Raw genomic sequence first — 278,667 nt, 5'->3', positions numbered from 1 at the left:
CGCTCCCTGGGGCCCGAGGCCCCCAAATATAGGATGGATTATTCGTAGCTATGTAGGTCAAAGGACACGACCCCGAGGGCAAGGGCAGGAAAATGGGCTCAATGCTATATAGGAAGTACTGTAGTGGGAAGTGCCTGGAAGTGTTTCTTGGTTCTCTAGGCCAGGCACATATTTAGGCTTGTCCCCTAAATGTTCCTGGTCAATTAGAGTATTAAAGTGTGGACCTCCTTCCCAAAGGCCAAGAAGCTTCTATCCGGCTTAGGGAGGGAGGCACAATGCTCACACATGTGATGCCAGAACATCATGGTGTCACAACAGCACCCACCACATCACATCACGGGGGACTGTGGGGGCGGGGTTGCTTACAAGGTGTCAAATCACAGCTGAATATGTTGTGTCCAACCATATGATGATCATTGATTGACAGGTACAGTTCAATCTCCACTTGAGGGGAAAATCTAGATGATGCTATAGTTGCCCTTGACTCTGTACGTGATTATTGTTGCATAGATCTTTGCATACTGAAAAAGTGGCTTTATATCCTATAAACATGACTGCCATAGCCAAACCAATAACTGGAAATTGGCCTAAAGCGGTGTGTATTCTCCCATGGATTTATCTTCCCTATAAGAAAATGTTTTCAGTAGTGCTTCCATCTTATTAAATAAGGTTTTGCTTCAGTAACTTCCAGTAATATGTGATAAATGGCAAGGGAGGGATCAGGTTATCGGTTCGATCATAAAAAGGTGAGCGGCAGTTGACAGCAGATGATGCGACTCTCATCCGTATTCCTTGAATCATTCTTACCATGTCATAATTTTTTGGCAGCAAAAAGACATCTTTTGAAATGGCACACTCAAAGCTGGTGGACACCAGTGGCTACTAGTCACCATGGCTGTGTTCTGCTGCCACAGCTGAACTCACTTCCTTTGGGCAAGCTTCCCACTGACATCTGGTTGACCTCTGTGAGAACAGGATGCTGGACTAGATGGGCTATTAGCCTGATGCAGCAAGGCTCTTCTCACTTTCTTACAATAATATTGGCATGGTTGTTCCGGATTTCACTCATTTATCCCATTTTAGTTATCTGCCAATAACTCTTACAGGGAAGAAGTAACACACTCCAGGGCACTCGCTGTAGGGTCAAAATCCTTGGCAATAGTTCCCCAGCCTCCAGTGAGGTACACCTGACAAGGTACCAGACAGTGTTTCTGTGCATAGGAGATGCATCTCACCTGAGGGGTTCTTCACAGTATTCACATCTTTCTACTCCATAAATCCCTGTGATTGTATACTGTATATACCCAACGTACAGTTTTTCTCTTACATGGATATATACGGCTACTAAACCAAGACTTTGTGTACACAAAGAAGCCTGAGGGCTTGTCACAGGAGGATGTTTCCAGGCAGATGTTTATTGTGGGACGGGTGCTCTTCACACATGCAAATTTTTCAAAGCATCCATGTGGGATTGTTAGTACCAACAGGTTTTCCCCCTTTTATTGCAGATACACACTTTCCCAGAAAAATTCAATAATTTGAAGAACACATTTTGCTAACAACCTGTTCATACTATCTATAGAAATGCTATATTGTCTACAAATAAGAAGAGAGAGAGAGAGAGTGTGTGTGTGTGTGTGTGTGTGTGTGTGTGTGAGAGAGAGAGAGAGAGAGAGAGAGAGATGAATCTGCACCTTCTGAAACCCCTATATCGTGGGATAAGACAACAAATAGGTTTTTCAATCTGGACACATGTTAGTTCTGTATCAAAGGAAACAGTCTCCAGTAAATATGTATCTCCAAATGTCACCAGGTTTCTCTGACCTTTACATGTGCATCTGCAATATAATTCAGATGCAGCTGCCTGTCATTTCTGTGTCTGGTGGCCAAGATGCTAAACTGTTTCATGATATTTAACTCTGTCCCTTGAAATATGAAGCCATAAACAGGGAGTCTCAGCATATCATTTTGATTAATCACTTGGATGAGTTTCATAGCAAAAATTCACTTATTGAATATTTATTCCTTTCCCCCCTCTAAGACAGATCCCAAAGCTCCTCCAAATGCACTGTATGTGCATAGAAAAGGTCTAGATGGAATTAAGAAACCAAAGAATATGCCAGTCTTTATGTGATATTCTCAAGGACTTTCATTAAATTATAGAACTGAAGCACTGTAAACATTACTTGATTTGCTGATTTGGCATACATGGCAAAAAAAAAGGAGGAATAGAAGTGATATATAATTTTAATTTCTGTTTGCAAGACTCCTACACACACACACACACACACAGAATCTGATTTCTTAAGGTTGATTCTTTTATATGTGGAAACATTCTTATTATGTTATTCTGAACCTCTAGAGTAAGTTGGCTGCATGTGATGACTCAGTCTGACTAGATGATTTGTACAATTTGTTTGGCTATATTTCCACTCAGAATTACCTTATATTTGCTGCTGCATCTCTTCACCCAGAGCAGTGCTGATAACAAGGTTGTTTTGGAGTCAGAATCATCTCCTGCAGTTCTCTAACCACCCAGAAATATGAAAATCAACTGATCAAGTTAAACATCAAGTTTAAGAATTGCAAGACAGTTTTGTCTCTGAACTTTATAAAATTATAAACAGCAAGTTCTTCTGTTATGAGAGAGAAAGAAAAAACTCTCTACCATGCATAATTTTGTACACCTCTGTGATAACTCCTCTTAAACTAACTATACAAGGTATACTTAGTGTATACCATGCAGCTGGTTTTCATCTTTACTTAATTACAGGTGTGGGAAGAGGGATTGTTATTGGGACTGCAGCACATGGGGAGAGGACGGTTATCCATTCCCATCCCCAGCCATGATCCTCATTCCCCCCTCCCCCACAAATAAAAAAATTCCCCCCGCATGGCTATGAGACTACCAGGCTGGCAAATGCCATTCTGTAAGTTTGGTGATTTTAGCTTTAAAATCCTTATTGGGTCCAATATTAGCCAGTAGTGATGTATGGAAGTGAGAGCTGGACCATAAAGAAGGCTGATCACCGAAGAATTGATGCTTTTGAATTATGGTGCTGGAGGAGACTCTTGAGAGTCCCATGGACTGCAAGAAGATCAAACGTATCCATCCTTAAGGAAATCAGCCCTGAGTGCTCACTGGAAGGACAGATCGTGAAGCTGAGGCTCCAATACTTTGGCCACCTCATGAGAAGAGAAGACTCCCTGGAAAAGACCCTGATGTTGGGAAAGATTGAGGGCACAAGGAGAAGTGGACGACAGAGGACGAGATGGTTGGACACTATTCTTGAAGCTACCAGCATGAGTTTGACCAAACTGTGGGAGGCAGTGGAAGACAGGAGTCCCTGGCATGCTCTGGTCCATGGGGTCACAAAGAGTCGGACATGACTAAACGACTAAACAACAACAATTAGGCTAACTAGCCTAAAATCCATGGGCCTAATTCCATATTAACAAAGTCGGTGAAGTTTCCACTGAATAACAGCAAATGTTACAGTCCAAATATTACACAAGGAAAGCGGGAATAAAAACACAGTGTGTGTTAAACAAAAAAGGAAATGTTCATTCGTTGCAGATAGCTTGGAAATGAATGCTCTCAGGCAGCTGTTTTGGACTACAAGTCCCACCGCAGTCAACCTTTAGCTGCAGCTGGTGGAATTTGGGGCTCAGCACCATCTACAGTTTGCTATGGGGATGGAGACTGCTCTAGGGTAGAAGAGGCTTTCAGAGAGGTTAATTGGGAATTCCCTCCCCCCCTCTAGTAATACAGTATTGACATCTTGCTGAAAGGCACAATGAGAAACTATTGAACTTTGCAGTTGTGGAAAGTGAAACTGAAAACTAAAGCTCTATCAATATTTGATTTATGTTTTGCGCTGCTGGTGAGGAAAGTGCGCCAGAGGTGCCCCTCTGCCTGCTGGCTTCTCTATTATTCATTGCGATGCATCACCAGTAAACACATGGAAAAATAGCACCTGTTCTAAAATATTGTTTGAGAGGATACTCGGTTATGCTGACAGTTCTAGACATATTGGGGGTTGTGCAATGCAGGGGTCAGCAAACGTTTTCAGCAGGGGGCTGGTCCACTGTCCCTTAGACCTTGTGGGGAGCCGGACTATATTGGGGGGGGTGAACGAATTCCTATGCCCCACAAATAACCCAGAAATGCATTTTAAATAAAAGGACACATTCTACTCATGTAAAAACACGCTGATTCCTGGACCATCCGCAGGCCGGATTTAGAAGGTGATTGGGCTTTGCAAAGAGGTTCCTGGCTTAGTGGGGGGTCTGCAGAACACCAGGTGGTGGTTCTCCATAGAGTAGGGGAGGGCTGAGGCTCAGTGGTAGTGCATCTGCTTTGCATGCAGAAATTCCAAGGTTCAATCCCCAGCGTCTCCAGGAGGACTGAGACCCCAGTCTGAAACCCCAAAGAGGTGCTGCCTGTCAGTGGAGACAATACTGAGCTAGCTGGGTCAATGGTCTGACTCCGTATGAGGCAGCTTCCGTGTTCCAAAGAGTTATGACTTACCACATCTTTTGTTGGCTGGTGTAATGTTACACTGGTGGTGGCCTAGGACATGGGTAGGCAAACTAAGGCCCGGGGGCTGGATCCGGCCCAATCACCTTCTAAATCTGGCCTGCGGACAGTCTGGGAATCAGTATGTTTTTACATGAATAGAATGTGTCCTTTTATTTAAAATGCATCTCTGGGTTATTTGTGGGGCATAGGAATTCGTTCATTATTATTTTTTTTAAATATAGTCTGGCCCCCCCCACAAGGTCTGAGGGACAGTGGACTGGCCCCCTGCTGAAAAAGTTTGCTGACCCCTAGTCTAGGATTTAGGACAAATCCCAATCTCCTCTGTTGTCATATCTAGTACAGTGGTACCTTGGGTTAATTCATTACTTAATTCATTCAGGAGGTCCGTTCTTAACCTGAAACTGTTCTTAACCTGAAGCACCACTTTAGCTAATGGGGCGTCCTGCTGCCGCCGCGCCGCCGAAGCATGATTTCTGTTCTCATCCTGAAGCAAAGTTCTTAACCTGAGGTAATATTTCTGGGTTAGCAGAGTCTGTAACCTGAAGTGTATGTAACCTGAAGCGTATGTAACCCGCAGTACCACTGTACATATAATTGCACTCATAGTTTGGAATTAACTAGTTTGGTTCCTCAGTCACAACCAAGGGATTTATCCATGCTTAGCACACAGAAGGTACCTCAAAAAAACTATTAGAATGACAATGTATCCCAAATGATACTTGTAGTTTGTAGATCTATTTTTTTTTTATAATAATTTTTTTATTGCTTTTTTTCCAAGGTCAGAATACATCGTCAGTAACACAACAAAAGCGGTTTTACAGAAAGAAAAAAAGAAATTATAGAAGAAAATTCACTTTTTCAAATCATTTTTCATGATCAACCGGACTTCCCCACGTCCTCCATCCCCTGCTTTCTTTACAATAAAAATAAACAGCAAATTAATACCTTATTTCATATGTTTTTGTGTTTTCATTTGGTTATATAGTCTGCAATTTATACTTTTCTAGATCATAACTTGGTTTCCATCATTTACCAATCTCAATACTGAAGCTTGTTTTTTCCAAAGGCTTAGCAAATTCTCAACATTCATATAACTTATAGTGTTTTTGTAGATAGTCCTTAAATTTTTTCCAATCCTCTTCCACTTCCTCTTCTCCCAGATCTCGGATTCTGCCTGTCATTTCGGCTAGTTCCATGTAGTCCATCAGCTGCGAATGCCACTCTTCCAGCGTGGGTAACTCCTGTGCCTTCCAATGTTTAGCTATAAGGATTCTTGCTGCTGTAGTTGCATATAAAAAGAAAGTTCTATCTTTCTTTGACACTCTCTGGCCCACAATGCCCAGGAGGAAGGCCTCTGGTTTCTTGTGAAAGGTGTACCTAAACACCTTTTTCAACTCATTATAAATCATTTCCCAGAAAGCCTTCACCCTCGGGCATGTCCACCAGAGGTGAAAGAATGTTCCTTCAGCCTCCTTACATTTCCAACATTTATTGTCAGACCGATGGTATATCTTTGCAAGTTTGACTGGGGTCATGTACCACCTGTATACCATTTTCATAATGTTTTCTTTTAAGGCACTACATGCCGTGAATTTCATACCGGTGGTCCATAACCTTTCCCAGTCTTCAGACATAATGTTGTACCCAATGTCCTGAGCCCATTTTATCATAGCTGATTTAACTGTCTCGTCTTGAGTATTCCATTTAAGCAACAAGTTATACATTCTTGAAAGCACTTTCGTCTTAGGTTCAAGTAGTTCTGTCTCTAGTTTTGATTTTTCCACCTGGAAACCAATTTTTTTATCCTTTTTAAACACCTCTAGAATTTGGGCATAATGAAACCAGTCTCGCACCTTTCCCTTCAATTTTTCAAAGCTCTGCAACCTCCAAGTATCACCATCTCTTTCAATTAACTCACAGTATTTTGCCCAGCCACTCCCCATGTTACGTAGTTTAATGGCTTTAGCCTCCGTCGGTGATAACCACCTCGGAGTCTTACTTTCAAGTAAGTCCTTATATTTAGTCCAGACAATGAATAGAGCTTTCCTGACAATATGGTTTTTAAACAGTTTATGAAGCTTTACCTTGTCGTACCACAAATATGCATGCCACCCAAAAGCATTACTATGCCCTTCCAGATCTAGGACATCAGTGTTTTCTAACAGAAACCAATCCTTCAGCCAGCAGAAGGATGCAGCTTCATAATACAATCTTAAGTCCGGCAGGGCAAACCCCCCTCTGTAGTTTATAGATCTAAAGAACACCAGAGAGAGAGAGAGAGAGAGAGAGAGAGAGAGAGAGAGAGAGAGAGAGACTCTTAAGACTAAATTCAGTTTCTACCTTTGTTAGCAATGAGTTGCCCTGAACTGCTCTTTTAGCTTGAACAATATTGTTCACATTTTCATCTGTTGTTGCAAGCATAGCCTAAATCCCTCCTCCCTTTGATCCAATTCTAGTTTTCTGCAGTATTAGGTTTAGCATTCCATTTTATGAACAATTTCTGGAAATATCTAGGATAATCCCATACTCACATGCTTTTCTTCAGTTTGACATTAGTTTCAGTAAAGCCATCTTCTTGCAATGCAAGACAGGAAATTTGAACATTGTCAGCATGTTTTCATATGCTTAGACACATCTTTTGCCATTGAAAGGAAATTGTGTTCTCTTGTGTATTCAGGAATGCAAGGTCTCAGGGGACCTCATGTTATAACCTCACATGGGTCACCTTCTGTGTGCTACCTGGCCCACAGTTATCTTTTTCACTACCCATGGCCAGTTAAATAGTGTCCCACGAAACTCTGGAAGCCCAGATCTCCGCAGCAAGCACAATTCTTGGTGTCTTTTTTAAAAACAACAACAAGTATTTCGAGAAATTCAGTGACAGTTCTTTGATTGCAAGGAGATTTTTGCCTTTTCCTCAGCCCAATTTGGTAAGCAAAGCCTATTGGCAGGTACAATCAGTGGTGGCTAGTACCATTGGGACTGGTGGGGTGGGAGGCTGGGAGGCCAACAGTAGGTGGTGCCAGACCCAATGACAGGCAGAGCCAACTAATTCTGGTTTTGTCCCTGCCCTTCTCCCTACATGGGCAACAGTGAGACTAAGGAGGAAGAATCCAAGGCCACTCCCTGGACTGGAGGTAATAAATAAGAAAGTGGGCAGGTAGAGGCTGATTGAGGGCAGACTAAGACTGGTTGGGTAGTGCCTCATTTGCCCTAATGGACTAGTCTCTGCCAATTGTAATACAAACCTATTTCTGCTCTGTTGAAGCTGAACGAGCGCTTTCACTGCCCAACACCTCAAATTTAAGGACTCCAGTTGAAGCAGTTTTGTGAATTATAGCTTTGTGACCTTGCTGGAGGCTCTTACCGGTCTCCTGAAATCCATTTCCCTATCTCTAAAATATGCACAGTAATATTTAATTAACTTCCTCACACTGATATTTTGAGATTAATGAGTTAAGATCTGCGTACCACTTTGAAGTTGCAAAATGTTATATAAGTAGGGGGCATTTGTTATCTGGATGTTTTTAAATTCAGCAATTAAAAGTACTGATTATTCTTTCCCGTGTTCGGAGCATTAAAAGTGGGGAAGAAGCAATATGTCATCACACATGCAAGCCAGAAATAAAATTAAACAATATACTGGAGAATAAAACCAAGCCACTGTTTCTGCAGTGCTGTTCTCTACATGACTTTGTTCTTGTAAGTCAGTTCAGAAGCTGTCTCAGGAATCATGACTGAAAATGCAGTTGTCCCAGGACTGTGATTTCTTACTCTTTCCCCCTTGATCACCTATTCATTTTCTAGGAAAAAGAGGAGGGGAAGTATTTACACTTTTTAATGTAAGTAATCAGCTTGCCATAAAATAATAATTACTGCAAGATGAAAATAAAGCCCACAAAATGTATTGTTATGAGTTGGGGGGGGGGGCGTTGTGTGCCTGAACCACACTTCTAATTCCGGGATCCAGCATGGATTTCATTGCTGGAATAGCCAAGCCAGTCGGGTAATGGCCCACTAAAGATAAGTCTTTAAGGGAACAAAGGGGGTGGCTCTGTGGGCAAATAGTTGAGCCTCCATCCCTCAACTGTCTGTTAGTTAGAAAGACAAAAGGCCAGAGTTGAGTGGTCTAAGCTAGAAGCTGGATGCAAAAGCTGCAGGCTGCAAAGGCAGAGAGTGAGCCAAGGCTGGTTTCTGCTGGAATTCTGTGTCATTGTCTGGTACCCGTGGAATCTTGTGCTGGTCAGAGATTGGGGTAGCATGGAGCAGTTTAATAAAATTCACAATATCCTTAAGGGCATCACCAGGGTCAGTATTTTGCAGGAGGAATTTGAGAACAAATCAGGATGTATAGGTTTGCATAACTGGAGTGAATTAAAGCACTCTGCTGCCCTAGTGCAACAATTACTTTCGCTGTTCGGAAACTGACTGGGAAGTACAGTGGTACCTTAGGTTAAGTACTTAATTCGTTCTGGAGGTCCGTTCTTAACATGAAACTGTTCTTAACCTGAAGCACCACTTTAGCTATTGGGGCTTCCTGCTGCTGCCATGCTGCCGGAGCACAATTTCTGTTCTCATCATGAAGCAAAGTTCTTAACCCGAGGTACTATTTCTGGGTTAGCGGAGTCTGTAACCTGAAGCACATGTAACCTGAAGCGTATGTAACCCGAAGTACCACTGTACATTGAAAATGCATTGAAGAGTGTGGAACGAACGAACGTATAAACACCATGCAAGCAAATCAAGATGAATGCTTACGGTCCTATACTGTAACCTCCCATCAAACAAATCAGAGTGAATGCTCAATAAAGCTCAGGTATGGTCTAACCGCCAAATAAGCTATGTGCAAATAAAATAAGGATAACTTCTCGACAAATGTGTTGTCTATAGGCATTGTCAGAGCTCATCACTTGTGCGTCAGCTAAGTACTCAGAGTGGCAAGTACACACATCGTTATTTCTTCCTGTTTTTGCACATAATGGATTAGAACTTGGCCACCAATCCTCCAATCTAGCTCACAGAATTGTAGAGTTGGAAGGGTCCGAAAGGGTAATCTAGTCCAACACACAAACACCCTGGTAATGTACACAGGAATCACACCTAATCAGTTTTGTCTGCATTGACTGACGGTGGCATTCTAGAATTTCAGGCAAGCATATTTCCCAGCCTTACCTGGCTGTGTCAGGGACTTAACCGGGGACTCTGCATGCCGTTCAGATGCTCTCCCACTGAGCCATGGCTACACTCATTAGGGACTACACTTCTAACCAGCTGTGCCCTGTGCAGATCTTACAAATGAGACACACATTAAAGCCACATGTAAAATAGATTAATGTGTTCCGCAAGGTGGCAGCCTAGATAAGCCCCGTATTTTAGAACGTGAAAACATCAGTCAGTTTGCTTAAACCAACACAATTTAAGTACTGTATTCCCTTGAAAACGACTTACTGCCTTGATCAGTGATAGAGCAAGGTAATTTTAGACTTTGGCCTTAATGCTTCTTTTTATGTGGTCATGTGTTTTACTTAGGTTGTGAAGCACCCAGTTAATATTTCTCTTCTCTCCCCACAATCCTGCAACCATTCCATAGTTTACAACTGCAGCTGCATTCCTGATTCTTAGAGTGAAACACAAAGAAAACACAGTTTGCCAACAATGAATTTTAAGAATAATACTCTATGCATGTGTGGTTTTGAATTTTAAACCATAATAGGGTTTGATTCTGGTGTCTTGATATTAAACACATGTACTTGGGGATGAGCTTGATGTTGTTGTAGAAAAGAACTACCGTATTTTTCCATGTATAAGACTAGGTTTTCCCCCTAAAAAATAATGTCCAAAATTTGGGAGCGTCTTATACACAGATAGATCTCCCCCATTTTCCTAAATTTGAGTCCCCCAAAATAGGGGGCGTCTTATACATGGAAAAATGTGTGCGCGCACACACACTCCATATATATTGTTGTTATTCTGTCTCTCACAGCTACAATAAACCTACCATTAAAATTATAGACTGGTCATTTCTTCGTCAGAGGGCAAACAGGCAAATTTAGCAGGGGATCGAATACTTCCCCCCCTCACTCTGTGTGTGTGTGTGTGTGTGTGTGTGTGTGTATGAAAGTAAAATGCGGACATATAGAAACCTTCCTATATTGAGTGAAACCATTGGTCCATATAGTGCAGAATCTGCACTAGGGGCGAGGCATCTATAGCTGTGGGCACACCAGGAGGTCCAATTTGGCCTGTGAAGCCATTTCCCCCAAACCACACATCTGCTTTGTGCCCTGTTCCCAGCATTGGAGGAGCAGAGCTAGTCTTCTCAAAAGCACAGCTCTTCAGCTTCCTCTGTGAGTGAGCAAGCAACAGCAGCAGCAGCACCCTCTGCCAACACCCTACACTTATAGTTTGTTTAAAGCATGGGGCTTCCTACAAAGAATCCTGGGAGCAGTAATTTATCTCACCGAACTTCGATTCCCAGCACCTTTAACAAACGACAGGTCCCAGGATTCTTTGGGGGAAGTCCTGCACTTTTAGATGTATGGTGTGTATGTATAACCAACAGCACTCACAGCCTGGCTACTGGAAATGGAATGATAAATGATCAGCTGGGGATAGCAAGTATATTGCGAACTGGGATACTATAAAGTTACACTCATGCTTTGTATTTAATATCAGCTTTTTGTAACATAAACTGCTCTACAACAGGAAGATCTTCCTGCTTTGTTATTGCTGTTAAGACTTTTTTCAGAAAATATTAAGGAGCATTAGAAACATAAGACTGAAATGCTCCCACACTGAACATAAACTGAAATTTCATCCTTCGGTAATGATTGCAAACTGCAGTAAGAAGGAAATCTCTCTCTCTTGCGTGCATGTGTTTGGTGCTGGAGGAGTGAAATGAAAAAAGGTCATCAGGATCAAATAAGAAAAGGAAGAAGAATAAACAGGACTCTATAAAAATTAAATAGCCTTGTAAGTCAGCATATGAAGCTACTGAATACTTTGGTTTTGCTGCTCTCTCCGTTATGTAAAATTTGCCTTTGCCACTGGGCAAATAATATTGCACTGATGGATGTATAAATCTTCCCTTGATATTCCTTCAAGATGGGAGGGTTGGAGGGGAAATCATTACATGTTTGATGACAGTTGCAATATCAAACTGATTTAGACGACACTCTAGTTCTTGCACCATAAAGCAAGAATGATAAAAGGAGATCAATAAAACTGTGCTTACATTTATCAAACAAAAGGAAATAAAATGTGGGCATGAAAGAAATATTGGAAGGAAAACTGAAACTGAGTAGCATAGCACAGTCAGTATATATATGCTTCCACCATGTGCATTAATTCTGCAGCAAGCAAAACAGCCTGCTAATGAAGATACAGGTATGACACCTTATAAGCCATATTCAGAGATGAAAGGATCCCACCTTTCTAAGCACAATTTCATGCCTCTTTGGAAACACCCCTAAAAAGGCACTAAGATGACAGACTTGCAAGGCAAGATATACCTCCTACTTTAAACCCCTTGAAAAACCCATCAACCCCTTTTGCTACAGCTTGTGTGAAATCATGCCTTGGCAGAAACCAGGCCAAAATGGATACTGAATAGAATGATAACTTTATTGCCTAGATTGAGGGAGAATTACAGCAATTACCTAGCTGGCTGCCTGGTTCTGGAAACGGAATCGCCTGTTGCTGGAAGAGCAACTTTGTTAAATTACGAGTTTACATTACGCCAAACAAAATATGTCACAGGGACATAAGAGGAGCTCAGATGAGTCAGGTCAAACAAAGGACCACCACTATCCTGTTTCCCACAGGGGCCAACTTGAGATCTGTGGGAAACACAGACAGGAGCTTTCCATAGCTAACTGTGCCTGGTTCAAGCTACAGTTCCCAGGATTCTTTGGGCCAGCCATGACTGCAAAAGTGGCACCAAAAGGTCTTTAGATGTATGGTATGGATGTCATCCATGTTCTGGTCCTTCCTGAATGTTCCTAGCCACCCAGATGCCTCAGTCCTTGATGGCATGTTGCGTCTCCTTGCCTCAGTAGATGTAACAGCTACCTTTCATAAGCACTGAGGAGTGTGAATCCATCATCAATATTAAAAATCATACTCAAAGATAGACTATGCAGCTCAGAAATAATATTCTGTGAGAGTGCTACCTAAAAAATGGAAAAAAGGTTATGATTTATTGATACAATATGGGATGTCATGGGTTTTATAACAGGAGCTGGATATAATAGGATGATTAAAGAGCCTGCAACAGAGCAAATGCTTAGTTTATCCAGAATAACTAGAAACAAACAGTTATTTTGTATTCTCATTATATGGTGACTACTTCTCAGCTTTTCTTGCTAGGTATAATCATGTCTATTTGACCAAGTCCAGAAATGATTCTTAATTTCATTATACCTAGCCTACACATTTCCCATAACATAACTATAGCTGTTTCTTCCCTGTGAGGTTTTGGCACTATCTAGCATGAAAACAATAAATCCTTTTCTATCAGCCGCTGATTTGCCAAACATTTGGCTGGACAGATTAAAGTTTATGCTATATAACCAGATGGCCCTATAGCTGTGAGTTTTCTCCTGGGCAAATTCAGCTGTCACAACTGAGCATCTGCACAAAGCCACGAGGGATTGATGTACTTTTCATTCATTTCACTGGGACAGACATCATTAGCATTCAGAGAAGGAGGCATCAGACCAGAGAATTAGTCCTAGCCCGTGTTAACATGCCGCCTTGTCAATCATGTACCAATCATTAAACATACTGTCTGCCAAGCTGGATTTAGAAGAACTGCTATACTGTACTGAAGGGGGTGGCTTGAGTATTTGTGTCTTGTCCAATCATCCTCAGTGCAGTAACATAATTAAATCTTTTTCTGCCTTCACTGATGGTCCAGTTGGACTTACTTGAGCGTCCAAGTTTGTTTTAAGGGGGGGTGGGGGTGAAGATCCAGGAAATTAAAGACCAGTTAGCTTAATGTCTGCTCTGGGTAAATTGGTGTAAAGTACTATTAAAGATATAACTATCAAGTACAGTGGTACCTCAGGTTACATACGCTTCAGGTTACACACTCCACTAAGCCAGAAATAGTGCTTCAGGTTAAGAACTTTGCTTCAGGATAAGAACAGAAATCAGGCTTCGGCGGCAGCAGGAGGCCTCATTAGCTAAAGTGGTGCTTCAGGTTAAGAACAGTTTCAGGTTAAGTACGGACCTCCGGAACGAATTAAGTACTTAACCCGAGATACCACTGTATATGGAAGTACAAATATTGCTGAAGAAGAATCAATGTGGCTTCTGCAAAAGTAAGTCCTGTCTCCTTTCCTTTCAGAGTCAACAACCTTATGGATAGGGAGTGATACAGGAGACATTGTTTACCTGACTTTTCAGAAGACATTTGGCAAAGTCACTTGCTAAGGACTCCTGAATTCCTGAACTTGGCCATCATTTCATAGAGAGAGGACATCTTAACAATAACAAAACTAAATAATGAAGCAGATCTATTGTGCTCATGCCCTACTTCTGGACTTCCATAGGCATCTGGTTGGCTACCAAGAGAACAGGATTCTGGACTAGATAAGCCTTTGGTCCAATCCATCAGGGCTCTTCTTATGTTGTTCAGAATCAGAGAGTACCAATAAATGGACAGCTCTTGCTATGGAGGAATGTAAATAGTAGTGTACCCTACGGATCTGCATTGGGAGTGGTGCTTTGTAACTTGTTCATAAATGATCTAGAGTTGGGGTAAGCAGTGAGGTGTCCAAGTTTGCTGATGGAACCCAATTGTTTAGGGTGGTTATAAAAAGAAGGGATAGCAAAGAGCTCAAAAAGGATTATCTCCAAATGAACAGTAAATTGTAATGCAGTTCAGTGGAAGCAAGTGTAAACTTATGCACATCGGAGCAAAAGAATATCAACTTCACATATACACTGCTGATGTCTGAGCTGACAATGAATGACCAGGGAAGGAATCTTAAAGTTGTGGAGGATAGCTCAATGAAAATTTTCACCCGGTGTGTAGCTACTGTGAAAAAGGCAAATTATGTATTGGGGATCACTTGCAAAGTGATTGAAAACAAATCTGGCAGTAACATACTGCTTTTATATTTGTGTTTCTATGGGCAAATCTGATTGTGTTTGGGGGGGGTTGCATGTATCAACACCATTTAAAGCTCATGCAACACACCATTTGAAGCATGTGACTTTGGAATTCTAAGAACTGTAGTTTTAAGTATGCTGAGAAAGGGTCTCCATGAGGGGAAAACTATAGCTCCCAGGATTCTTTGGGGGAAGCCACATGCATTAAATGTGTATTAGAGGTACTTGAAATGTATGGTGGGAATCTGTCCTAAGTAGTACATACAGTTCTGACAGTCTACAGTTATATTGGCTAGCACTGATCTTTCATTATCAAAATGTAACCATTTCCATGGTAGGCATGTTAAACGCTTGCAGCAAAAACAAGTGTCTTGTGGTTCCTTAAAGACTAATAGATTTATTGTGGCATACTCTTTTGTGGACTGCTTTAATATGTTTTATTATAAAAAAAATTAAAAAAAATTGTCCAGTAGCACCTTAGAGACCAACTAAGTTTGTTCTTGGCATGCACACTAAAGCTTATACCAACAAACTTAGTTGGTCTCTAAGGTACTACTGGACAATTTTTTGGGTTTTTTTATATATTTTGACTTTTTTTATATATTTCAACTGTGTCAGACCAACACGGCTACCTACCTGAATCTATGTTTTTATTATTATTTTTAAAAGACTTCTGATTTTTATCTCAACAGAAAAAGCATGTAAGTTGTGGCCAGAAAATCACAAAAAACCAACAAATTCTGATTATTATGTAAAATAGATTCCACTTAGCAAAGTGACATTTAGATAGCAGGAGCTGTATATTGCTGATTCTCTTTTTGACTTTCTCCTTCCTTCCTTCCTTCCTTCCTTCCTTCCTTCCAAATTGCTTTAGTCCTGAGGCAGAAAAGTCAGTACTTTTGGGGGGGAAATGGGAACCATCAGTGAAGTTTTAGCGCCAGTTCCCTTCAGGATTCTTCACCTTGAAAACCATTATCTGTCTTTGCAGTGATGATGCCATGAAGTCAAATGGTTGATGAGGAAAACATGCTTTGTGAAGCCTGCATAACTAGTGCCCTATTGCTGTCACTGGAGTGCCTCAAAAGAAGTGTCTTCTCCTAAACTGTGTCCATTAAGACATGCCTAATGATGTAACATGTGGGGAGAATTTGTGTCAGAATGAAATTCCTCCGGAAGAGGAACAGTAAAAAAATTGGCAGTTGTAAGTAGCAGCATAGATGTGATAAAGGTTATTACAAAACATATTATACCATTAAAAATACTTCCATATTTAGATTTAGGTTTCCAGAGAAATTAGGAGAATTAAGTTATTTCCCTCAGTGTAATTCCCAGATTGGTGCACTTCCAATGGCCCCTTAGTGCTCTCTACTGGACTCTCTGTGGAATATTTCTTACACACAAATTCCTTCCCCCCCCCTCCATTTTTTATTTGAATATTCATTACAGAATCGTACAAGCAAAACAGAAAAGGGGGAGTGGTTATAACTGCATGAAAACTAGACTTCAGGGGGGAAATGAATAAATAGGTAAAGGACATTAGAGAAAAATAAGAAAAGGGGTGGAGGGAGAAGGGGGACTTAAATCAAACCATGGTTCCCAATACAGCATGAAGCATAACCTGGCAATGGAGTCACTGACACGTGGAAGGGACAGGGACAGGGAACATGTGGTCCTCCAGGCATTGTCAGATTGCAACCCCCATCATCCCCAGTCACCATGGCCCATGCTCAGGGGTGATAAGTACTTTAATCCAGCAATATCTGGAAGGCCACAGTTTCTCCATCCATGCCTTTATGAAACTGTATTTAGGAATGCAGGCACCCTATTCACAGAAGTAACAAAGGTTGTTTCCAGGCAACCTGTTATAATGATCATTCAACTTTATTGGTTCATAGAGTTTAGGCAACACTGGCTACTTAAAACAAATTCATCCCGATTTGTTTGGGGGATATTAAACGATGTTACACCAAGCAAGTTTTATCCCCCACTTTCCAGTGCATTTGTTCATCACTTTCCTTATCCCAAAATAATAATTTTGGGGGAGGAGGTTTGTTTCGTAAGGGCTCCAGGACAGCTTTAATTGCCCAGCCTGAACTTGTTGGGATGCGACTGAAGCCCACATGAGAATAGTGAGAGTCTGGAAGTGCCCAAAGGCAACCAACCGATACATTTTGCAGTTCTCCTAATCTTTCCCCTTATAAAATAGGAGCCAAATTTTTGCCTATCATTTATTTTCTATTAGCAAATCCGTAGCACATTGATTCACTGTCACTTTACCTGAAATGCAGTGAGCAAAAAAGACACAGAGATCTGAATGCAATAGTGGAGTCTTTATAGCAGTCACACAGTTAGATGGGTCCTCAGGTATCGCAGAGAAATTTTGCTAGAAAATGTCTGGTCAAAACTGCTAATCCTATGATATGTTACTAAGGCAGAAAATTAAACTTTAAATTCAATTACAATTATGTTCCTGGTAAATGTCTTCCTCCGGCATATGGCTCTTTCTGCAGCTTGCTGAATTTCCAGTTGTTACTGAAACAAAAATTTGAAGCAGCCAGGATAACGTACTGGCACCATGTAGACACATTTTCTTTTCTGTCTTTTTTTTAGTAAGGGGAAGAATTTCAGTTTGTCCTAACAAATGTGCCCATCAAATGTATTACCCTACCAAATGGAAAGTTGAAATTCAGACACCCACACCCACACACAGCAGTATGGGTAATATGAAAATAGCCCATTCAATTGATCAGCCTACCCACTGCAACATGAGATAGTCCCACAGAAAAATGGCTGCCACACAGCAGTATGAAGGTGCACAAAACATGGTAGAATGTGTGAGAGAAAGGTTTATCAGTATCCACCCAGTGGCTTACCAAACAATTGCACATACACCATGGCAATTTACTATCTTATCCACCCATAGCTGCACAAAAATATATATGCAACTGTCAGGGGTTCAGGAGCAGAGGCAAGGGCAAGGGAGGAAACAGAGAGCGAGGGGGAGGAGGCAGAAGAAAAGATGAGTGATGACGACGACCCGAGATCTCCGAGTCTTTCCAGTGAATCAGAAGATTCACAGAAAGGAGCACCAGTGGCCAGGGCAAGAGGGGAGCATAGGGGGACACCCCAGGAAGATAGAGCCAGAGGGGACTCAGAGGAGAGCAGTTGTAAATCGGGACCAGCGTCACCGCCAGAGAGCAGGGAAGAGGAAGGGCGCCAGGGGTCAAGCGCTGGCAGCTCACAACAGGGGGGAGGGCACGAGTCAGGAGTGGCCACACCTCCGTCGGGGAGCGAAGAAACGGTCAGACGGAAAGTGGAAGGTTGGGCGCGCGCGCCAAGTTCAAATGCACAGGAAAGTGACGCAGTAGGCAGCCAGGAAAGGGAGCCAGGTCCTAAAGCCCGGCGCAAGGAGACAGGGGGTTCCGGGGGGTTGGCGTCAGAAGAATCCCGGAAGGAAGAGACCCCGGGGGGCAGAGGGACCCAGAGGAGAACAGTCAGGCGGAAAAGGTGGAGCAGGGCTAGGATATTAAGTTGGTGCACAAGGGGCGGAGACTCAGACGGAGCTTCGCCGATCTAACCACTAGACGTAGAGTTGCACGCAGCAGCTTGAGAATGGAAACTGTAACTCAATAAAGACTTTTACTTAATGATCGCTGGCTAGCGTGATCCTCTGTGAGCTAGGATCTGGAAGCAGCTCTGACAGTAAGCTCCGTCTCTTAATTGTGGGCATCTACGGCCTCAAGGAGAGGAGAGAAAACGGGTGCCTACTAGCGAGCTCACGAACGGCAGACAACATGACGGCTGAGCAGCAGATAGCGGAACTCAGAGAAGCAGTGTCACAACTGAATGCCAAGGCTCTCGCATCCAGGAAGAGAGAGGAGGAGGCAGCTGCCGCCTACAGGGATCTCCAGGTCAGGTTGGACATGCTTACGAAGCAAGGGCAACTGACACCCAAACAGGAGGGAATTGGGTTGGGGAGACGAACAGGCGGTCTGGTCTCTCACTTCGATGGGAACCTGCAACAGTACCCCAACTTTAGAGCAGATGTAATGTGTGCACTGCAACTGCTGAACAAAGACTTTAGAGATGAACTAGAGAAAGTGGGATTCATCATGTCCCATTTGCATGGAGATGCTAAAGCATGGCTGCGCAATTTGTGGAGGGATAAGGATCCGGCGCTCCAAAATGCGGATGCCTTTATTAAAGCGATGGATGGGTGCTTTTTATCAAGCATTGACGTGGATCTTGCTCGGCAGCAGATACATGGACTGAAGCAAGGGAGGGCCAGCGTAAGGCAGTACCATGCCCGCTTTTTCGCTTTGGTCAGTGCCCTGGAATGGGACAGAGATTCGCCTCCGGTAAGAGACCTGTTTTGGGAGGGATTGCACGGCTCGGTTAAAGATGAAATTGCGAGGGGGGAGAGACCCCGGACCACGCAGGAGATCGTGCAGAGGGCGCTGGCGGTGGGGGTGCGGCTGGAAGAACGTCCGTGGAGCAGGGACGAAGGGCGCGGAGGGCGCGAACCAGCCAGGGGCCCCTCCTTCCTTCCCAGAGAAGCAGCGCGTGCGCAATCCACGCCTCCGTCTGGAGGAGGGACGGAACCTATGGAGGTTGGAAGTGCAAGGGCTCAGTCAGCAGCCAGAGCCCTAACACCGGCAGCAGTGAAAGCGAAGCCTCCTAGAGGGAACAGGAAGTGTTACATCTGCGAGGATCCGCAGCATATGGCGAAAGTGTCCCCGGAGGCTCCACCAGCACACTGCAGCCTCAGCAACGGTGACTGCAGCAACGCAGCAGGGAAACGACGGAGTCTGGCTGGAGGAAGAGGCACTGGGGCCCAGCCAGACGTGTCAGTGAAGAAGTCCCCAGAGATTCTACAGCCCATGGACCCCCTCCCTCCCAAACCAGTAGTGAGGCTCACCGCATCGCTCCAGCTGCCCAATGGAATCACCATGGACGTGCCAATCACCATTGACTCAGGAAGCAATGCGGACTTTATAGGGCAGGACTTTGTCGACCGGCACGCTATACAGTTGCCGCCTGCCACGCTGCCCCTGCAGGTTGTCACGGTGGATGGCAGGGAGCTGCTAGGGGGGCAAGTGGTGAAGCAGACGCCACCAATGGTGATGCGACTTGGGGATCACAGGGAAATCATCAGCTTCAACGTCACTCAACTATCGGACACGCCCATTGTATTGGGCATGAGTTGGCTGGACAAGCACAGCCCAACGCTGGCTTGGTACCAGAGGCAGCTGACCTTCGGATCTTCCTTTTGTGCTGAACACTGCATCGTGCCCCGGCAGGAAGGAGAGGAAGAGGAGTCACAGCTGCAGCTAGGCACGCTGCAAGCGGTTCCCCACAAGTACGCAGAATTTTTGGAGGTTTTCTGCGAGAAGGAGGCGGACAGGCTACCCCCCCCACAGACCATATGACTGCAAAATTGACCTGCTGCCGGGGGCGGCGCTGCCCAAAGGGAAGCTGTATTCCATGTCTGAGGACGAACTGCAGGAACTCAAAGAGTTCATAGATCACAATTTGGAGCGCGGCTTCATCCAAGAGTCCAAGGCAGCGGGAGGCAGTCCTGTTTTCTTTGTTAAGAAGCGGGACACGCCCCAAAAAAGGCTGGTAGTGGACTATCGCATCTTAAACAGTATGACCAAGCCATCGGACTTCCCCATGCCCCGAATCGACGACCTACTCGCAAAGGTACGGAAGGGCAGCGTGTTCACCAAGTTGGACCTGCGAGGGGCATACAACCTCATTCGCATGAGGGAAGGAGATGAGTGGAAGACAGCCATGTTCACGCCCCTGGGCACCTACGAATATAGAGTTATGCCTTTTGGATTGCAAAATGGCTCCCACGTTTTTCAAGCGTTCATGCATCACGTGTTGGCCGGGCTCCTCTACAAGACGTGCGTCTGTTTCTTGGATGACATCCTGATCTTTTCGGAATCGCAGCAGGAGCATGACAGACACGTCAGGGAAGTGCTGAGCAGGCTACAGCAGCATAGGCTTTACGCCAAGCTGGAGAAGTGCCAATTCGACGTGACGGAGGTGGATTTCCTGGGCTACAAGTTGTCTGACAAGGGGCTCGCCATGGACAGCGCCAAGGTTCGAGCAGTGTTGGATTGGAAAAGCCCACGCAACCGGAAGGAGGTCCAACGGTTTGTCGGCTTCGCGAACTTCTATCGCAAGTTTATCAAAGGCTTTGCCATGCAGACAGCGGCCATCACGGACACACTCAGCTCCAAGAAAAAGAAGTTCATCTGGACGGAGCAGGCGGAGCAATCCTTTCAGACACTCAAGCGTCTCTTCGCGTCGGAAGAGCAGCTGCTTCATGTCAACCCCAGCAGGCCGATGAGGGTGGAGACAGACGCTTCGGACAGAGCCGTGGGAGCAGTCCTGCTGCAGAAAGACCCGCAGGGGGTTTGGCGGCCGGGAGCGTTTTACTCCAGGAAGCTCAGCAAGTCCGAACAGAACTACACCATCTGGGACCGGGAGTTGCTGGCCATTCATGCAGCGTTCAAAGCGTGGAGGCACTTCCTGATCGGCGCCAAGCACACGGTGCAGGTTTGCATGGACCACAAGAATCTGGAGCACTGGCGCACGGCACAGTTCCTGAACCAGAGGCAGATACGTTGGGCTGAGTTCTTTGCAAACTTTGACTTCCGAAAAGAGTATGTCCCGGGGGACACCAACATCATGGTGGATGCTCTCTCCCGTAAGCCGCAGTATCTGGAGGAGGCAACGCCAGCGGCCGCCATGCACATCTTCGCACCAACAGTGTGGGCGTGCGCTGCGGCAACAGTTGACCTGGAGGCGGTGCGACGAGCGTTGCAGGATGACTCCTTCGCGCAAGCAAAGATGGCAGAGGTGCAAAGGGGCACGGCAGCGACCGACGAGTTCCAGCTGCGAGATGGATTGCTCATCCGTAAAGGGGCCATCTACGTGCCGGGAGACGAACTTCGCGCCAAGGTACTGCAGCAGCTGCACGACGCGCCCACTGCCGGGCACTTCGGCAAGGAAAAGACGGTGGAATTAGTCGCCAGAGACTTCTGGTGGCCCGGAATGGGAGGGGAAGTCGCGGACTACGTGGCGAGGTGCGACACCTGCCAGAGGGCCAAACCAGTGCACAGACCGCCGGCCGGACTGTTAGAACCGCTGCAAACTCCGGTCGAACCGTGGGAGAGAGTGGCCCTGGACTTTGTCACGGATCTGCCCAGCTCGAGGGGCAAGACGGCCGTGCTGGTGGTGGTGGACTTGTTCTCCAAGATGGCACATTTCATTCCGTGTGCGAAGGTGGCCACGGCGGAACAAACCGCCAAACTGTTCATAGACCACGTGTTCAAGGTTCACGGTCTGCCACGGTCTATTCTGTCCGACCGAGGGCGACAGTTCATCTCGAATTTCTGGCAGAAGCTGATGGGCTTACTGAACGTCAAGATCAACCTGGCGTCGGCGAGACACCCGCAGACCAACGGGCAGGCGGAGCGGGTCAATGCCATCATGCAGCAGTACCTGAGATGTTATGCGAATCAACAGCCTGCGACGTGGGTGGATTAGAAGAAGAAGAAGAAGAGTTTGGATTTGATATCCCGCCTTTCACTCCCCTTCAGGAGTCTCAAAGCGGCTAACAATCTCCTTTCCCTTCCTCCCCCACAACAAACACTCTGTGAGGTGAGTGGGGCTGAGAGACTTCAAAGAAGTGTGACTGGCCCAAGGTCACCCAGCAGCTGCATGTGGAGGAGATTACCTGCCTCTCGCCGAGTTTGCCTACAACAACACGAAGCACGTGTCCACGGGGGTCACGCCGTTCTTCGCCAACAACGGGAGGCACCCCAGAACCTTCCCGGGACTGGAAAGAATGGGGGAAGGGGAGCCGCAGACAGCAGATGCGTTCGCGTCGGAGTTGCAGGAGGTCCACGATCAGCTGCGGCGGCACCTGGAGCTGGCCAAACACGCATACAAGGTACAAGCGGACAAACACAGGAGGGTTGGCGAAGAGATCCACGTGGGAGACTGGGTCTGGTTAGCAGCCCACGCAGTGCCGGCCAGGTCGTTGGCGAAGAAGAAACTAGGGCATAAGCAACTGGGGCCCTACCAGGTCGAAGAGCAGGTCAACCCGGTGGCTTTCAGGCTGGCGCTTCCGGAGGGTTCCAGGATGCATCCGGTGTTCCACAGGTCGGTGCTCACTCCCTACAAGGCACCGCACAGGTTTCAGGAACCAGGAACGGCACCGAGTCCGCTCAGAGAAAGAACCGGGCACGCGGGAGTGGCACAGGAGGAGCACATCAACGAAGTCACGGAGATTTTGGACTCCAGATGGAGGGAAGAGGGGGTAGAATACCTTCTCGCCAAGGAGGGCACCCCGGCAGGTGCAAACAGCTGGGTGCCGGGCTACGCTTTGGACGAACCTCTGCTCAAAGACGAGTTTCATGCCCTCTTCCCACATAGGCCAATGCCAGAAGACTTTTTCGACGACTGGCTTTTCACGCCCACGCTTTCAGCCAGCACGTTCCGGGGGTTCGACTCGGAGGAGGAACCGATGCGAGACGCCCGTTCCCCGGAGGGGTCACCCTCGGGATCTGCCTCAGAACCCTCGTATTGGTGGGACGATAGACCAGAGGAGCAGTGGCGCAGAAAATGGCTGGAGGGTCCAGGACGAGCAACGCCGCCAGAAGGAAGCGAGGGAGAGACGGACATGGACGTTTTCGGGGACGACCCAGGTTTCGAGCACGGCGGCACAGAGATGGAAGCGGAGGTGACCGTCGTCGACCAGAGCAGGGAGGAAGAACCGGCAGACTTCAGAGGGAGGCCCGCCACGGGAAGCGAACTGTATCCGACATTCGTCCCCCTGACACAGCTGCACCCAGCTCCCGCACCGGAAGGAGGGGAGGGGGGAACGGGGGGCTTTGAGGGGGGATGGATGTCAGGGGTTCAGGAGCAGAGGCAAGGGCAAGGGAGGAAACAGAGAGCGAGGGGGAGGAGGCAGAAGAAAAGATGAGTGATGACGACGACCCGAGATCTCCGAGTCTTTCCAGTGAATCAGAAGATTCACAGAAAGGAGCACCAGTGGCCAGGGCAAGAGGGGAGCATAGGGGGACACCCCAGGAAGATAGAGCCAGAGGGGACTCAGAGGAGAGCAGTTGGAAATCAGGACCAGCGTCACCGCCAGAGAGCAGGGAAGAGGAAGGGCGCCAGGGGTCAAGCGCTGGCAGCTCACAACAGGGGGGAGGGCACGAGTCAGGAGTGGCCACACCTCCGTCGGGGAGCGAAGAAACGGTCAGACGGAAAGTGGAAGGTTGGGCGCGCGCGCCAAGTTCAAATGCACAGGAAAGTGACGCAGTAGGCAGCCAGGAAAGGGAGCCAGGTCCTAAAGCCCGGCGCAAGGAGACAGGGGGTTCCGGGGGGTCGGCGTCAGAAGAATCCCGGAAGGAAGAGACCCCGGGGGGCAGAGGGACCCAGAGGAGAACAGTCAGGCGGAAAAGGTGGAGCAGGGCTAGGATATTAAGTTGGTGCACAAGGGGCGGAGACTCAGACGGAGCTTCGCCGATCTAACCACTAGACGTAGAGTTGCACGCAGCAGCTTGAGAATGGAAACTGTAACTCAATAAAGACTTTTACTTAATGATCGCTGGCTAGCGTGATCCTCTGTGAGCTAGGATCTGGAAGCAGCTCTGACAGCAACAATCAGAAGTCTCTGGACTTTCTCGCTCTTAGGTCTTTCATTCATTTTCTTCTATTGCTCTTGTAATCATTTGGAATGAGATTATGCATCTAACCTAACCCCCACTTCTTCAGAGGCATAAAGATCCATTGTTTAAACTTTCTCACATACTGTGGTGTCATGGCACCCCAGCTGCACCCAGGACCATGAAGGGAAGGGAGATCTGGCCAAAATAATGTGTTCTTCTCTACTTTGCCTTCCCTTACAATGAGCTGTCCACAGCCACCAGGTCAAAATAATAATAATAATAATAATAATAATAATAATAATAATAATAATAATAATTATTATTATTATTATTATTATTATTATTATTATTATTATTATTATTTATTTGTACCCCGCCCATCTGGCTGGGTTTCCCCAGCCACTCTGGGGGGCTTCCATAGAAACCAAAAATACACTAACATATCACACATTAAAAACTTCCCTGAACAGGGCTGCCTTAAGATGTCTTCTGAATGTCAGCTAGTTGTTTATTGCTTTGACATCTGATGGGAGGGCGTTCCACAGGGCAGGCGCCACTACCGAGAAGGCCCTCTGCCTGGTTCCCTGTAGCTTTGCTTCTCACAATGAGGGAACCACCAGAAGGCCCTCGGTGCTGGACCTCAGCGTCCGGGCAGAACGATGGGGGTGGAGACGCTCCTTCAGGTATACTGGGCCAAAGCTGTTTAGGGCTTTAAAGGTCAACACCAGCACTTTGAATTGTGCCCGGAAACGTACTGGGAGCCAATGTAGGTCTTTCAAGACTGGTGTTATGTGATCTCGGCAGCCGCCCCCAGTCACCAGTCTAGCTGCCGCATTCTGGATTTGTTGTAGTTTCCGAGTCACCTTCAAAGGTAGCCCCACGTAGAGCGCATTGCAGTAGTCCAAGTGGGAGATAACTAGAGCATGCACCACTCTGGCGAGACAGTCCGCGGGCAGATAGGGTCTCAGCCTGCGTACCAGGTGGAGTTGGTAGACAGCTGCCCTGGATACAGAATTGACCTGCACCTCCATGGACAGCTGTGAGTCCAAAATGACTCCCAGGCTGCGCACCTGGTCCTTCAGGGGCACAGTTACCCTATTCAGGACCAGGGAGTCCTCCACACCAGCCCGCCCCCTGTCCCCCAAAAACAGTACTTCTGTCATGTCAGGATTCAACTTCAATCCATTAGCCGCCATCCATCCTCCAACCGCCTCCAGGCACTCACACAGGACCTTCACCGCCTTCACTGGTTCTGATTTGAAAGAGAGGTAGAGCTGGGTATCATCTGCATATTGATGGACACCCAGTCCAAACCCCCTGATGATCTCTCCCAGTGGCTTCATATAGATGTTAAAAAGCATGGGGGAGAGGACGGAACCCTGAGGGCCCAGGGGTCTGAACACTCATCCCCCACCACCACTTTCTGAACACGGCCCAGGAGGAAGGAGCAAAACCACTGTATAACAGTGCCCCCAGCTCCCAGCCCCTCTAGACGGTCCAGAAGGATGTTATAGTCAATTGTATCAAAGGCCGCTGAGAGATCCAGCTGAACTAGGAAACAACTCTCACCTTTGTCCCTAGCTCGCCGGAGATCATCAACCAGCGCGACCAAGGCAGTTTCAGTCCCATGATGAGGCCTGAATCCCGATTGGAAGGGATCCAAATGGTGCGCATCCTCCAGGCGTGCCTGGAGTTGTTCAGCAACCACGCGCTCAATCACCTTGCCCAAGAATGGAAGATTTGAGACTGGGCGATAGTTGGCCATACTGGCCGGGTCTAAAGATGGTTTTTTAAGAAGCAGTTTAAAGACCGCCTCTTTCAGCGGATCTGGGAATGTTCCCTCACAGAGGGAAGCATTCACCATCCCGCAGAGCCCATCACCCAGCCCTTCCCGGCTTGCTTTTATTAGCCAGGATGGGCAAGGATCAAGGAGACAGGTGGTTGGTTTCACGCGTCCAAGCAGCCTGTCCACATCCTCGGGGGTAACGGGGGGGAAAGTCTGCTTTTCCCTGGTTACCTTAAACTTCCTTCTCTTTAGCTAGAATGGTGTTTGTTGGCTCATAAATGCAGGGTGGCTTAAAATAATGGAGACCACAAGGTTTTATGAATCATGGTTAAATGTTTACTAAAACAGTAAGTTGTTCTTAGAAGGGGGAGAGGCTTAAGCAGATGAGTGGTTATGTGCATACAAAGCAATTCCCAAAAGGAGCAGAAATACAGAAATTGCTCACCCAATAAGGAGTCTAAGAACGACTGGGGGGGTGGAGCTTGCATGCCTTGTGCCGATCAAATCAGCCGCGTTGCCTGGGGATTCGCCTTTGCTCAGCGCTTCCCAGCGGAGAGGTAGCAGTGGTTTTCCTTGCTGCATCCTCTTTGCCAGTTTGCTGCGCTGTGGGAACCACCGCTTGAGGCTTTGTTTTGCTGCTGGTTAACTAAAATCCCTTATTTTGGCTGCTGATCCCTTGTTTTCGAGGCTGCTGGTCCCTTATTTTCAAATCTGTAAGTTGACAGCTATGGTTCTTAACCTGGAACTGTTCTTAACCTGAGGTACTTTAGCTAATGGGGCCTCCCGCTGCCACCGCACTGCCGGAGCACGATTTCTGTTCTCATCCTGAAGCAAAGTTCTTAACCTTAGGTACTATTTCTGGGTTAGTGGAGCCTGTAACCTGAAGCGTCTGTAACCTGAAGCGTCTGTAACCCGGGGTATCACTGTATGAGGAATTATATCTTCTCAAAATAGCTTGTCAGCACTTATAATTTTTAATTAAAGGTCAAAATGAGACCCAGCAATACATTAAAAATTAAAAAGCAGTAGTTTGCATATTTTAACTTACTGCATAAAAAGCAGGTGCTGTAATTCAGTTGTAAATAAAGTCCTCTTCAAGCATTCACAGTCAGTGAAGAGGGCAGCAGGGTCACGCATGCAAGCCTGGCCTCCAACATCCTTCTCCCACAGATACCTTCATCTGAAAGTGCTTAGAAGCCTCCTTCAGAGTATGGTGAGGCTGAATCAGTGCCGTTTGGTGCTACTACTCCAGAGCAGGTGCAAATGGACTGGTGATGCAGTAACACATATCTCAAAAATCAGTGTGGCTTATAACAGTGCAGAACACAGCGTATGTCAGGGTGAAAGCACCTTGCATACAAGTAAGCTGCAATGCAATGTGAACTGCAGGGGCTGGTTGCACAAGCTCTTCCAGACATAGCCTTATCTTTGGAAACTTCACCAACACCTTCCAGATAAACTGAGATGACTGTTCAGCTACTAAATTGTGACATTTTAAAGATTTGCCCAAAGTTGTTCAGCTTTAAAAAAAAGTTGTTTTTGGGTTGCCATACACCCAGATTTTCTTTCCTGATCCAAGTCCAACACTTTATCCGTTACTATGCCACACTTGATCTTTTGTCTGGAAAAGGCTGCCAACAGTATTTAAAAATGCACATTTGCTATGTCTGAGAGTTAAAACCCACTGCATTCAATAAGGCTTACTTTCATGAGGATTGCAGCCTAAAACACTGTAATCCTGTGACTTCAATAATCCTGGCTGCAATCCAATGCACGCTTACTTAGAAGGTACCTTGAACTTAATGGGGCTTGCATAGGAATATGGTGTTAACAGAGATGTAGGTCACTGAAAAATTCATGTATTTAGCATTATAGCTATATTTAGCATAGCATTATGTATCCCATTAAGTCGCTGTACAAAATTTAAGTCTCCCTCTAATACCACTTGGGTTTACTCAGGAAAGCATCCCAGATTATCCAAACTGCTTTACTGTGTGATGAGTTTTCTCACTCTTGCCTACAAAAGCTCATGTTAAGAAAGCATCCCAGATTATCCAAACTGCTTTACTGTGTGATGAGTTTTCTCACTCTTGCCTACAAAAGCTCATGTTAAAAAGCTATATGATAACGTGTCAGACCACATGTGCCTGAAGGCAGAGGGCTTCCCTGAAAAATCCTGGGAAGTGTAGCTGGTAAACTACACGTGCATGGGCACCTAGGGCAGCAGGGCTAGCAAAGGTGCCCTTCACGTGTTTGGTGCCCCCCAGGACCGAATTGAAGGCCGCCCAAGAAACAGTGGGTTGAATGCAAACTTGGGGTGGAATGACTTCATTCACCCCATTGGTTTCAGCGAGAACAAGCGCGCGTCTGAAGATAGCAACAAGGAAGAGAGGGAGGAGATGGCGATGGGGGCGACCGCGAGGCCGGGTGCGGAACAAGCCAGCGTCAGGGTCCCCGCACGGGCGGGCGGGGTGGCGCGGAGGGCGCCGGCGGGCCGAGGCAGCTGCGGCCCAGGCCCTCCCTGGCCGGGCATTGTGACGCGCGCGGGCCCCGACTGTGCTGCTGCGTAGCCGGGGGCGGCGTGCACCAGGGCCCGAGGCCACATCGGCCATGAGGCGGCACCAGCAGCGGCGTCGGCCGCGGCGCGGGTCGGGCCAGTACCTCGGGGCGGAGCCCGGGTGGCGCGTCTCCCCGAGCGACCGAGGCGCGCCCAGCGCCAGCAAGGGCCGCAAGAAGGCGCCCGCCACGTCGTGCTGCAGCCTGTCGGGCGCCGAGACCCCGCGCAGGATGGCGCGGCGACGCAGCAGCCCTGGCCGCTTCTCCCCGCCGCGGCCCTTCCCGGACGCCTACAGCTCGGAGCCCGAGGTGGCGGGCGGCGAGGGCGGCCTGCGGCGACACCTCCTGGCGCAAGCGTACCGCGACGAGGGAGGCCTGCTGCTGCCCCCGCCGCGCAAGGGCAAGGGCTGCTCGACGGCGCCGCGCGGCAAGCGGCCCGCCGCGTCTGCCTCTTGCGCGTCCCCTCTGCGCCTGTCCGCTTGGCAGCAGCAACACCTGGCGCCGGCGGGCGAAGGCTGCGCCACGCCGTGCACCACCTCGTGCACCACGCTCTACGGCGGGGACTTCCCGGGGCACCCCGATCTCCCCGCGCGCTCCCCGGTGGGCAGGTGCACCCGCGTGGAGGAGCTGCTCCGCGACGACCAGTGGGCCAGCCCGGTGCCTCGACCCTTGGAGTATGGCACGGATCTCCCCACCGACGCCAGCAAGCCTCCCTCCATCTGCCCCTCTTCCTTCTCCTTCGCCCAGTTCGACAGCAAGGCCTCCCCTCGCCTGGAGAAGAAGGAGCTCCCCCGGAGAGACTGGCAGGAGCCCTGTGACAGCAGCCACAGCCTGGCAGACCTCATGCACAGTTTGGCGAGGCCGTATGAGGACGAGGAGCCTCAGGCCTACCTGCCCCGCGACCCCAGCGCCCACCTGCACCAGCGTCTCCTGGGCCGCAAGCCCCGCCGCAAGCCCCGCAAGGGAGACCCGCAGGTCAGCCTGCAGGACCTGACGGACAAAAGGTACGAGGACCTGATCCCCGAAAGAGACAAGAAGATTGCGGCCCTCATGCTCGCCAGGCACCAGGAGGAGGAAGAGATGAAGGACCGCCAGCTGCAGGTTTCCGACGCCTGGGATAAGATGAGGAGGAAGGAGAAGCAGCACAAAGCCAGGGCGGAGAAGGAGAGGCAGTACCAGTTGGTCGACAGCCTGGACCAGTGGCAGAGGGACCGCGATCAACGGAAAGCCAAGCTCAGGCTAGAGGAGCAGCAGCTGTTGGCAGCCCGGGAGAGGGATGTGATGCTTCGCGACAAGAAGTGGAAGAAGCTGGCCAAAGAGCAGGATTGCAGGCGGAGGGAGAAGCTGGAGAATGCTCGGCTTCAGGCCGAGTATCGGAAACGATGCCAGGAAAAGCAGCTCTGGGACAAAAGGTTAAGCGACAGGCGTACCAAAGAGCAGAACTCCGCTTTGTACAAGGAAAGGATGCTGCAGGCCCTGGAGAAGAGGCTGATAAAGGATATGGAAAGGAAGAGGAGGAAAATAGACATGAATGACTACAAGCAGACCAGGCACCTGAGCGCTAAGGAGCAGGTGGAAGATCGGGTCAAAGCCGACGAGCTGTACAAGAGGCTGTGTATCGAACAAAAGCTTCAGAGGTCCCAGGAAATCCTGGAGCAGCTGCTTGAAGAAAGGAACAGGGAACTGAAGGAGAAGACTTTAAAGGAAGAAGAGCAGGGCTTGATAGCCAAGGTAAGAGCCAAAGAGACGGAGGAAGAGAAGAGGAGGCGCAAGGAGATGTTGCTGCAGATAGCTGAGATGAAGATCCAGCAGGCCAGAGAAATCATGTCCAAAAATATCCGAGACAGATCGCAGCGCGTGAGAGAGCTGAACTGTATGAAAGAACGGAACCACCATTTTCGCAAACAGAAGCTTGATTATGACGAAAAATGTCACCTACAGGAAATGCAAGAAGCTTTAAGAAGGAAAGCTCAGAAAAGCAATCAGATTCTAAGGCACAAGGACGCAGCTATCGACGAGTCTAGGAGAATAGCCAAAGCATCTTATGACCTTAGAGAAAAAGTGAGAGACCTGATAAATCGCAATTCATTCGACCAGATGGCTTTAGATGCGCAACGTAATGCAAGCCTCCTTAGAGGCCTGTAATGAAGTTTAAGGAAACATTCCAGACTGTGTTGTGTCAAAAAAAGATGGTTGTAATGTGTTCACTCTGCATTGCTGTACACTAAAGTGAATTGAGCCTTAATTACTGTTTGACTCATAAGTGTTTGGTTTACAAACATTTACTGTTTATACTAAAAATCTATCACTTGCATTTGTGATTTGATCGTGAAGAGAAAGAATTGAACTTTGGCCCTGTGCTACTCTTTATGGGATGTGGCCTTGGCTTAATGCTAGGCACTTTGAACTGAGTATTCTTGTAACAAATTATGATTTTGTAAAATTCTATTTTACAATGAATATCTGAAGTGTTCACAAATTATGGAGTTTACACAGTTTGTGAATGGTTCATGACACATACTTCATTTCAAAGTATGCAGCAGTTCATCATACATCAAGAATAGAATCATATTTAAAGATATTCCAATAATTTATTATCTAAAGAAATACTATTTTTATAGCTAAATAACCTAAGCAGTTGCCTGCAATCTGCATAGTCAACCATTTACACTAGTCCAATTTATTTCGGCTGAGGACATGTCCTTATCACTGTGCACGCACAATCACCGTAGTTTGGCAAACATAATGAATATATTGTTTTAGCATATGGCTATGATGGCTCTGTCAGGTTTGTAATGTAGTGAATTAGAAACTTTTTTATGAAGGAAACTGCAGGAACAAACCATGTATAATTTATAAAGTATTCTTAAAATAAAGTTTGATCAGTATATTTCCATATTTTGAAAAGTAGGAATTGTATTACTTTATGATCAATAACAGTTACTAAGTTGGGAATGTGGAGACAATTCTACTGTCATATCCAACTCTGGGCTTGAATTTGCAAGGCAGAAGTGAGAGCGAGGGGAATACCCTACATTTCTATATACATTTTTCTGCTTTAAAAAACCCCTCCTCTCTCCCATTGAAAGCAATGGGGAGGGGGGATTTAGTCATGCACAAGAGTATAACTAAATAGCTACCTGGAAACCAGGAGGATTTGGAAACTTGGACCAACCTGCTTCCCAAATCATTCCCCTTTGATCTCCTCCAAGCTGGAGCTCTGATGTTGGTTGGGGCAGGATTGCGGAGGAGGGAGGTTCTGATACCAGATTTCTCTGTCTTAACATCAGAGTTATATATGTGACCTATCCTGTGTCTTCTAGGATTACCTTCCAGGAAACTCTCATTACATCATTCATATTCTGGGTTGATCTGTGATCTGAAACAGATAATAAACAATTATAAGTATGGTGAATTAATTACCCATCTTAATGTAATTCAAAATTTAATAAGCATGTGTGTTATTTAATAGGTTGGTTGGAGAGAATAAAATGACAGAACTTGAGGAACAATAACTTCACTTCTATTGCCACAAGTGCCCAAAACATTCAAGATTCACACATCTGATACTTGACTGAAATGGGGTCAGAGCACTTGGAGCCCAAGGTTTGGACTTGGAACCAGACGGTACAACAAACAGGACCACATGGCTTCCTTTCCTCCTCCATATAAGTTCTAAAACAGGCCTAGATGCAGACCAAGTGAACCCCACTACCATCACATGACACAATCAGACCCAATTTTGGCCCAGTCACTTTTGTCTCCTCCACCCTGGCTGACGTGAATGGCAGGACTGTGGCTATGACCCTGGCCCTGCCAGGAGCTGACCAAAGTTTGGATTTCACAGTATATACCTAAGACACTCTGGAAAGTATAAGAACTGGTGTATCACTGAAATAAATGTTCTCCACTTGGGTGCTGCAATCTTACTGCCACCACATTTTAATCTTAGAAAAGTTGCTATGCTTATATTTGGATATAGGAAAGACTACTTTTTGCATAACACATAGCTCACAATATTTCTTCTTTTTTTTGAATTATATTTTTATTGGTTTACAAATACAAAAAAACCACAAAGTTGTACATTCAAACTTCTTAATTACCTCTTAATTCCATTTTTTGACTTCCCTCAATTTGTCTGAACTTCATTTTATAACTTTTAACACAATCCTACTTATTGTTATTTATTCTGGTAGCTTCAATTTCATTGTTTATACTTATTATTAGATTTTCACATCACAGAGCTTCCTTAAAACTTACAAACGTAATCTGGTTATCACTTAGTTTTTCACAATACTGTATTTCTTTTGAGGGGAGTAGATGCTTCTTTCCAGAAAATTAAGATTCCTCACCAGAATGTAGCACTTCTAAAATGGACCAGAGGAGGGAACTAAAGAGTTGCACAATGATTTCTCATCTGGAAAGAGCTGTTAAAATAGATTTTGGAGCTGAAATCATTTTATTGGCCTTATCATGTATACATGACAAGTGCAACCCTCTCATTCAGAAGCAAGTCCCAACTCATTTAATGGGGCATACTCTAAAGCAGTGCTTTTTTCTGGGGGGACGCACGGGTACGCATACCATACCCCTAAACATTTTGTGAATCTAAGTTTGGCCTCATTGAGGGGCAGTATTTCAATATGAGTAGGAAAATGAGAGTATCCCTAAACATTTTTTTGGGGGGGGGGAGGAAGTACTACTATAAAGTATCCTTATGGGCCCAGTCCAATCAAGGTAAATTTGAAAATCCCATTGATCCTAATTGAAGAGTTAAGCAAATGTTTGACTGTTATCTGATGGAATCAATGGGAAGTCTCTTGTATATTTGTTAAATTTGTATCTTGCCTTTCCACCAGATGGTGCTCATTTAACTGCTCAGATGATTCCCTATCTGCTGTAAATGCTGGATCCATTGTTCTCTATCAGCTACTATAGCCTTCCCCTGCATATCGAGGGAGAGTGTCTGTCTGTCTGTCTGTCATTAAAGGCCAGTTAACAGTTACTAGACCTCCAATAACCTATTAGAGGCAGAGAGAGAGGATATTCTGTTTGTGTCACAGAGTACTTTTAGAGGTCACTTGCTCATTTCTGCTTTTAAATGGTTCCTGCTATCAACTGTCATTACATCAGATTTGACCTGAAATAAAGTTACAAGAGGTGAAATGTGCAGGCATCTCAGCTCTTCAAGAACTTCCCCAGCAATTTCAAGAATCTATATGAAATCTCTTGAGTGAAATTGGGGGCACAGGGACTGTTGTCATCTGTCTGCTGATGATAGTGCTTTTTTCATCATCTGTTTATCTAAGGGCAATGGTATTGGCTGTGAACTTGCATCTCTACACTATAATGAATGGGTGGTGGTGATGGGTGGGCTGTTTGATGTATGGAAGATGGGATTGGCTGTTATAGATTGGGATGAGGGAAAGCCACACTCCCTCAGAGCTTGTGTTTGCCACAGTCCTCGCTTGAGTTGACTACTGTAATGTGCACTATGTGAGATGCCCCTTGAACACTGTCCAGAAGCTCAGCTGATCCTGCACCAGGTTGCTTGCCTTGCCAATATTATATACTCAGAGAGTATATAATAGTGGTCTCCCAGTGCCAAAGTAGATATCTTAAATATGGGTATGTGGTTATATATATATATACTAACTATTATTTACAATGGAAGACAAGAGGCAGAGGGTCGCTGAATTTTTGTGCCAAACAGGGCACTGCTGAAATTTGAGACCCCAAGATCCATCACTGACCCCCAGTGACAGCAGACTGACTTAGCACAAACCTGTGTTAGTGGCCTAATAGAACACCAGGAAATGGTCTCCCTGCAATCTGCCTGCAGTCAGAATTCTTTTTGCAAAAATGTGGAAATCAGCTTGTACTCTGCCTATTAAAGAAAGGATAGAAAAAACTATGGGAAAACAGTGCTATGGTTAAATTGAAGAATTGAATCAGATTTAAAGAAAAAACCAAAGGTATGTCGCAATAATAGTGCATGACTTGTTGGATTGTGCTTGGATTGACTTGTTGGATTCCAGTGATACTACTGATTCCACTGGGCTCCTTTGGGAGGATGAACAGGGAATTATTATTATTCAGATAACTCGTATCAGGTCCAGTGAGCATGGCCAATAGTAAGGGATGATGGGACTTGTAGTCCACAATGTCTAGAGGGCAATGTGTTGTCCACCCCTGGCTTAAGAAAGGTTTGTGTGTATTGGCTGTTTCCTTCCCCTCACTCCTCTCAACCTAATCATTCCTAAATACACAAATTGTAAAAAATTAAAAACCAAAACAACAAAAATCTGTAAGAGTCTTATGATCTCTCAAAGAACGCAGAACCTACCATTGCTCAGGAAATGTGGAGGAAAAAATGTGTCATATTTATGTGAAGATATGGCATCAAAATGTTTTCAGGGGGAGGCCTTATTTGATTTTGAGCTATAGCAGGACTAGAAACGAGTGTTACCTTTATATTTGGTTAACACCAATGTACTAGTTTACAAATGATCCCTTTGATCACTTTTTATTTTCTGTTGCTTGCTCATGGTATTCCTACAGAAAAGTTTATTAAGAGAGTAATGAAACCAATATCCCTTATTTATCCCTTGGATTCTCTTCCAATAAATTATATTGTGGAATTGTGAAGACATTGCTTCCCAACATTTCTCTGTCCCGTTCCCCACTCTGAAGCCACTTTGTGTAAATTTAGAATATGATGTTTCCAACTTGGTTTTCTTTATTACCATGCAGACGATATTCAACTATTCTTCCCCTCACCAAAAAAGAAGTCTGGGGAACCAGTGTTTTTTCCCCCCCAGGCTTTCTTCTTAACTTAAAAAAAAGCCCACCTCCCACAAGCTGAAGTCTGTTTTGCGTTGTTAGGCCAAGCCATCGTCTGATGGTGATGTAATGGAGAAGATCCACGATGACTGGCTGCAGCCAAACTGGTCATGTTTTGTCCACACATGGCAGAGCAGTCGGTGTACAACACTCACACTGAAGCTAAATCTGTCCTTACAAAAGACAGCTAAAGAAAAAGCATTCACAGCCTAACAAAGCACCAGCCGAGCATGAAAGCAAAGGAAATCTTGCATTCAGTAGAGAGACAGTTGCCAGCTCTTTCAGTTAAAGGCTGGCGACTATGCCATGTGGTAACAGGAGGCGGCAATTTTTTCCTGCTCCTTGTGAAGCTGGATCTTCAGGTGGAAGATGAAGATAGTTGAGGGAAACACTTCCATGATATGTCGCTTTTAGGGACTTGGCTGCTGAAGCCCTCAGAAAATACTGCTTTTTCAAAAAGCAGAGCACTGTGGGTTGGATCCAAAGAACAAGCGCAGAAGGAATTTAGCTGGTAGTGCCATTCCACAAATTGCTTGCACAAGAACCAGCACAGCATTGGCCATTGGCTTTAAGAACATAGCTATTATAGCCAGTTCTACTCACTTGCTTTACTTATTCCAGTCTTTCTTCAAAGAGCTCAGAATAACATACATCCACTTTTTGCCCCTCAGAATTTGCTGATTGAAGCAGCTGCCCCACTCTGCCAGTTACTGAATAGGAGCGGAAAGCAGAAAGCAATGGCAGAAATGAATATCTCAAATGTTTCCAAAGCCTGTTTTAGCATGTCTTTGGATCATGGAAACATTTGCACAAACCATATACTCCCGTCAATGCTATTTTTCCAGGGGGGGAAAGGTGCCAGAACTCGCCATGAATGCCTCCCTTGTTCTCTTAGAATGGCAATGGTGCCCACCTGAGAGGGGCCAGTACTGAGTTCCGCTGAGTTCCGGCTGAAAAAAAGCCCTGATTCCAATCAGAGAAAGCAAAGGATGTGTACACATTGCCATTTACCCCAGGTCTGGTGTACACCCACCACTAGTGTTTGAAGGGGTGTAGACGACCCATCGGTATCCTGTCACTTTTTGAGAAATATTCCTGTTTGGTGCTGTTTGCCTCAAACCAGCTTCCATCATTAGGAAATGGAAGCTGCAGTTAAGGCGGAGACAGCTGTTGCACATGCACAGAAGGTGGTTTCATTGAATTGCGCATTAAGCAAAGGCATCCTCATCACCACCATCCTCATTGCGTACAGCAATATAAGTAAGCAACTTGAAACATGGGGGATGGGGATATGGAGGAACATCATCAGCTGTATTTTAAACCACTAATGTATACATAGCCAAAGGTTTTGTGCCTGCAAGTGACAACTGAGAGCATTATTAAATTCACAAGGTCTAATCTGCACAATTTGCTCCCTTGTTCGCACTTGCTTTGGCCCAGTTGGCCATGTGCTTTCAATCTAAGTTTGGGTTTTATTTTAAGAAAGGCATGGCCCCTTTCGGAAGAAGGAGAATAAGGTCATGTGAAGAAACATGCACATCAGTGTGACGTAGTGGTTTGAGTGTTGGACTAGGACCTGGGAGACCAGGGTTCAAATCCCCACTTGGACATGAAGCTCACTGGATGACCTTAGGCTAGTCACTCACTGCCTCTCAGCCTAAGCTACCTCACAGGGTTGTTGTGGGGATCAAATGAAGAGCGGTGTGCCATGCATGCCACCTTGAGTCCCTTGGAGAATAGGGTGGGATATCAATGCAACAAATAAATAGATATCTTCCTTTTAAAAAAATACAAATATCATTGGAAAACAAAATGAAGCAAATCAAATATAAGAAAGGTTTCAGAAGCAAAACACTAACTTTTTCTGATGTCAGGGCACATTCTCATAAGCTATAAAATCCATTCATTTATCTGCAACATGAATGGGTTGGAAGAGTAGTCCTTTCTCATCAATTCTGTCTGCTAAATTATCCATTTTGAAACGGTGGCAGCTAGATTAAGGGTAGGGCTGGCCCAATACATTATGGCACCTGAGGCAAACCACAAAATGGCACCTGCCTCCCCACTGATGAGGAAGGAGTGAGTGAAGAACTAAATCAGGAACAAGGTGGGGGAATCAGGATCTGCGGCCCCTGTGGATCCTGCCAGCTAAAGTTGTTGCCTCACCTTTCCTCATGCATAGGCTGGTCCTGGTTAAGAGGGTTTTTTCCTAGTGCTTGTTCCATACTGTTTTAGCAGCTATCAATATATCCCTAACATACGGTTTCACCATGCTGGGTAAATTAACTTCATTAACATGAAACAATTATCATTAAATGCTAGAAATTCGAAGGTTACCAAATTACTTGCAAGATAGTGAAAATGGCCAAGGTTGAATTTGGCTGTGCAGAGTGTGGAGTGGGAGGCCAGCTGTAGTCACACGAGATCATTTGTTTGACCCTTTGGAATGGTAAAATACTCCATACGCCCATAGAGAGTGCTGGAACTTCTGGGTGAGATTTGCTACCTATAAATGAAAATCCTGTAATGAAAGCTGAGTGCTTCATCCCCAACACACAGAGGAGAGCGATCCATCTAATTTCTCTTCCTTACAAATTGCCAGAGGGGTTACTACAGTTCAGGCAGGCTCATTAAAGGCAGTGCCAAACGTGTTGAGAATGGATGGACGCGGATTCAATGAAAAGGAGCCTGAAAGCCTATTCTACACAATCCAATTGTTACTAAGCTCCTACCTAACAAAGGGTTGTATTGTTTGAGGAGTGATTTCTGCCAGGGTGGGAAAAAGCCTTGAAATGTAGTGCCAAATATATTTTAAAAGGGAATATTGTACAGTATATGACCCAATGAACTATGGCTCTCTCTTTCTCATATAGACACATTGGATAATAAAACATGAATGTTTCAGAGAGAGAGAGATTCTTCTTTCTAACCTTTGAACTAGCTCTAGTCTCACCCACCTCCCACCCTCCCAGTTTTCTGTTTCAGGAAAAAGAGCAGAACACTATGATTCACATTTCTTCCTTCTCTATAATTTCTGAAGTGTGACCCACAAATCCCAAATAGCTTTGAAACGCACGGCTCATTTTGCATATTAATGGCAGTAGATAAATATACAGACAAAAGGGCTTCTTCACACAGTGCTTAGTTAAATTATGATTTTTGTTCTCATAGGAGGCACCAACTTGAATGGCTTTAAAAGAGGATTAGACAAATTCATGGAAGGTAAGTTATCAATGGCTACTAGCCAAAATGGCTACGTTATGCCTCCACTGTTAGAGACAAGCACATCTCTTAATGCTAAGAGGCACAAGAGAGAGTGTGTTGTTACTGTAAAATCTCTGGCTAATCTAGTGCAATAGTATCTTAGATATCTACTGGGAGGTCCTGACCAACCTTCTGTTCAACACTGTCAAATTTGGTCAGTGCTTGAATTGGAGACCAATGTACATCACTACAAACCTTTAAGTACAATAAACATACACATACGGTTTCCTTGTGTTCTTGTCACATGGCTCATAGTTCTGTGGGACCAAGTTGTTTTGGTCTTTATGGTGGGTGGAGGAGTGTTTGTGAAGGTACCGATTTTGTTACAGTTTTCCTCAGTGTACACGAACATCACAGCGGAAGGTTATGAAGCTATAAGTAAATAGCTAATGGCATAAAATGACAACTAATTCTCCTAATAATCCACATCAGTCTTCAAATCACTTTGTGAATGTAGCGGTAACTTGAATTCTTTTCTGTGCTTATGTTTTGAAACTTGCAAGCGTGCTGTGTTTGGTGTGGCTTCTTCCCTTTCTCTCACCAGTGAAGCCAAGCCAAAATTGATCGTTAGCAACAGTAATTATTTCTTAATAGGAATAATGAAAAATGACACACCTAACTAACTCTGGCTTCCTGCCTACCACAGAGCCTCCATTATTTGGATGAGGTGGAGTTCCTAGCTCCATTTCAATTAGATTTCATGCCTGGGTTTGGCTTTGAAACTGCTTTGGTCACTCTGACAGATGGCCTATGCTGGAAGAGAGACAGGGGGAATCATAGAGTTGAAGGACTCTTGTAGGCTATCCTGGCCTTGATGCAAACAAGCCAGCACCAAGTCATCCCCAGGAAATGACTCATCAAGTGTTTGCTCGAATACCACCAGAGAGGAACTTCCCACAGCCTTTATTGGTATTTGGTTCAAACTTCTCTTATGGTCAAATTTTCTGTCTTGCTGATTCCTCTGGATTGTTCAGCAGCTTCGAAAACCATCGACCATGGAACTTTCTGGACAGGCTTGGACTGATTAAGGATTGGAAGTGCTGCCCTATGTATCAATTAAATAATCTATTATGTGTTATAATGAAAGCTGTTTATTTAAAAGCCTTTGCACATAATTCTAAACCAATTTTAAATGTTGATCGTTGTTAAGCATCATTAAAGTTGAGGCATCTAGCAATCACTTAAATCTTGGTTTATTACATCATAAATTCGTGGACAGCACTAGCCAGAGCAGCCAGGCCTTATGCTTAGTCGATTATTTACCAGATAGAATCTTTGGCACTGCTTTTCAACAAAAACATTTTGCTTGTGTGACCTACTTCAAAATATATTTGTCATTAATAATGTTTTCTTCTGCTTTTAAAAACTGAAACCGTACCTTCAAGGACGTATGCAGAGGGACATGTTTGCAATGACTGTGAACAGTCGATGGAACACTTTTCTCTTCTATTGTGTCACTTTTCCTCCCTGCTAAGCTAGCAAATTGCTGCCAGGAGGCCTCGGGAAACCATAGCAACTATCTAGTGACAACCCTGTGTAGTTTTTGTTCCACAGTAGAAGGATCCATTAATCACATTGATTTCTGCCAGTGTGATTTTAGATACTTTTAAAGCTCTTAGCTAAAAATTGTACCACATCTGTATGTGGTGAAGTAGCTTCTCTGCATAATCATCATCATCATCATCATCATCATCTTAAAGTTCTAAGGAAATGTTGTGGCTTTTTATACAGCTTTGGTATTTTCTCATATTCAAAGATGAAGTTGTGCACGGAAGACAACAGTGCCACATTTATTGTGGCCTTTGCAATACCTGAGCACAGATATTACTTAAGAGCAGATCACCGTTGTGCATATTTTAAAGTCAGCCATTCACTTACAAATTTTAGTTAATTCATTTTTGTCCTATGTACCGTATTGGCCTGAATATAAGTTGCACCTGAATATAAGCCACACCTTTAAAATTCTAAGGGGGAAAAGAAGAAAAGACAATACCTGAATATAAGCCACTCCCTTAAAATTCCGCAGGCACAAACACCTGTTCCATTTTACTGTATGTCTGTTTCAGCAGCAATATTGTAAAAGTCAATTTTTGTAAGGTTGCAAATTTAAGCCACAGTTTAACTTTTCTTGGTCGGAATTTGGAAAAAAAGTGAGACTTATATTCAGGCCGATATGGTATATATAGATTTGCTACCTGCCACCCTGGCCCCATTTGCACCAGTCCAGCCCAGAACAGAGTCATACCTCATTGGACTGGAGGGGGTGGGAGGGGGCACATGTGTCTTTGCTTATATGAGGAGCATTTTTCTTCCACTGAAGGAACTGGAGGTCTTTTTAAATGGAAAAAGTATATATGTACATGACAGATCTCCTTTGTCTGGTAATCACGGGATTGGGATGCTGGTGTTCCAAGTATCATGAGGACAGAGATGGGGAACATATGGTCCTCTTGATGTTGTTGAATTTCAGTTCCCAACCGGCCCAGACAGCAGGGTCAATGGTTGGGGCTGATGGCAGTTGTAGTCCAACAACATGTCCTACTTATGCACTAGAGAATATTGTTTAATGTGCAATAATCCATTGCACGAGCATGAAGGTGGAGTTTCAGTTTCACTTTCTGTTGTGGTGCTACATCCCTGGAGCTTTCCACATTAAGTAAAAACATTTTGGGCCAGATTCAACTAATCCATTGCTCTAGAATGCAGCGACTCTTGCAAGTGTAACATACCGTATTTTTTGCACCATAACACTCACTTTTTTCCTCCTAGAAAGTAAGGGGAAATGTCTGTGCGTGTTATGGAGGGAATGCCTACGGGTGGCGGGGGGGGGGGATCTGCTGCAGTCGTGAGCAGAGGATCCATGGTTCCCCTTCCTTCCCTCCTCCGTGGCTCGCTTTGAAACAGCAAAGCGGAGAAGAGCCACTGAGTGGGGAGGAGAGAGGGACAGAGAGCCTGCTTCTTTAAAGGAGCAAAGCGGGAGAGGAGAAGAGCCGCTTACATGAGTGTCAGCGGCTCCTGTCCGGTTGGTTCCTTTAAAGCAAGCAGGCTCTCTGTCCCTCTCTCCTCCCCACTCAGCTCGCTACATAGCAGCAAAGTTTTTCAGCTCGCTAGGCCGGGGATGAGCGCGGAGGAAGGAGAAAAGCAGAGCCTGCTTGCTTTAAAGGAGCAAAGTGGGAGAGGAGAGGAGCCCTCTTCTTCATTATTAGCAGCATCCTTCTCCACCCACCCCACGCGTGCTTCTTCTCCCCTTAAACCCCTCACCTGCATTATTAGCAGCATCCTTCTCCACATACCCCACGCGTGCTCCATGTCCCTTGAGTGCTATTCCTTCCCTCCCCACTTAAAACATAGTTACAAAGCACGGATCCACATGGATCCTCAGGATTTTTGCATTGGGCTACTCCAAACTCACTGTCAGATCACATGTCTGTGGCCACAGCATGAACCACAAAAATCATACATCCACTGTTTTGTTTAGAATATTTTTTTTCTTGTTTTCCTCCTGTAAAAACTATGTGCGTGTTATGGTCGGGTGCGTGTTATAGAGCGAAAAATACGGTAAATTCCCCAAGGGCTGGGAGAATACCCAGAACAGTGAGCAGGAGAAAGAGGGAAGATATTGTTCCATCTGGCAAGCAGAAATGCTTGAGCTGGTGGACTACTAACATTCTCATGATCTTGAATTCCATCCAAAATTATTATTATTCACACACCCTTTTCAGAATCTCTGGTTTTTGAGTGATGGGTTTTTTCCCCCTCATCTGCCATGATCTTCTTCTGTCTTAGGAATCTTTACTGATTCTGTTGCATTTTCCAACCCACTCTGGGAGATTGTTATGTCTGAAAAACTATATATAATGCCTTAAAATAAATGTAGCTTGGATCACAGAATAATTTAAAGGCACATGAAGCCATCGCTTTGCTGAAGTTACACGTGCATGGGTCTGTTCAGTGCCTAGATGGATCACTGGTAGAAGAAAAATAAGAAACATAATCTTGAGCAGGTACAAATCAAGCACAGGAATGAGTAAATTTAGCCTATTTTAAGCTGTTCACTCATATATACACATTTATGATCTTTAGAAGTTTCATTTTCTTGATTGCAGCAATAGTATAGGTAGCTAAAGGGCATCTTTCGATTCTCTCTGCTTTCTAGGCTATTCTCCAGGAACTGTGTAGGCTGTATTTATGTTTGATGAAAAATGCAGATATCTTTCCACATAGGAAATCTGCATCAGTTTCCAATGAATGAGAGCATTCTGCTGTGGAAGTGATTTGAATCTTAAGAGCATAGAGTGAATACAACAGCCTGCTTAAAGATTCTTCTAATTCACTGCATTCTTGCATGGCCATTTGAAGGATTAGCGCAGAGTTCCTAAGAAGCCCTGGTGGCAAATTAAATCTGTGCCCATGCTACAACTATGTTAGTGATGTAACTACTCAGGCATTACAGCATCCACTCCTCAGTGTTAAGTTGTTTTTTTTAAGTGGTTTGTAATTTTACTTTTGAATAAAAATAAATGGAACAGATTCCTATTCTGTTGCCGTTTCACTGATGCTGGGACATCCAGCACTAGTTACTCATTTCTAATGTGCCTTGCAGTACAGAAATGACACTCAGGCATGTGTTCCCAGGGATGTAGGAAGCTGATTTCTCCATAGTACAAATAGGCCCAAAGGGAACTGCTGCTTTATGCTGAGTTGTCATCACTGATCTATATAGTTCAGTAATTTCCAGTGAAATGCAAGCAGGCAAAAAGGGATGCTAAACAAAAGAATTTGAGGAACACATTGCTAAAAACATGAAGACCAAGATCCAAAAAATATTTAAATACATTAGTAGCAGGAACAGGACTAGAGAGGCAGTTGGGCTTTTGGATGACAAGGGAGTCAAAGATGTGCTAACAGAGATTGCAAAGAAACTGAATAAATGTTTTCCACCTGTCTTCACAGGGGAAGATATAAGGTATACCATGTGCTTTAACCAACTTTTCACAGGGAGCCTGAGGAACTGAGACAAATAGTGGTGATAAGTACTAGACTTTATTGACAAAACAAAAACTGACAGATGGCATCCACCAGAAAGTTCCCAAATAACTCAAAAGTGAAATTACTGATCTGCTAACAAAAATATGTAACTTGTCCCCATCTTCTCCACTGGAGCTTCCTTATAGATCTTCTTTTATAAACACCCAAACATTTACACATACACATTTTTAGCAGATCTACTTGGAATGAGCAAGTTTTGAAAAATAAGATTGTGAAAGTCCCTGAGCTAGTACACCACCAATTAATTTCTGCAAGCCTGTGTGCAATAGAAGTAAATTATGCTTAGGATCAAGCCATATTATTTATTCCAGGGTGAAGGGGAACCCACACCTAAAAGATTCATAAAACCAAATCTTTCTTAAACACCATGACTTGGATCCTAACTTTCTTTCCATAAGTGGAACAGAGTTCACATTCACAAAACAGGGATTTCAGGCCTCACCCCATCCAACTGCAGCCCCTGAACTTTTGCTCCTGGGGGTTGTGGGATTCTTGGATATGGCATGAGTGAAGGGCTACAGACAAAGAGGAAATGGTCAAAAATCTGCCCTTCACATGAACTGAGGAGCAACTTAGGATCCAAGCCTATTACATGAACTGAGAAGCAACTTAGGATCCAAGCCTATACAAACAGCTAGACAAAGCCATTCATATAAATCAGCAAGAAAAGCAAATATATAACCCAAAATCTTCATTTGAAAGAAAATGTGAAAAATCACATGTATGAAACTAAGTTCAACTCTAGCATTTGTTGAACCTGAGATATGAAGCAAATTGTGCAGCCTGTGTTCTTATTTTCATCTTTTATTTGTGGTAAGAAACTAGACTGCTCCCTCCTTTCATTGTTTTACTTTCAACATCATTCCCCATGGATACGGATGATAGACACAGTTGTGTCAGAAAAATAATTATTTTATGGCCATATGAATTCTTGCCTGCCCTTGAGCAAAATCACAAGTTCTTAAAACTTACAAAGAAACAAAGCCATAACTTTGTATATATACAGATACTTTCCATGATTCAATGTATGACAATTTTACCATACAAATTGTACAATTTCCATATAAATATCTCTAAAAATATTTTAAAATGAATCATATATTCAAGAAAAATTCTCTAAAAGGCTTGCAAGATGCAGCTATATACGCTTACAGTCACATGAATGAGATATTTTGTGTGTTTGCATACACTGCAGGAGTTGATTGAAGAAACAGCTAAGCTTTAAAAGTACAGGGAAACACCCCATCCCACCCCTTCCAGTTGATGAAATACCTGGTTTTGTTCTACAACATTCCATTTGATTACCGTATTTTTCGTCCCATAGGACGCACCTAGGTTTTTTGGGGGGAAATAAAGGGGGGGAATTCCTTTATTTCCCCCCCAAAACCAGGTTGGGGAAACCGAACCAGGACGAGGAACAGCGGGATGGCGGCGCTGCGCCTCTCTGCTGTACCCCGAGCTTGTGGGGCTGGCCGATGTCTGCCCGGCGCGAGGGGTGCTCTGCTTCAGGGCACCCCTCACGCCGGGCGGCAGGCTATCCGCAGCGTGGGGAGCCCTGCAGGGAACTCCCGCAGGGCTGCCTAGGCTGCGGATGTGTTCCTGAAGCGCCAGGTGCTCTGCTTTCAGCGCACCCAGCGCTCCGGGAAGCAGGCTGCTATCCGCAGCCTAGACAGCCCTGTGGGAAGTCCCACAGGGCTGCCTAGGCTGCGGATGTGTTCCCGAAGCGCCGGGCGCTCTGCTTTCAGCGCGCCTGGCGCTCCGGGAATCAGGCTGCGGATGTGTTCCCGAAGCGCCGGGCACTCTGCTTTCAGCGCGCCCGGCGCTCCAGGAAGCAGGCTGCTATTTGCAGCCTAGGCAGCCCTGTAGGAACTCCTGCAGGGCTGCCTAAGCTGCGGATGTGTTCCCGAAGCGCCAGGTGCTCTGCTTTCAGCGCGCCCGGCGCTCCGGGAAGCAAGCTGCTATCTGCAGCCTAGACAGCCCTGCGGGAACTCCTGCAGGGCTGCCTAGGCTGCGGATGTCTTCCTGAAGCCTGGAGAGTGAGAGGGGTCGGTGCGCATTCACCCCATAGCCTGCATTCACCCCATAGGACACACCCAGATTTCCCCTTCATTTTTGGAGGGGAAAAAGTATGTCCTATAGGGTGAAAAATACGGTAATTTGCAGGCAAAATTAATTTGGCAAAATATTATTTGGACTTTATTTAGGCTCAATACAGGAGTAATGACCTCTGCTTATATAAACCATGGTTTTTTTGCACCAAAAACTAATGTTGTGCCTGTGCGTTTCCCCCCAATGCATGTTAGCTTCAGTGTTTCCATTCTGTTTAGTTGAAACCACCATTTCCTGCTACATTTCAACTGAGAAACTGTGGTTTAATCATGGCTTGGTAACCAGGATATAAAACCAAGAGCAGTTCATTTGTAATGGAAAACTAAGGAAGAAAGAAGTGGGTTGGAGTGGGTAGACACCACACTAGTTCTCAGCTGAAGAAACAACGGTTAAAGTTGCTACATCAGAACCAGGCCCTAGAGGACACAATTCTTTAGCGTGAGCGCTACTTTTTACCCATGTAATTTGCCTTTATGTTCGATACAATCAGTGTAAGAGGTGAGGTCTAAATATTGAATTGCACAGATTTGGCTGATCCTACAGTGCTCGCCACAGAACAAGCTTGGATCATCGTAACTCACAAAGTAGTGGCTGTAATATTTTTGGAACAATTTGCTTTGAGGTACACTAAGTTGATTTGCCATTTCATACAAGCTTTCTGGCGTTAAGTCCTTGATTCCATAAGCTTTGGTCATAACATACTCAAGTTTCCAGACTGATTCATTTTTCACATTGGCTTCTGTGAGGTTCAAGTAGAACTGCCAAAGATCCTGGAATTAAACGGAAACAAAAAGTGCACAATTGTATCCACTGCTTCATTAAACTTCTAGAGTGATGTATTGATTAAGAAGCCGTCACTGCCTATTATTCACAACTGAAGAGAAAGGTCATGACCCACCACAAGACGTGGACTCATATATAGCTCGGTTTCTGACATATGCTAATACTGGGGGAAGGGAACGGATGGGGAGAAAAGAGACAAAAACAACACTCTTGGGCATGGCCTGCAGATAAGACAAACAATATATCCAGCTCAAGGAAAATTCACACCAACATAACCCATTACTCTCTGTGTCCCATGAGTGTGGAATTGAGCACAAAATAGCTTCTTGCGAACAAAACCTTCAACTTTTTTGCACCACATTAGTGCAAAATTATATTTGAATGTGTGCAAGGCCAATGCCTGTTGGCCAAGTAGATTTTTAGAAGGTGTAGTAGGATTTCAGGACTCTTTTTCTCTCTCCATTATGGTAGAATAATCTGGGCAAAAGAAGTGAAACTATGCAAATGTGCATGATTGATAAAGGTCTCAGAACCCAATAGTTCATGGTGCTGGCTTCTCACATACTAGTAGAGATGAGGATGGTGCCAATAAGCTTAAGAGATGCTGCAATCCACCTTCTCGTGATTAAATATATATATATTCATTTGAGATAGTTGATCTGAACATATATAGTACAGTATAAATTTGCCTTCCTCGACCAGAAAGTACCAGACCAACAAAACCTCTTGAATGATAACTATTTTCTAGACCCATATTATAGAAGTTCAGAAAAGGGTTTGTGACTGAAAGCGCCTTAGCTGCTCCAGTCTATTACCTGTGTCTGGAATAGAAAGAGTTATACCTTTGTTCAGTCTCCTAAACCTTTCAGTGGCATTTGATACTATATAATCAGATATCTCTGTGCTACTTGAGACTGCTGGGAGTTAAGGACACTGCTCTGCAGGAGGCTTCACTCCCACCTGACAGGCAGCTGATAAACCCAACAGAACCAGAGATACCAAAGGGTTGTATCTTGGCCCCAAGACTTTTAACATCTACAGGCAACTGCTGAGTGAGCTCTTTGACAGCATGGAGTGCTGCGTCACTCAGCATCCAGCATGAGCTTTCCTTTCCCAGCAAATCCAGGAACAACAATGGATTTCCTGAACAATTGCCCTGTTGTATTTATGTGCTGGAAGATGGCTAACAAACTGAAACTGAATCCAGACAGAACAAGCATCATGACCTTGCGACAGCCCAAAACAGGAAGGGAATGTGGCATTCCCATATGAAGTTAAGACACCCCACGAAGGACAATGCTTAGAGCAGTCTTTGTCAAACTGGCACCTTCTTGGTCTGGGGTACTATTTCCATCAGCCCCAGCCAGCACATTCTGGCTGATACTGATGGGAGGGCACTAGGTTGGCAGAGGCTGGCTGAGAGTCTGGTATGCCCATGGATCTCGCTTTAGTATTAGGTTCTTGCGTGGTGTCAGTGATCAGGAGTGCTACTTTCTCCAGCTTAGGCTGAGGAGCTGACTCCAACCCCTTCTCTCAAACAGAAAGTGGGCCTCAGTTATCTATGCTTCAGCAACCATCTGTTTGGGTCACTGCAATGTGGTCGACATGGGCCTGCCTTTGAAGAGGATTCTGCAGCAACAGCCAGTGAAAAATGTGTGACACCAGATAGGAACACGTCATTTACTGTTCTAGTTCTAGCTCAATGGCATGTTTTGTTTCCAGGCCTAGTTGCTGACCTTTAAAGCTCCAAATGCTCTAGGTCTGCACACCGTAGGGAGGGTCTCTTCCTCCCATACATCTATTCCCATGTTCTCAGATCCACTGGGGCAGGCCGGCTCTGTGTCCTCCTTTTTAAAAGTGAAGGTGTGGAACCAAATTCTTCCGGTCTCTCTGGCAACACATTCCAAACTATGGAAATGCTTGTCTGGTGGTCCTTGCATTATGGGTCTTTCAGCAACTGGTAAATGCCTGCTAACAAGCAAGCCCTGCAGATTTATTGCCTGCTTTAATTACAGCTTCCGTCCCCATCCCGGTTTGTGGCTTGTTTTATCCCATTATTTTTAGCGATAATAGGGTTCATTAATGTACACCGCTTTGGATGCTTCCAGGAGAACTGTGATTTACACCTCCCTCAATAAATTACTACAAAAAATGTTTGAACAAGGCATGTTCTCCCCAACCCCAACCCCTCCTCCTCCTCCTCTTTGCAGAGCTGCCTCATATTGATTGCTGCTCTTCCTTTCCTGCAAATGAAAACAGTTTGAGAAACCAAGGCAGAATGAAGAAAAAAGCAGTGGAGCCTTCAGGGCAGGAGTCCAGGGCCACACGCAGCAGAATGAGCAGGAGGACCCACAAATACAGCAGAGATGGATCACCAAGTTTTAATGTAAGTGGAGTAATTTGCACTGCCATCTAAAGAGGGATGCAGGGGGCATAAGACCATTAAGTCCAGAGTCTAAACTGCACCACTGAATGAAAGAGAAGACCATTTGTAGGATTAGCAAAGAGAACAGTAGTTTATTTCTAACAAGTGTGGTGAAGAGGTTAGGGTGCCAGACTAGGGCTAGAGAGATATGGGTTTATATCCCTACTTGGCAAAAAAGCTCATTGAGTGACCTTTAAGCAACCACAATCCCTCAGCCTGCCTCAACAAAGTTGTTGTGAAGTTAACAATGGAGAGTGGGGAGAGGAACAACTGAGCTCTTTGGAGAAAAAAGTGTAATAAATAAATAACTGTGCAATCACTGGGGAAGAAGGGAGGAACAAGGGAATCCTAAAGCATGTGAAACTTGGGAGACAGGTAAGGATACAAAATGTACAGACGTTTCCCCATACTTCTTCATACATTTCTAGCTACTGGTTTCAATTCCGTTAATATACGTTAAACATTGATACACAATTATGGAAACATGGAAAATGACTATTTAGGAAGCACAAATGGCTTTACCACTAACCACAGAAGTTAGTGTTAGCTGAAAAACTAATCACAAAACCCATCACATTGAATTTTTACTTTCCAGGAGACCTGATTTATTTTTGTTTTTTTTACTTACCAGTAGATTATAAGAAAGAGGGTCATACTGATATAATCTCACTCCAGGATTGTTTGAGTCTACGTCAAATACGTCCATCACTGGTGTCACAGCAGGTGCCACAAACAAGGAGTTTACTGGCTTTTCTGAACGATTACAAAACAAAAGGTTTGGGGAAATGGAGAAAGGTTTTAATAAGTGGCAATGTTTAAACTTACACATATGTTCACTACATTAGGACATGTACTTTGTGTCCTGCTCTTCCACCGGCACATTATTAAAAATCTTTATGCAATAACCACACATGGGAACCCCTCACCACAATTTCTGATGCAGCCATCAATGCTTGCCAATCATTAAAGTTATGCCAACTCCCTGAAGTAAAACTTATTTTGGAGATTTCACATTTTGGGGCAATGGATAGATTTAAATAACAATGAACACAGTTTTGAAATTGGGAGGGGTGTCTACTGTTCAGAGTAAAAAAGACTTAAAAAGCCACTGAAAGCCCCTTGTGTGCACCTAAGCAACTTTTATGACCCTTGTCTTGATCTGATTCTGGGTAATCCTCTGAAAGGCAGTCAAGGTATCTCTACAAAAGCCACGCTTAAGAAAGCTTTGTAAAAGCAAGACTTCTTCAGATGAATTTAGGCTGAAAACCTAAACACGTTTACTAGAGAGCCAGTCACATGTGGGACTTACTTCTAAGTAAACATACACAAATTTGTACTGCACAGTTGTCCAAAAAGAAAAACACAATTCAATTTGACTACTTAGGGTTTTAAAAAATTATTTACACTGAGTTTGTCCATAAAGAATACATGGACCGCTTTTTTTAAAAAAGTCAAATTGCATAAGCATTCACATCATTAAATTACTTGTATTTCTACTTAACATGTGGAAATTTCCAGACATTATTAACTAGACTAGTACAAAGCTTTTGGAACCTGTCACATACTTACTTGGCAGTATGTTCCATGGGAACTAGTCAGGCTTACTTCCAAGTAAACATGGGTAGGATTTGGCTGCATATCAATTAACTGAATTAATCAGCTAAGGAAGGGATGCTGTTGGAGTCCAACTTGTATCAGTCCCAACCAGCACGGTTAGTGCCCAGGGATAATGGGATTTGTAGTTGAACAACCAGAGGCTCTCCAGTTCCAGATTCCAGGCCTAAAGATTTAATTGCTCACCAATTATCAACAAGCAAAAGGATTTTGGATGCTTCAAAAACCTGCTGTTGTTCAGGTTACACAAGCATACTGGTTTACATCTACAGATACCAGATTAAATGAAGAGGATAGGTTATCACTATGTATATAAAAAATCAGTACATGCTCTGCTTTTCTGGGTGAAACAATTTTGCTTTCCCTTCTAAGCCATAGGCAACTGAAGCAGACTGTCATCAATTGGAATGAATGCCAGCATGTCTCAAATGTGGATCTTCTACAATACAGACACTGAACTTTCTTATTTTTTATGTCATTTTGGGATGCTACTACAGTGGTACCCCAGGTTAAGTACTTAATTTGTTCCAGAGGTCTGTTCTTAACCTGAAACTGTTCTTAACCTGAAGCACCACTTTAGCTAATGGGGCCTCCTGCTGCCGCTGCGCCGCCGCAGCTGCTGTGCAATTTCTGTTCTCATCCTGAAGCAAAGTTCTTAATCCGAGGTACTATTTCTGGGTTAGTGGAGTCTGTAACCTGAAGCGTATGTAACCTGAGGTACCACTGTATTGGGACTGACATCAAATTAAAGAACATCCAGTTGGTTAAGCACCTGCTTTTTAATCAATTGACCAAATGATTATATCACTATTGGAAACTCAATATAGTGCCTTACTGAGATAACAACTGCCTTTGCAAATAACACTTATGTGATTTGTTCATTTAAACCACAACGTGCCTTGGTTTAGCATGATGTCCGAACCAGCAAATGCAACACTAAGCCAATATGCTTATAGTTTGTTTAGGCCATGATGTTTAAAGGGATACAATATTTAGGTGGTGTTTCTTAGATTTTAATGCTTCCTGCTGCTGCAAGTTTCTTTGTTCAATCTGAAACAACTTTAGAGAAGAATATATAATACTGCATATAATCTTGAAAGTTGGATGTTGGCTACATTTTACAGATTATTATGGGTTAGAAGACTCCTCTCTCCTCCTATCTTCACTCTCTGTTCCTGTCTTAATTAACTCTGAAGCAGCAGGGAGCCCAGTACAGACAGAGACCTAGTAAAGATGCAGGAAACACACAGAAAAACTGAGTGTATCTAACAAGCTTGAGAACATTTCCTTTTGACACATTCTACAATGGGTAGGAACTGGCCAGTGTAATTTGCGACTGTATCTGAAGAAACAGGAAGGAAAGATTTTTGTATAGGATCTGCTATTGTCTTATGATGAAGTGCGAACCTAACAAAAGAGCTGTTATGGCTCCTATTTGAAAATAAATCACAAGCCAAACCATTTGCAAAACACGATTCGGTACTTAGAAAAGTACTGATTGTAATAATACCAGTGTGAATTTTAAAGTTGTTGGGATGCATTTACTCAATGTGGTTGGTTTTGCCCCTTTGTTTGTAACCATCTATTTCTTCAAAGTGGAATTAGTTTCTGCGACGTTGATTATTTGTGATAGTTTTAAATAGAACCGATAGATTTAGGAAGGGTAAGAATGTACCAAAATCATGAAGCAAGGGTATGAAGGAGGAGGAGGAGTCAAGCTGGCAACTGCAGGGCCAGGTTTTGTGGTGCCTTCCATGTTACTGAACTGCAGCGCCCATCCTCCCTGACCACACTAGCTGGGGCTGATGGGAGTTGCAACCTGACAACATATGAATGGCATCATATGGGTTAACTCTGATTTATCCCATTAGAGAATATGGCCTTTGCCTATCCCCAAAGCACCATAAAAAGATCTCCCATTACTGTGTAATCTGTGTCACCAGCCAAGAAAGCTGTCATCTGCAAACATCATTACCCTTTTCATCTAGAAGAACCATGATGCTGTCTCGGTGAGTGTGTCCAAAAAACTGCCCAGCAATCACGCTGCTATACCGGCGAAATATTTCTATCAACCTCTCATTGTAGTGTTCTCTTATGGCAGTGGTATTTCGAGAGTAAGGCAGATAACCTACTGGCACATGTCCTATTACATAAACCTAGGAGATAAGAATATAAATATCAGAAAAGGCACTTTAATATTACATCAAATACGTTAGGTGTATACTATAATGTTGACGTGAAAGAAATTGCTTATAATCTCACTTTTCCATTCGTTGCTTTCTGAAAGGTAAACACTTTTCCCCCTACTAAGAATGAAGTCATAGAGTGTTTGAAACAGGCATAAAGGCTTACAAGCTTGGAGGATATAGATTACAGGTCGAATAAACCAAAGTTCTACAATGCCATTGACTAGAGGCATGAGTTACAACTTATTTCCTATTAACTGCACAAACCTTTGTTACAAGAAGTCTTGCATTCAAACAGCATTTGTAGTATTTCAGGCACGACTTATCTTAATTAGTCACTTCGTTTTTTGGCCGCAACAACTGATGTATTTAAGAGTTAGAAGCCTTGAACTAATGATCCCAGTATAGACATAAGCACCATGAAGAATTAGATGACACTCCAAACTTCAGGACTATACCTGCTCCAGGCTCAAGCACACACAGAAAAGCTCACATGCTTTCAACCCATTCACATTTACTGATTAAAGCAACTCCAACTCTTGGCATTTGGCAGCACCAAACTATTTGGTGGGACCTGGTATTTGGCACTCTGAATACTTTTGGCAGCATACCAGACTGAGTAAGAGTGTCCCCATACTTTAGCATTGTGTATGGGTGGCCTTTGGGGTGCTCCCTTATTACCAAAGTTAGGAGTTCCCCTGGATTAACTGATACAAGTTTAGTATGCTTTCTACTCAGAGCAGTGGAAGTTCAGGGGACATACCTACCTTGCTCAAAGGTCCCACCAACTGCAAACTTTCTTGAAACAAATAGTTACCCTTTTCTCATTCATATTACTTTTTTTATTAAAAAATCCTTACCTTTTCCTTGTTTTGATGTGCCGTCTCTAATACACGTTCCAGCCATGCAAACTGGTTTGCTGGATCAGTCATATTCAGAGTCATAGTGTTGGGAGGGTAGTATAAGATGGTATTTAAACTAATTATCCTAAGAGGTTGTGCAGTCATGTTGGACTGAATTGTTTGTGTATAAAAACCACCTAGGGGAGGGTGGAGAGAAGATGTATGTCTTTAATTTACTATGGATAAGTTCCACCGATTTTTGGTTGTCTTCTCCAGTCAGGTACAATAGAATAGGACAGAATTATCTAAGAACTGGCTTGCAAATTAAATGCAATATCCTTTCTATGGGCCTAAATCTAACATACATATTCCTGTTGGGTAATACCATTCTTCAAGATGTTCCATGGATATAATTACAATGGGATAATTAATAAAGGGTAAACAGGAGTAATGGAATATAACTTCTGCATCTTTTGTCATGAGCTCATTCTACACTCGAGTAGGGCTCTGGCAGAAACACATGCCTGACTGGCATGTTCTCTCCCTCCTGGCCGATCGTTTGGGAGCTTCAAAAGCTTTCTTCAGCCCGAACATCACAGCGACCGATGCCAACAGACATCGGCACACTTAGGGATCCGCAGTCTTCGCAGCTTGCATAACAGACCTCAGCAACTCAGCATTTTGGCTAATCTAATTTATTTACATATAAACACACACAGAACACTGCACCATGGCTCCCTCTCTCTCTAGCATCAGACAGCAAAGAGAAAACGAACTAAGGACCATAATCCCACTTCACAGAACACAGGAACACAAACATCCTGTCTCCGTCACTTCCCACTTTGTGGAGTCAAAACATACACCATCATGTGATAGATTAAAATCCCACGACTGCAATCATGGAGCAGGAATTCTAACATCTTTAACATTTAAGAATTCTGCATATTTCTAATATTCTGTACATTTGCTGGAAAAAAATATGTAACCTAAAATTTGATTTACAGGTCTCCATTTTACTTCCTGGATTTTAATGTGCAAAATAAGGATCAAATTCAAGGGGGAAACCCTTTTTCCATTTTCAAATGCTTAAGAGGCTACAATAGATTTGGAAATTTATTTGCTTGCCGATTATATAAGCAGGTTGTAGCTCCTGCTTATCTCAGAGCAAAAATAGAACAGTTTAACTATAGATATCATGCTAACTATTTGCAAACTGTTAACCAAGGGAAAAATAAACGATGACCTCAATTATTTGGCTTCGTTACAATGCATTGCAAGGCACTGGACTAGATGAGCCTTGTGGTCCATTTCAGCTCTACAATTCTATGATCACTGCTTGAATATTTATGTAATAAACTATTGTTTGATCATTTGTATAGAGGAAAACAATAGAATGGGAAAAACCAGAGATCTATCAAGAAGAGGTGGCAAGAATACACAGAGGAATTATACCAGAAAGATATGGATGTCTCGTACACCCCAGGTAGTGTGGTTGCTGACCTTGAGCCAGACATCCTGGAGAGTGAAGTCAAATGGGCCTTAGAAAGCACTGCTAATAACAAGGCCAGTGGAAGTGATGATATTCCAGCTGAACTATTTAAAATTTTAAAAGATGATGCTGTTAAGGTGCTACACTCAATATGCCAGCAAATTTGGAAAACTCAGCAGTGGCCAGAGGATTGGAGAAGATCAGTCCACATCCCAATCCCAAAGAAGGGCAGTGCCAAAGAATGCTCCAACTACCGCACAATTGCACTCATTTCACACGCTAGCGAGGTTATGCTTAAAATTCTACAAGGCAGGCTTAAGCAGTATGTGGATCGAGAACTCCCAGAAGTGCAAGCTGGATTTCGAAGGGGCAGAGGAACCAGAGACCAAATTGCAAACATGCGCTGGATTATGGAGAAAGCTATAGAGTTCCAGAAAGACATCTACTTCTGCTTCATTGACTATGCAAAAGCCTTTGACTGTGTCGACCACAGCAAACTATGGCAAGTTCTTAAAGAAATGGGAGTGCCTAATCACCTCATCTGTCTCCTGAGAAATCTCTATGTGGGACAAGAAGCTACAGTTAGAACTGGATATGGAACAACTGATTGGTTCAAAATTGGGAAAGGAGTACGACAAGGCTGTATATTGTCTCCCTGGTTATTTAACTTATATGCAGAATTCATCATGCGAAAGGCTGGGCTGGATGAATCCCAAGCCGGAATTAAGATCGCCGGAAGAAATATCAACAACCTCAGATATGCAGATGACACAACCTTGATGGCAGAAAGTGAGGAGGAATTAAAGAACCTTTTAATGAGGGTAAAAGAGGAGAGCGCAAAATATGGTCTGAAGCTCAACATCAAAAAAACGAAGATCATGGCCACTGGTCCCATCACCTCCTGGCAAATAGAAGGGGAAGAAATGGAGGCAGTGAGAGATTTTACTTTTTTGGGCTCCATGATCACTGCAGACGGTGACAGCAGTCACGAAATTAAAAGACGCCTGCTCCTTGGGAGAAAGGCGATGGCAAACCAAGACAGCATCTTAAAAAGCAGAGACATCACCTTGCCAACAAAGGTCCGTATAGTTAAAGCCATGGTTTTCCCAGTAGTGATGTATGGTAGTGAGAGCTGGACCACCAAGAAGGCTGATCGCCGAAGAATTGATGCTTTTGAATTATGATGCTGGAGGAGACTCTTGAGAGTCCCATGGACTGCAAGAAGATCAAACGTATCCATTCTTAAGGAAATCAGCCCTGAGTGCTCACTGGAAGGACAGATCGTGAAGTTGAGGCTCCAGTACTTTGGCCACCTCATGAGAAGAGAAGACTCCCTGGAAAAGACCCTGATGTTGGGAAAGAGGGCACAAGGAGGGCACAAGGAGAAGGGGACGACAGAGGACAAGATGGTTGGACAGTGTTCTTGAAGCTACAAACATGAGCCTGACCAAACTGCGGGAGGCAGTGGAAGACAGGAGTGCCTGGCGTGCTCTGGTCCATGGGGTCACGAAGAGTCGGACACGACTAAATGACTAAACAACAACAACAACAAAGAGGAGGGTTATATCTTGTATCACACCATTCTGTTCCTGTAAACAACATCCTTAACATTGACTTTAAACACTTAGAAACACTTTAAACTCTGAGAAACGCCTATGCAAACTATCAAGGATATACAGTACAAAATATACAACATCGTGGGTGTTGTCACATATAACTTTAATGTTTAGTAAATCAGTAGAATGATTAGGCCTTGGCGATTCAGGGACAGAAAGTGCCCTGAAATATGAAACATTTTCACTTGCAATAAGAACCCAATATTAGAAATTTTACCATGTCAATTTCACCCATATCCAGCACGGCCAAATAAAGACAGCGGACCTAGCAAATGTGTGCTGTTTTACTATCCATCCTACCTGTTCTCAAGGTGCTGACTGCTTCATCCGTAAGCCAAGGTTTCCAGAAATCCGCTACAGCATTGTAAACTTCACTGACAGATGCAGGCAACTGATCCTTTAAAATACAGACATCCCCTTAAGAATATGCTTTACTAATCATTATTTGTCCAAATCTTAGCTTTTCAGTTTGGATATGTACCAAGAATGTACCCCAAACTCTACATTGGATGAAAGGAGAGTATCATTCTATACCCCCACCTACATTCTGAAATAGCATTGTTGATTTTATTGTCTCAGAGTTACCCCACCTCATTTTGCACTACAGGTAGATCAGGTCACATTCTCATATAGGTGCATGAGATGCTTTTAAGAACAAAAACCCTAAACATCTGAATCCTCAAATAGTGACAAATGTATTTGAAACAGGTAAGAATTCAACCATAAGCAGTTAACTCCATATCGTTACAACACACTTTATCCAACTGCTTGCTCCTCTGTACTTTAGCACTGAAACACACTGTGTTTCTATGGGCAGTTCATTCTGGGGCAACAGGATTTTCCTAACCTAAGAAATGTACAAACATTAGGCTGCAATCCTACTTACACTTACTTGAGAGTATGTCTCACTGAACTCAGCAGCACTTTCTTCAAAGCAAATGTGCACTGTTGTATTGTTAAGCCATCTTTTATAACACTGACTACTAATCAAAGGCAGATAGTGCCCAGTTAAATTATACTTGCACCCACAACCTCCAAGGAGTATAGAAACATAAGATCAGGTTGCCAAATTATTCACTCTCTTGAAGAATTTGTCTTACCTGTGGCCAATAGTCGTGATTTCCCAACGCAGGGAAAACTTGGAGATCTGGAAAGAAACTTCTTATGGTAGAAGTCATGTTACCAATAATGTCAATGACAATTTTTGTGGAGAGTTCTTTTACAGGAACATGTGGAGGGCTGTCTCTTTAAGAAAAGCAAAGAAAAAGAAAAAACTCAACTTGGTAGTTGTGTAATTATTTTTGAAATCAAACATTAGTTTCTCTGTAGTACTCTAAAAGTACTTCAGTACTGCATATTGAGAGTGATTAAAGTTATAATTAACATACTCTAACAGTTTCAAAGAAATTAATTAAGCATGAAATGTTTTCATGTGTTACATAAATTGCTTTATGACTAACCAGAGTTAAAAGAAACTGCAGGCCCTTCAAAGGACATTTTGGGCTTCGATGCACGCAATCTTCAGTCCTTGTAACCTGCAATCTGTCTAACCTACGGGAAGCAATATTACTATCCCTCCCATTTGTGCATACTGGAGAATCTGCCAATATGAAGAGGAAAAAAACCCCAGCATGTAGCATACAACATTTCCTGTCAGCCAGACTGTAATCCCGGGTCCCAAAAAACAGGATCTATCTGGGCTCCCCCCCCTCCATTCCACTTGCCTGCATGCTGAGCCCAGGGACAAGTCAATCAAGGCTTCAGAAGTCAAATAAAATGTGTAACTTGGCCCTTAAAGTTAATCCCATAAGTTAAAATAAGGCTATGAAATGGCCAAATACATTTCAGTAGCTTTACATCAGAAATACTAGTGTCTTTCTTACTTACCCTGTCCATATCATGAAGGATGCCTGTTGACCAGAATCCTTCATGTGCTGGAAAGCTGATAAAATAAGCCGATATGGTGAATCACACATGAAATCTCCAAATGGGCCAGGGTTTGAGGCATTCACTCCTTTGGAAGAGGCACAAACCTGAGTGTGATTACTTGTAATGTGGTAGGTGGGGTCCAAGTGTAAATCGGAGATGTGCCAGAACTGGCCTGTTTCCAGACAAAAGAGAAGAAAAAACTGAGAATTAGATGTACATTTTCTTAGCAAAATGTAAAAGAATACTGCTACTGAAAAATCCTGAAACTCCCATTAAGACTCCATGTTCCCATTAAGGGTTCATCACCTTGGTCAGTACCTAGAAATTATTTATTCATTTGACCAGAAAGTTTTTCCCTGGTGAGGACAAGGTCTGAATCATCAACTCCTGCAGAATTTTAAGCTTTCACTATAAACTTTAGGCTTTTTTCTTTTAACTCTTATCTGGATTTACAGAACTTTCTGAATGAAAAATATGAACTATTGTATCACAACAATTCTGAAAGCAATCCTAGGTTTACTTATGTTGTTTCTCCAGACTTGGGGCAAATCTCCACCAGTCAGCTTTACACTGCTGAGGCATTGTTTTGCTGCTTTGTTTTTATAAATGGACGTGCTCTTGGTGCTTTTACACACTGCACTATAGTGTTTTCTTCCTCTTAAATTAATCAAGGAACTCCTTGCCACATGGCAGTGATTACAATGGAAGGCTACTTCATAGTTGGCAGTGTTTTGGGGTTTTTTTTGCATCCCATAACTTCCAGGGCAGGGGGAGATATAAAATGGAAAGTAATCTGTGGCACTTCATGAAGCACAGCTGTGCAGCTACACAACTGTGTTTTTTAAAAAGAAGATTTAAAAGGTGACAGCAACTAAGGTTTATTTTCTCCATCAATGGCTATGAAATAACTGACCAGGAATGGCAATTGTTGACAACAATTTCCTGCCCAGAAAGCCACTCTGATCAGGCAAAGGTCAAGACAGTAGACAAATTGAAACATACCACAAACACTTGTGCATAGGTAGTGGACTAACCAAAACATAGATCTGAAAAAATATGGAATTTAATAAATGTTTATTCTAACACTAAGCAATACTTTCGGTTGGTACCCACTTTTTAAATAGGCAAGTCTCTTAAATGTAACGAAACAAATTTTAGTTCTGAAAATGGCATACAGATGGTGAAGTGATTTACATGGAGTTAAACACTGTCTGGGACAAAACTGACAACAACACTGGATTAGAGTCCTAAGTTTATGAGCTTTTTTAATAAGAAGACAACGAAGAAGAAGCAACAGCAGCAAATCTCTGAGAACTAAATTTCTTCCTCAGAAGTCATTACGTAATCCCAAAAAGCTGAAGAGACAAATATCGAAAGGAGCAATGGAACAGTTAATCAAACCAGATTGATGTCCAATACATTTTGAGTGTTATCACTCTTTTTTCAGGGCAATTGGGTTTTTCAGGCCAATCTTAAGAAATTTTATCAACACTGTCTCAGTGGTATGGATCTGAGAACATGAGTCAGAAGAACACGCAAACATGCCACTTCTAGAAATAATGGGGAAAGTAAATCACACAGAAAATGAGGGACTGCCTTTGCTCACAGTTTAAGGATTAGAGTGTGCTTTGAGACAAAAAGAAAAAGAAAAGGATCCAATGGTGCTTGTTAGCAGAAGGCACTTCTACTTGGAAAGGGCTTTCCAATTTCAACCAATTACTCTCTCCTATGCACCATGTCAAACACCATTTTATTGAGGTTTTGCCAATCATCAGGGGAAACTTTTTAGGAGGACGGACGTTGGGAAAGTCTCATTACAAGCAGAGTTTTGCTATTGCAGATTTGGATCCAAGCCAAGGTGACGTCAATACAGCATAGAACACAACCAGCTCTCTTATTGCTACACATTGGGATTTATTTGTTTTCAGAATAGAGAAGGATAAGAAATTATGCAACCTGTTGGAAAAAGAGGAAACAGTTGCACACTGCTCAGCTCTTTGGGAATGACATCACAAAAGGGAATGTAATAATGAGAAAAGTTCAGAATTCTTGATTAGTTCAATAGACTCAAAAGCTTGCATACTTTCAACAATGGAGACTGATTTAATTAAAAGATATCCATTTACTTACTTTGTACTTCAGGTAGTTATTTGCTTGGCATGTGTTATGTTCTATTTGTAACAACAGTCCCAGATGGTAAAAGCTACTTGAGGACAAGGAATAATAGAACCATCAAATTATTGGGATGCAAGGGACATAAAGGTCATTGAGTCTAAGTCCCTGTACTGAGAAAAAATATTGTGGGGTATGAAGTTCTAGAGACGAGAAAGCATTCTCCCGACTCTAATCCCTCCTTCATGATACGTCCCTTAAGCTGCCAGGGCAGTGACTTGAGCATATCAATTACCTCTCTTCCTCTTTCCCATTTTCCCAAATTCAAGCTCTGCTCCCAAACTCACTGCAAAGTATTGTTGTGTGCACCCCAATCTCTGAGAAATGGAGACTCCAGGGTTCCATTGCTTACTGAAGGTTAGTTTCCTTGGAACAAAAGTGGAGACTGTAGTGTCTTTAGGATATATGGTTTTACAGTATTTACAAGTATATACAACCTGAGCACAGGGTGGAAGGGCTTGCAACATTGATATTCCAGAAGATCTTAGTTTTCTAGTGGGTCCCTCAAAGCCATAGCTTTGGATTCAGCATACAGAGCAAGCCAAGCCACTCTGTCGCTCCTATCACAACTTCAGTCACTGAATCCAGAGCAGCTCCCCAGGCCTGTTATTTTCTCACCCATAGGACAACATGACATCCAGCCAGGTGAGGGAGGAATGCCCACTCATTTGTCTCTATGGCAACACAGAGCCAGGCCATGGGACAGGGAGCAGCTATTGCCCCAGACAGCAGAAGCCCCAGAGACAGCACCCCTGTGAGTCTGTCCCGCCATCTTTGCTATTAGTAGAGAAGCACATCCGTCATCAGCACCAATTTTGGGCAAGATTGTGTCCACTTTGGATTCAGCACCACTTAAGGTGCATGTAAGAACAGGATGCTGGACTAGGTGGGCGACTGGGCCTGATCCAGCAGGCTCTTCTTGGGTGCCCTCACTTATGAATGCCACAAGGGCATCTGAGTGGCCACTTTTAAGAGCCACAATGCTGAACTAGGCAAGACTTTTGATGTGACCCAGCCCCTTGGTTATGTACATAGTTCCGTATGCAATACCTGTGCAATAATGAAATCAGCAATGGGATCTCCCTCATGCAGCCAACGCTTTAACTGACACTCTTTCACCCTAAGTTACAGGAATATTTTCTCTACCAGCTCCATCCGGGCTGTCTGACAGTACTTCCTTGCTGTTGCCAGTTTCCATATGGCAGCAACTTGCAGCAGGCTCCTGCAGCACCGGATGGATGGCTGAAATCCTCTGCCTACCCACCTGTCAGCAACGCCCACTGTTATCACCACCTGCCTTCATTCTTATTATTATTATTGCAATAAACCATAACCACAACCATCAGCTAACGCCTTCTGCGCAATGCTGTCTCGAGCACAATAAAACGCGCTGCTACGAGGAGTCCTCGATGCAAGCGTGCACCCTTTGCCCGAGGTGGGTGCAAATGGCGAGGGCGAAGCCTTGCGGCGCTGAGTTGCCGCTGAGCCCAGGGGAAGAAGGCGCTCCTCCCTCGGCGCTTTCGTGCCAGCCTTCCCAGCGCCAGCCGGCCAGCCCTGTCTCGCCTCCAACTGGAGCGGCCCCTCGACCTACTTTTCTGTTATGGCGGGAAGGAGGGAGGCGCCTTGTTTGGTCGCCGCTCCTACGACACGGCTGGCAGCTCCCAGCTTGACTCAAGGCCGCGCTCGGCTTCGGCCCGACTCACCCGCGTCCGAGGGCGCTGCGCAGGCCGGGGCGGCACTGGCCAGGTCCCGCAGCGAGCCGCACAGCAGAAGTCCCCACAGGGCCAGGCCGCGAAAGCCGCGCCGCCCACCCATGCTCGGCTGGGCCTCTCCTGCAACCCCGCAGCGGGCTCGCTCTCCTGCAACCCCGCGGAAGGAGGAAGGCGAGGGCTTTGCGGCAGCGCAACACTCGACTCCCCTTCCCAAGCTGGCTTTTCCCTTTTGGCGAGGCGCGCGGAGAAGCTGAAGCCTGGCTCTTTTTCTGGTTTCTTTTTCTCTAGCCCTTTCCAGGAAAGGCGGTTGCTTCTCGAGACGGCGCGGCCTGCTCAGAGGAGCTTGGAAGGGAGCCAGCCGACGCCTCGTAAATCAGGAAGCGGGGAAAGGCATCCTGAAGCGGCGTCGCGGAAATGCAAAGCGTCGGCAAAAGCCACCACTCTCTTTCCCCGCTCCTAGAAGGGCTCCACCGGCGGCAGGTGCCCAACAGGTGTAGCTGCCCGACCCCCGTCTCTTGCCCGTATTTCCATGGAAGGCAATGATCCACTTCTTCCCTTTTTTGCCTGCCTCGATTGAGGAAGCATAACCTTCGTGCTAACTTGGGAGGAACACTTCTCCTTTCGTTTTGCCTGCTGATTAATTGCTCTCCAGGGGCTCACATGTTGCGTAAACTTTCCACGCGAAATACATAGTTTCCCTTGTTTGTGTTTTACATGAGTTTTGCATCTTCAAGCAGCTAGCCAACCTAATTTCTCTGCATCCCAAAAGATGTGGCAAGTAGCAACATGTTCTTGTCCTTCGATATTCACAGTTATCGATTACATATGAAGTTGCAAGTCAGTAAAGTTGTGATGCATAACATGAAGTGTGTAGTTAAAAGAAGGGAAGGGAGAATTGAAGTACAGTATGTTTGTAATGTGTGTGAAGAATATCACACAACAGAAGAGACGGCGTTGTCAAATATTTATTTATCATTTAAACATAGTATATATGCCAGAATCCTTTCCAACCATTTTTTTCTTTCCTCCCCACTTTTAACCTAATCCATCTTTTTTCTTTCGCTTGGTACCACCATAAATCAGTTGCCATGGAAATTAACGCCACTCGAATGATGGCTTTTTCCATGGAGATGAAGTCAACAACCTTGTTCTCACATCCCTGGGAATGGGAGGTCTGGGAAAGGCAGTCATCTGTTTTGAACTCACAAGCCAGACAGCAGTGATGTGAGCTGTATTAATGGATTACAAACACAATGTGTATTACCATACTGCAGGCACAAAACATTGCAAGCTCTGAAGAAGAGTATTATGAGGTTACACAAATAAGTTACAGTCTTGCATAGATTCACACACATACATCATGATTCTACATCTGTACTGGGGCTGCAGTTTCTGAAAACTAGTGCTGACAGAACTTCCTGCTTAATGCTATTGTTAAATGCTATTGTCATGGACACTCCAGCATTGACTCCATCCATACATTGGACATTCCCAGTACACTAGCAGCGGCAGCTCCCTGTGTAGGACCCACTGCCAAATATAGTGCTGGATAGGAGAGCAGCCTGGAAATATTTTTAATTCTATCTACAGGTCTTTCTGCAGGCATGAACACTTCCTCATTATTTACTGCAGTGCCTGAGTGCTTAGTGGAGCGGGTGGCGCTGTGGTCTAAACCACTGAGCCTCTTGGGCTTGCCGATCAAAAGCTTGGCAGTTTGGATCCATGCAACCTAGCAGTTTGAAAGCACACTAGTGCAAGTAGATAAATGGGTACCGCTGCTGCAGAAAGGTAAACAGCATTTCCATGCACTCTGGTTTCTGTCACGGTGTTCCATTGCGCCCGAAGCGGTTCAGTCATGCTGGCCACGTGACCCCGGAAGCTGTCTGTGGACAAACACTAGCTCCCTTGGCCTGAAGCGAGATGAGCACTGCAACCCCATAGTCACCTTTGACTGGATTTAACTGTCCACAGGTCCTTTAACTTACCTTTTTACCTAGTATTCTATGTAGCTCTATAGAATTTTGACAGCATTATCTCAGTAATCCTTACAACAACCCTGAAAGGTAGCTCACTATTATCCCTATATTACAGTTGTGGGGCTGAAGCAGAGAGACTGTGGTTTCCCTAAAGCCTCAAATAGTGTATAATAAAAGTGTGGTCTTGAACATCTGGGTCATAACTCAGTTTTAATTACTAAGTACATGAAGAAAGACATGTTGCATGCCAGTAGGATTGAATGATTTCTACTTATAATTAAGAGCAACCTTAGTGTGCACAAATTTTACTGGATTGTAGAAGTACACTGTAGCTATGCAAGTGGACAGCTGCTATATCCTAGAGCTGCTCAGCCCTGCAGGGGAGGTGAAAATACACAACCCCAAAATAAAATTTAAAAAAAAGTATATAAAAAAGCAGACACACTCTCAAGTGTCCCCAGATGCATCTCCAAAGCTTACCCATTGCACTGTGCTGATCACAATGCTCACCTTGTCCTATCACACCCCCTGCATCACAGCTTAATAATAATATCCATATATACATCTGACACTGCCCCTTATGTTCCATTGTGGCAGATGTGGGGAACCTCAGACCTGAGATCCGGATTTGGCCCTCCAGGCCTCTCTACATGGCCCTTAGGACTCCTCCCCAACCACACATCCCATGGCAATGGTCTCCAATAGCCCTGCTCTGAATCACATTGAGTGCTTTTGCATGAATGGAATGTGGCCTGGAACTGTGATAACACCCCTTGTTTGCCTAGATGGAGGATGTGGTGTGGGTGTGGGTGTGTCTCAGTGTGTAGAAACCTCCGACTCCTACTGTACACAATTAAGAGTCATATCTGTTAACCCACTAACTTTTGCCTCTGGCCCTGTCCGCCTCTGGCATGCAGCTCCCTCCCCATGAGGGAATGCAGTCCTTTGGCTAAAAAGGTCTCTCCCACCTGTCCACCTTCAAGACTTTTGTCGAAATGTTAAGGTTGGCCCAAGACATTTTGGCACCTGAGGCGAACCACCAAATGGCTCCTCCCTCCCCACCAGGGAAGAAGGGGTGAAGGAGGGGGAATAAAGTTCTGCATCGAGATCTGTGGTCCTTGTGGATCCTGCTGTCTGAGGCAGTTGCCTCAGCTTGTCTCATAGGTGGGCCTGCCTGCCAAATTCATGTTCTTCACCACCGGGAACTTTGTTACAGAACTGAGGACAAAGCTTGTAGCAAGTAATGTAAGGTAGCCTCTCATTCATACGCTCATACTGTGCAAATGTAAGAAAGCCACTGCTATAACAAAATAGTGAGGAAAGTGGTTCCAGTGATGCTGATGACAGCAGTGAGGAAAAACTAGTGTTTGTAAAGGCAGCTGTAGGCAACAATGAAATGCGTTCAACACTTACAGCGTTCTCTGGGAGAAATAGTGTCAAATGTTGCTATATCTCTGGTCAGCTTTGTGAAAGATGATTATGTTCACCACTGTAACTGAAAGCAATACTACCACTTATCTGATTTAAATGTGAGCTTTTTACTTCCTGTTGCATCCCATGGGGTGCTAACGTTTCTTGTGTTAAGTAAAATAATAAAGGACCTTTTCCTTCCTCACTGATGATAAGGGAATGCTGTAATCCAGCTATAGCACTAATGGCCTGTAACAAGTTTTTAAAATGTGAAAACCATGCAATTGTTATTTCAACTGGTTAAGTATGCATGCCTCATTACCGGCACAACAGCTTTCGCTTTATAGGATGGCTCTGAGTTCAAGTATACGATGAAATAAAAGGATGGAATGAGTTGTCAGCAGTGTAAGCTGCTTTGGTTCTCATGTGCTGCTGTAATAAGTAATAGTCTGCACATATTTCAAATTGGTGGCAAAGAAAATATAAAATGGGCACTACACTCAGCGTAGTATTTTTGGCTTGTTAAATTGGATAAATAAATACATTTAAATTCATGTGTTAATGAATAAGGAGCCAAACCAGTTCAAGTGCAAGCTCAGCACCCATGCACAGAAGATTCTTGGATGAATGCTGGAGTATTTTAAAACCCTAAGACAAAGAAAAGGTTTGACTTCAACACTTTCATCACTCCCCACCACGGCAGATTCAGTCCAGTTGTCTCCAAAGCTGTTTATGATTCTGTCTGGATGGAACCAACACCAAAGAGAGTTGTTTAGACTGGGTGGTCATTTCTTCTCAGCATTGGCTTTATGAATATAACTTCCCATCCAATCAAAAATGTTTCCCCAAAGCATCCTTGTAGTACTGACAGAAGTAATGTGTGTTCTCCAGACACCAACCTTTTAATAATGTGCAGAGGGAACCATCAATTAAACCAATGTGCGGAGCCTGTGGACTTGCAGATGTTGTTGGACTCTGACTCCCATCAACCCCAGCAGCATGGCCAATGGGGAGGAATGATGGGAGCTGTAGTCCTGCAACATCTGAAGAGCATAGGCACTCCCCTGAATTAAACTTACTTTCTCAAAGGGTATTCAACTGTGTTCCCCACACACCACACATGTAAATGCTGCACTACCTAACTTAGCTTTTTCTCATGCCTTACAACTATGAATTGATTGATATGGTGCCTTTCTTGTATATTTCGTGGATTCTCTATTTCATCTTCCCTTAGTTAAGCAGAAATAACTACAGCTCTTGGGCGCCTGTCAAGAATGCTGGAGAGGACCATTCTTATTCTTGTTAGATCTTTAGAGACAAGGACCTCTAAATATACACAACCATGATAAAGCATTTACCCAATCTTGAGTACACTTTGGATTTTACAATTCTGCCACTTAGAGTGTGTGCTACAAGCTTTGGGATTCTATAAACGTCCAGAATCGTTGCAGCTTATGAAGTTGTGAACAATAAATTCATACACCATCAAATTACTTCTTGCAGTGGTGCATGATGACCTCACCTTTCAAAACCACAACAGCATTTTAGAAATAGCCATGATCATGGAGAGGACTGCAAGTTCCCCATGTGCATCGGCCAGAACACAGTAGCCTCTGTGTATATGGATGTATAACTACATATAAAATCCCATAGGGAAGTTTGATAAGATGGGATATTGGTAATAGAAACTGGAATTTAATCTCTTTTCTTTTATAATATGGATTGTGTGTCCCCAGTATTTTGCAGGTGAGATTTAAGCGTATGCCACAGGGATTGAGAGCCTTTGATCCTCCAGATGTTGCTGAACCACAGTTCCCATCAGGTATGGCCAAAGGCCAGGGATAATGGGAGATGTAATCTTGCAACATCTGGAGGGCCAAAGGTATCCCACACCTGGCATGTGTATGAGTAACAGAAAAGATATAGATGTTCATGTAAGAGAATATGTATATGTTTTAAAGACAGATGGAGTGGGGTGAGTAACATGTAGTTTGTCCCTCCCTGTGATCAACTATTGAATAAAAGGGCTATCCCACCAAAATTATTTCCACTGAACTGTGCCATTGGTATGAAGCCCGAAGATTCTCTTGGTCTCAGTCTCATTTGAAGTGTTAAATATTATTGGAATCCTTAAGTAGACAAGCAAGAATTTCAGAAATTTATTGCAAAGTTTTACTGCTGCCATTTTACAGAGCAAGAGTTTGCCAATTTGATGATATACAGGTAAAAAACAAACTAGCACTTGGTTTTCCTTCCATGTCAGCATTGCTCATTTCAGAGATGATAGTCTGAAGACAGTTCTTCATACAAACTCCAATAAGAGATTGACATTTCTATGCTTTTTCATACTGACGAACAGCAACAATATCGCCAAAGGTAAGAGTCTGCAAATTCAAGGAGAGATGGGGTGATTAGGACTGGTATGTGCCATTTGGACATAACACAAAGCACCATGTGGATCCTGTGATTCTTCAACAAGCCATTGTTGCAAAAATTAGCCTGCTTGCAGGCTTCCCACAGGCAACTGGTTGGCCACTGTGAGAGCAGGATAGTGCACTAGATGGGCCAGCCTGATCCAGCCAGCTCTTACGTTCAAAAATTGTGCAAACAGGGAAGGAGGAAGGGCCTCCTGCGTAGTATATTACCTTATCAATATACTGCATTATGATTTATTTCATCAGTATATTGCGCAATGTGGTTCGAGTCAATAACCATTTTACCAAGGGCAAAGATGTTCACATTAGAATGTACCACTGCAGGTTTAGAAAACCATTAAGGTTTGAAAGAAGATATGGAACAAAATGCAGTTTCAAGGGAAACCAAGGAATGAAGAATAATAGACGAGAAAGCCTCTTTACAAACCTTTCAATGATATGTTGAGAATTCTCATTAGATGCCCGAAGAAGAAAGTCATGGATTTTCTGCCAATATGTGACGGCAGGAAGAGGAATTGTTAGAACATTCCCAACTAACTTCCAGCTGAGGTTGCAATCCTAATCTTAGTCAGCTAGGAGTAAACCCCAGTGCATTAAGTAGGACTTACTGCACAATCCTAACCATGTCTACTCAGAAGTAAGATGGCTAGACCTTGACTGTTTTTTTTAAATGTTTATTATCAGCTTAGTTTATTATTAACATTGGAACTGCAGATGTTACTTCTGCTAAACATGTTCTTTATAAGTGGTCAGAAGAGGGGGGGCAGAATTATCAGAAAGTTTGAGACATAAGACCTCATAGTGTTATCAACATGAGCATATATAGCCTCAATAAACCTTTATTTACTTACCATGACCATTTTACCATCTTTGATTTCTCTAACGAAGTTTGTCTCTTTGCCATCCCATTTCTGTACATGAACTAACTTATCACCATCCATGGTCACCACTGACTGTGGGTATAAAGAACACACATTAAGTTTATCCAAATAATTCTGAGCCCATCTAGTCACAGTTAAGGACTTTCAAAATCTCTTTATTATCAATGGAAAAATTAATCGCATGTGTAAATCTCTGAATTATTAGTCTGAAGCATTTATTTCAAATCAATGAACTTGGTAACAATACAGTTAAAAACAGCTCGGTAATAAAATGCATACTATATTTAAAAAATAATTTGATTCTTATATGCATAGTTGGTTCAAATAAAGCTGTACCAGAATTCATATTTGACCTGGTGTAGGGACCATTCACACATTTCAGTGAATGGTAATAGATGTCATCCAACCAAGTCATACTCAGTGTAGGCTCACTGAAATCAATGGGCTTACATTTCAGTTCATTGATTTCAGTGGGTCTTCTCTGGGTATGATTAACATCATCCAGTAAATAGATTCAATGTTTAGTTGAAATCCTTCACTCTAAAAGTCAGATTGCTAAATACTAACGTAGAGTTTGATCTCAAGTCAAGAACACAGGTTCTGATCAGAACAGAAGTATTTCTGGAACAGAACAAGGACCCATTATTATCCAGCAGATTCTGGACTATTTGAGACATAGTCATGGGGTGATGCATAATGGAGTCATGAATGTTCTTCAGATACACTATGCCTACCTTGCATGCCCAGAGGTCTCTGCTAAGGGGGTGATGCCACTCCCAGAGGCCTTGGAAAAAATGAAAGGCAAGTATACAATCACATCCCTATACTGAATGAATTTATTTAGAACCAGATCTCATTGGTTTGAACAGATCTTTCAAGTAGGTGTGCTTTGTGTCATAACTTAGGTGGCCCAAAATTTTAATAAAACCCTATAACCTCATTGTTTCAATGTGCTGAATAAGTTCAAATCAATCATTCTTTATTTCATGCCTTCCTTAAAACCAGTGCTATTTTTCTTTAAAAGGAGGTTGTCAGAACTCGCCAAGAACACCTCCCTTGTTCTCTTATAATAGCAATGGGGCCTACCTGAGAAGTGCTGGAACTGAGTTCTGGTGAGTTCTGGCTGAAAAACAGCCCTGCTTAAAATTTACTTAGTGCTCCCATCAGTAACAGACAAAAAATATCTGTATTCTTTTACTTCCTGTCAATTCTGAAAGATTAGCTTTTTTAAAAAAAAGTCTCTGCGGCAGCTCAAGCTGTTTCTTACTTACTTTGCAGTTCCTGTCATCTGCGGTAGTTTCATCAAATTCTTCTCCCAGGTTGAAGCTGATTTCTGTGTTCTTGAAGGTACTCTGGGTTCTGATCACCACCTTGCCTCCTTCCTGGCAGATGATCACAGTTGGTTTGGTCACATTCCCAACTTGGCGAGTAGCAAAGCCAACTCCTAAGATTTTGAAAAGAATTTAAAATGAAAATAATGAAACTGGGTTATTTTATATATTGGATTCTGAAGTTTAAAGGGGAGGAGGTCTTGCCGCCCCATTCAAAAAATCATGTTTCCCCTAGAAACAAAGAAATTTTACAATCATCTAGTCCGGTTCCCTGCTCAATGTAGAATCAGTGCAGAATGCAACTACAGCACTCATGGCATCCAGCCATCCAGCCTTGGCTTAGATCCATCCCAGTGAAGTACTTAGATCTCCTTCTGCTTATTTATTGTATTTACATCTCACCATTCCATTGGTCTGTTCAAGACTGCTCACAAAATCAGAATTGTGCAAGAGATTACACCGAATCAAGATAAAGTGATTGTAATAAAGATGTGAATGTTAAGTCTGCAATCCTAGGTGCAGTTACGTGGGACGTACATGAGAGTCAACCTGCAAAGGAGAAGATCTCATGAATTTTATTTGTCTGTTCAGTCATCTACTTTGCAACTCATTGCATAGTTGTCTATGCACATGGAGATTTCCCCCTCTTCCAATACTCGCTTGAGCTAGCTCACTGAAAAGCAATAATGAGGATATAGAAGCATCAGTGATGCAATTCATTACCTTGTCTACTGACTGCTGCATTTTGCTCACACAGATGACATTTTTGCTCTAATCAGCACCAGGTTTATTTTTGCCTTTGCTACTGCAACAGATGTCATTTATTTTCCACAAAAAATAAAGCGACACAAAGCATGGGCCGTCCATTACAGAGCTGAGCCAGTGCACCCTCATTGTCCCTCAGCTGCTTTTTAATTCACACACAAAACAGTTCCCACAACAGCTATACTGAAAGAGAATTTTGTTTCCAATTCTATTATGCTCAAATATTTACTGCGATGAGCATTTTAGTCCATTAATTTCCAATGGAACTTTTTAATAAGTGTGCTTGGGTATCATATTGTTAGGCTAAGATTCCTGAAAATATTTACTTGGGAGTAACATTCCTTCAAATGATATCTATGTACATTTACCCCCCCCCCAATCCTAACTATATTTTCTTTGAAGCAAATCCACTTGATTTAATAAATATAAGTGCACTTCCAACCATACATGCTTAGAATCTCAGCCTTAGTTCATTGAGACTTACTGCTTCACAAGCATATTTAGACTTGCAAACAGCATTTACCGGTACTTAAATTCAAGCATTTGTGGATTAGTTCATACCGGTCTAAATTAGTTCATCTTCCCTGTGGCAATGCATGCTTATTTAAAATATTAAAATCATTTTTCGGTCAGTATCACAAGGCTTACATCGCTGTAATGGGTTAGCACGCTGCAAAATCCCAAACTCTATAACTGTGCTAAAGAAGAAACAGTCACAAACCGCATGAGTAGATTACCTAGGATGACCTGGCTTAAGCAGTTACTTCTACATACCCAGCGCCTTCATGTACTCATCAAAGTTCTGGCTGTCAATCAGCTTCCAGGTAGCACAGAATGCCTCGACCATTTTAGCTGTTGAATGAGAGGGATAGACAACTGCTGGTGCGAGAGCAGGTGTTACTATTCCTTTGTTAGAATCTTGCACCTTCACTCCAGCTCAGCCCCTTCTTTACTGAGAGAAGAGGCATGCAAACTCAAAAATAACTTAAATTGGAGGCTCCACCCAGGCCTCCTCATTGCTCCTTTGAGGCAGAGTAAAGGGGAGGGGGGGGGAAGGTTTCCAGTCTGTTAGATGATTGGATCAGGCCACTGGGTCAACAGAGCTGGTTGGACTAGCCATCCTATTCAGATTGGAGGTCAGGGGAGTGAGCAGAAGAGGCTCTTCTGTGAGTGAGGGGAATGTAAAAATGTCTGAGGGTCTTTTAAGTTGTGTTTGAAAACTTGGCATAGGGAGGTGGCGGCCTCAAAAGGGAGAGCCACACAATAAAACATTCAGATTAGTTTCCACTGAAACTCTATATGCTGGTGAAGATTTTAAAAAGACACTGGGCTGTTATTTGTCTTGCAAAGAAAACCAGGGATTAACCCCTTGTTCCCTAAAAAGGGGAAAGTATGAAAGGTAGAATTAGCATATCTGCCCACCCCTCCTCTCCCCCAACCCATGCTAAAAAGGAATTAAATATATCAATAGGTGGGGTAATATACACTGACTAAGGCAACATTGTTTCCCCAAGGAAAATGGAGGGTATTTAAGAAGTGAGATATAGTATAAAATATTGTTACAACAATGTCACTTAACACAGTGCACACAAAATATTTTTTTTCTGACTCTGAATTAGAGACAGGCCCAAAGATCTGTGACTTAACACTGACTGCTTCCCCCCGCCCTTACCTGCAGAAGTATGGGTCACCAAGAAAACATACAATAACTCTGTACTTCATTGATAGAGCACATGCATTCGAAAGGTGTCAGCTTTTAGTATCTCCAAGCAAGGGTTAGGTGAGAACCTCACCTGAAACCCTGGAAGACTGCTGCAAGTCAGCGCTGACAATACTGAGTTAGATGGACCATAAGGCAGTTTCCTATGTTTGTAGCAATAATTTTGGGGAAGGTCCTAGCTCAGTGGCAGAGCATCTCCTTTGCATGCAGAAGTTCCCAGATTTCATCCCCGGCATGTCCCAGTAGAACAGTCTCTCGTCTGCAATCCTAGAAAGCCACTGCAAGTCACTATACTGAGCTGGATGGATTAATGGCCTGACTCAGGATGAAGCAGCTTCCTAAATTGCTAGGTAGATAGCCACTGTGGCAGTATTGGGTATATGCTTCCCACCATTGTCATACCTTGCACATACGAACATGGCATTCAGGGATAACAAATCCAATGGCTTCTTCTTCCAATCACCAAAGGAAATCAAGAGAACTGGAGCGACACTTTTGCTATGCAGGAACAGCTGCCCCAGAGTTACTTGATCCATTTTAAGCTAGTTGATGCTGTGGTGTAGGGTGCTGAATTTACTGGGATTCTGTTGCTGTGGTATTTGTTGCTTTTACTATATTTTTACTGTTTTATTGTGAATTGCCTTGAGATTTAATTTTAATGGAAGGCAATGTAAAAGTATTTAAAAATAAATAACTAAGCCCCTCCTCCCGCACAGACATGCAACAGACCCTCCAAGTGTCCCTATTTTCCAAGGACAGTCTCAGATTTACAGAAGCTGTCACGGTTTCTGATCCGATCCAGGAATGTCCCACTTTTCCTTAGGACGTCTCTATTTTCATCGGAGAAATGTTGGGGGGCAAGCACGCAGTCCCAGGAGGAGCTCACAGCACTCCTATGACCTTACTGTTAGGTGGCCAACTTTGGGGTTGGTTTCATTTCTCCCCCACCCATTGAATGGTCAAAAAGAGGCATGGCTCTGTATCTCTTTACTATCTAAGCACGTCCACCATTTGAAAGCATCCTTTTTGATAGAACCAGGGCCATAATGGAAATTTCTCAAGAGACAAATAGTTGCAGGAATCTGCCTTAATCTTTCCACTGTGATAAGGTCTCCTAAACTCTTTAGAAATGATCAAATCCTGTGTACACAGCTATCTGACGGTGAAATTCCATGGACCCGGTGAAATTCCAAGGACTCAGAAGGCTAGATTACTATTTGGCTCATCCATACTGCCATTTAATGTGGATAGTAAGCTTCTTGTACCGCCAGCAATTTTCTACTGCCATTATGACGTTTTCCTCCAAATCACTGCCTTCCCACACTTTTTGCTCCCTCAATCCAGTTTTTCTCATACCCTCTTCTTCCCATAGTGTCCTGGCATGAGATGGTATGTGGTGACTCCCTTTCTCTTGAGACCATCTTCTCTCCCAGCTCAGACAACCCTTGATGTTTAACTGTCTTCTAAAAACATTACTTGTATTCCCTACCCCCAGCCTTTGTTGTTACATTGTTATAATTGCTTTTCCTTTACTCTTGCTGTTATGAGCTGTGTTTTAATGTTATGTTGTAATGTTATGTTATTTTAAAACTTTTGTACACTCCCTTGAGACCAGTGTGGGAGGTGTCATAAAAATGTATTAATAAATAATATATTCTAGCTGTGTAGCATGTGGTTCCCCACAGCTCAATAGTGTGAAGTGCATTGCTAGTCTACGACTTTATCATCAAACCATAATGCAGTTTGCATAGGAGTTTCTGTGTGTTCGGAAGTACTGTGCAGAGAGGAAAATCCATGTCCAAGACAGGTTCTGTTCCTCAAAAGTTCAGCTAACACAAGCCTTATTGAGCTGAAGGCCTGGAACAGCTTAGGCTGCAGGACATTAAATGGTAGCATGCTTCACTTCAAATGGGTGCAGAGTGCCATCTACTGCTTGCAGCAAGCAATAACAACTTTGTCTGTTCTTCGCGGCCCCTTCACCTTATCTTGGAACTTTACAGCTTGTAAAGAACTTTGGAAACAAGTAAAAGGGTAAAAGACTTTGCAGAATGGTTTTCATATTTTGCAACATTAAGGTAACATATACGTACACTCCAGTTCATCACATTTAGCTTTGGAAAATAGTTGCAGAATCACTGACATCCAGGACATGATTGACTTGCATGTGATGAGGAAATGTGACCTTTCTGAGTGAATTGCAGAAAAGCATTTACCTTTACCTGTAGGAAAGCATTATCAGAATACTGTAGCATCTACCACTATCGAACATTTCAATTACCCCCCCTCCCCCAAATGTGGGACTCAGTGGGGTGGAACCAGGGCTGGGTTTAGGTTTGCTGAGGCCCTAAGCTACTGAAGGTAATGGGGCCCTTTATACGTCCAGCTGTCCTTTGTCAACAACAAATTGTCACTGTTGTTTGTGTTGAATATATGATATATGGTAATTTATGAATCTAATAGGTACATAACAAATAGGAGCCTACCCAACACAAAACACTGTTGCTGTATGTTTTATTTTATTTTTATCTTATATTTTGGAAATGTACATCCAGTTTTTTCTTTAATTTTTTTTGGGGGCCCCCAAGAGAGTGGGGCCCTAAGCTATAGCTTGTTTAGCTTATACGTCAATCCAGCACTGGGGGGAACACAGTGTAGTACCAAGTGGGGTATGTGCACATGGAATGAGGTTCGCTTGCACAATGAGACTTTCCCCTCCTCTATTCCCTGAGTTTCTCCTAAACTTGTTCTGGTTTACCCCTCAACCCTCCAGAATAGACTTGGGGGGCACACAGGAGGGAAGAGGGGGAGAAAGTCTCATTGTGCAAGCAGGCCTTTTTCCATGCACACAACTCAGCTGAATCCTGCCCAGAGGCAGGCCACAACATTTGGTACAAATTGCTACAGACTTGTCGTGGAGCATAGAAGGATGAATGCAGCATCTGTGGTGTGAAATAGAGGGGAGGAGAAACCCATTTCCCTATCACATAATGTTTTTTGCAGCAGAGACCAAGGTATGCTGGAGCTGCACGCAATCTTCTTATCAAGAGACTGGCTAACAGAACCCAGCCTGGGTGCAGTCAAATGATGCCACAGGCCTCCCTGAACAATACTGAGCTACAGTAGATGAACCAATGATCTGACTGATCCTCAGGCCATTCCCTGTGTTCCTAACAAGTGAGAAAATTCTGCTTTGCTGACTTGTCATTTGCAAGGCCTATAACAACAAGCAATTGCTAGGTATCTGATTTATACATTATTTTTTCTAGCTGATAGCCAAACTTCCGCTTGGGTCAGTTCTTGGCAAGGAAGGATCAGTACGTTTCCGAGCACAATTCAAAGTGTTGGTGCTGACCTTTAAAGCCCTAAACGGTCTCGGTCCAGTATACCTGAAGGAGCGTCTCCACCTCCATCGTTCTACCCGGACACTGAGGTCCAGCACCGAGGGCCTTCTGGCGGTTCCCTCACTGCGAGAAGCCAAGTTACAGGGAACCAGGCAGAGGGCCTTCTCGGTAGTGGCGCCCTCCCTGTGGAACGCCCTCCCACCAGATGTCAAAGAGAAAAACAACTACCAGACTTTTAGAAGACATCTGAAGGCAGCCCTGTTTAGGGAAGCTTTTAATGTTTGATGTATCATAGTATTTTAATATTCTTTTGGAAGCCGCCCAGAGTGGCTGGGGAAACCCAGCCAGATGGGCGGGGTATAAATAATAAATTATTGTTATTATTATTATTATTATTATTATTATCATCATCTTGCCTGTTTCTAATTTCTGTATTACATGATAGTTCTGTATGATGCTGATGCATGGCATGTGGTAATGATGGCAATTATTGGCACAACTGTACAACCCACTACATTTTGCAAACTCATTACCCAAGGCATCTTTGGCAATGCCTGGAGACAGATAGTCAGGCTGTGTATCCACAGCAGTGACCAGAGGAGGAATGACTGCTGGAAGGAATGCAGAGAGAAGAAACATCTGTAACAGCGGAACTGGATGCCTTCATCTGCCCCACCTGCAATAAAACATGTCTCTCCCGTATTGGTCTCTACAGCCACAGCAGGTGCTGTAACTCTCCAATGGTTTGACTTTACCCCAAAGGTACACTCTTCCATTGTCTCCCAAGACAGATGGATGCCAACAACAACAACTTCTGATGCTAGAGCAAATAACAAAGTTGGATGGTACCCCATCCAAAAATATACTGCTATGGGTGCAAGAATTCATACAAGTGTGCTCTTGAATTGCTGTACAAATAACATATGCAGTTTATTTTAAATACAACCTTTATTATAAAACGTGAATCAATCCTTTGGTACAGGCAAAATATATATTGAAAGAAAATGCTTTGAATGTTGATTTTAACAGGATCAGTTATGAGCTAATAAACCCACATCCTAACTCAAGTGAAAAGTTTGCGTCCCTGGGTCTTGTGAAGACACGAGTGACAAAAGACAAACAAAGACCAAAAGAAGAGATAACCAATTTCATTTTTCATGCTGAAATGAAATAAAAGTTTAAATCAATTACAAATGCCACTAGTTCACTTTAGAAACTTATGGATACACAGAAGGTTGAGATCACTGGATAAGTCAGATTTGAGAAAGGGCAGCGCAGAATGCTCTCAAAAGGATTTTAAAATCCTAAGTGATCTCAGTGCCTTGTGACATTTTGAAGGAGTGAGGAAAGAGTGTTTTTCATTTTCCTCTGTATACCAGGATGTCTCTAGAGTCCAAACTTCAAAAGGGTATCCTGGGGTTATAGACAGGTGGCATTCCATTTCCTTCACAGCCTACTATGTCAAAAATAAACGGCTTAATATAGCCTCGGATTCTGGAGAAATTAAAAAATGATAGGGCTGGGGGAAGAGAGAAAACGTTACTTTAGATATGAAAAAAGGAGGGCCTTTCCAGATAGTAGCACAACACTTGTGCCATTGTTACAAGGGATCCAGAGACCTTTCGTACGATTCAGAGATACTTCCATGTTCTGAACACTCTGTATTCTCTGGCCAGGAAAATGTGGTACTCAGAGCAGCCCATTGCCATGGTGACGGCTGTGTGGAACACAGCTCCCATCAGCCAATGGCTGTTGTTGTGTGAATTGTGCTTGCATGAGAGCCATGGGCACCTACTAGATTGTCCCCATGGTGCCTGCCCAACATTCCCCATTCCTGAAACATTGTGTGAATGTGGGGTTGTACAATTTATTGTCTCCCTATCTCTGCCCGAGACACTGATAAACACTGCTACCAGTCTATGTAGACAATAACTGAGTTAGATGGGCAAATAATCAGGTCTGGTATAAGGCCGCTCCCATGTTATTCATTTGTTTACATTTTTAGATAGTGCTCCTTTTGGCTGGGCTACAGAAGTGCTGCAAGGAGAGTTCTTAGGGACCTCTTAAAACAAAAAGCACACTGGCAAGGCTGCCTTTCCTGCATCAGTGTCCTACCATTTTACAGCTTTTAGAAATGTATTGTTATTTCTGGAGTTTGAGCTCTCCTGCTCCACTCTGAAGCTCCCATCTCCCAGGATTCATTTTCTACTTTCTTTTTTAAAGCCTTGGTCAAGCTCCGTTGCTGCAGCACAGTGAACCCTACATCTTTTACATTCGTACAGTGTGCCTCCGGCTCTCAGTCAGGGTTAGGAATGTTTCACGTTAAACACAAATAGAAATGTTTTGGATTTATCCTCTGAAAAGCCCCCAAGAGATCAACCTAACAGCAGCAAGTATTTGGGTGGTTGTTGCATTTGATTATTTACACTGTGTCCGAGAGGATATGCTGGCGCTGATTTTGTTACAGGACTGAAAACAAATCTAAAACCTTGACATGCATTCTGCAGATATTGGCTGTGGACTATAGCACACAAATCACTTGTTATTTCATGGATTAAGTAACACCACTGAAAACCTTCAACAGCTCCTTATTCATGTCTACCAGCTGTTTGAAGTATTGTGTATTTCAGAGTCTTGCATACGCTGGGAGTGGAATCTGTTGGCGATCTCCACAAACCAAGCATTTCACAAATATTAGGAATCCATGCTCTTCACTTCCGTTTCTTGATTTTCCGTTGTGGTGTTGGAAGAGGACGTTTCCCCGCCAGCAGCTCCTTCATCTAAAGAGAAACAACATGTTAGATGTACCCTGAACATTCTGATCGTTAGGAGGTTTGGTGAAGAGAATTCCGTGTTAAAAATGGATTATGTTAATATTGGACCATAAGGAATTCAGAGAATCTGGGAGGTTCTACAATAAAGCTTTGGATAATGGAGATGATATGCTAATTTCATGGTGCAGGAAAAAAGCATGTATATATTACATACTACATGGAAGGTAGCCTGTTGCTGTTTTTGTTGTTGTGAAGATATACATTTCAGAAGTTCTTGAGTTCCTCTGGCACCCAAAATAAATAAATAAATAAATTTATTATTATTTATACCCTGCCCATCTGGCTGGGTTGTCCCAGCCACTCTGGGCAGCTTCCAACAAATATAAAAGCATAATAAAATATCAAACATTAAAACCTTCCCAATGCAGGACCACCTTCAGATGTCTTCTAAAAGTTGCGTAGTTCTTTATCTCCTTGACATCTGATGGCAGGCCCTCTGCCTGGTTCCCTGTAACTTTGGTTTTTGCAGCGAGGAAACTGCCAGAAGGCCCTCGGAGCTGGACCTCAGTGTCTGGGCTGAATGACAGTGGTAGAGATGCTCCTTCACGTACACAGGGCTGAGGCCATTTAGGGCTTTAAAGGTCAGCACCAACACTTTGAATTGTGCTTGGGAATGTACTGGGAACCAGTGTAGCTCCTTTCGGACTGGTGTTATATGGTTCCGGTGGCCACTCCCAGTCACCCGTCTAGCTGCTACATTCTGGATTAGCTGTAGTTTCTGAGTCACCTTCAAGGATGGCCCCACGTAGAGCACAGTGCAGTAGTCCAAGCATGTACCAGTTGGCCCATACAGTTGGCAGTCACTAGCTAGGAAATAGTACAACCCTTGGCCATCAATGAGGGGTAACATCTTGTTCTCAATCGTTTTGTCTGCATTACCTTCAGACATTGAGAGCTCAGCTAATTTGTGTGGTAGGTCCGATGTTCCAGCACCAGCGGAAGAACCCAGAATGTCTGGTAAGGCATTTCGGCGACCGGCCCGTCCAGAGGCTGCAAAATCTGTGACCACAGGCTCCACATCAGTCATCTCTGACTTCTTTCTTCATAGCAACATTGACTGAAAAACACAGAGTAAAAAGAAGATTGTCAGCTTCAAGAGTCTAGTGTCAGAGAACAAAGTAATCCAGCTAGTTGACAGAGGAAGGTGCCTCGCCTTTTGAAAACCCAAATGTCAGCTGGCGGAAGGGAGCACAGAACCAGTTGTCCCTTAGTAAATGTCAGGGGTTCAGCACACCGATGCTGAAATTCTATCCTCAGAATCCACTTTTTCCTTTCTCTCCATTTCCCATTTGTTCTTCAACCACCAGTACTGAGCAGGCATAATAGAAAACTCTCCACATTCATGACTAGTACAAAGGAAAGCATCCGTGGACTTTCACAACTTTGAATAGGCAATTTTGTTTTGTGTATTTTGCAGATAGTTTGATCAGCCAAATAGAAGGTGACCAGCTTTCTGTGTTATTGTCCTCAGAGGAGGATTTTGTGCAAGTTAGAGAGAAAACTTCCCAACAATTCTGAAAAATATAGAAAAAGAAAGAATGAATGGAAATTTTTGTTTCAAATGTACGGCACAGGCTGCGAGCGAGCTGCAGGCTTTCGACTGAAGAAAATAGACACAAATAGGATTCGTAGTATGGCTTTATGGTAAGGTGATCTGGTTGCACAACCATATGAAAAGCTTTTTAAATATTAGCATTGAAAACATGTATTTTTTCTACAATCCAGGAAGCACATTTGTGAAGTTAGAAAGAAGTACTGCTCTGCTATCCTGTATGGGCAGTGGTTCGGTGATGGGCCACAGATGTTCAACACCCCTGAACTACAAGGGAGAACACCCCCAATTATTTCTAGAGCCTTTCCTGGGGCTGCTGGGAACTTGCAAAGTGCTCTTCCCCATAACAGTGATGTGGTTGCTCAGGCGCAGAAGTGCAGTTGTGAAGATCTGACCCCATGAAGCAGGAATAATGCAGCCGTAAAGGGACGCGGTTGGCGCTGTGGGTTAAACCACAGAGCCTAGGACTTGCCGATCAGAAGGTCGGCGGTTCGAATCCCCGCGATGGGGTGAGCTCCCGTTGCTCGGTCCCTGCTCCTGCCAACCTAGCAGTTCGAAAGCACATCAAAGTGCAAGTAGATAGATAGGTACCACTCCGGCGGGAAGGTAAACGGCGTTTCCGTGTGCTGCTCTGGTTCACCAGAAGCGGCTTAGTCATGCTGGCCACATGACCTGGAAGCTGTACGCCGGGTCCCTCGGCCAATAAAGCGAGATGAACACCGCAACCCCAGAGTCGGCCACGACTGGACCTAATGGTCAGGGGTCCCTTTACCTTTACCTTTAAAGGGACATTGGATGTGAAGACCCATAATAAGAGGAGTTAGGACCAGGAAGGATAAGGTGATAAATTCAGATTAGTGCGCTCTCCCCCCCCCAGTTACCATTGATGGGCCTCCTTGCACCACCCCAGTCCATAAAAAGTGCCACCCTTTAAGATCGATTCCCTGATATGAAATAATATTGTACTGGGGGGGGGGGGGAAGCATCGAGTCGAAAAGCCGGGCTTCAAGCTCATTTAAAATGAGAAATAACCGTACAGACCGAATAAACTTTTGCTCACATTAGGATACATGGACCACACCAGGACATAAGACAGGGCTCAGCTGCATAAGGAATTGCCTAGATTTGAAGATGGAGCAGTAGGTGGTGCTGTATGAATTCCTTCACACACATGGCTATTACTTCACAGGCTCTTGTCACAACAAGAACTCCACAGCTATAAAAAGATATTTTTTTGTCATCTGGCCTTCATAAGGGTAGTGGAGGTCATGCACTCAAAACTATGTCAACAAAATACTCCATCTAGCTGAAAACAAGCCACGAGTCATAAAAGCAACTTGATTCAAGCTCTGGTTAGTTCACACTCTTCTGGAGCAACCCTATGCTTGTTGACTCAGGTGCAAGTCCCATGGTGTTCAACAAGGATTACTCCCAGGTTTTTGTACAAAATACTACAGACTTTGGCTGCAATCCTGTAGGCAGCTACAGGGCTCTTACTATTATCTTATTTGGTTCAGATAAATGTATGAGACCTATAGGTATTCAGTGGTTTTTGTTGCATACTATTATGGGGGGCGGGGTTATGTTGAGCACAATTGGTCTATAAAATCATGTCAGTTGAGTTACTGACCTTGTACCCACTTAACCTAGGAGTAAGTCCTACTGAGTTCTGAGTAGACACGTATAGGATTGTGCTTTAAAGCCATCAACCAATTAATTCACATACAGTGGTACCTCGGGTTACAGACGCTTCAGGTTACAGACTCCGCTAACCCAGAAATAGTACCTCGGATTAACAACTTTGCTTCAGGATGAGAACAGAAATCGTGCTCCGGCGGCGCGGTGGCAGTGGGAGGCCCCATTAGCTAAAGTGGTGTCTCAGGTTAAGAACAGTTTCAGGTTAAGAACGGACCTCCGGAACAAATTAAATTCTTAACCAAAGGTACCACTGTATAAATAAGTGCTTTCTAATTGTCTTTGGCACTGTAAACCTTTGGTACACATCAGAGCAAAGCCTTCAAGTAAAAAACAAAAACTAAGATTTTCACTGCCATATTCTGAACCATAAAAATATGACTCAATAATTCACTTCCAGCTGAAAAAGTTATCCATCTTTCCGGAAGCTTCCAGTCATCATAAAGACATTTCTCTTTTGCCAAGTATCAGACCCAGTGTGAGCTTAAAAATGAGCAGGTCTTGCCTGTCTGGTGTTTATCCCTCAAGGGAATATGTAAAATAAAACTTCTGAAAGCTGATCAAGATAAACATGTCAATATTGCCGTATTTGCTCCAACTGTCACTAATGATTCATTCCAAGATGGTTATTAACTAAAGCATTAAAAAAATGCAAGCACAGTTCGCCCAGATGTGGCACAAATTTTCCAGCAGGGATACAAGAAAGGGAGTGAGATTGCTTATTCTTTATTTGGACTATGTCAGCAGCTTATCCTCACTGCCAGCTTAATTGTGGGAAATGAGTCACAGAATTCACTTAAAGCAAGTAACAAAAAGAACACAGATCTCTCAAAGCACCATCACAGTAGTTTATCTCAGGTTCAAACATGGTTCATAGTGGATGGGAGTGAAGAGTTTGTCCATGGAATATTTTAATGTATGTGCCCATCTCACCCCTCTGTTATGAGGAAGTTCTGACATACGTGGTCCATTGTTTCCCTCTCCTATTATTCCCCTCTGAATGCAAGGCTCATACACGCATGTGCAGAGTGCTGCTGGGAGAGATGGATACAAATGCACACTTAATAGCTCTCCCAGGAAAGGAAACAGTTCCTTGGGAATTGTTATAAAGTTCAATTGCCTCCACTCCACACAGGGTGCTGAAAGGAGAAGAAAAAACACATTGCTACTTGCTGTTTTTAGATTCTCCCTTTTGAAACACTCTCAGTCAGCTGCAAAGATGACGTAAATTCTGTCCTCTTAAAAGATAAGACAATGCTGACATGTGCTAAGGTCTGGATTGAGGCAACGGTTCAGATTTCTTGTTTGGGGGGTGGATTCTCAGCATAGCTTAAATTCTTGCATATATTCAAAATCAAATCGCAGAAGAACAATTTACAGTGGTACCTCGGGTTAAGTACTTAATTCGTTCCGGAGGTCTGTTCTTAACCTAAAACTGTTCTTAACCTGAAGCACCACTTTAGCTAATGGGGGTCTCCCGTTGCTGCCGCGCCGCTAGAGCACAATTTCTGTTCTCATCTTGAAGCAAAGTTCTTAACCCGAGGTAATATTTCTGGGTTAGCGGAGTCTGTAACCTGAAGCATATGGAACCCGAGGTACCACAGTATATGAGTGTTTTATAAATGTAATATATTTAAAATCCCATAGATCATAATATAGAAAAATAACTGGCACCTGCAGGTTATCTACTCCTATTTATAAACAGAAGGGACAGTCTGGTATAGTGGCTAGTATTGAACTGCCAAGTGTCCCTAGCCTGGTTCCCTCTAATGACTGGGGGGCTTCAAGTTGGGGAAGGCTGATTGACAAAGGAAACCCCTTCAAAGATATGTAGAGCTGTCACGAGGAAGATGGAACAAGCTTGTTTCCTGCTGCTGTGGCAGGTAGGACCTGGACCAATGGATTCTAATTGCAAGAAAAGAGATTCAGACTAAATGTTAGGAAGAATTTTTCGATGGCAAGAGCTGTTTGGAACAGGCTACCTCAGAATGTGATGGACCATCCTTCATTGGAAGTATTTGAACACACACAGTGTATTTGAACACTCACACAGTGCCCCACCTTTGCTGAATGGCCACCTGCCAGTGATTCTTTAGTTGGGATTCCTGCATTTAGCCAAGACTCTTCTAACTCTACATTTCCATGATTCCATGAGACCTGGGAGACCGGGGTTCTAGTTCCCACGCAGTCATGAAGCTCACTGGGTCACCTTAGGCTGGGCCAGTGTTTTTCAGACTCGGATCTCCAGCTGTTGTTGGATTACAACTCCCATCTTCCTTAGCTAGCAGGATCAGTGGCCAGAGATGTTGGGAGTTGGATCTCCAGCTGTTGTTGGACTACAAGTCTGAGAAACACTGGGCTAGCCACTGTCTCCTAACCTCACCTTCCTTCACAGGGTTGTTGCCAGGATATAATGGGGAGAAGGAAAACCACATCCATCGCCTTTTGCTCCTTAGAGCAAAGGTGAGACATAACTGTAATCACAAAATACATAACTAAAACACAAATAGGCCAACTTACCTTCCCTAGTGGTTTCTAAGAAAAGAGCTGTGCACTCTAGTTAGCTGGTGTAACATTAAAAAGGTCTTTTCCTGGGGACACACATTTGGGCCCTGGTCTGAGGTTCCTCAGCCCTGTCCTAAGATGCTAGCAGAATTCTCTCTACTTAGTGGAAAAAGAAACAGAGAAGTGCTTCAAGGCAGCCATTTCACTAATCGGCACTGCAGCACACACACAGGCTCTGGAATAAAAATCTTATAACAGGCTGGTTGAAGTCAGTGTGACCTCTAAGCTCTGGAGGGTCTTTGGGCGAGATGCCTTCATGGGGCCCTTCCCTGAGTGGACCTCACTCCCTTATTGGCTTCTGATGCCACTGTCCGTAGCTCTCTACTAAATGTCATATTTTTTCTTTTTCTAATGCATGGTAGCTATAATGTTAACACTTTATGTACTCTTCTAATATAAATCTCCAAGCATCATCTCCATAATGTTTTCCTGCTTTAATGAATTAAATGAAATTACGAATAGAAATCTGACTAGCACAAGGGTGACTCAGCATAAAATTGGATTTTGAAATGCAACTCATCCTCAAAGTAAGCTCATTCTGACTCTGTTGTCTATCCAGAACCTGGTAATTGAAGTTTAAAAATCTCCAGATAGCTAGAACACACGCACACACATATACTGGCATCTGGATAATTTTGGGAAGCCAGTGAAAACTATAGCTGTGCAGTGCGCAAGAGACAAGGCAGACCCAGGCAGCTGCTTACCTCTAAAAGGGGTTTACAGCTGGTGCAAGGTTTGTGTTAGGCATTTAGCAGGGCCGTATGATTGGATGCAAAGGGCCAGTGCAGTCCTGCCAACTGCCTGCTAAATTGATGGTGTTGCTTTTCACCTCCATTCTCAACCTTTATTTCATCCTTGGCTATCTCTTCAGATCATATCCTAGCACTTGCAGTGAATTGCACCTCTATCGCTACACATGCATTGTCCCTATATTTCTTTCAAATAAACTTGTCAGTGTTGTTTTCCTTCCCTATAACTTCACTTTCTACAATGCAGATAAGAGCCCTCTTAATTATGCGTACAGGTTTCCTGCCAGCCTATTTGTACGTTCCTTTCCAGAAAATGCTGGCTCCAAGGCTTACTGATAAAACAAAAATGACCCAATTCGCACACAACATTATACTTTCTTTTCAACAACAGCTTGATGTGCATGAGTGCGTGGCTTGCACCTGTTCCTGACTGGGCCACACAGGGAAGGAAACAAGCAAAAGTTTGGCACACAGCCTAGGCTCAAAGTTCATTTCTTCCAAACAAACCACAAACAGAAGACGAAGGCTTCTTGGGAAGAAACAAACCACGATGCCATTTCATGGCTAGCTAAACCGTGGCTTGCTAGTATGAAGCATAACCGACCCAACTCAATCTGTGGTAACAAATGGTACAATAACTGTTTAGTGTCTGGATATTAAGCTGTTGCTTTTTCCACCTAGATACCTGTGACCTTTTAACACCTTTTCTGTCAGGTCCATTGCATAGTGCTCCAAACTGATTTCTCATATTACTAATATGCAGCTGTGCTTAGATGGGTTGGTTTTCATTACATGGCGTTTTATTTCCTTTAATAACGGCAGGAAGGAAAAGTGGGAAGGGAGATCTGCATAATCAGTAAATCCTTCAGTAATAAAACACTGCTGCTTTGATATACAGATTGGAGTTGTGCAGCATGCATCTTGAAGGACATCTGCTGAGAAAAATATGTTACAGGCAAATCTACACCCTTTTTGCCAAGAACATAAGAATGTGTCCCCTTTTTGGACCATTTGCCCCACCTAAAAAAAGGGGGGAATGGAAAGGCACTGGGTCTACAGCAAACAGCAGTATGAAAACAGCCAAAGACGTAGTGGCAACCTTAGCATTCTGGCAAAGAACAGGTTTTGCTTCTCTTCTGAAAATGGAGAATGAATGAATGGGTCCCAGGCCACAGAGAGGTTAGGCTGGCCTCAACTAGAGCCAGGGCTTTTTCAGCTGCGGATCCAATCTGGTGGAACGCTCTGTCACAAGAGACTAGGGCCCTGCGGGACTTGACATCTTTCCGCAGGGCCTGCAAGACAGAGCTGTTCCACCAGGCCTTTGGTCAGGGCGCAGCCTGACTCCCTCCTTTGGCAATCTTTACAGAACGTAAGCTTATGGTTGCCATCAATTTGATTTTAATTAATTTTTATAATGAAATGTTTTTAGAATGTTGCACTATTTTATTGTTGTTAGCCGCCCTGAGCCCGGCTTCGGCTGGGGAGGGCGGGATATAAATAAAAAATTTTATTATTACTATTATGAATAAAATATACTAATTGCTAAGGCTGTCAAATTATCTGCTTCTAAAACTCAACTTCTATAACTTCCTTAAATCAAGTATTGCCTCACAGCCTGTCAGCAAAGCAACCTCATTTATTTTCATAAATTAGCATATTCTTGAGCGGCTTTCGTTGCACCAGTAGCTATCCTTGGATCCGTTTGGGAGACAGTCCTCATTTATTTTTCATGTATAGTTAAAATACAAAATGCAGAAAGAACCAGGAAAACCAAAGCTCGGCGGAAAAAATGGAAACGGAGGAGACAGTTCGTATCTATGCCATCTTTACCGTTCTATTGCATAGTGGGAAATTCAGAAGCCCAGCAGACAAGGAACTGATTTGTTCAATTAGTATGTGGAATTTAACTCTAAGACCCCTGGTTGGTTCTTGGCCCAGATAATATTAGCCTTATATTCACAAAAAGTCTTCCTCAGCGCAGCTCTCTGTTCTGGCGCTCAAAAGCTTGCACAACTTGCCCATGTGCTACCAGGCATCATAGCCCATGAATATGCTTCCAGCACCATAACTGGGCGCTCTATTCTACCACGCAAACATACATTCTTGGTTTCCTCTCCAAGCTTTCTTCGTTTCTGCAGCCTAACTTGAAGGGAAGGTGGAGGTGGTTTCTACCGTTAAAGCAACTGGGAGTCAAACCCTTAGTCACCTGCTGCAAACCACCCAGAGATCTACTGATAGATTCTGCTCTCTACCTTCTCCCCTCCCCATATCTCCAGTCTAAAGAAATAACTCTTGGAAGAAGTTGCAGAACAGACTTCTCTCACCTCGCCCTGGATCCCAAGCACAGGTCCATCTTTGCCTTAATCACCTGCCTCTGGTTCTTTGAACACTGATCTGCATTCACCAGAACTGGATTGCCACATGGGCCCCTAGCCTCTCACTAAGCCAGACTTGCTTGAACTCCTGCTTTTCCCCACTCTCATAACATTCGTTTTCTAACCAAAGGGTCAAGGAGATTTTTCACAATCTGTTCCTCCCTCAGTTCCATGTCTCCTCTGAAAACGCTGGTAGTAGCATTGTTTTCCTGGGTGGTGGGTGGGACACCTGTGCTATTGGACTCTTTCCATCAGCTCAGCCAGTGTGGAAGCTTTCAGTGCTATAAGCACAACAGAAGAACTTCTATACCAGTTTTGGGGCAAAAAGAAAAAAGAAAAAGCTGAAAACCAAAATTAGACAGGGATGCATTATCAAAAGCTGGATTATTGCCCTCTACTCTGAGGCTTTACGTCACACATGGAATCTGCTTGCTCTCAAAAATACATTATGCAAAATCCTTGCACACATATGGTTTCCATTAACATTCAGCCAAAGGAAAGATTTCTTCACCTGTCACTGCAGCTTCTAACAACTGCATCTTCACTTTTTAATAATTTATCCTGAGTCCCTGTCTTCACCATAGACAGAGACGCCAGTTTAGGAGTCAGTTTTATCACAGTGCAGCGATTTAAAGGCGAAAATCAATTCCAAGATATAATCCTGACTTTGGCCATTCTCTTTGCTGGTGTTACCCTCACTGTCAAAATAGTTTCTCTCTTCCCCTTAAAAACAGCACCCTCGGTTCTTACATTTAGTGAGCATATTCTCAGGTCCACCTTACCTTTCTGTTCTTTCTTACTTTAAAAAATATTTTATCCTCAAGGGGCAGCTAGCTGGGAACGTACATTGTAAGCAATGCCCAGAACAGGTGAGGTCTGACCAGAGTGGAACAGAGCAGTACAAGAGCTGCCTAATGGGCCATGGTCTGACTTGGGATAAAACATCTTCCTTTACTACAGTTAGCCACAGCCTTGGCTTTACTCATAAAAAGAAGGCAACAATCTCACACAGTGTCAAACCTTTGCTACCATTTTATAAGGCATCTCCTTCCACTAATCCTGAAGTTAGGGCATGAGTGTTAAGGCTATCAAGTGTCAATACAATACTGTGGTACCTCAGGTTAAGAACTTAATTTGTTCTGGAGGTCCGTTCTTAACCTGAGGTACCACTTTAGCTAATGGGGCCTCCCGCTGCCACTGCGCCCCCGGAGCACAATTTCTGTTCTCATCCTGAAGCAAAGTTCTTAACCTGAGGTACTATTTCTGGGTTAGCGGAGTCTGTAACCTGAAGCATCTGTAACTTGAAGCATCTGTAACCCAAGGTACCACTGTACAGATTATTTGGGGGGGGGGGCGGGAGAAAGAGCCAAGGAGGACAGACTTCTCTTTCAATCTGCTTCAGAGACCGGAGTCGCAAATGTATCACAAGGCTTTTAAATAAAGACAGTGCAATTTCTTAAAAGTGGCAGGAAGGGAAATGGAGGACTTGTTTGCTTGCTGGTTATTATTCCCTAAACTGGTTTTGATGCTTTTCTAGCACAAACATACTTCATCATCCCATTTAAAAGAGAAGTTACCATAGCAACTTCTTAAATCACCTTGTATTCTACACTCGATACCAATCAGACTTAACAGCATCTTAAGAGGAGGGAGAGGGAGTGAAGAAGTGTGCATGCATACACTTGCAACAAACAGGGGTCTTCTGTAAAATGCAGTGGCTCCGAAATAAGTGGATATATAATATTTGCACTAGTCCATCATTGTGCTGTTCCCATTGGCTGCTTCCCTAGGTTCTAGAGGCAGGGGCGGGGGAAGGAGGGGGCAGACAGTGTGTGCAACAGTTTTAGTCCTCTTGTGTTGCAGGGAGGAGAGAGGAAGGAGGAAGTGGGGAAGGGGTAGGTGGAAATGGGGGGAGGAATAAATGTGGCATTTGGAGAGAAAAGATAGAGGTAGGAAGGTAGATGCGAATGTGTGACAGTTTCAGGGCTCTGATGACAGAAGGGAAGAAAGCTGGAGAGGAGGAAGAATTGGGGAGCAGGCAGGTGGAAGTGGATAAAAGGAGCATTTGCAGTGCCATGGAGTAAGAAGAGGCAATGGGAGAAATGCAGGGGAATATGTCAGTGTTACTCCCTTCTCGATGTACTCAAATGTCTCCCATTCTTCAGCTGCCTCATCAGAGATAAAGGATGCAGAGCCCTCATACATTTCATAGTAACTTCACACAGTGTATTTCACTCCTGGTAGCATGGGTTATCTTCTATAAGAAGTTCCGGATTCCATGCAGCAGTGTAGAACAGATATTTCATTAACAAGCAAACATATGTGTATAGCATCTGCCAACTGAATTTAATAGTCTCTAACTGAACAAGCTTACTCTTCAGATTCTGTTTACCTTATAGAGTAATGGGTTATCCTGGGGGGCTTGTGTGCAAAGGGGACTGCAGAACAGGAGAGAAGATGAGGCATGGGAATGAGTGCAAAGAAGAAAGGAAGGGAAAAAGCAGGAGAGGTGAAAAGAAGAGATTTCCTTCTGATAAATCTCTGATTTGGTGCTGATAAAATTGCGTCTGAAAATTGACAATATTTTTTCAACATAATATTTCCCAGTGGCAAATGAAATACCCATCATGTTTCGGCCTGTAGTCTCCATTGGTAAAAACATCAAAGTTTCTGTTGGACTGCCAATATGCCCTCATTTCAGGGATATAAATCCAAGGTCTCCTCCTTCAAGCCTCTTTGTTGACTTGAGGGAACATTAAATCATCAGTTCATGTTTTCCTTGTTCTCCTTTAGTGCCAATTTCAGGATACTTATCGCTCAGGACCATGACTTCAAGATACTTATCGCTCAGCACATTCTGACACAACCGAGTAATACGTCAGCAAATTAGGTCACAGTTGTGGGGCTCTGTCTCCTTTAGAAGCTCAAACCTCATAAATATACTTTCCCCGAGTGCCTCTGTCTCAAAAATGGAAGACCTTTGCAAATAACCACACCTGCACAGTTACTTGCTCAGCATTCCGTTGCATTTGTGAACTACCACATTTAGCATCTCTAGTCCCCTGTGAATCAAAAGGTAATAAATCATTTCCAATCCCAATGCCCAGCGCTGATGTGCTGTTCCAATGCTGGCGCAATTAAACTTAAAAAATCCCTTTATCAAGCCCATCTTGAATATAAACAAACACCACCTGCTTCACATCAGTATATACGCTATAGAAATCTACAAGGTCAACTCTATAGACGCTACCCAGCCAGGCAACCTATCTTCTGTATCCATCACAGTTCAGGACTGCCTACAAAAGTGAACATGGCATTTGGGTTGTTTGCCCTCTCATTCAACATCATGAGAAGCAAACTTCCATCAACTTGTAGCCACGCTTGCTGATACTGAAAGCTCAGTCAAATGACGGTAGATGTAGCTTACTCTTCTCCAAGAAGCTCAGAGTCCCATACATGGGCTTTTCTTTTTCGTCACAGCATCCATGTGGGGTAGATTGGTCTGAGGGCTGGTGACTGGCCCAACAATTCTCCTAACAAACCACCAACATTTGTTAAAGCCTGCCACTTACTATATTCCCGAAACAATGGCTCCGGTGTCAAAATTAGTATGGGCTGAATGAGACAGGCTGCAGGTGATTCTGGCACAGTCAAATTGAACAAAACCTTGATTACTGCCAACATTTGTTCACCAGCCAATCAAGACAAGATCTACACAGATGAAACCACAACACTTGAGTGGGGCTACGCAAACTAGCCCCATCCACTGGTATTTATGGAGGAATCTTCCCAATGTTCACACTACACACAGACAACCAACCAACCAACTAACCAACCAACCAACCAACCAACCAACCAACCAACCAACCAACCAACCATGTAAGTGGTTTTGCTTTCGTAGGGTTAGTATATTTTCCCATTCTACTGAATATAATTGGCAGCTTATGTCATCTGTATTATCTGCTGAAGAAATAACTTTGAGATGAATGGGGAAAAGAGCACCTCACAATTTCTTGGATCAAAGAGAAGAAAAATTTGTCAAAACTAACAAGTGAATACCTCCTTTAATCTCAGGAAACCCAATTAAGGCTCTTCCCAATTAAGGTGAGCCAGTGTGGTGTAGTGGTTAAGAGTGGTAGTCTTGTAATCTGGGGAACCGGGTTCGCGTCTCCGCTCCTCCACATGCAGCTGCTGGGTGACCTTGGGCCAGTCACACTTCTTTGAAGTCTCTCAGCCCCACTCACCTCACAGAGTGTTTGTTGTGGGGGAGGAAGGGAAAGGAGAATGTTAGCCGCTTTGAGACTCCTTAAAGGGAGTGAAAGGCGGGATATCAAATCCAAACTCTTCTTCTTCTTCTTCTTCCTCACCATTTATTTGTGGTGGTGGAAAACTATATTCCACACACAGTATTGTTCTTTTTCACTGAGAGATTAACCCATTCCATTGGAAAAGACCTCTCAGGATGGCTAACAAAAATAAGACAACATAATACAGGCAATCCCCTGACTGGTGATGGGGCTGTATTTTGGGTCACTGCACACAGTGATGAAGCATGTATAAGCCTGCTCCACCCCACCCCCTTTTTCCAGCCACTTCTGGGTCACTGTGATGCACGTGTGTGTGGTTGCAAATCAGTTGAGCGTGCATAAATCGGTTGTTGCCTGTAATACAATTTAAAAACGTGTCAGCCAAAAGAGAACATTAACAAGCTTCCAAAGGAGAACAATAAAAAGCAGCCTAAAGAGAATGAAGTCACATCATAAAAAAAGCAGAAACTGCACTACAAAAGCATCAGCTAGAACTATATAATCAACTTTCACCCACAGAAAGAACGATGTCTTCACAGCACACCAGAAGTCAAGAAGAGCTGATGAACACAACTGCTATGTAATTGTAATATGGAGTCATTTGCAAGAAATCAAAGGACAAAGTTGAGCTTGTTTCATCTACTGACAGCACAAAAAAATAATAAATGTTGGAAGATTTATTGCCCTGCAGTTGTTAAACAAGTCCTAGCCAATAACTGGTTCACTGAAATTAACTTTGACTGGAATCCTGCCTGGGGGGAAAGTTCCATTGAGTTCAATGAGACTTATTTCTGAGAAGACCTATGTAGGATTGTGCTGTTACTGTATTAAGTAGAGGGGATGAATTTGAATCAACTAATGTGTGTTGCATTTTAAAATGTACAAATTGTGACATTTATTATAGTAAGAATCAGTTCTGCAGGTCACATTATTTAACACATGTGATGGAATAATTTACATTTATGTGTAGGTCTTTTTTCGAAGTGCATTTCTACTGAAATGGATATTAAAATTATAAATCGAATTATGGGTGAGAAATATGCTATCCTTTGAGAGCTTCTTTTTAGAAACAGCTGCCCTGGTGGAATAACTTTCTTATTACCTAGAAACAGTGCTTTTTTCTAAAAAAAAATGTTTAGGGGTGCTCTCATTTTGACTCAAGAAAATCACCATAAATGGACAAAAGTACAAAGATTCACAAAGTGTTCAGGGGTATACGTACCTCTGCATCTGCCCCCCCCCCCAGAAAAAAGCACTGCCTAGAAACATGCTACCTGCCAACAGGAGAAAGCCTATCAAGCAATAATCTTTGCCAGGCCCTATGCAAATTTAGTAAGAGACAGAATGCCTGGCATCCAGGGTGTAGAGATTAAAATTGAAATCTGGCAATATAGTGCTTGCCCTGTCTATCAAGTTAGATATTGCAAGGAACAATAGAAATATACCCACATCGCTTTAACTAGTGAGTGTGAACTATAATACTACTTGGAATTATATACATGTAATACACAAGAAAGAAAGCAAAGAAAAAAGTGTAACTAGGTGGCAAGGAAGAAGGTACTGCTTTCTCAGAGATTCAGGCAACAAAAAGAAATGTGTGCTCTGGGAGAGAGATATTTATGAGCTTGTAATGTCAGCTTGCTCATTAGGAAGGGTAAGAAATAGATCAAGAGAGATGACAATACTTGGCTCTACATCAAATAAGGCGAGAGGGGCCCTGCCTAGCAGTGTGTTTCCTTTCTGTATAATGTATTATTGATGCACTCCAAAAACTAAAGTGTGATATGTTTAGTAACACCAATCTGGGGCAGTTGAATTTAGGGCACTTCGCTCCTTCAGGCATGCTTGCATCCCAAAGCAGGGGAGGGGAAAACAATGGCTGCCCTCATGTTCTGGACACATCTCCCATCATTGTTACCATTAATTATTATTATTATTACTATTACTATCCACTGCAAGGTGGCTTATGACTATTAAAACACAATGTGAAAATCAGTTTAAAACAACTTATGATCACAGAAATAAGCGGGGTGGGGGGAGGTCCTGAAAAGATACATTGCAGCTATCAACAGCCAAGGTAAAGAGGTGCAAGATGCACCTCTGTGGGGAGGGAGTTCTACAACTTAGGGGTTGCCACAGAGAATGCCCTCTCTCAAGTTGCTGTTCCAGGAGCTTCTGAGGATGGTGAAACCAAGAGATCTCCACTGATCCTAACATCCAAAGAGGTCTGCAGGGAAGCAAGTAGTCTTTCAGGTATTTGGGGCCTTAGTCATTTAGGTCTTTAAACCCTAATGTGACCACCTTGAATTGGGTCTGGAACCAAACTTGGAACCAGGGCTGCTGTTTTAAAATGGGGGCTATGTGAGATCTAAATGGAATCCCAGCCAGTAATCTGGCTACTGGATTTTGGACCAGTTGAAGTTTCTGAATCATCTAGAAAACACAGCACAGCCCTTGTAGGACAGAATAAATATATATATGTCATTCCCTGCCTTCTCCCTCCTGAAACATCCTCCTGAAACATTTTCCTGAAACATTTTCACATTGTGTTTTAATAGTCATAAGCCACCTTGCAGTGGATAGTAATAGTAATAATAATAATAATTAATGTCTCAATAACATTTCAAAGCTATTTCCAGGCTGCTGCTACTGGTGGTGGTACCCCCTGCAAGGTATCATTTTGCTGAATTTCCCAGTTCTTTCTGCTGCAATGGGACACACATCTATACCAAAAAAACAGGCTTGTTTATACATTTGGCATTTCTTTGAAGAATACTCTTCTGTCAGCAGCATAATACCTCTTTGGGAATAATTCAGTAAACTGAGCTCTGCACAGAGACCTGCTAGATCACCCCCCCCCCCATCTCATTAAGACAAAAAGGCACATGATAACGATCCTTTTTGGAATGGTGTCATTTCAGAATGTGGGTAGAGAATCACATGAATTCCCAAGAACAAGCAAGTTCAAGTAACACCTACATTAGACAAACGGGTGACAAGAACATTGCTGCCACTGTATTGAGCTTGGATTGCTGTTTACTCACAGCAAATAAGGCGTGTAATGGCTCTCCCACCATTTCAGATCAACTGTGCAAACATTAGTACAAATCATCCACGTCAGCACTTGAATGGGCTAGCAGATAGTGATAGTAAAAACATCCAGTTTATGGCATTATTCAGCATGAATCTACATAATCTCTAAATAAGCCCACAAACATGCATAGTCATTCCATTGTTACTTAAGAACATGATCTCACTCAATAGGGAAATTAAACGCGAATAGATTTTTTTTTGGGGGGTGCTGAAGAATCACACAAAGAATCAGTCTTGATAGAGAAATGTGGGACAGAGGCAAATGACTCAATAGCAAGGCTTGGAAAGAATTTCAGAAGGTTGACACTATGAATACATTGTGCCGCTAACAAATGCAACACAGAAGGCTGCTTATTCAATACGCCACGTTCTGTCAGATATCAAATAGCTCCTGCGAGCTACTCATGTGTTTGCATACATTTATCCATATTACACAAAAACATGGAATGAAGCATGGAAGAGGAAGTGCATTGTGCACTGGAGTCACACTACCATTTGAAAGGCACGTGGAATAGTCTGTACGGGGAGTCACAGTATACTCAAATATGTACGTGTGTGTGTGTGTATGTACACACACACACATTTTGTGTTGGAGGTACCCCTCCTTCCAGCCTCATGGAGATCAACAAGCATAGGCGCCGACTCAATGGGGCTTGAGGGGGCCCGAGCCCCCTCAAAAATTCGTTTGGGGGGGCTCAGCCCCCCCAATAATCTCGGGCGGCGGTGGGCGCGTCCGTGGCTTTTATAGGGCGCCCGGCGAGCACCAGCTCGATAACGGGCACCGGCGCGGCGGGGGGCGCCGGGCCGGGGGAGGAGGGCGGCCGGCCTGTCTCCTTGGCAACCCCATTGAGCAGCGCCGGCTCCCCCGGGAGGGCCATCCCCCCTGCGCCGCCGATCGCCAACACCGCCGACGCTGTGGCTGCCCGAGCCCGAGCCTGAGCCTGAGCCTGAGCCTGAGCCCGACCCGGAGCCCGACCCGGAGCCCGAGCCCGAGCCCGAGCCCGAGCCCGACCCGGAGCCCGAGCCCGAGCCCGAGCCGGAGCCCGAGCCTGAGCCCGACCCGGAGCCTGAGCCCGAGCCCAAGCCCGTCAGTCAGTCAGTCAGGAAGGAAGGAGAAATGGGGAGGGAGACGAGGGAGGAAAATTGCACGCAGGGTGAAGAAAGGAGAAGGGCGAACGAGACGAGCTTCCAACCCAAAAAAGGGCTGGAAGACTGGGAGGATGCAGGATCGGGAAAGAAAGCGACGCCTTCCCCGCCCGCGACGTCGCCCGCTTGTCATTGGCAGCGCAGCGGGCGCCCAGAGGGGCTGGGCACCGGCGCAGGGCCGCTCCGCAGCCGCGGAGGACAGCTGTGCGGCTAGCAAGGTGCGCCGCGTAGAGCGCGGCCCTTGTGTGGCCCGGTGGCCAGGCAAGCTTGGGCGGGGACCCCCATGCAAATCTAAGACGGGAGAAGAGGGCAGAGCAAAGGGGGTCCCTTCCCCAACCTCTGGCTCTGAGACTTCCCTGCGCCCCAGAAAAGCGAAAGGATTTTCTCTTCTTTTTTTTTATAAATATTTTATTAAGTTTTCAAATACAAAGTTAGAAACATACACTGAAGAAAAAAGTAAAAGAACAAGGAAAAGAAAAAAAGAAAAAGAAGAAAAGAAAACCAACCATTCAACACATTTTTTATATAACTAACTGGACTTCCTCGCATCTCCCTTACCCTGCATTCTTTATAATAAAGATATCAGCAAATTATTACCTTGTTTCGTACCTTATTTTGTACTTTTCAAATACTATACCTCTAAATTTAACATACTTTTCATCAGTTACTTATATCTTAAATTAAACATAGTATACCTTAGATTTTGACCTTTTCTTACTTAAAATATAATTTCCTGTTTCCCAAATCTAATTGCTGAAGCTATAGTTTCCGAATCGTGTAAATTTTTAACATTCATACAACTTATATTGTTTTTGTAAATAGTCCTTAAATTTTTTCCAGTCCTCTTCCGTTGTTTCTTCTCCCAAATCTCGGATTCTGCCAGTCATTTCAGCCAGTTCCATGTAGTCCATCAATTGCGTCTGCCACTCTTCCAGTGTGGGCAAATCTTGTGTCTTCCAATATTTTGCGATAAGTATTCTTGCTGCTGTAGTTGCATACATAAAGAAAGTTCTATCCTTCTTTAACACTTTCTGGCCAACAATGCCCAAGAGGAAGGCCTCTGGTTTCTTGGGAAAGGTATACTTAAATACCTTTTTTTAACTCATTATAGATCATTTCCCAGAAGGCCTTCACTTTTGGACAAGTCCACCAGAGGTGAAAGAATGTCCCTTCAGCCTCCTTACATTTCCAACATTTATTATCAGACAGGTGATATATTTTTGCAAGCTTGACTGGGGTCATGTACCACCTATAAATCATTTTCATAATATTTTCCTTCAAGGCATTACATGCCGTGAATTTCATTCCGGTGGTCCATAACCTTTCCCAGTCCTCAAACATGATGTTATACCCAATATCCTGAGCACATTTTATCATGGCTGCTTTGACTGTCTCATCCTGAGTGATTTTCTCTTCAACCTGCCCTCCATCCTCTTGCAGAAAACTCTTTGCCTGCCCTGCCCGTATCTCGTTTTTGCTTTTTAATTCCACACACGCACCCTTCGGACTTCGTGGCAATCGGGCGCGCGGGTGCGTTTCCTAAGAGAGTGAGGACCCCTGCCTCCTCCCCACCTGCTCCCTCGCCAGCCAGCCAGCCACGCGCCCTAGCCGGAGAGCCCCGGCCGTCCCCGTCGCGCAATCGGCTGGATCTCCCTTCAGCAGGCCGTGCTCACAACTCGGCCCAGGGACCCCCAGCAGCGGATCTCCGGCTCAGCTGAAGAATCCGGCAACAAGCCCCCTCCTCCCCAATCGCTCCGCCGAAATACGCTCCAAAACCCCCCAGATAGGCCGCCGGCCGCCAAGTCTAGTGGTGCCCTGAGCGAGGGTCTCTCCCCAACACCGCCACCTCGAACTGCGTTCTCCCGGCTACCCGAGCGAACCAGCGGCAGGACCCCGGTATGGGCCCCCCCAATATTTTTTATAAGTCGGCGCCCCTGTCAACAAGTATATTAGTATGTTAGAAGATTAGCAAGTAAAATAGAAGATGGAAACAACCCACACAATTGTTAACACCATGTGCAGGTCCACACGCAACAGAACACCTATTTGGCAGGTGGACTAGATGAGCCTCGGAATCCCTTCCAGTGCTGCAATCTACAGTTCTATGATCTCAACTACATTGCTTGACTGTAGCTTGCTCTTACAACAATTCACTTGTCCCAGTGTGCAAGAAAGAGAAACACACACAGTGGAAATTGAGACTGGATTAATTATGGACTATGGCAGAGGTTTTTAAACTGTGGCTGCCAACCCAGTGCCCAGAAATCTCCATGTAGTTGCAACTGGACACACGACAGTAGCGAAATGTGCCTGAGTAATTTTGAACACTGCCTAGAACTGGTTTGTTTGTCTCCCTGCCTGGTTTCTTTGTTTCTCTCAAGTTATGAGGAAACCATGGTTTATTCTTGGCTCACTTTTTCTTGGCTCCAGGCAGAGTGGAACGAAGTGGGAGTGATCAAATAAGCAGTACACTAGTAAAAAAAAAAGGTAAAAGGTAAAGGACCCCTGACAGTTAAGTCCAGTCGCAGACAACTCTGGGGTTGCGGCGCTCATCTCGCTTTACAGGCCAAGGGAGCCGGTGTTTGTCCGCAGACAGTTTTTCCGGATCATGTGGCCAGCATGACTAAGCCGCTTCTGGCGCAACAGAACACCAAAACCAGAGCACCGCATGGAAACGCGGTACCTATTTGTTTACTTGCACTTTTGGGTGTGCTTTTGAACTGCTAGGTTGGCAGGAGCAGGGACCGAGCAACAGGCGCTCACCCCGTCGTGGGGATTCGAACCACCGACCTTCTGATTGGCAAGATCAGTGCTTCAGACCACTAGTACTTGCTGCCAATGCTAAGCCATGATTTATTGCTTACTGCAGGAGTGGGGAACCTGTGGCCTTCCAGATGCTGATGGACTACAACTCCCATCATCCCTGATCATTGGACAAGTTGGCTGGGGCTGATGGGGGTTGCAGTTCAGTAACATCTGAAGGGTCCCTACCCATTATTGCATAAACCTATATGGATACAGTAGTACCTCGGGTTACATACGCTTCAGGTTACATACACTTCAGGTTACAGACTCTGCTAACCCAGAAATAGTACCTCGGATTAAGAACTTTGCTTCAGGATGAGAACAGATATTGCGCAGCAGCAGCAGGAGGCCCCATTAGCTAAAGTGGTGCTTCAGGTTAAGAACAGTTTCAGGTTAAGAACGGACCTCCGGAACAAATTAAGTACTTAACCAGAGGTATCACTGTATTCAGATGGTAAGACACTGGTTCTTCCCCAGAGTACCCAGACATTTCAATCTGCACAATAACCCCAACCTTTAACTGCATAGGCAGCATACTTCCAATAATTTCCATGAGAGAACAAAAGTTTATCATTCCTACCCCGACAAGCTGTCATACTAGCCCCCAGCTTACGAGCTGTATTTGTAGGATTTGAGCACAGCAGCAATTGTAGTGAGGTCCTGACAAATCAAGTCTACAAGATGTCCATCACAGGATGCTTCCGGAGCCCCCATCAAGCATGACCTTTTGCTTTACGTCTTTTCTATTATATAAGCAGCCTGTTGTCAAACCCTTTTCCTTACCCAAAGATGTCAGAGCACAAAGCAAAGTTATCTTCAGAAAACCTTCCTGAATACAACTTTATTAAAAAGTCTCTGCACTGCAAAAGAAGTGAAGGAGACCTAGCCCACAGAAAAGTAACATACGACAACAGAATGAGGTTTTTTTCCTTCATATGGATATTTAAACATAGTTCATCTGCATTATTTTCCACAAAACTGACGCTTAATCACAAAATGAAGCATTCGCTGAGCTTCCTTCCCTGTTTTCCTCCTGAAAAGGTTAAAAGTAGCAATTACTTAACATGCATTTTTGTTTAAAATACTATCAAAAAACAAAGAGGGAATTCAAAAAGTCACATAAAGGTAGATTCAAGAATGTCAATTAAAAGGTTAATTACCCGGTATGTAATTATAAATATGGCACTTAATTGGAACATCCCTGACTTTGTCAAGTCAATTGGGGGGGGGGCAGGTAGTGGTAACATATTTTATTTGCTTGTTTAATTGTTCTGCTTGCAGATCAGATCCATAAGTGATTACCTTAGTTACCGTTCAATGAATGGCTTTGCTCGCTATGATAAAAACACCTTTTTTCTTGTAGCCTTGCCTCTACAGCTTCAACCTGCAAACAGTTAGTAGTGAGAGTGCCTAATTCATCTGAATCACAAGTCTTTCATCTAGAAAATTGTTGAGTGGGAGGGATGCTGCTCATCCAAAGTAAATCCATCCACACACATCAACTCATTAATATCTTTGATTTTTAAAATCATGCCTTACTGGCTCTCTGTTTAATTATTGTCTTCAGCGTTTCCCAAATTGTGTTTCACATCACCTTTGGTTTGTCACTGTTCAGCAATAATGTGGTACAACTGGGACTGGCAACAAAACGTTGTGGTGTATCACCACCTCTAACACAAGCACTCCTCTTAAAGATGGCAGCCGACCTTGCCCTTCCCAGGACACAAGAGCCACTGTAAATAAGCAGAGGGCCTGTCAAACGGCAGTTAACACTGGACTAAGGTAAAGGTAAAGGGACCCCTGACCATTAGGTCCAGTCGTGACCGACTTTGGGGTTGCGGTGTTCATCTCGCTTTATTGGTCGAGAGAGCCGGCGTACAGCTTCCGGGTCATGTGGCCAGCATGACTAAGCCGCTTCTGGCAAACCAGAGCAGCGCACGGAAACGCCGTTTACCTTCCCGCCATTCGGTCCCTATTTATCTACTTGCACTTTGACGTGCTTTCACACTGGACTAGGTCCCCAAATAATCTCATTGTGGAGATTCAGTGGGTAGAATAAAAGGACAATTGGTAGATTTGAGGGCTATCACAACATCCTTCAAGTAGCAGGGGTAGCAAATATGGCACTCTCTCGATGTCGCTGGATTACAACTCTTATCCCAGCCACTGGCCGTGTTGGATAAGGCTGATGGGGGTTCAACTCCACCACATCCAGAAGCAACCATGTTGGTTACCACAGATACACAACCATTTTCAAACACACACACCCCCTAAACCTGTTCTGCAGTTTTCTCACCGTACATACCTGTATCCTTCTTCCCACTCTCCAATCTTCAATACTACCCATAAGGTTTGGTGTGGCAAGGTTAACCTAAAGTGGAACTACAATAAAACCATCTTGATCTGAGTCCCAGTCAGTTTCCCAAGCACACCATTCTGCTGAAAGATTCTCTAAGGCCAAGACAGACTCCAAAGACTACCTTAGTCTGCTACAAGCAGAGGACCTGCTAACTCAGAGTTCCCATTTGTGCCAGGGTTAGGCCAGGAAATGAGACCTCCTCCCCGCCCCCAAATATATGCAATATGGAACAGCATATATACTCATACTTTCTGCAGACTGCCAGAGTGGGGCAATCCTCTGTATCTGCAAGCATTATTGTTTCCCAAGCTCTTGCCACTGAAGATCAAAGGTTAAAACTAACAGAAATTAATAAGACTCACCTGGTTCATTCAGGCTTCTCCAATGTTGCCCCCCCCCCCCACTGCAAACTGAAGAGCCCTTCATACATCCCTTTTATTTCACTGTAGTGCAAGAGTGCCCCTCCACCAGACAGCAATAACGCAAAAACTTTTGGGAAGCATCACAGAATTAATGAAGTTGCAAGAAATCCATCTTTAAGATACAGTACTTTGCCGATCAACATCAGTACTCTTTCCAGTGCCTGTTTAAACCATTTTTGTTTAGGCAAGCCTGAACAAAGACAAATAGCTGTTGACGTGTTTTATCTCCTTCACTTTAATTATTTTCAGATGTTTTAAACTGTTTTCATTGACACTTTTAATATATCTTGTAAACCACGGAGAGGTGTTGCTACAATCAAATTGCATATAAAATCCAATTGAAAATTGAAAAATTATGTCTGGATGGTCCAGTATACATCCACCACACATGCACTACAGTGGTACCTCAGGTTAAGAACTTAATTCGTTCTGGAGGTCCGTTCTTAACCTGAAACTGTTCTTAACCTGAGGCACCACTTTAGCTAATGGGGCCTCCCGCTGCTGCTGCACCACCGGAGCACGATTTCTGTTCTCATCCTGAAGCAAAGTTCTTAACCTGAGATACTACTTCTGGGTTAGTAGAGTCTGTAACCTGAAGCATCTGTAACCCAACTGTATTACTGCATCACTGACATGTTCCAGAATATACCCACAAAAAACAAACACAAAACTGGTCTGGATTCTCCTGGGTGGGCTCAAATCCCTGATGTAGGGCCAAATCTTTATAAATGCGCTGAATCCAGCAATTTCCATTTCAGAAGCAGAAGTCATCAGACCATGTCTTTCCCAAGGGAGCAGTGCTTGGCTAAGATAGGTGTCAGATATCCTCTCTTGCTGTTATTTTAGTGAATCAAGCTTAAGAAACACAAGGGTTGACCCAGTTAATGTCTTCACTTTGACAAAAAAATATGTTTTACATTATTTATAAGCACCTAATGTTGTGTAGTAAATTTTTTTAAAATATAAAACTATTTGCAATCTAGCCAACAAGAGGCAAAATAAATGGGGGATGTGATGGCACAGGCTGTGGGGCAGAAAGAGGAAAAAAAGGGGTTTATTTATTAGAGCCCCATAAAAAAGTTATTGCCCTCCTTATTGTTGTTACCTGTCAACAGGCTCCCTGCTTACTACAATAGCTTTTGAAAACTGACATCCAGCCTCCTCTCCATGGGAAATGTTTTTGTTCAAGTGCTTATTATATCTGACCTGAAGTGGGCTCCATGATGCTGTAGCCTAATATGTAAGGATGCTTGACTTTTATACATAATGGTAAAGAAAAATGACTTATACATGAAGAGTCAGTCACTCAAGTATATGGCTAAAGGTGATTCTCCTACCTGCTTGCTGCATAAAACTCCTCATTAAAGGACTTAATAGTAAAGGCTTCACAAACAACCATCCATCAATCGCCCTCTAGATACATAATGGACAGATTTATCATCCACCTCACAGCTGTCTTGCCATACCTACTGTGTTTTAAGGAAGATGGATGCTCTCGCTAGAATCCTAAATCTATCAGCCTACATAAGCCCTTCTGCTAAAGACAACTATGATGAAAAAAGGATGAAGAAAATGAGAGGAAAAGCAGCACAGGATGAGTTTCAAAGAGAACAATGACTTGTAGTTTTAGATGGTAGCACAAAGGAGGAAGGAAAATGGTAAGATATGGAAATGGTGTGGGGAGTTTAATTTATCTCTCTCATTAAAATGAATTGGTTTTAAGTATGCTTCACTTTGGGTGGATCATGCCCAGTGTCCAAAACCAAAGGAAGTTATGGAGCTAAAGATTTCTTGGCTATTATTTTTGCCTCTTTTTATTGGGTCTGACCCAAGAGTAACTAAGCTAAGCCTGTGGACTCATCTACAAAGCTGCAAATAAAACGTTTTAAATGTGTTGCAAAGTGCAATATATGAATGAGACACTAGATGGCGAAAGTGAGTTATGCAAAATTCAATGCATTTTTCAAAATGTTTTCTTAAAGCATTTTCACAGCATTTTCCCAAGTATCTTCAAGCAAAGAGGAAGATCACAAATCAGTTATAAAGAAAACCTCTCAGGCCACAGCACTGAACTTTATATTGCATTGTATTGACCTTGAGGCTGCTCCCTCCCTTTGGGTATCCCTGTTCCTCAGCCAGCAGGAATCACCCAACATTCAAAGAAAGTTCTTGTGCACAAGATTTTTCTACAAGTGTGTCGTTGGTTTTTGGAGTTTGCGGGGATGTAGGACACCTTCCACTGAAAGCTCTCCATTCTCCTATACTGTATCTAATTTAAGATCCTGAAGTAACTGCATATGGGCACCTCATTTTACTAATACAGATGATGATGTGGTAGGAGCAAAACATTTCTCCATTTCAACTATTTATGGAGTATACCCCACACCCCACATCTTCTATTCTGGCCAGGAAGTTTCATAGCTACTTTGGATATGGAAAAAGGGGGGTACAGGAAGTATGAATCAGTTGCACTTCACCCCCACCCACCCCACTACTTTTCAGAACTCTCTCTCTTTTACTATGTACGTAAGTTCAAATGGCTACTTAATGCAGAAAACATAATACCACTATTAAGACATAAAAAGAGCATCTATGTCATGATTCTTGGCACCACAGCCCAGTGCTCTTCTGGTGATCCTAACATGGCACGGTCTCTAAATGTTTCATATTCAGAGTGATTTCTCATACCTTTTATAGCTAGGATCCAGAAAGCCATTAATTTATAGTGAAAATAAAAATTGGATGAGTCATTATTTCCGGATTAGATGTGAATGTAGCTTTTTTTTTAGAGAGAGAGAGAGAATAAAAGAGGTCATCTGTTCACAGTCAAAACACAACCTGTCACAAATATTCCTTAGTGTCCTGTCCTGATACCTTGTTTGGATTAATAAACCTATGATAGCAGGATCACAAAGAATGAAATGAGTAGATCAGAAATGCTCTAGGTTTCTTAGGGAGAATTATAATCATTTACAACATTTTGCCAAGGCAAGGCAGAGAGAAATCACTGTTTGTTCAAGTTATGTATGCCCATACCCATACCCACCCATTTCTGCCTCCAAATCTTTTTGAACTTTCATACTGCAAGGTTAAGGGTGGAAAGTTTCTTAACTAATCAGGCAGAAATATAAATATAACATGTGTTCTAAGATGTGGGTTTTTGTACCTTTCCCAGAATACACTGAAGTGTAGGTGGGTTCCCACGAGGCAAGATACAGTGGTAAAAGCAAGAACCTTTATTGAACTGACAGAACTAGACAACAGGAGCAAAGCAACTGCTTATACATTTCTGAAGGCCTGAGCCACTCCTACTCCCAACGTGATTGGCTGTCTAGACTTCCAAGCTGCGAATCATAACTCAGAGTTTAAGGGCCAATGGTAGAGGTCCAAATCCTGAATTGTTCTGTGATTGGATATCATGTATTGAATCAGAACACAGGGACTCAGAATTCAGACTCCAGACTCAAGCTCAGGCAAACACAGACCATTGAATACATAACATACACATGTTCATTCAAACACACAAAAGCGCCAGGCTGCTTCTGTAACTTTAGGGAACAAGATTCCACCGGTTTACATAAGTGTGGCCAGATCAGCAAGAGACACAATCCATCTTTCAGGCAGCCTTAAATAAATCCTAATAGCAGATTAGCAAAGAACTCCCATTTCCTCTGGAGACTTCATTAGCATGAGCTTTTACTGAACTCTCCCACTCCAGAGAAGCTATTTAAAAGACTGTGTGTTGAGAGCAAAAAAGAACAAGAACGCTGCTGCTGAATTTTTTATATTTGCTCTTCTCAGGGCACAAAAACAGCTGGCTGATATTTTAAAGAAACACTTATCTCAGAAAAGAAAGGTCTCTTTAGTATGTACAGATAAAATGCCATTAAGCTTTATGTATTATATTACTCAGAGCCAATCGGGCTTGTCCTGAGTATCTCTGAATCAAAGGGCAAATTTCTGACTGTGCCTGCACAGAAGCAAGTGAAGACAGGGCGGAAATCCTACGTATTTCTGAGGAATTTTCTTTGACAACCTGACAAATCTGAGAAACGGACTTTTGACAAATTGATTGCAAAAGCCGCCACACACTGGTTACAACAAATACAAACAATGCTAGTTTGCTTTATTGCTGAACTGGGTGTGACAAGTTAGACTAGAACCTTGATAAAAAATAACAGAAAAGATGTGATTAAGTTAGTTAAAAACAACAACACAACCCTGATTATTATAAAGACGAGAATATAATTTCCGCTCAGGAACCAAAAGGCAGATAAGCCCAAACTTATTATTTTAAAACTAATTATTTCTAAGCCAGCTCATGGCTTAAGAGGCTGATTCATTAGTTTTGAACCTTGATAGTAAAGCTGGAACTCTCTGTTCTTCCATCTTGGAGGGGACACAACTGGTGGGAGTGTACTTTGAAACATGGAAGTAATTACACGGAAGTAATTGATTCTTGACTATGAAGAAATACCACTTAAGGCAAGCACTGCTGTACAAATATAAAAGGAAAACCCAGTATGAAGCACACAGAGAACAAACCTCTCTTTTAGGTAGTCATGTACATTTTAATGGGAAAAGTTTCAGCTGGTGGCAATAAAGTGTGCCTAACATGCGTTGAAATTGGCTGTGATCTTCCTAATTATGACTCATGATAGCCCACTGTGCTAAATTAGATTGTTCAGCTCATGAGTCTCAAGTAATTTCTGCATTTTTCACACAAGGGGGGGTCGGGTAAGAGAGACAAACATAAAACAAAGAAAAGTCAACATGTTTTCATTAACTAAGGTTTCAACACATGAGTTTCAAATACCAGAATAATTGATAATAATATGCAAAAGCGACAGATGGTATCAGAAAAGATTTGGGAAGCCAGTTTCATATTTTGTACAATCCACCACAGCGCCCCTAATCTGGTAAAGTTGCCTATAAATCTTCCATCTATATGAACTAAACTCCAAATCTGAATTAAGGCTCCAATTCAGACAACTGCAAGATTGACTGTTTACTCAACAGTAAAGTTGTGTTTAATGGTGTTATTCTAGATAATTTTATGTATACAAACTTGTTCAATGGGGCTTACTCCTGGAAAGTGTGTCAATGCATTGAACACAGAAAGACACTTGACGTTTATTCAAAAGTTTTGTTCTCTGAAGCTCCAATTCTAAAGCACTGAGCACAGTGGAACTCCCACGTAAACAAGAATAGTATTGTTTTGTCAATTCCACATGCTCAGCAAGTTATTCTGACCTTCTTTTTTAACAGCAGTGGTCACTGCCACCAGTCAACCCATATAGCAGACAGCAGAATTTCAGAGTCCATGATGTAGCCTGAAATGTGGTTGAATAAAATAATCGAAGTTCTGCCCAAGTCTCTAGGTGTACATTAAAGAACTGTATAGATTACAGACTCTACTTGCAGTTCTTATTTTCAAGGACACAGGGTAAGAAGCAGCAAGCGAGAAAGGACAATGGGTTTTATCCTACTCAAAGTAAACCCATTAAAATTAATGGACCCAAGTGAGAAAGTCTTAGTTTCAGTAGGTCTATTCTGATTGGATACAACCCAATTATTAAAAATTCCTGCCCTTGCCCGTTTTCTAATTTAAAAGAAAATAGGTTGAATCCAAATTATTTCAAGAAGAAAAAGAAACATTCACTCATTGGGACACTGAAACTCGAAGTTTTCCTCAAAGTTTCCAGTCCCACGAAGCATAAAGAAAAGTTTGCAAACTGGAGCCAAGTAGTGAACACTGTTAACAGCTCAGAGCTTATAACATGATTTGAAATCCTCAACACTTATGCCTACAAAATTCAAGAGTGCAAAGCTTTAGTTTTATAGGCTTGAACACTGGAAAGCACTTTAGTGGAGATAGCAACGATGAACAAATGAACCACGACTGGTACTTGGTAGGCTCTCATCTCTCAGCCATTTGCTAACTAGCCACTTAAGGATATTATTGTTTCTTGTCCAGGTTAATCCATGTGAAAGATTGGAAAACTTGGGCTAGCTTCATGACTTTTGCTCCTCTGGCCAAATTGGTTAACACCAGTTCTACTGTCATCCAGGTCAGGCACTCAGGAGGCTCACAGGCAGGACTATGTGGAAGGAAATTATCCTCAACTAAAATAGCCCTAGGTCTCGAGACGGCGGAAGAAGATTGGAAGAAATTCAAAATTTATCTTAAGAAATATTGTAAAATTAATGAGTGCTAAAATGTTGAAGTTATAGAAAAAAGGGGACTACAGCAGTAAAAGATTAAGTAAAAGAAAAGAACAAGGGAAAATTAGATAAACTTAAGAGGGAGGATTTGCTGAAACAAATTTGGAAATTGGGATGCAGAAAGGGGAGATACGAGGAAGTCGGTGAAGTAAGGTTTAAGAAAAAAGGATTTGAAATTATACATGTTTATGTGTTTGTTTGTTTGTATTGTGTATTGTTTGTGTTTATATAAATTGTGAAAAACCAATAAATATTTTTATAAAAATAAAATAAAATAGCCCTAAGTCTCTTAGGGTTTTTAAAGGTTAAAACAAGCACCTTGAGTTGGACCCAGAAACTGACTGGAAGCCAGTGGACATGACAAAGTGTTTGAGTGTCCAAGCCCATTTGCTTTTCTTCCTCCCTACCAATTCCTTTTCCATTCATATACAGTGGTACCTTGGGTTAAGTACTTAATTCGTTCCGGAGGTCCGTTCTTAACCTGAAACTGTTCTTAACCTGAAGCTCCACTTTAGCTAATGGGGCCTCCCGCTGCTGCCGCTGTGCCGCTGGAGATGATTTCTGTTCTCATCCTGAAGCAAACTTCTTAACCTGAAGCACTATTTCTGGGTTAGCAGAGCCTGTAACTTGAAGTGTATGTAACCCGAGGTACCACTGTATTGTCTTCTAGATTGTATGTATGAGCGTGAGGGCAAGAATGGTCTTATTACTGATATTTGTAAGGCTCTCCTTTGGCAGATGAGGTGGGGCAGCCAATAAATAGTATCAGAGAGCCATTCCTAATGGATGTATCAAAAATACATTTGGGACCAAATGTCTGCACAATTCAGCATATTTCATTTGCATAAATCAGCAGCCCACAAGTTCAACTTCTGCTTCCTCTTGGGAAGAAGACAGCCACCACCAGCATGTCTGGTTTGTCTAGAGAAGAACTGGGAGAGAGACTGTGGGTGAGATGTCAGTGAATTATGACAAAATGAAAAAAGAACACATATTTAGGAACTTTTTTTTAAAAAAAAGGAAAAGGCACAAAAGCATTCTAGGCAATCTTGATATGCCAACTCTTTGCCTTTAACACAGGGGAAGAAAAATCACAGAATATCTAGGAAGTTTCAAAACCATCCAAGATAAGCAAAATGGATTTTTGCATGACAAATCCACCCAGACAAAACTGACACATTTCCCTGAGACAATCAAATTAGTAGGAACTGAGGAAGTGGTTGCTGTGTTGTATTTTCAGTTAAGCTTTTGATTCAGTGCCTTATAAAACCCACTCTCTAAAGCTAATTCTAATCCGCTTGGCTACAAACTGCAGTCACATGGGCTGTAACCTGGCTGATGGGCTGCGATCACAAAGCAAAGTTTCAGAGTCATAGGATGCAGGAATCTCTCTTAAGGTTGAATAAATGCTTCTCTCTTTCCATTCCCCAGGTAGGACAAAAAGAGGAAATTTAACAAATGGCACAAAAGTGAGAAGTGAGAGGAGAAGTGAGTGTCATAAGAGGTAACAGATTTCAGAATTGAAAGCTCTGGAGAATTACCATGAGCTAAATAGATACCATGAGGTAAATAGGGAAATTAGAAAAGTGGAAGTTCAAAAGGTAATGGCTAATGAGTCTAAAGTACACTACATGTAAAAGCATTATTTTATGAGATTATCACATGGAAGTGAACTACCTGAGTGCAGTGGCTTTAGGCGTTTAATAAAGCATGAAAAACAATCCTGCACCATCCACGTTTATCTTTTGGTGCCATGCTTTTTAGGCATACGTCCACACTTTCCAAGTCTGCGTCTGAGCACTTCTTTTTTGCCCTGACATTTTCCACAGGAAAGTCCAATCTTTACTGCTGAATCAGAGCAAACGGCAATTCAGGTTTTCCATGGATTGCTCTTTGCACTGATTCAGCAGTAAAGAGTGGGTTTTCGTGGGGAAAATGGTGGGGCAAAAAGATACTTGGACCTGGAAATCCCAAATTTGTGCCTAGAAATGCTCAGCAATCACTGTAATTGGAACTCCAAGAGAAGGCGCTATGAATGTTTTTACATTTCTCTATCTGTAGCTTTAATAAAGTTTTCTAGTTAGGAATTTCCCTAGTATTCAGAGGTATACAATTAAAAGCCAGTTCTGGTGAGAACAAGAACAAGGGGATGCACCGCGATACGGTGGTACCTCAGGTTACATATGCTTCAGGTTACATACGCTTCAGATTACAGACTCCGCTAACCCCGAAATAGTACCTTGGGTTAAGAACTTTGCTTCAGGATGAGAACAGAAATCGTGCTCCAGCGGCACGGCGGTAGCAGAAGGCCCCATTAGCTAAAGTGGTGCTTCAGGTAAGAACAGTTTCAGGTTAAGAACGGACCTCCGGAACGGATTAAGTACTTAACCCGAGGTACCACTGTAGTGAAAAAGTAAAGTGGGAATTCTTGAGTTTCTGTAAGTTACTTCTACATAAAAAGAAAAACTGAGTCATTCTGGAGAGTGATGGATGTTACGGAAAGAACTCTGGGGATTCTGAGGCTGCTTAGAAAGATCTGAAGAAATTTTGTTTGAGTTCCCTCATGGTCCTAAAAGTCTCAACACTTCTTGTTTGAGAGGCATGACAGTCAAGCAGGTTAGCAGGTTGTCTTTGGTGAGGCATCAAGCAGAGACTTCTCTTTCTTAGTGGCCTGGCTCTTTGGGGGTCAGTAAGTCCCTAGAACAATTGGCTGATATCCTAGGTTTAGGATTTGTGGTTTCCAAGTACTGTACACACTCTGCTGTAGGGAAAACTGAGGGAATGGATAGTGGTAGGCTAAGCAGATCATCTTATGGAGGGTAAAAGACCAATGTTTCTGATGTCCAGGAAAAGAGGAAGGTGAACTTCTTTATGATAGTTTCAGGAATGCAGATGGATCACGAGGGTGCAGGGAGGACACCATCACAGTATTCCCTTGCCATTTCAGGTCAAGCTAAACATAGCCCATGTGTTTATAACCCGCGTGGTGGTAATTCAATCCTTCTGTAATTGGTTTAAATTGCAAGGAGGTTACGTTCAACATAGAATTGAAAAATCCTCCAAACCACAAGCTGCCAAGTATGCAAGCTGCCTGACATAGGTTTAAATTACTTTGTTAGGTTTCTAAGATGACAGCTAATCATTTAGGAGAATGCCATTACATAACCAGACATGGATGCATCCTGCCACATTCAGGATTATCAATCAAACCCCTGAAAAGATATTGGGTGATATTCAACAAAGTTTGACTCAAAGTAGACCCACTGAAATTTATGAACACAATGAACTTAGTTGAATACCAGTAACTGTATCTTTGCAAGTTCCTTTCTTTAAACCACTGTTTTGTGTTCCACATATATGAAGAGTTTTATAAACATCATACTATTTACAAGCTAGGTATTATTTCTAATTCCATATGCACCTGCTCTTAGGCAAAAATGCTGTACCTGATAACCAACCAGTAAAGGAAAACCAAAGTGCAAATGTATGGCAAAGTATTAAGCCACATCACAAAAGGGGGTAAAAGCAGCCATGCATTTAACTACAGCACAACAACAGAAAGCTATGCATAGACATAGATGTGACAAGCCCCCCCCCCCCCCCCGCAGAAAGCATTTGCACATTAAGGTGTTTCATATCACAGTCATTTCATTCAACAGATGCTCCCCGCAATACACTGGAACATTTGCATGCCATGTGAGCGGACCAGTGATCTGCAAGCTCCAAGGCAAATCAGCAGCTACATGAGAATGGCCCAGTAAGCACCAGTTAAATGAGACTGCAGATACATGGAATGTCTAGCAGGTAAATGCTTTTGATATTTCAATCACACCTCACTGGAAGGATTCTAGAGAACAAAAGAGATTATGCTTTTAGAGATTCACTGCAGGTGAATATTGGAAGACTATCATTGCTTTTTTCAAATGCAAACATTATTGCAATAATCCATTTTGTGAAAGTAGGGTTGCGATTTTAATATGAGACAACGGAACTGCCACTAAAAGTCTTGACACCATAATAGTAGTGACAGAACTCTTCAGGTCTACACTTCATTGGTAATCCAGACCACTCTTTGATCTCCAAGCGCCCCTAGTGATCAGCAACCTAGCACAGCCAGGTAGGAAAATATTCAGTCTTATTAGTAAAAGGTAAAGGGATCCCTGTCCATTAGGTCCAGTCGTGGCCGACTCTGGGGTTGTGGCGCTCATCTCGCTTTATTGGCCAAGGGAGCCGGTGTACAGCTTCTTTCTTTCGAACTGCTAGGTTGGCAGGAGCAGGGACCGACCAAGTATCCTGAAGCTAATGCCTGAAAAAGAACTTGAAAGGTTCCGGTGCTTTTCAGTCTTTAAAACATTGTCATATTGAACAATGAATAGCAGTTCACACAGGTTGCAAGGCAAACAGGAAGAAAGTGCATAGAAAATTGGGTTTCATGGAGACTATGTAACCTCTGCACTTTTTGGTAGGCAATAATTCCCCTCCCCTCAAAACATTATACATTTTAATTGACATATTTATAAACCACACTTACATAAAAAATAACAAGACTGTGTACCACATAAAAACACAATATTACAACAACAGCAACAGATTAGTAAAAGTAAGTAAGTAAGTAAGTAAGTAAGTAAGTAACAAACACTACCCAGGTTTAGTTTTTTAATTTGTATACTGCCCTTCATCTGAAGATATCAGGGTGGTTTACAACATAAAAAAACAAAAGGAGAACACAAAGTACGTAACAAAAAAACCAAACAAACCAGTTGCCCGACAAACACACTTAAAAGGCCATATATTGTTTAATCAGCCAAAAGCTTGGTTATAGAGAAAAGTTTTCACTTGGTGCCCAAAGATAGGCAAATTAATAAATGCTTTAACCTTTTACAGGGTTAAATGAGCAAGTTCTAAATAAGTCAGGACAAACCTCTGTGACTGTGATGTATCAGGAGCTCCTTTTAAAAGTGCACATGTCTATACGTCAAGTGAAAATTCAAAAGAAACATTTCCCCATTGCTGTAACTCAATGCAAGAGAAGCTGCACCCCCTGAATTGCTGCCTGGGCACATGGCAGTAAAAAAATAATGCCAAACATAGTCACCACGTGGAGATATTTATTAAACCAGAAGAGAAAGATAAGCTTGTTGTACTTTGGAGATTACAACTCAACAATCCCACTGTGTAAGCCGCAACAGTTTTGAATTGCTGCAATAAAATCTATTTTTGAAGAGTATGAATCACTCACTTTATTACTGTCAATGACCAGGATCCAGTTTTTAAAGATTACATGCTGCGGGTGCAAAGGCTCCTGACAGGGAATAACAGCCCTACATCCTCCCCACTACCCTTTTCAGTGTGCACACTTTGAGTAGTGATTATTGAATTTCCATACCGCTTAACCTAATAAAAATATCTCTAAGCGGGGTACAAAAAAACTGAAGCAACAACAGAAAACTTAAACAGAACAGTATGAAAATACACAGTTACATATAAAAATGGTACATTTGTACAAAGTTACTAATATACTGTATACAAATTCATTTTCCTTCTAACAAACCCTTCCTCTCAGTCTCGGGTTCTCACTCACCATTCAAACAAACTCAGCTCACCCACAAAAGTCTCACAATGGAAAGAGATCTTGGAAACAGCAGACATCACCCTAGACTCTCACTCTAGACTTGTGTTTTATGGAGGAAAAGTGTTGTACACTTTCCAGATCCCCATCCAGCCCTCCTCTTCCTCTTCCTCTTCCTCTTCCTCCTCCCACTCAGTCATGGAACTTGAGCTAGAAGTCTCCTTTCCTGTAATGGTCTGGTGCACTGAGTGCCCATAAGTGAGGGGAAAGGGGGAAAGTGGGAAGGGGAAACATTATGCCCTAGGGGGATCCACCCAAGGACGTTGCACCCACAGTGAGCTGGAGCAAATCCACTGTGCTGTTTTATTGCTGTAATTCAACAAACCACTGGAGATTACAGTACAGTACTTTATGTACTTTTGCTGCCTTTGCTGTGCATAGAACTGAAGACCTACGTGACTTGCAACTGATAAAACATCTAGTAGTTAATTATGATATCACTGCAACTTTCACGGGGGGGAAACACTAATTATGATCAATACGTTGCTGAGCAAACAATTATTTCCTTCCCGAGCTGTTTTCAAAAGGAGTTTCTGAGCATGTATTTGCCAGACACAGCAAGGAAGGCCTGTGTGCAGAAGCAGACTAATCTCTCTGTGTGTTTCAACTTGCCATTTCATATTTTTTGCAATCCATGAATTACCTAAAGAAGAACGCGTTCTGATTGGCTGCAGAAATAATCCACACATACAAGGGGCCTGCGACAAAATGTAGCCATATGGAATGTTCAGGGTTCCAACAACGCCCTCCCAAAAGATATTCCATTCTGCCCTTCCCCCATGTTTCCAAACACTCCCCCCCCAAAAAAAGTCATGGCCACCAAGCACACTCAGTTCTCACTGTGCTTCTTTTGGGGTTCACTATTACTGTGGTACCTCGGGTTAAGTACTTAATTCGTTCGTTCTTAACCTGAAACTGTTCTTAATCTGAAGCACCACTTTAGCTGATGGGGCCTCCTCCTGCTGCTGCTGCCGCCGGAGCCCGATTTCTGTTCTTATCCTGAAGCAAAGTTCTTAACCTGAAGCACTATTTCTGGGTTAGCACTGTCTGTAACCTGAAGTGTATGTAACCCGAGGTACCACTGTAGTTCATACAGTGATTAGCTGAGGCCATTTTGGCACCAGATCTTGGAACAGAACAGGAGAAATACGGTATAGTAAGGAGGAAGTGGAACACTTACCATAAGCAATCATGAACTGCCTCTCTTTTTTCTTTTTTGCAACTCATTAATAGAACTAGCTCCCAGTCTGGGATAAGGGTTAAGAGTTTCCAGGGCAGAAGGTGATGCACAACCAGCATCTCTCCTAATTACAGTATTTGACCAGCTTTAGAAAATATTGTGAACAAACCAAAGCTTTCGTTCCTAAGCTACTGGGGGACCAGCTTAGCTCATCCTGTTAGTATTTCTGGCAATAACTCTTCTTCTCTCCAGATGCACACTGTTCAGCTGGCAACTCGGCATGTCAAAATAATTACGTCTTCATATCAGCTACCTACTTGCCTTCAAGGCTAAGGGAGGCTGTGCCAGTAGCAGGCTTATCAGTGCTTGTTGCAACAGCTCTGCCCCACCTCCAAGAACACCTCCACTAAAGTGCTATTAACACTATCCTTTGAAAATACATCATTTTGTCTGACACACATGAAAGTCACCTGGAAGAGCAGCTCATCAGTGCAACCAAGTGTGAAATGTAGAAGACTGAGATGGCAGAAACTGGGTGCATGACATATTTTTTAAAAGCATGAACCATGGAGGGATGGGAAACGGCCAATGTTTTGACCCTTACCCTTGGCTGCAGCATTGCCACACAACCAGCGGCCTATCCCAGCAGGGCTTGGGATAGGGTTGACTGAATACAGAAGATGGGAAAGGCAGCACAAGAGCATCCTGCCTTAGATCCCAAGAGCCCCAGCTTGGTAATCCTTGTTTATGATCTTGGAAGGCAAAAAGCTATCATCACCTCTATACTGGATATTTAATGCAGGCACTGTAACCACCTTGGAGAAGTTTGGGTGGCCAACAGTTTGGGAACCTGTGTTTTATGACTACCTAATCACACTGATTGCTTCTGGAGTAACACTCCTCTTATGCAAATAAATAGGAAAATGCCTATTACAGAAATAGAGCTACAAGGCTCACAGAAACATGCCAAATTATCACAGGAGCATTATTATTATTTTTTACTCCAGAAGCGGTCACAGGAACAGACAATTCTCTTGGGGCAGTGGATTGGAAGAGGGCTACTGATGGCACAATCCGATGCATATCTCAGAAGGAACATGGGAAGCTGCCTTATACTGACCCAGAGCACTGATCCATCTAGTTCAGTATTGTTTACACTGACCGGCAGCAGCTTCCCAGAGTTTCAAGCAAGGTTCTCTCCCAGCCCCTACCTGGCGATGTCAAATTCAACCTGAGGCCTTCTGCATGTAAGGCAGATTCTGTGGCGCTTCCAAGTTCAACGGGACTCACTAAGCAGTAAGTGTGTACAAGAATGCAGTCCTGAATTGCCCACCTGATGGCTGGGGAGTGAGGGCACTTGTTGATATTTACACCTGCAGATATAATCCCTCCACTAGCTAGAACACACACGCGCGCGCGCGCCTACATATACATATACACCAGATTCTTGTCCGCTTCCTATCACACGTGCGCACAACTTGGGCAAAGGAGACTTTCAAGAGCAGGTATCAAACAGCACCAGGACGTGCTTGAAGCAAAAGTGGGGACAGCCCCTCACCCAATTTGCTCCTGTACCAAACTCCCACGCTTTTGAGAAGAAAAAGCAAGTTCGATACCTTCCCACTTTCACCCCCATCCCGACGGACAGAACCCGCCTCCCCACAAACCATTACTTCGGAGAGTTCCCCCTGGAAACGAGCAAAACAAGGCAGCCCTTCCTGTCCGGGGCTTAGAATCAAAGCCTCGTAGAGTTGGACGGCGCCCCCGAGGATCATCTAGTCCGACCCCCTGCCATGCAGAAATCCTGCCCACAAACCATCCCCGGGTGGGCTCGAACCAGACGCGCCGACCCTTTGGCTGGCGCGCTTTAGGGAGCCAAAAGCGCGAGAAATCCCGAGGGCGCTTCCATTTTCTCCTGGGACAAGACTGGCTCTATTGCATAAGCTCGATTGCTGATCGTGAGGGGACGGAGATGTTGGGGGGGGGGGAGAAACAGACCCAAAGCTCCCGGACCGCGGTGGAAACTTTGAGCCCAGCAGCCCCTCGCGGCGACCAGTCCTTACCCGTCGCGGGTTGTTTGGGTTTCCTTCTTTACGCGGCGCAGGAGCCCCGAGAGGCGCCGGGCGCGGGGAAGGAGGGCTTCTCGCCGGGCTTCTCCTGCTGCTGCTGCTGCCGCCTCCTCTTCCCGGCTCCCGCCGCCTCAGGCTCGCCGTCCAAGTCGCGCGTCTGGCAACGAGGAACCAGGAAGGAGCCGCTCATAATGGAGCAGCAGCTGCTGGCGGCGGCGGCGGCGGCGGCGGCGGGAATGAATGAGCGAAGGCAGGAGGCGGGAACTCGCGCGGCGCTCGCTGCGGCTTCGGCAGGGGAAGATCCTATGAAATCCTTCCTACCGGTCCCTAGAAGGGAAGGGACGGCAGCCCTGCCTTCCGCTCCCGGCTCCCGGCTCGGCCGCCGTAAAACCCCAAGGACCCGGCTCTCCTGACACAAGGGGCAAAGCGATCCAGAGGTTTCTTGCCCTCTTGCGTTTTGTTTGGATCCCGGTTTTCTCCTTTTCCCCACTTCTTCCCACCCCCCCTCTCCCCCCACCGCGCAAGCTGTCGAGAAGATTAATAAATCCCGGTTGGTTTGTAGGCGGGATCGAGCAAGGGATCGAAGGAGTTTTACAGCGCGCTGCTCGATCGTGTTAAATCCTTGGCGCCGTGATAGGAGAGGAGCTGCTGACGTCCAATGAGAGGGGTTGGATCAGTGGGAAGCTCCGTCAGTGTTCGTGGAAGTGCATGTACTTGAATGCACGCGTGCAATTAATGGTTCAAAGATCAGGGCATAATTTGAGCCAGCCCGCAGGATTTCTTCCCATAGCGGCGACAGCTCTGCTAATAGGGAAAAGGTCAAGTCCCGATGAGGACTTTCACTCCGTCCCCAGTTAGGCTGCAATCATAGACGCAGTTATCTGAGAGTAAGTCCCAATGAACCAATAGGACTCGAGTAGGCATGCATACCAGAGCAGTAGGGTTGGGTGTATTCCCCTTAATTAGATTTTCATATGAGTAGAACAAAAGAAATGAAGGGGGAAAGTCAAAAAGTTTAAAAGTTTGTTGCTATATTTATATATATCCCACCTTTTTCTCTGGAGCTTTTTAGATTTTGTAAGTTTGTACGTATATTTAGATGATGCAGATCTTCATCTTAGATAAAGAGGCATTTGCTCTTGCATGAGTGGGAATGAAGAGCAGTTGTTTAAAGATAGGTCTTGCCACTTCCAGTTTTTATAAGCAGTTGGATTAAAATGCTAGACCGTAAAATAAAATACTATGTTGGTTTTTATTTAAACCATGTGAGTTTAATATAAACAGGGGTCCCTTCCAAATCTGCAATGCTATGATTCTGCAATTCTATAATAATAATAATAATAAATTTTATTTATATCCCGCCCTCCCCAGCCAAAGCCGGGCTCAGGGCGGCTAACAACAATAATATATATCTACCTAGAAGTAAGCAACACTGAGTTCAATGGGATTCCTCCCCCCTAAGTGGGTGTGAGATTGCAGCCTTAATATCATTTGGAGTAGAGAGTACTGGAGACTTGTAATATTTGCTTTATTATCAAATGCACAAGCAGAGCATAAGCGAAGGCAAAGAGCAAACATTCCTAGGAGGCAGAATAAATGCCGCTGGGTGTCAGCTACCCAGGCAGAGTCCATGCATTCTAAAGTACTTTACCTGCAGCCAAGCTGTAGCTTGTTCCATTTCTCTCTGAAAAGAAAATCTCATTGAATGCATAGGATCATCACAGCCTTAATATGTAAAGAAGCCAAGGATCCTGGAAGGATTTCTGCTTTGATCTAGCAGCTCTGAGTGTTAGGCTAACAGCAGCGGGGAGAAGAGCAGAGACAGCTAAACAAAGTTGACAGCTCTAAGAGGAAGAGATTACGTTTCCTTTATTCAAGCATCTGTTCAAATACACACTCCCCAAATTAGCTTATTCCTCCTTCCACACTTTTGTCTCTACATATTAATGCAGAGTCCAAGGCTCCCTTGACCAACTACGTTCTTTCTGTGGCACTCCTGTGGGGCTCAGAATCCCTTGCTTGCAGAGCTGGCAGCTTCTCATCCTTTTTCAAACGCCCTCCCTTGTGGAGTGTTCCTTCAGCCTCCTCCCCTCTCCCCTCTCCTTGGGATTCCTCCAGGCAGTTGCTGCTGCCACCCCTAGTCTCCGACCTGCCCCCTCCCCCCAAGAGAGGTGCCTCCTCAAACTGCCCCACAGGAGCCTGGGACTTGTCTGTCCATTCCAAACAGCAAGGGTTGGTGGATTGCTTGCTTACTCCGAGGCTGCCTCAGCTCATGGCAACCAGCAGCCCCATACCATCTCCAGAGGCACCATTCACCTGCTGAGCTTGTAGCCAGGGATGCTGCAACTAACAGGTGTACAAGCCTTTGGGAGATGTGAGAAGGCATCAGAGGAGGAAGGGAAGGAAAGAAGGACAGTGTCAAGACCAGTGTTGCTCGCTGCACCCCTGACCACCATTCAAGGTACCCCAGGGTGCCACGGAAAACCACTGTATTAATGGAAGGTTCGGAGCACAAAAAGGATCAGCATTATGAAGCTGTAAATAAACAAGAGCACTTTAAAATAAAATGAAATGGTGAGTTGCCCTCATCGCATTTCTGAATCTGTTTAGGAATTACAAGCTTTCTTGGTAAGTGTTTGGGGAAACCTGGCTGTTCTCCAAGAGTATTTTACTTCTTCATAAGATTGACACATGCATATTAATGGTGTCATGGGCATGCGCCTTATTCTGTTGCCCTCTGGCAATGGCTGTTCCCAACATCAGCCCACCTAGAGAAATTAAACCAAACACACCTGGGAATGACAGGTTTTTAGACCTGGATGAGTCAGGGTGGGACAACACCCAAATACTACATTTGCAATAAACAACCAAGGACATCAACCAGAACAGAGAAAAGTTGCTTGGCTGAGCAACCTGGCCAGTGCTAATTGATTACCTTGAACGACATTTCAGCAGCAGTATGGGCTTTAATGTCAAGAAACACTTTTGCACATGTCCTTGTGAATACTGATCAAGCATGCACTGAAACGTATCTTCCATTTTGAGCTAGATAGCAACTTTTGGGGAAGGAGAGCTTGGTTCATCATACAGCTAAGCACTGCAAGGTGGATGCACCAATATTCTGAAACAGGTAATTCTGAATGTTGTCAATATCACAAAAAATTACATCACCACATTTAACAAACTGAATCACCCCCTCTTTTGCCTGGTTTACCTCATTCTAATTAATGATTCATTTGCACAATGATGAATACACACACACACACACACTCAGCAAACTCCTGGAGACAAGCTTTCAGCCTCCTTGATGTTCTGCCCCCACTTCAGATTTGTTAATGTCCTTGCCAAGATTCTCCTTGACTAGTTAATTTCCATACATTCATCCCAGCTTGTGTCTGATCTGCAGTTTTTGCAAAGAAATATATGAGCAGTCAGAAACCAGGATTACAAGAAGCATTTCCAGAAAGAAGCAGCATTATCAGAAGCTGCTTAGAGAGACAGAGAGAGAAACGGAATGTGTGTGTGTGTGTGTGTGTGTGTGTGTGTGTGTGTGTGTGTGTGTGTATTAACAGTGACAGGGTAGGAAGGAAAGCTTTCAGAAGTTATGAGAGGCTGCAAATAACTAGTTATCATAATGTTCTTGTCATCCTACAGCTGGCTCTCCATTCAAAGTGTGTCTGCCCTTTTTTGTTCTTTTTTCCATCTCGTCTTTGTTCAGTGCATTTTATTTGCATCACAGTAATAAGTCTGGTTCAAGATTTGGGAGGGGTGCTGGCAAGGTGCCCTCTGATGTGTCTTTTCTAACATTGCTGCTTACCACTCTGGTGGGTAGCAGCAGTGTTCTGAAAGCAGCCATTAGAATTTCCACCAATGGCCTTGAGCTGCACTAAGAGGCATTGGGGAAACTTAAAATAGGGGCTCCCTGATCCAGCTGACCAGCCCTGATAAGAATTCTTGTTAAAGGGAGAAGCACTGCCATCAGGCATTAGTAATAGGGAGGCACGGGGCATTCTTGGCATGACAGCATATGTCCAGCAGCTCCCTAGCATCCGGGGCCTGAGACAAGTGTACCTGGCTGCCCACCCCTGCCTGCCTGCCTGGGCCTGCACACATACAATCTCTTCCCCTAGTGAGAGCTCAGAAGAACCTGTTTCTCCCTCTTTTTTGCAACAGACAGCATAGTGCTGTCCATTGTATCAGTCACAAAGCCGCCACTCCTCTTTTAGGAGCATTTTTAATATGAAAAGTGTTGCCCCTTTTTAAAAGAAGGGCAAAACAGATAAGTGATCAGATCAGCATGTTAAACACAGGTTGAAAAGGGAAAAGGAGCCGTTCAGCTAAAAGCAGGGACCAGAGCTCAGTGGTCTAAAGTACAGTATGGTAGGAAAAGGGAGACAACTATAGTTTGCAAGGTGAATGCAGTTAAGTCTATGAAAATTGATGCCGTCTACGTACCACCTCAAACATCTTAGACCCTAATTCACCTACAGTTTGGCTACAGTCCTATGCACACCCACCTGGGAGTAAACTACATTGAACCTAATGAGGTTTCTAGCTGAATAAACATGCACAAGATTACTCCGTGTGCTAGATCAGGGCCTGGGTGTTAGTGAATATGCAAGGCTTGAGTTGGATGACCAGGGGCCAGGAGGTAGGAGTCATTTCCCCAGTGTGCCCCCATCCACTTGCAAACATGCTCCCAACAGTGAACAAGCAATTACAGAGCCATTTGGAAGCACAATTAGAGATAAAGACATGCATTTTAAATGATGCCTGTGATGAAGAGCCAAACAGATCCTTTGATAATTAATATAATCATCAGCTCAGCTCAATCATACTGACAAAGTAAAGATATCATAAGGTGGGTGGGTTTTTTTGCCCTTATTATTTCTATCCTATTGAATTCTGATGAATGTAAAACCAACTGGGATTAATTAGCTAAAAGTGCAGTTCTGCAAGTTGAGTATACTATTAAAAATGGCTGCATATTGCTTGATTCTTCTTGCGAATAAGAAAAGTACCATATAATTTGAATTATAATTTTAAATATATTCATGAACCCCTTATCAAATCTGTTGAGTAAAAGTTCATTAAAAGTCAGAGTCAATTAAATAAATGTGTATGATTGCCAGCTATGCATCTCCTGGGGTATTTGGTAATATGTGTGAAACATAAGACAATATGATACTATAAGCTGTTATCATTGCTCAGCTGTTACATGGCTGAAACTCTTCAGCATTATAAAAGGCATTTTTAAAGATTGAAAAGCAAAACTGTAGGGCCTTCACTCTTTTTCAAATGCAAATTTAAGTGTGGTGTCAAAAACAGCAAATATACAACAAGCTGAAACAGATAGAAGGCAACAATTTGGAAATTGTACATATGAATGATACAAGTTACTATAGAATGGGACCATGGTTTGAATGCATCGCCTCAAAATGTGGATTTTACTGTGAAATGTTCACATGTTCCATGTTGATTTTCTCAAAGTTGTGAAAATATGAAATCTGAGTGACCTTCGATTTCAGCACTGGCTTTAAGTGGTCCACCTAAAAAATGCAATGGAAATATTAACTGTAGATATTTTTGTTCTTTATTTAATAAGGAGAAAGGAGGATAGCCATTGGGTCTCAAGCCCAAGGTGAGTGATACGGAAGGGGGGGTGCCTTCCTTCACCCTTCCGCCAGTCACCAGAGGGTCCGAGGCGATGACCTCAAGGGCACCCAGCCCTACATTCACCCCTCAGCCCCCACACCGTTGCACAAGCACCACACCCTACCCAAGCCCCAAAATTAAAGTGCCTTTCCCTTTTTCCACACGGGCGAAATAAGCCCAAACTCTTAAGCCTCTTTCTCTTAAGCCTCTCTCTCGCTCCATCTTTATCGTGGGTAGACCGTATCAAACTGTATCCCCCACTCGTTTCAATGGCTGTGTTCTACCCAATCAGAACCATGCATTCGCTTTGCAGAGCTAGCTCAGCGAGCTCCTGCACGCCTTATTTAACCTCTTGACAAGCTGCTGACGGCTCCCCACTGGGAGAACAATGGAACCGAAACTCGTGAACCCATAAAAGTGTCAAATCTTGCAACAATGTATCTATTTTGTTTCCGACTTCAATTATCAATATAAGAATGGACTGAAACGGACTAAAACTTCTAAAATTCGTATAAAATCAACCGCAGCTCCGATTTCCTTGGTTTTGATGTCGATCGACTCAGTTTCTTCAGGACTCCATGACACCTCCTCTGCCTCCATAATCCCTCGAGCGAGGAGTCACGTACTCAGGAAGACCCTAATCCAGTCAAATCACTCTGCCCACCCTTTCCTCCGGGCAATGCCAGGTGGCAGACTTTACATACTTGGACTATTGTCTTCTTATCACCGGTACTCAGGAAGCGCTTATCACCGGTACTCAGGAAGCTCTGCATATTCCCCCTCCCTCCTCCGTATGTTAATCCTGTGTAACCCAACCTCTTCTTAATGTATTCATGATGTAACTAGGATGTATTTTGGAGGGAAGTTTCAAAAGTTCATGTCACCCCTTTCTCGCTGTTCAATCTCGTCTTGAACCTGTTGCGCAATAAACTTGGATCTTCTGCAGTTTGCTCCTGTCTCCGGCTGAGCTCATTTTCTTCTGCAGGGACCCGCGGACCTAGTCCGACGAGCTGGGTGGCAGAGTAGCCCCACACCCAGATTTTGCCGTAACAGTGAGTTAGGGACTTCCCCTCCATGTGAAGACAGGCTCTGGCAGATTGAGTGGATGAGACCAATAGTGGGTCCAACAGTCAATAAGGGAAGTGGGGGCAGATGGGGCTCATCAACCTGGGAAGGTAGCCCATCTAAGAGAAGGAAAACTCTGATTCTAAACTTCCACTGCCTTGTGGCTATACTCATTTGTGAGAATGTCTTTGTGAGTACAGTGGTGCCTCGCAAGACGAAATTAATTCGTTCCGCAAGTTTTTTCTTCTTGCGAGTTTTTCGTCTTGCGAAGCACGGTTTCCCATAGGAATGCATTGAAAATCAATTAATGCGTTCCTAGGGAAACCGCCTTCAGACCAGGTCCGGGGACAGTCTGTCCCCCGACCTCTTCTGAAGGCTGGGGGGGGGGAACAAGGGCTTTTCTTCCCACTGCCAGCCTTCAGAAGGCTGTTCTGAAGGCTGGCGGTGGGAAGAAAAGCCCTTCTTCCCACCTCCCGCCCCGCAAGCTCCGGGGACAGGAGGGCTTTGCTGCCGACCGCCAGCATTTTAAAAGCCCCTGCTGTCCCGGGGCGATTTTAAAATGCTGGCGGGCGGGAGTGAAGCATCCGCTGTCCCGGGGAGATTTTAAAATGCTGGGGGTCGGGAGCGAAGCGTTCGCTGCCGACCCCCAGCATTTTAAAATCTCCCCGGGACAGCAGAGAAGTCTCTGCTGTCCCGGGCGATCTTAAAATGCTGGGGGTCGGCAGCGAACGCTTCGCTCCCGCCCACCAGCATTTTAAGATCGCCCGGGGCAGCGGAGAAGTCTCCGCTGTCCCGGGAAGGCAGGCGGGGGGGAGCAAAGACTTTTGCCCCCCGCCGGCCTTCAGAAGAGGTCCAGGATCTCTTCTGAAGGCTGGCGGGGGGCAAAAGTCTTTGCTCCCGACCGCCAGCAATTTAAAACAGGTCCCCGGAGATTTCCCTATGGGCTTTTGTCTTGCGAAGCAAGCCCATAGGGAAATTCGTCTTGCGAAGCGCCTCCAAAACAGAAAACCCTTTCATCTTGCGGGTTTTCCGTCTTGCGAAGCATTCGTCTTGCGGGGTACCACTGTAATCTGTACTCACTGCCATGCAGGAGATCTTTGGGAGAAGGAAAGGCTAGGGAGTAAACCCTACACAAATTCAGAGTGGAGTCTGTAAAATGGGGCCTTCCAGCAACTCCTGCAGCCAAGCTAGTGCCAAATGTATTGCTCTGCTTTCCTTTGGACCACATCATTGATACTGAGAGGGGAGTCTTGGCATCTGGGCAGCCCAGGACCTCTATTCACACTGCCCAGCTTTGTGCCCCATGGAGGTCACTTTGATCTGATTGTTATCCTGATATCCCAATATTCTTGCACAGGGGTCAGCAAACTTTTTCAGCAGGGGGCCGGTCCACAGTCCCTCAGACCTTGTGGGGGGCCGGACTATATTTTGAAGAAAGAGAAAAAAAGAACGAATTCCTATGCCCCACAAATAACCCAGAGATGCATCTTAAATAAAAGCACACATTTTGCTCATGTAAAAACACCAGGCAGGCCCCACAAATAACACAGAGATGCATTTTAAATAAAAGGACACATTCTACTCGTGTAAAAGCATGCTGATTCCCAGACCATCTGTGGGCAGATTTAGAAGGCGATTGGGCCGGATCTGGCTCCCGGGCCTTAGTTTGCCTACCCATGCCCTTGCACCTCCCTTTTGCAAAGAAAATATTCCTTAGTTGTGTGTTTCTAACTTGACCGATGTGACATACACAGCAAGGTTGTTTTTTTAAAAAGTTCACTACTGTTTTCCTTACCACTCCCAAACTCAGTGTGTAACAGGGGTGAGAAGTTCAATTTTTCCTCAAGAATGCATGCTTTACAAATAGCTACAGCCAACTCTTTCCTACAGACTTGTGTCAAATGAATAAATGATCACAATTTCTATTTCAGGTCATTTATCATGATTTGCTATCTCTGCATTGATTTAACAGATTCCTCACTAATACTGGCAAGATGCTCTTAGGAAATGAAGTGCATAATCTGCTCTGTGCCTTGCAGGTATAAATATAATGGTCCAAGGTTAATGAAATAACTGTGCAGACTGCAACTGAAAGCAGAGAATCTAAGTGGTGGTGATGTGACTCTTGATAACTAATGGTTGGAGACTATATTCAAGAATTCTCAATGGTGCTAGCTGCAAACAAAGATTTGCTTTCTAAAAGGCTGGTGATAGGCCTTAATCAGAGCAGAATCCAAAGCATGCATACACTAGGGAGAAAGCCCCATTAGACATAACAGAATTTAGGGGTAAGCAGGCATTAGGTTGTGCTGTACATCTAGAATCATAAAGATCTGAGACAAGTCAAAAAAGGGAAGTCAAAAAAAGGGAAGTGCCAGGGTAGTTTTAATGGCATTTTCTTGAAATTAATAGTATTTTCATATTAGAATTTGAAGAAATATGTGATCATCAGTTAATTTTGCATAGTACTTTCCTTCCCCCCCCCTCCCTGTTGTGGTTGGTATATTTTGGATGTGACTTTGCAGCATGTCATTTTTCCTTCTTCAGGGTCCAAGAGTTGGCAACAGGCCCACCATCCCAGCAATGCTATCATTCTCACTTTGCACTGAACATTCAAGGTGGTCCGAGTGAGAGTGCATCTCCCACCTCTTACAGCAGGAGCTGGGAACCTCAGGCCTGGAGCCAAATGAGGCCTTCCAGGCATCTCTCCCCCAGGCCACAGCAGGAAGGGAGAGAACCTCCAGGCTTCTTCAGCAGTCTGCCTGATCTCTTGCCTCTTGGCCCGCCTCCTCTCCAGCCTATGCTTCTGCCACTGATTCTGGACTGCTCTCTTCCACAACCTCTCCCTGCTCACTAAGCCCTGTTACCTCTCCAGCTTCCGAAACCTCCCCCCCACCCCAGTCTGCTCCATAGCTGTCAGCTTACAGATTTGAAAATAAGGAACCAGCAGCTTTGAAAATAAGGGACTAGCAGCCAAAATAAGGGACCTGCAGCCTCACCTGTTCCAGGCACTCCAGTCTTCCTGTTCTCCTGCAGTTGGTCAAACTCATGCTGGTCGCTTCGAGAACACTGTCCAACCAACTTTGTAACCAGAGGTTCAACTGAATAGAATCTGAATCACATGCACCACAAGGCCTATACAGCCTCAACTTAAGATGGCTCCCCGGCCTGGCTTTGCACTGCAAAGTTTGCAGCAGCACGTGCAACAAAATGGCGTCCAGCATTCAAACCCCCCCTCAGCTTGCATTAACTAGCCACACACAAGGCATGCAAGCTCCACCCCCCAGTCGTTCTTAGACTTCTTATTGGGTGAGCAACACAGCCAAGCAACACAGTTGAAGCCTCCCTCCTCCCTGGCCGGCAGGGAGGGAGGGAGAGGAGCTGCTTCCTTTGAAATTTAAGGGACATCATTTAAGGGACATTTAAGGGACATCCATCAATACGGGACAGCAGCGGGACATGGCGCTGGAATAAGGGACTGTCCCTTCAAATAAGGGACACTTGACAGCTATGGTCTGCTCCCTCTTCTCTCTCTGACCACTCATTGTTCCACCACCAACCCCCTAGCTCTGAACCTTCTTCTCTTGGGCGCTCCCCAGCTGCTGCCTCCCACTTCTCTGCATCCAGCCAGTCCCTAACACCTCCTGACCTGAGGACATAGCTCTCCCACCTTCCTCAGACTATAAGGACAAGTCCCCAGTAACAGATGTCAGCCCTGGCAGAACTGGGCAAAGGGCCCTTTGAGGAAGCATAGCTTCACCAGGAGGTGTGGTCAAGTGCAGTATTGATGTTGCCTCCACAGGGCCTCAAATGGCACCACCTTCTTGCTGAGACAGCACATTTCTGACTTCCCCTTGTGGGTTCCAAGCCAAGCCTCCAGCAGAAGATGATTATCGGTGGAGGTTTGCCTACTTGCTTTTGAAAATCTGGGGTTTTCCTTTCATGGAGCTGTCCTCTCTTGACCAGTTCAGGAAGTGCTGAGTCCAGGGCTTGCAAAGTGCTTTGCACAGTGCTACCAAAACACCTCACAGCCAGGTACGTCTCTGAGGAGAAGGAAGAACACATGCACTTTTATGAACCAGCTATTGTGTTGCACACTGAGGCGCTCACGAACCATGCTAGGAGCGTGGAGGTGTGCTGAGAAACCGTGGGCTGGGGTGGTTAGATCATGAAAGCCTGGAGCTGTGGAAGTCCAGTCTCAGATCTCTGATCTGTGAGTCAGATGCGAGCTGAAGGGAAACTCATTCTGGTCCCTGCCATTGGCCAAAAAGCCAAGCAGGGTTTATTTATACACTTTCCTCCCTGCTGAGCACACATAGCCATCACTCTGCCCACCCTGAGAATTATTCTAACCAAAAGAACAAAAATGAAAGAGGGAAGAGAAAATAAGAATTAATAGAGAAATAGATAGGAAGGGTAACAAAAGAAGCGTAACAGAAAAAGAAAGTTTGGGAAAATAATAAAAAAGGCAGTGAGGGAACAAGTAAGAGAGATGTGCCTTGAAAAGAATGGGGGAAGTAAAGGGATCCCCCAATTATTTGGGGGAATAAATTATCTAAATTCCTTAACCTACAAAGCATAACTATGAAGCTGAGCTCCCACGCCTTCTCAAAACAAAAGAAATCTTAATATGCTCAGCATAATGTGAGATGAAGCACCATGGCACAATTGTGCAATCTGTTTCTTTTGTGCTGGTGTGTAGTGATTAAAAACCTACATATACTGTGTAAGTAGAGTTCAATGTGAGGTAATAAATGCCTTTGACTAGTCAAGTAATTAGCCCCATCATGTACTATTAAGGTCGTGCAGATTTGAAAGGAGCCAGGATTCATCTTCATTTTCCATTTCTTTTTATCTTTGCTCATCTTTTATTTTCTTTTTTCAATAAATCACTTAGCTTCTTGTTAAATCCCATATGCCCAAGTGCACATTTCACACCGCAAACTATTTTTTTCTTTTTTTGGATGCTGCACAAAATGTGTCTAACTGCACATTAGAATAAACCCTGGAGCCAAAGTGTCACTGAGAGGTTGCAGGAAGAACACAGTGAGTGCAGGACCCGCCTAGCCCCACCCATCTGCCAGAAAGGAGAAGGAGCTGCAGGGAGTTTGCTTGCCCCACCCTGTCAGAAAGAGCACCCAGCTCCAGCTGCCAGTTCTCCTGAGACAGTGGAGTTGAAAGGAAGCACTCTGTGGCACATCCATCATGTCAGGAGCATAAGGATGGCCAGGCTGTGTAGGTTTCAGTGAACATGTGTTTGTGTGTGTTATTTCAATCTATCGTAAACCTTCTTTGGGATCATAGAACTGGAAAAGACCTCAAAGGTTATCACGCAATGGAAAAGATAAATTTTCTATATAAATAAACTCTCATATTCTAAGGAGAAATCTGGAATTGATCAGTGTGGCGTTTGCCCTCCTAGGTGACATCATGCTGGGCCATAAGGAAAGGGTTAAATGAGTGTGAAGTGATTGGCAAGTGGGAATCCAAGGGGAGGAGTTAAAGTTAGAGTTTGTGTTGTTAAGGAGTCAGTCGGGTGTTAGAGAAGAGAGAGGGAGGATAAGTCTGTGGATTGGGATAGTTTTACGTAAGAGAGTGAGAGAATCTGTTAAGAGGAGTCAGATAGTTGGGATAATCAGTTAGAAGTTATTAGGATGGTATAGGCCGGTAAAGAAACTAAGATTAAGAAACTGACAAGAAAAATTATCTGAAACCATAAACTTGTTAACGCTTATAAAATAAACTTGTTTATTGGGTTTAATGTTAGCAACTGTCTGGACTCCGTGTGTACCCGAGATAAACGGGTTGGTGGCAGCGGGGAAGCAATCACAGTGGTGCAGTGGCGTAGCGTGGGTTGTCAGCACCCGGGGCAAGGCAAGTAATTTGCGCCCCCTAACCCGTGGATTTGCGCCCCCTAACCCTAACCCCCAGATGTTGCGCCCGGTGCGGCCGGCCCCCCCTGCACCCCCCACGCTACGCCACTGCAGTGGTGGCACAGGGATCAATAGACTGTCAAACGTCCGGGGACCCTGTGTGATCGCCACAATCAGTTTTCAGCATTTAAATAAACATGCATTATAAATATAAATATAAATATAAATATAAATATAATTCTTTTCTTAGTTTACAAAAATACATGCATTGTCTCTTTGTTCAAGTTGCATTTTCTACAGATCAGATAAACATGCTTCCTTAAAAAAACAGAAAAAATATAATGGTCACAGTGCAAAGATCTGATCAGCTAATGGCCTTTATCTTCTACTCTGCATATATATATCATGGCAAACAGCTTTTGGAGCCAGGAAAAGTTTACAGAAGCCAAAAGACCTGCCTATTGGCTTAATTTGAAATGTGCAAATGCTGCTCATGTTGTCAGTAACTGGCATGCACAGAATTTGGAAACACTTTTACTTTAAGATGGTAAGGCAGGGAAAGTATCCAGAAGCCAGATTAATTTAAGTACCATCTGGACTTGATATCTGTGTATAAGCTCAGCTTTGATATCAGGAGCAAAGCTTCAAGGCCATTTAGAATTAAACTGTCTTGGTTTCACTTTGACCTATTAAGCCACGGCCAAAAATACCCAGATTCCTCAGACTATTTTTAGGTTACATGCCTTTGTCAAATAAAGATTTTGTTTGTATAGAAGATACAATGTATTGCTTGGGACGTGTAATCACAGGAAAGTTGCTGGATTCTTTCTTGGGGGTAAATGAGTAGTAGAAGTATCCAACTAGCACAATGGCTACTAAGCCAGTGACAAATATTGAGCATCAAAAGAAGTACACCCACACTTTAAGGCACAACACATTTGGGTAGAGTGTAAATGTAGCAAATTCCTATAGACTGTTTCACCCAATTGACAATGTTGGGTTTTTAAATATATTTCCCAAGATAGCATTCAGTAGCAGTCCAGCCCCTTATCAAAATGAATTAATGTTCCCCGAGAAGCATTTTGAATAATACATTTGGGTAAAGGCAAACCATATAACGGTCTAAGGTGTTACGTTACAGCTTAAATGTTCTCAACCACACCTGATTTGTCATTGGTAAAATTCCAGGTGAACGAATTGTCGCAAAAGATTAGGGAGGTGAAACATACTCGTTTGTAGAAAATAAGCAGGCTTGACTTTTTGCTACATCCAAATCTCAGTGTTCCTTCCTTCCTCTATGGTAACGGGTTGCAATCAGGATTGAACCCTGCCCAATATAGTTAAGAAAGGCTTGCCACTGTGCACATTTTGCAAACATGTAGTGGTGGTGTGTGAGAGAGGCTGGAGCAGCAGCACCACCACTAGGATGGAGTATGGTTCCCTAGTTGTTAGTAGTGGCAGTACCACCAGCAACAACCCAGGCCTCCCCTGACCTTGTCCAGGCCTTGTTATAGTAAGCAGCGAAACTCATTTACATTAGCGTTCCCCACATAGGGCAAGTAAGGAATAGGAGAAAAGACAGTATCAAAGAACCCAAGACACATCACACAAGGGTCTTTATTTTAGGAATGATAATCAAAATTAGGATTGTGCTTTAAGTCTTGCAATAACTTCACAGTAGGATGCTGGGCTCTTTTGTGACACATTGCTGGGAGTCTCTGACACAGCTACTAAAGGAAGACTTGACACACTGTTTTATTTGAGTCGTTTACATTTTGTACAACTGTGTGTTCTTCCAAGCAGTTCAGCACTCAGAGAACAATGGAATGTACTTTCTAGCACAGTAATCCGAAAGCTCTTACCCCATCTCAAGGCTATTTCTTTAAACAGGCTGCTCCCTGTATATTGTATGTATTTCAAGGTCAGAATTAAACGTACAGTGTTTGATCTTGTTTAAACTAAGAACTTCTGGCTTCACTTGCATTTTAAAAGGAACATTTGTTTACTGACAGCACAATCCTTTGCATGACTCATCACAAGTAAGTCTAATTGACTTCAATAGGAAAGGGTAGTGGATTGTAGCCTAATAATCCATTTCTTCCTTTGGAAAGCCACAGACAGTTGTTGTCATGGAAATGATTGCCCTGCTGAAAATAACGGCCGTCATCTGTACTGATGCTGCTGTACGTGCAGCTTATATATAAATAAATGCCATCTAGGGAGATATTCAGTACACAAATACATTCTGGGTAATGGTGGTAATGCTAGTTAGATGACACTTTTCAAATTGACATCCCTGAGTGGGAAAAACACAATCTGCTTTAGCCTAGGGAGGGTGTACATTTTAGGAGCTGGTCATCATTAAAGGGCTCATCCATTTCTTGGCTTAGACTGACCTCTAGGAGTAAGGGCAGAAATACACGTTTTGAGGGGACAATGGTTTTCAGCCCTGCAGTTGCCTCATAATGGCATGAAGGGAGATGAAGAATCAGGGGGTTATCATTTCCATAGCTACTGATCCCCCCCTCCCCATCCACAGCTAGGGTGTCATCTTTCTCAGTTGGCCTCTAGAAATAAATTCAGTGGAGGAAGTAGCAGGAAAGGCGGGAAACATTTTCAGGGAAAACTGAGAGGCATGAAAAACATTACAATTTTCTCCAAGAAATGTGTTCCCCGCTCCTGTATTCATGTCAGGTGACATGGACTTACAAATGTTTTGCTTAATGCTACTAGAATGCATTTGTATACTTGAAGGAGGGCCTTCTGGCGGCTCCCTCATTGAGAGAAGTGAGGTTACAGAGAACCAGACAGAGGGCCTTCTCGGTAGTGGCACCCGCCCTGTGGAACCCCCTCCCATCAGGTGTCAAGGAAATAAGCAGTTATCCTATTTTTAAAAGACATCTGAAGGCAACCCTGTTTAGGGAAGTTTTAAATATTTAATGCTGTATTGTTTTTAACACTCGATTGGGAGCCGCCCAGAGTGGCTGGGGAAACTCAGCCAGATGGGTGGGGTATAAATAAATTATTATTATCATGTACTACACATGCAAGAGTTTTTAGATAAATGCCACAAGTGGCCTGCAAACAATAAACAACAGCGGGAAAATAACAGAACACCATAAATACAGCACAGGTTCTCCATCATATATTTTGATTATTTGTTCATACACATTGGGACACCTCCTGAGAGATCTTAACCAATTTTGTCATTCCTGAGGTAATGGGGCAGGTTTTTGTCTATGTTTGTATATTCCTGGTTGCAATGTTGAAACAAAATGATGAACTGAACCTTTAGAAAACTGCATTGAACTGGACACTGCTTAAGATATGGTAGCCAAAACTGGCATGATGGTTCCTAAGGTCAAGGAGCAGATTCTGGTTTATCTTTAGATACCACCAAAATAGTGGACTCAAACTTTCAAAACTGCAATAATTTGGACAGCCCTCCAGCTATCATAACCACATGCTGCATGATTGTTTCTGAGATGGAGGAGCTGGATTCTGTCTATTGAGGTTAAAAGGTAAAGGGACCCCTGACCATTAGGTCCACTCGTGGCCGACTCTGAGGTTGCGGCGCTCATCTCACTTTATTGGCCGAGGGAGCCGGTTATGTGGCCAGCATGACTAAGCCACTTCTGGTGAACCAGAGCAGCGCAGAAACGCCGTTTACCTTCCCACCGGAGCGGTACCTATTTATCTACTTGCACTTTGACGTGCTTTCGAACTGCTAGGTTGGCAGGAGCAGGGACCGAGCAGCGGGAGCTCACCCCGTCGTGGGGATTCGAACCGCCAACCTTCTGATCGGCAAGTCCTAGGCTCTGTGGTTTAACCCACAGCGCCACCCACGTCCCTCTGTTGAGGTTAGGTTTTAAAATAAAATAATAATAATAATTTATTATTTATACCCCGCCCATCTGGCTGGGTCTCCCCAGCCATTCTGGGCGGCTTCTAACAAAAGATTAACAATTAGCGAATTAGCGAAGCTACAATTAGCGAATGGGGACAGGAAACATTGCTGCCCAGTCACACCTACGTTTAAACCCTGGATTTTCCCCGTACTGTTTTGCCGCAAAAACCAAACCAAACCAAACCAAACCAAACCAAACCAAACCAAACCAAACAGCATAACATAAAATACTTTTAAGGTAACCCAGAAGTCAGAAGCCTGTGCGAGTCTACCCTACTAAATCTTGCGCACTGAGGGGGGAGGTGGCCAGAGGCGGCTCTTCCTCCTTCAGCCCGGAAGTGACGCGCCGCTGCCTGTCAAAGCTCGTGGTTAGTGAGCGAAGCAGACTGGAGAGTAAACAAGCCCTCGCCGCTCGGTGCTGCCGCTGGCTCCATCTTTAAAGGGCTGCCGCGCAACTCGACCGTCGCGAGGAGAAGAAGAAGAAGAGGAAGAAGAAGAAGATGGGGGCTGTCTTGGGCCTCTGCTCCATGGCGAGCTGGGTAATGTGGCCGGAACCGCGGCCTCCTCCTTCGGGGCCCCACTTCGCTGGGTTAGGGAGTCACGGGGGCGGGGGCGGCTATTCAGCAGCAGCAGCAGTTCCAGAGGCGCAGGCGCAGTGAGGGGGCTCTCTGACTGCGCCCCCCCCCCATGCATCTCCGCGCGCTGTCCTTTCTCTGCGGCGAGGCGGCCCCTCCCTGGCCGTGATGCGTCCCCTTTGTTTAAATCATATATAATATGATTTCGTTTGCCAACGCCCTAGAACTGATGGAGGAGGCGCGTTAACGTCTCGACCCTGTTGTCTGCGCCTTGCAGGTGCTATGGCAAAATGGCAATGCACCCCAAATTAAAAACCCTTAGTAATGGAAAGCAATGGGTTGGTGCAGGGCCTGATTTAGGTTTGAGGAGGCCCTAAGCTACTGAAGCTAATGGGGCCCTTTATATGTGATATTTTAGGGAGCAGGCTAGCAGGCGGGACCCATTACTTACATCATAGGAGCCTACGCAACACAAAACACTGTTGCTGTATGTAGGTTTTATTTTATTTTTGTTTTTTTATCTTATATTTTGGAAATCTACATCTGGTGTGTTTTTTCCTTTAATTTTTTGGGGGCCCCCAAGAGAGTGGGGCCCTAAGCTATGGATTGTTTATACGTAAATCCGGCACTGGGTTGGTGATGTTGCCTCTTTAAACACTGGCCCTTTGAAATTTGACAGTTCCTCGCTTGTTTCCTGGAGGGCAGTTTGCTATCTAGGTAGTTGCTCCCCCACCCCCCAGCATCATCCAGTCCTCATGCTTTCCTCCTCTGTGGATAGCTTCCTAAGGCCATTTTTAGGAATGTCTCTATGAAGGGGTTCTGAAGTTGCAGTGTGAAAGGTGTTTGTGTGTGTGGTGGGGTTTCGTCATCTCTAATTTTACAGGGTCGTTTATTGTTCCAAGGCATCTGGCAAATGCTTGTACCATCTTATACCGCAGTGTATGCTAAGTCAGCATGCTAGGAGTATATGTGGGATTACCGAACTGAAAATTATGAGTGAAAGTGTGGCTTCTACCTCCTTTTGACAAACCCTGCATTAAAGTAGGATCATCTGTAGGTGTGTAAGAGAGAATCAAATCAGTCTAGAGAAAATGTGGACTTTTTGAGGAAGAACAACACAATATCTTGAGCCGTAGTAGAAATTCATAATATTTTTTTTGTTAGACTGAAATTTGTGGATTTTTTCCCCTGTTCCCTGGGATAAATTCCTGCTATGGAATAATAAAGGCAGAGTGGAAAGTTACAATGGTCAGACTGGGCAACTTGATAGAATGTTGCTTAAACTTTTGCTGATTTAACTGTTGTGCATTCCTCCTAATGTGCTGGAAGTTAGAGTAAGAGCTTGTCCTATATTTTTCCCTACACCTCTGAGGATATTGAAGTAAAGTGTGTAATTCAGTATATATCTTTGATTCAGGCATAAAGTAAAAACAAATCTCCACTAACCTGTAAGTCATATACTTTTTCTTGGCTATGGTATACATCACTATTTGCCCTGGTAAGCATAACTAATAACAGTCTGTTGACTGTCTTGGCTGTACATGGGGCAATCACAGAGCCATCTGAGAAGCAGCATTGCAACATCACCTTTGCTTTTTTGCAGGACTTGTTCATGCTTCTATTAGTGTTATAGCACTGAATCAAGAGCCCAAGGACCCACTGCTCATATCTGCACACATTTTACTATCAAAGCCATGGCCTTTGCAGTAATGGGTATACCGGAAAACGTAATACAGAATATGAGATTACAACTATTACATTAGTAGGAGTGTGATCCTTAAATATTGTGACATCAGAACCAGTAGTTAAACATTTTAACCACGTAATTAACTGAGCATAACTTTTTATTTTGTCCTCATACTCCTCCCTTTCTTTCATCAGATACCATGTTTGTGTGGCAGTGCCCCATGTCTGCTGTGCCGGTGCTGCCCCAGTGGAAATAACTCCACTATAACAAGGGTGATATATGCTCTGTTCTTGCTGCTTGGAGTGGGTGTTGCATGTGTGATGTTAATTCCAGGAATGGAAGAACAGCTGAAGAAGGTCAGTTTACTCTTGAGACAACTATGGTAGAATTATTGTGGCACTGCTACGGTAGTTTGGGATTGACCTGTATTTTCTTACGTTTCAGAAGCATTGCTTGCTCTAGAGAGCACCTTCGTATCCGCACCTCCTATTATTCTAGAATGTTATTTAGTGTTTTGTTTACATAGGCTAAGGCCTAACTATGGAGCAGTTCTCTCATTATGACTGCCTTTCATTGAAGTATTTTAACATTTAGCATAATGGTTGTCTGTAAAACCTTGCCTTCTTCCTGTATTAGGTAGCTATTATTTCAGACCAGGAGTATACATACATGTATGTATGTATGTATGTGGCTTTTGAAAACACCAGGGGACTATATTTTATGTATATTCTATGTATTTAAATATATATTATGTATTTAAATCTTCAGTTTAACATTGGCTTGTGAGAACCTTAGACCTGTACAAATTTCAAGTAATGAAGAGATGTTAAATTAATCCTGTCATAGTCTGCTCCTAACAAAACAAAAAGTTTGGGTTCTTCATTGACATATGTTAATATATTTTATGTTGTTCATTACAGATTCCTGGATTTTGTGATGGCCAAGTGAATTGTGATGTTCTAGTAGGCTATAAAGCAGTATATCGGGTGTGCTTTGGTATGGCCATGTTCTTTCTCCTGTTCTCCTTAATGATGATCAAAGTGAAGAGCAGCAGTGATCCAAGGGCAGCAATACACAATGGGTAAGAAGAAATGATGGCCCAGCTATGCCTCTATCTGGACAGGGATAGCCTAAATATTGTTGTCTATGCTCTTGTAACCTCAAGGTTAGATTACTGCAATGCATTATACATAGGACTGCCTCTGAAGACGGTTTGGAAGCTTCAGCTGGTGCAGAATTCATTGGCCAGGTTGCTCATGCAAGATGGTTTGAGAATATTATGATGATCCTGGTCCAACTGCACTGGCTACTGATTACCATATTTTTCTGTGTTTAAGACAGTATTTTTTCCTATGAAATAATATGCAAAAATAGCAGGTCGTCTTATACACGGATAGCAGAGGGGGGATGGGTGTTTGTTGTCATCAGACAGCATGAAATTTGCAGCAGCAGTTGGGCATGTGATAGGTTGCTGTGGCAAGGCCTGCTGACGATTGTTTGCAGCTTTGGCAATGGTGCGTGCTATTTTCGACATCATCGAGGTGTGTGCGCAATCTTCTGTTGTTGTGCTGAGTGTGCAGGTGGGCTTTTGGCGGTGTGTGTGCAGACGATTGTTTGCTGCAGCAATGTGTACAATTTTGATTGGCGCACAAGCTGTAGAGCGATTGGCAGTGCTGACCCCCCCCAAAAAGCTCAGCAACTGTGGGCAATCTCCCTCCCCCCAAGCACAACTTTGGTCAATCCCCCCCCTTTTGTTGCGGTCCCAAAAAAGGGTCATCTTATACATGGGGGCGTGTTATACATGGAAAAATACGGTAGCTTCCGAGTTTTGACCTATAATGCCTTAACCAGCTCAGGACCGCAATACCTCAAGGACTGTCTCTTTTCATATGAACCTATCATCTTCTGAGGCCCTCCTTTGTGTGCCTCCTTGAGAAGTCTGGAGGATGGCAACACGAGAAAGGGCCTTCTCTGCAGTGGCTCCCTGTCTGTGGAATGCTCTCCCCAGGGAAGTTCACCTGGTGCCTTCATTATACACCTTTAGGCTCCAGGCAAAAATGTTCCTTTTTAACCAGGCCTTTGGTTGCTTTGATTGACATCCTATGTCCTTTTGAAATGTGGGGTTTTTTTTGGGGGGGGTGGTTATTGGATTGTTGTTTTTATTTTGATTATGTATTTTGGTTTTATATTTTGGTTTTATTCTGTGAACCGCCCTGAGACCTCTGGGTATAGGGTGGTACATAAATTCATTCATATATATATATATATATAGAGAGAGAGAGAGAGATAAATTGTAGTCTTGTGTTTCCTGCACAAGGTATATAAATAACAAAACCTGAAGGCTGTTGCTTCAGGTCAGTGAAGAGATCATATGTAATATTACATACAGTATATTATGTAAAGTACAAATTTTAAAAATACTGCTGATGGTTCTTTGGTGATATTTCAGATTCTGGTTCTTTAAATTCATCACAGCTGTTGCAATTACAGTTGGAGCATTTTTTATTCCAGAAGGACCCTTTACAACAGGTATGATTGCGTTGAAAGTCATGTATATTTTGCACAGAAACTGTTTCCAATAGCTTTCAATGTGATACTGAGTTCTTATTTAACAGATCTTAATGTTCTGATTTGTCACACTGGAGAAGATGCGTAGGACTTTGGCATGACCTTTCTGGCCTGACAGGTCAGATCAGTCCCTACCTCAGTTTGCCAACTTTTGACAGATGGGTGGTCCCAACTACCTGTCAGTGTCCCTTGAGCAGCGATTCTCAAGTGCCCAACAGCCAGCTGATTGTTGGGCATTTGGAAACCATAGCACAAGGGGTATTGCCAGTTTAGGACTGGCAAATCTGCATTCCTCAGCAATCAGCTGTCCAATTGAGTTCCCCATGCTGAGCTCTGTTACACAGCTAATCCAGTGCTGTCTGTACCTGCCTCATACCTGATATCCTATATGATGTCAGGTGGCCATGGTTTAGGGAAAACAGTTTTGTGGGCCAAATTGAGCTAAATCTGGCCTGCAGGCTGGAGGTTCCTTACTTCAGCACAATCCCTTAATTCTCATTCCCAAAGAATCTAGTTTTATGTGTGTGTAGTCACAGACTCATATTTATCTCTTAAATCCTTGTGCTTTCCTATGTCCCCAGGTAGCTTATAATTTTAGATTATAAGCTACCTGGGGACATAGCCTTGTTTATTTTTTAATTGTCAAACTCTTTAAGAGTTTATTTTACGAGTAAATTTTACCCTGATGACTCTGAATCACTCAATACATGCTAACAATTCAAACAGAAAAAATATTTATTGTCAGGGGTTTAGGAACAGAGGCAAGGGCAAGGGAGGAAACAGAGAGCGAAGGGGAGGAGGCAGAAGAAAAGATGAGTGATGACGACGACCCGAGATCTCCGAGTCTTTCCAGTGAATCAGAGGATTCACAGAAAGGAGCACCAGTGGCCAGGGCAAGGGGGGAGTTTAGGGGGGCATCCCAGGAAGATAGAGCCAGAGGGGACTCAGAGGAGAGCAGTTGGAAATCGGGACCAGCGTCACTGCTAGGGAGCAGGGAGGAGGAAGGGAGCCAGGGGGCAAGCGCTGGCAGCTCACCACAGGAGGGAGGGCATGAGTCAGGAGTGGCCACACCTCCATCGGGGAGCGAAGAAACGGTTAAGCGGAAAGTGGAAGGTTGGGCGCGCGCGCCAAGTTCAAATGCAGAGGAAGGCGGCGCAGTAAGCAGCCCGGAAAGGGAGCCAGGTCCTAAAGCCCGGCGCAAGGAGGCAGGAGGGTCCGGATCAGCGTCAGAAGAATCCCGGAAGGAAGAAACCCCGGGGGGCAGAGGGACCCAGAGGAGAACAGTCAGGCGGAAAAGGTGGAGCAGGGCTAGGATATTAAGTTGGTGCACAAGGGGCGGAGAATCAGACGGAGCTTCGCCGATCTAGCTACTAGACGTAGAGTTGCACGCAGCAGCTTGAAAATGGAAACTGTAACTCAATAAAGACTTTTACTTAATGATCGCTGGCTAGCGTGATCCTCTGTGAGCTAGGATCTTCGAGCAGCTCTGACATTTATGAAAATTAATATATTAATTATTTTTCTTCCTAGTGTGGTTTTATGTAGGCATGGCTGGTGCTTTCTGCTTCATTCTTATCCAGCTGGTTTTACTTATTGATTTTGCCCACTCTTGGAATGAATCTTGGGTCGAAAAGATGGAAGAAGGAAACTCAAGATGCTGGTATGCAGGTATGTAGTGGTTTGTTGGTCAGCATCACAGGGTTTGTTTATTAAAATTGGGACATGCTGTGCTCAAATTTCAGTTGTAGGAGTCATGACCTGAGAACTCTTTGATGTTGCTCTTCACTCGCTAGTTGCTGACCAAGGAAGGGTGTGTTTTTGTGCATGTGCGGAACTGAGAGTCTGAATCCCTCCCATCCCCAACATACCATGGTTAAGAGGGAATTGGTGTTTCCAGAAGCATAATAATGATATTGATTACATGGGGTCAGAAGAGGAGAAAGTTGTGCCTGACTTGATGCAGCTGTAGTAACAACTATAATTACTGAGGATTGATTCAGTTTTTCCAGATCTTCTAGAGGCAATAGTAGTTTAGTCTGCCTACTGAAGTTAATCCAGCAGATCACTTTTCTTATCCAACAGTGTACCATAGGATTTATTTTTCATCACTGCTCTACTGAGCCTCCTTCAAAAGTACTAATAAAACCTGAATCCAGTTTTGTTTGCTTCTTCACAGCTTTGCTGTCTGCCACAGCATTAAACTATCTTCTGTCTCTGGTGGCAATTGTCCTATTTTATGTCTATTATACTCTGCCCGATGGCTGTTCTGAAAATAAGGCATTTATCAGTGTCAATATGCTGCTGTGCATTGGAGCATCTGTAATGTCAATTCTGCCTAAAATCCAGGTATGAGGTTACATTAAGTGGATATTTGTTTTCATAAGAATCTGGCTAATACATCAGCCGTTTGTCAAATTTCTACATTTAGTTAATTCACATCTTATGCAAGCATTTGGTTCTGGGGGGGGGGTAGTCTCTGCATATAAATCCAGGAAACCCTGGAACTGCTCCCAGCACCTCAGAAGGTGAAGGACTGCTTACCCAACTTTGGGAAGGAGGCACAAGGGCTCTGGGACATTGCCAGAGCCGTCACACCACCTTCCCGAAGTCTGGTGGGCCTGTAATTACAGCTTTGCGCAGGGAAGTGGGGGGGATAAGTAAATGGAGAGTTGGTTTCCTCTGCTCTCCATTCATTCATTTCCTACTCTCCCTCCCTGTGCTGAGTTGTGATCACATAAGAAAAATCAGCACAATATGCAGTTATCTGTATTGTTTTGCTTTCTGTCTGCATATAGGAATCACAGCCGAGATCTGGGTTGTTACAATCATCTGTGATCACCGTTTATACAATGTATCTAACCTGGGCTGCAATGACCAATGAGCCAGGTAAGGAGATTTCATGTTGTTGTTGTTGTTGTTGTTATTGTTATGATCCAGAAGTGACTCTGGCAGAACTCCGTTGTTTATTGCTGTCACACCTACTTTGGATGATTTAAAACTTTTGAATGTTTTGAAGCTTTGAAGGGTCAAAAAACTGTTAAACAAAAAGTATTTCAGAGTGCAAGGAAGAATGCTATAAATTGATTGTTAGAGAATCTGTGGTTATCTAAATGATTCTTAGAGTGAGTGAAACTTACTCCCAAGTCAGCATGATTAGGATTGCAGTTTTGGTATACAAAAGACTTCTTGTAGGGCGGGCGGTTCATTCATTTTCAGCTTTGTATTCTTGTTATTTAAAAAAGTGCACCTAGACACTCCGTTGCAGTGCCCATGACCTAGGTTTAAGGTGCCATTTATCTCATAGCTTTCATATATCAGTTTCTAACACTGTTCTGAACACTTGCTCTCACCACACAGTAGCAAGACTAGCCAATGTCCTTCTATTGCATGGGGATGTTGCTAGTACAGTGCTCAAAGAAAGCACTGTTAATCCCATATCCTTTGTATGGAAAGGCCATAGCTGTATTTCATTGCAGTTGGAAAGCTACACAACAAACAGCTCAAAAACAGTTTCGAGCAGTGTAAAAGGCTAGCACCTAGTGTATATTATTATGTTGGACATTGCTTCTGTGAGAAATAATTGTTTTGTGTAGAATAATCCGACTTTCAGTTTTTTGTGTCTTTACTGATCTAGACAGACAATGCAATCCAAGCTTGCTGAACATAATTGGCTATAATTCCACAAGCACTCCAAGTAAGGGTCAGTTTGTCCATTGGTGGGATGCCCAAGGAATTGTAGGCCTCATCCTGTTCTTAATGTGTGTTCTGTACTCAAGGTGAGCAGAACTTTTGGAAAACCTTTTCCAATTTTCAGTTATTTTTTTTTAAAAAAGGACATCTAGTGACACTAACTACTTTTTAACTGCAGCATTCGGACATCCAATAATAGTCAGGTAAATAAACTGACATTAACCAGTGATGAGTCAACACTGATAGAAGATGGACTTCCCAGGAGTGAAGGCTCTCTTGATGAAGGAGATGATTTGCACCGTGCTGTTGATAATGAGAGAGATGGAGTTACTTACAGTTATTCATTCTTTCACTTCATGCTTTTTCTTGCTTCGCTTTACATCATGATGACCCTAACCAACTGGTACAGGTATGTGGATCTTGCAGACTACATTTCATTGACATTATCAGTGCTGATCACCTGTAGGGGTGGAAGTGGGCAGAGAGGCAAATGTTGGATTCATAATCTCCTCTCCCACTTATCATATCGGTGGCAGTGAATTTTCTTCTTACATAATTTTTTCAATTTTAAGAACATAAGTGATGATCAAGAGAAAAGTAGTTATTCTGTTCCACAAATGAGTCGGCTAACACTTTATCTCTCCTCTTTCTCAGCCCTGACCCTGCCTCTGCATCAATGACCAGTAAGTGGCCATCTGTATGGGTGAAGATCTCTTCCAGCTGGATTGGCATAGTCCTCTACGTGTGGACTCTGGTGGCTCCACTTGTTCTAACAAACCGTGAATTTGACTAAGCCAAGTGTCTCATCTGAAAGCTCTTCCTTTATTTTGTAGCTAACAGTATTCAACATCGAGATGCAATTTGTAAATAATATGTGTATGTATCGTCTGAATAGTTTATCATGTCTTCTGCATGGTTATACTTTTAAATCATGTTCACTTGCTATTTCAGTGACTGTTTTCTAGTTGAGCTTGATGATGATAATAGTACATATTAATGATTAATACTGAGCCCTCTTCCAATGTTGGGGGAAAGTAAACATATATGGTGGGTAGAGTAAGGATGAAGATTCTACCACCACCACCCTGCTATTTTCATCACTTTGACAGTTTGTAAATGGTGACCGTGTGAAGCAGAGAGACTTTTGCATCCATGGAGACTCCCTGCTTCTGTGGGTGAGAACCTTGGTTTTCCATTTGGGAGCCTCCACAGATACAAACATCTCTCTGCTTCACAATATCACCAGTTGGAAAGTGATGAAAAAGGCAAGGTTGGGCAGAGCTAGTGTGATCTTTCCCACTGCTCCCTTCTGTATATTTTCTTTCCCCTAACTAGTATCTGGAGAGGGATTTAGGGTCAAACTAGATGTGAGAACAACAGTTCCATGTGTTTCAAACCCCATAAATATTTGGCTCAGCCCTACTGCTTACTGAAGAATTCCTAGATCATGTACAGTCAAAGGTGCATTAAAGCAGTATTTTTCAGTGCATGTAGATAGGCCGAGGTTGAAAGTCAGATATTTGAAGTTATAATCAGATGGGGAACCATGAAGAGTGTTAGAAGCTAGGGCTATCTATGACAATCTTACTGGCCTTTATTGCAGTTTAATAATTGTTACACAGCAGTTTTCTAGTTAGTAAAATATCAACTTTGGTCTAGCAAGGAAGTATAATCTTTCACAACTGTGAGATTTGCCCAGAAAAGATGAGAAAAATATGGCTATGACAGATAGGAGAGACAGTAATGGTTGTAAGCCTTTGGAGGATACTGTATTACCTCAGCTGAAGCATGGATGGATGGTTGTCTAGGAGAGTCTGATGATGAATGAGAATCACATATCAGGTGTGTGTTAAGTCTAGGTTACCTTTAGATCGTAGCTGATCTGTAGGAGGTATGATCTTTTCTTTGTTGAACAAACATCAGATGAGCAGGAGCACAGGAATGTCAACTCTAATGAGCCTTCGCTGATGATAGAGCAGAGCAAGGAGTGGGGTTAGTAGGAAGGGAAAGAATGTACCTGTGATTCATTTGCCATTTTAATCAATTTGTGGAGGGTTCCCCCCTTCCACACTTTAAACGACAAAGAGCCCCAGCTGTCACTAGGGCTGGTGTGAGCATATAAGAAAACAGCAGTTACAATTCTGTAGGACTGGTTTTTGTACTTGCAGGTTTGAGTAAGTACAAGGCCTCTTTTAAAGAATGTGAACAGGAGTAAATGTTTAAGGTTGTACTTGAAATTATTCAAAATGTGCATGGGGTATCAAAAATAGTTGCCATTTTGACCAGATTTGTTTTTTAAAGTGAAGTGCAGTGAAGTATTAATGCATGCTCTAGGCTTTTCATTTTTGTAACCATTTGATACCAAGATAAGTCTTTTTAAAAAAACCTAATCAATACTTGGAAGGTATTTAGGACTAGCGCTCATTAAATTGAAATTAAGGAGTGAAATGGATTGCTGTCCCCCACTGCTGGTAGCTGTAGTATAGTATATTTCACGCTGATGAGGTAGACTTCAGGTACCGCTGTTATTTTTATAGCTTTTTAAAAAGTTACTTTAAAAAAAATATATCCTGGCTCCATCTGTTCCTTGAGTGGGTATAATTGAGCTTAGGTTGTAAATCAAGTTGTTCTGTATCTTTCTAAAAATACTTTCCTGGATAAATTGATGTATACCAATACTCATTTTTAGTTAAAGCACACTTGCATTTTAATAGCTGATCTCTTCACAGATGTCATTGATTCTTGTGTCAAAGGTATTATCTTTTGTGTGTCCATTGCCGGCAGTGGATTTGTATCTGGAAAATCCTAAGTCTACATAACACAGAAACTATTAGGTGTTTTGCATAGTTTGTTTGTTGGAAATCTTCAAATACTGTGCTTTGCTGATTGAATGGGAAGGTACAGTTCTGGTTTGCTTTTCCTTAAGGATTGCACAGCTGACAGAACAGTTTCAGCTGTAGCAGCACTGTTGTGCATTACTGAGTATCAGTGGTGAATTTCTATAAAAAAATACTTATATATATTTAATGGCTGACTTAGGCTCAACATGAATGCAATTTCAAGGTAGCTTTAATATTAAAGTCATTTTGTGTGTATGCTATAACCTAGTAAACATTCAGAAAAGATGGCTGTTTATGTCTTCCTAGTCTTGTTTTGATTTTTTATCCAATGTGGCTATAGGCCATACATTTTCATAGTACTGAATATACTTCCTCTACCCTGCTACTGAAAATCCCCTTTAACAAAGAACACATTCACAGAAAACCCCCAACCCATTCAACAGCATTTGTGCCTATGGGGTGAAGCAAGTAGTGGATACTCTTACGACTATGAAATTAAGATGGACACTTGTCAATTCAATGAAGCACTATATTCAGTTCTGGTCCCCTAACACAGTTTTATTTAAACAAAGTTGTAAAAATAGAAAACAAAGTACAGAAGAATTAAACTCTGAGTGCTACGACCTCCATCCAGAGTTACTTATTTACTTGTGTATGTCATACATTAGGACTAAAAGTGAACAAGAAAAACTGCGAGTGGCTAATACAGAGCATCCAATTACCTGGCATATTCTGAATACATAATTCCAAATATGACAGCACTAGAATGAACTCATTGTGAACTGTTGATGGTTTGTATAAATGTTTAAACTGCTCTTTTGAGAACCGAGTTTTGGGGAAAGTGATAGAACAAACTGTTTAAGGTTCCACAGTAGCTGCTCACAAAATGCCATTTACAAAAGAGAGATCCCAAACAATAGCCTCAATAAATAGTTTGCTTTAACTCTCTCATTTTAGTTGTTCAGCAGTGGCATATCAGTGTCCATTGGCACAGGAGCAAGTTCACACAAATAAAATAGTGTAGCTTCACTAGCTTCTGCTTCTGTCAGTGGCTCCAGACGAACCAGTTTGCTTTGGGTTGGTTGAGGATCCAGACCACTTTCCAGGAGTTCATCCACTTCTATTGGTTTATCCACAGAAGATACTGATTCAGGTGTCATATTTGCATTCTCCACTGAGCCTGAATTTCCATCAAGGAATGCAAGTAGGGGAAAGGCAGTATATTGAATGAGCTGTTTATCTGCAGGGCAAGAAACAAACCAAACCAAAATAATTACTCAACTGCTCTATATTCCTATAGAAAAGGCTAAAAAATGAAAAGAAACTTGTGCAATGTACAGCACAACTACAACTCACTTTCCAAACATACTGGGTACCGTATTTTTCATCCCATAGGACACACCTAGTTTTTTGGGGGGGAAATAAAGGGAAAAAAAATTCCCTTTATTCTCCCCCCCCCCCAAAACCAGGTTGGGGAAACCGAACCAGGTCGAGGAACAGCGGGATGACGGCGCTGCGCCTCCTTGCTGTCCCCCAAGCTTGTGGGGCTGGCCGATGTCTGTCCGGCGCGCGGGGCGCTCTGCTTCAGGACGCCTCTTGCGCCGGGCGGCAGGCTGCTATCCGCAGCGTGGGGAGCCCTGCGGGGAACTCCCACAGGGCTGCCTAGGCTGCGGATGTCTTCCTGAAGCCTGGAGAGCGAGAGGGGTCGGTGCGCACCGACCCCTCTCGCTCTCCAAGCTTCAGCGAAAGCCTGCATTTGCCCCATAGGATGCACCCAGATTTCCCTTTCATTTTTGGAGGGGGGAAAGTGTGTCCTATAGGGCGAAGAATACGGTATATGTTAACTATTTTATTCATTTCATGTCTAAAATAAGGGTATTTATGAATGCGGGTTAAATTTTACCCAATCTAAATTTCTGAAACTAAGAGAACTTGCATACCAACCTGATTTGGGGTCAGAATTAGGCACATCTTGTGTAGATGGTTGAGTACTATTAGTCTTCATAGTTTCAATTCCCTTTGTCTCCACCTTAAAAGCAAGCATGGTTACAAAAATCAGATGACTTCGTACTATTTTTTTTTAGGAACACAGAAAACATTTGTCTAGAAGATAATATTACAAGTAAATGTTCAGGAACTTATCTAGCAGCTGGGACACAGGAGTGTTAGAAATCTAGACTGTCACCATGGGTAAAAAGGTAAAGTAAAGGTACCCCTGCCCGTACAGGCCAGTCGTGTCCGACTCTGGGGTTGCGCGCCCATTTCACTTAAGAGGCCGGGGGCCAGCGCTGTCCGTAGACACTTCTGGGTCACGTGGCCAGCGTGACAAGCTGCATCTGGCGAGCCAGCGCAGCACACGGAAACGCCGTTTACCCTCCCGCTAGTAAGCGGTCCCTATTTATCTACTTGCACCCGGGGGTGCTTTCGAACTGCTAGGTTGGCAGGCGCTGGGACCGAGCAACGGGAGCGCACCCCGCCGCGGGAATTCGAACCGTCGACCTGACGATCGGCAAGTCCTAGGCGCTGAGGTTTTACCCACAGCGCCACCCGCGTCCCGTCACCATGGGTATATTCACCCAATCACATTCAAATTTTACTCTAGAAAACATGTCTAAAATAAGGAGAATACATTTCAAAATGATGCAAATCTCCCGTTTCAAAAGCAGTTCTTAGCCTGTGTTTTTCGCCCTCTTTTGAATGCTACATGTACTTTGATAATAAGTTTTTAAAATAATGATGTGTTAAACTGATGTTCCGGGCAGCATGTGCTGCCCCCCAATATAGAACTTGAAAACTTAAGATGCACATGTGTAATTTTTCAAAATGCAGAAAAAAAATCTGGAAAGCACAAAAAGGAAAACAGCTGCATCTTTAAATAATGTGTCAATATCAGCCTTGTTAAGGCACACAAAATGTTAAAACAAATATTAACATGCTATATGCAACTGTATTAATTAGACAACTGGCCATTGACATTACACCGTATTTCCCACTGCTGTGCTACTTTAAAACTTACTTTTGTACTATTGATATGACCTGTAGGATTCATCTGCACGGAACTTGAAAAAAGCTGGACAAGACAAAATGTACACCAAGTTTTAAAATTCTATATTCTAGATATAAATTGGGTGACTTATAAACCAATCTAATCTTTTGTGCCTGAAATAGCCACAAATAGAAATGTTCTGCACAAATCCTCAAACACAAACTACTATTCTGCTGCTCTCTGAAACTGCAGTCTCAAGCTGTTGTTAATATAGATCTTTTAAGGTATAACATTTAAAAAATGCAAATATTTTTTCTTACACAAAATCTTTGTAAAGCCAAATTTGTGAGGAAAATAGAAGTAAAAAAAATATAGTGTAAATATTTACATCAACCAGGAGATCTGGATCTATGCTGAACTGTCGTCCTGACAACATGGCCTGGAAATCCTCTAAACTGCAATCAATGCTCTCAAGATAATCCAGAAGTTCCACCCTACAGGAGTGCAAGAAAACCCCATGAAATTCTAGCTTTTCTGAGAAATATATTGTACAAATGAATCAAAGTGCGGAAGAAAAATGAAGGTAAAGAGGACAACCACTAGGATTATTTGGAATTAAACAGGTAAGAGTATAATTCTAGGTATCTGCAAGTGATCCATGATGTTGAGTGGGGGTATATAGTGGATCAAGCATGCACTGATTCTACAGAAGACCACTAGTCTTTCAGTAAACACTAAGCATGAGATTATTCAGTATTAAAAATGGAAACAAGCACCTACTCTAAAAGCTATCTGTACCTTGACTACAGAATCCAAAACTAAGGAATACTGAAGAAATACTATTAATTTGATTTATATACCACCCTTTATTCAAAAGATCCCAGGGCAGTGTACAACATTAAAAACATATTTTAGTTAAAGGTAAAGGAACCCCTGACAGTTAAGTCCAGTCACGAATGACTCAGGGGTTGTGGCGCTCATCTCGATTTACTGGCCGAGCATATAAAAAAAATATAATAGTAACAGTCTCCCTCTCCTTAACAGGCCACAGATTATTTAATACCCAAAGGTAAAGAGGTATGTTTTTGCTTGGTGCCTAAAGACATGTAATGATGGCACCAGGCTAGCATTTCTGGGGGCGGCATTCCACAGACGGGGAGCCACCACTGAAAAGGCCTATTCTTGTGTTGCTACTCTCTGAACATCTTGGGGAAGGGAGACATAGAGAAGGGCCTTGGATGACAAGTGCAGGGTCCGTGTTAGTTTGTATGGGGAGAGGCGGTCCTTAAGGTATTGAGGTCCTGAACTGTGTAAATGGGTCAGCACCAGCACTTAGAATTGGGAAACATTTGAATCTCACCCACTATGCCATGTTCAGAAAGCAACAAATCAGAGAACTAGTGCAAATTTAAATATTCATGTAGCTCTTCTTGAAGCTCTTAAAAAGAGAGAGAACAAGTGTGAACTTTAAAGATGATTTGAAGAATGTGACTCACTTTCCAAGAAGATTGATATTTTGTGAAATCACTCCATTCTCACTGAGTATTGAATCCATCATTGAGACTGGGTCTTCTGCTGTTAAGGTTGACTGGCTGTTTAACTGAACAGCACCAGACATTAATGGGCTTGCACCATATGGGGAAGGACTGACAGAATCACTGGATGGAACTGTGGCTGGTTCAGCAGTTGTATTTTCATGGATTATAGGAGCATAGTCATCCTCATTGTCATCTTCGACTATTACAATGTCAGGACTATAACTGCAATAAAGGGATATAAAAGGATGTCATATAGAGGAGGGAGAAAGGTTGTTTCCTGCTGCTCCAGAGAAGCGGACACGGAGCAATGGATCCAAACTACAAGAAAGAAGATTCCACCTAAACATTAGGAAGAACTTCCTGACAGTAAGAGCTATTCGACAGTGGAATTTGCTGCCAAGGAGTGTGGTGGAGTCTCCTTCTTTGGAGGTCTTTAAGCAGAGGCTTGACAACCATATGTCAGGAGTGCTCTGATGGTGTTTCCTGCTTGGCAGGGGGTTGGACTCGATGGCCCTTGTGGTCTATTCCAACTCTATTATTCTATTCTATTCTATTCTATTCTATTCTATTCTATTCTATTCTATTCTATTCTATTCAATACAATACATAGATAAAATGTGATTCAAGAGAAGCAACACCCACATTTCCTTTGCAGCTCATATTAATGTAGAGAACAGCTATTAAACTGCTGCCCTTGTTATGAGCTACATAATGCTATTGTTCTGCACTTCCTTAAATGCTCAAATACTGAGAATACCAGTACGTTTCTATTTTTCTTTTTTTTTGGAGGAAGGGTAGAAGAGGGAAGTACCTGTTTGTTGGGGTCCAGGGAAAGAGAAGAGAGGTAAGCTCTTCCAACTCAAATGTGGCTAGGATGGCAGGTGGTATCATATTTTAATTTTCTTTTTTTTTATCCTGCCCCCAGGAATCTGCTCCAACATACCCCATTTCATCCTATACTGGCTGGGAGTATATGCCTGTGGAGCTTTTTGTGAGTGTACATCAGGGAGACTCTAGCAGGTGTTATATGACATCCCACTGCAAAGCTCCACTCGCTCCACTGATAATAATAATAATAATAATAATAATAATAATAATAATAATAATAATAATAATTTATACCCTTGCCCTCCCCGGCTAGGACCGGGTCCAGGGCAGCTAACATCAAAGTATAATACATTAAAAACATAAATCAAACAAACGATTAAAAAACAGCTTAAAATCAAATTTGGAGTAGAATAAAATCAGATTATTCTGATTTCACGGATTATATCTATAGGGGATGGGAACACTGAGTGCTCACCAGGTGCAACTGTTTGTGCTGGTCTTATATGAGCCGGTGGAAAGGCTTAGGGCAGCCACTTGTATACTGGGTCTTACAACAAAAAAAGTGGGGTGTGTGTGTGTCCAGAATGGGCCCTGACCATAGGCCTGTTGGAACAGCTCCGTCTTGGACGCCCTGCGGAAAGATGTCAAATCCCGCAGGTCTCTTGCGACAGAGCATTCCACCAGGCCAGGGCCAGAGCCGAAAAGACCCTGGCCCTGGTCAAGGCCAGCCTAACCTCCTTGAGACCCAGGACCTCCAAAGTGTTATTGTTTGTGGACTGTAAGGTCCTCTGCGGGGCATACCAGGAGAGGCGGTCCATAGGCTTTAGGATGGCTCCCTTAAGCTTACACCTTTCACCAGTTACCTTTCAGAACAATTTTGATTTAATGTTAAAATTTATAGACTAACCTATTGGATATATTGGATCTTATCTTTTGATTAAACAGTTATCTTGGGATCTACACAAGACCTAGAGGGTTAAACTATCAAGTAAGATAGGGACATAATTTCTGTAGGTCAGTGTGCCTGAGGATATTTAATTCCAAATATGTACAAATATTTTTTTCTTACTTTGAGTCTGAAGCAGCATCTTCACTGCTTTCTGGAGTAACCGGAGGCTTTTCTTCATCACCAATATCATCAGTTATATCATAAATAATAATATCGTCTGACAGCTGTTCTCTCTGCTTTAAGCCATCAGTCCTGCTGTGTGGTACCTGCCCATTTACAAGAACCAAAATAGATTTACAAATCATTAGGAATTCAGACATCATACTAAACAAACATTTAGGAGGAAAATGATACAATTTCCAAATGAGCTGTATTGACAAATGTAAAAAGCATCTTAAAACGAGAATCTGGAGAAACCACCCTCCCCTTAACTTTGTAAAGTAAGGGTGAGACAGTAAGTACAGTTCTGAACAAAAGTTGCCATCCTAATTAGGAAGTTTGTGTGTACACAATAAAGAGGGGGGGGGGGATACATTTTCACCTTCACAACCAATGTAGGCCTTAGAGGGTTCAAGATGAATGGAAGAAAGTTACAACATAGTTAAATAATTTGTGGGAGAAGATGCAGAAAGAATGCAAAATCTACAATGTGTACAGACAAGACTTCTTCAGATTGTGTTTAAGGGGAAAAAATAGCTCCTACATCAATGACACCTGCTTTTTTAGCTGAATATTTTGCCCTGTTTCCTCCTCATTTAGCTTATCAAAACTAAACAATAATCTGTCAATGCAGTATTGGGTGTAAATGCTATGGAAAAGCATCACTTGGTGCCCCCTCACTTTCTGTCAACAGCATTCTTGGTACCTTACTGCTATATGCCTGATCTATCTTCACTCCATATAAAGGAGAACAGCCAATGCAAGGACTATGTGAATAATGATTACTGTACTCTTTTTCATGGGGAATATTGTATTTTCTCTGGCCAACCAAGCAGTGATTCTGCCCATTTTTAAATACTTTCCTTAAGTATATTTCAGAATTAACTCACATGTTTGTTTTCTGCTGGTTCTTTGACTATCTGCTGGAATATGTTGGACTTCGGTGTCCCATTAGTATTCAGAAGCAATGGGCTAAATCATAAAAGAAAAAAATGTTTCTAAAAAACACAAGGATTTAAACTTATGCTTCTATAAACACTATATATTCACAAAATAAACCTGTGTTACAATTCCAGTATCGTCAACCCGATGCTTACCGTTTTCGTTTCAAACTCACAAGTTGGTTATTCTGAACAAGGGTGACAATGAACTGTACAATCTGCAGAGAAAGACAGAATGTTGCCTTTAGAAAAATCCTACACACAATTAAAAGCAAGTTCAACTGAACTCAATAGTTCAATTTTATTTTTTATGGTACTATACAGAGTCAAGTAGGCTAGAATTAAAGCCTGAAATATCAAAGGCTTAGAGTCACCTTCCTAATAGGAAAGTTAAGAACAAGAGGATTTAGAGGTCTGGGTGTCATTCTAATGCAGAGATAATAGTGCAAATCCCTAAACAGCCTAATTTTTGTATGTTGTAGATATCAGATTTGTCTAAAAACAATTTAAAAATTATGAGATGAAACTTAAAGGCATTCAAAATATAAAACATGGAGTTCTGCAAGTTTTATATTTTGTGTATATCCCTGTGTTTAATCTCTTAACCATTTGTTATACAATTTTAACACAATTAGATTATTAATGCCCTTGACATTTCATGCTACCATATCCTAAACAGATAATCTGAGCTTTTTACCACCCACTATCCAATTTATCTCCGAGAAGATAATTTCAAGCTTTATTGAATTATTGCAAGTCACCTACCATTCAAGCTACCAATTTCCACTAAAACCCCTGCCCCTTTACAACACACAAATTACTGCTTCCCTCCCAATTTTGCACTGCATTTATAGATGACTTTAAATTATTCTTCTGAAGAAAGAAGTTACATAATTACCTTTCGAATAACTTGCTGTTGCTGCAGATGTTTTGCTCTCAGTTCTGCTACTTCCCGCCAAAGAGATTCATTTTCTCTGTTTCAAAATGTTTACAGTCAATATAAGGATTACTAACTGACCTAGATAAAGGTAAAAAGTTAAAGGACCCCTGGACGGTTAAGTCCAGTCAAAGGTGACTATGGGGCGCTTATCTCACTTCAGGCTGAGGAGGCAGCTTTTGTCCACAGAAAGCTTTCCGGGTCATGTGGCCACCATGACTAAACCACTTCTTGTGCAACAGGACACCGTGACAGAAGCCAGAGTGCACAGAAATACAGTTTACATTCCCGCCGCAGCGGTACCTATTTATCTGCTTGCACTGGTGTGCTTTCCAACTGTTAGGTTGGCAGACGATAGGACAGAGCAATGGGAGCTCACCCCATCACACATTTTTGAACTGCCGACCTTCCAATCGGCAAGCTCAAGAAGCTCAGTGGTTTCAACCACAGTGCCACCCGCATCCCAATAACTGACCTAGTGAAACTTGGAACTGTAATTATACCTTATTGTTAACTAAGCCAAAACATATATAATTAAAATAATCACATATTCATGCTTATCCCCCACCCCTTTTCCTATTTTAGATTGTGAATTCCTTGAAACAGGGACCTGTCACACTTCTTTGTAATACAAAATACACAAAGACAGCATTACAGTGGTACCTCAGGATAAGAACTTAATTGGTTCTGGAGGTCCATACTTAACCTGAAACTGTTCTTAACCTGAGGTACCACTTTAGCTAATGGGCCTCCCGCTGCTGCCGCCACGCGATTTCTGTTCTCATCCTGAAGCAAAGTTCTTAACCTGAGGTATACTATTTCTGGGTTAGTGGAGTCTGTAACCTGAAGCGTCTGTAACCCAAGATACCACTGTACTCAGTTGCCTTACTCAGAACAGACCCATTGAAATGGAAGACCCATAGTCATGGCCATTAATTTCAATGCGTCTACTCAGAGTCACATTTAGGTGAACACCAGCCTTAATAAACAACTGTTTCCTTAAAAGTGCCATAAAACCACCAATAATGATATAAATAATGATGATAATTATAGTAGTAGTAAATACCCTGCCCATCTGGCTGGGTTTTCCCAGCAACTCTGGGCAGCTTACAGCATATCTAAAAACAGTTTTAGATGAACTAGTAGTCTTTCATACTCATCCTCCTGAAAAATCAAGCTAGAAATCTTATTTACCTCTTGAGAGCAGATAGCCTGGATTCAATAGTCTCTTGTTTACTTTGAACCTTCTGAGCACTGCTTATGATTTTAGACAGATCTTCCTGACGAATTTTATTTTCTTCAGGCCTTGAAGAAGAAACCTGTAAGAATTATCACCACAAATTTAAGTTAACATGTTACTTTTAAAAATATGGATTACAGTGACTATTATCTGATAAATAAGGTTTTGCTCTGAATCCATGCAGAGTTTTGTACTTCTGCTTTCAATTAACAAAAATGTACACATGGATGGAACCTGCAAGATCATGTAGGGATCATATGCCATCTGAAAATGAACTAAATAAACAAAGGCTATGCTGAATTCAAATAATTCAAAAAGAATAAAAAGGGGAGTGCTATGTACGTATGTATGATTATTATAGGGCAGAAAAGTCAAGAGAATAATGGAGGGATATTCAAGCTGGATGGTCAGGGCCTTGTTCCATCTCTTACAGAGAATTCCCTTTTCACCCAGATGCTTACCAAAGCTACTTTATGCAGGTATCATAGCAAATAAGTAGCAACTGAAGAAATAAATAGTGCAAACATTCCATGAGGTCAGATGACAATTTTTGCAAGCGTAGGGGATGAAGTGTGGAAGGTAAGCAAGTGAAATCTGACATAGTTCAAGTTGTGCCAAATGAAGATAAGACTCTGAACATCTCCCTGGATTTCTGTTTCATTGGTGAAGCGCTTCCTTAGACTCATCAAAATAGGTCCAAGACTTGCTTCTGCTTTTAGATCAGAGAACTGGCCATCCCCCTTTGTTGAAGGCATATTTTAGGTTACAGTAAGCCATCCTTGATCTGTAGTTCTAGATCTTGATGTGACTGAAGGCTTGCATGCAGTTGTTTTGAACTGTTGCATGGCAGTCTTGTTAGCATGTGCATTGCTTTGTACTCAGTAAAACTGAATTGTACTGTTCCTTTTTTGCAATCTAGATTTCTGTTCCCACTTCCACTATCTGTAAGATCCTAGCAAACCCTCACATGGATCTACGTCAGTGCTTACAGAAGGTTCAAAGCTTCCAGACTCCCTTTCACTAACCTTTCTTTTAATGTGCTCCAGTAAGTCTTCCCGTCCTTGCTTGAAGTAGGGGTGTTGGAATTCAACAGGGCCATCTCTTTCCAATTTGACAATGCCAGAGTCAACATGGACTACCTTACGAAAACCATCTGAAAAGAATAAATCAACTATGGAAAAGCCTACTAGAATAATCAAGGCTACAATCCTCATTCAGTTGAGTGAAAAATGTTGCTGTCTTTGTGCAGGTAGCAGCACTGCCTATTCACATTTATTTTGCCTTTAGTGAAAGCTATTCTGCTACAAGCTGCCCTTCATTTGTACAAGTTTCTGTGTGACTAACCCTAGGTGCATTATCAACCTATGCAGGGTCCCATTTTGTTTCCCTTCCAGCCTTATTACCGTATTTTTTGCACCGTAACACTCACTTTTTTCCTCCTAGAAAGTAAGGGGAAATGCCTGTGCGTGTTATGGAGGAAATGCCTACGGGTGGCATGCCTACGGATTTTCCTCCTCTAAAAACTACGTGCGTGTTATGGTCGGGTGCGTGTTATAGAGCGAAAAATACGGTAGTCCCGGGTTTTATCTTGGGATAACAAGGCCGTTCTCATAAGAGCAGCGGAAGGCAGAACAATAAAGCCAACCACAGCCTTCATATATTAGTACTATAAAGGCTATACCTAAGAGTTCTAGCTTTAAAGTGCCACTTAAAATATGACATACACATTCAATCATCACAACGCAATGCTGTGTTACAAGATGGGTGTCCTTCCTAAAATAAGGAGATGAACTTATACTGCTACGTGTCATGTCAAAACCTGTCCCTTCTGGAAGAAGATACTATCAATATCATGGGATTTCTTTTTTATAAAGCTGCCACACATGCTCTCAAAACACTTATAAAAACCATTATTACTGGTTGTCAAAAATGACTGAAGTTCACACAAAAACCAAGCTGAAGGCTGCAGCTATGAGGAAGGCTCGTTGCTTTGAATCAATTCTCTCAGCGTCAGCTGTCCTTCTCCTAGTTGAGATTCCTGCATAGATGACCCTCTGGGTCCCTTCCAAGTCTACATTTCTTTGATTCACTCAATATGCTGTATGCATTCTGCTTGTTTCCCCTTGCATTCCAGTCAGTGACTGCAGCTGAATGCCTTACGATACTGTTTTGTACAATAAATGATTAAAACTGAGGAAAAGTTAGAATCTGTTATTACAATAAAAGGTAGAATCCATCTCAGAACTGAATTACATGGAGTTCAATGTTTTAAATGTAGACCAGTATAGCTAAAGGTTAATACTACATATTGTTATAAAACTCACACATATTCAGCTGTCTCACAAAGCTTGCCATGTTGTTGTGCTTGAAGTACTTTGGAAGAATCTCTTTGGCAAATCTTTGTTCATCCAACACAAGGAAACTCTGTCCATTCTGCAATGAAGATCACAGTCACATTCAATGCCTAAATAATGTGGTTAGAAATGTAAAACAGTTTCTTAAGCATAGACTATCATTAACCAAATGAAAAACAACAAAGCCAGCGGATGTGATGGGATACCTGCTTAAGTCTTCAAAGTGGGTGGAGCTAAATTTACATAACAACTTCACTAGCTCATCGAAAAAATTTGGGAGAGAGATCCCAGCAGACTTTAGGGATGCCAAAATTATCAATCTCTTTAAAAAAGGTGATAGAACGAATTACGGAAACTATCAAAGCATCTCTTTATTAGCTGCAGCCTGCAAAATTCTTGCAAGGATCTTAGCAAACTGTCTCCGAACAATATCCGAGGCTACCCCTCCTGAATCCCAAAATAGTTTTCAACCTTCTAGGGGGACAGTGTACATGATTTTCAGCGCTCAACAGCTTCCAGAAAAATGCTAAGATCAAAACTAACCCCTGTACATAGCATTTACTGACCTGACTAAGGCCTTTGACACTGTAAATCGTAATGCCCTGTGGACTGTCCTCCTTAAAATCGACTGCCTAGATGAATTTGTGAGCATCTTTTGGCTCATCCATTATAATATGACAGCAACAATTGCAGATAATTGCTCTCAAAGTGAACCATTCACAGTGGGATCAGGTGTTAAACAGGGTTGTGTTATCACCCCAACTCTTTATTTATTATTTTCATTGCCATGATCCTACACTTTGTCGAAGGGAAACTCCCCACCAGAATAGAAATCATATCAAACAGATAGAAAGCTCTTTAATTTGAGTAGGCTGAAAACAAAGAGTAAGGTTACCTTAACTTCTGCCATAAAGCTTCAGCATACTGATGACAACATAGCGTGTGCGCACTCAAGAGGATGACCTCCAAACCATCCTAAATATCTTCACATAAGCTTATAAAAAGCTTGGCCTATCGCTCAACATCCAAAAAACCAAAGCACTGTACCAACAAGCACAAAACAACGCCTCTGCATAGCTACAAATCCAACTCAGTGGTGTAATGTTGGAAAGCGTCAATCACGTCCCCCACCTGGGCAGTTATCTTTCCACAAGGGCTAACATTGACGCCAAAATCCAACAACCTTTGAGCTCTGCGAGTGCAGCTTTCTCCCAATTGAAGTGCAGTGTGTTTGTGGACATTCACAGGGAAACCAAAATGCTTGTTTAAAAAGCTATTGTACTACCAACCTTACTGTATGCTTGTGAAACATGGACCATTTATAATGCAACTCCATTGATACAAGTTAGGAATCATCTATTGCATCTTGCTCCTCACTATTTTTATGCTAATCTTTGTGCATACTGAAACAATGTGCAGAGTGCAGCCAGATCAGGTAAATCAGGAAGAAGGGGCTAATTAAAAATGAAACAGATAAATGAGAATCAACTGCAGAATGATTCTGCTGCATACATACCCGAGTAATATTCATTCTTATCATGGCTGAGCTTAGAATATTTCAGAATTGTTATTTATACTTACATAAAAATGGAGACAAAACACACGCATATTTCCACAACTCCTCAAGGTTACTCAGATAAAACATGAAGGAGGCAGACCATATTCCCTATTAGTATGGTATGCATGTTGCTCAGTAACTGGAAAATTACAAAGACGAGAATTCTTGGTTGAGAAAATATTCAAATGCTCTGGTCATGAAAGAGAGCAGCCCAAAAGGCTTATTCTTCCAACTTGTCTCTCCGTGAAAAAGTCTACTTGAAAAAAAGTTTCATGTGCACATCAGAGCACATGTGCAGTGTGTACATTATTGGTGGTGTTGGCGTTTTTTTAAAAAATATTGTTTACAAAATTAATTGCAAGATTTGGCCTGTTCTGCTTGTCCCCTGCAAATTTTGGGTTTCCAACTGGTGGCACCAGTGACTACACCACTGTCCTTGGTCTGTTACCTACTGCTTCCCTGTTGTCAAGCGCTTCGGTAGCATTCTTTATTGTACTACTTCCTGAAAGGTCTTTAGGAGAGATTGGATGTTTTCAATTGTTCCCATTACCTAGATGAAGACTTGACTAAGTCACCACATCTGCAGCTTTCCACAGAAATGCTGCAAGGGAAGATGAAGAGAGATTTCCTGGACAAGCACTCAGGCAGAGCTTTTAACCTTTGCTGCTACCAATGCCCTTTCTATATTGTTTGCCCCTTCATCTACCCATAACACCCTGGCTTTTGTTTCTTTGCCAAATTGGTGTACATGACTGCACAAATTCCTGCAACTTTATCAATAGAAAGTGTCCTTCCTCTTAAAGAGACCTAAAATGGATGTATGGACATACAAAATGGACTGCAAATGAGCAATAGGAATGCAGTGTAAATCTTACTGCTTATATTAAGATGATTAAATAGCCTATTTTTACCTACCAAATAGTTCCTAAGCTTGGAATCAAACAAAAGAATTACGTACCTAAAACTTCATATGCTAAAAATAAAGTGTCACTGTTAGCAGGATAGGGAATGTGACACAAAAACTATGCAAAAGATGAATGCCTCCTGAGATCTGGACATTGTTTGTCTTAGGCATACAAAGACTGTTTGAAAATTGATCACCAAAGCTTTCCTACCCTGCTGTTCCAATTTGTACAAGTTCCCAGACAATTGTGATGCTAATGAAAGAGGACCTCTTCTACATTGTTACAGAAAGAGTGTACTCAGCATTCATCAATTTGTTCATAACAATCTCAGTTCTTTGCTTCTCACCATAAGGTTTTATTCATACAGGTGTAACTCCTTCCATAATTCTTGGAATTTGTCTATTCTGGGCAAAACAGAGAAGCAGTAATCTAATGACCTGCAGCCCTTTTTTTGGACCACATATGGTCTACGGAGCTACTGAGCTGCCACCTCCTCTTCTCCATGTAAGCCTACCTACAGGGGAGAACTACTAGAATCAAACCTAGGACTAGAAACTATAGTGATTATCTAGCACTTTAGTGCATTCAAAATGATCCACATCTCAATACACAAGACAGCTGTTTTGACTAAAACAGACCAACATGGCTACCTCTGTTTACAAGAGAATTGAGTAACCTTTTTTGACTTGAGAACCACCTTCAGCCCTTGCTGATCTCCTGGAGCTACAGACAGAGGTCTAAACCTCTCTGCTGACTCCAACACTTTGTGTGTATTTATATTTCCTTGCCAAAATTAGTGGACTCTTGGAAGTCAATAAAATGGCAGGTATGTGTGTTAGTGCATGAGAAGAGGCTGAGCCAGTACCTGTAAAGGCAGTTCTGCCACTCCTGCTTAACAGTTTTGTAAAGCCCCATGTTGTGGAGGTAATAGGCAAGATAATACTGCAATGCTTCACCTAGAACTACTGACCAAGTTCATGCCTAAGGAGAAAATAATAATAATGCATGAACCAGGGACTCCCCCAAACCAGATCTTAACACAGTCAGTAAGATGCTCACGACCTAAGTATGTCCTCTTAACTTGTGCCTTTGTTTGTGTGTATGCCACACGCAGGAACACCCCTCACTCTCTGGTTGCGGACTGTTTCCATACAAGGCGTTTCTCCTACATGCGAACCACCTCCGTGTTAAGGAAGCGGGTAGATATGTACTGATCCACACGTGCCTACGTCAAAGGCACGTTTGGGAAGGGTCGCGCGGCACATCCTCCTCCCCTTTATATTTGGCTGCCTGTCGCCTCCCTTCCCCTGGAACTTGTTTCGCAGCCATTAGGTAGACGGGGGGGGGGGGAGGTTCCATGTTGCGGGAACCGAAGCGCGGCCTTCAGATTACCGAGTGGTGTGTATAGACGGCTGCCGAGGCCGCCTTCTCCCCCCCCCCGCTCCCTCGGACGAAAGCGCCCTCATAGCGAACCCGAGTGCGCCTCGGGCCTCACGGGGCCCTTCGCGGGTAGGCCGCGTGAAGCCCCCACGCCCGTCAGGAAAACAGAAAACGTGACCAACGCCTGACCACGCCCCCTTCCCTTCTCTCTCCCCCCCCCCCGACCTTTTGTCCGATCAAAGGCCCAAGACGCAACACAGACGCGAAGATGGGTGGCTGAGGGGACACGGAGAGGAAAAGGGTGGGAAGGAAGGAAGGAGCGCGCGATCCATGAAACGGCGACGGGAGATGGCGGGGAGGCCGATGCCCTCCCTCATTCCCGCCTCGCTCCGCGCCGCGTCGCCTACCGAGCGAGGAGGCCTCGCCTCACCCCGCTCCCCTCACCCCCATCCTCCTACTCCTACCTGGCTCCAGGTGATGAGCTGGTTGCTCGGCGCGTCGCCCACCAGCGCCCAGAGCTTGCTGAGGAAGGCCGGGACTGCGGTGGCGGCGCCCGCGTTCGCCGCCGACGTTACCGGCTGCTGCTGCTTCATCTTCGCCCGCTGAAGTGCGCCTGAGGCAGTCTTGGCCGTCGGTGCCGCCGTTGTCCTTCGCTACCGATGCTAATACCGTCGTCGCCGCCGCTCCTCCTCCTGCCTGCCCGCTCCTCCCCCCGCAAGGCGCGTGCGCGCCGCCCCGCACGCGCCGTGGGGGGGGGCCTCGCGAGTTCTTCGCCCCGCCTTTTACATAACGAGTCCACGTGCGCGGCCCTCACGTGCCACAACAGCGAGAATTCTCGCCTTTCATTGGTCGCAAAAGCGTCGGAGCGAGCGGAGGGGCTCCCATTGGCTCCGGGCGCGGAATAAATAAATAAATATATAAATCGGGAGACGGAAATTTCCACCGACGTGGAATGCAAATTTGGAGAGAGCCGTATGTTCGGCCAATCAGGGGGAGCTTCTCCAAATAAGAATGGAAGGCAGGAGCGGCAGCGGCGCGCACGAGGGAGGGGAGGGAAGGGAAGTGGGCGAGGCTCAATGGTGGTGAAAAATCAAAGGGGGGGGGGGAAGGCTCTGGGTTGGGAGGCGGTGGCGTTGGAATTAGAAGGCTAGTATTTGCCACTGAAGTTGCCACGCTTCTAGTAATTCAGGTTGCGGTCCAAGCTCTGCACCCGTAGAAATAGCTGAGGCGGGGTTTAGCTATCGGTGACACAAGCAGGTGCTTTGCATCAGGGCCGGATTTAGGCTTGATGAGGCCCTAAGCTACTGAAGGTGATGGGGCCCTTTATATGTCCAGCTGTCCTTTGTCAACAACAAATTGTCGCTGTTTTTTCTGTTGAATATATGCTATATGGACCTAATAGGTATCTAAAGCCATTTGCACATATCAAATAGGAGCCTACACAACACAAAACACTTGCTGCACGTAGGTTTTATTTTATTTGGTTTTTATCTTATATTTTGGGAATGTACATCCGGTTTTTTCCTCTTTAATTTTTTTGGGGGGCCCTAAGCTATAGCTTGTTTAGCTGATACGTAAATCCAGCGCTGCTTTGCATGGAGAAGGGCTGGGGATCCACCCTCGGCCACGCTCTGGTACAGCCTTTGAGAAGGGCCTGGGAAGCCTAGGCAGCTGCTGCTACTCAAGTGTGCTTGGATGGACCATTGATCTGATGCGACAAATTCCCTGTCTTCCCAGCAATGATCCTCTGCTGCTCACCCGGAAAAGTGCTTCTGTTCTTCCTCCCCCTACCTAGCACTCCATTGCACTGTCTCTTAGAATTCTTCTTCTTAAGAAGAATTTCCTTAAAAAGAAATCTGATCGCTACTATGTTTGTGAATCATCTTCCTAACGACTAGTATTATGGTCTTAAAACACTGTGATGCTCTTTAATTACATCTGGAAAAGTGTTATAGTGAGAGTTACAAGATCAATACAATAAACCGGTAAAGGCTGGCTGGGCTCCTCCAGCTGCTGGGCTCAGGTGTGTTCCAAGGCTCTGCCCCTCTATGTTGCAGAGTCCCTTATGCAACAGGAATGTGCAGGCAGACCTAAAAAAAACACACTTCTCACACTTTATTTCAGTGTATGTGTTTGGGTTTTTGGGGGCCCTGAAAGAGCAGCAAACTCTTAAAAAACTGGTCATTATTATTTTTAAGGGGAGTAGGGTAGGCAGGAGGCTGTTGTGGCTGGGTAGCTGCCAATTAACAAGGTCAAAACATGCAGGGAAATATTAAAAATTGTTTTGTGCGCTGGTGATGTTAGATTATGTATACCCAATCCTGAATTTTTTTTGGGGGAAACTCTTAACCTTTTGGTTGGCTCTGGGTAGAAGTTTAATAGATACAAATTTTCTGGATACAAAACCCAAATGAATTGGCTATAATATAGTTAACCTTTTTATACCTATCACCCACAAATGAATCTTTATTGATGGTAAAATTTCCGTACCGCCCACCAGTGTTCGATGGAAGGAGGATTCAACTGTAGAACCCTCAACCACCCACCCACTAGTGGGCGGTAGAGACCAGGTTGACAACCCCTGATAAAGACAAACCTACCAAAGAAGACAGTACATATTGCTTGGAGAGACAGCCGGTTAAATATCTAGGATCACACAAAAATGGAAAGAGATCTTAGAATACAATCCTAATAAATTCATGTGGAAAGCAAAAGAAAATGACTTAAATAAGTGGGCACATCTGAAGATCTATATGACAAATGTCCTTCATAAAAAAAATAGTTTTATTTTTGGAGTGTGCCTTTACAGCTCCTCAGAAATGAATAGCAAAAAATGGCAGAAAATATTAATCCATTTTGTTGGGGAAGGGAAAAAGCAATAGATCACTTCAGTGAGAGAACTTTATTTATGACTGTGGTTAAGAAGGTGAAATACTTGGGGATTAACATGGCATCCAAGAATGTGAATTTATTTAAAGACAATTATGAGAAATGCTGGGCAGAAGTCAAAAAGGACTTAGAAATATGGTCAAATTTGAAGCTTTCCTTGTTAGGCCGAATTGCTGTTATTAAGATGAATGTATTGCCTAGAATGTTATTTTTATTTCAAGCATTGCAGATCATTGACAAGATAGACTGTTTCAAGAGGTGGCAGAAAGACATTTCGAAATTTGTCTGGCAGGGCAAAAAACCCAGAATAAAATTCAAAATTTTAACGGATGCAAAGGAAAGAGGGGGATTTGCCCTGCCGGACCTTAAACTTTACTATGAATCAGCAGCTTTCTTCTGGATGAAAGATTGGCTGCTCCTCGAGAATACAGATATTTTGGAATTGGAAGGTTTTAACAATGTATTTGGATGGCATGCATATCTATGGTATGACAAGGTTAAAGCTCACAAAGCTTTTAAAAACCATATTGTCAGGAAAGCATTATATAATGTTTGGATTAGATACAAAGATCTGTTGGAAAACAAAACCCCAAGGTGGTTGTCGCCAATGGAGGCAAAAGCCGTGAAAAAGCTTAATATGGAGGCCAAATGGCCAAAATATTGGGAAATTTTGGAACAGGAGGGAGATAAACTGAAACTACAGAGTTTTGAGAAATTGAAAGATAAAGTACGAGACTGGCTCCATTATTATCATCAAATAATGGAAGTTTACAAGCAGGACAGGAAAATTGGCTTCCAGGTGGAAAAATCAAAATTAGAAACGGAGCTGCTAGAACCTAATGCTAAGAATTTGTCAAGAATGTATAACTTGCTGTTGAAATGGAACACACAAGATGAAACAGTAAAATCAGCTATGATTAAGTGGGCACAGGACATAGGTCATAACATTATGTTTGCTGACTGGGAACAGTTGTGGACCACCGGTATTAAATTCACGGCATGTAATGCCTTAAAGGAAAATATTATGAAAATGATCTATAGGTGGTACATGACCCCAGTCAAGCTAGCAAAAATCTACCATTTGCCTGATAATAAGTGTTGGAAATGTAAAGAAACTGAAGGTACTTTTTATCACCTTTGGTGGACGTGCCCGAAGATTAAGGCTTTCTGGGAAATGATATATAATGAAATGAAAAAGGTACTTAAATGTACTTTCCCTAAGAAACCAGAGGCCTTTCTCTTGGGCATTGTCGGCCAATTGGTGCCAAAGAAAGGCAGAACTTTTTTTATGTACGCTACAACAGCAGCAAGAATACTCATCGCAAAGTATTGGAAGACACAAGATCTACCCACTCTGGAAGAATGGCAGATGAAGGTGATAGACTACATGGGACTGGCTGAAATGACTGGCAGAATCCGTGACCAGGGGAAAGAGACAGTGGATGAAGATTGGAAGAAATTTAGAATTTATCTTAAGAAACATTGTAAAATTAATGAATGTTAAAATGCTGACGTTTTAGACAAAAGGGGACTACAGCTGTAAAAGGTTAAGTAAAAGAATAGAATAAGGGAAAATTCGATAAAACCAAGGGGTAGGATTTGTGGAAACAAATTTGGGAATTGGGATTGCAGAAAGGGGAGGTATGGGGAAGTCGGGGAAGCAAGGTTTATGAAAAAAGGATCTGAAATTATACATGTTTGTTTATGTGTTCGTTTGTTTTGTATTGTGTTATGTTTGTGTTTATAAAAATTGTGAAAAACCAATAAAAATTTATTTTAAAAAAAGAGAACTTTATTTAAAGCAGTTAAATCTGCAACACTAACACATCTGAAAACATGATTCCCGACAGCTGTTATCTGTAAGCTGCATTGAGTTCCTGTCAAGGAATAGGTAAGGGATAAATAAATTTAATATTAATAATAATAGCCCTTGAACATACTAATATTTCAACTGAATTAAAAATACATCATGTTGCTTAAGTAGATTTGAAAGAATTGATGCAAGCATATCTGTTCTTAATTTTTGTTTAAGTGTCCTGGATTTATTTCCACTCATGGCTATAACTTGCAATGAAGAAAAAGATTATTTGCTGTTGAATCAAATAATTTAAGGGTCTAATGAATGATACCTGCCTCTGCTGAGAAAATCAATTCAATTCATGACAGCTACAAGTTTGTAGTTCATGAAACTGAATTTTAAAAGAAACTCAACCTCAATTTTTACATTGCATAGTCTCAAAGACGACACTTTCTGAAAATTGCCAATGTATGTACAGCTCGTTAACTATTGCTGACCTTAAAAAAGTGCACCGTGACCTCTGTGTGACATTTGTAATTTGCATGTGGTCTAGAACTAGCTTCCATCTTGAGTATTCACACTGGTGTGTGCGATAGTGACTTAAGACCACAGTGCAGAATAACCCACCTGACTACCCTCCAGCTTTTTCTGCCAAAAAAAGGTGGCACTTCAGAAACATATGAGGAGGCTGTTTAATTGAGAAGCCCAGAATAGTGGGCAGAGTCTCTCATATTTTTGGTAGCAATCAGCCTGGAATGGACAAACGTCACATAATGTCTACCACTACTATGAACCTCAGCCCCCTCAATCCTAAATTGATTTAGTTCAGAACTAGTAGAGGAAGGTTTTTATAGGACTTACTGTAACTAAGCACTGGGTTTTTATGATTTGTGCTATGTTTTCTCCAAAGTAGTTAAGTGAGGGCCAGCCCATAATGCTAGATGGAGCAGGATGCATTTGTCTAAAAGCTTTCAATGAGTTTGAAAAAATTGAAATGTGGATCTTGATATGTGGAGTTCTTCCTCCCTCAACCCCTTCCAGATAAAATATAATAATTCCTCTGTTCATTAATGCTTCGAAGGTTTGCTATCAGTCTAGCTCCTCTGAACGAAATGTGTCAAGCGTTTTTATATTTTTGGTGCCATTTCCCCCCTCATTTTGGTAGGAAAGCTGGCTTTGATAATCTAGCTGCACTAATAGTGTGTATGCTTGTAAGTTGTATGCCTTTCGTTGCTAACAGGCTTGCTTATTAGTGGCCTGGGATATTGGTTGATGTTTCTTCAATGGAAAGTAATGGCTAGGAAATAGTTTGAGATTTTATTGGTACACCACCTTGCCATAGCTTAAAACCATGCTCAAGGCGGCTTCAACATGAAAAGATAATAGATTCCAAACATAAGACACACACACACACACACACACACACACACACACACACACACACTGTATACAACCAAACTGAACAATTTCCACATAAATAATGTGTTACTTTCTTGTATCATCATTTTCATATCAATAACAACAATATCCTAGCCCAGCTATACATATTTATCTATGTATGATCCCATTCAGAGGCTGGTATGAAGAAGTAATTGCCTGAATTTGTGAATAACAGTGTCAACACTGTCTGTTATTTAGTTATATGATTGCTAAAATATTTTATTTTCTTAAAAAGAGGAATAACTGTTGCAAAATTTCAACACTGTATACTGTTAACGTCTACCTCAAGGTGGTGCCAGTGTCATTCCAATGTTAAAAAGTGGTAGTGAATGAAACATTTCTTGACCTTTTTTTTTTTTTTACTTCTGGTAGTAAGTTTATTCAATAAGCGTAATGTTACTGGCTTACGTATAGAAAGAGCACTCCTACATAATTTCCACTGAACTTCGCACACCCAAACATATGTTCAGAGACATGTTGGGAAGCTAAACCGAAACACTTGTGCAGGATTTTTTTTCCAGAGGGAACAGCTTTTGAGGTGTGGGTGGGCTCAGGGGAACACAGGAAGCTCTTGGGTCCGTTAACCTGGAACTGTTCTTAAACTGAGATACCACTTTAGCTAATGGGGCCTCCCGTTGCTGCTGCGCGGCCGCTGTGTGATTTCTGTTCTCATCCTGAAGCAAAGTTCTTAACCCGAGGTACTATTTCTGGATTAGCGGAGTCTGTAACCTGAAGTGTCTGTAACCTGAGGTACCACTGTAGTGAGCCAGACCATTAGTCCAGCTAGCTCAGGGTAATCCATACTGGCAGTGGCTTCACAGGATTTCCAACGAAGTTGTCTCCCAGCCCTACCTGGAAATGCTGGGGATTGAACCTGGGACGTTCTGCAAGCAGGCCAGGAAAATCACATTATGTGAGCAAAGTTCCACTTCCTCGGGATCTGACATGTTGGTATGATGGGAAACCTTGCAAGTTCCATCCTGTGAATATATCTGCTAGAGCACTGAATCTTAGGTCAACTATACATGTTGTTTCAAACTCCCCCACCCCACCCAAAACACACACACACACACACACACACACACACACCACCAACAACAACACACGGGGATTACCATGTTTTTGGAAAAAGCGTTCAGACTGTAACTGGTGTTTGAATGGCTGCACGTTAAAAGACATTGCATAAGTTTCATTTAAGTCACTAAAAATGATTTCCTGAATTCAGTCTTTATGACCTTGTGACATAACAATGTAGGAACAGAGGTGGGAAGGGGTTGGAATTCCCCCCCCCCCAGTTCCCTCCCCACTTGACCTTCACATTTATATATCCAGTTTGCTGTGCCTCAGAAACCACTGCTAGGTTTGCAAACAAGCTTGCCACACAGTGGCAGTGCAGCTCTACCTGAGGTAAGCGAAGTCAAAACTGAACTTCAATTAATGGTGAAATTGCAAACAGGAATGAAGCTTGTGTACACAGCTGATTAACTGAATACCCATAGTAATTCTTTCTGACGTTGTCCTCAAGCAATATAGATCAAACTGTGAAGTTCTTTGCGTTATATTTTTAACCATAGCTGACCAGGGCTACTGCTGCAGTAGATGTGGTTATTGCTGTTAGTAACAGGATATTTCAAACTGAAATTTGTCAGACTAGAATATTGTGCTGAACTTACAGGCAGCTTTACCAAAAACTACCTTTGATTCATGTCTATCCAGGAATTTTTTCCACCACCATTGCTGTAACAAAGTTACTCCCACAATATTTTAACTTTTGCACCAAAACTCCTGTAATTGTGCCCATTCCTTATCCAATACCTTTTCTCACTCTTTCGCATTGCATCATGGTAGTTGAAGCAGCATGAACGCACCAGTGAAATAAATATTTACTTTTTATTTCACTGGTGCCTTCATGCTGCTTCAACTCCCATGATGAAGTGCAATTTTGAAAATGCACAAAAATGGTGTGTTCAGACAGCTTTACAGCTGCAAGTCTATTCACACCTGGGAGTAAATTTTGTTGAGATCAGCGGGATTTACTTCTGAGAAAACAGACTTGGAATGGTTCTACAAGTATAGTAAATGTATGACATTTGCCTTTTATTTATTATTATTATGGTGCACAAGAGAGCACATAAAAGGGAAACCTTACAAATGTTTGAAACACAGAACACATTTTGCTTGAGGCACCATAGGATCCATGCCTAATGGAAATCTTATAAATTCTTGGAATGGAACAGAGTTGTTTGGGCAGTGACCTCACAGCTGTAGAACTCAGTTCTGAGACCAGGCAAGAACCCCAGCCTTCATTACTTTTAAAAGGCCTCAAATACCTGTGTTTTTATCAAGGATGTTGGTGGCTAACCATACTTGGGCTATAGAAACAGTACTGTGTTCTGGGTCCACAATATAAATTGGTTGCTATTATTGTATTTATGCTGGAGTTTAATAGTGTTTTTAAAGAAATGGATGTTTTAAATGAGTGCTTAAAAGGGTTTTTAATGTGTATATGTTGATATATAGTTTGCAAACCATTTTGGGAGGCATGCTGTTTACAGGCAAAAAATCTTTTAAGTCCATTAATTAGTGATCCAACTAATACAGAAAGCAATAAAGAATAGAATCCCATAATGAACTGACCAAATTTTGATTCGGACAAAGGATTTTCCACAGAAATCTGTTGTTTGGTTCTGGAAAATGTGGAATTAGCAATGGAATTTCAGTGGCTTTCATACATTCCTGCCCCTGACTCCTTGCTGATTGCCAAGAAAGATTTCCTGACCCCAGTTTACTTTTCATTTTATCTACCAATGGTTCTCATCCCACAAATATTCAGAATTGGCTCCATAATACAGAAACTACTTTAATTCATCTTCCTCCTCCCTGGGATTTTCTCCTTAAAACCAGAATATTGCTCGTTGGGTTTTATGTCTAGAAAATACCAAATTATTGCTGAGGGGAAGACTCAGGAGAATGTTTTTGTTGTGCTAACCAAGAGGTATGGTTCAGTTGCCGAACTTCTTTTTTTAAACTGACTGATTGTATCCAGTGAATCATATTCTGATGGTTGCTTCTCACAAGTGCAGGAATTTATTAATTACATTTATATTCTACCTTCCATCCAAGAAGCTCAAGGTGGTGTACATGGTTCATGTCCCCCTTGTGTTATCCTCACAACAACCCTGGTGACATAGGTTAGGCTGAGAGGCTCTTTTCCAGGTCCTAGTCCAGGGGTCAGCAAGGTTTACCCCGCCTGGGCCAGTTCACTCCAGTGGAGATCCCTCCGTGGGCCGGATCGCCCACGCCCACGATTTCCGGCATCAGTGTCTGTGCAGACGCGATTTCCGGCGCCATGGAAGTGAGTCCCTGCGCCGTGCTGTGCCGGTTTAGTGCAGCGTGTGGGGACTTGCCGAGCAGGCGGCTTGGTTCGGGGGCAGCTCATGGGCTGGTTAAACGACCCCCATGGGCCGCTTGTGGCCCATGGGCCTTAGGTTGCTGACCCCTGTCCTAGTCGAACACACTAAGACTACACCATGCTGGAATAGGAAACCTGTTGCCTGCCAGAATTCTGGAATCCAGCTGCTATCAGACCAAGCCAAAATAAAAGTTAAAAAGCTTGCCAACAGTAGAAATGTAAAACACACACACACACACACAGAGGTTTATTGTCAAAATCAGTCACTGCAGATATATATGTATATGTGTGTGTGTGTGTGTGTGTGTGTGTGTGTGTGTGTATATGTATATTCAGTATTAGTTTCCTGTCAATATTGACAGTGACACATAAGTAAACACTGTGTAATTGCTTTAAAAATTAGGATGGAAGGGAGGTAGATACAACCCTAGAAGTAAATTCCATTGACTTACAGCAGAATCCAAACCATGTCCACTCAAAAGTAAATCCTATTGAATGGAATCGGGTTTGCATCCAGGTAAACGGGATTAAGATTTTAGCCTTAGACCCAAGACATGATGCTGGGAAGGACCACATTCAAAACAGGCTATTATTAATTAGACAAATAAACTCTCTTGTTCAGCCCAGAAAGAATATTTTGTAAATATAAAGAGCTATAAAAATTATCAGAACTTTTTGATGCCATCATAAACTGAATGTACACTTTTTATATCTCTTCAAAAAAGCTAATAGGTCAGCTGTGTGCTGTGCTGTTCCTTGGAAACAAAATGAATATATATCAAAAAGCTGCACAGAAGCATTTATTGTCATCATAACTGCTGTTGCTTAATGTGTATGCCTACCGGGGCTTCTTGGGTTTTTTGGACCTTGTGCTGGATGTGCACTAAGAGAAAATGGTGGGCAGCCAGTGGCGGATTTACGTATGAGCTAAACAAACTATATTAGGGCCCCTAATATCTAAGGAAAAAATCTAAGAAAAAAAACCTGGATGTACATTTCCAAAATATAACCAATAAAATAAAGCCTACATACAGCAACAGTGTTTTGCGTTGTGTAGGCTCCTATGATGTAAGTAATGGGCCCCGCCTGCTAGCCTGCTCCCTAAAATATCGCATATAAAGGGCCCCATTACCTTCAGTAGCTTAGGGCCTCCTCAAACCTAAATCCGGCCCTGTGCACAAGGGCTACTGCTGCTGAAGGACATAAACTCACTCAACTCATGCAATGTTCACACACCATTATCTGCAATGCCTGGGCGGCAGTGTGACAGAAGCAGGAAGAAAGGCAGCTCTGGCTGATGCTGGTCAGGAAGGTGCCTTGCCAGTCACAACTCTTGATTGCACTCACTGGCTAAAGCCCTGTAAGGTGAGGACCAGCATGTTACATTTTCTCCCCTGTGTGTTGTCTTCTTCCCTTGGAAGTCAGCCCGTAATTCACTTGTGCACAGACTCCTGCCTGGCTAGTGCTTTGAGATCCTTTGCCACCGAAGGCACCATATAAATCCGAAGTGCTCTTACAAAGGCTGGCTGTGATGAGGCGCTAAACAAAACCATTTCTGCATAAAAAGTTTTCAGTCGCATATTTTCCCCCATCAACATTTTTTGGTTAGATTTTATGAGTACAAAGCTAATTTTTGTGGTCAGCTGTATACTTTTATTCTAAGTCTAACTGGCTACGGAGTTATGAAACGGAACTACTGCTCCTTAATGGGTCCCAGACATTGGCAGCAGTAAGTTGATTGTTCACAATTTTTCATGAGGCCAAGAGAGAGAAAGGGGGAGGGACTCTAATGAAGTGAAAACAAATGCTGTACCCGCCTGGTTAATATGCTAAAGAGCCATTATTTCGTATTCAGAGTGCTTTGCAGAATACTCTCACAAAGAATCTGTGCCCAGTTCATTTCACTTACTTGATTTATGTTATAGACAAGTGCAGCACCATTGGTATTTTACTTTTATTTTTTTTAAAATGCTAAAAAGAAACAGTGAACTGTATAGTACTGTTCATTCTTTTCCATTATTAAAACTCGAAGTGATATGCATCCTGGCATAAAAGTCTCTGACTGACACCTTGGCTGGAAAAAATGTTGTAACATTAGCTGCGATCTGGAATTCTCTGTGGAAAAAAAACAGTTTACATGCTGTCTGTGGGACCATAAATCATTGTCTCTCCATTGTTATCGATTGAGTCCCACCTGCTTGTACTCAGCTAGATTGCAGCCATTGCACAGTTCTATGTCCTCTTGACTTTGGGACTTCAGGATCTGAGCTTTTAAACTTGCCTTGGATATTCTGAGCTCTGGGCCTTTCTCCACCAATGCATTTGGGAGAATCGTCTGAAAGGGATTTACATGCATGGTAGTTCTATATTAGGGTTGCATGTGTGAGGAACACCCACCTTACAGCAGATACCCGTCTGGAATGTAAAGATTCTGTGAGCAACAATGCTCACATTCCCCACACCCCAGACATCCATGTTGTTGTATGACTTGTGGGAACACTTTCCTCACCTCAACACTACCATTTTTCTCGCCCTAAATCTGCAATGGCACCATCTGAATTGTCCAGACAAAGCCGAGTGCAGCTGAAGCCTTGGTGAATTGGGAAATGCCTTGCGCGGAAGGTGTCTGTACTTACTGCAAATCCTAAGAAATCTCTGCATGCATCATTCATAAGCAAAGAGCCTAAATATCCAGGGAAAAGTTCTTTTTGGATTGTCAGGTTAATCCTGGGCAGCTGCAAATTTAGGATTAGGTCTCCCATATATCATTAATAATACAGAGCTACTCTCTTTAGCCCAAACATAGCTGTTATTTAACTCCCTTGAAAGCAGTGAACTTTGATAAGAACTTAGCCAGCATCTGAATTACATTTAAAAAATTGGCTTTATTCCACTAATATTCCCACTACTGCTGTTATTAGTGTTGCTAATGTAGGCATGGATTTAGAGTCTGGTAATGCTTCTGTGGCAGGTTCTAATAAAGAACTTCCATGTGTTTCTGGTTAGTTGTTGCATGCATGTGTCTAATAGGCACTTTCAAGGTCAGAAAACCATGTTGGCTAAAGGCCTCATTGTAGAAACACTTGGATCCATATAGCCTGTCTCCAATTTCCATTTCAAGGGTTCTGTCTGGTTAGATGATATCAGCTCTGTTTTGGCTCTTGATAGTACTGTGTGATATGATACAGCTTGCATGCATGCTGGATAGAAGCTGTACCTGTAGGTTTAAAAGTTCACGCACACAATTGCTCTTTAGGAGTTCATCTGCGGCGTGCGATAATCCAGCATTTGGGGAGGGGTAATCCGGCTATTGCAAATGTGCCGTGACAGTTTTATGCCACCAGCACTTGCATCCTAAGATAGTATCAATTTGCTTGTAGGTATTGAAAATATTCATGAGTCATTCTGAATCATTTTATAGTCTTATGAGTCATCCCAGAGATACGGGGCCCATACATGTCCTTTTGCCAGGTGGGAGAGAGGGATCTCAAATTCCTCCTGCAAGCTCATTGCCGAGGGTATTATTTCCATTTTGTAGGTGAAGAGATGATGGAGCTGCAATAAAGGCTTTATTAAGCGATTTGCCCATGGCTGGGCGGAAAATACACGACAGAATCTGCTATAATCGAATGCTTCTGGAGCCTTGTAAATGAAAGGCATGGCATCTATAACCCCCAAGGTGGGGCTCGGAGAAATAAGTTTAATTTCATCCCTTTAAAACAAATGTTTCATGTTATATTTATTTCCAAAGCCCTGTGCTCTGGCATTTATTGAGGAATCTGTTAAAATGTAACATATTTATTTAAACAATCTGACATCTTTTGATCAATTCTATGATTCTTAGTAACTCCTCATAGAAGACTCATGTACAACTATGGTGGATCTCACACTGGATCTCAGCTGCCCTCCATTTTCTTGGTTAAATGTCAGGTTGAACATCTGCTTCAATTCCCAAAACGATTCTAAGCTTTTGATGGCCTAGCTGATTCATTTTTAGAGCCCAACACTTCTAAACAAATCATGAAGAAAAGTTAAAAACATTATTTGCTTAATTATTCACACCACATTTCTGGGAGAAAAAACATTGTTTGCTTAATTATTTAAACAACAGTTCTGGGGGAAACCCCCCCACCAAACCATACTTAAGGTAAGGGGACCCCTGACCATTAGGTCCAGTCGTGGTCGATTCTGGGGTTGCAGCACTCATCTCACTTTATTGGCCGAGGGAGCCGGCGTACAGCTTCCGGGTCATGTGCCCAACATGACTAAGCCACTTCCAGCGAACCAGAGTAGCGCACGGAAATGCCGTTTACCTTCCCGCCGGAGCGGTACCTATTTATCTACTTGCACCTTGATGTGCTTTCAAACTGCTAGGTTGGCAGGAGCAGGGACTGAGCAACGGGAGCTCACCCCGTCGCGGGGATTTGAACCGCCGACCTTCTGATCGGCAAGTCCTAGGCTCTGTGGTTTAACCCACAGCGCCACCCGTGTCCCTTAACCATACTTACCTGCATATAAACCTTCTCTGCTGATGGTGCCATCTAGCACACGGTGATAGGTTATGGTTCTCTTACATTTAGAATTTAAAGAACAAAAATCAAATCAAAAGTACAATATACCTTTTCCTATAAACTCAAGCATTGTGACCCTATACAATAACAAAGGTGACTGCCATAACTGTAACAACTACCGTGGAATCTCCCTACTGAATACTGTGGTGGAAAAAGCCTTTGCTAGTGTAGTTCTCAGAAGTTTACAGTCACTTGCTGACAGGGTCTATCACAATGTGGCTTTAGAGCTCAGAAGTCGACAGTCAACATGGTTTTCTCACTGCACCAGCTGCAGGAGAAATGCCGAGAGCAAAGACACCCCTTCACAGAGCCACAGCCTTTCCCTGGACCTACTTCTGCATCAGTGATGTTGTGTCTCAGCAGTGGCTAGGAACACTTTTATTCACTAGGCCTTGTTTGACTTAGGTCACCATATGCCTTGTTTCTATTTGAAGGGTTGTTTGGTCCAAGTCTGTTCAGGGTATAACTTATATACCTGACCTCCCTTCACCACCATTGCTGTGGTGTACTGGCACACCATTTCACATGTGGATGCATATGAGACAGCAAGGTGTGCATCTGTCCTCCCACGGCCACCGTAGGCTCTGTTGGCGGGAGGGTGGCATTACAGTATAGCAGTGGTAACTTGAGGGATTCCTCCCTCTCCTGCTGCTAGTCTTCAAAGGAGCCAAAAGCTGACAAATCAAATGTTGTAGCCCTGGGTTCTTGGTGACCTGCAGTGGCAAGGGGTGTCAGAAAACCCAAATCTGGAGCTTCCTAATCTAGCTCAGTGGCTCCTCAAACTGGCCACAAACAAGCTGCCATGCTGAATCCCTTTATGCAGAAGGATATTTGATTTCAGAGCCAATAGGCAGGTGTCGCTGGATGCATGCCTATAGCCAATTCCCGCCCCCCTCCTGCTGCTGACTCAATTGGTTTGCTGAGCACATACAGGGCTAGAAGACATTATGAAAATAATTGGTATCAATTATTGCACAAAGACCAAGGAGGAAGTTTGGAGAACAAATGAACAGAATGTACTCTCTGGTGTTTTTACGTTTTCCCCTTAACGGGTCTCCTTATTTTCTACGCGTTGGCATAACAGAAAAGAAATTCATTGTGCAATAAGCGTGGCGATCTTTTCGCTTGTGGTGAAATGCCTTTTGCTGTGCATAGTTTGGAATCCTGAGTGCAAGCATAAGCAATAAAACACAACAAAAATTTGTACAGAAAAGTTTGTTAATTAGAGACATTTGGCTTGAAAAGATTGATAAGAGGCAGAGATGGACCAATTAGTCAGTTCCCTTCCACATGTGTGCAGTTTAGGCATCCAAGTCCCCGCTTTCCAGCATCGGCCCCTCTCATCCAGCTCTGACCCACAACAATGCACACGCTCAAGCACTTAAATGTGCTCAAAGGAGCTCTCAGTTCAATTAGCAAAATAGCTATTGCAAATGGAGAATTAGTTGGCCTGAAAGATTATCTGAATTGCTGAATTCTTAGAATTAGATGAATGCGTTCAGTAAGTTTTAACATGGAAAACAACTATAGATTATAGATGAGGGGCAACAAGTGTCCTGAGGCTTTGTGCATGCAAAACACGTTCACTACCACTGACCTGTGGCCTAGCATTCCTCCGCCCTCACAGCCACACATAATAGTTTAAAGTTGCAATCCTGTCTCCACTTGTCTCGGAGTAAGTGTCACTGAAAGTAGGACTTACTTCTAAGTAGACACATATAGAATTGTGCTGAAGCTTTCACATATTGACTTCCTAGGCAAGAAGGAATTCCCAAGGGCTGTACTTCTAAACACAACACAACAATAAATGATTAAAAGCTTGGTGTCACTTGGAAGGCTAAGAAATACTTTATGGCATAAGCCTTGGAGACCAGAGCCCATGTCATCAGACATGGAAAATACTTAAAACAGGTGTTGGCACATTCTGTTCTTTTTTATTTTTTAAAAAAACTTTTTTTTGGGGGGGGGGGTTGTGCCCATCTTGCCTCATCCTTGTACAGCAAGCAGATGGACTTGCTTCTGATTCCAATACTGACTTAATCTTCTGTTTCACCCTTGCTGTCTGCCAGTCAGAGCTAGCACAGTAAGCATCTAATGCAAACAGGCAGAACCATTTTCCTAAGTTTGCTCCTGGAGAGAAATATTGTACATCTGCCAAAAAATACTAGAACTGCAGTTCTACGGCTGGCATTTGGTATGTTTTTATTCTCCCCAAGTTTCTTGAAGTGAGTTGTTGATTTGCCAAATATACTAGTAGTGCACCTACCGCTAACTGAATATCTCTCTTCATACAACTGGAAAACCTATAGTCCGAGGAGAAGAAAATAATCTGGGAGGAAAAAGGAATTCACGAAGGGAATTGTGGCCAAGTGCAGGCCAGATTACCAAGGCAAGGCGAGTGGAGCATGATCCCCACATTGGTTTATAGCGTTGATCCTGGAGTGTCCTCCTTGTGTCTCCAGCCCAATAGATGTTGACTTTTCCCTTTATTTTTTTGTGGCGGAGCCAGAAGCGTAGACTTGTGTGTCGCACTATTTTTTCCGCCTTTGCAGGCAGAAGGATCTGTGCTCTGTTGGTGGGAAGGGGTGTTGACAAGCATAAAAGCTGGCAACGCATGGAGAGAGCAGCGGTGAAGTAATCTCCTGTTAAGCCAAACATCTGCAACCAAAGCGCTGTGCTTTAAGGATCAGTTATGCATTTGTACAGGGAAAAGTTCGAGCCTCGTGCGGCAATCACATGAAATTATTTTCCCAAAGTCTTTCAGTATAGTTGAGCAAGTGTGGGCCTCTTCTGAGTTCATTAAAAACCTTTTGGCTGCTATAACAAACCAAGGACAATTATAGTTTGTTGGAATTGCAGGGAGATGAGCAAACTCTTGATTTGGCTCCAGGGTTTCAGTTCCAAATTAATTATCTTTCACACAGCTGGGTCTCCAGAGTTTGCTATTAGTTGACTTTGGGAGAAAATGTGATGGTAAGTTTAATGGCATTATGTAAAAGAGGGATGAAGAACCGATAGTCCTACAGATGTTGTCCCACAACATTGGAAGGGTCACAGTTTCCCCTGGTACAAGAGGGACAAAACTTTTGACAGGTCCTTATTTCCATACCACTGATGGAAACTGATACATTAATCTTCCAAATCCTTCAAAAATACAAGTATCTTAGGAATGTATATTTCTTTTAGACATTTCTATTCTGTTCCCAGGCAAGATTCATAGGTATATGCTGAGTGCCATGCTCTGGGTCACACCTATAAAAATGAAGTTTATTGGGTGGTTTCTAAGCATAAAAATTACAACAGACATGCACAACATAAAACAATAAGTGGAAAAGTGGTAATTACAAAGTGAATAAGTCTTTAAACGATGAAAAGGTGTCTTTCTGTGTAGGGGTCAGGACAGGTGTTCATTCTCTTTAAGAATTGATTTTACTGTCAGGTATCCAGGCTTAACAGATGGTGATAATCTAACAATAATAACTTATTATTTATACCCTGCCCATCTGGCTGGGTTCCCCCAACCACTCTGGGCGGCTCCCAACAGAAGATTGAAAGCACAAGAAAACACCAAACATTAAAAACTTCCCTGAAGTTTCAGATGTCTTCTAAAAGTTGGATAGTTGTTTATTTCCTTGACATCTGCTGGGAGGGCGTTCCACAGGGTGGTCGCCACCACTGAGAAGGCCCTCTGCTTGGTTCCCTGAAATCTCACTTCTCACAGTGAGGGAACCGCCAGAAGGCCCTCGGCGCTGGATCTCCGTGTCTGGGCTGAACAATGGGGGTGGAGAAGCTCCTTCAGGTATACTGGACCAAGGCCACTTAGGGCTTTAAAGGTCAGCACCAGCACTTTGAATTGTGCTCAGAAATGTACCGGGAGCCAGTGTAGCACTTTCAGGACTGGTGTTATATAGTCTTGGCAGCTACTCCCAGTCACCAGTCTAGGTACCGCATTATGGATTAGTTGTAGTTTCCAGGTCACCTTCAAAGGTAGCCCCACGTAGAGGTATCTTGGTAAAGATGCAAGCCAACCCCATGCCAGGTTATGGAGGGTTTGGATTGAGTGGATGCATCACTCTGCTCACTTCTGTTGGTTCGGTTGACCTGCTGCTGGTTGCTGAATGTGTGACTCTAAGGCTCACTGCTGGTATCCTAGCCAGTGGAACCTAGCGGAAAGCCCCTTCTGAGGATGAGGTGAGGGAGGTCCTGAGGTGGGCTGGAATCTGCTGGATTCTGAGCTGTTCTTACATCCAGCTGGGTAGCAATGGGGATCTGGTGCTGGTCCAATCATGTGTTAACCCAGAACTGTTCACAAAACCTGCAAGAATTACTCTTCTTTTTTAAAATTAATTGTTTTGTGGCTTGTTCCAGTTTGATTTCTCCCTCTACAGCAGTGGTGGCTAAACTCGCCCCCCACAGCTGTTTTGGGACTACAACTCCCATCATCCCTAGCTAACAGGACCAGTGGTCAGGGATGATGGGAATTGTAGTCCCAAAACAGCTGGAGGGCCGAGTTTGGCCATCACTGCTCCACAGCTTTTTGAAGAATTATACCATGCAGTGAGCTAGGTTGGCCTGTAGGTGTCAGAAATCTTCCGCATTAAGGATGTGTGCTTTGAAATACTTTCAGATGAGTCTAGGCTGCCAGGCTGATCAGAAGCAAACCAGTGTGCGAGGTCTCTCCTTGTTTTTCCATAGCCTGAGCGTTCAGCTTGAAATCTGCTTCCACTACAAATCTGGGTCTGATGCTGCTAATCTTTGAATGCTGTAAACAATTTAACTTCTGAATTCTGTTCCAGCAAAGCAAAATATCCATCACTTCGTCATGTTGACTTCAGTGGCAGAAACATGTGGTTCTGTTGTCCCCGTTTTTGTACCACCTGTGCCTGCCTTTGGTGAATATCTATCCCTGTTTTACCCTGCAGGTATGTTGTTTGTGGGGAGGGGGCATGTTGCAAATGTTAGGTGCCTTTTTATCATTGATTGGTGGTGGTGGGACATGCCTGCACTATTTTTGTGGCCCTGTTTCATATCCGTGTGGCAGCCGTATTGTGATTGGCATCAACATCGCTTCCTTAAACTTCCAAGTGTGCCTGCTGGCTCAAAAAGGTTGTCCACCCCTGGTTTCTTCAGACAGTAAACGTTCCATTTCACTCTGACCACGCTATTTACAAGCCCATCCCCAACCATGTGCATATGCACATCTGAAACTCATGACAACACTTCATGCATCAGATGAAGTGGGCTGTCCAGGAAAGCTTATGCCATAATAAATGGGTTTGCCTTGAAGATGCCACAAGCCTCTTTGTTGTTTTTGCTGCAGCAGATGAACTGGAATGTGGAATGTTTCTATTCTGTGATAAGTATAACCAGATTCACTGTGAGATTGCACATTCTGTTCAACTCTTCTATTTTTTAAAAAGGAAAAGGTCAGTTTACTACACACTTCAGAAGCCATCACAGAACTGTCTATTGCATTATGTATATAACATTATACGTTGCAAATGGAAAAGAAATATCTGTTATGTTATCATGGGAGGTAACATGTTCAGATACACAACCTTAGTATGAGAATGCAGTGTTATAAGATGGTGAGATACCTGAGGGTATGGATTAATTAAATGCATTTTATCCTTTTATCCAGGGAGCTACATCTGAGAGGACACACACTGTTTACTAGTGATGTGCTTGGAATCCTTCTTGAGAAATTCAGATCGTTTTCTTTTCATACATTGAACAATGGTGGCTTCTGTAAAAGATAAAAGGACTTGAAGAATATATTTGGTGGTGGAGGAGAAGGAATATGGCATTTAAAATGGCGAAATTTAATGCCCCAAACTGCAAGGCTTGTCTAGTTTTGTTGAAGGGAAGACATCCGTTTGAAGGCAAAGGGTGACAAGACTTGATAAAGTTTAGATTCCTGAGAGCATTCTTCTGGAAGATGTTTTGACTATAGGGATGCCAAAAACCACAGCTGGAACCCAGAGAGGCTGCAACCAGTATTGTGTTCATTGTTACGGGTGCAAAGATAAGCTCCATTGGCATTTCCTGTTCTATTTGCTGCCAAAGTGAATTGGAAATGGACCTTCTAAATTGACAGGAGGTATCTTTGCTAGAGGAGGGGAATTATTTCCAAAGTTTTGATGCACTCCTTTCAGCTAAGGCAGCAGCTAGGATACAGTTTTGTAGCTAATGTCTGCTAGATGTATATTTTTGTTATAGGCAAAGGACTACTTTATCTGAAATGAACTTAGGCTGTGCACATATTATCAGCTTGAAACACAATGAGGTCTGCATTTCAAATTGAAATTTCTCGTTGTTGCACTCCTAAGTATGCTCTGATGTGTTTCCACATTGCCAATTGTCTGATCCAGTAGATGAAGAAGGGTTGGGGTTTTCCTCATCTGATGCACATGACACACTTTGATTCACCTCTAATAATCGTCATATAGCTCTCATCCACAGCCATAATCCTGTACACCAGAGGTTCTTAACTTGCAGTCCATGAACACTTATGGAGTTCGTGGATGGTCTTCAGGAAGTCCATGAACCAAGAGCAAAACGTTTTTTTCTTTGATTTCCTTCCTGTTAACTTTGAGAATGATCTTTGCTGGGGGGGGGGAATTCTTGGGAAAGGGTCCATAGCTTTCATCAGTTTTTCAGTGACCCCAAAAACATTAAGAACGACTTCTATACATCTTCCAGATACAATGGGATTTACTTTCTTGTCCCTAGTTGGAGACAGCAATGCTTCTGAATACCAGTTGCTGGAAACTGGCATTCATACTGGGGAGACATACTGGCATGCTAAGATGAGCTGTGCTGCCTCCTGCTGTAATTCAGTAGCAGAGTCCTTTACGACCTCACAGGTGGTTGATCGTAAGTCTTCTTCTCTAGTAATATCCTGCTCAAGAGTAGCTACCTTCTGCTTCAAAGCCTGCAATTCATCACCCTGTTTCTTCACGACAGTTGTAAACAGCCACCTGATGGCAGCTGTCTCCTCGTGAATCCCCTGGGTTTCTGTTTCCAAACACAACCCTTTGAGGGCATTACCAAAGGCCATATATACCCTGCTGTCTGCCATATTTGTATGGGATTATGTGTGTTGCACAACTGACAGTAATTGGAAGAGGACACTTCCTATGAATAGTGAAACTCATTTATTCTGACCTTCAAGAAAGGCTGTGAGTCTTGGCAAGTCCTCTGAACAATTGAAGAGAAGTGCACATAATTTCCCAGAAAAATAATATGAAACCCACAGAAAAGTATAGAACCGGCCAAACCAACATGCGCTACTAACAACTCATCTAAAGTGTTCAGAATCCATTTTGTTCCTTTGTGGGGGTTTTTTAAAAAAAAATCTTGGTGGCCTTCAAGCTTTATTAAAATAAATTACTGTTGTAGGAACACAGGGTCTTTGGCTTTCCTGCTTTCCCTACCTGCAGGCTTTAATCTCTTTTGGGGATCCTGTAATTGTTGCTGTTAAAGGAGAAGTATGGCCTTCGTGTCCTAAGCCAAAGTGACTCCATAGGCAAAGTCTCTTACTGAAATGTTGGTACTCCTTGAAACAGCATGAATTTCCATGCAATGAAGACCAAAGGAGACCTATTAAGTGTGTGTGGGCTGAGCAATATTGTGTATTTTTCTTTACAAATACCTGGGATGACAGTCTGGGGCAAAGGGAATAATACTCCCCCTGACACTATGCTCCTGGTTAAAATTGGCACACATACAAATGCCAACCATAAAGCTGCCTTAGGAAGGAAGTGCCACTGGTGCCAGGATGATTTTGGGTTGATGTGCCCCAGTGGTTGTATTTAGTCTGGAATTCATGAATAAAAAGATTTATTGTGTACTGCCAAATAAATTATATCTCCTATCTGTTCTTCCAATTTAGCATGGAAGGATCTTACAGAACCTTCTGGAAATATTAAGCAGTTACCTCATATGCTGTCCTAGTGTTGCGTCGCAGTTGATTTACATGCAATACATTGGTCATAGTACATGAAGCAGGCTCTGCAAGATTTCATCTCCACATGTAATTTGTTGCTCGTGATCGGGGAGATCAGTGGTTCTAATATTCTAACCATCTCATTATTGCCATTGTTGTCTAATAGCAACTGTCCAGGATTTCAGGGCTTACTAAGCCTGTAACATGGAGATGGCACCCAGTGAACATAGGATCTTAAATAAATCAGTCTTAAGCATCCCTGCTGAGTTGCTGCCCAAGATCAAAGTTTCACCCCTGTGCACAGTTAACTGGAGAAAGTCAACATGGCATAGGACAAGAGTGGCCAATGCTGTTGGACAAAAACTTCCATTAGCCCTAGCAAGCATGGCTAATGGCCAGGGATGATGGCAATTGTTTGGAGGACTTCAGGTTGGATAACCCAAACCTAGGACAGGTGTCCATATTAATAACACAAACCTGCCACAAAACCAGCCTCCCTTATGGCAAGCTACTCTTGTATTCAGATCCTTTGTGCTGCCAACGACAGTCATGAACAATGTTCATTTTGGGATCATCTTGACAAGATGGCAGTGATTTGCATGGTAAACAGTTACAGATGTTATGGCCAGGATTGGGATAATGGACTGTGGGAAACTTAATTCCAGAGAGGTAACCATGTTATTTAGCTGCAGCAATCCCCCACCAAGAGACTAATAGATTTATTGTGGAATATGCCTCCATGTTCATAACAGCTTATGCCGCAGTAAATCAGTCTTTAAGATGCCTCTGGGCCATTTGCTGTTTACAGGAAGCCTGTTTTTACCAGCACCTATGTGTTAAGTATGTACCAGTCCTGACTTTCAAGTAAACATGGCCAGGACTAGGCTATAAATAACGTTATTGTTGAAATGCTGTTTGTGATGTTCTTCTGAGTTTAAATTGATCAGGGTGAAGCATGAGTCCCTCAAGCGAGACCCATCTGGTCCAAGATTGCTGGTTTTATGAGTTCATACCATTTTACCTCTTCGCGCAGAATAAGTTGCACTTCATAAAAAAGTGACTCCAGCACAGACTGAATCCAGTACCTGTAATAAAATAAAAATCCTACCTATTTCCCTAATCAGCAACATGTTAATGTGAGTGTGTGTATGTTGTAAATACAGCATTTATAGTTTAAGACAGGGGTCGGCAAAGCTTGCCTTGCCTGGGCCTGTTCACTGCCACAGAGCCCCCTACATGGGCCAGATTGTGGGCGTGCGTAAGCGTGTGCCCACGATTTCCGGTGCCTGCACAGATGCGATTTCCGGCACCGCGAAAGCGAGTCCCCACGCCATGCTGCGCCGGTTTAGTGCAGTACGTGGGGGCTTGCTGAGCAGGCAGCTTGGTTTGGGGGCAGCTTGTGGGCAGGTAAAATGACCCCCGTGGGCTGCTTGTGGCCCATGGGCCTTAGGTTGCTGACCCCTGGTGTAAGAAAAGAAATTATTTCATTATTGATGTATCTGTAAGCTGGAGATAAGTCAGTGTGGTCAGATACTGTTTGGGAAGGACAGTAGCTCAATGGAAAAGATAATGCGCTGTATGCAAAAGTTCTCAGGTTCATTCTCCAGCTGAGGCCAGAACAAACTCCTTGTCTGAAGCCCTGCTTAACCACTGAGCTCAATGAATGTGCCAATGGATTGACACAGTATAAGGCAGTTTTTTAAGCTTCAGATGGTATATCAAAGCACTTGGATTGACAAATTTGAAAAAAACAAAAAAATCACCAGTAATTTTAAAATGGTGTAATAATTAGCAGACAGTGCTGAGGCTTATAGGCTGGGAGATGGAAATAGCTAGGCTGATAAGATAAAAGATGAGAATGATATACCTTGAGAGAGGTAGGAAACAAGGATACTAAAAAAGATACAGTGGTACCTTGGGTTACAGATGCTTCAAGTTATAGACTCCGCTAACCCAGGAATAGTACCTCAGGTTAAGAACTTTGCTTCAGGATGAGAACAGAAATTGTGCTCTGGCGGAGTGGCGGCAGCAGGAGGCCCCAATAGCTAAAGTGGTACCTCAGGTTAAGAACAGTTTCAGGTTAAGAACAGACCTCCAGAACAAATTAAGTTCTTAACCCAAGGTACCACTGTACAGGATGCTCTTATGCTTTGTACAGAAAATACATTTTCAGGGATCTGGAGATAGTATTGTTGAACTGTCATTGTCTGCTGTATTCACAACAGTTACGCCATTTCTTGTCATGTGCTCTGGTCGAATGACCTTTCGGTATTTCTGTAGTTCTTACAGCACTGGCACAACATAACCAAAAGTTCTGCAATAGATAGGTGTATGTTTGGGTGAAGCAGGCATCAATTGGATAGTTCTGCTGGTGGCAAAGCAGGCCAGTGCTGTTATGCCCTCATTGTAGGTGGGGGAATTGGCCTGAGGCTTTTTTTTTTTTTTTAAAGGCAAGCGAGTTAGGGGCAAAAGTCTCATTTGAACTGGAAACTCTGTGATGCATGACTCAGCCATTGCCATTTCACCCGCTTTTATGATGAACTCTCAGATCCTTGGGGATGGGTTGCATCTCAGTGGTTGAACACTTGTTTTGACTGCTAAAAGTCTCAGGTAGAATATGACAAGAAAGACCTCAATAAATTAATGGAAAGAACAAAGACAAATAAAAAATAGGACCAAAGAGAAATTAAAACTTCATGAATGTGAGCTGTAAGAGGAAAATAAATCACTATTAATGCAACAGGCCACACATTGACAGGAGTGTCAACAATTAATCCAAATTCTGACAGTATGTCCTTTGACTTCATCATTTACTGAAGCATGACCACATGGCATGAATTTTAATAAAAAAGATTTCAACAACTCGGTTTGCTCTGTAGTGCGCAATGATGCATTGAGTAAAAATTATAATGCATGTTTAGCCATTTGTTTTGTCTGCCACTCTTGAAACATCCAATAGAGGAATATGTTGCATTCCACTTAATTTATGATAGGCATTTTCCTTCCCTTTGCTTCCTGAACAGGGAGAAGTTCTGCCCTCAGTTTTTAAACCGATTTCCTGGTTTATTTTCCTCCTCTCTCAGTTTTAAAGTGAGTTGCAATTTTATATTGGCATTGTTTGATTATGAATTTGTTTGTTTCAGGTTTTGTAATTTATGCAGAGACCTTAAGTTATAGGGTGACCTATGCATTATGTGCATTAAATGATTACATGTATTAATTATTTTTGCTATCCGGCGGGGACGCTTGTGAAATCACTATTTAGCCATTTAAACTTTTCTATTCCACCTCCCACATCCATCTCAAACTGGGGTACAGAAGATATTGAAAATGTAACGTTGGCATCACAATAAAAAATAAAATAACCTAGGGCAGAATTAAAGCCAAAAGATAACTTAGGTTAGAATTAAAATCATAGCCATCTACTGGAATTTAAACACCAGCAAAGGTTCAGAGCTGAAATGTCACCAGTTGCATGCACGCTAATCCATTTGCAGCACAAAAATGTCATTTTTCTCAATCAGAGATCATTCATGCTTCTGCTCAATATGTTTTCTACCTAGATTGCTTCTAGCCTTCCACAAGGGTGGTGGTGGTGGTTACTAGATATGTGTTGAAAACTCTCCCCTTGATTAGGTTATCTCTGCCTTTTGTCACTGCCCCTGCCCCCAGTGAACGAAGAAGGAAGTGGTGGCTGTGATCTTGGCAAGCACCGACCCACAACTTCATTGAGTAGGTATGGATATGCTCCCATTGCCAGGACCGCCTCCATCTGTTTTCAACTGTTTTCCAATGGACACACTGCGGGGCAATGCAGAATCAATCTGCAACGAGCATTTGTTTTTGGCAAGGAGCTAGTTTCTCAGGAAGTGCTTTTCAGGGACAACAAATGTGCAATAGATCTAGATTGTGTGTGGACTGTGGAGAAAAAACGAGTACTCAATCTCCATTGAGTCCAGAAAGCAATGTCATATGTATGGTGCCTACCTGTGTCCAGAGAGGAGGTCATTCCATAAGAAAAGCATCACTACAGACAAGGCAGATCTGTGCGAGGAATTGTGTGCTGTATTCAGCCTCAGCTTCAACCTTCTGAAAGCACTGTTCTGGAAGATGGGAATTATTCGGAAAGAATAGAGTCCCCTTAGCATGTGCAAAGCAGACATAATTTCTGTGAAGCTGCCAGGAGCCAGGGAAAAGTTAAAGTGGTTTCTTTATTGGGCAGTGCTTAGGCTGAGGTACTTAACAGGAGTCAGGAGTCTAGGTGAAGGCTTTTTGAAATGTCAAAAGTGTTCAGTTAAGCAAAACTGTAATAGCCCTTCTGTCCAAAATAATAAGCAGATCTCTGTGTCTGGTTCAATAAAATACACCTAGGGCATAAACTTTTATTGATCAACATAACAAATAAGTTGCTACCACCTAGGAAAGGCCTGCACAACTCTTAGGAACTCCCTGACATTTGTAGCTGGGCAGCAATTTGGGGTACATTTTTGTTTAGTGATGAATTGATCTAGGTTAGGCTACCCTGCCTTTCCAGGGGCAATCACTATACAGTACAAGCAAATTTATTGCTTTACTACTTCAGTGTAAAGCGCTATTGATAAAAATTAACACATTTGAGTCTATTGTTTACTGCATATTATCATGAAATTGCCATCATCAAACTTTTCTGAGGTACTTTCACAGTGAGTTTGGCAAGCGTGACCTGGTTGGTATTGTTAGTTGTACCCTATAGAATTGGCTAGAAATGAAATGAATGTGTGGGCAATAAAAGGTGTCAGAGACAGCTACAAGCAACATTCATGCAGATCCTGGCTAACCTTAAAACACAATTACCCGTATGACTGTAAATGAAATTTCTCATAATGGCAGTGCATGTTAAACATCTCTGTCCTTTGGGGAAATATTTAAGTAAATGTTCTTCTATAAAAGCTTTACCATATGCCTCTAAAATTTACTAAAATAGGGTACTTTAATAGGTCTTTTATGAGCTTATTTTTGTGACTGTGTACCAGCATTATAAATACAGACCACAATCCCATCATTATTAAGCAAATTTAGGCCCCTATAATTTCAGTGGGTGAATTGTGCATGCACATAGAGCTCTCCCATTGGAATCGATGTGACTTATTTGTCCCGAGCCTTTGACACTGGAAAGAATAACAAGTGAAATCACTAACCATGTTTAGATCTTTGAAACCTAAGTACTTGCTTTCATTTCAACCCTTATGGACCAGAATAGATCAACAACTTCCATGACCTTCAGGTACAGTGAGCCTTGCCCAGTGTAGGAACAGATCAGGTGCTGTTTGAAGCCTTTTGCCTCCACCCTACAATTCCATTCATGTTGTGTAATATAACAATATAAATAAAGCTTTGGCTCAGCCCTTGACATTCCTTGAGCTAAGTACAGTTTGTCCTTCTCAAATGGCTTAATAGAAGTTGCACTCCCACCCAACCCAAAGTGTTTACAATAATGTTAACTTTTTATTGTATTAGATTGTTCTCAAACAAAGCTTTTGGCATGGGCAATTGAAGCCTGGAATGTTTCAGTGGCCATGGAAAATAAGATTCTATTCAGATTTATTATGGATGGTCCCACCACCACTTTTGCTCTAGTGATGGGGAACATCAACTCAGTGGCACTTGCCTCTGAGGGGAGATGCATAGGTTTGGCCAGTCATTTAAGAACAGGAGTTCAGTAAGGGCTGTGCAATATTTTCCACTTTTTCTGCATAGACTAAATCATCTGTGTCATTGGCTGTTTGATCTGTGAACCCGCAGAGCCCACAGATCTCACATGATGAAGTTCACAGATGATGGCAACTGCCTACCCCACCACTATTTCACAAGTGAAAATAGGAACCTGTATACGTAACATTCCACGTGTCAAGGTCAGGATTCCTGCTGAAAAATCACCAGCTTGATCAGCAGCCTGGACAAATGCATTTTGGTATCAGAGGCGAATCCCTAAATGGCACCCCCTGCCCAGTAGGGAAAATGGGTGAGGGAAGACATCAGGAGCAAAGTGGGGAGAAAGATTGACATTGGGATCTACTGCCCCTGGTGAATTCTGCTGCCAGAGGCGGTCACCTCACCTTACCTCATGGGTGGGCCAGCTTTGTTGGCCAGCTTCCATCTCCATATTGACTCCAGCTGCTACATTCTGACATTGATTTAGCCAATATATTCAGTATACACATTGCCTATTCACACCAGCAAACTTAGAGTTAAAGGTAAAGGGACCCCTGAACGTTAGGTCCAGTAGCGGATGACTCTGGAGTTGCGGCGCTCATCTCGCTTTACTGGCCGAGGGAGCCGGCATACAGCTTCTGGGTCATGTGGCCAGCATGACTAAGCCACTTCTGGAGAACCAGAGCAGCACACAGAAACACCGTTTACCTTCCTGCCGGAGCGGTACCTATTTATCTACTTGCACTTCATGCTTTCTTACTGCTAGGTTGGCAGGAGCAGGGACTGAACAATGGGAGCTCACCCCATCTCAGGGATTCGAACCACCAACCTCCTGATCGGCAAGCCCTAGGCTCAGTGGTTTAACCCACAGCACCACCCGTGTCCTAACTTAGAGTTAGGATCACCAAAAGTCAGAAATAGGAACAGAATACTGACAGTGATGTTGATGTTCATGGGGCAATGAAGTGGCTATTTATGGATTTTGTTCAGGGACTGTAATCCAGTGTTTCTGACTGATATGCCAGTAGTATGGATTGTGGAGAAATTCACACTTTCTGAAACAATATTAGAAAGAGGGAAATAACCAACTTCTGAAATTCACACTCACCTGAATTTTGCTATGCAGTTCTTCAACCAAATTATGTTTACAAAAATGCATATATTTGGGGGGAATGTGTGCATAAATAATGAATATATTAGTGTAAACGACATAATAAAGCACACCATTAGGAGAAATTGTTCACAAAAATGTGTGCCTTGGTCAAGACTGCATACAAAAATGTGTTTGTAAGGAGAAATTTGCACTAAAATGCTGAAATATTTTTTATTCGAAATATTAAAAGATCACAAATTGCTGAGGAAATGTGGAGACCTGAGAGAACCAAAACTGACAGTCCTTCCATCCCTGTCTGACAAATATTTATATGAAAGCTGCTGTATTCCACTTTGCTTTTAGACATACTGAATAAGGTATCATGGTCACCACACAGGACCTACAGACAGGGCAGGGTTCCATAATTGAGACAGAACATTTTTATAGCTAAAAAGCACTGGGCTGGTTTGGACATAAAGTTGGGACTGCAGGCCGAGTTTGGGAATGGAAATCCTAGTTTGCTTAATTTGTTCACTTGATCTCGTTCTGGCTTTATACCCTGGTTAGTAAACCAACCTTAAACTAGACTTCCCTGTACAGACTTACCAAAGAATGCTTGTTTTAAACAAACCAGAATCTCTCTGCTGAATCTGGAGAGGGAGGGTGTAGCCCAATGCTCATTCCCGACTTCATAAAACAGGGCTTATGAAGCCACCTCATTTGAACTGGTCCTTTCTGTAACAACAATAATTGCAAGTATTCAGCGCTGCACATCTGCCTGACTTATGTGAACTTCAGAATTTTTTATGATACAATAATTGATCTTCCCAGCAAACAATCAAAACACCACAAAAACAAAATTTTCGCAAGGGCATAGCATGATGAATCATGCCCATAGCAAGTGTGTGTGTGTGGGGGAAATGTCACTACTTGCCACTGCAGAGTACAACTGCCCCAAAAGTGAGCAATGTAGCTGTCTGAAATATATGAAATGCCTAGTCCTTTGTTTTAATGTCCATAGGGTGGCACATGATGGATGATATACTATTAAACTAGTGTGAAAAATAAATTGTGCAAACCGGTTCAAGTGATGTCTCATGTAAATGGGTGCTTTTGCAGAAAGATTGGCTGATTTATGTTGCTGAGTTGTAATTTGTCTTGAACTAATAGCACCTCTCTTTTTTAAAAAAATAAAAAAGTAACGTTTGGATGCAGATAGAAACACTGGCTCCCTTGTGTTGTCCGAAGCAAACCAGCAAGGTTCCAGGACCATTATGAATTTGGCAAAGAGATGAAGCAGTGGGAAACAACAGTGGAAAAATAGTTAGCTGTAAGACAAACAAATTAAAAATACACACTAGAGAAAGTAATAATATAAAAATGAATTACAAATGTGTTCAGAGCATTCAAAAATTAAAGCTATGAAAGCATGATTTGTCTTGCTTTGATATTTAGAACATTTACAGCTGATTTCCATGGTTTGAATTAGTGTTTTTTAAACATTCATTTCAGAATTACATGCTTAATATACTGGGGGTTCTTAAAAGAGAGGATACCACATGGATGTTCCATGCGGTCTATGTGTCGGAAATGAGAAAAGGGGGTAGTTTGGCAGTTTGCTGAACAGTATTATCCTTGTCTTGCTCTTCAAATTGAGATCATCATAGCTCAGGGGTTGACAATGTGGTAGCCATGAGTGCAGATGCTTCCACAGAGACCTTTCTTGGTGCACACATGGTCCCCTTCCTCCACTGAAATTCAACTTGAAAGAAGGATTCAACTGTAGTCTGTAGCTGAGATTGCAGCGTGTGCTAGATTTCTCCAGCTAGGAAATGGAAGAATGGGCCCCCAAAATTTGCTGTTCCTTGGCAGCTTTTAGTACTGTTACACATAAACAAGCCCTTGGAATTGGGGCTACCAGGATAGTCCTAGCTATGTAGCTTTATAAAAACTCAAAGAAGGGAGCTTTGGTTAGCACTGGTGTGGCCTTCCATTAACACCTTCGGATAGGTATTGTTGGACTCCATGTCCATCAGTCACAGCCAGCATGACCAATGGAGGACCACAGGTTTTCCTAGACTGCCTTAGGAAGACTAAGTCTAAACTATGGGAGAGTGTATTGTGTTCATGTCCTGATTTTTGGGAGGGTGGGGGTGGGGAGCGTTCTCATGATTCTGTTTGGACTCTGTAGGAATAGAAAGCTGAACTGAATAGGCATTTGGTGTCATCAAAGCACGGCTATTATGTTTTGAAGCTTTTGTGGTTCTCTTGGGAAACTTGATTAAGGTTGCCTACAGTTCTCTCAGTGAGAGACTGAGGAATACAGCAAAAGAGTGCATGAACTCAAGAAGATGCCTCATAGTTCTGAGGACCATGCTTTCACTCAATATGTCCTGGATCCCACACAGGGCAGCATGAGAGACAAACCTGATACATTGGTGAGTATGTGTTGGGTGTTGATTAGGGACTGACCAATCGCTGTGAGAAGTTTGCTCAGTTACACAGACCTACAGCAAATTATTCAAATCAGTGTTTGTCAAATCAAAGTGTGTGGAATGCCTAAGGAGTGAGCGAGCTGTTTTGCATATGGCAGCCAGATGACAATGGAGGGCAGGGCTTCTGCATTTTTAATAGTTGTGTAGAAGAGGGAATGTCAGCATGACAAGCTACAGCTGCTAAAATTCCCTCTTCCAAACAACAATTTGAAGCACTGAAGCAGGAGCACTATCCCCATTTTTGCCTGACCAACAAATTTTGTGTGTTTTATTGGTGTGAAGAATGCAGTGGATCATACATGGCATGGAGGGAGAGCGTATATGTAAAAGCCAATTGGGGAAAAGAGTAGAGTGGAGACAGTGGTGGACCTTGGGGTCTCAAATTTCTGTGGTTCCCTATGCAATGCCAAAGTTTTGTGGCCCCACCTCTTGCCCTCCATTCTATATAATAGTTGCAGCACCCCCTGTACTGCTCCTGAGGCTCTGCACCCAGTGCAACCAAACTGGTTGTGCTCCCCTAAGAGAGGCTGTAGCTTTGGCATGTCTCAGGGTCCCTATAGACTGATGGGGTTTTTTGCAAGTGTATTCTGGAAAATGCTATTGACCCAATAATAATGCTTTCATTGTGAATTTATACTAGACCAGCCACACATCATTCTACTTGATTAGTTGTTCTGCAATGCTTCTAACACTCTTGCTCTAGAGTGCAGCAAAAGTGGGAGAAAAACATTCATGAAATAGGAAGTTACAGGATTTTAGCAGGTAGTTATGGGGCATGCACCGATTGGATTGGTCCTCAGATTGAAGAAGATTCTTTGCCCTTGTGATATAGGGACCAGTCAGGTTTACATGATGGGATTGAAAAGGGGTGGGAAGAGATCAAATAAGTTTGGAAGAGGGTCGAGATTTCATAAAGTTTGAGACACACTGTCTTCAATAAAAATGTGTTTTATTACTATGCTCTAAAGAGGAACACAAAAGCCAAACAGTCATTCTCAATTAATGTGAAAAGAGTCGGGCACCACAAAGGATTTGATTTTCAGGCATCAAAGTGGTCTCAGCTGAACGGTGTTAATAAATAGTGATCTGGTTTCATTTACTATGTTGGAGCTGGCTTGTTCCTCCTCTGAGAGATAAAAAGCAGGAACATGTGGGCTACCAATGTGAAGTGTTAGAAATCCTTTAAGGAAACTTTTCTATAATTGAAGGGCAGAGCTATAACCACGTAAAGAAAATAAAGGTGTAAGTGGATTTTTTAAATAAAAGAACTCTCCAGCTGAAAAGTTTGCAACAAAAGTCTCTTGTATTTTATGGTATGTAGAAACAATCTGAGTAGATTCATGATCTACATCTCTCTCATGAGAAGGGCAGGGGATCTGTGGCACTTCAGATGTTGCTGGACTAAGGTTGCACACATAATATTTTATTCTAGAATTACAGTGGTACCTCGCAAGACGAACGCCTCGCAAGACGGAAAACCCACTAGACGAAAGGGTTTTCCATTTTGGAGGCGCTTCGCAAGACGAATTTCCCTATGGGCTTGCTTCGCAAGACGACAGCCCATAGGGAAATATCCGGGACAGCGGGGAAGCGCAGCGCGTCTTCCCCACTGTCCTCGGACCTCCTCCGAAGCTGGGCGGTGGGGCGGGAACGCCTCCTCCCGCCGCCGCCGGGCTTCGGAACGCTGCTCCGAAGCTGGGCGGCGGGGCGGGAACACCTTCTGAAGGCGGGTGGGGGGCGAAAGTCTTTGTCCCCCCTGCCTGCCTTCCCAGGGGCTTTTAAATCACCCCGGACAGCGGAGAAGTCCTCCGCTGTCCCGGGGCGATTTTAAAATGCCGCCCGCCAGCATTTTAAGATCGCCCGGACAGCGGAGAAGTCCTCCGCTGTCCCGGGGTTTTTTAAAATGCTGGGGGTGGGAAGAAAAGCCCTTGTCCCCCCCCAGCCTTCAGAAGAGGTCCGGGGACAGACTGTCCCCGGACCTGGTCTGAAGGCGGTTTCCCTAGGAACGCATTAATTGATTTTCAATGCATTCCTATGGGAAACCGTGCATCGCAAGACGAAAAACTCACAAGACGAAGAGACTTGCGGAACGAATTAATTTCGTCTTGCGAGGCACCACTGTAATGGAGACTGCACACTTGTTACTTCTATGTAGTACATGCACAATCTAGATCTATCACATATTATTAGCACCTGAAAAACACTTCTTGAGAAACTGGTTTCATTGCAAAACAAAAAGTTTATTGCAGAGTGATTCTGCATTATCTTGCAGTGTTTCCATTTGAAAAGATATGCAGATAGTCTTAACAATGGTGGGAGGCCGTATCCACACTCCCCAATGACATCATGGGTGGGCTTATATCAAGATTCTGGTAAGCGCCATAACTCTTGTTTTCAAGTCCTCTTGGGTTCTCCTGGCCAAGAGAGATAATTAAGTGTTGGCTTAATGCTTGACGTTGATCGTCTTCTCCAAGTTGGAAGAGCATATCTTCTGCTCGCTCAAAGAGTTGTTTGACTTCACTAATAGTTCCTGAAGGTTTCAAAACCACCCAAGAAGTATTAGAATAAAATAAACTACATAAAAACTGATCTGGCTAATGAGTAGAGACTAAAAGCTAACTAAAAACAAACTGCAGACTGCAGAGCTCAAAGGAGATGCAACCTTCTCATCACCATCTTGCGTTCCACCAAGATTGCAAACACCACATCCTTCTTCAACAGGGACATGTGCAGGAAGGGGGGGGGGGAATGGATAACTTTAGTGGAAGTTTTTCAAATGTATACCAAGTAATCACACCCACCCTTGTGGATGGCAGGATTCAGAATCAGTGTAGATTAAAAACAGCATGTTGAGGACCAGCCTGAATGATTCCAGATTAAAGTGAATAAATGTAGTTTTTCTCAAATGGGTTAGTTTGAACGCATCCCAAGGGTACCTACAGACTGTCAGCATTTTGCAGGAGCGATTCAAGTGCAGAGGTTTGCATAATCGAAGGTTTGCAAGTGGATTGAAGTAGTCAGTTACCTTGCCACAACAAATCCACTTTCAACACTGTTCTAAACTGTGTGCCTGGAAATCAGTTGTCCTGGAATTATTCAGAAACCTAGTAATTATTTCAGTATTTTTGTGTGCAAGTCATTTACATATTTTACTGGCTTGTGTTTTATTTCTCCATGACAAACAGCTTTGTTACATGTCCAATGCCTTAATTTCTCTTAGTACATTATTAATGGAAAAAAACTGTAGTCTTAGAGTTGTATCCAACATAGAACAGGACTTCTGTTTCCTTTCCTCTTTCCTTGCCCTCACTCCCAAATCTGCTCCAGAGGTTTCCAGTCCTGGGTATTTCACATTAATTGAATATGTTTCTTAATGTTTTTAAGGCTCATTTAAATTTCCATTTGTCCTGGGATTACATTGATTGTTCTTTATTCATGGTTTTAGCTAGGCTTGGTATGAAAGCTCAAATAGCTTACTGTTTAGGGATGGAGGAGAAATTTGATTTTCTTTGCATATCCACGAGAAACTGTGTAATTTGCACTTCTTGAACCAACACGTGAACTGAAAAACAGCTCTCCTTCAAAATTCATGTCTTTGAATTTTGTGATGCAGTTCTCCAACCAAATATGTACAAAATGCATACATTAGTGGAGGAATGAGGCTATATTAATGAAAAGGAAAAGAATAATAGGGAGAATTTCTGCAAAAAATATGTATATTAGTCAAAACTGTACAAAATTGCTGACAAAATTTATTATGAGAAATCGGCACAAAATTGCCGATAATTTTTAATGAGGGTTTTTCCCCCCAGACAAAACAAATCACTGTGGAAATGTGGAGGACTGTGTTTAAAATTGGGGAAAAAATGAGAGTTAGAGAACCAAAATTTACAGTCATCTGTCCCTAATTGTTTAAGAATATGAGTGTCTGTGCTGGAACATACCAAATTCATGTTCCTTCTGGCAGCAGCAAGTTTCTTATCAAATACAAAGCTTGCTTTGTGATTTATGTTGCTGACCGTCTAAGATGAAATGCCTTAACCCTGAAGCATTCAGGAGATGAAGTACCCACGTCTGAACTATATGATATAGTGAATTATGAATAATTGAAAAGAAAAAGAGTGGGCTCCATTTTTAAAAGCAGAAAGCCACTTCAATTATTACATGGTTTGCTAACAGGAAAGAACGAGGGACTTATTAAGGCTAATTATGAAGCTGCAAACTGTTTGCTTGAATTTTCAGATATGTTCTTCTCCAGACATGTTTTATTATCTGCCAAATCATGTCAAATTTATATTGTGGTTTCCCTTGAGCATTGTTGCTTTTATATCTGATCCTGAATGCCTAACTGAACATTTGTATCGATAATTCACTTTGTCATGTACCAGCAAGGAATTTCTTTTGTGGTCAAATTAAGCAACAAAAAAGTATAAACAACATAGCCAAGGGTGCATGCCGAAATGTAAGGAATTCCCCCCTCCCCCAAAATGGGCACCATCTGATAGTTATTCGAATGAAATAGACCACCCAACATGATGGGAGAAGAAAACTCCTAGAATGTTTTGCAGAGTTTTGGCACGTTAAAATCCATAACAACAGGTAAAAAAGATTTCTGAGAAGTCAGATTAAATTGGCAGCTACTCTTTCTACAAGAAAGTGTCAATGTTTTAACCTTATTCATGATCAAACCAGAAAACACCAGGAGCTTTTAACCCCCTTTTGCCATCCATGTCTCCCATGGAAAATGTATAACAAGTATTTTAATCCCACACACAAATCCTACATGAATTTCCCATTTGTACAAAGACCCAGTTCAACAATGGGCAAAACCACAGTGTACACCATAGGATGGTCTCTGCTCTGTTTTGTACTGTTAACATGAGAGTGAACATGCCTAAATTTGGGTCAGGTTTTCTTTTTATTGGGAGGGGGAGGCAGCTATTACTTCCCAGATGCACCCCACCCCCAAATAGACTCCTGCATGAGTTTAGGCTTGTACAAGCCACTTAGCGGCTTCAATTAATGTAGTGTAATTATGGTTCACAGAGAGGGCTGAGAAGGGGAAGCTCAGGGCTTGATTAGAGGCTCAGCTGGCCACATCTGGCCTGTAGTTTGGTAGTTCACTGTGTCTGCTCTAATGTATAAGGATGAGTTTGGAAACAGACTTGCTGAGGAGCATCAGAAGTTGCCTTCTGTCAAATCAGATCATTGGCCTTTCTAGCTCAGAATTGTCTGTGCTGACTGGCAGTGACTCTCCAGGGTTTCAGAGAGGACTTTTTCCAGGGCTGCCTGGATGGGTTTGGATTCATTCTGAGACTTAATACATACAAGATTATGCTATTACTACAGCTTCACTATACATTGCATTGACCCAAATTTCCAGGTGTGTAAAGGGAGCATATAACCTTTGTTGGATACAGGTGATCCTTGCATAGCCTTTAATGTTCACCTATGTTGGAATGAAGTCAATGTGAAGATGTGCTGGGAAAAGTAAAACCCTGGTGACCCTCCATTCACTTTGTTCCAAAGACAAAAATGATCTTTAGAACAGCAAATACGGGAGCTGGAAAGTCCAGGGGGGGGGAGTAAAGAGAATGGGAATGTATAGACTACCCTTTTCAGGTATACTACCATTAGTGTTAGTTGTACAGTCATACCTCAGAAGTCGAACAGAATCTGTTCTGGAAGTCTGTTCGGCTTCCAAAATGGTCAACTTCCAAAGGGTGGCTTCTGCAGTCAATCAGAAGCCTTGGGAGCCCCGTCAGACATTTGGCTTCCGAAAGAACATCCCAAAACCGGAACACTCACTTCCAGTTTTCGATCGCTCGGGAGCAGAAATGTTTGACTCCCAAGGCATTCGGGAGCTGAGCTATGACTGTAGGTTTTTTGCTGACATGAGCCTTTTCTAAACATAAGGGGCTTGACGTGCACTTAGTTGGTTGAATTTGGGTCCCATAGAAACCAGCGAGACAAGTTAGCAATGACATTAACTAACTTCTTTGCTGGATCTGATCCGTGGTAATGTGGTGTAGTGTGGAAACTGACTCACCGAATTTGCACTTGTGAATTAAAAGTTACACTTGGATTGATTTAACTATCTCAGTTCCTCATCCCATGCTACATCTATAACTAGCTGAGGGAGGGATTCCCTTAATGAGGCACATCAGTGCTTCCCCTTGAGCAATGGGCATTCCCCCCCGCTCCTCCCATGGTGCCCCCCAAAAAATTGGCTCAGGGAGGGGCATTTGGGCAGCCTACAGAACAGGGCTTTAGAGAGGAGGGAAACAGGGGTGGTGAAGTTGGGATTGGGCTACCTGACAAGCTGCAACACTTATGCTGATGGGGTGTTCATAATTGAATTCCACCCTTAAGCTCCTTGAGTTTCAGTTGGCACTCCAACAGGCATATGCTCTCAGAAAGAAACTAGAAATCTTCTCCCAAACATTTGACTCTGTGACTATTCACTTTCAGAATCTTATTAGGAACTGCCATTTATTTCCATTGTGGCAGCTGCTTCCTACTCCCTTGTTAGTCACATGCGTGTCCCTATCCAATTGGAGATCACACAGTAATTGGGATGATGTCACTTTGCTACATAGAACCAGGTTTAGCTATACTATGATCCCACTAAGGGCAACCGAGGGCAGTGTCAATGAATAAGCAAACATGTAAGCAAGGAATGCTGAAAAATTGCTCAGAAGGGAAGACATTTCTCGGAATTGCTGAAAAAGCTTTTCTTTCTTTTTTTAATTGTACTGTCTCTGCAACTCAGCTTTATTTTCCAGCTTAGAGGAATATTTTGTAAAGATATTTTGCAAGAGAGAGAAATTCTCTTTGAAATTTTAGAAATACAGTATGTGTAAGCAGTACTCTGAATTCTCTGCAAGGCTAAAAGGATGTTTGGAGTTAGGCTTTAAAAACAGTGGGATTTAGTGTAACAGGTTTGGCAGTTGAACTGGTGCAGTTCATTCAACTGATGAATTGATGTAGACCCGACTGCCTAACATGTACCATGTGTTTGCTTTGGCAGCAGAAGTGGAAAAATCATTTGGAGAAAAATGGTATTATTCAACAGATTTTTTTGTGGTTTTGTTTACATTTGTGGGTTTTTTCCTTTTTCTTTAAAAAAAAAAAGTCTTCCCTTAATCGAAATCACAAAGGTAGAGTTCAGAGATCTTGCCCCTGATTAGAACCATACTTGTGCTGTTGAGAGCAATGAAGGGAGCCAGCAAATGAATTTGCACACCATGGCCAGTCTGATAATGGCCTGTCTCTCTTTCAGCTGCTAAAAATCAAATGCTCTCTCTCTCTCTCTCTCTCTCTCTCTCTCTCTCTCTCTGACACACACAAAACACAGAAACAAAATGCTAGAAAAACATTTGAAAAACAGTTTTCCAGCTGTTTTTAGCTCTAAAAAGTAAAAAACCCCAACAACCTCACACTAGCGGCAATATGCTAGTAAAGTTTAGTTATTAAATGATGCAATTATCCAAATCCCAGTGGTAATCAAATACAATTGTTTTAAAGTTATTTTAATAAAAAACAAGAGATACAGAACTCCATTAAGATATCCACATGTTTCAGAGGCAAATACCAATATTTTTCTTTTGCATTTCTAGATCTACAAATATTTTGTAGTGCTTGACAGCTGTGTTGCCCCAGCACATCAAAACTAGACAGCATCTCACGGTAGCCCAAGTCTGGGCAGCTGGGCTAGAAGTTGCACTCAGCAGAAGGGCCTGTGTGGTCCAAATGGGCATGGCAATGGTAGGGAGTAGAGAGATGGTCTTGTGATTGTGTTTCCATTGAGAAAAGGAAAAAGAAAACTGTACAGTATACCAGTGCACAAATATCTGAATAAAAATACCCATCAGGAACTGCATTGACACAGAGCAATAGTGGTCAAAAAGACATTGGGTCTCCTTTGATATTTCAGCAATGAACCTGAATTCAAACAACTTTTTAAAAGCAACAGTGCCTTCAGCCCCACTAATAAAAAATCACGCCAGCAATTAGTCAACTATGGTTGCAGTCCATTGGAATCTTGCATGGGACTAGACTCCTTTCAAATAACTTCTGAACAGGTGCTCCATATCTGTCTGTAGGCTATCATTGGTTTGATCCCAATTCCATGTATAGAATTTCAATATAAAGCATCATATGTTCAAACCAATCAACGCTTACAGAACAACTTGAAGTACCTACTTCCTAAATTTACATTAAAGACTGCTATAGTGCTTCGTTGCTGCCTAACATACTCCATATGGGATGTGGGTGGTGCTGTGGGTTAAACCACAGAGCCTAGGGCTTGCCGATCAAAAGGTCGGTGGTTCAAATCCCCACAATGGGGTGAGCTCCCATTGCTTGGTCCCTGCTCCTGCCAACCTAGCAGTTTGAAAGCATGTCAAAGTGCAAGTAGATAAATAGGTACCACTCCGGCGGGAAGGTAAACGGCATTTCCGTGTGCTGCTCTGGTTCGCCAGAAGCAGCTTAGTCATGCTCGCCACATGACCTGGAAGCTGTATGCCGGCTCCCTCGACCAAAAAAGCGAGATGAGCGCCACAACCCTAGAGTCATTCGCGACTGAACCTAATGGTCAGGGGTCCCTTTACCTTTCCCTACAGTGCTTTGTTGCTGCCTAACATACTCCATATCAGTAGATTAAATTGGAATGTCAAATTAAGCATCTAACCCAGAGGTTTCCAACCTTTGTGAATCCATGGCTCCATTGACCAACTACATTATTTCTGTGGTATCCCTGTGGGGCTCAGGAGCCCAGTTATGTCACCCCTTGCCTGCAAAGCTGGCAGCCTCTCACTCTTTTTCAAACACCCTCCTTTGTGGAGTGCTCCCTCCGCTTCCTCTCCTCTCCCCTCTCTTTGGGAGCCCTCCAAGCAGCTGCCGCAGTCACCCCTGGTCTCTGAGCCACCTCAGCTCCTGGCAACTAGCACCCCCTGGTCAGCCCCAGAGGCACCATTTACCTGGGGAGATTGCAGCCAGCAACAAACAGCTGTGCAAGCCTTTGGGAGGCAGAGATGTTAGAAGGCATAAGAGGAGGGAGGGAAGGAAAGAGGGACAGAGGCCAGTGCCATGGCCACTGGTTGAAAACCACTGGTCTAACCAACTGAGCTGTCTAAACTGCTTTAGCAAAAAATGGATGTGTGGGTGAATTCTGGGTAATATGGAGAGAGAAAAAAAGTACCTCTTCTGAGTGGAAAGATGCTGCCAAGTTTCTTTTCCGAACATTATATGAAAGTGCAAAACTCAGATTTGCTATTTGCACAACCACTTCTGTTCCCACCCTTTTCTCTGAATGTGTGATGTAACACTTAAAGGCACTTTTAAGCTGGTCTGAATAAAGTAGAGAAGAAGTAGTAACTAGTTAGGGAAATTAGTTATTTTTTTTATTCAGCTGCCATGGTTCTGGGTCCTTAATACCCTGCTTATGTCAAGGGTGCCTCAGACATTTTGAATCCCAAGCCTGGTTTAAGTCAAGCGCCTAGCATTAGTGGAGCAGGTTTGCTTAATTTGATTTCCTCTTGCTTAATTCAATTTCCTCTCATTTAATGCAATTTCCTATGTTATTTTTTAATAGCACACAAAATGTACAAAGGGAAACAAAATAGCAAGAAACCAGGATTTAAAAAAAGAGTGAACCCCATCTTCCATCTGCATCTTTTTGATTAAATGAGTTGCAAATGATATCACCATCAAGAGTGAAAAAGCAAACATCCCATTCCACAAAGTTTACGTCATAGGTCTGGTTTGCATACAGGTTTTGTATCGGGAGACAAATAACTGTCAGGAAACCCTTTTCTCTATTCCCCTCCACACACTTCCAGTAAGGTTTTAGATTGCAGCACAAATAATCCTAAAAACTGTGTTATATTGAGGAGGAGTGTTTACAAATATAGTAATACCTTGGTTTTCAAACAGCTTAGTTCTTGAACGTTTTGGTTCCTGAATGCCGCAAACCCAGAAGTGTCTGTTCCGGTTTGCGAACTATTTTTGGAAGCCGAATGCCTGACATGGCTTCTGCGGCTTCTGATTGGCTGCAGGAGCTTCCTGCAGCCAATCAGAAGCTGTGCTTTGGTTTCCGAACATTTTGGAAGTCGAAAGGACTTCTGGAACAGATTCCGTTTGACTTCCAAGGTACGACTGTAAAAGGAATTGAGTATGACTGTAACAGGGTGCCTGACAAGAGTGTTAAATTTCTAAAATGAAAAGATGAAGGATCATATCTCAGGGACAGAGTCCCAGCTTCAATCTCTGGAATCTTCAAGTAGGGAAAGGAACAACCTCAGTCTAAAATCCTGGAGAAAACCACTGTCACTCAGTAGACAATACTGGGCTATAAGGCAAGGCAGCATCCTAAGTGTCTGAATGACAACCTTTGATTTTGACACCTCCCCTTCCATCAAATTATGTTATAGAATATTGCAGGTATATGCCCCCTGCCAGATGTTGCTGTATTACAACTCTCATCTGTCTCAGCAAACATTGTCAGTGATCAGAGGTGTTGGGAGTTGTAGTTCACTGACTTCTGGAGGGCAAAATGTTCCCCACACCTGGAATATTGGATACTTTGTGTTGGCTGACTGAGGTTACTTGGCCTCAAAGGCAAAATACTCTTCAAATAACTCCATCTTTATTATTACTTGAGGGTTCTGGTCTGTTCTGGTTCAAATTAATCCCTGCATCCACTTTAGGTATTATTTGCATGGGCCTCTTCATTACGTAGACAAAGAATCCAGTCTGCCTTCACCACCACCTTTTTCTTCATATTCTGGCTGGAATGAAAATATCTTTCCACTTCCTGTTGTAAAATTCTTCTTTCTACAGCTGGAGGATGGAATTTGCTCAGAAGGATAGCTGTAAATTTATGCAGCAGTATTTTGACCCGTTCTAGTTTTAGCAACATTGGAGAAGCCCAGAGGTCACATTTTGTCCGTTCTGACAAAAAGAGCATTTGATCGAAGATAAAGAGAATTTGTGAGGAGGGATCAGTAGTTTTGGCCATTGGTCTGTTTTAAAATAGGGCAAATCCAGGAGATTAACTCAGTGGCTGAGCATATGCTTTGCACACAAAGATCCCTGACATCTTGAGCGCAGAGAATCTCAGGTAGTTGGTCTTGGAAAGGCCACCATCTGAGACTCAGTACATCAAGTACCTGTCGGAGCAAGTCAACCTTCTCCAACATGGTGCCCTCTAGAAGTTCTAGAGGGCAATTTTCATCATCCCCACCAAGGAAGGTCAGTGGTTAGGAATGGCAGAAGTTGTAGACCAAAACATATGGAGGAGATCAGGTTGAAGTAAAGAGCACCTCAGTATAAGGCAGATTCATATAGATCCTATATTCCAGGGCTACCCTCCATCACCTACTGAAAGTGACTGTCACTAGTTTCTTACCAGATTAACAGCATCCCAAACCATTCCTAGTCTATTTCCTCCCCCCCCCCCTATGAAGCAATCATTTAGCACTTAGTGGTTGAGTGATGCAAATCTTGTAGGCTGTAAAACATGTCCATTTCCATCTACCTCTTTTACAATGTTTCTATTGAAGGGGGGAAAATGATGTGGAAGTTGTGAAAAGGAATTAATAACTAAGTTCAAATAAAAGACTCACGCTATCCTCAGAAGGATAGTTCTGAAACATTGTATGGGTATTGAAAATGATTTTGTGTGTGTGTGTGTGTGTGTGTGTGTGTGTGTGTGTGTGTAACACGTAATGACAAAGTAACACTATGTCAGAGCAATCCTAGACTTGAGTTACATTTGCTTGCTGAGAAAATACTGCCCAACTTTGCCAGCAGACTACAATGCTGTTGTGGAAATAATTATAGGCTTGTGGGAATAACGATACTATTGCAATGGTGGGGCTCAAACCCTTATATAGAAATAAGGTAAAAAAGGTAAGGTAAAGGACCCCTGGACAGTTAAGTCCAGTCAAAGGCGACTATGGGGTGCGGTGCTCATCTCGCTTTTAGGCCAAGGGAGCAGGTACTTGTCCACAGACAGCTTTCCGGCCAGCATGGAACAGCCCTTATACAGAACAGACTGCAGCCAGGGATGGTTTTGGGCACTGTGAGCAGAGCACTGGGGGCGCTGCTGAGGAGGGTGCCTTCTCAAAGCCCTGTAAGTACTTGCTTGGTTTCTGGAAGGAGGCATGAGGGCTCTGACAGGGTCCTAGATCCCCTTGCCTTCTTCCCAAGGCCAGGCTTTAAGGAGGAGGTAGCAGGGCTTTAGGGCCCTGCTGTGGAGCTCATTCATTACTTGCAAAGGTTCTTTCATAGTTCACTGTGATATTTAAAAACTGAGGCTATTAAGAAACTACAATTTTTTAAAGGCATAAAATGACACATATATAGGCCATTATGGATAGAGTATAGTTAGGTGTTAGGGAATATTTTAAAATATTCTTATTCCATCTAGATTCAAGTGTACATGTTAAATCTCAGAAATAATTAAAAATCAAATTTTATGAGTACATTGCTGTTATGTGCAAAAATTAGTAATTGTACTAATTACCCAAATTTGTTTTTGTTTTTTTGCTTTTTAAAAAGTTTCCCTCTGTAAAAATCGTTGGGAATGTATTGTATGAACTTTCATCCTCACTAGCACAGCTGATCCAGGCACAATTTTGGTCTTTCGTGATTTTCTGCCTTCCCAAATAGACAATTCTTAAAATTAATTCAGCAGCTGATGAAATCTAGGCTTGCTCTGGCTCCTTGAGCAATTAATAGTGGGAACTGCTTCCCATGGATTTCAATACATAGCCATTAAAAGATCAAATGCATTTGAAAAGCTCCCATCTCACTCAACAAGCTTATCCTTTCAGTAGGGTTCTACTAAAGTGCTAGTAATTGTAGGGTATTCACGGACCACGTAAGAGTCAGGTAATTAAGTGGTTCTTCCTAAAGTGAAATCTGGTGATTCAAAATTTCTGGTCTCCCACTAATCATTGCCTGTGCCTTTGGGTGACTTCAGATGTAATTACCACTTTGCAATCTGCAGAATATGCAATTTCTGAGCATTTATTATATGGCGCTTTTCACATAACTGTAGACCAGGGTTCGGTAATAGAGGTCTTGTTAAAAACAAGAGACTCTAAATACCTATTCTCATGTATAACTATTCTCCAGCAAGAAGTCCATGTATTGTTTAATGCAGCAAGGCTACTAATATTGCAATCCTAGACATGTCCAAACAGAAGTAAACCCCATTAAGTTCAAGGGCACTTATTCCAGGTAATTGTATAGGACTTCAGCCTTAACAGGCTTGTGAACAGCTTTTCGTCTAGCTGCATCTGCTGCTTATATGGAGAGCTTGTCATAGCACTTCTCAAAGAACAAAACCAACCTGATTGATTTTAAAAACTTAACTGTGTCCATATAAATCTTTAACTATTAAAAGCAGTCAAACTGCTAGATTTAGGTCGCATTTAATCAATCAAAGGCCCATGTGGGTTTATTTCCTTTCCCTGTATTCCATGTCATACTTTGATCACTTGTAATGAAATCCACATGGTTAAAAAATGCTCCTATCTCACTTTAAATTGTTCTTTAGTCACTGAATTCCTTCCCATTTAGTTTCTGTGTTCTGGTTTTCTTCTGCGGTGTATAATTGAGAAAAAAGTTACATTTTGGTAGGGATGGGGGACAAATGAAATTCAGTTAGCATTTAAAGGCGAACCTATCTATATAGTTCTCACCTTCCAAAACACCACACAAATGAAAACACAGCCAGTCTTGAAAATTCACACAGTTCTCTAGCCAGGAGATGTCTACAAAAATGCAGGGTAAACTGTGCATAGAAATGAATGTGTTAGTGAAAAAGCACACCAAAAATGCAAGTTGTATGGGGAAATTGCTTTGCCAAAATGTGTATATTAAGCAAAAGTGTATATAAAAATGTGTATAAGAAGAGAAATTTGTGCCAGAATTCTGATGAATTTTCAGGAGGACGTATTTTAGAAAATTTTCAAACTGATGTGGAAACGTAGGGAATTGGAAAAACAAGAAATAGAGAATCCAAAACTGTCAGATTCAGCTGTAGAAGTAGGGATTTACTTTTGTTATTTGTCCTCTGTGTTGACAAGAAATGTAGTTGTCTCCCCTTTCTGCATTTATTCTCCAGCAAATAAAAAATAAAAATAAAACAAAATTTGTGGAAGACTGTCAGAACAGGTCCTAAACCATGTATTTGTCATCTCTAATCAGTGATTACACTTTGGCTCATGACTTCAGATCTATAAAAAAATTTTTGGGAAGCAATGTGAGGGAATAATGCAGCCAGGTAAATCAGTTGGACTAGTAAGTACATTAGGACAAAATGGGTGTTACCTCTGTAATCATAGGGGAGCTGAGATTGCGGCATGGCCATGGTGGGTGGGGCTTTTCCTCCTCCCAGCTGCAGCACAGTTGGAGGAGCTCCCACCATGGCCCAATGGAGAATGGCAACAGATAGGATCAAGGCAGTTGGACGCTGATACTCCTTGGCCTTTGGAACTTACATTTGTCCTCATAGGGTCCCAACATTTAGTGCCTTTTGTTGAATTCTTGCAAGTTTGGTTCAGAAAAAAGTTCAGACCTGCGGGCATGGCATCATGAACTGGGCAAGGCAACATGCTCGTATATCATGAAATAAGGCCAAAGATTTTCCATCCCTGATTTACAAGACGAGAAACAGCAGGTGTTCTCATGTAGTGCATCCCCCAAACCATTTCATTTAACGTTACCTTCAAAACAACACTGAGAGAGAAACGTTGGTATTATGATACCCATGCCACAGAGATAGTAGCTTGTCATTGCTTCTCAGCCTTTTGGCTAAAATCAAGCGATAGTAACTTGTCTAGGACCGTCTTCTGAGAGCACGACTGAGCAGAGATTTGAATCAGATTCTTCTCAACTCATGTTCCAAGCCAGTATATACCACACTCGGCTTCAAGATGCCATTTGATCCTTCTTCAGAAACCTTGCAGAAGTAAGAGGCAGGAACATGTTGTTTAGAGCATCACATCAAGTGCCATGTTGTTGTTTTTGTTCTTCTCATGCACTTGGTGGTAAAGCACTCAGGACAAAAGAATGTAGTAAATAAATCTGGAAGGCGCTGGCAATGTCACTACAGCAGAAAATGGAACAGCTGTATTCAAAATGAGACTTGTCACTACAGGATGTTTCAGACATCAATTTGTTTCTTTTCATTAGACTTTATCGGTCAGAATAAATTACAATGTTTGGCTTCCATACTCTTGGAAATCAAATTTATTCACAGATGCAGTGCCAAATCTAGAAATTAATATATAAATAATGACAACTCCTCAAAAACCACAAAAATCAAAAGCAGGCCATGTCATGGTTTCTCTTCCAAAAAGAGGATTTTGAAGGCTAGAGTTATGGCACAGAGAAGCTCCACCCTTGAAACTTTAAAAGTGATTGGACACTATTTATAATCCCCATCTTTGCAGAAAGCAAGAGTCAGGTTGAAAATGAAAAAGGAGTGTGGAAACTGGGGGGGGGGGAATCAATCCCATTGTGGATAGCTTGCGTATGCCCCATGAGAATGCATGATCATTTTACAGTCCATAAAAAACAAAACAAAAAAGGTCCTTTAGGGATGATTATATCTGATGATCATGTCAGAAATAAAATGAAAAACATATTGGTTGGTTTAAATTTGTTCAAAAAGCAATTTGTGAAGTGTTTCTTATTCCTCACAGAATGATGTCTTCAATGTGTCCAGGTGCATTTCTTCCCATCCTTTGTGAAGGAGAGTGATGTTCACCCACAGAAGCTGACATATGGAGATATAAGCCTTGAGTACTAGAGGACCATGCCTAGAAAAACAAGCTACCGGAAAGTCACTGTGGGCAGAGAAAGTGCACAGGTGAAACCACTCTAATGCACTAGAGTGTCTAAATGTGGCCTTGAATTTTTGGAGCATATCTGAGCAGTCATCACAGTAACCCCTCCAGTCAGGTCTTAAATTGTAACAAGACATATTGGAGTTCAGCTCTGGAACACCACCGAGCCTGAACTGAATGTATTTCCATCACCGCTGAATAACAATAGCCAGCTTCCACAGAGTAGTGGTGGGAGAACAGACTACGCTGTATAGAAGGGATGGAGAGCCTATACCCCAGCAGATGTTGCTAGACAACACATCACATCACCTCTGACCAATGTCCATGCTTGCTGGGGCCTATTGGAGTTGAACACCATCTGGAAGACCACAAGTTCTCTGGTTTTTGACTGCAATTTCCAGTAAGGCTTGATTACCAGGTACAGTGGTACCTTGGGTTACATACGCTTCAGGTTACAGGCTCCGCTAACCTAGAAATATTACCTCGGGTTAAGAAATTTGCTTCAGGATGAGAACAGAAATAGTGTTCCGGCGGCGTGGCAGCAGCAGGAGACCCCATTAGCTAAAGTGGTGCTTCAGGTTAAGAACAGTTTCAGGTTAAGAACGGACCTCCGGAACGAATTAAGTTCTTAACCTGAGGTACCACTGTATACTCATCTGACTAGCCGCACCTCTACCCCAAACACCCTTCTTAACTGCATGCATAGCTGCTTGGGAAAATTTCTGATCTGCCACGCAACTCACCTGATGTATATTGCTCAGTAGTTCTCAAGGTTTATTTGAGCCTTTGGTCAGTGGGGTGGATGGCACACCATTTACGGCAGATGGACGGTGATTGGTTTGATGGAGAACAATTATGCAGGCCTGCCTTATGGTTCTGATGGTTTCTCAGGCCTGTAGATTATGAATTCATTCTTGACATTCCTGAGAGACAGGCTTGCAAGAGTGGAACCCTGTTCCTCCAGGCAGCAGGACTGCAATTCTGCAGTGCTCTATTGTCAAGTCCTTCTGTGTAGCTCTGCTGCTGACTACCACCAAGTATTTATTTTATGACAAGATAAAACAGGATTTCTTACTGCAACCTGCAGATTGGGATGTGCATGTTGCGGGGTGGGGGGACTTCTTATAAACTATGTAACACAGCAAAGTGAACAGTAAATTATCAAAGAAAGTGAGTGTGTGAGAGAGAAAAGAGGGAGCGAAACCTAACAACACAAGCAACTTTTCCATAAGGGGTCACTGCTGTGCAGCTGCTGGCAAACCCAGCCTTGTAAAAAAGGGAAGAACCTTTTGGAAATAGTGCCCAACTGTTTCCCCCTGGATGGGATGTCACCATTCTGTCCTTGAATAACTTGCCACAGTGTTCCAAGCCAGCCTACTCAAGGGCTTTGAAGGAGACTGATTTATTTTTACAGGCCCATTTTACAGGGGCGAAGGGGATGGGGAGGAAGAAGGAAGCATTCGGGAAAGCTTACGAAAAGAATAGTTGTTTACAGCAAAGAGACCATGCTTTTTGTCTTATGTAACTTAGCATCCATAATTGGCAAGGACTATAGTTCTGGTACTCCCAGTCCCTCCTGAATTATTCATCAAGAGAATGCAGGCGGAATAACTTTATCTGCGACAAAGCAGTTGCTAAGCTTAACGTTTGGGAGATCAAATAATGCAAGCTTACTTATCCTTTTCTCCAGGGAGCTCTGCCACTCACATGTTGGGGGTAATGCATCTTAGCAAGATCCAGGCTTCAGGCTTCTTTCTAGATGTTCGGCAAAGGAGTAAATGTGGGGGCAAGGGATGAATTTTTTTCATCTGAGCAACATATAAAAGTAGTGCTGGAAAGGTGTGGTAGACCTAAGGGCATTTAAAACATAAGGTGACCACCCGCCTCCCCAACCGAGGGAACATATTCAGAATGCTGGAGCTATTTTTCCAGGCACTCCTTGGAAACTTTCTCAGTTCTTGTCTTCTGAAATGTGGTATGAAGGACAGAAAACAAATGGAAATAGTTTGGAGATTGTTTTGCAGAGAAGTTAGAAGGTTAGACAGCTGAGAGAAAGGTCTCTTCCGGATGACCTGTTTAATTAGTCATTCATTCTGATTAGTTTGCATGAAGTTATATGACATCCAATAGTCACTGAGAATTCATTCTGAGTTGTTTGCAGGGAGAATATACCATGTTGCATCAATCAATTGTTTCCCACACTTTCCAGTAGATCTTTCTGTCACTTTCCTTATCACAAAATGTCCAATCTCATTTTCGGAAGTGAGTTTGTTGTGCAAGACCCCAAATCCACTTTAAGTGCACAACCTGAATTTTCTGGAATCTCACTTACAAAATAGTGGCAATCTGGAAACATCCACGGAGAGAGGGCGAGATGGAGAAAGGGGGGGGGGGAATAGTTGGTTGCAAGGGGAAGAATCTTTGGGTAATTTTATTCAGGATTACTGGATTTGCTGCCTTCTCTATGAGTGTCTATTTGTTTCCAAAATGCTCTGTTAGTATATTTGGAAATGGCATTTCAAAGCCTCCATAACTATCCAGTTTTCTTTCATCCTGATGAAACAACCAGAATGCTATGCATTTTTTTAAAAAAAGATTGAGCCTTTCTCCTGCTATTCATGCTTTGCTGCTGTGCCATTGGTTTTTATTCTGCTACATGCCGTTTTGCTTTATTTTGCTGTATAACTGTTTGTGCTAGGTTAAATTAATTGTTTTTTTAAAAAATGATATTTATTAGAAGTTTAAAGATTACAAAAGAAAGAAAAAAGAAAAACAATAAAAAGTTTAACAGAACATACATTACAATACATAAAAAGAAAAACATTAAAAAAACAATACAACAATACAGCAAAAAGAAACAAAAACACTAAAACACACATCCAGTATTCCATATCTTTACCTTTCATTTACTTGTTTCATCGACCTCCTCACACCTCCCTTTTTTGTATTCTAATTCAATTAACTATTTCAGCAAATTCTTTCTATAATTTATCTTAACGGTCTAACCTTAAATTTTTTTCATTTTAGCCCATTATCAATCAGCTTTTACCATTAAATTTTAACCCATTTATAACCCTTTTTTCATATTCTCTTAAATCATTACAGCTGGAAACCCCTTAATTGCTACATAAATTAATTGTTTTAGACTGCAATCCTAAACATGCACAAAAACACACGCTGGCATCTCGAGTTAAAAGAATCGGGTCGCAGGGCTTGGGAGAGAAAGACTTCCACTGGAGATATTGCAGAGCCGCTAGCTATTATTGTAACTGGTACTGGGCTGGCTGAACAAGTAGTTTAACCTGGTATAAAGCAAGTCAGGTCAAGCAATCCTATGTTGGATGACAGTGGAAGGAACCATGACTTCCTAAGCCCTGCCAGGCTTGTCCCAGCCAGGGCAGAAGTTGAGGAAAACAGCTCCTTGGTTTCCTCCTCCCATTGATTTTGATTGGAGATAAAATATACTAACTCAAAGGCTAACATACTCTTCATCTTGATCCAGGTGCACATCCAGGTAATGTTTGTTTGTTTGTTTGCTCTGGTGGGTCCAAAGTGACTGCCAATCTGTATACTATAACAACAACAACAATTTATTACTTATACGCCACCCATCTGGCTGGGTTTCCCCAGCCACTCTGGGCAGCTTCCAACAGGAGAATAAAAATACATTAAAACATCAGTCATTAAAAAACTTCCCTAAACAGGGTTGCCTTCAGATATCTTCTAAACATCAGATAGTTGTTTATTTCCTTGATATCTGATGGGAGGGTGTTCCACAGGGTGGGAGCCACTATGGAGAAGGCCCTCTGCCTGGTTCCCTGTAACTTTGCTTCTTGCAGTAAGGGAACCGCCAGAAGGCCCTCTGTGCTGGACCTCAGTGTCTGGGCCGAATGATGGTCGTGGAGATGCTCCTTCAGGAGCTGCTATGTCTCCAACCACCAGCAATGTTGGTGGTGCTTTCTGTGACTATACCAGGGGAAGGGGCTGCATGTGACTATACAGCCAGGGAGAGGGAAGTCTGTACCATCCTCTGGCCCCTCAGCTGAATTCACAAGACCTATGCTTTAGTGTTGCTTTTCTTCCAAGCCCTGGAGTGCCCCTTTCAACGTTTCCTTAAATTAAATCAACAGAGGTGGATGTGACAGAATATGATGACTGTAATGCGAAGTGAACTTAGTGGTATTCTTGAGCTCTTTCTGTGCATCTTGGAGTGACATGTATTTTGCTTGGTCTTTTCTGCCAGCTGAGTTGCTGACTTCCCTGAATTGAGGAAAAATGCCTTCCCTGAGTAGGATTTCATTGAACAAACATACGAAGGTTAGGTTTTTGCATGCAGGGTCCAAGAATACTGAGGACAATTGTGAGTGGGCCTTAAGATCACTACAGACAAATATTTGTTAAAAAAATATTTAAATATTTTAAGAGATTTGACAGATGCCAGAAATAATAACTCTTGATTTTAATGAGTACCAAGTTCCTACAGAAATATTAGTCATGGTATGTAATATGGAAAAACAACAAACTTCATAGAATCATAGAGTTGGAAGAGACCACAAGGGCCATCGAGTCCAACCCCCTGCCAAGCAGGAAACACCATCAGAGCACTCCTGACATATGGTTGTCAAGCCTCTGCTTAAAGACCTCCAAAGTAGGAGACTCCACCACACTCCTTGGCAGCAAATTCCACTGTCGAACAGCTCTTACTGTCAGGAAGTTCTTCCTAATGTTTAGGTGGAATCTTCTTTCTTGTAGTTTGGATCCATTGCTCCGTGTCTGCTTCTCTGGAGCAGCAGAAAACAACCTTTCTCTCTCCTCTATATGACATCCTTTATATATTTGAACATGGCTATCATATCACCCCTTAACCTCCTCTTCTCCAGGCTAAACATGCCCAGCTCCCTTAGCCGTTCCTCATAAGGCATCGTTTCCAGGCCTTTGACCATTTTGGTTGCCCTCCTCTGGACACAGTCCAGTTTGTCAGTGTCCTTCTTGAACTGTGGTGCCCAGAACTGGACACAGTACTCCAGTTAAGGTCTGACCAGAGCAGAATACAGTGGCACTATTACTTCCCTTGATCTAGATGCTATACTCCTATTGATGCAGCCCAGAATTGCATTGGCTTTTTTAGCTGCCGCGTCACACTGTTGGCTCATGTCAAGTTTGTGGTCAACCAAGACTTCTAGATCCTTTTCACATGTACTGCTCTCAAGCCAGGCTATGCCATGTTCTTGTCTTGAGGTCAGGGTGGATAAAAAGGGACTTACTTATTATTAATTAAAAGGTTTCCATTAAATCAGATTTTAAAATTTAATTAGTGGTTTGTTTGTTTTTATATCGATTGTGTTTTAATTCATTTTTAAATAGTAACTTGGTTTAAAATGCAATATGGGTAGGACTCAATAATTTTTATAATTGTCTTTGAAAATTGAATCCATGACCCTTTGTCAAACATATTAATTAAGGTTATCGACTTATCCCTACTTCCTTCCCTGGAAGTAAGGCCCATTAAATTCTGAATACACATAGTAAGGATGGCAGCCTTATTTCTGAGTGAACATGCAGAGAATTGTGCTGTGAAGCCTGTTTTAATCAAAAGGAAAATAGGCTTCACATTAGGGATAAATAATTGGCTTTTTAATGTGAGAATATAAACACGAAACAAAAGGTCATGCACCGTTCTATTATTCTGGCAAATGATGAATATTTATTATTATTAGTCCACCATGGACCTTTAGAAAAACACTATTTTGCCTGTTATTCTTGGTCTTCTCGATGGAGAACTTCACTACAAAACTGAAGAAGTGTAAAATTTTAAAAATGGCTGTGCCTTGGTTTGCATATTGTTTCTGGAAGTGTGGATTAGGTAGGTTCATCTGTAAATGCAAACTGAATCAAATTTCATCCCTGCTTGCTGGTCAAAAGTTTCCAGAGAGTGGCCCCACAATTACTGGGGCAGAAAAGATGTTCATTTATTCTGGTGACCCCTCTTGTTCTCTCCTCTCCCCTTTTGGATAGTTCAAAAATCTCTTGCACATACTCCTATTCCTTCTCTCTTCTCATTTTCTGCCATTGCTCTTTGATGATGACAATTATATGTCAATAGGATAGTAGCTTTAACCATGCGTTTTGCTAGAAATCAGCAGCGAACACTATTCCGCATAGCATTTGAGAGAATTAATGTACCGGTAATAAGGGCTAAGTAGGCTATATTGTAAACTATGACCACAGAGCAGAAAAATTTAATGGCCTTTGGAAGAACAGAAATCTTCTGTTCTCATTTAAAGACTGATATCGTGTCTTACTGCAACCATCTACCACCAGTAGCGCGAAACCAGCTTCCTTTACGCAATGCATTTTTCTTTTACCACTCTGCTAAACCATTACCGTATGTTATGTACCTTATCTTCTCTGACCCGTTTACTTCTGTAAACTCCGTGGCATATTTGTGCGGTTAAGTGCTGATGGTATCAATTAGTCTAACATTTTAAAATGTCTAGCTGCCAACTCCATTGTATAGTCAGTGCTTATGTATCATTTATATTCTGCAATGGAGAAATTTAAGCCACTGATGCAGTTGTTTTGGCTCAAGCTTCATTTGGTTAATATTCCAAATAACCATTTAGTAACAATAACACTTAGCATTTATATAGCACCTTCCAAGTATTCAAAGAACTTCATATATAAGTAGTCTTGTAATGAAAGCCAATATTATATCTCCAGATTGGGCAGGGTGGGAGAAATTCAGATTTATTTCCCATTTTAATGAGAAACTATGTAATCCGTGCTTCTAGAACCAATATGGGAACTGAAGCCCTGAATGAAATTCACTCTTCCAAATTTTGTGATGCAGTTCTCCAACTAAGCTGTGTACAAAAGCAGATATATTAAGGGAAAATTGTGCATAAAAATGACACATTAGTGAAGATAACATATGAAGATACATTATGGGAAAGAAATTGCTTTCAGAAATATGTATATTATCCAAAACTGCAAATCAAATTGTGTATTTTAGGAGAAATTCACACCTAAATGCTGATGGATTTCCATGAAGATTTTTTGTTGTTGTTAAAGTTGTGCAAAGTGGAGAACTGAATTTTAAGAATGGAAAAGTAAGAAACTGAAATTGACAGATGAATCCATCCCGAGAGGGAGATGGGCTGCTGAGAGATCAGTGGCTTCTAGAAGGGCACCAAGGGGCTTTCCCTGCTTATACATTTTAGGCAGTTCCACAGGGCAGTTTACAGTGCTGCTGCGCATCCTCAGAAGCTTCCCACAGCATCCCCAAGACATCATCAAAATGCAAGCCATTACCTTAATCTGGTTTTCCCTTTACCACCGAAAAGCTGCTAACCCATTATATATCACTGCTGGCAAAGAAGTTCTTTAGCATGAAGATCAGTTAGCAACCCAAATTTGCCTTTATTGTTTCAGATCTTGCACGATTTTGTTAAATCAGAATTGTACATATTTTTTTTAAAAAAGGAATGTAGCCAATGTTCCCAAAGGGGAATTCTGTTCATGCAGTGGGACCTCTCCTCCCTCAACCCCCTGGAGCTGACTGAGGGTGTGTAGGGAACAGCAGAGAAGAAGAGACGCTCTCTTCTTCAAGCAGAAATTTCTTGCACTAACAGAACAGAAATGTTGGGTAACAACTAATGATTAAAGAACACAATTGCAATTTAATCCTGTAAATTAGCGGGAGGAAGCATGGAGAAGAATGATTGAGGGGAGAGATGAAAAACTCCTACCTGGGATATTTTCTGTTAGGCTCCACCCACTGGTGAGAGGAGCAAGCGGTGGAATAGGAAGGAATCACACAGAAAAATCTGAACAACTAATTTGCAAGCTAGCACAAATCTCCTGATTTTATAAGGATGTGAAAAAACACTGTGTTTTGTCGGTCGTATCCTCTAGTAAGTGTGTTTCAGTTTAGTCTTTCTCGTTCATTGAAACCCCCCACTACATCTGCCATATGGAAGGACTGGTCAGTTTGTTCTCTGCCAAAATCAGGAAGATATTCAACATTACTTCATTATATTTCAGTAACTGGACCAAGAACTGGAAAATCCTAAATGCTAACCTTTTGAAAGCTGGAACCATTTTGTAAACATATTAGAATAGCCTTTTGGACATTGTGCTTGTTTGTTTGTTTTAAAAAATGTCTTCACCTCTTTAACTGATTGAATAATTTGATAAATTATGAAGCTTAAATTAACGTGTTTATAAATGGCAAGTGCCCGCTTTCTCTCTCCCAACCCTTGCAGATGAGGAGACAAAGCACAAGTAAAAGTCTCCCAAACACATGAACTGGAGGGATCAAGCATTCAGTCCTAACAGAGGTCAGAATAGAGCACCATGAAGACACATCCTTAGACAACAACTGTGCAGTTAGAGTGAACATAATAAAGTGAAACCAATTGGAAATGCACTTCTCCACACACAATTTTTGCAAAAAGGAAATCTAGGAATCACATAGCTGCAAGACAACTCTAATATTAAGCGAGAATTACTTTCCTGTTGGTTCCTTACATCTCTCCAGCCATAGGATGACTCAGCATAGGATGACTCAGCAGCCTCCTGCCACTCCTGGAACACACAGACCTGTCTAGCACTTACTCAGAGTCCTCTTTAGGGAATGTGATTGGCATGGAAACATGGCTTTAGCATGTCTGTTTGCATTTTTCGACACACTGAGGGAAAGCAGTGCAAAGGCTGCTCTTGGACAACTGCAGAAGCATTATATCATATTTGACAAGCACTCTTTCTCTCTTCTAAAATTCAGGCTGAATTGGTTTTCAGATATTTTAACCTTCCCCACAAAAATGCTACCATGGTTCAAGTTTCTTTCAAGCAGGGCGGCAGCTGCCTTGAAGCAAAGCATCTGCTAACAAGTAACCCTGAAAAAATGACTGGCATTTTTTTGTTCTTAACTACGGTCATATTCTGCACTGTTCCTCAAAGCAACTTCTGAAACTAGCTGGATCCCTAGATATTTTCTTGGCACTCTGTGTGTTCCCTGCAATGCAGACTCAAGAAACTAGTCACTCTAATGAGGAAGGCCCACGCATTTCCGTGGTCAATTTCAGGGCGCTTCCAGACTCTATTTTTGGGTAAGATTCGGTTGCGCAATAGTTTGCCATTATAGTTGATTTATAGGGTTTGCACAACAAGCCTGCTTCACCCAAAGACCAGACTTTTTGCAGTATATAGGAAGTGATGGGTAAATACACTTGAAAGTGTGTGTCACGGTCTGGTCTATGGGTGCTCGAAGTCCCGGCTGAGGACGTCAGGACTGGGGGCAAGATGGCGGGGTGGGAGCAGGAATGAGAGTCCAGAAGCCAGGGGTCCAAGGGTCAGGAATCAAAGAGTCACGAAGTCAAGGGTCTGAGGGTTGAGAAGCAAGGAGTAACGAAGTCTAGGGTCTGAGGGTCGAGAAGCAAGGAGTCACGAAGTCTAGGGTCTGAGGGTTGAGAAGCAAGGAGTAACGAAGTCTAGGGTCTGAGGGTCGAGAAGCAAGGAGTCATAAAGCCGAGGTCTGAGGATCAAGAAGCCAGAAGCTGAAGGCAGGAAACAAGTTGCTGTGGCAAAGAGCTGAAGGGAAATGCTGACCTTATATCCCTTCCCGGCTCTTGCCACCAGGTGCAGTGAGTTACCAAGAGGCCTCACCTGTGTGGCTGCGCCTTGCCTCTCCAGAACAAACTTAGGAAGGCCCCAGTCCTGCAAAGCCCTACTGGTCACAGGGCCTGGCTCCTGCATGCACTCCCGACAGTGTGGGAATAACATTTGCTTGATGTAACATCATCTAACCCCCACCTCCCAAACAAACTGGAATGAAAGATCCATGAAAAGTTCAAGTGCTTTGGTGCTTGCCTGTCATGTACGTTTTGTGAACATTCCACTTGCTTCTCTAAGTTGTACTACAGCAGCACACCAAGGAATTCCATGCCCAAGAGGAGAACAGTCCACTCACAGGCTGTGCCTGGAGAATGTGGCTGAGTACATGGTTCAAGCACCATTTTTTCCTCCATTAAGGGGCCCTTCAGCAAGCTCCTTCTCCAGTTACTGGGGAAAAGATGGCACCTGACTAGCTCTATCCCACTTGTGCCGCAGCTAAAGATGCTGAGGTTGAGCACCTGCTCACAACTGGTCAACAATTTCATTGCCCGGATCATCACTGCATTGTAATATTTTGGATCTCCAGGCTGCAAGCGGATTCCTACAAATACCCTGGTTCACCTGATTAAAGCTTTGCCTCATCTTACAAAACTGAGCCTCTCAGAGGCCAAGTGCAACGCATTGTCTTATTCATCAACTATATGTTAGCACTTTTTAATTTAATCTGGTAAAGTCTATATGCTGTTGAAGACATAGAGGGCTGTTGGTTTTTTTGCTGTCATTTTGCAGGTGGTTTCAAAGCTGGCCTGTATCCCATTTTTACGAAGCTGAAATTGACACTGAAATGCTTCAGAGATATGGTTATAGTACAAATGTCAGTAATTCACATCACTATTGCAACTTCCTTGGCAGGGGTACCGCTAGTTATATAACTATCAAAGACTACCGTAATATCAGTAATGTTCATAATAGTTTTCATCTTTCTAGTTCTTCTACATTTGGCTTTGAAGTACACCCCTGTTTGGTGTAGTAAGCTGTCTTGATTGACTTATTCTGGCAGCAGGAATTTCCAGATGACATGCATCAGAAGATAAGAAAGGATTAATGTCCTAAGAAAAGTTCCCTTACTGCCAGGTCCAGATATTTTAGTATTATGGATGCAGGGATTATAGGAGAATAGATTGAAAAAGAGGCAATTTAATTTGCTTAAATTACATTGGCAAGAATGGATAATTTTACATTTAATTGACTGTTCTTTATGTAAATGGAATAGGGTGCTTGCTGTTTTTAAAGAAGCTTGTAAACCTTATCCTAAAATATTTTAAAATCATTTGAACCATTCAGAAATGATTACTTGCTACAATTGTTCTTCGATTTTTGCTGTTTCTCATTTATTTACAGTGGTACCTTGGGTTAAGGACTTAATTCGTTCCGGAGGTCCGATCTTAACCTGAAACTGTTCTTAACCTGAAGCATCACTTTAGCTAATGGGGCCTCCTGCTGCCACCGCGCCGCCGGAGCACGATTTCTGTTCTCATCCTGAAGCAAAGTTGTTAATCCGAGGTACTATTTCTGGGTTAGCGGAGTCTGTAACCTGAAGTGTATGTAACCTGAAGCGTATGTAACCCGAGGTACCACTGTATTTATTTTTAAAGTATATTTAGCATCTCCACTGATACAGCTAGAATGTCTCAGTGTATGTGACAAAAACTAAAAGTTATAGAAGTCCAGGAAACATGGGGTCCCTACTGCTTGGCTCCTGTTCAAAAGTGCCCCCTCAACACTATAATGTCCACCCAGGAGCCTGGCAAGAAGGTTGGTATGGCAACACAGCTGGGTTGAACAAATAAGTGTGGCTGGGGCAACCCAGCCAGATGGGTGGGGTATAATTAAAATATTATCATTATAAGGATCCCTTCTGAGCTGCTGGGGCACTTGTTCAGTGACTGACCTGGCCAACTGCTGGCACCAGACCTATTCAGCAGTCCTAAAGAGAATTATTTGCATGTGAGATTCCTTCCTGGACAATTCCTTGCTTTGGTTCTTCAAGACATGGCCAGATCATATCAAGCAGATTTTTCAAAAACATTTAATAAATACTCATTCTGAATCGCTCCTTACAGGGACAACAATTCCAGTGGGAACATGGAGTTCCATTGGCATCAGCAGCAGGTAAGCCAACATATACCTGTTCTTATATGGAGCATTGAAGCTAGTGGTGAATCCTAACATTATCCAACAGCATAGGTTTTTGGATTGGACTTGCGTTATATGCATGGTCAGTTTCTGCAAATGATGTGCAGGTTCTTTGAGCACCTCTCTGATGTAGAATGACATTTTCATGCAGTGCACATAGAATTTTAAAAGAATATATTTGCCTGTTGAGACTGTACCACTGCCTATACAGTTCCTTTACATTTAAATACAGTTACTCATAAGCAGTGAGTAACTGCTTAAAACTTGAGCTCAAAGTTAGTAGTTTTGTCGATGCACAGTATAAATGAACCTTGAAAGTGAGTGGTAATTTTAATCTTCCTTTTTGGCACAACTTTCTGAATAACTTATCCAAGGATAATTTGGGGCTGTCCAACAACATTTGTTAATTTTTCTAAGGAAAATACGACATGAAAAGGCCCTGATGGACGTGCATAATAAACATGTCTTATTTCCTTGCCTGAGCTAAAATAAACACACTCAGTTTTATTTTCCTTCCTTTACAGTTCTTGGTGGAATGCTCCTTCCACAAACTAACGGCTGTGAAAGCTCAGCGCATATAGCCTCCCTATAGAGAAACATCAGGCATTTATTACAAATGAATTCCAGATAATTATTGCAGGAGGAGATCATGAAACATTCATTGGAAAAAAAGATTGCCTGAGATGTATTGCAAACAGGAGGGGGTCCAAGACGTTAATGGCCCTGCCTGTACTACTGCTAATCCCTTAGGGCTCCTGCTACAGGTGGTTTATATTTCTGAAATACTGAAATGTGCTGCATGCAATGGAAAATTGGTATTAAAATTTTCCGCGACACAATTTCTTTTTCCTCTGTTGTTCTTAAGAGAGCAAGTGGTTGGTGTGTTACTGCGTTATTATGACCTCCTTATTTTAAGGAAATGGGTGTCTTTTGTCAACTTGCCTGCCTCCACTCTCACTCCCTTGAAGAACAATTTCTTCCCGCTGGATAAAAATGAAGAAAACGGGGGTGCAAAGAGCAGGTTTCTGTGGACACAGGATATTTTGTCCTTCATCAAATCTTGGATTCTTGGATTCAGAGCTCTTCTCCTTGCTCCCTCCCCCCCCCCCGTCTAGTTTCTTTGGGTCCCTGTCAAATTGTGACTCAAGTTGATAGAGCATATAAGTATGAATGGATGAACAACCGGTAGTTGGAACTGATATAAACTCCAGATCTGTCAACTAAAACTTTATGTGTTGGAACTCATGTTACAGGGAAAGAAAATGTTTAACTTGATGATAGTTTCTGTTTATTAAGTGATAAATCACATCACATCAGATTCAAAATGAGAAAGTGTCCCTGGGATAAAAACAAGCCTAATGCAAGCAGAGTCAAAGGGTGTTCTGTAGAATTGGGGGTGATTATGAAAAGCATGCCTTGAGTCAGAAGGTCTTTTCAAATTTTGACAAAGTAATGTGCTTTTGATTACACTGTGTTGAGTGTGTGTGTTGGTGGGGTGTGTGTATGTTTTCTCTGAAGAACACATTCTTTCAAGACAGGCAGCCCTTATAAATAGCTTTGTCTCCCTGAAGTTAGCCCTGGGTATGTTGGTGCCATTATCCATCCCATGTGGTCCAAATATAAATGGGTAGAAATGCCTTCTTACTGTGACCGGCCAGTAAATGGAGTTAATGTAAAGAAAAAGTTGTTAAATTTTTTACTAGGCCACTTTTTTAAAAAATAAAAAAGCCAAATAAAACTATGAAGATTTAATATACCATTTTAAAAACTTCCCAGCACTTTTAGGGGTCTAAACAGAGCTACCATCATGAAATGACCATTGAAGTCTGAGAGTCAGCGTAGAATAATTAAAAGTTCAAGCTGAGCCATGCTTTTATAATGCTCAGATGAAAACACTTCATAGCAAATGCATTCTGGAAACCTAGTCTTTATTTGTAGGGAATTTGGGGGGTTACTTAGCAGAATAATTATAAAAATGCCTCCAGAACTGAAGAGGCATTTTTTCTCAGTTTAACAGGCATTTTCCATCACATTGAAGTTTGCGAACTAGAAGTGCCAGCTGCAGTCACTTAGCACTGAAAATGTGGCTATCAAGATCCATTACATCTACCATAGTATTAAGGTAAGTTTGTCAGTGGGAATCAATAGACTAAGCTTCCAAATGCAGTATGAAAGACACACCAGTTCTTTTGGTGCAGATGGAGGTACCATTCTTGCACCTTCTTACTGGAGAACAAGCCCCATTGAACTCTGTGGAATTTATGCCTGAGCAGACATGCATAGGATTGTACTGTAATTTGGAAATGACCTATGTGCTGGTCCAGGAGTAGCCAATGTGGTGCCTTCTAGAAGTTGAATGTTGCATGGCCAGAGGTGAGGGAGGATGGGAGTTGGCATCTAACATTGCCTTGGACAGCTCAACTGGTAGAGACTGACTCTTAATCTCAGGATCATGGGCTTAAAAGCCTGTATTGGGCAAAAGAATCCTGCATTGCAGCAGGTTGGACTACATGACCCTTGTGGTCCTGTCCAACTCCACAATTTTATTATTCTGTTATCAATCAATCAATCAATCTTTATTACGGTCCAGAGACCCAACAAATCATTACAAAGCAATACACAATTCACAATTTATCTGCGCTGGCTCTGTGCTGCCAGTCAGTAATAGTTGGATAACTGTCAGAGCTTTTAATAATTTCAGTGGACCCCAACTCACCATTTTGGCACTAAAAAGAGAACAACCCACAGCAGACATTACAGAAGGGATTTAGCTCAATGCAGAGCATATGATTTACATGCACACAGTACTGCCAGCCAGCTGATTACTGAGCCAGATAATTTTTCTACCAGCCACTCTAAATAGCAATAAAGATACTGGTACAGTTCCTTGTTCTGGTGGCAACCACACCTCTAAAGTCTAAAAGAAAAGAAACACATCTGAAGCAGAGAGCTGTACAATGAACACATCTACGCCATATCTGTGAGGGCTTGTGGACTGATGGGCTGCTTCTGGCCTGGGTACATACACACTGAGCCCCAGCAGTGTCTGAGCATTAAGTTGCACTCTGTGCTTCTTTTCTATTCTTTTGCTTGCAAATTATACAGATGCATGTTGCTAAAAATGCCTGCGGCATCCCCTTCACACATGAGCATGCTGGAGAGCACTGTACTTGGAGGGGGAAGAAAGACCCATATGTGCATATCTGAAGCTGTCGTCGGTGGAGAACTTTTTGAGAGTTCACTGTTAATAAGACAGCAGAGACAGGGAACCTGTGCTGGACTATAATCCTGACTCCTATAATCCTTGACCACTAGCTATGCTTGCTGAGGCTGATAAGAACTAGAGTCCAGCAAAATCTGAAGGACGCCATGTTGGGTACCCCTGAATTACAGGAATGTAATTAAATGGCACTGAATGTCTTTTGCATGCTCCTTTTGGTTATCATGTAACTCATTTGCATCAGTGTTTGCATTTAAAAAAATTTTCAACTGTCCAATAATCTTAAACAACAGTAACCCCAGGGCTTTTTTTTTTAAGCTGGAGCTCACAGGAGCTCAGTTCCAGCACCCCTCAGGTTGGCGCCATTGCCATTGTAAGAGAACAAGGGAGAAGTTCACGGAGAGCTCTGGCACCTCTTTTTCTAGAAAAATAGCACTGAGTAACCGCCACAATAGCAATGGAGTAAATCACAATGAAGTCTATAATTCATCATGATGACTAAGTGTGCAACATGTGCTAGCTAGCTTTGCTCATCTTGTGGAGTTTGGGTGGTTTTTTTTTTTTAATAAAAAAACAGCCTTGGCAATCTTCATTCAGTGGATTTGTTGATTAATAATAGAGCTGGAAGGAAGGCTTCAAGTGTTTTGGTCTTATCCCTTGCCCATGTCCTACACATGGAGAGCATCTTTGACACTGTTATGATGATACCCAAACTTTTCCTTGGAGATTCCTAAGAAAGAAGATTTCATAAACTACTTTCAGATGTCGTGTGGGTAGCTCTGGCAGGCAAAAATGCTTTAAAAAGAAACAGCTGGTACCAATAGGGTAGGGGAAAGTGTGAGATTGGGGCCATGGCATGGGTGAGGAGGGGATTTAATCCTTTGTCCTTGCAGTGATCCTCATTGGAAATGGTTTTCCACTGAGCCCCGATGAATCAGACTGAAGGTCCAGCATCTTCATCTCACAGTGGCCAATTAGATGCTTATAGGAAGCCTGCAAGCAGGACATGAGCTCAACAGCACTCTCCTCACTTGTGATTCCCAGCAATTGGTACTCCAGCAGTGGAGGTAGAAAAGTCCCATTTGCACCAATGGGCTCTTTCCCCCCATTTCAAATAGCAGGTATGGGGGAGAAAATTCCAGTTGGGACTGTGACAGGAGCCCACACATGCACCACAATAACTATCTGGCTGACTCATCTTACTTACCAGTGGTATGCCTGCTATTTCCTCCCCTTACCTTTCATGACAGGGCAAATAAGATGATGGCCATTACATCTTTCCTTGGAGTCTGAAAGCCTCTCTTAACACTCTCTTAACACTGGCTGTCTACAGCCATTCCACCTGGTGGGGTGTCTCTCCTTGAAGTAACATCTCCCTGGTACCTCCCTGGTACAGCCCTCTCTCGGGCTAAGCTGTGGTCTGTATAGTAGTGGCTGGTGTTCATTTGGACTGGTAGAGCAGAAGGCAGGGGGCCTATCAGTAGGTGGAGCGAGAGCCAATGACAGTCAAAGCCAACACATTCAAGGTTTTTTTTACCCATCCTTCTTCCCTACAAGATCAAGTCTGAGACTGAAGAGGAGGAAGCTGACAGGCTGTGCCTCCTCCTTGACACGTAAGTAAGCAAGCCAGGCAGGTGGAGGATGGCTGAGGGCAGACTGAAGTTGGTGGGGCGCTGCCCCACTTGCCCTCATGGACCAGTATCCACAGCTGGGCTCCCATACTGCAAGTCAACTTGAGTAGAAAACCACCACCACTAGGACAGAGAGGGCTGTAGGGGGAAATGTGTAGGGAGATGGATGGAGGGTTCAGCATCCCCCGTGCTCCCACACCTGTGCTCTAAATCATAAGTGAAACCTGCTTTTATTACATGATTTGAGCTGCCACACAAATAAAGACTTGGATCTGTTGCCAGCAAGCGTATTTTGGCCCTAACCCTCTAAATGACGAATCGGGGTAAATAGGATCTCCATAAACACATCAAGCCACCACTGTAAGATTTTATTAACATTACCTGCCCTGCCCCCCCATGTTCCTCTTTTAAGCTGTAGCCCTTAAAGCTCCTATTCCAGAGCAGATGTATCAGTTTCATTGGGGGCTAAACTGAGTTAAGCAGGTTAAGGGTTACAGCTTTAGATTTCATCTGGGAGTGGAAACAAAACAGCAGTAGAGTTTTGGCTGGCAAGTCTGTTTCCATGGGGCTTTCAGGCTAAGCGACCAGCTCCAAGCACTGCAAATTTGCTTCCAAGCCTCTGAGTGCTTATCTGAACCAAACTGTAAGAGGCTCGCCCATCACTTCCAAAACATTTAGGTTTCCCTTTCCCCTTTATGTGTGTTTTATGAAGTGCGGAATATGTATTTTATATCAACAATTTTCTCTTCGGTTTCCAGCCGCATTCCTGGGCATCATTTCCCATTAATTTTCCTGTACAACTATTCCTGTAATGAGAAAAAGAAAAAAGAAAAAAACAGAAATGGGCCCATATCCGCACCAGAACCAGTGGCTCACACACCCGCAATCATAAGACGTGAAATGATTCCTTTGTATTTTCAGGGCTCTTTACCTTAGGCAAGAATTGGAGCCAAGTCATCAAGGCTCCATACTCTGGAAAGATTTCTGCTGCCAGGAGTCAAAGGCACATGAGTGTTCTGTAACTGCAGACTGTTCCAGACAGCGGATAATTTCATGTTCACACTGGAAGCAGTTGAAGGCCTTCTTGGGTCACCTGATGAAGAAACTGCCATTCTTTCAACCAATATTCATCTGCTCTTTTTGAAGGGCTCCTTTAACCTTACCCAGACCTTCCATATGTCCCTATTTTCCAGGGTCAGTCCTAGATTTACAGAAATCATCCCAGTTTATGATTTGATCCTGGAATATCCTGCTTTCCCTTAGGATGTCCCCAGTGCTTTTTTCTGGGGGTACGCAGGGTTACGCATACCCCTAAACATTTTGTGAATCTAACAGGAGAAGATACTAAAATTTAGTTTCTTCTCTACCACGGTGAATCGCCAGTTCCGTTGCTACCCCTGATGGCGGCCTCATTTCCTTTCCCGGTGTTACCTGAGTCTCAGACAGAAGCGAGCGTTTAATTTGTGAAGTAGCATGGAATGTGGATGTGTGGCGTTTTACTGATGAAAGTTTGGCCTCATTGAGGGGCAATATTTCAATATGAGTAGGAAAATTACTGTGAGCTGTCAGCTGTGTCATATGAGGTAATGCATGTTCTTTGTGCTTTTGTCCATTTACTGTATTTATTTTTCCTGATTTGAACTATAAAATGGTGATTTTCTTTAGTCAAAATGAGAGTACCCCTAAACATTTTTATTTTTATTTTAGAAAAAAAGGACTGGATGTCCCTATTTTCATCAGAGAAATGTTGAAGGGTATGGATTTATGCGACCTCCAAGCCAAGTACATAAGTAACTATACAACCTTTAGAAGACATCTGAAGGCAGCGCTGTATTGTTTTATTATGCTTTTATATATGTTGGAAGCTGTGCAGAGTGGCTGGAGCAACCCAGTCAGATGGTTGGAGTGTAAATATTATTTATTTATTTATTTATGACGCCCCTGTTTTCATTGAAGAAATGTTGGAGAGTATGCTTTACCTCAGCAGCATGGATGCTGTGTTGTGTAGTGTTGTACTTGGAGTGTTGGACTAAGACCTGGACAATATACTAACAACATAACTCCTTCTGTCAAGTGAGGGGTACCACTTTAGGCAAATGCTTGGCGGAATAGCTGTGTTTTTAGTTGCTATTGAAAATCCATCAATGTTGGTAGTTCTCACATCCAAGAGGAGAGGGCATGCCAAAGTTAAGGTAAAGGGACCCCTGACCGTTAGGTCCAGTTGCGGACGACTCTGGGGTTGCAGTGCTCATCTCGCTTTACTGGCTGAGGGAGCCGGCGTTTGTCCGCAGACAGCAGACAGCTTCTGGGTCATATGGCCAGCATGACTAAGCCGCTTCTGGTGAACCAGAGCAGAGCACGGAAACACCGTTTACCTTCCTGCTGGGGTTGTACCTATTTATCTACTTGCACTTTGACGTGCTTTCGAACTGCTAGGTTGGCAGGAGCAAGGACCGAGCAAAGGGGAGGTCACCTCGTCATGGGGATTCGAACCGCTGACCTGATCGGCAAGCCCTGGGCTCTGTGGTTTAGACCACAGTGCCACCCACATCCCTATGCCAGAGTTGGGTTGCTGCTATTGAGAACATGCAGAATTGCCACTTCAAGCTCAGAAATAATGCCACAGTCACACAAATTATATAAATGCTTGCTCATTTCTCAGTTCTAATAAAGTACAATGTTTTAAAGCATATAACTGAATTCCATTATAACAAGGATACATTGCGTGGCTAAAATTAATGAGCACTGGTGTATTAAAGCATAAATGTAGATAGGCATGGGTGTAATTTAAAACAATAATACTCTGTTTGCATAGAATGCACTTTTCATACACTTGTTAAATTGGTGAACACACATTTTATCCAAGGCAGGATAGGTTCACATTTTGCATGGATGGGCTGACATATTGTAATAAATAGCCATTACACTGGTGTGCTGGGGTGTGTGTGTGTGTGTGTGTGTGTGTGTGTAGGGCAATTTGTGTTTATATATAAAGAGAGGAAAAAAGTCTGTACAAATACATTATTGTGCTTCTCTTAGATCCATTTGTCACAGTGGATTTTCTAATTAGCTTGATGAGCCTCTTCAAGAGTAATGAAGATAAAATAAAGTCAGATTGGCTACAATAATAGGCAGATTAAAGGAACAGAATGGGCACAGGGCAACTGTGAGTCCACAGAATGTCTTCCTTTATTCTTTATTTTATTAAACAGGCTTATCACCCACTTTTCAAGAAAGACACCTGCAGAAAGCAGTTTACAAAATAATGTTACAACATAATCAATAGTGTAACGGAACATTATACAATAAAGTATAATTAAAACATGCAGTTTCATAAATCACCATGCTACTAAAAAGCTTATGCAAAGCCAATTATCACTCAGCATGCCATATCAACACAACTACAGCACTGTTTCTACCAACCCTTGAAAGCTATAGTAAAAAGATAGGCCTTTAAGGCCCATTTAAAAACACTGAGGGATGAGACCTACCTGATAGCCTGTGGAGCTGAATTCTACAGCTACAGGGCCAGCACTGAAAAGGCTCTGTTCTGTGTGGCTGCCAGCCAACTGGACCCCAAGAGAAGATTGCAATGGTCTGCAAAATAAACAAAAATAAGGCCTTTGGGGAACCTGTCTCACTGGTCTCCTATGCTATCACTAACATATCAAGTACAGTGGTACCTCAGGTTAAGTACTTAATTCGTTCCGTAGGTCCGTTCTTTACCTGAAACTGTTCTGAACCTGAGGTACCACTTTAGCTAATGGGGCCTCCCGCTGCCACTGTGCAATTTTTGTTCTCATTCTGAAGCAAGGTTCTTAACCTGAGGTAATATTTCTGGGTTAGCGGAGTCTGTAACCTGAAGCGTCTGTAACCCGAGGTGCCACTGTAATCACAACAATGCCTGAGGAAATCACACCTCTGTTCACAACCATTTATGCCTCCTTCTTGCGGATATTAAACTGCCTTAATCCAGAGACAGACCATTGGTTCATTTTTCTCAGTATTGTCTATCTACTTTGACCAACATCATCTCTCTCAGATTTCCGTCAGAGGCCTTCTCAGCTCTGTCACCTGAGATCTTTGGAGCGGAGATGCTGGTGACTGAACTTGGCAATATTACAATTTGCACTACAGGCAGATTTGGATCTGTCTGCAGAAGTATTTAACCTGGCAGGAAAGGCGTAAAAATAACAGCATTATGACTTGAGCCCAGCAGTGGGGCTCTAGGAAGATGTATCAAATATATCCCATGTGCTATCAGTGTAAAAGAAGGGCCTCCTAGTCCTAAATCATCCAAAAATGTTCAAGGCAAACAGTTCCTATTTATTTTTTCATGGCACACAAATGACTCCAGCAACAACAGGAAAGAATTTTCCATGACTGCAAATCTATGAAAATAGAACAGAGTCGTTTTAATTAGAACAGCTGACTAATCATCACTAATTTCTTGGATTTTTGTTTGTTTGTTTGTTCTTGTTGCAAAAACATCCCAGAGATTCTTTGGCTTGGATCCTCACTAGCTTTCCATTCATGGAAGGAGCTGGGAACCAGTGGAGCAGGTGTGTGTGTGTGTGTGTGTGTAGTGGTGGATTTTGTTGTTGCTCTCCATCTCCCCTTCTCCCTGAGCTGCCTCACATACTGCCCCGGAGACTGCTCCAACCCTCCACAGTAGATTTTTTTTGGGGGGGAGGCAAAAGGACTGTAGGGGGGAAGGGGAAACCAGCAAGAATTGTTGCCTGCTCCCACCAGTGACCCCTCAATTTGGATGTATGCCTTTGAACTAAAAGCTCAGCAAGACTCCTGGCTTTTCTTTCTAGCTGCAGCATTCTGTATACAGTGGTGCCCCGCAAGACGAACGCCTCCCAAGACGGAAAACCCGCTAGACGAAAGGGTTTTCCGTTTTGGAGGCGCTTCGCAAAACGAATTTCCCTATGGGCTTGCTTCGCAAGACGAAAGCCCATAGGGAAATCTCTGGGACAGCGGGGAAGCGCAGCGCATTTAGAAGCGCTCGGGGAAAGCAGCGCACTTCGCTGCTTTCCCCGGAGCGCTTTTAAATGCGGGCGGCTGGGAGGGAATCCCTTGGCCCCCCGCGGGACTTCCCGAAGCTCTTTTTAAGTCCGGCGGGGGGCCAAGGGATTCCTTCCCAGCCGCCCGCTTTTAAAAGCACTCTGGGCAAAGCAGCGCACTTCGCTGCTTTGCCCAGAGTGCTTTTAAATGCGGGCGGCTGGGAGGGAATCCCTTGGCCCCCCGCAGGACTTCCCGAAGCACTTTTGAAGTCCGGCGGGGGTCCAAGGGATTCCCTCACCGCCGCCCGCCTTTAGAAGCGCTCGGGGGAACACCTGCCCCAGCCGCCCCACTTCGGAACGCTGTTCCAAAGTGGGGCGGGGGGGCGGGGACACCTGCCGCCGCCGCCCCACTTCGGAACAGCTTTCCGAAGTGGGGCGGGGGGGCGGGGACACCTGTCCCATCCGCCCCACTTCGGAAAGCTGTTCCGAAGTGGGGCGGGGGGCGGGGACACCTTCTGAAGGCGGGCAGGGGGCGAAAGTCTTTGTCCCCCCTGCCTGCCTTCCCAGGGGCTTTTAAATCGCCCCGGACAGCGGAGAAGTCCTCCGCTGTCCGGGGCGATTTTAAAATGCCGCCCGCCAGCATTTTAAGATAGCCCCGCACAGCGGAGAAGTCCTCCGCTGTCCCAGGGTTTTTTAAAATGCTGGGGGTGGGAAGAAAAGCCCTTGTCCGCCCCCCCAGCCTTCAGAAGAGGTCCGGGGACAGACTGTCCCCGGACCTGGTCTGAAGGCGGTTTCCCTAGGAACGCATTAATTGATTTTCAATGCATTCCTATGGGAAACCGTGCATCGCAAGACGAAAAAACCGCAAGACGAAGAGACTTGCGGAACGAATTAATTTCGTCTTGCGAGGCACCACTGTATTTCAGTTAAGCGGTCATACATACCTCCTCTGCATTGCTGTCCAGCTGGGCAGAATCTGGATTAACACAACTGAGTTGGGAAACTTGGGGCAAAATTCTTCATTACTCTCTAAGACTCTCATCCACCCCTGCACTCCCACTGTGTTTTGCTTGCTGCAGTATTTCCCTTTCCTCTTAAACCATCTCCGCTTCCAACACCATGTTCTCATAAGCCATCCATTGCTACGTACTGCCAAGCATGTGCTCTTCAGATATAGAGATTTTGATTCAAAACAGCCTTGATTACCTGAAAGAACATATTTGCCAGGGAGACTTCCGAAGACCTTCTTTGAAATGACTGAAAATATGGACCTAATTGACATATGGAGAACGAGGAACCCTCTTGAGAGAGAGGGAACATTTTTCTCTCAAGCAATGATGACCTGGACCAGAATTGATCAAATTTGGATTACTAGTGGGATGGCTCCAAAGATTAAGAAGGTAGAAATCTGCCCAAAAACCTGCTCCGACCATAACGCCGTGAAGATGGAAATGAAACTTACAACAACTGGTCAATTTAGATGGAGGATGAATGATAGATAGATAGATTCTTTATTGTCATTACACTAGTGCAACATTGCACAAGTGCAACGAAATTGGATGCCATCCCTTAAAAACAACAAAAATAAAACAACAACAACAATCAAACAAACCACCTTCCAACCACACCCACCCCCACCCCCAAAAACTCCCAGATCTCACTATCGAGTTACAGCATTCAAAAAGGCCACAGCTCTTGGATAGAAACTGTTTTTCAGTCTATTTGTCCTTGACTTGATGTCACCCTGTTTCGAGATGAGGAGATCCACATGAAGGCCCAAAAAACTTTAAAGGACTATTTTGAAATAAATCTAAAGGCCGATGTGGAAAAAAGAGTGATCTGGGACGCAAGCAAAGCTGTGATGCGAGGATTTCTGATTCAACAAAATTCAATAAAAAAGAGAAAGCAGAATGAGAAGAAGGAAAAGATTTTGGAAAAGATAAAAGAAGGAGAGAAAAAATAAAGATCAAAACCAAAGTCCCAGGAGATTTTGAGAGAGATCAAGTTATATCAAACACAATATATGGAATTGATGAATCAAGAGATTGAGTGGAAGATAAAGCAAATGAAACAAAAGACATTTGAATCGGCAGATAAATGTGGCAAACTTCTGGCTTGGCAATTGAAGAAAAGGCAGAAACTAAATACAGTTACAAGCCTAGAAGTGGATGGAAAGAATATATCTAAACCTAATGAGATTAGAAACTGTTTTCTGAGCTATTTCAAAAAACTTTATTCTCAAGGGCCACAAAATGAAGAGGACATAGATAAATTCCTTAATAAATATGGATTACAAAAAATCTCTCATCAAAGTAAGGTGGATTTAAACCAGAGAATAACAGAACAAGAGATAGAGGGTGCCATTCAGGACCTGCAACTGGGCAAATCTCCAGGACCAGATGGATTGACTTCCAGATACTACAAAGCTTTGAAGGAGTGGTTGGTTCAACCGTTAAAGGAAGTCTGCAATGAGATCTTAGAGGGGAAAAAGGCACTAGAGTCGTGGAAGGGAGCGTATATTTCACTCATACCAAAGACTGAGACTGAAAAGACTCAACTTAAGAACTACCGCCCAATATCATTACTTAATGTGGATTACAAAATTTTTGCAGACATTTTGGCGAAAAGATTTAAAAGAGTGTTGATGGAGAAGATTCATAGGGACCAAGCAGGCTTTCTCCCAAAGAGGCATTTATCAGACAATGTAAGGAATATAATAGACATTTTGGAACGGCTAGAGGTGAACATAAACACCAAAGCAGTGTTGATTTTTGTGGACGCGGAGAAAGCCTTTGACAATATTTCTTGGAGTTTTATGAAAAAGAATCTTCATGGGATGGGGGTAGGCCAAGGATTTGAGAATGGTATGGGTGCGATATACTCTGAACAAAAAGCTAAGCTGATTGTAAATAATGTGATAACTGAGGAACTGAAGATAGAAAAAGGAACACGACAGGGGTGCCCAATCTCCCCATTGCTTTTTATTTCTGTTCTGGAGGTGTTGCTGAATATGATTAGAAATGACCAGCAGGTTAAAGGTGTACAGGTCGGGGTTAAACATTACAAGCTAAAGGCTTTTGCAGACGACCTAGTATTGACTTTACAAGAGCCAGACACTAGTATGAAAAGGGTGTTGGAGATAATCCAACAATTTGGCCAGGTAGCTGGATTCAAACTGAATAAACAAAAAACTAAAGTACTAGAAAAAAACTTAACAGTCATGGAGAAGGAGAAATTCCAAGAAGAGACCACCTTTCTTTACAAATGAAATTGTAAGATGGTTGAGCATAATAAAAATAAATCAAATCACACAATGCCAATAAACTAAGATCCAATATAAAACAGTTACATGTAAACAGCAGCAGGTCAGACAGACTAGTGGCTTAGCCTCCATTGAAAGCCAAAGTACCATAACTTGGATACTGTATATTCAAATCTTCGGATAGCCAATGAAGCTGAGTATTGGAGGATTCAGGACAAACAAAAGGAAGTACTTCTTCACACAGCACATAATTAAAATGTGGAACTCGCTCCCACAAGAGACAATGATGGCGAAAAACTTTTGTTGTTTAGTCATTTAGTCGTGTCCGACTCTTCATGACCCCATGGATCAGAGCACGCCAGGCACTCCTGTCTTCCACTGCCTCCCGCAGTTTGGTCAAACTCATGCTGGTAGCTTCGAGAACACTATCCAACCATCTTGTCCTCTATCGTCCCCTCCTTGTGCCCTCCATCTTTCCCAACATCAGGGTCTTTTCCAGGGAGTCTTCTCTTCTCATGAGGTGGCCAAAGTATTGGAGCCTTGGCTTCATTATCTGTTTTTCCAGTGAGCACTCAGGGCTGATTTCCTTAAAAATGGATAGGTTTGATCTTCTTGCAGTCCATGGGACTCTCAAGAGTCTCCTCCAGCACCATAATTCAAAAGCATCAATTCTTCAGCGATCAGCCTTCTTTATGGTCCAGCTTTCACTTCCGTACATCACTACTGGGAAAAACTTAGACAGCTTTAAAAAAGGCTGAGACAAATTCACGAGGTTGAGGCTATTGGTGGCTGCTAATTCTGATGGATGTGTTCCTTCTCACCACTGTCAGAGGCAGGGTGCTTCTGAATACCAGTTGCAGTTGGTTGGTTTAAGAAAGACTTTGCTTAAAATTGGTTTTGAGGAAAACGTGTAAAAGGAAGAGGTGGAAGCATTTTCACGAAGGCTGCACATCAGGAAATAGATTTTGCTGTTTGGGTGCAAGTAGAAGAAAGGCTATGGAAGGGGCTAGGCAGGATTTCATGGAAACAGCTCAGAATTCCATGGACCTCAGTACACTAAAGTTTATGTTAAATTGTGGTCTGTTCTGGGAATGAGCTAGTACTTGTCAAAGTGAATATGGAAGAAGGAGAGCAGGATAGGAAAAGCCTTGAGTTGTCTTTAGTGCAGGCTCAACCTCATCACTCGTAAACTGTATCTTAAAGGAAAATTGTGCTCACTGCCTTTCTCCTGGAGCCTTAAAATAACACAGGAATGGAAAGGAATGGCAGCAAGTCCTATCGACTATATCCTCACTTCACCTCACTGTGTTTGGCCTTTGATGTCTCAGAGTCCCCAGAGCATTACAAACACATATTGCAGTACCTTGGCATCATGAGAAAAGGTTGTCCTGGGACTCGGATTTTCCTGGCCTTGTGCTTGTTACTGACATAGTAAACTTGCTGGTTCCAAAGGTTGAGCAAGTGGTTTCTTAGCCGTGATGTTTCACATACAAATGTGTCCCCTCATTAGCCAATAAATAGTGATGTTATGTAAGGTGTCAGATTTGGGAGTCTTTGCCCATAAATGCCTTTCGCAAGTTATTAACCAGGTAGTCGAATGAAGTGGCCTTTCGCAGTGTCTATGCTAATCTTATTCCACCCACTCTTTCATTATCTGCTTTGTTTTATTATCTACTATTTTATTATCTTTGTTTAATCGTCTGCACAGAGCTTGGCTTCAAGATCTGTCCTGGGAACTGCTGTTACTATTAGCAATATTTTTAGAAGGCTTATAGAATATAAACATTTTCAGATCCTTTGTTGCATAACATGCCTTTGCAGCCCTACTTGGGATTCTGAACATGCTGTTGCTGCATCAGTAGATGGTGCTATTTGTTTCTTTATTAATGCAGATGCTCGTAGCATTTCAACAAGTAGAAAACTCAAGCCTGAGTAATGTCAGCTTGCAGAACAGCAGTGCTCCAGGAGAGTAGATGTGGTGCTTGTGGAGTAGAGCACTCCTTAAACTACAGATCCAGGTTCAATCCCATACACAGTTTCCTGGAACTTACTTTTGTGTAGATACGTATTGGATTGTGCTGAAAGCAGAGGTGGGTTTAAGGCAGCATGACTGCCCTCCCCCAGGGCGCAGGGGCCAAGGGGGGACCTTTCTACCTCCTTCCCAAAGCTTAGTAAACACTTGCCCAGCTTTGGGAAGTAGGTGTGAGGGCTCTAGGACATTGCCAGTCTTCCTTTGCCAGTAGTTGGCAATAGCCACACAACAGCTCCTACAATAAGGACATCTGAGGCAAGCATGTGGGATTCAGCATAGAATCACAGAATCATAGACTTGGAAGAGACCACAAGGGCCATCGAGTCCAACCCCCTGCCAAGCAGGAAACACCATCAGAGCACTCCTGACATATGGTTGTCAAGCCTCTGCTTAAAGACCTCCAAAGAAGGAGACTCCACCACACTCCTTGGCAGCAAATTCCACTGTCGAACAGCTCTTACTGTCAGGAAGGTCTTCCTAATGTTTAGGTGGAATCTTCTTTCTTGTAGTTTGGATCCATTGCTCCTAGAAGCTAGACTTTGTTCAGCCCAGAATTATTATTACTACCGTTTATTAAATTTGTATGCTGCCCTTCATCTGTAGATCTTAGGATGGTTCACAACACAAAATTGCAACATAAAAACCACAAAATACATAATAAAAATAACAACAACAACAAACCAAGCACCCCTTCTCCAAGTTTTGGGCACAATCCACTGAGATGTTCTCCATGCTCTTCTACAGTTCCAATTCATTTCAGTGGGCCTTGTGGAAAAATATTTCCAGCCTTCACTAATTTTCTCTCTCTTACGATTTGTGTATTGTAACTTGTGATGTGGAGAACATCATTGGTTACCAACTCAAGTGACAGTCCCTAGAAATGTGGTTCTCATGAGTTGGTGAATGTACCATGTCCTGTTCCTATAAAGAGAGGTGCATTATTTGCCACTCAATTCTTCTCCCTCCTGCAGGTGTGATTTCCCCATGGGAGAAAATAACAGGCCTCATGTTCTGAAAGTCAACATTTGAACATATATTATGTTGGTTTGTATAAGAACATTGTGCAGATGCAGATAGGGCATTCAAAAACCAATCCAAATAGAGATTCTTATGAAAGCAGATTGCAAAATGTTTAGTTTGCCAGAAATTTGGATATGATTTTGTACGTCTTGAGAACTGCAAATAATGTTTGTCAAGTGGCTGTGGAGGAGCCTGAGATAAAAGAAGTTCAGTACATCTGTTAGCTGTTATTAAATCACATCTTTTTCTTATGTAAATATTTGCAAATAGCAGATGCGTGCGCAAACACACAAGCACATACTTATGTTGCATCAACATCTGTATGTGCAAATAGGTATGGAACATTCCATTTGCTATATGACTTTTTGGTTTCTGCAAGTCTATCCAGTTGCAGTCATTAGCTGAAACACAGATCCTGTGCTATGAAAGGAATGATGGAATAGTTAACTTTAAACCTTTGCATGTGCTTTTAAAAAGGAGATCCTTAAATGTCAGCAGGAAATGAGCTACTTATGAATAAATCTTATCCAGATTCATTTTAAGATAAATTCTTGTGATCAAGGTGCTATTGAAACACACCACATTTTCATTTGGTGAGCAGATGTGGACTGAGCAAATTTGGCTTTCGCTTGAGGACACCTAATGATAAATTAATCTCCCAGCTCTCTGAGGTGCTAAAGCTGTGGGTTTTAACTACTGGCTTTTGTTTTATTTGAAAACAGGAAAACCTCGCCAGACATCAGAACCTTGAGCACAAATGTTCTGCTTCATTCTACTAGCACTGTTTGAAAACGTCCTTCAATAGACCTCAATTAACCCTGTATGGCTCAGCCACAGCTCTAATCTACAACAAGGCCATTAAGACAGAACTTCAACAAATGGTCTAAATGCTTGATTCAGTATCCAAGAAGTTCCATTCCATTGATTTCTGATTGCATACATCTCAGTCCTATTGATTGGCTTAAGCTGCAGCTGCACAAACATTGATTTAGGCAGTTGAAGCTAAAGGTTTTTGTGAACTAGCCACTAGCTTAAATGGCTTTTTAAAACGATGGGGTAGATTCATGGAGCTCATGGTCTTTGAGCTACAAAATCTCAACAGACTCTACCTGTACAGATGCAACGTATGTAACTTCAGTTAATAAGTACTGGGTACAAGCAACAGGAGAAGGTGACCATCTTCATGCTTTGCTAGTATGTGTCCATATGAATATAAGAAGAGCCCTGCTGGATTAGACCAAAGGACTATCTAGTCCAGCATCTTGTTTAATACAGTGGCCAACCAAATGCCTCTGCGGAGCACATAGGCAGGACTTCAGGACAACAGCAGTCTCCTGGCTTGCACTCCCCAGAGACTGGTATTCGGAGGCACACTGCCTGTGGATCTGACTTTCCCATGTTGGTCACAGAACAGTGGGTGAGATTAGACTTTATTATTATTTATTGAATTTATATACCCAGGAGTTTCAGGGCACAGAATAAAATCAAGATACAAAAACCACAAAATACATAATAAAAATAAAAACAACAACCCAATATCCTCCCCCCAATACATTTTAAAAGGGCATAGGATGTAAATAAACCAAAGGTCTGGTTAAAAAGGAACATTTTTGCCTGAAGCCTAAAGGTGTATAATGAAGGCGCCAGGCAAACCTCCCTGGGGAGAGCATTCCACAGATGGGGAGCCACTGCAGAGAAGGCCCATTCTCATGTTGCCACCCTCCGGACCTTTCGACTTTGATCCAGCAAGATAATTTTTGTGATCTTCTTAGACAGAATTTCATCATGCACATTGAGGACCTCTTCTCTCCATCATGCAAACAATCTCTGGTATGAATTAGGCCCTCTGTGTGAATGTCCAAACCTATGGAAGACAGTTGCATATGATTCCCTCCCATTCTAAATACAAGCAGAGGTACTGTATTATGCGTCTTCTAACCTAGCAGACTCCTACTGTGTCTGGCATTGTCCTACTCAGTGCTCATCACTGGAGTAATAACAAAACTATCCACCATTCCAACTCATTATATTGCATGATACTGCTGCTCTGGCTAAGGGCAAAGAAAGCCTATTCAGTGTGACATGACTACTTCCTGCAGTGTCCTCACCCAGACTTGATTATGTTTGCTCCTGTTGATGTCATGATTCAGTAAAATCTAATTGGCTTTGTAGCGTCCTGATATAATCATGCTCACTATGTGGGTCTTGATTGGCTGGATCACTGCAGAAAGAAATATTTATGAAAAGCATTTAAAGAAGTGTTGAAGCAGCAATGGTTGCAGTCAGCCATGAACAAAAATGGAAAACTATATTTAAATAAATTTGGAGAAGACTGCTTTTGCCCCTCTTAAATCATCAGACATTTGGCACAGACCTATATTCACCCCTGTTCTGTAATATTTTCCCAGTCAGCCAAAGGAGGGAAATTTTGGATATATGAGTGGATATCATTTGTGGAAAGTTGTTTCGCTTCAAGGACACACTCTTGAATTCTGTTCTTAATGGTAGACCAAACATCATTTTTGCTTTAAGCTATAAACCTTGGACAAAGAGGCTCCTGCTTTTACCTTATCTTCTATTAGCAGATAATTTGCAGACTCAGTAGGTAAATGAAGTCTAAACTATATCAATTAAACAAAACAGAATTTTCAGTCCTCTTTATGTGGAGACAGAAGACATGTGTTGATAACTTCATTTAAGTTACTCCATAACATTAGTTACTCCATGACATAACTAGTGCTCACATAATCAAAGAAAATTGTAAGTAGCAGCAGGGTCTTTCCAACTTTTTCCAACTTACCTAAAGTGTTTCATAATAGAGATTGTGTTATATTAACCCACATTTTAAGAAAGAAACCCTAATAAACACCAGAATAATTCAAGAGTGGGAGAAGACACTTACAAATGTGCAGGAAGAATTTAAATAGTTGGGGCCATCATTGTTCGTGCTTTAATTTAGGGCAATGAAGATACATGTGCAGTCGGATCTTATTAGGGTAGCCAGATGTAAAAGGCTCCGTTCCTTTAATAGTTGTGGAGCATAGGGAAATTCCTTCTGCTACACAAACATCAAAAGTGCAGGAGCCCTTTTCTATCAGTCCAACCCTAAATTACAGTGGGCCTAGCGCTGCAGTCCTAAAGATAAATTTCAATCCTAATCATGTTTACTGAGAAATAGGTTCCACCATGTCTGATGGTTCTTAGTCTGTAGTAAGTGTGTTTAGGATTGCAGCCCAATGGGATCAGAGCAGGTGTGGAGGGGGAAGGTAACACTTTCTTCCTATTTGGAGGAAAGCTGGTATTTGCTGTGGGGGGAAGGAATCCCTCACAGCTGCCTGGGGCAGATTCTCCACCCACAGTGCAAATAGCATGTTCAGAGGAGAGATCTTCCTCATGACTGCTGCTGGGGAAAATAGGGTTGGATCCCTTCTTCAAGTCTACCTTGATTCCATTAATTGTCACAAACATACAGCTGATGTAATTTGTAATTTTAAAAAAATCTGCAAGCTAGATGTAAAGACTAGTTCAGCCCTTAAAGTTTAAGACATTCTCTTGCCTTTGGTCACTTAACAGTCTGTGGCCTCAAGACATCAACAGAATAGGACCCTAGTCCTTCATACTGATCTTATGACCTCTTAGGAAATTTCTCGCTGTTCTTACTTGGGGTGTACGCATGTGTATACGTGAGGATGATACTTCTGTCCTGTTGTCTATTCAGCTGGTACACATTCCATATTCTTCCCATCTACTTGTAGACAAAATTAAAGCCATTCTGTTTCTTTGTTTTTCTTCCTTGTTTCCATTTTCTTCCATTCCTTCCTTCCTGCCTGTCTGCTTGCCAGAATTTCTTTCCTCGAGCAGCCTGGCTGCATCAGGTCTTTCACACCTTTTCCTAATTAGGTTCTATTATCAGGCCATTTGTCAAAGGAAAATATTTGGCTCAACAGACATAATGTTGTAATAAGGGTGTGGAGCGCATTTCTCTTCTTGGAGAATTCCTTCCATGACTTTTCCCCCTTCATATTTAGTCCAAATGTTTTAGCCACAGAAATAATATAAACAGAACTTCCCAACGGGCAATGCTAATATAAAACACCCAAAATACAGTTTGTGACTTTTATTGAGTGAGTGAGAGAGAGAGAGAGAGAGAGAGAGAGAGAAGATTGTACTCAATGGATTTGAAACCAGGGTACCCCACCTAGTTAGGATCTTTGGTACCTCAGCAAGCATGGAGCCCAGAATTGGGGGGCAAGTAGAGAGACTAGAGGAGCCCCTAAAACTGACCAAAGAGGGCTGAGTTCCCTCTGTAACAACTAGCAAAAAAGACTGCTGTCGTAGTCATGGTTAATTGAATTTTTTAAAAAGTGTCCTACCATTTTTCTTTAATGAATTTGTAGTTGTTAGGTTTTTTTTATTTAGTTATTCATGCGTACACATGATTGTATAAGAATTATAAATAGTCCAGCACACAATTTGATGTGGGGTAGGCATGAGCCCTATAGGACTCTTGACCACCCTATTCTCCCCCTCCAAGAAATGACAGTAGCAGTGGCTGCTGCGGCTGCTTCACTCACTGTTTCTCTGTTGAGCATCACCACCAGTCCCTGCCATATGCAGCTGACCCCCCCACCCCAACTCAGCCCATCAATAAGCTGTGTATTATATTCTTTCTTAAAAACAAGAAATGAGTATTATTTGCACATGATTTTTCAGAAGTGTGGCAAATGCCACCAATAATATCACATCTGATCTTACTAAGTTTTCTCTATTCACGTCTTTAAGATATGTGTAGGGAAGAAAGTAGCAATTGCTGAGAGCTATCCTTTAGTGCTTTATGGTCCAGCTCTCACTTCCATACATCTCTACTGGGAAAACCATGGACCATAAAGAAGGCTGATCGCTGAAGAATTGATGCTTTTGAATTATGGTGCTGGAGGAGACTCTTGAGAGTCCCATGAACTGCAAGAAGATCAAACCTAGCCATTCTGAAGGAAATCAGCCCTGAGTGCTCACTGGAAGGACAGATCGTGAAACTGAGGCTCCAATACTTTGGCCACCTCATGAGAAGAGAAGACTCCCTGGAAAAGACCCTGATGCTGGGAAAGATGAAGGGCACAAGGAGAAGGGGACAACAGAGGACGAGATGGTTGGACGGTGTTCTCGAAGCTACGAACATGAGTTTGACCAAACTGCGGGAGGCAGTGGAAGACAGGAGTGCCTGGTGTGCTCTGGTCCATGGGGTCATGAAGAGTCGGACACGACTAAACGACTAAACAACAACAACAATTCTTTAGTGCTGGAACTCAGGTGGCGCTGTGGTCCAAACCACTGAGCCTAGGGCTTGCCGATCGGAAGGCCGGCGGTTTGAATCCCCGTGATGGGGTGAGCTCCCATTGCTTGGTCCCAGCTCCTGCCAACCTAGCAGTTCGAAAGCACGTCAAAGTGCAAGTAGATAAATAGGTACCGCTCCGGCGGGAAGGTAAACAGTATTTCCGTGCGCTACTCTGCTTTTGCCAGAAGCAGCTTAGTCATGCTGGCCACATGACCCAGAAAAACGGTCTGCGGACAAACGCCGGCTCCCTCAGCCAGTAAAGCGAGATGAATGCAGCAACCCCAGAATCATTCGTCAGTGGACTTAGCTTTCAGGGGTCCTTTACCTTTTTTATCCTTTAGTGCAGAGGTGGGGAACCAGTGGCCCAACCAGCTGTTGCTAGACTTCAACACCCATCAGCTCCAGCCAATATGGCCAAGGGCCAGGGAAGAAGAAGAAGAAGAAGAAGAAGAAGAAGAAGAAGAAGAAGAAGAAGAAGAATTCATTTGTACTCCACCCATCTGACAGGGTTACCCCAGCCACTCTGCATATATAAAAATGTGGGAAATGCATGGGAAATGTAGTTGCACAATAGGTTAGAATCATAGAATCATAGAATCATAGAATCATAGAGTTGGAAGAGACCACAAGGGCCATCGAGTCCAACCCCCTGCCAAGCAGGAAACACCATCAGAGCACTCCTGACATATGGTTGTCAAGCCTCTGCTTAAAGACCTCCAAAGTAGGAGACTCCACCACACTCCTTGGCAGCAAATTCCACTGTCGAACAGCTCTTACTGTCAGGAAGTTCTTCCTAATGTTTAGGTGGAATCTTCTTTCTTGTAGTTTGGATCCATTGCTCCGTGTCCGCTTCTCTGGAGCAGCAGAAAACAACCTTTCTCCCTCCTCTATGTGACATCCTTTTATATATTTGAACATGGCTATCATATCACCCCTTAACCTCCTCTTCTCCAGGCTAAACATGCCCAGCTCCCTTAGCCGTTCCTCATAAGGCATCGTTTCCAGGCCTTTGACCATTTTGGTTGCCCTCCTCTGGACACGTTCCAGTTTGTCAGTGTCCTTCTTGAATTGTGGTGCCCAGAACTGGACACAGTACTCCAGGTGAGGTCTGACCAGAGCAGAATACAGTGGCACTATTACTTCCCTTGATCTAGATGCTATACTCCTATTGATGCAGCCCAGAATTGCATTGGCTTTTTTAGCTGCCGCGTCACACTGTTGGCTCATGTCAAGTTTGTGGTCAACCAAGACTCCTAGATCCTTTTCACATGTACTGCTCTCAAGCCAGGTGTCCCCCATCTTGTATTTGTGCCTCTCATTTTTTTTGCCCAAGTGCAATACTTTACATTTCTCCCTGTTAAAATTCATTTTGTTTGTTTTTGCCCAGTTCTCTAATCTGTCAAGGTCGTTTTGAAGTGTGATCCTGTCCTCTGGGGTGTTAGCCACCCCTCCCAGTTTGGTGTCATCTGCAAATTTGATCAGGATGCCCTTGAGTCCATCATCCAAGTCGTTGATAAAGATGTTAAATAAGACCGGGCCCAAGACAGAACCCTGTGGCACCCCACTAGTCACTCTTCTCCAGGATGAAGAGGAACCATTGATGAGCACCCTTTGGGTTCGGTCAGTCAGCCAGTTACAAATCCACTGAGTGGTAGCAGAGTCAAGACCGCATTTTACCAGCTTCTTTACAAGAATATCATGGGGCACCTTGTCAAATGCCTTGCTGAAATCAAGATAGGCTATATCCACTGAGTTCCCTTCATCTACCAGGCTTGTAATTCTGTCAAAAAATGAGATCAGGTTAGTCTGACATGACTTATTTTTCAGAAATCCATGCTGACTATTGGTGATCACAGCATTCCTTTCTAGGTGCTCACAGACTGTTTGCTTAATGATCTGCTCCAGAATCTTCCCTGCTATTGATGTCAGACTGACTGGGCGGTAATTATTTGGGTCCTCTCTTTTCCCCTTTTTGAAAATAGGGACAACATTTGCCCTCCTCCAGTCTGCCGGGACTTCGCCTGTTCTCCAGGATTTCTCGAAGATGACTGCCAGTGGTTCTGAGATCACATCTGCCAGTTCTTTTAATACTCTTGGATGCAGTTCATCTGGCCCTGGAGACTTGAATACATCTAAACTAGCCAAATATTCTTGTACTGTCTCCTTAGTTATTCTGGGCTGTGTTTCCTTTGCTGAATCATTTGCTCCAAATTCTTCAGGTCGGGCATTGTTTTCTTTATCAGAGAAGACTGAAGCAAAGAAGGCATTGAGGAGTTCAGCCCTTTCTGTGTCCCCTGTTTGCATTTCACCATCTTCTCCTCTGAGTGACCCCACTGTTTCTTTGTTCTTCCTTTTGCTATGAACATACCCATAAAAGCCTTTTTTGTTGCTTTTAACCTCTCTAGCAAGCCTGAGTTCATTCTGTGCTTTAGCTTTTCTGACTTTGTGTCTACACGTTCTGGCTATTTGTTTGAATTCCTCTTTGGTGGTTTCCCCCCTTTTCCATTTTTTGTACACATCCTTTTTTAATCTTAATTCAGTTAAAAGTTCTTTAGATAGCCACCCTGGCTTCTTTAGGCACCTTCCATGTTTCCGTCTCATTGGTATTGCCTGACGTTGTGCTTTTACTATCTCCCTCTTAACAAACTCCCAGCCATCATGAACTCCCTTTCCTTTTAGTATTGCTGTCCATGGGATCTCACCCAGCACTTCCCTAAGTTTTATGAAGTCGGCTTTCTTAAAGTCAAGAAATTGAGTCCTAGTATGCTTGGCTGCTCCTTTCCGCTGTATAGTAAACTTCAGAAGAGCATGATCACTCGCGCCTAATGATCCTTCCACTTCTACCCCACTAACCAGGTCATCAACATTGGTTAGGACCAGATCTAAAATGGCTGTTCCTCTTGTTGCTTCTCCCACTTTCTGGACAATGAAGTTGTCTGCAAGGCCAGTGAGGAATCTGTTTGACCTTATGCTCTTGGCTGAGTTTGACGTCCAACAAATATCCGGGTAATTGAAGTCCCCCATTACTACTATCTCCCTTCCTTTTGCATGCTTGGCCATCTGTTCCAGGAAGGCATCATCTATGTCCTCCGTTTGGCTTGGGGATCTATAGTAAACTCCCACAATGAGGTCTCTGTTATTCTTCTCTCCCTTAATTTTGACCCAAATGCTCTCACATTGGCTTTGAGGTTCTAAATCTTGGATCTCTTCACAGGTATACACATCCCTGACATATAACGCCACTCCTCCTCCTTTCTTGTCTGGTCTGTTTCTCTGAAATAGATTGTATCCCCCCATTATTACATTCCAATCGTGGGACTTATCCCACCAGGTTTCAGTGATGCCTATTATGTCATATTTAGTTTGCTGTACCAAGAGCTCAAGCTCATCTTGTTTATTTCCCATGCTTTGCGCATTAGTGTACAGACATTGAAGTCCATTAATCATTCCCCCGTGTCTCTTATTTAAGGATTTTTTCCTCCCACCACTAGGTCCGCGTGCTGTTTGCTCCATTTGGTCTATGACATTTGGATGATCATCTTCATTAATTGATAGACTCCTACCTTCAGGAGCACTGTCTCCCTCCCCCACATTAGTCAGTTTAAAGCCCTCCTGATGAGGTTTCTGAGATTTTTGGCAAAAACATTCCTCCCAACCGTTGTGAGGTGCAGCCCATCACTTGCCAGAAGTCCATCTTCAAGAAACTGCAGTCCGTGATCTAAGAATCCAAACCGTTCCTGTTTACACCATTTGCGAAGCCAGCTGTTCACTTCCACTATTTTCCCCTCTCTCCCTGGGCCACGTCGTTCAACTGGGAGGACAGACGAGATGACAATTTGTGCATTTAGTTGCTTCAATTTCCTGCCGAGAGCCTCGTAGTCTCTTTTGATCTTCTGGAGGCTATTGCTTGCAGTGTCATTGGTTCCCACATGAACCAAGAGGAAGGGGTATTTGTCAGTGGGTTTTATGATTCCTTGCAGTCGTTCAGTTACATCTTGGATCTTAGCCCCGGGGAGACAGCACACTTCCCGAGACATCTTGTCAGGCCCACAGATCACTGCTTCTGTTCCCCTCAGTAGGGAATCCCCTATCACCACTACACGCCTCCTCTTGGGTTTGGTCGGGGTTCTTCCGTGAGCTGTCCGTTCCAAGGTCGCCTGCACATTCCCTGAGGACTGACTTTGCTGCTCGTCTTCATATACCTGATCGACTGTAATGAGGGAGAGATCCTCAAATGGAGTCTGCTCTTCGTCTTCCATGCTAGGGGAGAGGACCTCAAAGCGATTGTGTATTTCTAAACAATCAGAGTGAACCCTGGGCCTCCTACTTCTTTGAGTCACGTTTCTCCATATATCTGGCTCCTGTGTTGATGAACTAGCCTCCTTCTCAGGGGAGTCCCCTGTCTCCTCCTTGGTGGGGACGGTGTGCTCTGTTGCTTCCAAGAAGAGCTCCAGCTCTCTAATTCTTTGGAGCGTAGCTACACGTTCCTCCAGTTGCTGGACTTTGTCTTTCAAAAGGGCAATCAACATGCAATTGCTGCAGGTGAAGCTGCCTGCAACCTTTGGCAAGATGGCAAACATTGCGCAGGAATCGCAGGCGACTGCAGCTGTTCCCTCCCCTTCCATCTTGAGATCGTGTTGTTGGGGGTGGCTACAGAGGTCCTCCATCATAAAAAGCTTGAAGACAGGACAAATAACTTCGCCCACAAAAAAAAAACCTAGGTCTCCCCCAACAAACGTTTGAGACTAGCTCCCCTAAATCTAAAAGATGGATATAACTGAGGTTCTTCATCTCTGTATCAGTGAAATCTTTAACAGCTGGAGAAACCTTAAGGGATGTGGACAAAGTGGATACAGAAATAAGTTTTTCTCTGTTTCTCATAAGGCATGAACCTGGGGCCACCCATTGAAGCTGAGCACTGAAAGATCCAGGGCAGACAAAAGGAAGAGCTTATTCACACAGTGCCCAGTTACACCATGGAAGTCGTTCCCATCAGATGTAGTGATGGCCACCGACTGGGATAGCTTGAAAAGAGAATTTGATAGTTTCATGGAGGACAAGGCTGCTGCTATGCTAGTCACCATAGCTACATTCTACCTCCACTGTTGGAGGCAACATGCTTCTGAATGCTGGAAATCATAGGACTGGAGACTGCTGTTTCACCCATCTCCTGTTTGTGGGCTTCTATAGGCGCCTGCTTGGCCACTATGAGCACAAAATGCTGCACTAGTTGGGCCACTGTTCCAATCCAGCAGGGATCTTCTTATGTTCTTATATCCTTATGTTGAATTCTCCCAAACACCAGATAGTTGGGAGGAACAAAAAAGCAGGGCTGCATGCCCTGCTCATGAGCTTCCCAGAGGTATCTGTTTGGCTACCGTTGGAAACAAAGGACCTGAATTGTGCAGACTTAGCAGGCTGAATTTATCAGTCTGTTTTAATTAGGTGAACAAAGAACACAAACTTCAGTGGCGGTTTTGTCGGCTCCCCTTTGAAGTGTTGAATAAAGCCTTCCCCTCAACCTGTGTCGAGGCCCCAGAAGGCCCCAGTGTCTGCCTTGTAAATACCTGGCCGCCTTGGTGCTAACTGGGAGGTATTTACAAGGCAGACACTGGGGCCTTCTTGATTACAGTGTGGTTTCTTTTGCATTAGGTGTTAAACCAGTGCAAGGCTTTCTACTAGCCTTCGGGGGAAATGGCACTGCCTCCTCTCTCTCAAGAAGGCATTGGAAGGAACCAGCTGTTGTTGGTTCAGCAAGTCAAACTGCCACCTCTTCCCTCTTTGTTATTTGTACCAGCAGGGTAGGACTGTGACTAGAACAGAGCCATTTGCTTTTGGGCTGACGGTGTCATCTTGTAACTAAGAACTAGTGCCTCAGTTTGCTTCCTCCCCTCCCAATTTTGTTTCCTTTCATGTCATGTCATTTAGTTATTAGTTATCTTTATAACACTTTCTGGAAACTTTCTTTTCAGCTCAAGGGCAATAAAAAATGCTTAATAAATAAATACTAATATTAAATATAGACAAAATCATTTAAAAAAATGATTACTGGTGTTTTTATTTTTAATCAAGTTGGTAATAATAACATTCAAAGCAAGAAGCAAAGACCAAAACAAGGGATATGTTTTCTATTACTTCTTTCTTTTGTAATGATATTTAGCCAAAACAAAGTGCCTAGGCAAACAACATAGTGGTACCGCAGGTTACATATGCTTCAGGTTACAGACTCCGCTAACCCAGAAATATTACCTCCAGTTAAGAACTTTGCTTCAGGATGAGAACAGAAATCATGCTCTGGCGGCGCGGCGGCAGCAGGAGGCCCCATAAGCTAAAGTGGTGCTTCAGGTTAAGAACAGTTTCAGGTTAAGAACGGACCTCCGGAACGAATTAAGTACCCAAGGTACCGCTGTGTGCGTGTGTGTGTGTGTATGTGTGTGTGTGTGTATATATATATACAGTGGTGCCTCGCAAGACGAAATTAATTCGTTCCGCAAGTTTTGCCGTCTAGCGAATTTTTCGTCTTGCGAAGCACGGTTTTAACGGTTTAACAAAGTCGCGAGACGTTTTCGTCTTGCGAAGCAAACCCATAGGGAAATTCGTCTTGCGAGGCAAATCTGAAACGGAAAAACCTTTCGTCTAGCGAGTTTTTTGTCTTGCGAGGCATTCGTCTTGCGAGGTACCACTGTGTATATATATATATATATATATATATGCAGGTTTTGGTGTCTTCGGGTGTCTTCCCGTGTAAGAGTTGGGGTGTCTAGGCGACGTTTCGACGAGGTCTCACTCGTCATCTTCAGGCTGGTGCTTTCGGCTTCTTGTTACTAGAACAGAGCAGGATCTCAGTGTTTGAGTTCCTATAAATACTGTTGAGGGGGTGTGGTGTATAGCCTCCAACGTTCTGGGCAGAGAGGAAGTTCCCAGGTTAGTGTGCCTTTTCTTCTTTTGTTCATTAATTACTTGAGGGATATCTTGAGTGATTTCTAGAGTGACATTCTGAGTACCACTTAGGAGGGTCATTAGGTGTGGATTAGTTGCTAAAGCTTTCGTGTCTTGAAATCACTCAAGATATCCCTCAAGTAATTAATGAACAAAAGAAGAAAAGGCACACTAACCTGGGAACTTCCTCTCTGCCCAGAACGTTGGAGGCTATACACCACACCCCCTCAACAGTATTTATAGGAACTCAAACACTGAGATCCTGCTCTGTTCTAGTAACAAGAAGCCGAAAGCACCAGCCTGAAGATGACGAGTGAGACCTCGTCGAAACGTCGCCTAGACACCCCAACTCTTACACGGGAAGACACCCGAAGACACCAAAACCTGCATTCCTGTACCCGTGAAAATCTACGAAAGCATATATATATATATATATATATATATATATATATATATATGTAGGTTTTGGTGTCTTCGGGTGTCTTCCCGTGTAAGAGTTGGGGTGTCTAGGCGACGTTTCGACGAGGTCTCACTCGTCATCTTCAGGCTGGTGCTTTCGGCTTCTTGTTACTAGAACAGAGCAGGATCTCAGTGTTTGAGTTCCTATAAATACTGTTGAGGGGTGTGGTGTATAGCCTCCAACGTTCTGGGCAGAGAGGAAGTTCCTAGGTTAATGTGCCTTTTCTTCTTTTGTTCATTAATTACTTGAGGGATATCTTGAGTGATTACTTGAGTGATATTCTGAGTACCACTTAGGAGGGTCATTAGGTGTGGATTAGTTGCTAAAGCTTTCGTGTCTTGACCTCTTGACCTTGTAAAGAGTTTTTCTGAGAAGATGGCTGTACTGCACTTAGTTGTGCTCTGGCTTGGCTTCGTGTATAGGGGCGAGCTGTGGTTTTGTGCCCTGTGCCAGCCAGATCTGTGTAGGGATTGCAGGGGGGTGCAGCATCCGGAGGTGCCACTATGGTTTGGCTACTGGATGGTGTCTGTAATTTATCTGTGGAGAGGGTCTGGGTTTGGGTCTGGTGTGGTTGATTGGAGATGGCGTTCTGTGTGCCTCTGGTTCTGGTGTCGGTTTTTGTGGGGAGGGCTAATTTCCAGATGTCTGGCAGGCGGGACGTGTCGTCACGCTTGTTCATGTTGTGAGGGTGTTTCTCTATCTCGATGGCTTCCATGATTATTCTCTTGTGGTGATGTTCCATGTTAAAGAGCAATTTGGAATCTGCAAAATTAATTTCGTGTCCTGTTTCTTTCATGTGTTGGTAAAGAGAGGAAGTTTTTTCTTCTTTTTTGACGGCATTCTTGTGTTCTGCGATACGTGCATTTATTCGTCTGTTTGTTTGTCCAATGTACGTGGCTGGGCAGACTTTGCAGGGTATTTCATAGACCCCTTGGTTTTCTAACTGGATTTTATCTTTTGGGTTTCTGAGGATATTGGCTAATTTTTGGTTGGTGCAAAAGGCTGTTTTGATATTGTGTTTATGGAGGATTTTGCTAATTTTATCTGTAGTGCCCTTGATATAAGGAAGGAGGGCCATGCCATTGTTTTCTTCTGTGTCTTGGTTTTTGGGGGGTGTTTCTTTTTGGATTAGCTTCGTAACCCTGTTTTGCTGGTATCCGTTGGCGATTAACACATTTGAGAGATTCTGTAACTCAGTTGTCAAGTGGTCTTTGTCAGCCAGGCGTTTGGTTCTGGAGATGAGAGTCTTGGCTACGGAGTTTATTTGTGCAGGGTGGTGGTGTGATTGTGCATGTAAGTAGCGGTTGGTGTGTGTTTTTTTATATACACACACACACACACACACACACACACATACACATACACCTCAGGTAATGTAATGGCCTTTCCGTGTATAGTAGACTGCTTGCTGTCTGTATACCAAGGGTGCACAAATCTTGTCAATTTTACTTTCTCATTTTGAGAAAGCTCGTCAGCATTACACATTCCTTTCTAAGACTTTATTCTAGTCCTCAGAAAAATCGGTCAGCATTTTTTTGCACATTACTCCTAATAATACATTTTTTTTGTATGCATTTTTGCCTAACATCTACATTTGTGCCAAATCCCCAAAATATATTGCACTTTAATCTTTAATATTTCACACTCCCCCCCCCCCAAATATGCAAAGCGTGAACTAGCGAAAGAAGTGGGTAGTGGTTACAGGTGATGATCCCTGTCTTAAGGTAAAATCACGTAGCTTCCAAACAACCAGAAAGTTATTTTTCCTGAGCCCATTCCAGACTTTGAATTCAACTCTTCTATCAATGAACTTTATTCTGCAGTTACAGTAGAAGGTTTGGTGTATGGTGCCTTTCCCATAGTCCCTGCTTGGTTCCCATGCTGCTGCTATGAATTAAAGTAATAGCAGCCCAGGGATTAGGAACAATGAGAAATGCTGTCCCATGACCCTCCAGTGCACTTGACCATGCAGCAAACTTTCCTGACTCTGGAATTTGTTCAGAGAAAGTTGCTCTCAGTTTCCCACACTATAGTTCTCATATCTATTGCAGTCCTATACAATTTAAAATCTGCAGTTGCAATTACCCCACCGGTTGCAATTACCCCACATGATAAAGCCATTCAAGTATGATTTACAAAAGAAAATTGCTGGGTTTTGCCTGAAGTGTACAATTAATTCTTTGAGAGTATCAATTAAGCTGAAACAGGAAAACCCAAACTCTTATTCAAGTCATTATCTTTAATTCTGTAGCATTTAACAATGCCTCGCGAAAACCAGTGTATACCTCCACATCATTTACTATGGACCTCCCAGGATTGGCTCTAAACAAGTAAATATTAATCTTTTAAAAAAGTTGGATGTTAAACATAAACAAGTATTTAATTAAATAAACAGATGGCTGAGTAAAAACACAGACCACTAGATGGGCATGCAGAGAAATATTAAAACCCAGATCTTCAAAGGGATGGGTACATAGGAAGTCCATAGACTCATAGAATTCTAGAGTTGGAAGGAACCCTTGGTGAAGCCTTGGTGAAGACAACTCGGTCATCAAGTCCACTCTCCTGCAATGCAGGAATCACAGTTTAAAAAAATTCCTGACAGATAGCCACCAAACCTCTGTTTAAAAACTAGCAATGAAGGAGAGCCCACCACCTTCCATGACAGTCCATTCCACTGTTGAACAGCTTCTACCATTAGAGAGTTCTTCCTGATGCTTAGTCAGAATCTCCTTTCTTATCATTTGAATCCATTAAATCTACATTCTACGGCAGCTGAAAACAAGCTTGCTCCATCTTCTGTGTGACAGCCCAGCAGATATTTGAAGATGGCTATCTTATCACCTCTCAAGACTTCTCTTTTCCAGGCTCAACATATCCAACTCCCTGAACCGTTCCCCATAGGCTTGGTTTCCAAACCCATGATTCTCTTGACTGCCCTTCTCTGCTCACTGTCAGTATCCTGTGGTGTCCAGAACTGGACACAGTACTCCAGGTGTTGTCTAGCCAAGACATAACAGAGTGGTACTATTACACCCCTTGATCAGGACACTATACTTCAGTTGCATTAGCTGTTGTTGTTTGCTACTGCATCACACTGTTGACTCATGTCAAGCTTGTGGTGTATTAAGACCCCTAGATCTTTTCCACACCTACTCTTTTCACAGCTACCAGAGTGGCTTCTGGGAACTTGGACCCTGGTTTGCCGTTCCCATTGGCTGAAGCTGCAGAGACCAAGAGGAACTACAAAATGAACTGCAGGAACCTGTTTGCTGCCACCTGCTGGGTTGGTATACTGCAACACTCTCAACACTTTGCATTTGGCCAGAGCAAAGTGTGAGTCACCAACTTGCAGACTGCATCCTTGAAATGACTGAAGAAGACCAAAGGACATAGCCTGACATTAACACATGGAGACCTCAGGAGGAAGTGGGAACTTTCTGAACTTGTTGTGGTTTTGTCTGTGCTACGCTTTGTGTTTCTGCATTCACTTGTTAATTTGAATAAATATTGCTAATGAGTTCTGGGTGCCAGGGTTTCTGAGTGCCAGATTTCCCTATTTATTTATTTTTTGATTTAGTAAGTGTTAGAATTTAATTATTGCTTGGAGAGTTAAACTGGGATTCAGGCTCTTAACAGCTCGATTCAGCTTCCCATGTTTAGAAAATTGCTTGGAAGATCAGACAGTAACCACAGTCAAAGGGAAGGTCATGGATCACAGGAAAGGCCACTAAGAAGCCAAAGTTTGTGCCGTTTGGCAATAGGATGGGCTCTGAGTTATTTTGGAGACAAAGGCCGAGCTGGAAAGTTTAGGATTGGTGTTTTTGGCAGCAAGGTTGCAGTCTGTAAAAGGCAGCAAGCTGGAGCAGAGGGACAGAGTGCCATGGCTGATTTCTGCTGGCATCTAAGACTGTTGTCATGGAAGACACAAAAACTTGTTGGAGTGTAATGCTATGAGCCCCTCCATCATAGGCTTAGGTTGTATATATGTATAAATAAGCCATATATCATGAATACACCACAATCTCCACTTTACCTCAGTTCCAAAAGAAAGCACAAACCCTGGGTAAGTGCCTGGACTCCTTGAATCTCATACCACTGCGGAGACTGGGGTGGCATGTAATGATACTTCAGGGACATATCTTAGAGTTATATGCAGGACAAGCCACAACTATATATAAAAGGAGGGAAACAACTTCTAGATACTAAACCCAGACAGAAAACCCCACATATATCCATTATAGGTGACTGTCCATAAAAAGATGGTTTTATTAGATGTAAGCATCTAACAGAAAATAATGGCTTCTTTGCATGTATCTCCCCCTGCCCCCATAAATAGGTTTATACTTTTTCACAACCTTCAAATAGTAGTTCAGGAAATATAAGTGGAAGGACCTGAAAATGTTGCATCATTCATTCCAGGAAAAGAAACAAGGGAGGGATGAGAGAACAGGGAGAAGATCTTGTTTATAAATGTCACAGGGGTTGGATAACTATTCCCTGGAATGGGAGTGCTTGAAATTATCTGCTATGGGCTCATTCTGCAGATTAAATGGTAAACAGGCCTTGGGAGGCTCTTAGAAGGCCACAGAATCTTACATTTTCTGGGCCGCAGAGATACCAGACCATCCCAAGAGCTTATGTTCATTTATTGTTAAGGAAATGAATGGGGTCAAAAACTTGAATTCAAAGAAATATAATCTCTCCTCTAGCTGTCTAAGAGTGTTTCTAAAGCCTCTTACTATTTTCAAGTGGGCCGCGAACACCTTCCGGTAAATTGAGGTCATGCATTTACAGTTGACTGCAAGGTCTTGTGCAACAAACCCGTTTCCCCCAAAGATCGAACTTTTTGTGATAAGGAAAGTGAAGGAAAGGTGTGCTTGGAAAGTGTGGGATGCTGCTTGCTTTGATGCAACAGCATCTAACCTCCCTGCAAACAAATGAGTGAATGATCATTAAATAGCCCAGTACCATCTAATCTCCCTGCATACAAATCAGGATAAATGCCCAATCACCAGGTTGTTCCGAGGAGAAAATTGGTGGTGCACCAATTAGCATTAAACAGTATTCTTTAAATGAGTATAGCAGCATTTAGGGGCACAAACTTGCCCATATTAGGCCCTGATAATCAGTTTCAGGTAGTAAACTAAAGCAGATTTGGGATTGTGTGTGTTTTCATGTGGAGAGGCAGTATGGAGGAAGAAGGAGTGCTTAGTGCTCCAGCCACAATTTCCCCACATTAACGCCCCCCTTCTCCAATTTGCAGTCAAGCACCTTCCACCACCTCATCCCCAAAACTAGGAAGCTGCATGATTTCACTTATTGTTTTGTTAAATCTTCCAATACAGTGTGCGTGTGTTTAGATCTCTTGTTTTAATTATTAAGAGTGATGATAATGATTGCGCAAAGCTTGCCCGTAATCTGTCTTCATTTTAGATGTGTGAGTGTGTTCTAAAGAATTCCATACAAAACAATTGCATTTCCAGGAAATGTTTTCCTCTTATCTCTTTTAACTTTGATCGCATTCCCATCTCAGCACCAAAGTTATGATACATTATCCAAAGCAAAACTTTCACCTCATCTACGCTGTGCTGGTACCTTCCTTTTGTAATAACAAGAAACAATAACAGTAAAGCGATTGCCAAATTTTGATGGGCAGAAACAATGTTCTCAATTATCTCGAGCTCTTTACTGACCTCCTTATACTCTGTTAGGAGCCAACAACCTTGCCTTGGTATTTATGTTCTATTTTGCTCCTCTTGTCCTGAAAGGTGGGATGGAGAAAACGAGTGAAGTATTCTGAGTTATTGTGAATCTTTCTGTATCGCTTCCCTTTCTGTGAGGAAGGATCTTGAGCATTCTTGTGTGGATGAGGATGCACATGGCCCTCTTGTTATGGTTCCTCAGATATTCTGTAGTGCTGTATCATCTTTTAAGGAAGTGCCTGGAACTCGAAGGGAAAAAGGGGACAGGAGAAAGAATTGCAGCAGAAATGCCAGCTAGAGTTGATTGTTTTTTTCAGAGTTCACACGTTCCCAGCCTGACATGCATCCAGGAGGCTGATGGGGAACTGAACTGCAGTACCATGCTCAATCCCATTTTGCTAAACTAATCTGCATTTTGGCCAGTAGGTGGCAACAAATATGTCAATTTCAGTATTTTACAATATTCGTACTCCCCAGCACTCAGCCCTGTCCTGCTTGTATGCAGAATATACATGCTTAGGACACAGGGCCAATCATGGCTCCAAACCGTGTGCATATGTGGAAAAAACATGGCTCTTGCATTATGGGAAACACACAGTGAAGAAACTGGTACCTGCTATTACCATAACGTGGTGCAACATTGAGTCTTTTCTGTAGGGATCAGCAAGCAGGCACTTTGACACTCCTGTGGCCAGTGCTTTCTTTTTCCAAAAAAAATGTTTAGGGGTACTCTCATTTTCCTACTCATATTGAAATACTGCCCCTCAATGAGGCCAGACTTAGATTCACAAAATGTTTAGGGGTATGCGTCCCCCCATGTCCCCCCAGAAAAAGCACTGGTCAGGGTTATACACAAAAGGGGGGAGGTAGGGTAGGAGGGTGATGATGGAGGAGGAGGAGGGACATAGTTTTGGCCAATCTGGAGACACAGTTCTGGACAGGGTTAGTCCGATCAGTTAGTACACAAAATGTTGAAGCCTGGAGGTACCGTAACTTTAAATGGGTGGTTTGTTCAAATTATGGCTCTGTAGTATTAGAGCCAGTGCAAATCCCACAAGCCCCAGCTGCAGTCATTGGGTAAAAAAGGTAAAGGATCCCTGGACGGTTAAATCCAGTCAAAGGCGACTAGCGGGTTGCGGCACTCATCTCGCTTTCAGGCTGAGGGATCTGGTGTTTGTCCACAGACAGCTTTCTGGGTCATGTGGCAACTAGAGCACAAATGCCATTTACCTTCCCGCCAAAGCTGTACCTATTTATCCACTTGCACTGGCGTGCTTTCAAACTGCTAGTTTGGCAGGAGCTGGGACAGAGCAACGGGAGCTAACCTCGTCGCGGGGATTCGAACCACCAACCTTCGGATCGGCAAGCCCAAGAGGCTCACTGGTTTCGCACCACCTGCACCATTGGATAGTTCCACATAGAGTGCATTGCAGTAATCTAACCAGGATGTTACCAATGCATGGACAAAACTTTGGTCAAGCTATCCCAATCCAGGAATGGCCATAGCTGTCTTACCAGCTCACGTTGGTAAAAAGTACTCCTAACAACGGAGGACACTTGCACCTCCAGAGAGAGAACTGGATCCGAGAGCACCCCTAAACTATGCAGTAGCTCCTTCAGGGAGAGTCCATTTTTTATTAGTCACTGTTGTTTCTGTTGCCTTTCTTTTAGACACCAACAGCCTAGTCAAGTGGGGGGTGGGGGTGTCTTTTTGTCTCCCCCTCCTTTTTTGGAGAGGCAGGAAATAGTGTAACACACCTCCCAAGTTAAACAATTTTAAGTCACTAATTGATTTTCATGGGGAAAAATTGAGCAGGTCCCCAACTCTGCATATGGGTCCCTGCCCTTGTCTTGCGCACTGTATGGGAGACCCACAGGGTCGCTTGTCTTCCACTGCAACTTTGCAAGGAACGGATGTGAGCACAGAGGAAAGAGGACGGAAAAGAGAGCATGTCAGAAACTCTGGGTTTGGCAGCAGTCATTGGGAATTAAGAAAAGCACCCCACATCAAAAGCTGCAAATGAAACATGCACATCATGGTATGCACTGGGTAATTCACAACAAACAGAATCAGAAAAGCAAATGTATTGCCTTGATTGTCAACATGAGTGTGCTTCTAAGTTGATTAGCTGGTGAAACAAGCGGTCTATTGTTCCTGTGCTTAAGAGAGTTGATAGCATGATGTGTGGCCCACTAAGTGCAATTGCCCCACATAAAGCTTGTTTGCTTGCTGTCAGCAGAGTCATTTATTCGATTCCTCGTAGTCATTCATCTCCATACAAATTTTCTGACCAATTAATTTGCTATTTAATTTGTTCCAACATGCAAATTCCAAGCAACATGGAACAAGCAACTGGAGTCCTCCAAACACCATTTGCCCTATAGCATTTTTCTTCCTCATAACCTTTGATTGTATCTGTGGGGTTTTGTTTTGTTAATGCAAATGAGCAACTTGGATAAAGGAGAGGACGATATGAGGACAGAAAAAAATCAGATTCCAAGCAGCAGCATTTCAGCTTCTTCCATAGTGTGGTCTTCCCCTCTACTCAGTGACCCTGTATGCACTCACAAGGAATTGTCCTCCTTGCTACTCCAAGTACAATCCCATCAGTAATGTCACAAATCACCTCGGGACTTCTGTGCTTATAATTGGCTAGGACTCTTAGATTCAGCGAACACAAATGCCCTTTTCTGGTGTTCAGGGTTGGGGCTCCAGACTGCATGGAGCCTTGGTGCCTATGCACATATTGTCTTGTCCATCTGCCATATTCACTGCACCTAGATGTCTGCACGTGACTGTCATGAGCATAACGGGGGCACTTCCAAAAACTGTGGTTATTTTAGGGTGGGATTCAATCGCAGCCTGGCAAATTCAGGTTCCACAACCGTGATTGGTTGACAGGTCTTACACAACAAGCCCACTTCCCCCAAAGATCAGATGTTTTGCAATGCAGTGAGGAAAACAATGGGGAAATGCACTGGGAAGTGTGGGATAAGACTTGCTTAGATGCAGCAGCATCTGACCTCCCCGCAAACGAATCAGAATGAACGCTCATTAAATAGCCAACATTATATAGACAGCAGAACAGACTCCCATGAGGTGGTGGACTCTTCTGCCTTGGAGATTTTTAAGCAGAGGTTGGATGGTCATCTGTCATGTATGATGTAGCAGAGATTCCTACATTGCAGAGGATTGGGCAGGATGATGCTGGGGGTCCCTTCCAACTCTACAATTCTGTGATTCATCTAACCTCTCTGCAGACAAATCAAGTTGAATGTTCAACAAACAGGTTGCTTGTGACAGCCCAGAGGGTAAAAAAAAGCTTGCTTCATACTCAGTTCAAAGGTCTTTATTTATTCCTGTTCCAGAAAAAAGGCAACATGAAACCAGTGTACATCCAGCTATTGAAATAATGGTTTAAACAGTTCACTTAGCAGGTAAGCATCTGTAATACAACACATAGAGTCTGACTTATTCCTTTTCTGCCACATTCTGCAAGAAAGACATTCTATGTACACAGCAGCAATAGAATGTGGCAGAAAATGAGTGAAAGTCAAGTGGCAAAAAGCAGATATACAACAACTTGGAAATCCTCTTTCTACCTTTTTTAAAAAATACATGTAAAATGTATACATCAGTTCTGGTTATTATATACAGAATATTCCAAAAAGAGCTGAGAATCCTCTTCATCTAAAAATCTGTACACTGGTACCTTGGGATGTGAATGGGATCCCTTCCGGAGCCCCGGTCGCATCCTGAAGCGAACACAACCCGCGTCTGCATGTGCGTGGGTCGCGCTTTGCCGCTTCCGCGCATGCACGTGACATCATTTTGACCGTCTGCACATGCACGCGCAACGAAACCCGGAAGTAACGCGCTCCGTTACTTCCGGGTCACCGTGGAGAGCACAACCTGAAAATACTTAACTTGAAGCACATTTATCCCGAGGTATGACTGTACTGTTAATATTGGTCAGGGTATCTTGATCAGATCATCTCCGCCCTGGCCTCGTGAATCAGGTCAAGGCCCAATTTAAAAGAAGTCCTGGCTCTTGTTTGCACTAGCACCCTTCTGTTTATGGTTTCTGCCTGTTTTACTCAACCCTCAGATTCTTGCTCCCTTAGCTGGCTGTCAGAGCTGGGTCCTCGTAACAGCGCTCTCCCAGAGGGATAAATATATATAACACATCAGCCCGGGTAGGCATTTGGCAAGTGTTTGTGACATTTCACAGCTGGTGTGCGAAAAGGCCAGCGCTGAAGATGGGGCTAGGTTGCCACTCTAACTGGAGAAACAAGACATTTGTTGTGGATGTTTTATGCAGTTTACTTAAAAAAAGTTTTCTGGCAGGCACTTCCAAAAAGGTTTGGTTTGGGGTTTTAAAAAAACCAGTATTTTCTCTGTTTTGGTCCCATCCTCTTTCCCAGGAATTTGTTTCAATGTCAGATTCTTTCTTCATAAACTTTTTTTCTGTTTTTGTGTTGCTGAATTTCTGCAGAAGAGGGGTCACCAACCTGCTTTCGGCCTGTGGGCACATTTGCAAACTGGAGAGAAACATGCCGCAGTCTAGTCTGTTGGCTATAATCAAATGCTTTTTTCAACAGTGAGGAGAGGCAACAAAGGGGATCCTGCGGGCAACAGGGAAGGCCTTGTTGTAATATGCAGTTACTGACTGACACCTGCATGCATGAAAGAGTTAACCTAAGCCCTGAGTTTAGCAGATGTAGTTTAGCAGGATTGCAGTAGCCTCTGCTCCTGATTCTCTTTGATCTTCCTGGAACAAGCAAGAAGCCATGTGGCCATGGCTCCCTACAAATGAACAGATTTGCTCTAAAAGGAGAGTTTACAGCCTGCATCCTTGCTAACCCCAAAATTGTAGGATCCTTTTTGTATGGAAACCAAGTACTTTTCTTTTTAAGTCATTTGGAACTTTCCTTCTTTGTTTTGCTGCCAGTGGGTGGAGACTTGTTTACTGTTACATCTGGAAAATCTGCAAGTAAAACATTCACTTATTCGCAAAGCTAAGTGTCTGTGATTTATTCTAGCCTATATATTTTTTGTGGGGAACATTTGTTTACAAGTGGATGAAGGCAGATGTAAATCTAACCACATTTTAATGTGCTTGGAGCAATCACCATTGTGCTTAATTTTGCTCCGAGAGAGTAAGGATGTCTCTCCCAAACCTCTCTCTCCAACAGAGCACTCTATGTGCTTATGTGCCCATGGATGGCATGCAGAGCACGTTTGAAGCCAAATAAAAACATACAGCGATGTTGCTATTATTCTGTAGCAGCTACAGAAAAAAGCTCCATTTCAGAAGGCTTCAATGCAAACCACTTTGTGCTATTGGAGCAAGGTGTGCTCCCAGCTAATGGGTGGTGGGCGCGCTTCTTATTCTGGCAAAAGACCTCACTTTAAGCTTTTTGTTTGCTCCTTTGTCACCATGTTGGTCACCCCACACCTGATTTCTCATATGATGTCAGGCATGGAGCAGTTGGGTGTGGTTTCTGAGGAATTGTCTCACCAGCCAAATTGAAACCTCTACCAGACCAATTTTGGTCCATAGGCGAGAGGGTCACCATGCCTTCTGTATCCCCTTGCCAGAGACATATATAAAATCTGCTGCCTTACAGTGCAGTCCTATACATGCCTACCCCCCCAATGGTCCTTGCTCCCATGCAAGTGTTTTGGGTTGCAGCCTTAAGCATTAATTGCAAAAAGCCTATTTGAGTAGAAAAGTAAGGTTATGCAATTCAGGGAACAGCAAGGCAGAGGAAGGAGGAATTGCCTTGAGAGGCAAAAAGGGCCATTTATCCTCACTCTGGTGCACAGGCCATGGCAGAAGAAGGGATAGGGTCTTGTGTCTCCCCCACTTCATGAATAGCAAAAACAGCAATAGATGTTCTTTGATTTTGGTTGGATAAGACTAACCTCAATAGATAATGCTTTATGTGCCTACATTTTGGCAAGAGAGCTAAAGTGGGCTTTTTGCCAAAATGTACCCACTGGCTTTCAAAGAGCGGGAATGTGGGTAGCTGGAAAGCTAAGTGTTTATGATGGATCAGAGACAAAAATGTCCAGGCTTGCTGCCATGGAGAGAAGGTGGCGGCGGGGGGAAGCCTGCAAATCCTTCATTAAAGGAAGGGGGGAATCACAAAACCCAACTTGTTTCATGGGTAGTGTTGTGGTATGCAAGTTAAAGAATTTAATGCTGTGGATTTGGAAGTAGGCTAAGAGCCCCAAGCAGGTTCTCCCCTCGATTAGTTAGCTGCAGGAATGCTACAGAATGAGTGGTTTCCCTGTCAACAGCAGGCTGCTGCTAAGACCAAAGTGCCCCTAATGTCTGAAAGGAAATAAATGGAAAATACAGTTTTCTCCACCCCCACCCCATTTTTCAGGACAGCTGGTAATCCAGTGGTATTTTCCACGGAAATACCAAGGGAAGAGAGTGCTTTCCAGAGGAATTTCCATCTCTAATCCAAGGACACGAGTAAGGCTTTGGATATTTAACAGCAGAGATGATAATATCCATGCCAGCTGGGCCTGTTTGGCATGGGATTACGTTTAATCCAAGAACCTCCGATTCAAGGGGGTTGGAACTGATACAAAACAGATTTGTTCGTTGTTATTCACACTTTCTTTGCCACTCTTGACAATCTCAAGGGGTTGGGGAATCAGCATGTAAAAAAAGCAAGATGGCTGAGGATGGGGTGTTGTTTTCCTCAGACTGTCTGGCAGCCCAACTGGGCCCTTTTGTAAAGACTAACTTCTGGTTCATATCTCCCTTTTTGCCGCATAAGAAACACCTCAACCCTTTTCATTTAAAAGAGATCTGGGGAGACCCCAGGAGGCTGCCCCCTTCATGTTGCACTGGAGGGATGATTTATGAAAGCACAAGGATGAAGTATCAGGTGATATAAAGCCATCAGTTAATAAAGAATCTCCCGACAGCTGGAAATTGTTCCCTCATGCTAAAGAAATCTGAAAACTTTATATTGTGGTACATCCTTCCCCCACCCCCTTGGTGTCTTGGAAACTCATGAAACAAACACAAACCTTTCCCTCTCTTGCTTGATTGCGCCGAAATATTGTCATTTTTCTTTACAGCTTAAAAGCTCAGGAAAAGTATTTCCAAGTTGGCACACACGATTTCCAGCAGGTATGTCGTTTGCAAGCAAACTCTGTGAAGCAAGTTAAAGGGAAATCCTTGAGAGAGCAAAATTCTTTCATGGTGAAATATAATTATGGGAGGGCTGAAATAAATTGTGCAGCATTACACTATAATGGTGTGAACACAGATCACTGAGGGTGGTTTACAGAAAGAGTGGTTAGCGTCATAGCATTCTGGAAACATGACAAAGTGGTTGGTTTTGTAAGTGCACAAAGCATATGTGACGACAGGCCTTGGTGGCCTTGGTGTGAGAACGCACTGCACCCAGTGGCTTGTTCATCACCACAGTCACAGCTCTCTTATGATATGAGGTGGAGGGGAAAGGGGAGGGGGGTGGCTTGAGCTATGGATTACTCAGCAGCATCAAGAAGTTGTCCTGAACACAGTCCAATCTAGGCTAAATGGAAGGTGAAATTAGGAATTAGGAAAATGATAGTTTACAACCTAGTTTTTCATTTACTGGCACAGGTAGACACCAACGCAGGAGTCATCAATGCAGTGCCCATGGGCACCAGTACTTTTTTTGGCATCCGTGAAAGGTCTCAGAAAATATCCCCTGAAAAATGCACAGCGTAGGAGAAAATGTCTCCTCTTCTGTGCAGTTCCTGTTTGCACTGACTTGGCCTCTCAGCCATTGAACACATTCCCTTAAAGAACCCCACATTTAATAGGGTGCCTAGATTGGACACTCTTCCATTCTGAACAAAGGCAATTTGCAAAGAACTTCTCTCTGAAGAAGTGAAGTAGTAGCTGATGTAGGTGCTTTTGCTCATTGAGGGGGCATGCTTTTTTTTGGAAATATAGATTTATATGGATATATATACTGAATGTACACACATGCATGCTGGATACAAGTGTATCAAAAATATTAAAATACAACCAGTAAAAAATAAACTGAAACTAACAATAACAACTAAACATTACAAGCCAGCTACTGTAAAGTCCCTCATAAATTTTGACATGTATTCCATTACTCCTTTACTTTCTCTTATCGCAGGAATACTTCTTTTCTGTTTTCATAAGCTGTAGCAGCCATTTTGCGTTGCGCCAAACTCGATGCCCACCATTTTATGTTTAACCAGAAAAGTTTAGCAATCCATATCTGCTCATAGTAATGACAATGATTAGTCATCATTTCTATAACATTTATATATATTCCTTACTGCTAGCAAAGGCCTAGTGATCCTAAAATAATATTGAATTTATATGCAGTGGGGAAGGTATTGACTTCTGCCTTTTCAAAAAGGGGCACATTTTTTTGAAACCTGCTCATGATGCGAAAGTGTTGTTTTGTACCTTATACCTACTGATTTGATATGCATCAGAAGTATGGGAACATGTGACTGAATGTTTCACTCATAATTATATTTTTACTTTGTAGATGCTTTCATTTTTGCTTATGATTGACTGGACATTCTATCAAAATGTAGTGAAAAAAGAAATATTACCCTGAAAATTTCATGGGCGTGGTGGTGGAAACAAGAGGAAAGTGTTCTGATATTTTATTAATCATGCTTTACCCTTGTGTAATCCTCCTCTCAAGCCACAAGACTATCAGAAATGTACAGTGTTTGCTCAGCTTGCTTGTATGTGAGCTGGATACAACCCACCATGACTTCTCTGTGACTCAGCTGATCCCTCTCAAATTTGTTGGCAGTGGCAAGTTCTGTAGCAGTGTTGCCGCTAGGAGGAAGAAATGGGGTTTGTGATGGCATTCATGAAAAATAAATTCACAGAGTGACATGCAATGCCCCAGTGGGGCCAGCATTGTCAGTGGCAGTGCAGCTGGAAAAGAAAAAAGACAAGTGGGAGCCATTGATAGTGTAGTGACACTCCCCAGAAGCTGGGCAACTTTTATCATTCCTTGGATATGTTTGCTGGAGCCCTTCAGGAACACTTTCAGATTATTTGTGAGTATTGGAGGAGATTTGTCAACCATCAGCTTAAATGGAGTATAGGCATCCCCACTTGCATGCGATCAACTCGCACATGACCACATATATGCAAGGTGAATAAATAAATTCCAACCTGAAATGGCAGGAGAGAGCTGGAAAGTCTTTGTGGCTCATGAGGAGAGCCCAAAGAGGACACCAGTGAGCCAAAAATCCAGAAAAGAGACTCAAAGGGCTCCAAAATAGTTTGTGGGAGCTCTCACTGCGGCTGCACTATCCTTTTCAACAGCTGTCACTTGGGAAGCTGTATGTACATTTCACTTATGCATGGGGGCCAAGAACATAACTCCCACATAAGTGGAGACTTGCCTGTACTCTTCTCACATCCCAACTGTTCCATCTCTCTCTCTCTCTCTCTCTCTCTCTCTCTCTCTCTCTCTCTCTTTCTTCTTCTTCTTCTTCTTCTTCTTCTTCTTCTTCTTCTTCTTCTTCGTAGTTGTTGCTGTCTTTGACATTTGATGGGAGGGTGTTCCACAGGGTGGGTGCCACTACTAAGAAGACCCTCTGTCTGGTTCCCTGTAATTTGGCTTTTCGCAGTGAGGGAACCGCCAGAAGGCCCTTGGCATTGGACCTCAGTGTCCAGGTAGAACAATGGGGGTGGAGACGCTCCTTTAGGTATACTGGACCGAGGCTGTTTAGGTCAGCACCAATATTTTGAATTATTCTCGGAAACGTACTGGGAGCCAATGTAGGTCTTTCAAGACCGGTGCTATATGGTCTCGGCGGCCGCTCCCAGTCACCAGTCTAGCTGCCGCATTCTGGATTAGTTGTAGTTTCTGGGTCACCTTCAAAGGTAGCCCCACATAGAGCGCATTGCAGTAGTCCAAGCAAGAGATAACCAGAGCATTCACCACTCTGGCAAGACAGTCTGCGGGCAGATAGGGTCTCAGCCTGCATACCAAATGGAGCTGGTAAACAGCTGCCCTGGACACAGATTTGACCTGTGCCTCCATGGACAGCTGCGAATCCAAAATGACTCCCAGGCTGCACACCTGGTCCTTCAGGGGCACAGTTACCCCATTCAGGACCAGGGCGTCCTCCACACCTGCCCGCCTCCTGCTCTCCCAAAACAGTACTTCTGTCTTGTCAGGACAGAATTCCAGTCTAGTCAATTCCTCTCCAACTAGGCGAGATAAATAAGCCCAAATGTATGGGTGTTTAGTCAGAAGGAAGACACATTGATTTCCGTGGGCAGTCTCCCAAGTAAGTGTGCAGGTCTTGTAGCCAAGATTGCACAAATTGTAACAGAGCAGGCTTTGGGGACTGAAAGGAAGGCACCAAAGGCCCGGGTCCTTCTGCTTCCAATTATCTGGCCAAGAGATGTCCAGCAGCTAGCATTTTATTGAGAGTTGGTCATCGGCTGCGCTGGACCAAGGAGGCAGCCTGCGGTCCACATGTGTGTGATTCCACTGTTTTCCAGCCCCCCGACAGTGACGGCAAGCGCTGCAGCAGTCTGACACTTCATTTCCAGATCACAGTTTGTAATATATTATTGCCACATTGGGCAGGGGTCTGGGTTATAAAGGAAAGGCATTGTTTCAGTGGAATTCAGTATTTTCCACATTCACTCAAAAGGACCAGCACTTTAATAAGGTGGTGCAGGTGTGCTCTACGTCCTCCTCACTTTGAAAAAGAAAGAAAGGAAAGGAAAGGAATGCAATTTTTCAAAAAGCGGCACAAACGGACGTTTGCTTCAGCAATAAAATCTGAAGCAGATTTCTTCTACGAGGCAAGGGAAAACCAGCGATATTATGGGCATCGAAGAATTACCTTACAATCTGCTATTCATGAAAGAAAGCCTTTTCCGGCATTAAAAACTAATCCAATCAGAAAGCACTGGATTTTCCCCAGCTAAAAAGAAAAGGCTTTTGTAGTAAGTTTGACTACAAGATAATTGGCATTCAAAAGCATGCTACTGTTTGATCAGTGACTGCCCATAAAGCACTTCATTGTTTAATAGTGGTGCAGTGGTTAGGTTATCGGGCTAGGACCTGGGAGACTGTGGCTCATGTCCCCTTCTCAGCCATGAAGCTCAGTGGCCTTGGGCCAGTCACTCACTCTCAGCCTAACCTACCTTACAGGGTTGTTGTTGCGGAGGAAAACTATGTATGCCACCTTGAGCTCCTCGGAGGAAACACAATAAATGAGGAATCCATGTGACATGCCTGTGCGGACGCTGGGTTATCATTTCTTAAAGGTCACCATGTTGCAAATGGAGAACCTGGGGATGAGAGCCAATGACTTCCTCAAGGCAATTCAGCACAGTGGTTTTAGGACAGAACAGTGTTTCGGACCCTGTTCTCTCAGGTCCAGATCTCCTCTGCTAGGTCGCGACCACTATAGCTTATGGAAGGTCTCTTCCAACATGAGCCTGATATAAGAAGCTGCTTTGTACTGTGTCATACTACTGGTCCATCTAGCACCATGTTTTCTGCACTGACTGACAGCAGCTCTCCAGGATTTTAGGTAGGGTTCTTTTCTAGCCTTACCTGGAGATGGAAAACTGATCAATGATTCATCACTGTTGGATCATTGTTGAGGCCCCTACTCCATGTACCCCATCTGACAGAAGCTTGGAGGGTGGAAATAAAGGAAAGGGTCTTTTTAGTGGTGGTCTACCCATCATGAATGCTGTCCCCAAGGAGACGTGCCCAACATCTACACCATGGGTAGGCAAACTAAGGTCTGGGGGCCGAATCCGGCCCAAACGCCTTCTAAATGTGGCCTGCGGACGGTCAGCGTGTTTTTACATGAGTAAAATGTGTACTTCTATTTAAAATGCATCTCTGGGTTATTTGTGGAGCCTGCCTGGTGTTTTTACATGAGCAGAATGTGTGCTTTTATTTAAAATGCATCTCTGGGTTATTTGTGGGGCATAGGAATTCGTTCATTCCCCCCCCCAAAAAAAAATAGTCCCCCCATAAGGTCTGAGGGACAGTGGACCGGCCCCCTGTTGAAAAAGTTTGCTGACCCCTGATCTACACTGACATATTTTCAGTGACAGTCAAAGAATTCCCTCCTTCCCTTGGCATTTGATGATGATGATGATGATGATAATTTATACCCCGCCTATCTGACTGGGTTTCCCCAGTCACTCTGGACGGCTCCCAACGGAATATTAAAAAAGTGATAAAATATCAAACATTAAAAACTTCCTTGTAAAGAGCTGCCTTCAGATATTGTCTAAAAGTCAAATAGGTGTTTATCTCTTTGACATCTGATGGGAAGGCATTTCATAGGATGGGTGCCACTACCGAGAAGGCCCCCTGCCTGGTTCCCTGTAACCTCGCAGTGAGGGAACCACCAGAAGGCCCTCGGCACTGGACTGAACGATGGGGGTGGAGACGCTCCTTCAGGTATACTGGGCCGAGGCCCGTGGATGTTTTAGCCGGCTCATTTCTTAGTGACTGTGACTGTGTGTATGTGGTTGAAGGGGGTAGGCTTTAAGGGACTCGGCTATACAGCTGCAAATAAAACATTTTAAGAGTGTTTAAAGTGCAATATACAATGTGACACTTGATGGTGATGGTGAGCCTTATGGGAAATTCAAAGTATTTTTAAAAACTTTTAAAAAAGCATTTTCAGAACAGATTTTATATGTGTGTAGATTCCACCAATGTCTGCTTTTGGAATGACTCTGCAATCCAGCCTCCTTTTGTGTCAGGCTGGGCTGGTGGTGTATTGGGCGGAGGCATTCCTCCACCCACTTCCACCAGGCTCTGCCTTTTAAAGCTTATTTTAAGGTATTCCATTATGGTTTTTAAAATATTTTATTGTAAATCATTTTAGTAATGTAGTTTAAGACCGGGGCATAAATCTTAATTAAGCAATGACTTGTTTGGCTGCGCTAAATTAGCTCATTGCGTTTAGCACAGCTAGAGTCACATCAGCACGTAGATAAAGTTTCTGAGTCATAGATGCACCCGCACCCAAGCAGTGCAATCAGATAAGACTTCCAAAACGTAGTTACTCGGAAATGTATGATCTGGTTTGAGTGGGAGGAACTGCCAGCAAATGCACAGGTTTGTTTTAGCTTGTTGCAGAAATTACATTGTCTTGCATGTATTATCATGGGTGTGTCAGCAGAGAGATCCTGATAATGTGAGCTTCCTTCCCATCTGGAGCATGCTGTCCGGCGTTTCATCACACCAGTGAGGTCTCCACCCTGACCTTCATTTGTGGCAGCCTCTAAGAATATCATCTATGAAAAGGAAAGTTAATTTTCTAAACATAGCAATTAAGTCACTAGACAATCCTGTTTTAATATTGTCTGTTCTTCCTATGTTCCTTCAACCACCTAGCTGTTTCACTTGAGGATCAATGTGTGTGTCTAAAAATGGTGTGTTGCATGGGCCTATGGGTTGCCATATTTCAAACCCTGAAAGCTGTTGAGCTTTTATTTTATTACGAAAATGCCACCCAAAAATGTGATTTTTTGAATCAGATGAAAGAGGGTAAGACAAATATTTGTTGTTGTTGTTTTTCATTTCTTGGATTTATAGCCTACCTTTTTCTTCAAGGAGCTCAAGGTGGCATAGCTCTCCATCTCCACATTTTATCCTCACAACAACCCTATGAGGTAGGTTACACTGACATGCAGTGACTGGCCCAAGGTCACCCAGTGAACTTCATAGTCAAGAGGGGAATCGAACCCTGTCTTCCCAGGTCCTAGTCTGATATTCTAACCGTTGGCCATGGGCGTAACCAGGATTTTTGTTTGGGGGGGGCAGGCCTTTTGCTGGGGGGGGGGAGAACCTCAGTTAGCTATGTATTTTATTGATTTTTGTTGATGGGGGGGGGGCAGCTGCCGCTCTCTGCCTCCCCCAGCTATACCCATGAGGTTGGCTGTTATACTGCCTGTGCAATCAGAGAAGAGTATAAGATGAGCCCAGTGCTAGATTACCCAATAGGCAGACTAACCATGTGCTTGGGGCATCAGCAAAGCAGGAACACCAAAGAGAGAGAGAGAGAGAGAGAGAGAGAGAGAGAGAGAGAGAGAGAGAGAAATTCCAGAAGGAATTTGACATTAATTTTTTTTAAAAAAAAAAGAATTGAAGTAGTTATCATGGGAAAAATTAGACTTTTGCCAAGACTTTCTTACACTCCATTCCACACTTTTCTGTTCTCATTTCATTCCTTATCCCCCGTTAAACCGATCTTGTAATGCGTTGCACATTATATGCATGTATGTCTACTTCAACAAACCTGTACGTTTTGTGCCATTTTGAAAAATAACATTTTATTGTACTGTTTTTATTGCAAATTATGCACATGGGCATGATAAACTTTTCATAATCTTTGGGACTCTAAAGGACTTAATCAGACCCTAGAAGAGCCTTCTTGGATCAGGCCAATGGCCCACCCGGTCCACTAGCAGTCTAGCATCCTGTTCTTTACAGTAGCCAATCAGATGCCTGTAGGTAGCCTGAATCTGGTGCACAACAGTATGTGCACCCAGACACTTTCATAAAGGATCATAGAATTGTAGAGTTGGAAGGGACCCCTGATGTATTGGCGCTAGGTGGCTTCATGGAGATGCAGCCACCTTTCCCACATTCATTCAGGCCTAGTCTGACATCCCTCAGTTCAATATCACCTTTGGACTAAAGTTGTTACACCGTGTGAGTTCTCTGCGGTGTGTCCAATTGACAACTAGGCCAATCTTTTTTTGGCAACCTTGCACACTCATGGATCCTTTCCATTTCTGTTTCCACACATCATTAACTACAATCACTGTCACTTAGATTGCCCTTGGCCATGGCTTTACATAGTGGCTCCCAGTAAGCAACAGTGACTCATGAGCCAGGAAGCTAGCATCGCGGTTCCACCCATAAGGTTGGCAACCCCCTCAGGTTGGCGAAGACTGCTGGAATCAAACAGCCACAGGAGCAAACTGACATCACTTGTGCAGATTTAGAGACATCATCCAATTATAACCCTTGAAAATTAGTTTCTGCATTCCAAAAAAACTGGTTTCTGTGTTCCCATAGAAGATAAGCTCTTCGTCAACATTTAGTATGCTAGGTTAGTCACACACACACACACACACACACACACACACACACACACGTATTTACTATAACTATAACTATAACTGTTTTAGTTATTTTCCCACGTGAAACCATAGGAGTAGCACAAGCCGTAACAGGTTGAATAGAGGAGTGTATCCAGATCGTCCTTTCACCTAACTCTTTATCTCTTACTTCATCATAATATATTTCCAGTCCTATTTGGCAGCTACTGGGTGTCTGTTTCCCGAAAGCCTAGCAGAGTCGTGGCTCATTGGAATAGAGTTTGCATGTGGGTATGAAGGTAAGGGTGGGGCAGGAACCCTCAGGACTCATAAACTAAGCATCTCCTGTTGTTCTGGCACCATATGAAAGAAATATAGTTTTAAAACAAGATGATCTGCAACTTTTCCATTCATTTCCTCGCAGCAGAAGATGTGGAGAATCCAGCAACATTCCATACCAGCTTGTTTTAAAGTGCTTTTAAAACACCCTGGCTCAGAACCGAACTTGCCTATGCAATTGAAAAAAGGTACTTCTGCTTGCTCCAGGCAGGTCCAAACTTTGCCTGATTTCCCCCATGCTTTTGCAGGTCCCCATTCTCCATCCCACGGGACTCATTCCTTAACCCTCAGGAGCGGGCTTCAGTTGGGCAGAGGTGGGGTTCCCATGAGATGGGAAGGCCGGGAAAGTCCTGTTGTGTGCTTAGAGCTCTGGCAACACAAAGGGTACCTGTTTTCCTGGATTGGACATTAAAGAATATGCTCCAAGGAGTGTGCATGCTTCTAAGCCAAAAGCAGAAATCAAACATTCTGCCTTTTGGTGCCTCTCCTATGCAGCCAAGCAATTATTTTGTATCAGCACACTTTTGGAGGTTCAGCAGCTGCACAGATCGTTAGCAGAGGAGATACTCTGATATGTAAAGCAGTTAACCAAGGTCTCACAGCTGAATGTGGTAATTTATCTTCCCTGGCTTTAAATCTAGCTTCTGAAGACGCTATCTGGAACACTTTTTAAAAACACACACGCACCCACGTCACCCACTCCCGCACTTGAGCAGCTGCACAAGACTCCCATTTTTCTGATTGCTGCTATCTAAAAGAGAGGAACCCAAAACAAAGTAATGCTTCAGCCGATAAGGGAATTACTTTGCTAAAAGACAAGGCAACCCAGGATATTTGGCACAGCCAGGGGGGAGAGCAGAAGGTGCCCCTCTGCTGGCTGCTTCCTTCCAGAAAGTTTCAAGGTCTCTAATTAAGCAACTTCACGGTGGGAGGCGGCTGCTCGTTTATATCCTTAGAGCAATTAAGAGCTCTGTCCGCACCACACACCTCGTTTAAGTAATTGCTACTTTAAGGACAACCCCAGTAGCTGCTTTTTAGCAAATGCCCCTGCAAGAAATGTTACACAGTGGCATTCAAGGATGGAATTCACAAGGAGATTTTGCAGTCAGAGAATGGGATAATTTAGTCTGTAAACTGAGCAATATGTATTGTGTTAGCATGAAGCGACATGCATTTCAAAGGCACAGGGTGGACTCTCAAACACTCCTTTCCCCCCCTCTCTTGTTGTGCTACCTCTTTGCTGCCCACAACTAATTAGGAATGGCTTGCTCAATACAGGGAAAGATAATAAAATATGGTCTACAAGTGGAAATTTAAGAATGGCTCTAATTCTCCTGGGTGTTTAGGCATCTTATTGTACCCCACTCACTATTTTGCTTTTTAAGAACTCTCAGCAGGGCACTAACAATGGGAAGGTTTCTTCCAGCTGTGCTTGCTCAAGCTGAAGAATTACATATCAAAGGGCAGTGAAGAGATGCATTGTTTCTGGTTAGGTTCGGACACATTTTCTTCCCCTGTTTGGCTGCAGGAACAGCATAATACAAATTAAATGTGGACGGGGCACAGATCCCATCAGAAACAAAATACAGAACTGCAAAAATAATAATGAATGAATAGCAATGAAAAGGGGGGGGTGAGGTTTCCTGTTCTCCTGTGCATTAAATATGCTGCACAATGGACTGTGCAAAAAATAATAATAATTGAAATTGTGCTTTGATTCATATTCTAAAATGTGCCTTTTCTGACTTCATAATTAATTACTAAGAAGACGAAGCGTAGTCACAATTATGGCTGATGACAGCCACCCTGCCAAGCAGGGCTGCCAGCTTTATCAAATTAGATTACCCTAATGTGCTCTATGTGGCATTGCTCATACTGATTCAGAAACCTCAGTGGGTAGAGAATGCTGCTGGCTGGCTACTGATGAGTACTAGGCAGCCTGATTGGATTCCTGCAATTTTAAAACATTTGCTCTCGTTAACAGGTAGTTTCTGAGTCCTATGTGGTGGTTTTGACCCATGTGAAACCTTAAAGAAGTCTGGTGGTGCATTCACATGCAGATTATTGAGGACATCATGGTGCTCGTGCATGTAGCAGGCCTTATACTGAGTGCAACCACTGCTCTATCTATCTATCTCAGTATTGTCTCCACTGGCTGGCAGCAGCTCGCCAGCATTTTCTACATGGAGATGGCCTAGGGACTGAACCTGGGACCTTGTGCATGCAAAGCAGGTACTTTATCACTGAGCTATGAACCTTCCCTAGCTTTGTGCAGTAACTACATGATGTCATACCTCTCCCATTTTTTGCTGGCTCTATTACTTTCTCTATATGTCACCCAGTGGTGTTTTCCTAGGTGGTTCAGGCCCACAAGTGTGTCGGCTCAAATGAGGTGGGAGAACCCTCAGTGGCCCTCAACTACTTGGTTTGCAAAGCATTTTGAGGATAGAGATTGCTTGTACCTGGGCTTCACTGTTGCAGCAGGAATTGCTCCCCAAACCTAGAGCCCAATTCAAAGTACTGGTTTTAGCCTACAAAGCCTTCCTTGGCTCAGAATACCATCACCTCATTTGCCACTTTTCCCCACATGGAGGGTGATAACAAGATAATGGACTCTTTGGGTGGCATTTGTGTAATTCTCTCCCCAGAGAGGCTCACCTAGGCCATCACAACTCCCAGAATTCTTTGGGGGAAGCCATGACTGTTAAGTGGTATCATAGTGCTTTAAATATATCCTAGTGTGACCACTAACATCTGTTGGGTGTCTGGAGCAGGTATTTTTATTCTGCCGGACATTTCAGTGTTAATACCATTCAATCTTGTATGTATGACTATTTTACTTGGGATTTTTGTTGTTCATTCTTGTGTTGCAAAACTGAAGAGAGAGCAGTTTTGTTTAATAATTATTATTTGAGGATGCTCATATTTAGTCTGTTATTATTGATTTTAAATGCTGCATTTGTATGAACTCTGAATTTTATTGCTGTAAGTCACTTGGAGGCTTTTCTGTGGAAATCAGACAATTAAAGTAACAACCATGCAGTGACAGCAAAGTAAATAAGGAAGTTACAGGGAATTGGCTGCGTTCCCCTTCAGCTTATTATTCTTTTATTATTGCAGTGCTAAATTCCTTCCTAGGTTTGTATTATAGATGATCGACCAGTATCTATTGCCTTTTGCACAGAGATGACAAATGCAACTTTTAGGCGCTGGTGAAGAAAATAATATTTGTCTTAAAATTGCTTTGGAAAAACATGCCCTTGAGAAGGTAAGTAGGAACAAATAGCCATGATTTAGCAGGATGAATTTTAAACAGGGTAAGATCTTTAAAAAGAAAACAAAGGGGAGAATGTTGTCTTTGAAGAGATCAGATTAGCAACCTGCGCAAAGAGCCAAAACACTACAGATGCACTTGTCTCTTCACTAGCTTTTCTCTGTTTCTCTTGTTCTCAAGTGTTTTCCCCAAAGAATTCAAGTTTTCAAGTGGAATGTCCCCCCACTCACACTGAAACATAAGTCCAGAAGAATGTTATGGTCGATGGTATCAAAAGCCACTGAGAGATCCAACAGAACTAGGGAACAGCACTCACTTTTGTCCCTAGCCCGCCGGAGACCATCGACCAGTGCGACCAAGGCAGTTTCAGTCCCATGATGAGGTCTGAATCCTAACCGGAAGGGATCCAAATGGTCCACTTCTTCCAGATGTGCCTGGAGTTGTTCTGCAACCACTCGCTCAATCACCTTGCCCAAGAATGGAAGATTTGAGACTGGGCGATAGTTGGCCATATTGGCCAGGTCTAAAAATGTTTTTTAAAGAAGCGGTTTAATGACTGCCTCTATCAGCAGGTTTGGGAAGGCTCCCTCATAGAGATAAGCATTCATCACCCCACGAAGCCCATCGCCCAGCCCTTCCCGGCTAGTTTTTATAAGCCAGGATGGGCAAGGATCAAGGAGACAGGTGGTTGGTTTCACTCGTCCAAGCAGCCTGTCCCCATCCTCAGAGGTAACAGATTGGAATTGATCCCATGCAACTTGACTAGACAGGACTCTAGCACTCTCCCACCCCAGCCCTGCTCCCACGGTGGAGTCTACCTCTTCCCGAATCTGAGCAACTTTATCTGCAAAAAACTTTGCAAAATCATTGCAGGAGATAATGTGGTCCATACTGGGCCCCGATGGAGCAGGTGGTTCTGCTAAACTGTGAACTACCTGAAAGAGTTTCCTGCTGCTGTTTTCTGCAGATGCAATAGAGGTGGAAGAAAGTCTTCTTCGCCATCGCTATTGCCACTTGGTAGGCTCAACATTGAGCTCTAACCCGTGTCCAGTCAGCTTCAGAATGAGTTTTCTGCCACTGGCGCTCCAGCCGTCTAAGCAATTGTTTCATTGCCCTCAGATCCATGGAAAGCCATGGGGCTCTCCAGGCTCCATGCAATTGGAGAGGGTGCTTCAGAGCCAAACAGTCAATAGCGCTGGTTAACTCCACATTCCAGCGGGCCACCAGGGAATCAGCTGAAAGGCCATCAACATCAGATAAAGCATCCCCTACCACTCTCTGGAAACCATTTGGTGGCAGGGGCGGACCATCTGAATCAGTCCCACCTCCCTGCAGAGGGGAAGGGTCGCGGAGAAGTCCAGTTGCCTACCTTCCAACATGTCAAGGTAAAAACTGGGATGCCATTTTCCAGGGTTGCACTCCCGTACAAGTCATGTAACTCTGATGTTTTTGTGTGAGAGCACAACACCCCAATATGTGTGTTTTGGGGTGTCATGTGAGATTTTGGCTCCCCAAAAGTGCTTTTGGGGGGCAAGATCATGCTGCGCAATCACGTCACCCAAACTGCTTGTTTTCCTGGGACACAGTTGACGTGTATGCTGATATAGTAGTCAGAAATGGAGCAAAATCTAATAATCAGTCCCAAACGCAATGGTCTAAGCTTTACTTTAGACTCTTCTTCTCATTCGCCACATCTTATTTCCACGAACAGAGGGAAATTTAGGAAAACCATTTGAGAGAAGACTGAAGACTAAGATGACAAGGTCAGAAGGCTGCTCTTCCACATTTTGCATAGAAGGTTTGGCCACTACCCTCCAGAAAGTAATGGAAACAAAAAAAACCTCAAAGAGTCTTGTTGTTGTTGTTTAGTCGTTTAGTCGTGTCCGACTCTTCGTGACCCCATGGACCAGAGCACGCCAGGCACTTCTGTCTTCCACTGCCTCCCGCAGTTTGGTCAAACTCATGCTGGTAGCTTCAAGAACACTGTCCAACCATCTCGTCCTCTGTCGTCCCCTTCTCCTTGTGCCCTCAATCTTTCCCAACATCAGGGTCTTTTCCAGGGAGTCTTCTCTTCTCATGAGGTGGCCAAAGTATTGGAGCCTCAGCTTCACAATCTGTCCTTCCAGTGAGCACTCAGGGCTGATTTCCTTAAGAATGGATAGGTTTGATCTTCTTGCAGTCCATGGGATTCTCAAGAGTCACCTCCAGCAGAGGAGTCTTAACAGTCTCCTGTTAAGAGTCTTAACAGCACTTTAAAGACTAACAGGAACCTTCATGTTTTGACTGACCATCAGTCATCACAACATTGGCAAGGACTTGCTAAGCACATCAGAGCCATCATGATGTCAGTTTCCAGCTCTCTACTAGAACCAATGGGAACATGGAGAGCTGTTGTTGGGCTCAGTATCAAACCCTGGCACCCGCAGGGAGTCAGAGTGGATGGTACTGAGCTAGATGAACCAATGTTCCTATTAGGTAGAAGACAACTTCCTGTGAGTTTTCCACTGCAGGGAGGCCATTCCTGTGACAATGGCCTAGTTCACACAACACAGTGAAGCTACCCACTTTGTACTCCCTCAGTCTTTTTTACTCCCACACTGTGCTGAGATAGTTTGGGCTCAGCTGTGGTCGGTGACTTGGGGCTTGCAAGAATATTACATTTTATCCTACTGCCTAGTCCTTTTTTAGCACCTTGTTTACACTCGGAATGGACAGTATGAACAAATGAAAACCATAACCAAAAATATGTATTTGAAAGCCATTCTTAAAATCGCAATATGGGATTGGTAGCTTCAGTTGATCATTGATATCCACAACTTAACCATCTAGAGTGGTTATGATTTTTTGACAGGCAGTATGAAATATGAGTCAATTTTTGGAACTGGGCCTGATGCATCATATGCTGTCCAGGATTCTTGGAACATGCCAGTGTGGCATACTGGGAATTTTCCTCAGGTTTTTTTTTATAAAAAAGTACAAAGTATCATTTTTAACTGTACAGCTGTTACTATGAAAAAGTGCTTGCCTCCTAAAAAAAATCATTATTTGTGGAAGCACAATCTTTTGTCCATTTAGACAAACATCTGTTCACATCAAGCTCTACTCCTGTTATTCACAGTGGTTGCGTTTCCAACTGCACATAAAGCAGCACTTTGGTCTGTTATGTATTGCTTGCTTGACTTGCTTCCTACCACAGCCCTCATGTGAATTCACAAATAATGCACTGTCTGGCATTTTCCCTGGTGTTAAATTTCAGGCACTGGCACAACATTCCCATAAATGCATTTACAGCTGATTTAGAAGTGACACTTATTGGCAGTTAAATTCAGATACAATGCTATCAACAGGAGAAATGGCAAAGTGAAAAGAAAATCTGTTTGGAAACAATAGCATTAAATCACAGAGAGGAACAGTTTTGCCAACCTGTTTTGGACCACAACTCCTATCAGCCCCACCATGGAGGACACAGGGTTGGTGAAAGCTGATCTAGTATAGTTTAGATTCTCCACAGCTCAGCTGAAATGTGTCAGCTTTGAGGGGAGTTGTAAGAATTTTGAGAAAATCAAGAGATGGTTCTATGCAGGTTGTGTGTGTTGTGTTAGGAATGGACAAACCTGTCATTTTTCTCTCAGTTTCTCTCCCCCCCCCCCAGTATTCTGAATCAGTTTGCAAATGTATTCAGTCATTCACTCATACTGATTGATTGATTTTTAATTTAAAGTAATGAAATATACCCATAATACAGAGCTTAGTAGTTGTTCGGGGGGGGGGGAGCTTATGGTCGTAGTTTCTCTTCTTCCAAACGGAGCCCAGGGTAGCAAACAACCAAGCAATACAACAATACATTTTAAAATAAAATAAAAACATATTAAAAACAATAAGAAGATCTAAAAACATTTATTTAAACAGTCACAGCTAATAATTTCCCTGTTGCCAGAAACAGTCGCTTTCAGCCATCCAATGCCTGGGTAGGGAAGTACTGCTTCCCTTCAAAGACCCCTTCTCACTAGGGCAGGGTAGAAAAGTTTGCAGAGTGTTCCCAGTTCTAGGCATCATGAACAGCTCTTAAGATGCACTTTAAGGGGTCAGTACCAGCATCTCCCTTATTCCTTCCCATGCGTAGTGTAGCACAATCTGGTTTGTGTTCGGTGCATGAAATTTCCATTTGTGATAGCTTGGAGTTTTGTTTGAGTGATTCTCTGAGCTACTGAGCACTCGGGGCATATAGAATAAGCCAGTCAACCTCATGTTTTCTCAACAAATATACAAGTCAGCAAAATTAGACCAGAAATAGCATCATAAATCATAATCTCAATTTCTGAGGTGTGGTGGGGGAAACTAAAAGAACCAGCATATTCTAAAATAAATAAATTAGTTGTTTAAATTAGTTGTTATCACTAATAGTAATAACAATAGTGTCAATTGACTATCGCAGCCTGTTTCGTTTCATTTAATGTGGCAGTGCAGAAAGTACTCCCTTAGTTCCCTACACATTCCATCTCAAGTTCTTCTGCATCCTCTCAAACACCATCAGATCACAAAAGAAAACCAATTAAGGAAGCAAGATGCTTATAACTGCTATGTCAAGAGTTCCATTGTCCCCTCAAAGGACATGCCTTTCACATGAGACACTGGATCCATCATTGTGTGTATCACAAGTGAATTTATTTCTTATTTGCACTAAGATGTTGCCAACAGTCATAACTAGGCACTTGGACTCATTTTGCGGGAGGGGGAGAAGACAAAGGTGGAGATGCAGATGACATATTTTTCCCTACCGACGAATATATTTCTTTTTGTTTTCCAGCATGAAAATATCTCTGGCTGAGCAATGAAAATGTTATACAGTCTTTACAATCAATGAAGCAAATATCTGCACTTGCTTTAAAATATAACTGAATCTCAGTATACCTATGCCTCAGTCACTTGTAATAAAGTTTAATGGAAGACACCAGGCACAAAATCACAGCTCTTCAATGTTAACTTATGATACCTTTGCTGGGCATTTGATATTTCAGCTGTAAGTGACAGATTAAGAAAATTAGCATGTCCCAATATCCGCTCCATTTCCTCC

General features: G+C 43.0%; 6 protein-coding genes and 1 long non-coding RNA gene across 8 annotated transcripts; 2 read left to right on the top strand and 5 right to left on the bottom strand.

Moving 5' to 3' along the window:
- Nucleotides 1-28,730: 28,730 nt before the first annotated feature.
- Nucleotides 28,731-30,938, top strand: CCDC185 (coiled-coil domain containing 185). The gene has a single exon (XM_081186945.1). It carries the CDS (start codon nt 28,748-28,750, stop codon nt 30,836-30,838), a length of 2,091 nt encoding a protein of 696 aa, XP_081043071.1. The 5' UTR covers nt 28,731-28,747; the 3' UTR covers nt 30,839-30,938.
- A 12,886-nt stretch (nt 30,939-43,824) lies between these two features.
- On the bottom strand, nt 43,825-230,100 carry LOC308583653. Its single transcript, XR_014006315.1, has 2 exons — nt 229,926-230,100; nt 43,825-45,121 (listed from the first exon to the last, which is right to left on the bottom strand). It is a non-coding gene; the product is annotated as an uncharacterized lncRNA (long non-coding RNA).
- On the bottom strand, nt 45,918-63,499 carry SMPDL3A (sphingomyelin phosphodiesterase acid like 3A). Of its 2 annotated transcripts, none has more exons than XM_081187747.1 (8): nt 62,718-63,499; nt 58,801-59,014; nt 58,014-58,158; nt 57,214-57,310; nt 53,827-54,005; nt 52,756-52,936; nt 49,795-49,919; nt 45,918-46,728 (listed from the first exon to the last, which is right to left on the bottom strand). In XM_081187747.1, the coding sequence occupies exons 1-8, from the start codon at nt 62,827-62,829 to the stop codon at nt 46,411-46,413; spliced, it is 1,371 nt and encodes a 456-aa protein (XP_081043873.1). In that variant the 5' UTR covers nt 62,830-63,499; the 3' UTR covers nt 45,918-46,410. The 2 variants fall into 2 exon arrangements, with proteins under 2 accessions (XP_081043873.1, XP_081043874.1); XM_081187748.1 differs by lacking the exon at nt 62,718-63,499 and adding an exon at nt 62,279-62,296.
- FABP7 (fatty acid binding protein 7) lies at nt 68,257-72,505 on the bottom strand. Its single transcript, XM_081187155.1, has 4 exons — nt 72,299-72,505; nt 70,700-70,872; nt 69,399-69,500; nt 68,257-68,496 (listed from the first exon to the last, which is right to left on the bottom strand). The coding sequence occupies exons 1-4, from the start codon at nt 72,369-72,371 to the stop codon at nt 68,446-68,448; spliced, it is 399 nt and encodes a 132-aa protein (XP_081043281.1). The 5' UTR covers nt 72,372-72,505; the 3' UTR covers nt 68,257-68,445.
- PKIB (cAMP-dependent protein kinase inhibitor beta) lies at nt 77,515-118,068 on the bottom strand. The gene is made up of 3 exons (XM_081187834.1): nt 117,585-118,068; nt 80,299-80,476; nt 77,515-79,365 (listed from the first exon to the last, which is right to left on the bottom strand). The coding sequence occupies exons 2-3, from the start codon at nt 80,444-80,446 to the stop codon at nt 79,280-79,282; spliced, it is 234 nt and encodes a 77-aa protein (XP_081043960.1). The 5' UTR covers nt 80,447-80,476; nt 117,585-118,068; the 3' UTR covers nt 77,515-79,279.
- On the top strand, nt 134,459-145,735 carry SERINC1 (serine incorporator 1). Its single transcript, XM_081187752.1, has 10 exons — nt 134,459-134,629; nt 136,547-136,708; nt 137,273-137,433; nt 138,802-138,881; nt 140,451-140,588; nt 141,097-141,266; nt 141,716-141,806; nt 142,555-142,696; nt 142,789-143,019; nt 143,265-145,735. The coding sequence occupies exons 1-10, from the start codon at nt 134,591-134,593 to the stop codon at nt 143,401-143,403; spliced, it is 1,353 nt and encodes a 450-aa protein (XP_081043878.1). The 5' UTR covers nt 134,459-134,590; the 3' UTR covers nt 143,404-145,735.
- Nucleotides 145,988-161,905, bottom strand: HSF2 (heat shock transcription factor 2). The gene is made up of 13 exons (XM_081187837.1): nt 161,690-161,905; nt 157,353-157,461; nt 156,054-156,181; nt 154,983-155,107; nt 153,750-153,825; nt 153,008-153,069; nt 152,801-152,882; nt 151,872-152,035; nt 149,933-150,196; nt 148,825-148,930; nt 148,467-148,520; nt 147,395-147,479; nt 145,988-146,690 (listed from the first exon to the last, which is right to left on the bottom strand). Exons 1-13 carry the CDS (start codon nt 161,816-161,818, stop codon nt 146,404-146,406), a joined length of 1,671 nt encoding a protein of 556 aa, XP_081043963.1. The 5' UTR covers nt 161,819-161,905; the 3' UTR covers nt 145,988-146,403.
- Nucleotides 230,101-278,667: the final 48,567 nt, after the last annotated feature.

Source organism: Podarcis bocagei (assembly GCF_964188305.1).
Source record: "Podarcis bocagei genome assembly, chromosome: 3".
In the NCBI taxonomy this organism is placed as follows: domain Eukaryota; kingdom Metazoa; phylum Chordata; class Lepidosauria; order Squamata; family Lacertidae; genus Podarcis; species Podarcis bocagei.
This window is presented reverse-complemented; position numbering and strand designations above follow the sequence as displayed.

Coding starts and splice junctions, on each gene's coding strand:
- CCDC185 (XM_081186945.1), top strand. CDS start 28,748: ATGAGGCGGCACCAGCAGCGGCGTCGGCCGCGGCGCGGGTCGGGCCAG.
- SMPDL3A (XM_081187747.1), bottom strand. CDS start 62,829: ATGGGTGGGCGGCGCGGCTTTCGCGGCCTGGCCCTGTGGGGACTTCTG. Junction 59,015..62,717: donor CGCAGCGCCCTCGGACGCGG/GTGAGTCGGGCC, acceptor GTCTGGAAACAG/GCCAGTTCTGGCACATCTCC. Junction 52,937..53,826: donor CACATCAAAACAAGGAAAAG/GTAAGGATTTTT, acceptor CTTATCTCCTAG/GTTTATGTAATAGGACATGT.
- FABP7 (XM_081187155.1), bottom strand. CDS start 72,371: ATGGTCGAGGCATTCTGTGCTACCTGGAAGCTGATTGACAGCCAGAAC. Junction 69,501..70,699: donor CAGATGACAGGAACTGCAAA/GTAAGTAAGAAA, acceptor TTATACCCACAG/TCAGTGGTGACCATGGATGG. Junction 68,497..69,398: donor AAGATGGTAAAATGGTCATG/GTAAGTAAATAA, acceptor TTGAATTTGCAG/ACTCTTACCTTTGGCGATAT.
- PKIB (XM_081187834.1), bottom strand. CDS start 80,446: ATGACTGATGTGGAGCCTGTGGTCACAGATTTTGCAGCCTCTGGACGG. Junction 79,366..80,298: donor TGAGCTCTCAATGTCTGAAG/GTAATGCAGACA, acceptor GTTTCTCTTTAG/ATGAAGGAGCTGCTGGCGGG.
- SERINC1 (XM_081187752.1), top strand. CDS start 134,591: ATGGGGGCTGTCTTGGGCCTCTGCTCCATGGCGAGCTGG. Junction 138,882..140,450: donor AGAAGGACCCTTTACAACAG/GTATGATTGCGT, acceptor TTTTCTTCCTAG/TGTGGTTTTATGTAGGCATG. Junction 141,267..141,715: donor CAATTCTGCCTAAAATCCAG/GTATGAGGTTAC, acceptor GTCTGCATATAG/GAATCACAGCCGAGATCTGG.
- HSF2 (XM_081187837.1), bottom strand. CDS start 161,818: ATGAAGCAGCAGCAGCCGGTAACGTCGGCGGCGAACGCGGGCGCCGCC. Junction 156,182..157,352: donor TGTGAGACAGCTGAATATGT/GTGAGTTTTATA, acceptor TATTCTTTTCAG/ATGGTTTTCGTAAGGTAGTC. Junction 155,108..156,053: donor TGGAGCACATTAAAAGAAAG/GTTAGTGAAAGG, acceptor TAATTCTTACAG/GTTTCTTCTTCAAGGCCTGA.